At 42.1% G+C, this 215,171-nt stretch overlaps 4 protein-coding genes across 10 annotated transcripts; 2 read left to right on the top strand and 2 right to left on the bottom strand.

Annotated features, from left to right (window-relative positions):
* Positions 1-141: 141 nt before the first annotated feature.
* On the top strand, positions 142-4,293 carry LOC126391382 (hepcidin-like). Of its 3 annotated transcripts, none has more exons than XM_050046105.1 (3): positions 142-343; positions 428-502; positions 588-994. In XM_050046105.1, exons 1-3 carry the CDS (start codon positions 257-259, stop codon positions 687-689), a joined length of 264 nt encoding a protein of 87 aa, XP_049902062.1. In that variant the 5' UTR covers positions 142-256; the 3' UTR covers positions 690-994. The 3 variants fall into 3 exon arrangements, with proteins under 3 accessions (XP_049902062.1, XP_049902061.1, XP_049902060.1); XM_050046104.1 differs by lacking the exons at positions 428-502; positions 588-994 and adding exons at positions 3,460-3,537; positions 3,665-4,293 and having other exon boundaries at positions 179-343; XM_050046103.1 differs by lacking the exons at positions 142-343; positions 428-502; positions 588-994 and adding exons at positions 3,197-3,377; positions 3,460-3,537; positions 3,665-4,293.
* Positions 4,294-21,123: 16,830 nt separating this feature from the next.
* On the bottom strand, positions 21,124-97,891 carry rspo2 (R-spondin 2). Of its 5 annotated transcripts, XM_050046098.1 has the most exons (8): positions 97,579-97,891; positions 97,333-97,390; positions 97,191-97,220; positions 93,967-94,282; positions 65,161-65,349; positions 53,767-53,910; positions 53,299-53,487; positions 21,124-22,680 (listed from the first exon to the last, which is right to left on the bottom strand). In XM_050046098.1, exons 4-8 carry the CDS (start codon positions 94,064-94,066, stop codon positions 22,565-22,567), a joined length of 738 nt encoding a protein of 245 aa, XP_049902055.1. In that variant the 5' UTR covers positions 94,067-94,282; positions 97,191-97,220; positions 97,333-97,390; positions 97,579-97,891; the 3' UTR covers positions 21,124-22,564. The 5 variants fall into 5 exon arrangements, with proteins under 5 accessions (XP_049902055.1, XP_049902056.1, XP_049902057.1 ...); XM_050046099.1 differs by lacking the exons at positions 97,191-97,220; positions 97,333-97,390; XM_050046100.1 differs by lacking the exons at positions 97,191-97,220; positions 97,333-97,390; positions 97,579-97,891 and adding an exon at positions 95,745-97,168.
* A 1,867-nt stretch (positions 97,892-99,758) lies between these two features.
* On the bottom strand, positions 99,759-133,712 carry eif3ea (eukaryotic translation initiation factor 3, subunit E, a). Its single transcript, XM_050046815.1, has 13 exons — positions 133,576-133,712; positions 132,341-132,458; positions 131,972-132,089; positions 129,270-129,312; positions 126,963-127,067; positions 119,274-119,399; positions 118,763-118,887; positions 115,320-115,446; positions 114,511-114,612; positions 109,098-109,207; positions 101,654-101,756; positions 101,029-101,163; positions 99,759-99,929 (listed from the first exon to the last, which is right to left on the bottom strand). The coding sequence occupies exons 1-13, from the start codon at positions 133,663-133,665 to the stop codon at positions 99,894-99,896; spliced, it is 1,338 nt and encodes a 445-aa protein (XP_049902772.1). The 5' UTR covers positions 133,666-133,712; the 3' UTR covers positions 99,759-99,893.
* A 9,292-nt stretch (positions 133,713-143,004) lies between these two features.
* On the top strand, positions 143,005-169,267 carry emc2 (ER membrane protein complex subunit 2). Its single transcript, XM_050046388.1, has 11 exons — positions 143,005-143,082; positions 143,921-144,034; positions 148,246-148,310; positions 149,340-149,425; positions 151,147-151,204; positions 155,959-156,044; positions 156,288-156,347; positions 159,628-159,709; positions 159,966-160,076; positions 161,809-161,913; positions 168,645-169,267. Exons 1-11 carry the CDS (start codon positions 143,043-143,045, stop codon positions 168,729-168,731), a joined length of 894 nt encoding a protein of 297 aa, XP_049902345.1. The 5' UTR covers positions 143,005-143,042; the 3' UTR covers positions 168,732-169,267.
* The last annotated feature ends 45,904 nt before the right edge of the window (positions 169,268-215,171 follow it).

Genomic DNA, 215,171 nt, shown 5'->3' with positions numbered 1-215,171 from the left:
CATATAGTTTCATACAAAAGTTCATTGTTGACTTGTTGTGGAGCAAACAATATGACCAAAGGTCAAAAGCAGAAAAAGTCCCATTTCCACTGCCAGCATTAGGCCATGTGATGAGGCAACAATGGCCCGACTGAGTATAAATACCAGCACTTTTTACACTCAACCATCAGACAGAAGTCAGCAGACCTGACAAGAGGCACCAAGAGATCTGAAAAATATATCTGCTTACCAACTAAACCACTTCAACCCTCCTAAGATGAAGACATTCAGTGTTGCAGTTGCAGTGGCCGTTGTGCTCGCCTTCATTTGCACTCAGGAGAGCTCTGCCTTACCCGTCACTGGAGTAAGAACATGACTTCAGTTATTTCATTGTTTTATAGTATTATTAGTGTTTTGTGAAAATGCTTACATGTCGTTTTTAAAACAGATAGTAGAACTGGTGGAGCCAGTGAGCAGTGACAACAATGACAATCATCAAGAACTGCCAGTGGAATTGAGGGAGGTATGTTCAGTTAACTGAGTGAACTAAAACAGAGTGAGAGATAATGTTGGAGATGAACACTTAATGTCTTTTGTCTTTCACACAGAGGCTGTTTAACATCAGGAAGAAGCGTGCACCCGCTGAATGCATTCCTTACTGCTACCCGACTCGTGACGGTTTTCACTGTGGAGTCACCTGTAGATCCTGAAGATCCTGTCTCAGGATTAGACTTCCACAACCACCACTAAATTTGTATTTGTTATAAAAAAATATAAAGCAATTTTACCATTTTCAGTTGTACTTGTGGCACTTGTTAATCTGGGGATGTGATTGCTGTTGTTCATCTATGCTCAGTGATGTTACTGCATCATTAAATGTCTGTGCTGCTGTGTATTATCACAATATAAACCTTCAGGTGTGCATCTGCCGTAGCACTGCATGTCACACAAACCAGAACACTGAGTTGTAAGGAACCTGTGCAAACTATTAAACAGATGAGATGATCGGGCCTAATGCTTGAATGTTTTCTTGTATTTATTTCTGCCACACTGCTAATGCTGCATTTTATGTCAAGTGCATAAAATTGTGACATCAAATGTGGACATATTGTTAAATATCTAAACTCCTACGCTAAGATAAGATAGATTTTTTTTTCTAATTACAGTTGGGAGACATGTTTCTTGAATACCAAATATCCCAAATGTCAACTGGGAAAAGAAGAATTTCAGACTTAGGGACTGTTGGTTACTTATCACTGGGAGGAAGTTGTGCAAAAAGGGGGAGGTGTAACAAATTATTTCTTGTTTTTTATTTTTTGGGTTAGCGGAGGGGTATAGAAATGTATTGTATTTTGTAATTATTCTATTTCTTGAAGAATAAACATGCCCGCAGGTTTGGCAGGCTTTTTTGCTTTATTTATTTATTTTTTTTACCATCTATCATTGCCAGAAAATGTAAAATCAGAAATTATGGTTGGATTTTCAAATTTTAGACAGTCCTGGACACATCATGTGCAATAAACGCTGCCATCAGAAAAAAAAAAAAAAAAAAAAAAAAAACCTAACCAAATAAGACCTTGAAATACTCATATTTCATCAAAATCACCTTGTCCTAGATCTCATTTAAAATTTGGCCAAAAATTAATTGTTTGCACTAACTACCTACCATGCATGACAAGAGTGAAAAACCAAGGCTTTTTTCATCTCCAGGATTTCATCTTCAACTTTTAACTGTTAACAAATTAAAGAGTCACACCTAAGCCACCCCCCTCATCTGATAACTAAAGAACAGTCTCTATAATGAGGTCCCAGGTTCTCTCTCTCCACTTGTTGCATATGCAGGTGTGTGTTGTTAAGCAATACCTAATACTCTGTTTTTCAACAGATGTTTAGTGTCCCTGTTTTACGAGGATAAATATGAGCAGAGAGTTTCTCCAACAAGAGAGCAGAGAGAAAAAGATGAGACAGAAACAAGTGCAGTGAGAGGATCTTTGTTTGTTTTATTACAGAACACTGGGTTTTCTCTAAAGAAGATTAGACACTTCCCCTCACAGTCAACATCCTTTACCGTCTTTTATAAATATGAATCAAACTGTGTCATAAAATATCCTCTGAAATGAAATATTTATAATATTACCTTCACATGATAACATTATTTGGACTTAATAGACTTTATTTATTTTGCAAGTCTGTCCATTATGACTGTGCATAATGTGCTATAAAGATGAGATAAGGTAATATTTAACAAAGTACGGGCTTATTCCAACAGGTTAAAAGCCATTTGTGGTTGTTGACACTGATGTGGTCACCTGAAGCCAGTACATGGGTTATCAGAGTGAAATGGGGGACTTTGGTTATTGCAGTCGATATTTGGAATGAATGAGTTCTTATTGTCGTATAGCAAACACACCTGAGACAGTGCAACTAAAATAGGGGCTTTATAGCATGCCTTCTTTTCTGTTGCTCTCAAGATGATTCATTTGCTTGAACTGTAGGTTCCTTTGTGTTATGCAACATCTGAATTGTTGAAAATTATTCTGTTTGCTTGTAATTGCATCCTTTACACTGAGCAAAATATATTCATAAGGGGCTCCCCAGTAATCCATGCATTAGCTAGACCTGTGCAGTCTTATAGTCTTTAACTGTTCAGCTCTGTTTCTCCGATGGATAAAAGTGATAAAAGAATATAACTAAATTCAAAAGTTCATTTCTGATATGTTGTAAACTGTAAGAGTGAATTTTCCTTTTAACTGTGAGTCAAATGCATCTCACACAAACCAGAACACTGAGTTATGACGGACCTGTGCAAACTGTAAACCCAGATAAGATGATTTGGCCTCATGTGTAAATGTTTCCTTATGTTTCTTCAACATGGATTCCCATTCAGCAGAGAGCTTTCTACATAGGTAAAAAAAAAAGCAGCCCAGTTATCCATGAATAAGCTGGACCTGTGAAGTTTTACAGTCTCTAACACTTCTGCTCTGTTTCTTGTTTAGGTAAAAGTACAATACATATAGTTTAATTCAAAAGTTCATTGTTGACTTGTTGTTGTGGAGCAAACAATATGACCAAAGGTCAAAAGCAGAAAAAGTCCCATTTCCACTGCCAGCATTAGGCAGGTGTGATGTAAAGCCCATTACTGGAAGCAGGTGTGTTCTGCCCGTGATGAGGCAACAATGGCCCGACTGAGTATAAATACCAGCACTTTTTACACTCAACCATCAGACAGAAGTCAGCAGACCTGACAAGAGGCACCAAGAGATCTGAAAAATATATCTGCTTACCAACTAAACCACTTCAACCCTCCTAAGATGAAGACATTCAGTGTTGCAGTTGCAGTGGCCGTCGTGCTCGCCTTCATTTGCACTCAGGAGAGCTCTGCCTTACCCGTCACTGGAGTAAGAACATGACTTCAGTTATTTCTTTTGCTCCTTAGTCATTAGTGTTTTGTGAAATAACTATGATGTCGTTCCTGAACAGGTAGAAGAGCTGGTGGAGTTAGTGAGCAGTGATGATCCAGTTGCTGATCATCAAGAGTTGCCAGTAGAATTGGGGGAGGTATGTTCAGTTAACTGAGTGAACTAAGCCAAATACCATGAGACAAGTCTCTCCAGAAGAAGGAGAGAGAACAGAGTGAGAGATAATGTTGGAGATGAACACTTAATGTCTTTTGTCTTTCACACAGAGGCTGCTAAACATCAGGAAGAAGCGTGCACCTGCTAAATGCACTCCTTACTGCTACCCGACTCGTGACGGTGTCTTCTGCGGAGTCCGCTGTGACTTCTAATGATTTCTGCCCCAGGATTAGACTTCCACAACCCCCACTAAATATTTACTTGTTACACATTTTCTCTAACAGCAATTTTACCATTTTAGTTGTACTTGTGGCTCCTGTAAATGTGAGGATGTGACTGCATTTGGTCATGCTGTCATTCATATATGCTCAGTGATGTGACTGCATCATTAAATGTCTGCACTAGTGTAATTTTCATTCTCACATACTGTGTGAACATATTCTTTTTACAATGATAACATTAACACGATGTATGTTTGCTCTTAAAACGTGGTGTCAGTTATGAAAGTGAATTTATCTTTTAACTGAGTCAAATTAATCTTCCAGCTTAAGCATTTATTTTACACATAAAACAGAAAACCGCATCACAAGGGACCATGGACCTGTGTAAACTAGGGGTAGGAATCACCAAAGGATCTACAATATGATATTATCACGATACTTAAGTCACAATACAGTATTATCTCAATTTTAGAAATGTTGTGATATGCTGAGTATTACAATAAAAAAATACTGCAATATATTGTGATCTATAGCCTTTTTTCAACTGTAAATTATGTCCCCAAAGGAAAACTTTGTCAACATCTGTTTTATCTCATAAGATAACGTTTTCAGTCTGTTCATTGAAATTAAGTAAGTGTTTATATTATCATGTGGCACATTACAGTATATAGACTTCCTCTTCTTAAATCTTCCAGTGAAAGCAAGCTAATGTTTTTAATTCAGTTCCTCTGAGTGATATAACCAAAAACTTAATTCAAACAAGTAAGCAACCAGACCAACAGCTCCAGACCACTGATAAGTAGTGACTAATATTACAATAACTGGTTGTCTGTCAAAAGAAGAAAAGCGATGCTTCCTCTTCATATCAAAACAAACAGGTATGGAGACATATGGTTCTATTTGTTAAATATGATGCTGTGGTCAGGTGAAAAAAGCACACAGGTCAGCAGGGTTTTCAGTTAATGAGAATGGGTGAAGTTGGGGATATTGATCTTTGCACAAGATACTTTATTTTGAAAGCCGTCAAGGTGCAGAATGTAATTCTGAAGAAAGGTAACTGATTGTTGATTCTCATTCCTGGGCTGCTATGATCTTGCATTGGTAGTTGGACTGAACCACTAAGCCAAAGTATCGACATTTGACAACTTGGAAATGAAACTCAACCATCAACTACCATTCTTTAGAATTACATACTGCACCTCTAAATTATACAGAGAATTCAAATGGCCTCTGGTTTTATTGTTGCTTACAACAAGTATTAATTTGCTTGATAACAAATAAATACCATGTGACAAGAACAAAATAATTTAGTTAATGACATATGTTTATCATGATTGGATATTCTGCCAATACTGCAGCTGATGGGAATCTAGAGCTGTTTGATTTTAAACCTATTTCAGTTTTACAAGTTTGTAAAGCTCTGACATTGACCACAGAAAGTCTGCAGGTACAGACAATCTGGATCCTAATCTGTTAAAGGTGGCAGCAGATATTGTTCCTTAGCCCATTACTCATATTTTTAATTTTAGTCTTCTCTCCAACTCCATAACTAAAATTTGGAAAGCTGCCTATGTTCTCCCTTCACTTAAAGTTGGAGACCCCTCAGAGCTGAATAATAACTGTCAGATTTCCAAACTTTAAGTTTTGGCTAAGATCACTGAATGTCGGGTAAACAATTTTTATTTGATAGAAATATTTTAAATAATTAACAGTCTGGTTTTAGAACTTGGCACAACATCATTACTGCTGCTACAGTTGTGACAAATGATATTGATGAAAACAGCAGTGTGCTGCTTTGTTTGTCGATCTTTTTAAGGCATTTAATTCAGTGGACCACAGACTACTAGGAATACTGGTTTCTATCCTAAGACTGTATACTGGTTCCAAAATTATTTCACAGATCGTACACAGTGTGTTTATACAGAAGGCCATGAATCAGAATTTCTTCCATCTTAGGGCATTTTGTGTTGTATTTTTATAAATGATTTGAGTAACGACATTCCAGCAAAAATACATTGATATGCAGATGACACTGTAATATACATGTATGCACCCTCCATGATGCAGGCGGTGCAAAAGCTTCAGACTGCTTTTCAGTCATCACAAACAGCTCTGCTGAGTTAAAAAAAAAAAAGATTTTAAATGCTCAGAAAACAAAGTTTCTGGTCTTCTCAAAAGCATCTTCACTTCTGATGGTAAACACACTGAAAGAGTGTCCTCATACAAGTACATGGGTATATGGACAGATGACAAGCTTTTATTTAATGAAAATATTACTACTTAAGTTTGGAGGCTTAAAGTGAAGATTGGCTATTATTTTAGAAATAAGTCTTGTTTTACTTTCAGTGCTAAGAAAAAAACTTATGGAAGCTACTTTTCTGTCTGTGATAGATTACAGTGACATATTGTATACGCATGCAACCTCTGCCATCTTACGTAAACTTGTTTCAGTCACTTAGTAATCACTGCATTCTTTATGATTTGGTGGGTTGTACGTCACTGACCACTCGCAGACAACAGCACTGGTACAGTATATGTTTTTTGGACGTGGAACAAACACTTATATCAGTCACTGAATTTAAGGGCATCATAAAGAATGTGGCGACAGAGACATGTGCTTGTTTTTCTTGAGATGCCACTATGTTTGAATAATTGTTGTTTTATTGTTAATGTTTGTATTATATGTTGTATTTGTTGCATTTTAAATGTGTTTTGATTGGCTGCTACCTTGGCCAGGTCTCTCTTGTAATAGGGATTTTCAATCTCAATGGGACTTCCTGGTTAAATAAAGGTTAAATAAATAACATAAGCTCAAATAGAAGTTTTAAGAAATGCTCAAGAAATGCATAATAGAAAATAGTTAGGCTATTAAGAAAAAAAAGGGCTGTTAGCTGTATGTTCTTACAGATGTGGAGCCATTTATAGTACTGTTTGTTTGTTTGTTTTGCTGAATCGAGTACTCAGGTCAGAGGGGTGTCTGTAAATGGGACATGGAGGGAGGGATTTTGGTTATTGTGCAAGATATTTGGAAAGACTGAAGTTACTAAAAACTGAAATTACCCCGGACCTTTCTCAGTGTTTACACTGTAATTACTTTATTATGACCTTTTGTTAACTTTTTTTAAACTAACAGACAATCTTAAAAGAAAAAATATTAAAATAAAATAATAGTTGGGTATTTTTGTTTATAATTTAAAAGTTAATCTAAATGTGTTTATATATAAATCTCTTATAACTCGTGCAAGAACTTTGTCATGTATGGAACTGTGTGTTCTGTTCATGGTTGATTTCATTTTGTGACAAACACTGGGCCCTAACCTTAACCAATGTAGGTAGTATGTGTTCATCAGCTGTTGTAAACTTCCCTCTATTTCACCAGCACTCAGATCTCCCTGCTTTTTTCTCAGTTCAAATTCGCTGCATGATGCGTTTCACCTCAGATGTTTTCAGAAACATATTTTAGCTTACCTTTTAACTGTAATTTGCAATCGTCTCTTACCAGCCAGCCGCCATATTTTTTCCTGTGGAAAACATGCCATGCTTGCATGACATCAGCTTCTAACTGTTCATTGATCTGGTGCGGCACAGTGCATTCTGGTAGTTGTAGGTTTTCTACCTCATGAGGAAATGCAAATTTCACAGCATCTTTTCTCTGTTTTCTCTGGTCATATAGGAACAATTTGAAAAGTATTTGCATCTTTCTACTGCACAGACTGCCTAGTTTTATGAGAAGAACATCTTTCCAGCAGTTAAATATTCCTTCAGCACTAGAATCCTACAATGATAAATAGAGAACGTCCCATTCTTCGGGAAATTCCCATCATCATCCAGGGACTGATGCAAGCCTGTGCTGGTGGGGTTTATAAGTGTTGCCCGTGATGAAGCAACAGTGGCCTATAAAGTATAAATACCTGCATGCTTTACACACTCAGCCATCAGACAGGGGAACAACTCAAAGTGCTGACAAAAGTCACCAACAGATCTGACTAAGTGTAGCTGCTCTGCACTTAACAACTTAAACCAGCCAAACCCTTCTAAGATGAAGATGCTCAGTGTTGCAGTTGCAGTAGTCGTCCTGCTCGCCTTCATGAGCTCTGCTGTCCCAGTCACTGAAGTAAAAACTTGACTTACTTCATTTGCTTATTATCTGTAAGGGTTTTATCAAAATGTGAAGAAGTTCCTAAATGTTAACAATTTATTAACAGGTATTAACAGATCCGGAGGAGCCAATGAGCTATGAATATGAAGAGACATCAGCGGAAACATGGATGGTATGTTCAGCTGACTGAATAAATGAAGTAATTTAACATGAGCTAATGTTTTGCCTTGAAACTAACCTGATACTTCTCAGATGAAACAGGATGAACAGAATCAATGATGATGCTGAGAACAACACTTTTCTTTCTCACAGATGCCATTTAATATCGGAGGGGAGCAACAGAGTGGTGCCATTAAATGCCGTTTTTGCTGCAGCTGCTGTGCCTTCGGTGTTTGTGGCATGTGCTGCAAGTGACATTTCTTGGACCAGCATGGGATTCAAGGAACAGCCACTGAAAATAAACTTGTTTTATTTATTTATTTTACCAACTTAAAAAACCTAATAATGATGTGCTCTGTGACGTGACTGCATCATCAACACAGTGTATTTAATACTGTACTGTACTGTACTTGGTGGCATGGTGTTGTAGTGGTTAGCACTGTGGCCTCAGAGCAAGAGGGTTCCTAGTTCGGTCCCAGGAGGGAGCCCTTCTGTGCGGAGTTTGCATATATTGTCAGCATGGGTTTTCTCCGGGTACTCCGGCTTCCTCCCACAGTCTAAAGACATGCAGGATGGGGATAGGTTAATTGGCGACTATAAATTGGCCGTAGGTGTGAATGTGAGTGTGAATGGTTGTCTGTCTCTATGTGTTGGCCCTGCGATAGTCTGGCGACCTGTCCAGGGTGTACCCTGTCTCTCGCCCAATGTCAGCTGGGATAGGCTCCAGCCCTCCTGTGACCCTCAAGAGGATAAGCGGTTAAGAAAATGGATGGATGGATATACTGTACTTGCAAATGTTATTTATATTCCATCACATTCAGTTTTAATGTGAATAAAATATATGATGAAGATGGGTGACAAGTGTTGTGGATGAACTGTTAACTTAAAATAAAGCAATTACACTTTACCTGTGTGTTTAAGCTTTAATTGCATACGGTCAACAACAACCCAGTGATGGTAGTGTCAGCAGAAATGGCCCAATTCATTCAGTGTGCCCAGTGGGCCGATGCTGGGCCAGGTCATCTTTAATAATGGCCCAGTGATGGCAGTGTTGGCAGCAGGAATTGTGCCAGTTGATTTGGCCTGATTCTGGGGCATCACTCACCCCTAGTCTCAGCTGAGTCAGGCAACCACCGACCTAGTTCTTCTGGCATGCAAAGTTTGGACAGATGCTGGGCCAGGTCTTTTTTGATAACAAACCAGTGGCAGTGTCAGCAGCTGGAATTGGGACAGTTTATTTGGCATGATTCTGGGGTGTAAAGTCAGGCAATGGCCAGACTCATTTCTTCCAGCATACCAAATTTGGGCCAATGCTGGGCCATGTCATTTTGGCTACCCAGGACGTAACTGTGACAACCAGAAAGAGAACGCATAATGGGGGGGATATGCTGTAACTCCTGCCACCAGGTAGGCCCAAATACTGGTGTAATAGGGAGGTAACATCCTCCACTGGTCTCTAACAAACAATACTTCCAGAGGGAACTTGATTTTCCAAGGGTGGTCTCCTGTCCAAGTGCTAACCAGGCCCAGCTCAGCTCTGCTATGCTTCACTTGTTATCCAGTACAGTGAGGGGAGGTATGGCACATAGCCACACATGCTATTGTGTTACTTTCAGCATGGCTGGATCACACCTCACAATTATAATGACCACAAAGGTCAAATAAATGGTTTGGTATTAACTCAGTACAGAAATGATTAGGGAGCACACAGGTTCAGATTGACACTGTGATAGAGTTATGAATGGTGAAACAACATACAGAGAGGTCAACGTATTGCAAGTGACAAGCAGAACAATGGCGAACCTGTGGTTGCTATTTAAACCTGTGTGATTATGATTTAATTGCCCCCACGCACACAGAAGTGCATGTACATGCGGAAGCACACACATTTGCTTACAGTCATACATACACAGACTTCCAGTCTGGAGCCTGGCAGACTCCTACGCTGATCCCACCCTCATGCAGCCTTGCAGGGGGCTGAGCGGCATGCCAGGCCTGCCTCGCGCCTAGACGGATGCCCGTTGTACGCCCCCATACCAACAGAGCTGCTGCCAAACCACACAAGGAGATAGTAAATGAGAGCAGAGGGTTCTGTTCAGCTTCCTCACACACACATACACACACACACACACAAATACACCATGTGGTTTATTTTATCTGACTCATGCCCACATACACACACAAAACACAATGCAGGCAGGCAGGCAGCAATTAGGGGCCTGTTCATCGGTGAACTACAGTATACTAGGTCTATAAATCTTCAAGCTAGCATTTTTAAAGCGCACAAAGTGCTCAAGCGGTAAGCTGAAGAATTCACAGGATGTTACTGTTGAGGGACGTACAGAGTTGGAAACTGTAGTGAACAACAGGTAGTTATTGGTGTCTTTCATTTTCCTGAGATAGGTCAGCCACAAGAGTGATGAAAACATGAACACATTTGTCAACTTTATTTGCTTTGTCATTACTAAAAAAGACTGAAACTACAGCAACGCTAAAGGCTATACTCAGAGACAACATGGCCTTGAGGTAAAACGTCAGCATACAAACATTGCAGCAGCTGCCCGTGCCAGGAAGTGTGCAATGGTGCAAGTGTGTGTTCCACCAATCAGTGTTCTTCAGCACAGTTGAGGGAAAGTTTTTTTCCCTGGGTAATTTCGGAGGAAATGCGATAAGGTTTTTCAAAATCCCAGGTAAATGATAGAAGTTCCTGCGGTGGAAAAGGGGCTATAGGCACCACATACAAATATTGGCTGGGCTATTTTGACTGCAGGCACAGGAACAGGACAGCATTTCATTATTTGTACTGTAACACCACCATAAAGCACATGCCTTCTCCTTGTTTCTTGCCAGAATGGTAATGTTACATAGAAAAAGAGTCACCTGGTTCAATGACGTTGGCCAGGATTTAGCCAAGTTTTGGTGAAAAAAAAGACATTGCAGTTCCAGATATCCCATTGAACACTGATGTGGATCGTGCAAGTGGTGTTTAATCTCTCCAAATCATGGCTTTCAGCACTAAGCTAGCAAGCAAACAAGCTAACTAACTCATGAGATAAGTTTACACCGTAACAATGTGCTCCAAAGTGTGCAAAGTCAGCTTTGCACAGATTACAATCTTTTTTTAACTCCCACACTTTGGGTCTTTATGGCTATTAAGGTGTTGCCATCTGAGAAAGCGGTGTCACTACTGTCATTGGGCAGGGACTCACATTGCAGCAGATGATGTCACCAGCTAATTGACAAATTCACAGGCAACTAATTTGGCTTTTGTTTTTTTTGTTGACCACATTGACTATTCATTGCACTCCAAGTGTTATAACAGCATAGTGGGCTGTGTTGGTGGGGGTGAGTTGCTAAGGTTCTAGTAAGATATGATGATAAATGATGAAATACAACCAAGGGAGGTTGGAGTATGCATTTATGCTTGACAGGCACCAAAACACTGCACAATGGTCTGTAACTATTTTATCTTGTGTTGAGATGATAGCGAGGCACACAGTAGAAACACAGTGTTCACATTACAAAGTAATCTGCCAGGAATGGTTGTTGCATGCTGCAAGTGGTCAGTGTAGTGCCTTGCTGGATGACTTTGTGTTGGGTTGCATCAAAAGTTGAGCCAGGTTGTTTTGCGGCACCACCGTGTTGGCACCCCAACTTCACAGACTGAGCAGCTCCATTCAAATGAATAAGAGGTCCACATTTTTCCATGCAGGGATACTCTCAATGGTCAGAATGCTGCTTTAGTTTAACATGATAGCATGGTAATTTTGGCTAATTAGCACCAAATACAAAGTGCATCTGATGCTTAAGTGAATTTGTTAGTATTGGACTAAGGTCACTGACACACCAAGCAGGTTGGTCAATGTCGGGCTGTCGGTGAGTGTCTGTTGCCCTAGCTTTTGCAGTGTGTCCCACATTGTTGTCAATGCTTGTCTCTTGCCAGCTTATTTTCGGCTGATACAGCATGTTGAATCTACTTCGGAGACAGCGTTATCTGTGAATGAAATCACTGTGATTGGCAGGTCAGCTCCAATAAGAGAAAAGGGAGTGAGGAAAACAACTCAAAGGCTAAAGTCAAGAGGGTGTGAGATCGAACAAACTTGGTATATTAGGAAAGATACTAATTTTAGCCATTGAGCTCTTTAGCAGACACGGTCCATAACTGTTTGTCCTTTTAACATAGTGGTAAAGTGCTTACTGGCTAACTAACATCTTGAATCTGTCCTGTGCTGCTGCTTCTGGTTTCTCTTTTTAAATGATGAATAAAGACTACCACTGCCTGCTGCTGTGGAAAGTTTCCTCCTCTCACGCAGGCGCAGAACATGCTAGTCAGCTAGACATTCTCGGTGGTGAGTCAAGGTGCAACCTTTTGGCCGCGACACAGGCAACATGAAGCAATGCAACAGTCGGCCTGTGTCGCCACTAGTTCTTTAATGTTGGTTTGGTGTGTCTGGACCTTCATGGTGAATCATGACGGTCTACATTAAAAGTGGACTAATCAAAATTTTGACCCAATGCTGGAGCTTGATGAAAGGTCAGGAGATAACTAAAGTCATTACAACTCATCCTAAAGGGGAACATGAGTGTCTGTACCAAATTTCATGCCAATCCATCCAATAGTTGTCAAGACATTTCACTCAAAACCACAAATGTCAATTACACACTGGCGCCAGAGGAAAAGTCAGGGGATCACCAATGTCATTAGGACACATAATTTGGGACCCATGAATGTCTGTGCAAAATTTCATGGCAGTCCATCTGTCAGTTGTTGGGATATTTCAGTTTGGACCAAAATACAAAATATTTTACAGACTAATTTCTCCATAGTGAATGATGAATTGTGAGTAATACTTTAAATAAATATCTAACAGTGTGGACTAGAGCTCTGGAATTGCTTTCTATTAATGTTCCCCTTGATTGGATCCAGAGGGCCACATTACACACAATATTGCCTGTAATATCTCATTTGACTGCAATTGTTTCAGACTCTCCACCGACAGATTAGTCATCACTTTCTACAGTTAATCACTTAAACCAGCAACAGCAGAGAGCAGAGTGTGAACCAGAGGCTCCACCGCAGGTCACACTCCACAGCAAAGGCTGGGAGCCATTCACACACACACACTCACACAAGCAAAATCAAGTCTGGGAACCACTGACATGAGGTCAAGACCTCCCCTACGGCTGAGTTGATTAAACACGTTTCTACAACCCACACACTGCCCAATAAAATGTGTTGTGCTGAGGATGATGACTGTGCTGCACACAAGGGGAGCATCACTGGCTTAGCCTTCCCAGAGAGCTCAGCCCAGCGAGTGAGAGGTACAACACCCTGCCGCTGTGGCTCCACTTCCACCTACTCGCTGTGCCTTGAGGGAGCAATCAACCTGACTTCTTATAAGGAGGATAATGCCTGTTTGTACGTGTGTATATGTATGAATGAATATTTCCTCCACAGACCCTCCAAGTGGAGGCAAAGGTTGCTTCGGAACCATGGCGCTGCATAATCCAGCCTTGAATGAAGGCGGGGGGGAAGATAAACATTCCTGGACAATGAGACCCTCCTTTACCCCCTGCCGTGCTCATACCCACTTAAAATCTGCTTACCCACAATGCAACACTTGGCTCAAGTGAATAGCCCCCCTGGAACCAGCGCAATGCCACTACAGAATAACACAGCCCCACTCCTAGAAGCCACAAGTGTCAGCTATGGCTCGGATACAACCCTTCTGGGCCCTTAGTGAGCACATTATATCCAATTCAACTGGTCTTAATATACTTTAATAAGACCTGTTTTCGATTAATTCTCCCTTGAAACCGGTAGTAACACGGCTACTAGGCACATATAAAAATTGAATGAATGGAGTAAGACTGCCAGCAAGTCAGAAGGGGGAAAATAGGAATCCTTGTGGATTTGTCCTCACCAGCTGGCTCTTGAGCCCAATATAATGGTTGTGCCCATGGCTCTCATAGCACCAGTAAGAGGAAATATTTGCCCAGCCTGTAATGTGTTTAAGGTGCGCATTATGATTCAGTTCAGGTCATAAAGCCCTTGCATGTCACATCCTGAGAGGAAGGACAGAGCTGCTCTGCTCTGCCTATATTTCCCTCAAGTGAACAGGGACAATGGCTTTGTGTTGTGTTTGGATTGCAATTTAGAAGAAAAAGCCAGGCATTTCAGAAGAACAGGGGGGTTAAATAAGCCAAAAAATGCTTACAGCACCCATAGGAAACGCCACACCAGGTCGTTATAGAAATGCCTGTCTGTTCCATGTAATAGATGGTGATAAAAAATCCCATGTCCCCCACTGCACCTGCCGTTATGAGTCCTAACCGCAGAAACACTACCACAGCAAGTGACTCATAAATATTCCCCCATTTGTCAAATCAAGCACAGCATGGTTATATTAATGCGCAAGGTGAGGATTAAGAACATTAATCTTTTTCACTTCCTGTCCAGCAGGTGAGGCAGATGTGGAGGGGCTAAATGACTGCGATCGCCAGGTACTACTTCCAGCACAGCCCGGAATCTTTTTACAGTTTCCCGTTTCAAAACGTCTCTGCAGAAAAGCAAATAACTGTCACAGACAATTAGCTTTTATGGAAGAACATATTTATTTTTGGGATTAACTTGTTACCTAGCAACTCCAAATGAAGCCAGAATCCGCACTGAGAGTTGACTTTGGATTGCATTTTTGCAATTAGGAGCAAGTTTAGTAATAAAAGTCACCCATTAATGCCACCATTTAGCGGGCTTGTACACACCATGATGGCTAACATATGGCAAACTTGTTCAAAATGTTAGAATCGGCTTGTCCTTTGACACCACTATGTTCCTACTCGTTGCTGTTTCGGCCCCTGCCAAACACCATGGCTAACCCATATGAAGATTAATGATTCCAGATTTCCCTCAACTCTAAGGGCAAGTGATGGCTCATTATACAGTTATTAAAAACTGCAAATTATTACAACATTTATTATCCCGGGCAATCTCATTTGCCCCACCAATGTCATAACTTCCATTTCTGCCATCTGCATTGGAACGAATGTGTCACATGTGCCACAACTACCACAACTGCACGCTCACAGTAAGCTACAGTATGCGAATGTAGAGCAGAGGTCCTTGTGAGGTACAATAGATGCATTTACATGGCGTAACAACCTGCTTTAAAAGCACAGATTGCTATCACTGATCTATACAGTTCAGAGCCCACTGGGTCATTTCCTGTCAGTGGTTTCACTTGTTGTGCCTTTGAAGCAGCCTTTAATAATAGGACCCAACAGAACTAATGAAAATGCTCTCTGTCAGATTAAAAGGGAGCTTCAGTCTCAGCCACCTAACCACATTCAGCACAAACATTAAAACACACGCGCACACAGAGGCATGCGTGCACACATACAGTTCACAGAAGTGGTTTACAAAGGGAGGACTATTCCCTCTGATGTGTGGATGGCTGCAAACCCTCTTAACAACACTGAGAATACCATCAGTGTCCTGTTTCTCGCAGGACAGTGGATAAAAAAACTGAGTGCACTCATGTCAAAGGTTAAAGGTGAGGGGAAATAAAGAGACCTATTCCTTCAAAATGTGTGATGTGATTCTCTTTGTATCCCTTTTTTTTTCCATTGTAGACGCTGCAATGTGTGCTGTAGTGGTGGTCTTGTGCTTAATGAATCCACTTCAGTGCAGTTCCTCTCCGTAAGCCTTTAGGTTTAATCCCTCAGTCTGGAGCAGTGATAGTCTGGCCCAGGGGATGACATCTGTGAATCGTTCATTAACTTGTAACCAGCAGCAGATGTCTTTAAAAACAACTCTCAACATCTACGCCTGATTCCTTTCCCTACAACAGTCATTTTTGTTTTGCTTCATTCGCTGGTGGGCCTAACTGGCTACATGAAGCCATTGGTCATTTATTGAGGAATATACAAATTTATGACAATAATTAAGAACAATATAGAGCCCTGTAACTGACAAAATGTGGTATCAGGTTATCAGACAAGTCAAAATTATGACACAAAAAGTTTTTTTCCCCACCTTTATCACCAGCTGATTAAATGAAATATACTAGATTTACTTTTCTGCTGATTTTTCATAAATTTTTTCAATTCCATTTCATTAGTCTAGACATACATTAAATACTTATTTTTTCGCTTGCAGCATTTTTGGTTCCTCGCCACATTTCCTATTTTCATTATGATAATGACATGCTCATGTCTATGTATGTGAACGGATTTGATTGATCCCGTGTGAGTGTGGTTGTGCGTGTGTGTCTCTGTGTGTCTATAGCATCAGTGAAGCTATTTAGAGAACTAAGACTGTTAAAAATTGTATACTTACATACTATTCATTTTAAGTATGATGTAAAATTGAGTATGTAGTGTAATTCCAACTGCATAGCATGTGGATTTAGCATAGGTGAAAAAATGTCCAGGTGTACACTAAATAAGCAAGAATTTCTGATTGTGCAGAGTGTAAATGTGAGGCCACGTTATCGGACAACAAAAAGTTTTTCTTGGGACAGCAAAGGCAAGACCTGCCCTACTCTCTTTCTGATTAGCTAGTACTCATTGCCTTTGTTAGTTGGCTGTAGGCATGAGGAGTGAGACTGGTTTGGGTTAGGGTAAGAACATCAGGGTGAGCCAGCCAGATGCAGAGTAATGCCAGGTCCATGAGAAGAGTTCATTTGAATGCCCCCCTGTTGTAGTATTCATGACCTTGTGAGCTGAAATTTTCTGAGAGCTCCGAGTTCACAACTTCGTGTACACGACTTTCCACATCATAAACTCAAACTCGCAAGTTCCACTAGAATGTCACCTATGGCAGAGTAGGACGGGTCATACCTTAATCCATCCTAGGATAAAAATACCCTACTTACTGGACATAGTTGAGCACCCAAAAATGCTTTGCATCTCTTCAGACTGTGCAGTGGTGGGCTGCAAGGCAGACAGTTAAAATGATTAACTGTTTGGATAAAATAATTGCGAATACGTAATTATTTAATCGTATGTGATATTTAGGCCTAATTGTAAATGTGAGTCACATACAGTACTGTAGAAAAAATATTTTACTCTAAAATATTTTATAATGTTAACAATATTTTGTGAAGGAGGTAGCCTAATGTTGGTTTTACATATGTGATAAACACATTTCATGTAATGGTAGCTTGAACTGGTAATGTCGTGATCAACACAATCATGAGATGCAGTGGCATACTTTATTTACTTTAATTGACCTATGGCTAAGCCACGCCCCCCTCCACTCACTCGGACAAAATATCAACATTCAGTGACCGCCGGCGCTATGGCAGGTGTCACAGTACATGGCATTTCGCAGGATTTTTGGAGACATAACGTGCATTTGGTGCATCAAAGTGCCACTGAAGTTAAGGTTTTTGGCTCAGAATATGAGAAAAGGATAACGGCCTTTTTACCATCTTTACCAAGAGTGTCTTTCCATTAGTTTGGTGCTACAGTATTTACACTGACTCATTCAGCATAACATTTGCCAACCTTTGTTATCTCTGCGATTACAGATAAGTTAATGAAGCTAAGCTCCAGAAGTTAACGTTAGCTTAACTAGAGCCCTTTGGACAACAGCTAACAATGATGTACAATCACCAAAGTACAAAACTAGAACAAAATAGGCTAATGAACTCCCAGCAAACAAGCTGACATGATGAACAACGCAGCTAGGAGCTAACGTTAGGCTAACTTTAGCTAACGTTAGCTAGAGATGTTGAAGATAACTTTATATTTCTTTCCAGCAAAGTGACAATATGTTGCCTCAAACACGATGTTGACTTACCTTAGAACAGATGTAGACATCATTGTTAATCTTATTCACGTTGAGTTGATGTTGTGGTCTAACGTTACCGCACAACTTTATCCAAAGGAGACACTTTTCTCGGTTGAGATGTGGTTGAGGAAAGGGTAAAAAATACACCTCATCGCCCAGCGGGTCCATGTCATTGGTTCGACATCCCATTAGTCCGACTGTCCGCGGTGCTGAACATAAGCCGTGAGCCTGCTCCGCCTCAAGCCGGTCGCGGTGCACCATACGCCCGCCGCGACCGGCTTGAGGCGGAGCAGGCTTACGGCTTATGTGTTTGTCACTTTCTTTTTCATTTTAACCCACACCATGATCTTTTCCTGACCCTAACCAAGTGTTTTTTGTGCCTAAACCTAACCAGACCTTAACCACAGTGCATCATGATGATTTCGGAACGGACTTCGGAACAATGAGTTTAATATGGTCGGAACAATGGGATGTCGAACCAATGGGCTGTCGGACCAATGGGCAGTTCCCCGCCCAGCGTCTCAGGATACCTTGTGTCGGAGTTGCATGTACCCCATGCACACTGTTTGACCATTTTTAAACTTCAAATCTCCGAAAAAGCTCATAAAACCGACCAAAACTGACTTTCTGTAATGCATTTCAATGAACGTCCAGGCAGAGAATGTCGGAGTGTATGGGAATGGCTATACGCAATGTGATTGGCTCATCGCGTTTGGGGGTGGGGCTTAGCCATAGGTCAATTGTTAAGCAGTACATAGGTTCGTATGCCATTTCTAACACAACCTAAGTGGCTGGCTGTCTTAACTGAAAACAATGCTAAACATTGAGCTAGCTATCAAGCTAAAGCTACCTCTCATCATAAAGCCACACCAGCCAGTGCTGGTAATGTTAATTATTCATCCTGTACTACATGTTGCTGTAGCATCACTGTAACTCCTGTAACAATGGCTAAAGCATTTTAGCTAGTAAGCTAACACAATAAAGTTACCTAGCTAACATTACTTAGCAGTTCACAGATGCTATGCTTCTTGAAGTGCATGTCTCTCTTTTCTTCAAGGACCACATATCAGGCTTGATTAGGTCTTCTGTCTCATAAGATAATGTCTTGCTGGCTAAAATGCTTTAGCTACTGTTACAAGAGATGATATAACTATATGCAGAACGTGGGCAATAATGCACTGGCTGGTGTGCATTATAACTGTTGAGTTTAAGTGGTTATTCTTAAGGCATATCTGTGGGGACCCCAGTAAAATATTAAGTCCAAACACATTATTATGTCCATAAAAAGTCATGGCGTGCCACTGCATCCTTTCAAATGTTCTAATGTAAACTTGACTCCCATTACATGTAAAGGTATTTGATAAAGCCCCTACCAAAACAGTTGCTGCACTCTGACCATTTGAGTGACACCTCACTTGATACAGTAGGAGCTCCCATGTCTTGTCCATAGCCTACAATAGCCAACAAGAGCCTGTGTTGAAAGGAAAGGCCTGCTCTCCTCTAACATCCAGGGATCCAGCCAATAACAAGTGGCTGTACCGATGACTGATGCTTCATACAGCCAATGAAATTCCAGACATACGGTATACAACTCACAAAATATGAATAAATTATAAACAGATGGTTCCAATATTGTCTTGTTTGTTATTCAGGCTTTTTAAAATTCTTTTTAGATAAATGAGATCCCAAAAAGTCATTTCTGTCTTTGTTGATTTTTACTCTTTATCAGACAGAGCACCTTTACAAACCTGTAGGATGGCTAGGCTAGGTAAGGTTTTATGAAATGGTCCCATTAAGTCCCAGCTATAGTCATCAGCAGGCATCTGTTTTGAGAAAATATTCAGGCGGAAATTAAAACCTTCTATTACAGTGTGTTCAAACTTTTATTACTCAGTGCCAGTAGCACTTACAGTGATTCTGACTCAAAAGAGACCATTGGGTGTGCATATACTTAAAGATCCAGTGTGTAGACTTTAGGGGCATTGATTGGGAGAAATGCTATATAATATTCATAACTAGGTTTCCATTAGTTTAATCACCTGAAAATAAGAATCTTTGTGTTTTTGTTACCTTCAAACGAGCCGTGTCAAAACAGAGTAGGTCCTCTTTCATGGAGTCCACCATGTTGTTTCTACAGTAGCCCAGAATGGACAACCAAACACTGACTCTGGATAAATTTGTGTTTTTTTGTTGTCCGGTTTTCACTTTGGCCACCATAGCTGTCCAACACACTTGGCACACAGGAGAAAATTTCAGTTCTGCTACCTCACCACTATGACACTAAATCCTACACACTAGATCTAGACTAGACTTTAAATTTACTATGCCTTGGATAGGTGTCTCAGGCAAATTTTACAGGAATGTTTAGTTACAAATTACAAATGTTAGCTTTGACTTTGTAGCTTATTATTCTGTATTTATGATGTAGTCCCTTAGATTTTTAACCTTAACTTTCACTACATTTTGTCAGTTTTGGCACAAATGTTACTCAGTGGAAGTGTTAAGCTGTGAAAATGAAAAGCCTCCTGTGTAAAATATGCCGTGCCACTTTGAACACCTGCGAAAGATGTTTAGGCACTTAAAACCGCTCCGTATTAGGCCTCAAGATGGACATGGAGCATATAAAGAGTGGGGTATTTCAACACTGACAGCCTCCCTATGGAAATATCATGTGTGATTTCAGGGGGGTTAACCAGAGCAGGAAGACTGTGGTCTGTGTCTCCCAGGATGATATATATGTGACACAGCATGATTCATCTGCTACTGTGCATCCATAAGCTGTCCGGCAGATTCAGCTTTTTTCTCTTTCGGGACAATGATTATACAGTGTGGATCTTGGGCTAAACTAGCCGTGACTTGCATTAAAACATTTTCTCCTTGCCCATGTACCAGGCAGATTTAAGCCTAAAGAAGACTTTTTTATGTGTTTATTTGATGTTTTGAGAACCACTAAAGTGAATAAGTGCGACATGCATTACATAAAGAGGTGATCGAATGTGTGCGCGTGATGAAAGGCGAGTGCCGCAGCCAAATGCATGTTGTTAGGGTATTACTGTATGATGTTGGAAATGAATGAGCCACCAACAGCATGCACTGGTTTTGTACCATTCATGGGGATACGTCATAGTGAATTACAAACCCTTAACAGTGCCGTCATGCTGTTAAGGCCCAATCGACCATGTCCAATCCTTTGGCTGGAGGTAGCACTCGTGTCATGCAGTGTGACATGATGGATTTCACAAATGTTTTTGAAATCACATAATTGTACACTGAAGTGAGACAAGGAAACGGCAGTTTTGGAGTTTAGCCACATATATTATAGCCATAGACAATAATGAAAAGCTTCATCATACAGTCACATGAAATGTATTTTAATAAAACACAATGTACACATATGCAGTCCTATGACCATACATTTGCTGGATCCTAATCATTAAACCTAGAATACGTCAAAGCATAGTTTTGTCTTTTTTTTCTTCTTCTTTAAAACATTGAAATCAGTAGATGAGGTCAAATGAATGAATGTAACACAACACTTTGCGCGATATCAGACAAAAACCTTTTTCCACGTGTTAAAGATATGCACTGTTATAAGGAACTCAAAGAATATTTCAGCATATAAGAGTAACAGTATGAGGCAAAAATTCTCACTGAACAAAAAAGTACAAAATAGAATCAATAAATAAATCAAATATATACCATATAAATGAAATAGCTATGTGGCGGCTATGTTTATTATTTGTTTTTAATCATTTTAATCTGTAGCTTGGTATTACAACCTTTTTATCTCTAAAACATTTAGAACGGTGAACAAGTCAATACTGAAAATACAGTAATAAGCTTTCATAATTAGATAAACTATATACACATGAGTCTGTTGCCATGCTAGTCGAACAACTAAATTTCTTCTTTTTTTATCCACACTATACAGTTAGAGCATAAAGCGGTCTGAACGTAAACAGTTTGTGCTGAGAATAAAATACTTTGCAACTATGCATGGTAATTTCTTTAATATTACTCTCAAAAATGTACATAACATAAAGGCCACACATGGGAACACTCCGTCTCCGTTCAGAGGGTAAGGTGAGGGTAGTTTTGACATAAATATAGGAACAAAAAACAGTCTCTTTCAGTTCAAGATGCCATTTTCTTGTCCATCGGCATCATTTGCTTCAGCCGAATCTCTCTTTCCTCTTCATCCTCCCTCTTTTTTTCATCCTCCCTGGTCCAACCCCCACCCACCCCCACCCCTTCCACGAGCAGTTTAGCTTGCCAACTCCCTTACTACCTCTCCTATCCACCTCCCTCTATCTGGCTCTCCCGCCTCCACAGTCTCTGGTTTGCCCCTCCATCTTCCATCACCCTGCACGGTTAATGACATTGTTAATGACAGGAAATGAGTTCAGTAATGTCAACTGTAAAGGTCCACAAGGCAAGGCAAGGGGTGGGGCTGAGAGAACAGAGTCACCTGGCTGGCGCACTGCAGCAGGGGGAGAAGCAGCGGGAGGCAGAGGCATGAAGCATGTGTTTAGTGTGTTGATACTGATATCGTACGTTAGACATATATTTTTGTAGTGACGGACTTGTGAGTCATGGTTTTGTCCGGGTGGGCTGGGGAAGGGGGGGTAGGGAGGTGGAGCGGTTCGTGATAGTCGTCGGTCAGAATATGGGTGCAGCAGCGGCTAGCAGCTTTGCGTTGGTTCTTTGTTCAATGGGAAGTCCGTAGTTTCAGTCCTCACTGGCTGGAGCGCGCAGAGGCCAAGTGGTCGCTGTGCTGGTTCTGGGCCCGAAACCGCAGCCTCTGCTTGTTCTTCTTCTTTGGTTCTTTGGATCGGTGCTTACCCGAGCCACCTGGGAATAAAGACAGAGAAAGAGAGAAAGATGGTTATCCCTTTAATCAGTACTGCACACTTGTTAGATTCTCCAAGTAACTGCCTTCCCTCTGTTTCCTGTAACCTCATGTCAAAGTTCTTGTACTCAGTGTTATGTGATCTGTTTCTTTAGCAAATGTTACATGATGACTAAGGCCAACTGACCTGGGGCCCCAGACCCTCAGGGGCCCTGAAGGCCAAAGGTTGTTGGTGTGGCAAATTACTTTGTGGTAACCTAAATTAATTTTAAATTGGTTTGAAACACAGTGAGAACTGAAATGGTAAATGCCCTGAGGTGACCCTGCAGCCCTGTCTCATGGAGGGATCCTGTGTCAACATTTGGTTTTAAAGTCGGGGTAAAACAAAAATAAATGTGTTCTGAGTTTGAAACACCGCAGAAAATTGCGTTATTAACCACGCAACCAAATTTAAATGATTAAAAAAAACAAGTATATAATATTAAGTTTCAAAATTGTGAAAAATTGAGCAATATTCTCTGCTTTGAGACACTGGGGACATGTCTGCTGAAGACGCCAAAGAGTGAGCTGCGGCACAATGAGAGACTTTCCTTAGCAGCTGACCTAATAGCACACCGCATACACACCTTGAGCCTAAGAGCGAGTGCTACTCCATAGTGACAGACTCTTGTTAGCAGCTAATGTTAGCACAAAGCACACACCCACAGCAGTGGCCATTAACAGCCAATGAGCCAAGTAGCCAATTCTGGTTAAAGACTGAAAGGTATGTTGGTGATGGCTAAAGTGCTTGTGTTTATATGATTGTACCATTTAACAGAGTTGTTTATTTACATATTTATTGGACTAAAAGAGCTAAGAGAGGTTGTGAAATGTAGCAAACTCCGCTTACAGGGGGGGAACAGGGGGTTAAACGACAATGATGCCCTCTAACGTTAGTTGTAACGTAGTTTTTAAAGGGTCCATGTCATTAGTCCGACAGCCCATTGGTCCGACATCCCATTAGTCCGACAGTCCGTGGTGCTGAATGGCTCCCGGCGGGCGTATTTCTGCCTTGATGGTGCGCCGCGACCGGCTCTGGGTCAGCTGGGAAAGGCTTGAGACGAAGCAGGCTCACGGCTTATGTGTTTGCCACTTTCTTTTTCATTTTAACCCACACCATGATCTTTTCCTAACCCTAACCAAGTGGTTTTTGTGCCTAAACCTAACCAGACCTTAACCACAGGGCATCGTGATGATTTCGGAACGGACTTCGGAACAATGGGTTTAATATGGTCGGAACAGTGGGATGTCGGACCAATGGGCTGTCGGACCAATGGGCAGTTCCTGTTTTTAAAGATATTTTTTAGGGCATTTTTTGCCTTTAATTGACAGGATAGTGAAGTGTGAAGGGGGGAGAGAGAGACGGAGAGACATGCAGCAAAGGGCCACAGGCTGGAGTCGAACCCGGGCCACTGCATAACGTAGTTTTTATATGATGGGGGTTATGTTAAGGATGACTCCAGCGTGTCCTCGAGTCATGCTTTTAGGCTCACTCGAAAAATCCTGGGGCCGGTTGCACAAAACACCTTAAATTAAGATTATCCTTAAAGTCCTAGTTAAGATTCCCTCAAAATAAAATCAATGGCACAAAACACCTTCTCCTAAAGACTTCCTTAAAATGTTCAAAATGTATTTATGTTTTTTTCCTTGTCTTGGTGTTATACTTAAGGAATCCCTAGACCATTGCACAAAAGACCTTAGCGAGCAAAGCAAGGTAACAAAAAACAAACTTAAGGTACCTCTGACTCTATCTTAACTGCAACATGATCGAGTTTTTGGTGATAAAAAAATTAATAAAAATAAATAAATAAATAAATAAACACCTTAGAAGAGCGTTTTGTATTTGGGGATCAAATTTGCTTTGTAGTTTGTGCTTTTTATGATTGCATTCCTCCAGAAGTGTAATCTTTTCCTCCTCTGACCAATATAGTTGTCTTGTCTTCTTTTCTTCTGCCATTTTTTCACTATCTAACTATAAGCCAAATTTGTGAGACGGTAACAGACAGCTGTGTGGGTACCTCAGTTAAAGACAAATTAAGCCTTAAGTGCCATACTTCGGGAGAAAACTGAAGGTGTTTTGTGCAACTGGTCCCTGGACACAGAAATGGTGAAAAGCAGTTTAACAGTCTAACTCCAGAAGTCACTTAATTTGCTTAACCTGTATATTAAAGAGACTTTAATCTCTTTAATATACTGTTATTATTACGTGACGCACATTTTTACACAGACATTTGTGTTTATTTGAATTATTGCAAACCTACCAACAGTAAATCTTGGGCAAGGTAATATTCCAGTATAGGAATATTGGTTTGTTTCTGGGGCCAAAATGGGTTTGAGGAAATGAGTGTGGGGAAGCTCACTCTGCCCTGCATGTCATCCACCAAACTTGAATTCCAATAAATTCTGTGCTTTTTTTGACAAAAATGTAAGCAAGCTAAATCCCTATAGGGAGACTGACGGGGAGCTCTGAGGCCCCCGTAACATAAAGGAATCCAGAATGTCAACATTTATCAGGTATTGTGTTGTGAAAAGATCCATGCAGTCCCACACAGCAAAACTATTCCATCACATAACCTCACTGACCTGGCCTCACTATAAAGAGATTGTTGGCAACTGTATGGTGCTGCACTAAGCATATTTGCTCTAAGTGCACCAGGGGCAGGGCTGTAGGACGAGTGGCTGCACTCAGACTCAAAATTGGGAAAGTTTTTCAATGTTGTGTTAAATTTGTACTTGATCATGTGGTCATATCACATCTTGCCGAACAACCACTGATAATATGACGCAACATATTGATGGGTTCATGGGATTGTTTTTCAAGCAACAGATTAATGACCTGTGAGCTCCACTTCTATTGATTTCACCGTAAAATGGCAGTATGTAGAAGCACAGCCATGAAACAGACTGCTGTGGAATGGATTATGTGAACTCAGCCTGCTTATTTTGGGCTGGAGTACTCAGGATTTGGGGCTTGAGCTTGGATTTGATTACACCGTCCAAGAGTTGGGGAAATTTGAAAAAGGTGATGGAATAGGAAGATAACCACTTGGAAAAAATTTGATTTTAACTACAAGTTTCTTAAAAGAATCAAAGTGTGCTTTGAGTATTGATGGCACAACAGGACTCCAAAAGAGCCCTCACAGTGGTGTTGTGCAATGAAGAAGGCCACATTACATAAAGAGCCTTATATGAGGGAACATTACATCCTCAGGCCTGAACCTCAGTTTTAAACAAATGTCTGTTCAGCCCAACACGTTTCACTGTCACTGCAATAGAGAGGAGAGATAAGTATGGGAAGTTGCATAACTCTCTTTCCAAGTTGGAAAGGTCCCCCAGCCCAAGGTTAATCCATCCCAGGTTTCACTGGGACAGGCAAGGCATGCTGGGAACTGACTTCCTGCTCTTATGGAAGCTTGTGCGGTGGAGGTTCTGCACCCACGGCTCTCTGTGACAGAGAAAACTCTGGCTACCGAACCGCAAGGCAACAATCTGGCTGCCAAGGCCGCAAATAAGATAACGAGGTGTGTGTGCGAGATGTATGTGTGCGAGGGGGGAGTGAGTGTGAGGGAATTTAAGGGAAAAGAAAATCTAATGGGGGGAAAAGTGGAGTAAGGCTTGGATGATGAGACGCTATCTGGATCCTGATCTAGAACACAAAGAAACAAGCCACGCTATGGTTCGCTGAGGGGGGAAGCACGGGAAAACGCACCAGAAAAACAAGTCTCGTCGTTTCGTTGCCTGATCCTGGTTCTTATTACTGCACTTGTTCAAGCTTTTTCTCTCACGAAGAAACAGGTAACGGCGTGTAAAATGCGGCATTATCTCTAATTGCCTTCTCATATGTGCTGGCATCGCGGTGGCCTTTTAAGCACCCCTACAAAAGACCTATTTCCCATTGGGCTACACTGTGAGGTAGATTTGAAAATATTCACTCGTTTAAGCCGACACGCATGACAGAGCGAGATATTGCTCTGCTAATAGGGTCTCCCAATGAATAATACAGATGCATGCAAACATCAAACCATCTCAGAGCTATTTCCTGCAATTAATCTAATCTTGTTATTTTGAGTCACATTGCCAATCCGAGCCATGGCAATAAAGTTTCTCGCACACAGCTTCTAGTGAAAATCCCTCTTTAAAAACAACTTTCACATCTCTTCCATCAAAGTCTCATGACCTTCATTTTAAAAATTATTACTTCTGGGGACTTTGTGCACTTGCTTAGCTGATGCCACTTTAGATTTTTTGCATGACTTACTGTACGATAATGTTTGTTAAAGTAAATCTGGAGCTGAAAGGCATTTGGCCTATAGGTTCGTTTTCCTAATTGCTCTTTAAAGAGGTAATTTTCATTCAAAACAGTGTTGCTAGGTGCCTGATAAACACGGCTTTCAGTGCAATCAACTCAAGATGAATTACATTTGACGGCAATAAAGTACATGGTGCAGCATTAAACTCCCCCTTTGTAACAGGCGAAGTCTTTGTGGGCCATTTCTTGGACGCAGGAGCTGCATTTAAAGTGAAAAAGCCTGCATTTACAGCAATCACTTCAAACACAAATATATATGTGAGAGTTAAGTTAAAAAATACTTTTCCTGGCTTGTTCGGGACTGGGCAGGAGATCTGTGCATCAAAGAGTTTTACACTCTCTGTTACAGTGCTCACAACACACACAGACACACACACTTACATACAAAAAACGCAGGAAGGGAACAAATTCAGTAACTGCATGTGCAGACTGATTGAAGAGGTATAAAATGCAGATAGAAATTACAGGTACACCAATCATCATGGGCTAGTCATATCACTTCTTTCCCTTCTCCATGCTTTTTGTAGTAATTGCAGAGCCAAAAAAAGGGATTGTCTATTTGTACCCAGGTGAGAAGTGTCACACTGCAGCTATTCCGCTGTTTACACCCACCCTACAACATGTTATTATGGATCCCACTGCACGCTGTGACTGGCGAGAACTCATCATGTGGATGTATGGGGTGCTGAGGCAGTTGGGGTTAGGGCAAAGAGGTCACAGCTAGGGCGAGTATGAGCCAATCTCAGATATTCTTTGAGATTAAAAAATTTCCAAGAGAAAAATCGCAAATGTAGAGTCAGAAAGACAATGATGTATAATGAGCGACACAGCCCAGAGGACTGTAGTCCTGTGTAAGTTAATGCTGGCTTATCATTTTTAGACTTAGTTATTATTTTCAGGACGTGTAAAGCTGTACACTGTGTACATAAGCCTTCGCAGAATAGCTAAAGTCCATGTTAAAGTCCTATTTTGATGTTGCTAGGATGCTCAGAGCAGTGTTGGGCGGTAACGCGTTACTAGCAGCACGTTACAGTATTATTATTACTTTTTCCAGTAACAAGTAGTGTAACTAATTACCAATAAAATTTCAGTAATAATATTACAGTTACCCCAAAACCTACCAACTCGTTACAATGTTACTTTTGTTATCACATCACAGCTGACTTGAAATACAACAATCACATCAGTGGACTCATTTTCGTAATCCTCGCATTGCGCAGGCACGTCACAAAGCAGCAAGCTAGTTTGGAAGATGGAAATGCTTACCTTAGCAGCTAGAAATATTCATTTTATTTTGATTTTGTCAGGAGGAAACATGACAAGAACGCCGTTGCTGCAGGTAGTAGAATTTAAACTATCTCCAAGGCGAAAAACACGTCCTCAAACCTCTGGTCTAAAACACCTCTGCTACCATGACTGACAGCACAACAACGTGAAGCTCCAGGAAATACACCCCACCAAAGGTGAGCCCTCCTCGGCTGCGGACGTCAGCGGTAGCCTTATATTGGCTCAACAACCAAAACTGGATTTTAATCGTGGGCTGCTGCAGGCTACAGAGAAGTAATGACGCTTGTGGTTGGATATGTGGTGGGTGAAATGTTGTTCCATGAGTTACTCTCCGTCTTTCAGGCAGAGCCTTGGGAAAATACTGGTCACAGGCAACTGAAGGACCCCAAGTAAAAAACAAAACAAAATCAATCGTTTGCAAGCTACTTAGCCTTAGCTACACTTACAGGCGTTTACCCAGACATTCATACAGAGGCACACATCTGAATTTTGGTTAGATACGCAACTACAATTTTTATGGGGTGTAAAAAGTAATATAACGAATAGTGTAACAACTTACTGTTAGCAGGGAGTAATAACTTTACTTTTGAAAAGAGTAACGAGTAGTACATAACATTTTTAGAGTAGAGCCCAACACTGGTCCAAAGTTATTACACCTGGGTTACACAGCTAGCCTTAGCTAAAGCTAGGACTAAATTTACCAACTAATTTTTTTCTAGCTGTCACTGTAAATGAAAAATATCCATTCTGATGAGCCGATCTATTACTTTTCTACATAACTAAATAAAGCTGTAGCGAGACACGATAAAGCAAAATCCCAAGCTAACCCATGCAAAAGGCAATTAGCTTGACGTTAGCTGTCATCTCAGCTTTTGTCTTTAGTGGATTTTATGTGATTTGTTAAGGTGCATTTAAATCACATATTACAAGGTAAAGTCAAACATTAACCTGTTATATTGATTTCAATGTAAACAGACTAAATGGACATCTTAAAAAAACAGAGCTACATTTATGATCTGTATAATAAAACTAGCTAAAATGGACAAGAAAGTAGAAAGAACACATTTTGTTGGTCGAAACTGCATTTTTCAAGGATTCTATAGACATTAAAGGTAGAGTGCAATATCTGTGTTTTGCAGGTACTATATTGATTCTATGGCAGTGATTTTTTGGGCTAAATAATTAGCCTATGAGGCATAAAATGAAGACACTGCAACCGTTTCTATCTGTTCAGCAGTGTTCAGCTTGATATCTTTACTGCCTCTGTAGTTACTGCTCTCAGTCCTTCTCTCAGTTGATTCCAAGGCTGACTTTATAGCTCCTATGTTGTGCCTGTGGTTGTAACAAGTTGATGACAGCTGTCAAGACAGCGTACAAGTCAAATTATCATGCTGCACACATGGGATATTAAAAACATTCCTTCTGAGAAAAAAAGAAAAAGTTATGGAAGTCTTTGCAGCAGTATCCAAATACATATCAGCTGATGCCTGATGCTTTCCAGTCATCACTTTTAAACTGTACACTCAGAAATCACCAGATTCTGGATATTGTAAGAAATGCTGTGTGTATTCTTACAATATCCAGAAAAACGTCTGTAATATTTTGTTTGAATACAGTGACAAGCTCTGACTTTTATGATTTTGCTTGCAGACACCAAAATCTTCCAATCAGACTCAATACCAGCATTATCAGTGTGTTTCAATCTTCAACTCCCCAAACTCACCTACACAACAATCTCAGACCATATTTTATAACCCAATCTCAATGCTGACAGCTAGAGGGCAACCAATCCCCACATAAGCCCCTTCCCCCAGCATCTGATACTAGAGAGATGGTCTATCATATCTACTCAAGAACTCCCATTTAGCCTTTCCTCAGGGCACTATGCACTCTGAACACTGAGCTTTCATCATCTCATATTTACGACCGATGTAATCACTTAAGCTGATTACCAGGGTTCACAGAGGAAACAGTTTAATTTGCCTGGAAAGAAATGATTAAGTCATCTCAATTGCTTTCAAAACCAAGAACAAATTCATAAATCTTAAAGCATGTTAAGATAATTTTGTCTTGGAAGGCACAGCAGGTTTCAAATCATTTACTGTCTTTGTTTTGCAACTGGCACAGTGAGGATCAAATCAAAGGAGCATGGCTTTTATCAGAAAATTATAATCCTTCTTTATACTTTTCTTTCCGTTCTGGCGGCATTTACTATCACTACAGCAAACCATAATTTCACCAATGTTTAGTTTTCCTTCATAGATAGAATCTTCCCCTGCCAGCTTGGCATTTGTGTTTGAGTTTGAAATGAAAATTAAATCAAACAAACAAACAAAAATCTCGAGCAAATCAAAATGTTTTGTATTTCTGAATCAGAAGCAGAGCCTGTGGTAGGATGGTTGTTTACCGCTGTCAAAAATGACCTTTGTGGAATTCTTTCATGTATCCGTGTGTCTGTGTGTGTGTGTGTGCGCGTATTTCTGAATGATATACATGCCCTTTATGCCTGTGCGTCAGTGATTGGGAGCTTCTATATCACCTATGTGAGCTTGAGAAATGCTCAGTGTCATTTCCAGTCCTTTCAGCTGCCAAACCAGTGAGCAAAGAAATATTAAACTCCTTTTGCACGCACTGTGGTGGACGTTCCTCAATAACCTCTCAAAGCCAGCCGGGATCCGCTGCTTTTTCTTTTTCTTCTCCATCATTCTCCTTCTCCCTTTTCTCCTCTCCGATGCTATTTGAGGCTCTCAGCAATAATCGAGACGACTGCATGGTGAAGGTCCAACTAAGAGTTAAGCGCTATTAGACGTATCATATTATTAGGCTCGCACTCCAGAATAATATCTCCTTGCGGAATGGCAATATGACTACTTGTCCAACTGATGCACTGAAAGATAATCAGTCAAATCCATATCCAGGGGGAAGGAAGCCAAAGCCAAAGCTCCCTTCATCTGTGTCAAAGCTAATATCTTTGTTTTGGAAAAGGGGACCAAAATCAAGAATATGCATATGTTTACATAAGAGAAAGTCTGCATAATGCAACAGTGTTGTATCCTCTGATATTGGGCTTTAATTGACCTTTTTGTCACCATGCATAGTTTCGAAGATCTCTCCACTGAAGGAAAGAGATTTTGTTCCTTTTCTTTGCCGGCCCTGAGGCTACTGTGGGGGTATCTGTATGTTACCCTATAATCACAGAGGCTATGACCTCCTAAAAAAGAGCAATGCACCGACTGTTGGCACAGGCCAAGTGATTTCATCCACTCACGGCTCCGGCGGCAGCGCAGGAATCGAAAGCCTAATCTTATCTCCATTGCTTGAGGTTTGAGAAAAATCGATGGCTGACCTCGAGAAGGCATTAAGACATACGGTAAATGGGATCCTATACTGCTGAAAACTCTCCCCTGCTCTCCTGTTACCCCATCCCTCCACTCGACGCAGACGGTCAATTAATAACTTTCGTCGTAGGACAGGGAGGGGGGGCGGTGGACAGAAGGAAAAAAAAAAAAAAAAAGAATCCAAACAATTTTGAAGAAGATTCTGGTGGACTTAAGGAAGGTAAAGCCGGAATTTTTGGCGGCTCGTCTTTTTCATAAACAGGCCAAAGCGGAGGCCATTATTTGTGAGGGAAGGAGAGAACTACTGGCGCCAGTGAGATTTGATTTCAGTGGCAGAAATTGGATTAGCAGCCATTAAGGGCCTCCTCACACATACATTTATAATGCTGTGAAGGGGAAAGGATCTGTAGCCAGCCAGTGCTCTCTTTACTCACACACCGACAACTCCTCTGTCTGGGAAAAGGTTACGGATGCTGACACTGCCCTACATCGTTGCTGAACTTAGTTTTCTGTTGATTTATAGGTGGGACACAGTGGTATGACCTCAAGTGACCAATAGTTCATCAAGGCGTAGGCCAGAGGTAGGCCAAAACTTTTAATGATGCTTTGCGCTGTTGTCTGCCTGCAGGGAAATGCTGCAGAGGGCTGATTTGACATTTGGAACAGAGGGGAACCAGATACAGATGAAAATAATGCTTAAGTGTAAAAAGGAGGAGATTTGTAACAAATAGAAAGTGAAAAAGCTACAATATTTGGAAGGAAAACTACTGCGGCAGAGACACAGACGTCAGATGTAGGAAAAAAGAAATCAGCCTTTTGACGGAGAGGACAATCATTTACAAGAGGCTCATCTTGCCAACCAACTGACAAGAGGCTCTCTGCACAGCGTCACTTAGCCCTAACAAGGTTACTCTGGATCACACTCTTTCATTCACTCTTTCATTCTTTCGTTCCCTTTCCCCCCATGCTCTGCTTACTATCACCGCGCTGCGAGGCGAGAATGATTTAAAACATACGCATTCCGATTTAAAAAGCTAATGTTGGGATTAGGCCGGTCATTATTTTCTCATCTATGACCCGACGGAGGATCTGCGCAGAGATTAAAAAAGCAGGTTAGCTCACCGCTCGGCTCTTTGATGCTTCGTTTCACTGACAATAAGTTAAAGCGAAAACCCGGCTCGGAGATTAACGTCTCTAAGCGGAGAAGTCCCGGCAAAACATGCATGACTGACACGGTGATTAATACGCCTGATGGTCAGTACAGACAGCGTGTTTTTTCCCCTCTGGAGAAGGTCGGTCACACCAGCAAGAAGCAGCCACAACCAGCCCAGGGAGGCTACAGAACAGATGATGACCCCGCACTTTAAAGTTCTTCTCCATCAGTCGACTCAGAGTTCAAAGTCATGCTCTGCTGCATCTCACAATATGGTAACTGTACCCTTGCGCTGTTGGGGTTACCACCTCTGGCTCGGGCGCTCGAAGGTAGGTTATCAAGCAGAAACCTTCCATGACAGATGTGAAACTAGGCCAACTTCCAAAAAAGCTCAAAAAGTAAGAGCTTGCTCTCCAGAGCTATTTTCTCTGCTACACCTTCACTTAAACACTTATATGCTGTGTTTCAGAAACGTTGGAAAGTTATGAATTACTTCTTCCTACCGTACTAGGGAAAATTAAATGGCATAATCCATTAGGTCAGATTTCCAAGTTGGAAACTTGGGGCATGATTTCTCAGGTTTCTGAGACGCACTTTGATGCTGGCATGTCAACGTGACACTGTAATCCTTCAAATACTCCTACAGTTGATGTACAGCATTACACTCTAGGAATATATGAAATGTTTTTGAACATCTGCGTGGCAAACAGTGTCTAGCCAGTTAATGAAAAATGCTGGAATCAATTACTCATTAGTCATTGACTATGTTTACATACACACAAATATTATTTTGAATATGACAAAATTCAGAATTTGATACAGGTCATGTAAACAGCATATTCAGTTTGGAAATTCCAAATTAGGCTTTTTCCACATGTAGCATTTTCCAATTAAAATGTGTGGGATACACGGAACACGGAATTATTTGGGTTTTAGGAAAACATCTTTGGATATATAGTGCATTCAGAATATGCGTCTCATTAGGGTTTTTACTGCAACACGCAGCCTCTTGCCTGGTTATGGTCAGCTCTGTGCGTTGTACATAAACCACACATTTCTGGTTGGGCGGAGAAACACAGCTACTTTTAAACATGATGAAAAACTTGGATATCAACAGGTTCTTGGATAGGTGCAAATATCGCAACGCCAACTTTTTACAGAAGGTGGCTGAAGGAATGAAAGAGGGAGCCAACAAATCCACCACCCGTAAGAAAACTTTGGAAAAATCCTACTTTGACACAAAGAATCCAAACGGCTTTTCCACTTTTTCATATTTTGACGTGATAAACAACACGTTGGGGCATGTGAATTGGATCATGCATGGCTGCAAGTAAACAGGAATCTTAGTGAATATTCATTTTCACTGGTCATGTAAACAGCTTAGTAGGAATATTGTCTTTTTTGGAATAATAGCAAAAACTGGAATATTTTGTGCATGTAAACGTAGTCAATGAATGTTGCTCTGCCCGACTCTGTCAAAAGTGCCTTTAAACAAATCCAAAGCCCACACGTCACATCTTCTGAGGCATATACTGACTATCAGCAGCTAGCTTAGCCCCTGTGACTTGTAGCAGTTTGTTGTCGAGTGAAACCAGATACAAACAAACAATATAGCTCCTATAAAATTAGCTGCACCAGTCAGTGCTGGTACATTTGCAGCCATTCTGCCAACAGTTTCTTGACACATCGTGGGTGAAAGAAATTCCATATATCTTAGACTCTCAGGTATGATTATGGTTAAATGGTTAGATTATGGTAAAAAAAATATAATGTGAATGCTGGAAAAGCGACAAGTAGCTACCTGGCTACTTACTGCTTTAGAATTACGAGGAAATGCATTTTTTGCCTTTTTTTTTGAGCCTATGCGGAATTTTTATCCCTAACATTACACCACTTAAAAAAAACAACAACTCATCACTGCGACATCAATGTAACGTGTCACAATAATGCTTTACCTTCCAGCACCGGTGTGGAAAATTATTACAATCTTAGAATAATATTATTGATAAAATCTGTGAATTCTAGGTCGCTTTCACACCTGTAGTCCGGTTCATTTGGTATGCATTGTCGCATTTTAGTTTTGGTTCAGTTCCTGTTCACACTGACTTTTTGCAAACGAGCCAAGAGGAGTTAACATGAAGTTCTACCAACTGACAGGTAACTCGTTGATTGGACAGTTTTGGTGTTTGTCGTCCTGCATCATCAGGGTATCACCAGGAGCCACGTGGGGAAAGAAAGACCGATGACTGACAGCAGCACTGTAATGCTTCTAAAGTGTTTATATATTATAAAGAGCTCATAGAGAAATAACTGATTGTAAGCATTATTAGTCGGCTATTATTAGACTGCAAATCAATCGCATGCTATGAATAAAAGAGAGAGGATGAAAAGATGCCGTCTTGTACAGTAGTGATTTGGGGCCTAACACTAACACTGTGGGATCACTGTCACACACTTTTTGATGGACTTAATATACAGACAAAGTACATGGAGTCGGATGCAGTGATGGCAGTTTTAATCTTTTTTTTTTTCCTTTAATCAGGGAAAATACCCACACTAACGTGCATATATGTTACCATGGTTACATTTATGCATTAGCATAAATAGGTTATGGGATATATGTGGCCTTTACCAGGATCAACAGATTCATGATCAGCAGATGGATTTATTATTGGTTTAGCTGCTGAAATCCTGCTAAAATCACATATTTGCTATTATAAAATCCTGTGGTTGGTTTGTTGTCCAGAGTCCATTTGAAAGTGGACTGAGACCCACCTTTTTGAGTGGTCTCGGTTCGGTTGTATAGTCCGCACCAGGGCTCGATTGACAGCTTTCAAACCAGCCCAAACGAACCGAACTAACCGCACAAACGGATCTGTGTTCGTTTTAACCCAACCAAACAGGTTAGGTGTGAAAGCACCCTTACTTTTAGTTGCATCACTAAAACACACAGAAGCAGTCATTTTTATAACCTCTGCAACCTCCATAACTCTGAAACTTTAGACCCTCTGTGGAAGAAATTAACAGCCTCAGACGTGCTATTTTTCTGACCTTGCTGTTGGCCTTACCAAACAGCAGACAAAAGGGATGGTCAACTGTGTTAACTCATATGATAGATGTTTAACTGTTGATTTGTTTTCATTAATAAACAACTAAACATTAAATTCACTTTTATAACAGCTTTAAAAAGCTGGAAAGTGCACTGACTTCTGCCTGACACTTGTTTTACTATAATCCGTTTCACCACTGTAACACACGACTACTGCAGCACTGTCTCTCTTGACTGGGGGAAGTTTAAAAACGGCCCCACACAGGACCAGATGGTTTCTTACCAATCCATGTAACGTTTATTAGTTTAAAGCTACACTAGGCAAGATTTATATGGAAAAATACACCTGGCTTTTCAGCCTAAACTGAAAAACGAGCATTCAGCTTGGAATAGCATCCCATCACTGTTGCATCCTTTTCACCCATATATCTAGTAACAGCTTCGTATACACTATAAACACAAAGTGTTTCATATACACTGAACATCTAAATGTGTCTCTCTTAAACTGCAGCAATGGCTAGATTTCCTCATCCCAGTGGTAACGTGGTTTAGCCATTATTTTTAAATGTCTGGTGGGGGTACCAGACACAGAGAAGAAGAAGTTAGGTCTGAGGAGTTAAATGACGTTATATGGTTTCTGGGCTATGACATCCTGCCAACTGTTACGGTTTTCCCACTTCCGCCTGAAGCTGCCAAAATGTAACGACTTGTAGTTTAGCTTCAAAGCAACAGTCTGTACGCACGCTGTCACCCCCTGCAGCAGTGACAGGTCATCTGAATGGAAGCCTGCTGTTTCTGTGACTCAGCCACAGCAAAACTTGTGCCAGCTAGTGAGGTTTGATACTCTCTCTTCATTATTCAGTTTTGAATTAAGGCGTATAACTGATCATTATCGACTCTTTTTTCCACTAAATGGAACCTTGCAGCGGCTTTACACAGCCAATGGTGTCATGAGGGTAACGTCAGCAGCCAGGCAGCAAACAGGCATCACGACGGGCCCGCTGAGGCTGATGCGCCTTGAAACCGCAGGACTCAGAGAGAAGTGAGCAGCCCCCTCTGTGGTCTGCTATCTCCCCACTGACTCATCGACACATCTGGGCCTAAGTATATGGGGCTCTCCTGCCCCACGGGCACTTGGGTAAATGAGGGATAATTAGCTTTAGTTGACTTTAATGAATGGCTTAATGTTGTGTTTCATTTCTGATGAGAAAAATATAAAGCTCAGCACTTATCAAAGGGAGGCCCCGTGCCGATGTTCCTGAAGGCTTGCTGCTGGTGTGGGTCTGTTTGTTTTTGTATTTGTTGTGTGCACGGGGGCGAGGCGTGTTGAGCTGAAGATAGCTGCAGCATACGAGGGAGTGGTTTAAAATGTGACCGCAGATCCAAAGATCAGCAAACCTGCTGGAAGATACAGTAGCAAATTCATCATTCCAGCAGTGAAGTTACCACAGATGTGCGCTCTGTTTGTCTTTACTCAAAGCTAGAAAAGGCCCATAGCACTCCACTCTGATTTCCTTCTATATCAAGATGAGACCTCTATAACAGCTTTGATCCAGCTTATAATTCCCACATGCTTTGATATAAAGCAGGAAGTGTCTCATAGAGTTATGATAGTCATTCATCTTAGTTTCCGATAAGTGTATTGCATTGAGCTGATGAAATTAATCATTTTCAACAGACACAAGATCCCACATGGATTTATTTGTTCTATTCAATCTTTGATAACAAGATGCTCTCAAGCTAGTCTGATATAACTGCCATCCACATTTCCGTGTCTTTCCACTGATGCACAGTCGCTTGCTGCTGCAGCTCAATACAGTTCATTATCTTTGCAGTGCCATTAAGGAGTAAAAGCTAATAAACGCTGGACTTGGCAGATCATTTTAGTGTACTTTTACACACTCTACCTTTCCCTTTTTACAGCAAATCAAGCTTGGCATCCTTTGACTAATAGAATGAAACACACACTTACTCCAGGACCTCACCAATCTTCTTCTCTGTGTAAACCAGCACCTCGCCAGGATTAACTGTGCACTTCTAAAAGCACCCTCATATTGACAATGGATCACTGCAAGAGAAGCACATCCTGCAACGGAGGTGACTTCTTCGCACCGCTATTAAACAAATATTTGGAACACTTAATATTTATCTGAGGAGGTGAATCTGCATTTCCAGGATCTGTTGAGTATAATGTAAGTCTGGGCCTCGGGTAAAGGCGGGGGGTCAGCCCCCAACGGAAGGCTCTGGTTTGGGGATTTACCTGGCTCGGCCCCCTCACATGAGCCTTCACAAACAATCCCTCTGCATTACAGCACCCCACCCCACTTTATGGAGAGGAATAAAATGGTTGTTAACACAGCCATGAGGGGGGCAGGCAATAAGGTGCGCTAAGAGTAGGGGGCTTTCTGCACCCCTATGGGGCTATAAGGTGGAGGAGGGAAGGATCGGTGAGGGTTTCAACAAACAATTTGTAAACACTGTAAACCACTGGCAGGTAGTACATGCCTACAGTCCACGGCAGGGTGTACTTTGGTATGTGAGTGCACACACAGATTGCTCAACCCCTCCCCCAGGACAGCGATGGTCCAATCGTTGCTTAGGAATTCTCACAAGCCTATCAAGCTTTCTGTTTGTGCATGGGGCTGCAGCAAGAGCATTTAAAGAGTTTGGAGAGTGCTGTCTTACTTTTAGGGATTTTGAAAACCAGAGACGCACACAAAAAATGTAAAGATTGGATTAAACAGTGTGTTTATCTTCCAGTGGTGCTGCTAAGGGGTGGCCAGGAGGGAGCCTACAGCCACCAGATAGCTTCTTTGCATGTGACATCAGGCATTAGTGTGCTGTCCAGATGGAGGGCAGGCAACTGGAAGCAAAGTCTATCAGTACTGCACAAATGATTTGTTCTGTTTGTGGCTGTTCCAATTGATCAAATTGGGAAAAAACATGAGGGCCACTTTAAGTCCTGAAAACAGTAGGACATTAAGGGCAGAAGTAAAAAAAAAAAAAAAAAAAAAAACAGCAGCAGATGTGGATCAAAGACCTCCCTCTTCCGTCTGAAACAGAGTCAACTAATGTCAAATGTGAACGTTAAAGTGTGTTAAACATGCTTCGAGTTTTCTGTGACAACTTCTCCGTATTTTTAGCCACGACCCAGATTTCAAATGTCGTTTCACCAGACTTTCGGAAACTGTTGACCTAGTCGGTAGAAAACACTGGCTAAAGTTAGCTAACAACACGAAAACAAGACAGCAGTAGTTTTCATACACAAAATAGTTTTGTCCACTAGACTCTTGTACACTTTCATCAGCTCACAATGTAACACTAGTAACGTTAGGAGGTCTGGAGTACGAGGTACCTAATTTGTAATGACAGTTGTGTCAACACCGGGCAAATCGGTCAAGGTGTGAAAAAAGATCACTGTCCTTAATTTTGTATGGATCACATCCAGCATGAGTTTCAATTGGTTTCAATCGGACAATGCCTGCTGCCCGCAGGTTGATCCGCTTTTTACACTTTTATGTAGTCACTTTCCTCTAAATCCAAGTCACGCAGTATATGGATTTATCACTTCATGCCCTCCATCTGAATTTTACACATCATAATCGTCATATGATTGCATTTAAGCCATACAATCGTTGCCCCCACGTGTCCTCCCTTGTGAAAATAATCAAGTATAATCTGAGGCCTCTGTGTGGCTTGTTTCCAGTAAATGTTTTGTTCCTCACCATCAGTGTAGTCCTGAAATTAAAGGTGTATATTTGTCTTTTTAAGGAAAAGGACTACCTGCCTGTTTAAAGAATAATAATTCACCTAACACATGTATTTGATCTTGTGTCGTTAAGCACTTTGGGCTGCATACTTTATATACAGATACATAACAATAAAACAGGATTGTTGTAGAACTCAAAATAAAAGTCTATGCAGATGAGATCATTAGTAACATAGTGACATAGTTTTGAACTAGCCTATACTATAACATCATAATACAATTCTTGATTATGGCTTTTGGTTTTGGTGTGCTACCCCAACAGTCTTCTCCATCTGGCCACCCCTGAAAGTTTTCTGGGGGTGCCACTGTTGTCTTCTCTAAGGAAAGCTACAATCAACAGCATGTCCTGCTAACTACTTTCCTAGCTAGTACCTGAGCATTACTTCAGAGGCCAAGGAGCATGTCATTACCTAACAAAATTAGTTTGTAGGGTTCCAGATTATGTTCAAAAAACAGTTCCGTTCAAGACCAGCAAATCCACTGTGTGGTGTTTCTCCACTGTGTGGTAGCCTGGTCCTCCATGCTTTGAGTTAAGGGTAATGTTAGCAGCTCTGTCCTGGTCTGTATTGGATGAGCGACCCCAGCCAGACTCATCACCCGAGATAATGTTACATTTGTCAAACATCAGACAGTCTTAATCCTAAAAGTCTGTTGTAATGTAAAACTAAAAACATGCTGTTTGACGTTTGCATGCAATAAAAGTCTGATATTACATTCGTCCTTATCTTACTTAAAATTCTTGCACTACCTCTCCACGACAATATAGGAACAATGCAGTTTCTTAACTTTCATGTCTTCCACATGGATCATCAACTGGTGAGGTTCGTACTACTGAGATAAATCTGCCACTGCTATCAATAACTAAGGGGTGCAGGGTGCTATATTGAGACCAAACAAAATGACAATGTGTGATCCAGACAGTCGCCATCTACACGTGCATGTGTACATCATGTGTTCGTGTATGATTGGTTTGTGTGCGTACACACTCTTCATTCTCTAATTCCACCTGGTCTGCATCCTTCTGGTCTCTGTGGGTCTGTAAGGGAACAGGCAAGGATATAGGAGGAAATTGTCCGGTATGATTCCCGCTTTATATCTCATTTCTGCTCAAGTCCTTTTATCCGCCCTTCCCTCTACTGGGAAACCCCAGGAGGAAATCCCTCACATGTTTGGACATGGAGCACAACTGTCCCAAAACAGGACCAGACCCTAACAAGTGGGGAGCCAAGCTAAGTCAGACGGGCTTAGACACTAAAACAGAGACAGGGGCCATCAGGATCATGCTGCAATCCCCGTGCAATGGGCAGTGATGAGGGAATCAAGTCTGGCCGGCGCTTTTTGTTTTCTTTGATTGTTCGACTAACTCTCAAAAGGCACTGTTGTTCAGTCTCCTCTGATGAGCCAACACACTGCACATATTTTTTGATAAAAATAGTTCATTAGTTCACAGCGGAAAAGAGGGGGTTGGAGGGTGTGTTTGATGTGTTCGCAGAGCTCCTGTTGCACGGGGAGAGAGGTAAAGCCAATTCAGGAAGGGCTTGATCCTCTCTAAGGCCTGTGCTGCATCAAACACTTGTCAAACACCAGGCGGACAGACAGCTGAGTGGCTCTGACAGATCTGATCACATACACAGGCAATAAGAGTCACCGCCGCTCTGCTCCTCTATCCAGGCACTGCTCTCCCACTCTTGTCAATAATCCCCCTTCAACTCACTAAAACACAAACAGAGGGCTTTGGGGCATATGGCAGACATTTTCTTGTTGTTTTTAGCTGCGTATGATTACAGTGCAATTTCAACGGTCATTTCAGGGTCTCACCTCGCCAAGGGGAGGTTTGTGTACTCCAGAAGGCAGCAGCATCTGTCAGAGATGCAGCAGGGGAAGGAGAAAGGAATCAAATCAAAGGGATGTTTAAGCTCCCACTAATCTGAAAGAAATGTCTCAAGGCCTGTCGGGATCACGGTCCTGAACTTTGCCACCCAGCGGGAAGGAGCATTTATGTTTGAAGGGATTTGATATGGTACCTGGGACTGGATTGAGTTTCATGACATCAACCACTCAATCATGTCTTGAGATTTTCCTCGGAGAGCTGTCATGTTACATTCCCTGAAAAAGCAGCATCATGTGTGTTTCTCACACAACAGAATCTTAAAATGCATTTTGGAAAATGTGCCATGTTCAAAATCAGTCGGATGTCACAACTGCTGTGTTAGCGGTAGAGGTGTTAAACACAAATACCACTAAATAAACAACTACATGTACAGACTGCACATCCATGATGCAAATCTCAGGTTCCATCACATCCCAGATTGCTCTACTGGACTGACATCTGGTGACTGTGGAGGCCACTGGACAGCAGTGATTTCATTGTCATGTTTGAGAAATCAGTTTGAGATGATTTGAGCTTTGTGACCTGACATGTTATCCTGCTGGAAGTAGCCATCAGAAGATGGGTACACTGTGGTTATAAAGGGATGGACACGGTCAGCAACAATACTCAGGTAGTCTGTGGTGTTTAAACCATGCTTAGTTGGTACTAAGGGGCCAAAAGTGTACCAAGAAAATATCCCCAACACCATTACACCACCAGCAGCCTGAACTGCTGATACAAGGCAGGATGGATCCATGCTTTATGTTGTTTACGTCAGTTCTGACCCTACCATCTGAATGTCGCAGCAGAAATCAAGACTCATCAGACCAGGCAACATTTTTACAATCTTCTATTGTCTAATTTAGATGAACCCGTGTGAACTGTAACCTCAGTTTCCTGTTCTTAGCTGACAGGAGTGGCACCCGGTGTGGTCTTCTGCTGCCGTAGCCTATCTCAGCTCAAGGTTCGATGTGTTATTGTTCAGAGATGGTCTTCTGCATACCTTGGTTGTAACAAGTGGTTATTTGAGTTACTGTTGCCTTTCTATCACCTTGAACCAGTCTGGCCATCCTCCTCTGACCTCTGGCATCAACAAGGCATTTTTGCCCAGGGAAGTGTGGCTTACTGGATAATTGCACTTCTGTAGACCATCCTCTGTAAACCCTAGAGATGGTTGTGCATGAAAATCCCAGTAGATCAGCAGTTTCTGAAACACTCAGATCAGCCTGTCTGACACCAACAACCATGCCATGTCCTAAGTCACTTAAATCACCTTTCTTCCCCATTCTGATGCTAAGTTTGAACTTCAGCAGGTCGTCTTCATGCTTAAATGCATTGAGTCAAAAGGCTCAAGTCCAAGTGAAGTCACAAGTCATTGGTGTTCATGTCCAAGCTGAGTTGCAAGTCTTTGTCTGATTTTATCAAGTTAAGTCTAAAGTAATCAGATTTGTGACTCAAGTCTGACTCGAGTCTGAACCTCTGATAAATACCCTCACAGGTATTGGCTCCAGACCAGTGACTTTTCTTTCACTTCCTAGATAAGCGTTTATAATTGCAGACAGGCTTGTGTCTTAGCTGACTGGTGCTTATGTTTTATGCAGTGAGAAAACATGTTAAGGTGAGTATTTTCTCTGTTAAGGTGAAATAGCAAACCTGTGACATCATCTTAGTTTTTAGCTTTTTTTTTTTTTTTTTTTTCTTGATGTAAGGGCAGTTGTCTACAACCTCGGTAAGTTGGCTCTGGCCTCTACTTACCACTGTAATGGCTGTGCTTTTAGTCTGCATCCCCCCTGTATTTGTCACTGTTAATTCACACACACTCAGAAAAACACCCAGACATACACACAGCCAAAGGCCGGCAGGTCTATACTTGCTGCTTTGTTGTGTCTGCATGTCTGTGCGCTGGGTCCACGCTCCTGGACATGAGTGGGTCAGAAGCCACAGCCTCTGTCTGAATCACCAGCTGTAATTAAAAGCTATGATGTCTCTATGAAGACGCCCGCCAGAGATGGAGAAAGACAAGGAAGGAGTTTGGAAAGAGGTGGAAAGGAGCAGAGAGGAGAGGAGAGGGGCTTCTGGTGACTGAGCCAGTGCAACTGTGCACCAGATGTTCTCAGGCTCCCCCGTTTGCCTCCTCGCCTTCCTTCTTTTCTCCCTCAGCCAGACCACTGGAGAGGGAGGACTCCAGTGCACGCAGCGCTGCCTCAAACAATGCGCGCCACGCGAACACATCATCCTCTCTGACATGCACATTGTTCCTCAGACAGCCTCGCACCGTGATATGTGATACATGAGTGAGAGAGTGTCATCCGAGTGCGAGACAGGAAAAGAGAATGGAAACAGGGACGAGGAAAAGAGTAGATAATGTGGTGACTTGTTCTGCCTGTGAGGTCTGTTTTATTGTTCAGCGGTGTCTATTACGTGTGTCTCGCACTCGGGCTGCGTGAAATGTGTGTGTCTGCGAGTTTGTGTGCATCTTCGTCTGCCTGGTGTGGTGGAGATGTGGAGATGAAAGTGTTTGCGGCCCACAGGAGAGCTGGCAGCACTGTCGGACTGGAGGTCTGGCAGACAGAGGGAGGAGGTGCAGGGATGCAGCACCATCAGACAGAACCCACTCTGACCAGCTGGGGTTATCTAAATATGAGGTGAGAAACCTCGACACAGGGCCCTACTCCAACATAAGGTCAGACCGATGTAAGCTCTGGATGTTTTTTTAATGGACTGAAGCAGAAAACAGATGATATTTTGTGTATTTGATACTGTTAAATATCACTGTTCCAAACGCTTCCAGTAAAGTACAAAATTCAATGTTTTCCTAGAACTTTATGCCCGTCAGGGTGGAGGAACCTCTAAAGATTCGGAACATCATAGTACAATCCAAATCCATACTAATGAAATGTTTTAAAGCAGGGTAAGCTGGTTTTATTACAGGTTTTACAGATTGCCACCCCTGAAGCTGCTCTGTAAAATCCTTGAACACCTAACTGTATCGATTTCTCTTCGAGGAAATAATTACTGACTGTGCTCCGAGGCAAACCTCCATCATATGACAAGTCGATGTCTCTGGCAGGTAGTCATCATATATTTTATAGAAGCCCAAATAGAGGTCCATATATGAGCCCAAACCGACTTCAAAGATCTCATCACAAGCTGTTGCCATCCATCCCTGTAAAGATACAGACCGTGTCTCGTCTGCTGTAAAAAAAAAAAAAAAAAAATCACAGGGTGTAACAGCACAAACTGCCCATCAAGGGAGCAATCACCAAAGGCGCGCTTTACAGCCCTGACCGTGTCATGGGCAATATCAGCCTATATACTGCCCAACGGGGGGAAATACTGTAGCTCCCGTTTGTGGGGCATGAGAACATGAAAACATTCCACTTCTGTACAGTATCTCCCATTCCTCCCCCTTTTTTCCTCCTCCTCCCCCTACTTCTTCTTTCCCCCCTCCAGTTTGCTGCCACTTTGTTTGTTTGTGTACGTCTGTTTTTGATGGGGCTGTTGATGTCGGCCCATATGCCTCATTTCCTCTGCCAGAACAACGACAACGGAAGCCTCGCAACCAACGCAGTGTTCCTCCTCTTTGACAAAGTCACGCTGAACAATATGTGCACACAGCTTTTCAAGCTTATAAAATGATCCACTTAGGTTATGATTTCATAAAACTGTGCAGATTGAAGTCACAGCTGAATATAAACAACTTTTTTTTTCATGTTTGGTTCTCAGTTGGACATCTACTAAACATCAAAGTGTGTTCTAGAAAGATACCTACATCCACCAGCTTGGATTATTGGAAAGCGTTACGACCGATGCACACTTCACAATAAAGCGAGTCAAACAAATAAGAGGACTGCTGCATCTAATGTGTGTACACGAGTCTACAAAAGGCAGTTCAGCAAAACCACAACTCAACTGGGCCAAAGAGTGTGAAAAAAACACACACCCTTCACTCACACCCCTCCTCTTTCTTCCTGCTTGGAAAAGACCAGATGACAATAATGTGGAGTATGGAGCCCCAGTGAGCGCCGCTGACCCCTCCTCTTCCACCTCCCTCCTTCCATCCCTCCACCCCCTGGTCTTTGAAAGGCCTCCACATGTTTATGGCTCATGCCTGTGGTATGACGATGGATTCTCCATATAAAAGCCAGCAGGATCATGGGGTGTTTCAAATATTGCTCTCTGAAGACAGTTGCTGACAAAATGACAGCAGCCATATTTATTTTGGTCAGAGTGCAGGGGCACTTAGTGGGAAGTTAATCAGAGACCCCCCTTTCTTTCCCCCCCTCCCCCCCCCGGCTTCCAGCATCGTCCCCCTTCCCACCCCCCCACCCCCCCAATAAGGAATGTACCCAGGGCAGAGAAGTCTCACAGACTACTGGTAATGACTTTCTCCTCCGACAGAAGATTTAACACCGCTAAACTGCGCGAGAGGCAGAAAAATAAACCCAAAAGTTTGGTTTGAGAACATCAGCATAAAGCAAGTGTTGATTGCCTGTCCAGACATGAGCCTAGATAATCAATTTTCATCTGGTTAGGAGGAGATATGAAACATAAGCGTGGAGACGGGGGGAGAAAAAAAAGAATAATCTATAGCAGAGATTCGCAAATATGTTATAGTTGAAACAGAACTTGTGTTAATTTGTGACTGCGACCGCAGCGGTGACCATAACTGCCATTGGCACTGGGATGCTGGAGACCTGGCCAAGTCAATGACAGGTTGATGTGTCTTTCCTCTTCACCCATACTCTTATTCACTACAGCACAGTGCAAAGCTTCCAAAACACTCTGTCATCTCAGATTTGAAGTTTCACAGCCATGTGTACGGCATGAGGAAATCATCACTATGTCTCTGTTTGCAAGTTATTTTTTTTCATCTTCACAACCAGATTTCTGCAGTATTTAATTAAATTAATGAACGATACAAGCTTGTGCAAGGGGGGTTGTCACAGTCAGACGCCTACCCAGGCCCTGTGTCCAGAGCCAGGCCATCCATGCTGTCCAGAGGAGGCATGGTACTTCTGAGGCCTTCTCACCAGCTACTGTGTCAGCCCCTACAGAGCGGCCTTATTAAATGAAGATTAAGCTGTGGCTCCCTCAGTCACAACAGGCTGCGGTGTGAGGCACACATAATCAGTATGACAGGTCGGCTGCCAATTAGTGCTCTCCTTCTGTCCTGGGAAAACGCTCCTCACTCTGCTCCCGCTGGCGGGAAGAACTGATCCGGATTGTCCATGATATTACCCAGGCCAGAGATCGCCGTTAATCACCACCCGTCATTCCATCATGGCAGAAATAAGAGTGGGACTTGTCATCTGTGCACCAGCTCTCCCTTCCAACAGTCCTGACTTCCCGTAGAGCACACCCGGGGAACATTAATTGGAATAATGAGATAAGTACATGAAGGAACAGAAGTGAAAACCTCTGTTCTCGAGTGCTTTGGTTAGACATCAGAGTGGTGGCTCGAGCAGGGCTCGATTGTTGTTTGGCTTGGACAAACTGCACCATGAGCTCTTCTGCTGAGACGAGAAGAACACGCTCCATCAATTAGCCTCAAGTTGAAAGCGTGCATCTGTTTAAAAAAAAAAAAAAAAGCTGGCCTGATGGTAGAAGGCAATGTCTGACAAAAACACATCCAGAAATGTGTTTGGATGTCGGCTTTCCAAGCCAAACACAGGCCAGACTCAGATGTGATCACACTGACTGTGTAACTAAAACGCTCAGAAGTGAATGGCATCTTTCGCCAGGGCTTAAACCTCTTGGCTCAGCGAGTATAAACACCAAAACTGTGTGTCACACGCTCACACGCACGCACGCGCATTAACTGCTTGCTCGTACGCAAAGGCTGCCAGAAACTGGAATCATTTGGTGTCCCGAGCAGTGTGCGCTACAGACAAGGCGGTTGAGCTTCCTCCACAGCGGATTTGAGGCAATCACCGTTGCTCTGTGCATCGTTTTACAGGAGTAGAGACTTATGCGCAGATGGTTCGCAGACGGTGAGGACCAGGAGGTCCACAGTGCTGTGGATTCACCGCAGAACCACACTGGCTTCAGACAGAACCTGGCGTAAATCCCACTAGTCAACCAAACCTTCCTGGGGTCTGGTCGATCCAGGGCGGATCTGGCTTCACTTTGGTCCCCTGTACCAGACTGTAGGTGCTCTTGTGGTAAATTAAACAACTGCCCGCCTCTCTGTCATGTCCAAGGCCTTAAATACAGACAAAGACCTTGCAGGGCCTTCAGATGTCACACTGCGGAGGAGTGATGAGGTGGTAAACTGAGTCTAGGTGGGTTTATCCTCTTCTACACCCCAGCCACAGAACGTGTAACAAAACTTATTTATCCAGGGTTTCAAATTGATGGCGGAGGGAATAGACTGGGCATCATGGCTACAAAAGGTAGTTATCACAGTTACAGTACAAACACAAACTGCACACAGAAGTTATGACAGACAGTATTAGTGGTGGCTGGATCCGAGCATTCAGATGACGGATGGGATGGAGGGCTTGGCCTCGATTGAGCCCTACAGCAGAAATGGTTTCTCTGGTTACACACACGGGAGATCAATACTCCCACAAAGGCCCGTAGCTCTCCAAGTACAGGTACATAATCCGATGGCCAAATATAATCATTATGCTCCTTCTTTCTTGCACTTACTCTTTCTGCTTTCCTTGCCTTTTTCTTTCCATAAGGTCAGCAGGCTGTGAGTCTTCATGGGCTCGTAGTAGCACTTAAACTGTAAATTGAACTACATTGTTCTGGAAAACCTTAATATGTTTCTGTTATCAGTTCCAAAATTTGCTAAGCTATAAATTTTTACTGTTCTATAACTTCATATTATAAAACTTCTGTTCTTGTTTGGGTTAACTTTGGGCTCCTGCACTACAAATGCCCCTCAAAATAATCTACTTTTACCTACAAATGAAGCAAACACAGCTGCACAAATGTCACTCCTGCCTGCTGCCATAAAGACTTTTGTGCTGTCTGAGAATCTGAAAGCCGATTTGTGAAAAACTGTCGGAAATTAGCCCAAGCTGCAATGGTACGTTTGTGTTGGACTTTAGTCCCTTTTAAATCCCAAATCAGGGATTACATTAAGAGTGGGAGTTTGGAGAGCTTTCACATTTTAAGTTGTTTACACAAGATCTAATGTCACTGGCAGAAGCAGCTGTTGTTCAAAGATTATAGTAGAGTGGGTGGGCAAGAGAGGAAGAAAGAAAAAACGCACAGATGGATTGATGGGATAGCAGGAAAAAAAAGAAGCAAAGAAAGAGCAATCAAACTTGTCACGTGTCACTTTGTAAACCAGTGAATCTGGTGACAGGGGTTGCTGGGAAATATCTTAAGGGAATTCCTTAATGGCATCAGTGTGGAACAGCAGGGGCGCTGTGGCGTTATCGCTCTCCTCACCTTTCCTCTCCTCTCCTCCCATCAGCTCACAAGACAGAGTGGGGGGAACCCAGTCTGTCAATGGTGATAGCGCCGGAGCAGCTATTAATAAAGTCTCTTTATTGTTTATAGCCTTGTTCAGAGCACTACTCCAGGGATCCGGAGGATAGAAGAGCGTTTTACCGTCTCAAGGGTACAATGTAAACGGCTGGCACACACGCCAGCCAAGTAGCCACGAGACAAGACTTCTTTATTCCTCCAGAGATTGTCTTGCACATTTTACACTATACGAAAATCAAATTTAAACAGCTGGTAGAATCTGACAAAGATTTTCATCAGCACTGCATGGACGGTTTTCTAATCACTTGATGTTTTCGGAAGTTATGTGATTAATAGCCATGGGAACACTTTTTCCAAATAAATAACGCTGCAGTTGTTTAATCTCGCTGCCAAAAACAAACAAGCAGGTCAAACTATTCAAAATGGCTTCAGATGCTCTGTGCAGCACAGCTGGTGGAAATGTACCAAACCTCTATTTTATTTTGCCAAACTTCAAATGTTTGCTTAAAATTAGCTTGACAGCTGGATGGAAATATCTTTGACAGTGAACCGCCACATATTTTGTCTGTCCGTGCCCTGCACACAGTCTTTCCTCGCCATTTCGGGGGACAGGGTGCGTTATCGGGACAGTGCTGTCCTGGCAAACGCCAGCTGAGAACAGCAAATGAATCCCAGCAGTGCGAATGATATACGGTGTTTACACTGATCGGCAACTAGTACGGAACACATCAGACACGGTTTACACAACTCGTCATGTTTGCTGTGAATGCTTCGCCTCTTGACATTATCTGGGCTTTACTCTCTCTGACTTGTGTGTGTGTTTTACAGAGGGATTAGATCTCTGCCGACACAGAGGGAAAAGAAGAAGATAATTTGCGTCGTCCTTGTGCGTCTCGGTTAAGCTGGGAGACAGGGATCTGTCAATGACGTCCAGTGTAATTTAAATACGTAGATATGTAGAAATGCAAGCCCGGGTGATCAGATAAGCATTGCCATAAATAGTGTATACCTACATGCTGTGTCCTCTTATTTCCTGTCTCCATTTAATCCACAGCATCTTTGCGGTCTGCCGTTATATAATCCTATGCTTATCCTAAACATTGGTGTCTGGTGTCCGCTGAGAAGAGCTGATAAAAATGTTCATTTTTAGACTGTCTTAAGTTCCAAGTGATCATTATAAGCACTCCTTATATTTATATTTCCTTCTGAATATAAAATCCATATGTTGAGGTTACAGGTTTCTAAATTTAAGATTCATTTTTACCATAATGCATTGCAAACCCTGTTATTTTAAAGAGACTGTTCACCCCACAATCAAAAATTGATATTTTTCCTCTTACCTGTGGTGCTATTCATCATCTAGACGAAGAAGTTGCAGAGTTGTTGGAGACATCAGCTGTAGATGATGTCTGGCTTTTCATGAAAAATATGGACCTAGATGGCCACAGACCTTGTTGTGAGCAGTTTCGTGTTGGAACTATTTTCTTTCCAACCAACCTATTGTACAGCCATTGTATCACAACGCAGAAGGAAGTGTTCATGTACTGCTCGCTCACATGGCACCACTGAGCTTACCAATATTACAGCTCAGCAGGGATGGGAATTAATACGTTTTTTTTCATTAATACCAATGCCATTATTGATCCTGCTTATCGGTCCAGATCTTTATCACATTCCTTATTGATTTCTGATCCATTTTCTATGTGGAAAAAAAGTAGGCCTCCACAGGTTTTCAGCATCACTTCAAATGTTTTGCATTTTGCTGTTACTTGAAATGATCATTGTACAAACATTACAAGTAGCACTGTTGTCATCTCTCATCATGACATAAGCCAGGCATGGGACTGTTTTGTCCCCTTTGCCATGACTCCTTCTTGTTGCAAGTTTCCAGCAGTGTAGAGATATGAATTTGATGAAATTGTTTTGTAATGTACAACTGCCAGAAAGAAACATGCCAGCACTGATAAAAGGAATTGATAAGCTTGGAAGCATGCAATTCTGATGGATCGGAAAATTTGCAACTGGTTCTCAACTAGATTGGATTCCTATCCCTCCAGCTGAGCCAAGGAGGACGCCATTAATGTTTACATCTAACTGTGTCACGAGAACAAGTCTTCTTTTGCGAGGTGATCCGATTGGTGGGTGGAGATTGGTAGAAAGAAAATAGTTCCTACATGAAACTGCTCGCAGTTTTTACTCTTAAAGTGTGAAAAGAGTACAAGAGTTTGAAATAGGAGCAGGAGTCCCCGCATGAGGTCAGCTACTACTCTTTAGTGTTAAAAGAGTAAAGCACTCTAGTGGCCCTTGACCCAGGGTAGAAGGAGGCCAGGCCAGGGTGTGCCTGGCTGCCCGAGACTGCAAGACGAAGTACCTCGCTCAGGGTTGAGGTCACCTACACTCTACCAGGTCATGATTTCTGGAAAGAAATGTTGCTGTTGAGTTTTTTTTATGAATTTCTTTGGGGCTTTGAGCACCACACGCTGAGTGCCATCTAGTTGCATTAGATTTGAGAGAAGACAGACATCCCTGCAGCCTATATGTCCAACACAGCTCACACCAAAACCATCTGGACTGAGAGCACTACAGGTAAGAGGAAAAATATGCATTTTTGATTCTGGACCTTGAAATTTGTCCTTGAAATTTGTGATAATGTAAAAGGTCACAAGGTTTTTCATTTTGAACCCAGCCACAACCTTGAACCTCCACTTCCTGATCACCTGCATTTCAGAGGGTGGCCTCTCCTCCCATCGGACTATGCTTTATTATCACTCACGGGAAGTGATTATTTTACAATGTCAGTCAGTGGAGCTCCCATGCGACACCACTGGATCTCACTCCAGTTCGACTACAGCAGCTTACATTTTTACATCGTATTTATTTGAACTGCAGAGTGTTGCATTTCACTGGCTTTTGCCAAGTGGGGATTTTTCATTGGCGGTCAAGCAGTGGGAAATTAACAACACATGTCTAAGTCTGAAATTTACCTTTATTAAACGGGCCACCACAGCACTTCACGAGCCCGGAGAGTCCTAAGATGCACACACAGTGACACATTTACACGCAGCTTTTAACCACACAGCTGAGGCCACTGAGAGAGACGTAACTAAGTTGGTGGATAAGGAACTGTATCGAGAGCTTTGCAATGGACAGTAGCAGGGAGTCTGCTGTCAGTTCATAAAACACTGAAGAAGATTGGTTCTGCTATGCACTCAGTTCAGACTTCACAACAACTTCCCATCAGTGACTTCATGCTGTAGATAAAAACGGCAGTAACCAGGTGCAACAATGCCAAATTTTAATTAAAGGAGGTCATAAAGTTTGTTGGAAAAGGTCAAGCAGGCACGGAAGAGTCATGAAGAGGTGCGCGGGGGTTGGGGAGAATTTCCCTGACAAACAGGACAGGGCTTTAGGAACTAAATGTGCCATGGAATCACAGTTTCCAACCCAGAGAGCAGCGAAGGCCTTGGTAGCGCTGAAATATGAGAAACTATCAGGGTTTATTTCAAGTTTATTTACTCTTTCACCACTTCACTAAATGATCCTCCCATCCAACACTCCAGGCCAAAAATGGAGAAAAATCCTCGAGGTTAGAATATTTTCCTCTTTCTGTTAAACAATGTTTTTCTTTTTTTGACAGCCTGAATGATATCTGCCACTGTAATTGCTTCCTTATTTGGTGAATTAAATATTTACACTTGGCCTATCCTAATCCAAAGTTTATGAGAGACGTAAAAGTGCATTAAGGGAAAAGACATTTATTTTAAAAGCACTGCTAACTGAGGCCATCACCCCAAATGGTGTGTTTGGACCGTCTGAGAGAAATGGTTTACTTTTTGAAAAAAAATATTTCCCTTAGCTGTATTCACACAGAGAGAAATTCCAGATTTGACTTCTCATTTAATGGCCTGACATACATGCTGTGCGCACCGCAAATATCTCTCGAGCTGACGGGAGGAAACAGAGACGGCCATTGAGGAAACCTGCAGTTCGTACTTTGAAGAATTCCACTGAGGAGAGGGAAGGGAGATGGGAGAGAGGGGGGAAAAATATACCTCAGAAAAAGGGCTGGCTCGAACAAGGCCGGCGTGGAAAAATACTGATATTTCATGCACGGGAACGCCACCGTGCACCTCAAAAACACAGACGGTGAAAAAACAAGGTTGAATGGAAGGTACGAGGGTTACATGAAACAGGTGGAACTCTGAGAAGGGGAAAGAGTTCCCCTACGGGATGAGTGGGCTGTTTTCTTTAATACTCACCAGAGTAGTGTAAACCTTAAAGTGAACATGGATGGAGTTGGTATGGACTGACAGAATATTGCTCTCACACACACCAACATATGGCTGAAAAACATCCTTACCTCTCCTGCAGTGCCGCATGGCCATTTTGCACATCCTGGACTCGGCGATGGTGGGACAGGGTATTGTGTCCTTGGGTGGTTTCTTTACAATGTGCCGCGTCCGGGTCTCCAGACCCCACTTATAGCCACAGGTTTTGTTTCTCCTGGTGCAGGCTCCCCATTCGCTCCACTGGCCCACCTCGCAGCCCTCTGCAGAGACACACAGACACAGTGATGTGCAGTGAAACCACCGCAGAGTGCACATTAGAGGCAACTCAAAGACCCTGGGTCAAGCTTTAATACAGGGCAAAGGAGCTTTACTGGGATGCTATAACCTCTTTGTGTGTGGTCCCAGTTCAACTGCTTGTCCAAAATAAGCAGGCCAACTGGGAAGTTATAGAGTACTGTGTACACGTAAAGAAAGGGGTTAAAGACAAGGTTGTTTACTTTCTTGACACTCTTTGCACATATCAGTGCTGTTTCACGTACCTCCGCACTCCATGGTGTCCTCCAGTGGGGCAAAGCCCTCGGGGCACTTATCAAAGCAGCGCCCTTTGTGTAGGTAAAAGCCCGACTTGCACTTGGTGCAGAAGTCTTTGCTGAAGCAGGACTCGCAGTTCTCTATCCTGCACCCTGGAGGAAGAAGGAGAGACAGAGGAGAGTCATCAGGGTCTGAGCAAACCCTCTCATCTGGAGTTGATCGAAAGCTAAGGGGTTTGGGGAAGGGGGGTTCTTGAAAGGATTATACTGTCTCCCCCCACAAAAAAAAAAAAAGCTGTGGATGCCCTGTGAATCATTTCTCTCAGGGGTTCAAGTGTATTTTAGAAAACTTGTTTCGCCTGACAGGTATTTTATTTTTTCATCTTCCTGTTCTTGTTCAGAGTGAGCAAATCAACAATGTGAAAACACAACAACAGACAGTGAGGGATTATGTCACACTGACCTCTTTCAACAAATTGCACCAACATCCAACAGCCTGGATACAAACACACAAGGGTGTAGGATTTGTTTTAACACTGGGGGGTTTGAGGGTCCTCTGCAAGGAAATTTTGAGCATCAAACACTTACTCTCCTACATTCCGATGAACTTTTATGCACCAGTTTGTGTCTTTTCTGCATCAAATGTCTTAATTTTTGTCAAAATAAAAGTCCTCTGCTACTTTGGTGTTTGTGTTGGGGTGACAGCTGCAGTGGTGTGCTGCAACAGGGAGAATCCATCCCATTAGCTTTCTGAATAGCGTCCTAAATATGCTATGTTATCCCTCAATGCTGCTCCAGTCTGTCTGCTTCCATATCTGAGCATTATTAGGAAGTCATGTTTTCATTTAAGCGCAAATGATGGCTCATCATCACAATGCCGGCCAGCTGTGTGGATCTTCAAAGTTCTGGCTTGCGATATAAAAAGGGGGAAGGTGGGTTAGCAAGGGAGAGGCGGGGTGGGGGGACGACAACATTTTCGCGCCGCCTTGCCAAACAAATGCTGATGCGTTTAGTCAGCAAACACAACAGCACACTTATCCTCCCACGCCACACCCTGCCGCTGCGCATGACACACAGCGCCGCGCTTGCAAAAGAAAGGCACGGCAATGTGTCATCAAGCTCTCACTCTGCAAATAGCACGTCAGGCAGGGCCAAATTACAACAACCACACCAACAGGGCGACGCACAGGCCCACATGATTAGAAGGAGCCTCCCAGGACTGGCTAATTTATGACGTTTCTCAGAAGCTCTGTGTGGCTCTATTGCCCAATATGCTTCCAATGTCAAGGAACCACGATCTATAACCTGCAGCCACGGCTTGCAGGGGGCTCCCCAGGTAGGATTATCATCTGCTCCTCCAATTGTGTCTCGCACGGGGTCGCAACCATGCATTAGCGTGTGCACATTTCTCGGCGCGTAAACCTGCGTCACTGTGATTTTCCACATGTGAGAGCGACGGAGGCTGAGGGCTGCTCTTTTATCTGTGACCCTTGCAGGGCCCGGGGAAGGGAAGGTTCTCACAATCACACCCCTTAATTACACCATCTCCAGCTAACCATCAGGCCTCCTCCTCGACATTCCTCCAAAACGAGGGGGTCCCTCCCCGCTTTACTTTGAACCCTAAAGTATGGCCTCTGCCCACTCACTCTGGTCTCACGCTTTCCCGACCAGTCTAAACAAACCGTGGACACGCACACACACACATGCACAAACACACACATACCAATCAGATATGGCTGGAGATAGGCCCACTCTGCAATGAAGCTGTGCTCCACATTATGCAAAGCCTAGATACACTGACCATAAATCACCAATCTCTTTTGTAATTTCCTGTGTTCTCACATCATTTTCACGACATTAATTCAATCATTTGATATTATTTATCTTTTCTTGGGATTTAATTCACTTCATTTAATCTTATATCTCAACATAGGTCATGGATCTCTGGAGTTATGCAGTGCTGTAGAGATTTTGATGTGGAATGTGTGAGTCTAGGGGAGGTATAAATGCATTTTGCTGTCCTTTTTTTTTTTTTTTTTTAGCCGTCTGCCTCTCATCCACTTCTTTTCTTGTGAAAGTAAATCAGTCAGGTTTGATATAAGACAAAACCAATACAAGGAGCAGGCTAATAAATCACCAAGCTAATTGGAAAGCGCAGAGCTGTCTTTTACCCTTAACACTTCCCAGGCCTGTCATCACCTGAGAGACTTTTAGCTCCCAAACAAAAAATAAAAGAGTATGAAGGGGAACAAGAACATCTGGCAGTACTCTCAAGCACTGTTGTGCAATCCTCAGTTATTGACAGTAAATAGGAGAAACACAGATGTGTGAAATACTGTATCCTTGCAGCAGCAGTAGCACTTGACAAGGTTTTTGATTGAAACATCACTGTCGGTCTCAGACGCAGTAAGGCTGTGGCGCAAATGCTCGGAAATGTTGTTTTCTAAATAGAAGATAAGTAATAATGTCACAATGTGAGATGGATGAGGTGGATGACACATCAGTGTGGCTCCATGGGAATTAGAATGCAGGGAGGCAAAGCTGGAGGGTCAGAGGTCATCAGAGAATGCGGTGGGTAGGAAGGGATCACCATGACAGACATTTATCCTTCTGTCCAGTTATCTGGCAAAAGGCTATCTGGGACAGCGTGGGCTATCTGTGACACTGGAGAAGCTCCCACAGCGATCAATGGCCGAGTCGGCAGTTGGGCAGCTCGTCCAGCAGCTCCAGAAACTGATACAGGGGAGCGGGTTCACTCTCCCTGCAGGATTAACCTCTGGACCACCTTTAAAATCTTCATCTAGGTGCCTCAGGGAAACTAATGAGAAGTAATGAGGTCATCAGATCTCACTGAAGGCCCGCTGTTCCTGGGACTTAAACGTATTATCATCATTATCTCCCAGCCTGGTTCTGGCCGTGAGTTATATGATGAACACAGGAGGGAAAGCCTTGTGTTTCAGCTCTGAGAGGAATTTCAAAAGCTGTGCGTAAAGTGGCCGAGGGTGCACGACAGAGGTGTGGACTCGAGTCACATTACTTGGACTTGAGTCAGACTCAAGTCAGAAATTTGATGACTTTAGACTTGACTTGACAAAACCAAAAATACTTGCAACTCCCCTTGGATTTTAACAACAATGCCTCGTGACTTCACTTGGACTTGAGCCTTTTGACTTGAAAATACTTGATACCTTCCCCCGAGCCAATTTGGGAAGAGACTTTATGGATATTTTTCCTATTTCAGATGAGTTAAATACAACACGACAGGACAGAAACATACAAAATTCATTCTGTTGTGCTGATTGTAAATAGTGCTATATGAAAGTGCAATGACAGCACTACCTTTTTATCAGTTGCACTTGTTCAGTCACTTGCTTTTTGATTTGAACTTGTTGTAACAAACTTATAAAAGTTTAGGACATGGGACTTGAATTGGGACTTGCCTGTCTTGAACTGGGACTTGACTTGGATGATCTAATGATGCCTGGGTCCCACCTCTGGTGCAAGGTTTGAAGCGGTGTCGACTAGTTCCACTGTAACCCGTATCGCTGTTACACTTCTTTTGTTATTTGTTTGACTTTGCACTTGAATTTCATGTGGTTTGCATGTCAAGTGCATTTGAAGCAGAGAGATGAGTCACAGAGCGTCACTTGTGATCTAATGGCGCATGCTTGGCAGAAGCTGGTCCCTCCGCTGCGGTCTGGATAGGGATCCCGCCGATTTTATCACGGACACTCAAAGCCTCAAGTCAGCTTCAGTCAACTGCTCTTCCCCCGCAGGCTGACAGCACCATGTGTAATCACTCTATTTATTTACATGAATATTCACTGTGTCAAGAAAGGGTGCTAAATCATTTTGTGAAGATGGATGAATCTCTCGTGTTCCAGACGGGGTCTTTTACGTTATCTGAGCTGGAGGCGGGTTGTGAGACCACTCATCAGTCTACCGAGAGAGCCTCAGCCTCCTCCAGAAAGCTAACCAGACCCGATGTTGCGCAGCAGGAGTGTCCATGTCGTAAAAGGCCTGGCAGTGTGAGGGGGAAAACAAGCCCGATTTTTCCATCCTTTGCCTCCAAGCTGAGTTGAACAGCTCTGACCTACTCTCTAGGCTTCGGGTTTGGCTGACATGGAAGCTTTGGCTTGCTCGCTGCCACCCAGCCATGTCGTGTGGAGCTGTGGATGGCAGGGGTTCATGGCAAAGGCCAGAGCTGCCATGTTCTTCCCAACTCCCTCAATGCTGTTTTTTCCACCTGGGTGCTTCTCCGCGCACCACTGTATGTTTAGGTGAAGCAGAGATGGTGTTCTTGTCAATCAGCATCTCCCAGAGAAAGAGCAGCGATGACAGATGTGTCAGCGGTCGTCCTAGCTTCTTCACTCCAAGGAACACAGTCTGTGATATACTGCTCCTGTATCTGCTTAGCCAGCTCCAGCATACACACAGACAGCTCAAGCCTCAGACAGTGGTCAAGCACAGACAGCCCTTCCACTAACACTATAGTACGCACAATTACGCAGAGTTGTGAGAAATAACCCGATTCAACTCTGCGTCTGGCTGTAATGTCCTGGGAGCAGGGCTTGGTTTGGTGGGTCCATTGTATTGTCTGGCAGATGTGAAAGTGCAGTTAGTAAAGCTGTGATGATTAAATGTCCCTCGGTAAAGCACAAAGGCCAAAAGCAACTGGTCTTTTTGTTGGTTAGACTGTGCAATGGAAATACCCACAAGCTCAGAATTAGAGCGAGAAAGGGAGAACTTGAATGAGAGACACGGAGCGGCTGCCAGGGCTGCCAACTAAAGGTTGCAAAACCTGCATTAGTTCTTTTATACAGCCTCGGTACCAATTTGGCCGAGGCCCATGATGCATGGCTGGAATCCACCTCCCGCCCAACAAATTCCCATGATGTACTTTAACACTTAAACGATCTTGGAAAAGGCACATACAATCGCCTTCTACTTCCAGCCCTAATTTGATGTGACAAAGCTTCGAGAAATACAACAATGGGATTTGGTAACAGATTTCCTCAGTCCGAGAAATGTAGTAAAAAATAAATCACAATTGGCAACCAAAAAAAAATTACCTCTGACAGAGGAGTCTCTAGTGGCACATTAGGCTGACACTGACTGAGCTGTGATATTTAAACCACGCTTCCAGAATACTGGCAATCCCAGGCCTCGATCAGACTGGTGTTGGTTGGCAGCGGACACAGCTGGGGTTTCTGTGTGTTTTTAAAGCCTGCTGCAGTGGGAGAAGGCAACTGGGTTGGTGGCTAGAGTGTGTGGATGTGTGTGTAGCAGTGGGGGGTCCGTAATACACCCCGAGGGAGGAAGTTTTGAATGCAGCCTTGCTCCCATGTTGACCCACTCAACACTTTCTCTCTGCTAAATGACAGCTCTGATAGTCGCCTTTCAGCTCATAATTCTTTCAGCCTGAGAGTTTGCTTGTGATACAGAATGACAGAATATGCTTTGGCTTGGGAATGTATGTTAAAACCGAGGTATTATGAAAGAGAGCAACCACATTCACACAGATTTGGCTGTACATAAAGCAGCACACTGTGTGACCGTTGCTACAAATCTTCCCTGCAGAGCAGTGGGTTGACATCCACAGACACTGGTGCGGGGCCTCTTCTGGGCGGCTGATAAGAACCCCCGTGGACAACACTGGAGTTACTGCATATGGTTTATGGCTCATATCAACCCGTCCATTAGCTGCTGAAAGGAGTTCTTGCAAAGCAGAGACCCGAGAACATAATATATGGACATACAGGAAGGTATTATGCAACACAAAGGCATTGCTAACGAGCCAGCTACATCTCAGGAATGGCAGTTAACGCTGTGGCTCCTATGTCTCGGGCCTCTCTGGAGTCCAGCTGAAGTGTAGCTGTAAATGGGCCCCCAGTTATGTTATGTTGCGGAAAGTATAGTTCCCATTGTTGTTGGCTCTAACTGTGGTGTTATTTTCTCTGCAGTGTAGGAGAAAAACCCCAAAACGGTGAACCTAAGGCCCAATCCACATGGACTGGGTATTTTTGTAAACAGAGCTCTTTTTTTATGAGTATGGCCTTATGTCCACACGCAAAGTGCGTTTTAGGTCACGAAAAACGACCCTTTTGTGAGACTCAGGACGAAGATGTTCAGAAACTCAGTTTTTAGTGTTGCGGTGTAGACAGGGAACACTGAGTTTCTGGCCTGTAATGGCTGTGTGGCATCATCTCTTTTGTGAGGCATCACAAATGAGGTGGCATTTCATGCAATGGCGAACGTTGCTGACAGGACTTTACATGTTTACACATAAATGTAAAGTTACTCTTCCACTGTTTTGAGGAAGGAGGCGTCAGATTGTGCTACGGAGGTCACTGCTCCAGGTAGCCTTCCGATAATAGCTTTTTTTAGGCTGCTGATTGGCCAACATCTTCTTCGTCTTCTTCCTCTTCTTTGCGTGGCTTCAGGGTTACGGTTATGTCACAGCCTGTGGATTTGGCATGCTCTTGACAGTGCTTCAATTGTGTTTTTGCATTTTCATTTGGACGGAGATTCTTTTTTTTACAACAGTGTGTGGGCAAGAATGTCTTTGAGAACAAAGGAGGGATGCATGTGTAACTACATAAAGGACACAAGTATGTTAACATAAAAAAGGCAGTGTTGATTCTTAGTTTCACATGGGACACAAACAGCTGTCTCCTGAGTAAAAGTCAGGTGTTTGTTGACACATCCGCCACTCCGATCTCCTCCCTACACAGACTTTTCTGCTTAAATACTGCCTATGAAGCTCAGTGTAACTTCAATCAGGAAGACTTTCTTTATGCTATATCCATTCACAACTCGCTCTCTGTCCCACTCCCACCATTTCCTCCACCAATCAGTTGACTAAGGGTGTTCCCAGGTTGGTATTTTAGAAGACCAGAAGGCCATGCTGAGCCTGCTCCTCTGCCCTGAATGAGACAGTCGACCTCTACTGTGACCAAAACTAATGGTGCATTCAGGCAATCCTCATCTCTTAAAATCATAAATGTACAACTTTATGATCAGGAGGTTGACTTATAATATAGTCTGAACTGTGACATCTTCAAAACATGCTGAACAACTGGCAAAAATTAATGGTGAATATACGACACAGCTTATGTTTTAGCCCAGAGACAAACTGATGACCTCTCCATAGTTTTTGCCCAGTGCACGCTGGGATAAGCTGTAGCCCACCCATGGGGGTGAAAAAGAATACTAAAGAATGTTTTCTAAATGCTGTTTTAGATGTTTTATATAAATAATATCTACATGCATATGCTCACAGACAGACTGTTTCAGCCTAAAATTAGCCGTCTTGCACTGACCTATTGGTGAAACTATCTGAGTGACTCTGACTGGGTCAAAATGCATCAAATTGAGAGCTCATGCAGTAAAAAGTGTATTCATCCCTCCTCTCCAGCCATGGCTCTCTCCATCACATGCCTCAGGAGGCCCTTTAGAAAAATTGAAAGTGAGGTTTCAACTAGCAAGCGGCTGAGCGTACAAACCTCTTGCTTGTCTTGCTCTTGTTTTCCTTTACCCAGGCAGTCCACAAAAAAATTCTTGAATGAGATAAGATCACACAGACAAACTCTGGTGTAATAATAAGCAGCTGCTCCCTAAGTGATTTCAGAGCCTGTGTTTAAAAAGCTCATGATAACAGAGACATAATGCCACGTTCCAGGCCTCTTTGGATACCAGGAGCACCCGGCAGCTCCGACCGCGTCCGCAGAGAACCCCCTCACTGTCATTTGTCCACTGTGCCTTTGAGCTCTTGCATACCAGTTGCCTGTGTCAACTCACAAATAATATCCACTGACCTGACAATTAGCTTCCAGCCCAATAAAATATCCGCTTATGGAGGTTGGACGTGAAGTGTTTAGTGAAAATGACATGCGGAGCGCAGCTGAGAATGGGGGTCAAATAGGAAACTGGATTAGAGAGCAATGACTGAAACAGCGATCACATCAAAGTAGGTCTCGCTCTGAGATCTGATGCTACGTGACAATACAAGATGTTGTTCTATGAGCAGTTTGTACGGAGCGGGATTCAGATTAACTTGCCACACATCAGGATCATTTAAAGTCAAACTTCACCCAACATGGAGATACAGCGGTTAGGATAGCAGGGTTAAAGTTAAAAAAAAAGAGAGAGAGAGACTTTTTACCAAGATGTCTTTCTCTTCCAATTCTCTGAGTCATGCAGATAAAGTGAAATGACTGTTACTGGGTAAAACTGCAGTAGACAAAAATGTTCTGAGCCTAAATGACACAGAGGTGCTGCAAGACAGATTCACCTCACTTGTTAAAATGGAATTTTGATGTTTGGTATTGATACTTTTTGGACATTTTTTTAATTACTCCTGTTTTTGTATTTACCACATGTAGAAATAGAAAATGAGATAAGTTGAACATGCAGCTAGCTTACATCAATGAGTCACTGATGAGTCATACACCCTCCAACCGCGAACCAAACCAAGGGATTCCTGAATGTAGATTTACCAGTGACTAACGTTACCAAGCTAGCTAAGAGGGCACAACATATAAATAACAACTTTGGAGTTATAGCGGATTTATACGTGTGCGTCAGATCTACGCAGACTCTTCGCCATAGCCTACGCATGTGGCCTACGCCATTGTGAGCACTTGTGCGGTGTGTCGCTCTGCAGTTACACCTCCAAAACACTAGTTGGCGGCGGGGTTTTTGTGAAGTGCTGTTAAGTTTAGTTGATTCAAAATGCACCCAAAACACACATTAAACATGGCTAAATAGCGAGTACACAAGTCGGCTTCACTATAACTCGCAGCGTTCATAGACAAAGCACTTGTCTTTTGCTGGACACATTTTCCCCACAAATACAACATGCTTATATATTTAGCATAAGCCCAAGGCAATTTACATTGTATAAACGTAGTGACTAGCAGACATTTCCTCTACTCATATTAAGCCAGGGACAAAAGCAACATTAAAAAAGGTAACCTTACAAAATTCAGCTCCATTAAAAAACAACAGTCTTAAAATAAGCAAAATTTGGTTTTCAAACAAACACAACATGCTAAAGTTATCAGCACAAGCCTATGGTACTTTACATTGTATAAATTAGCCTAGCGACTAACAGAGATTTCCTTTACTAATACAGTATGAAGCCAGGATACATCACACACAAGACTGAAAATGTTATTTTGTGGAGGCTTTATTTTCTTCACAATTTATTGTTTCTTATCTGTGAAATAAAAGTAAATAAAAGCTTCATTTCCACTAAGGGAAATGGTTTCAGCTTACAAAAACAGAGAGGAGGTCTGTGTCGTCACCACATTTAGTTACATTTCTGAGGAGGTGCACGTCAGGCTACAGTATAGGGTGGGTAGAGCCTACGCCGTAAGTATGGCGTTGATTCGACGCATAAGTATAAATTTTCTTTTCTTTCTTTTTTTTCTTGTTTTATGTTATCCTTGCACCTGCTAGCTAACAGATACAGGACCAGTCTGTCAACTGATCGCAAGTGTGCTGTGCTTTAAAGCCAAGTTTTCGTAATGGCCAAACAGTATACATCCGTCATGTGGTGCCCTGTGGCCCAGAAAGACTTTTCCCATTGATTTACGTGGTGAAAGAGACATCTGTAAATCAGTGGATACATTTTTTTGAGGGTCACAACCCCAGCGAAATAATTCATTTCATTTTTAGAATTTAACCCATCCGGTCTGATAACATGCAAAAAGTGTTCAATAGATTGATTAAATCATTTTATTCCAATTTAAGCTAGTGGACATCTAAACTGGAAGTAGCCAGCTTGGTCGGTGGAATTCTCTGCCGGCTGCTCTATGGGAAAAAAAATCATCATTGTCACATGTTACTAATTAATGCATTAGGTAATCATCACAACTTGTCCTGCTAAATGTGAACATGCTTATCAAATTGCCAGATTTCTGGGTACATCCAAAACTGTCTGGTGCAGCTTTAACATGCTTTTCATTTTCATAATCAAATGGAGCCAGTGGATGTTGCATCTATGTTGGCAGTGATTAGGTAAGCAGAATTTTTTTTTTTCCTTCCTGCGGTTGCTGCATGTTCGAATTATTGGGCCTAAAGGTCCGGACACCCTCCTCTGGGGTTTGAGTCTGTCAGGAGTTTGGCTCAGGGAACCAAGTGAGTTCAAGTTCCTCTCTGTTTTCATATGAAACACTCAGCCAACACCTCGGGCTCTGTGTAAAGCTATAAAGGCTCCCTCTCTCTCTTTCTGTTTGAGCATATTCCATGTTAAAATAAGGTTATGAGATCGGGGTGCTACATGAGGAGGAGAGGGAGACATTTCATTAATTGGATTTTAGTGTTATTCTTTAACGAGAATCATGAGAGCGTATCAATGTTTCGCTGTTATTGTTTGGATTTTTATTAGAGTAAAACATAATTCAGAGTGTGTGAGAGAGAATGTGTGGTCTGTTTCACGTTATTAAACCAAAACAGTATTTTCCACCAAAGAAAAAGTATGGTGAAAAACAACATTTACTACTTTTACTGCAGGCCACAAAAGTAATATGCGTAACAATGAGACTATTACGAGACTTTTAGCTAAAAATGTCATTTGGTTTTATCGCTGAAACAGTAATTAATGTGATGATGTTTGCCCTCCTTTTGACTCCACTACTAATCTTCAGTGATAATGCTTTGCTGCTCTTAATGCTTTGTTTTTTCTTATCAAACTTCATTGAAAACACAGTTAATGGTGGAGGATCTGGACACTTCATTTGTGACTGGTTTTCTGTTCAAAGTCAAAAACTACATTGGCCGCCAAGAAATTATACTGTCTGGTGAAAATCTCAGTCCGCAAACCCTTGCAGGCAGTCAACAAAAGAAGCTATTTTCATGCCCTAATGCGAATATATAATCATCTTTGTAGTTCAGATGATATTGAATGACATGGCCAAAAGGGCTGGCTTTTACATGTTGCTTTTAATGTGACGTTAGCAGTCTCTGGAGTAGGTTTGGCCAGTCTTCAGTGCATCTTGGTTTCATTTGCACCTGGATTTCATGCCTTTAAACATCCTCTTGACTGGTATTGTAGGTGTAAGGGGAGTGTTAAAGAGAAATGAGAAACAGCGCTCATCCTAGCTGGAGTTCAGTGTTAAATCCCCAGGGAGACGCCGCTAAGACGAGGCTTCACTACTTACATCCACCTGTGTGAACAGATGAGCCGTTCAAATTGCGAGGTATGTGTGTCTCCTCTGGATAATTGACAATAAATCATGTGTTGTGGGAAAAGGGGGAAGCTGAGGGAGTGTGTATGTGTGTCTGGGGAAGATGGGGTGGTGGGGGTGTTAGGAAAAGGAGGGGAAATTCAGCGGTGTGGGAGACTGAGGGGAAGGGGTGAAGGGAGGCTGGATGAGTTAAAAAATTGAGAAGACTTACTGGAGCACATGTTGAGTTCAGGGCTGCGCATGCCGTAGTATCCGGCTGGACAGTCGTGAAGACACTCCCCATACTGCCTCATCCTCTCCCTCCGTAAAAACAGGAAGAGTTTGGGCTGGCAGTTTACACAGCCGTTGTCTCTGGAGCACACCGAGCAGCCTTTACAGATGGGGTACGCTCCATAGCTAGCTGCAGGACAAACACAGAAGCAAAGGTGATTAATAAGATGGAAGCAAATATGTTAAGGTGTCAGTATGCTTCAACCGGAGTGCTTGTTGAATGGTCGAACAGTATCTGAAACCCCCTTCCCACACACATTTTCTGATGTTAGCTTCCTCTAAAAAATGTTGTAACTTTATGAAATAACAATCTAAATGAGAACACCTGGTTTACGCAACAGTTAGCCGGGTGTATAGACATGAGAAAACAGGGTTTGAGTTTTTATTTCAAGCTCTCTGCTTCATTCTGCACACAACTTTATCTGTGTGCAATTTGAGTGCACAAATGTCTTTGAGAACAGATTGCCCAAAGTGTGTGCAATTGTCTCACCCCTCCCTATGACGGCAGGGTTTTGTCCTCTCAGATGTGGTTGTTCATAACTGCTTTACACACTTGCCCTCTGACGTGGTCATACAACATTAAGTATGAATTTGTTAATTTAGAGCGTTCTTTGGCCTTCACAGTAAGCATTAATAAAAGCATGACTACATCATACAAGATATCTGACTTCAAAATTTTGCTAAAGCCCTGCACACAGTGTCAAATATGCTTTTCACTGATTTCATGGAGAGAGCAAATACACCCAACCTCTTGTCATTGTCAATTTTTTGTGCACTTTGAATGTAATTAAGGTGCTAATGTGTATAAAAAGCATCAAAATACAGATTGTTTATCAGAAAAGTGCCAGGGGAGGATCCCACTGACTCCCCCCTTAGCCCGAAAGAGGTCCAGACTAAGACTCCGAATGTCCTCAAATCCTAGAGACGCAGCATACACCTGACCGGGCTGCTGCAATTGGATTTGCCTATTTGCAAAGATTATATAGGCCCTATACTGATATATAATATGAATGTTTGTTTATCAACTAACCCTGGCCTTCTGTCATTTTGCAAAAGTGGCCAGCGGGCAGAGCAAGTTGAGTATCCTTGGCCTAAGAGAACGTAGCAATATGAGGTCAGCATTATTGTTAGTGTTTTTCTACAGCCGCATTGGAAGATGCATCTATCATGTTGGTTCAGAGGCCTGTTTTTTCTGCACTAGTAACAGAAAGATGAATTCTCTTGGATCTTTGTACCATCCCTCATGTGTGGATGACCCTGACTTCACCCGATGACAGGGACAGGGTGAACTAGAGGCAACAGACTCAACTGTGGGGGGGCTGACCAGCAGAATACAAGCCGAGTACAAGAATAAAACCAAAACAACCATAATAGATATATCAGCAGGATATTCTCTAATTCACAGTAAATATGTCCAATTCAACAATTTGTCATTCATGCAAACTCTGGCTCCCCTCTCGACGTTCGAATGCTGATTGGTTATGAATGTGAATATTGCATTAATTCTGGTCAGAGCTGGCCTCCTGAACGATTGTGTTGAGACAGCCGATGAAAGCCCCCAAAACCGCAGTGGCTCTGGCCTCGGCTCGAGTTGCCTGGGGAAGACAAAGGAGCCAGTAACAAGACAGTCCATTCCACAATAAGTGACTTTCAATGTAAACTCCTTAGCGTCCCGTTTACAGGAAAATGTCCTTGGGCGAATCCAATCTCCAAACGAGAGACACTTCAGTTGATCTAAGCCAAGTCTTAAATATCACAAGCAGCGACCGGGTAACAGCGCTGCTCAAACTGAGGGACCTACCACAACGCTTCATAAAACACTTTGCAGCAAACTGGACAAACCCTGAGAGACAGAGCAGAGCATGCCTGTGTTACTGGCCGTGGATCCGCATATTAGATTTCTCTGAACAGATTCACCCAGACGAAAGTGAGCACTAAGTGGGCCCAGTGCAAGCATCAGTTTGTAATCATGTGAAAATCAGTCAGCGAATGTCAGTATTATCTTTTTTCAGTTCTTTTGTTGGTGTGCTGGGAGACAGTCTTCAGAGAGGTATGCTGGCTCTGCCAAACTACACTCATTCTCCTGAAGCCAGGGTGGATGGAAGTAAGATTAAGTGCTAATCAAAATGTGTCTCCGATGGTCTTTAGGGATGAGGTTTACAGCGACACCCCATCGATCACAGCAGCGCCGGGATGTGCGCTCCAAGCCTATTCATCACACAGACTGGAGATTGTTCATCTCCAGTCGGCACTCACTCGGTAAGACATGAAGGAGAAAACTCAGAATTATGACTAGCTTTGGCTCTTCCAAATCTCAGATGGAAAATTCTGACTTACATTCAACTGTCAATCCAGTGTCTAGTACTATTATTTTTTATTGCAGTTGTACCAATGCAGGTTGTCTCTCAAGTCAGTACAACATCTTTAGAGTCAGCTGGCTCTACTTGGTGGACACAGGTGCCGTTTATCAAGTTTACAACGGGCTAAAGAACAATATATCAAAAATACAGCTGTTTTTGTTTTTTACTTTTTGATGTAGTTTTAAAAAATCATATGCCTTGCAGGGATTGCTGAAATAATGTGCAGGTAAGTATATTTTGATATATGTCCATATTTATAAGTTTCAACACATTTTCACTCCCAAATCTTCAAATACCAACACTTGGTAAGACTATGATGCTCTGTACCCTCCACTATCAGTTTTGAATGCTTAGGGGCGGCATGTCAATGTACATGCATTGTGTCTTTTCAGAATGAGACATATAGTCTCTTTCAAAATAAACTTAGAACATAGACAATATTGAGTTTTAGGTTTACTTCTATAGTTTTAATCAACAGAAGTACTTGGTTAGATTTAGAAATAACATCATGGTTTGGGTTAAACTAAGTACGTTTGTTACTAACTTCTGGTTTGACACGGGAAACGAACAGCAGGCTCCCTGCTGAGAGTCTAGAGTTTGTTTGACCAATTCATCTCACTTCCCCTCACGCCCATCCTATGTGGACTTTGTTTTTTATACTATCACAGTGGCTCAAAGCATCACAAAATCCATCCATCCATCCATCCATCCATTTTCAACCGCTTATCCAAAGCCAGGTCGCAGGGGCAGCAGGCCGAGCAAAGCATTCCAAATGTCCCTCTCCCCAGCAACACTTTCCAGCTCCTCCTGGGGGATCCCAAGGCATTCCCATATCAGACCAGATATGTAATCCCTCCAGTGTGTTCTGAGTCTGCCCTGGGGCCTCCTACCAGTAGGATGTGCCTTGAACACCTCCAGTGGAAGGCGCCCAGGAGTCATCCTGATCAGATGCTCGAACCACCTCAACTGACCCCTTTCGTCGCAAAGGAGCAGTGGCTCTACTCCGCGCTCCCTACAGACGTCTGAGCTCCTCACCCTATCTCTAAGGCTGAGCCTGTATCCGCAACCTCATTCTTTTGGTCATTACCCATAACTTATGACCATAGGTGAGGGTTGGGATGTAGATGGACTGGTAAATCGAAAGCTTTACCTTCCAGCTCAGCTCTTTCTTCACCATGATGGCCCGGCACAGCGCACGCATCACTCATCAATCCATCTCACGCTCCCTCACTTGGGGCAGTAACTCAGTCCCAATGTGGAAGGGCCACCCAATGCATCTCATACCACTGCTAAAAGATGCCTCTGTATGCCTGTATCTGATACCGAGGGACACTGGCCAAGCGTCTGTATCAGATGAGTTGGAAGTGAGACCTGGTTGGTTTCCACACATATACAATTAAAACACTAACATTAAAACACGTAAACATACTACATGACTCTTTTATTTACAAAAACCTGTTGCAATTTTATTAAAAATGTTTTCAGGTAAACCACAAATATAATTTCTCAAATGCATCTTGTATTTCATTCTGTCAGTCCTTCCATTCTGTAAATCTAAACGGCACCATTAGACCAAACCTCATAGTTAACCATATATTTCTGTGGAATATACAGTCTGGATGTGTTTACAGCAAACTGACATTCACATTAACTTGGTCACATTTACTCCCCCTGCCCTCGCCAAACTTGAACACAACACTGACAGGAAGGGAAAGCCAACTTGGCAAAAGTAAAAAACTGTGAAGCTGGAAACCTTATTTCTTCAGCCTGTTCTGAGCGGGCTCAACTCTGTAACTATTAACCAAGTGCTAACAATACTATCCTAACAATAACAGAAAAATAAAAGCAGGGCCTGTGGTCATCTTAGATCACTGGCCAGTCAATCAGCAGAGAAATTACAGTCACTGAAAAGTCTCTCATGACTCTGGCTCAAAAATTCAGCTCACTCTTTTGTTGTCAAACATTTGTTTTGCTGGTTGCTAATCTCGCAATGCACACTGATTGAGGGCAACATAATCACACGCCGGTTGAATGCAGCAGATCCCACATCCTGGAATTAGCATACGATTGTGGGGGAAAAAAGGGGGGAAGAAGGAAAGGCTGTATACGGTGCAGAGAAACTCTTTTGGTGCTGATCTTGGGAGATTAGCTTGTGTGTGTGTCTGTGGAAAGGTTTGGAGGTTCAGGCCACAGGTATGTCAGGAAGGAGGCCACAATTCACAGTGTCTGGAGCAGCGCTGTCCAACTCACGTCCTACACTACCGGCATAATGTCTAGCGCACTTTACATCAATCTGTCGACTGCCAGCAGGTTTTAGCTGTTCTTAAAGAAAACAGTCATTCATATGAATCTGATTCTTGAGACCAGAGGAAATATAAGAGTAGTTCCTGTACAGCAGAGCTGAAACTCTTGAAAAAAGTATTTGGAAGAGGCTTGTGAGTAAAACCTTTACTCCAGCGTGCTTCATTGGCATGAAAATTGAAAACAGTTTGCCAAAGCATGTAGCAGCAATGTTTTTAAGTGGCACTAAAGAGGAGAAAATCAAAGGGAAATGGGTTAAGTGTTAGTTCTGAAGTCTCTATAGATCATTGCAGCTTAACCTAATTTGGCAGGAACATGAAGCCGTATGTTTAGTGTGCTGGGGGATGTGTTCTGAGTTATGGATGTGGTTTTTGTTTTGCAGATTGTGTCTTTCTCCTGTTCTCAAACAGCAGACGCATTCAAACTCAGTCTATCCGAATGACAACCGTGTTTTGACACATGCTCGACTGCCCTCTATGGCTTCTCCTTTCCCCACAAATCATATAAAGCCTCAGCTCTTCGAGCGTTTCTTCTGTCAATCACATTGAAACCGAAGTGACCCAGACATATAGAAAAGCCGCACAGAAAGTGCTCATTTTGAAATTATGGATACCGGGTTTGCCATGCATGTTTTTTAAAACAGGAGAGGAGCGTACACGCCATTCGAAGTGCCACTCGCTGCGCACGATAAACCGATGCCGTTTATGGTTTCAACCACAGAATACGTATTACGTGAAACAAAACAAATCCGCAGTTCCCACTTCTGACAGCTAACTGAAGACCCCTCTAAGCCTGAAGTATTGTATTTACAAAAGCCAGGGGCCAGATGAAGATCTCTGAAGAAGCCTCTGCAAGAACTTTTTAACACAAAGACTTAATAAGAGCCTCAATGTGTCATGTCTACCAGGCAGAGGGTTGCTATGAAGCTGCTGCTCTTGTACATGAACCACATGAAGATCCTTCATATATCCTCTTCCTCACGCATCCTCAATGTACTGTGGCAGCTAGACTGAGGATGATTTCGTTTAAGACTTGGAGAAAAATGCATTCAAGTGTTCATGGGAATGCCATTGTTAATAAGCATTACCAAGGCGAAATGTACACTAATGTGTATGTTTTGAAAGAATATTTTGACATTTTGGGATGTATGCTTATTTGCTTTCTTGCTGAAAGATACAAGATACACTTGTGTTCGTGCATAAATATAAAGCTACAGCCAGCAGCCTGTTAGCTTAGCTTAACAAAACTTGTTTATTAATAAACAAATGATATGAAACGACAAGAGTAAAGGAAGCAGGTGGTGGCAGTGGATGGGTAACAAAACACAGGACTTTCCTCCAGGAACTGTGAACTTTGAATGAACTTTGAATCATATTCAGGTTCGTCATCACCATGTTTCTTTTCCTATATCTAACCACAGTATCTTTACTTGCCCTAACCTACATAACTTTACATAAAGTACATAACTATACATTGCATTAACGTCAATCAAGAGAAAGAACCAAAGAACATGATGGCTGCGAGCCGCCTAGCAGCAGGATGAGTTCAATCACCTGTCAAATCCCACGTGTGTAGTCGGCAATTAATTACAGGTAACACTAAGATTGCTTTATTCAAATGGTCTTAGATTGTTTCAGGCCTCCTAACTTTGCAAACCGAGTAGCTTTCCTCATGTTTTACAACAGCTAACAACATGACAGTGGTAGCTCCCTCCTGTTCCCTGATACAAGGACCCATTCTTCTAACGCTACAAACTAAAAAGGCTGGACTGCAGCAGAAAGATATCTGGGAATGACACTTCAGGCCATTTAGTTGGATCATTTGTCCAGTCTTTTATGAGATAGGCACAACAATCCAATCCAGTTCTTCTTCATTTTTGAACGTGGCGTTCTTTGTTAAGTGACCGCAAGGCGTCTGTATAAGACACAACACCTTGTTGACATTAGCATGTGAGTTTAAAAACCGCACTTTCCAGGCCCCCAGGAAAGCAGTTCAGCCCTGCTTCTAATTTTTCCCAGTGGCCAAAAAGCATTTTCCCCACAGACCACTATTATAAAAGAGACGTCTGTAAAACTGTTGACAGGACACATCAAACTGCAAACAAGGTCACATAAGTCTCTATCTTTTGTGCATTTTTATCCAGTGAGGTTTTATATTTCTAAAACTTTCCTTAAACTGAGAAAGGAAGTCTTAAAATCAAAGTAAAATTAACCTAGAAGCTAGAAACTTTTTGGCGTATGTGCAAGGCGAGCAGTTCCATTGGACTCAATAGGCACCATCTTGGGGTCCAGTATCTTATTATTATTATACATCTATGGTGCTTTCCCAGCATTGGGGGAATAGATTATTTTCCCCCTTGTCAAATCCACCCTCACCACGCCTCCCAGCTATGACTAGACAGCGACTGTATCTATGAGAATGGTATGGACAAAAAAGCGAATAAGTGTACTTCCCCACTTGGAAGAATATCAAAGACCAGTCATTTTTTGGTCATCATTTTTGAAACTATTGCATCTGACAATTTGAAAATTACAATTTAGACCATAAAATCAACATTACACGGGGAAATGGCCTTGCAGATATTCATTGATAAGTATCTAGGTTGTGCAGGTGAAGTTTTGGCCTTTCATTCATGCGGAACAGTCAGGCTCACAACATGAGGAATGACGGCACTTTCATTCTCCAGCCGTAGGCTCGCTGGGAGGTTTGCTCTGAAGCAGCTCAAGAGCAATTAGGGCCACAGTGAGATCCAGCAGAAACCCAAACTCTGTCTCAGGTACGTTTTTATGAGTCCAAAGCAAGCGTGACAGACTGCGCTCGAGGCTGCCAAAAACCTCCACATATACAAGGGGTTCCACCCACGACCGGCTCACTTCCTGCCTTCCACTCACCTACCGTTACCCATGAAATCATTCACATTGACCCATTCCAACTTTCTGCAACCCGAAACCCTAACAAGGCAAATTGCACATAATTTTTGTGTTTCTTTTAGAGCCGGGAACTTAACATTGAGAACAAGAAGACATTCTTACGTGGAGTTTCACTGATGTGGGCTGTTTTAAGCTGCCTTCGATAAAAACGTTTTAGAGCCGGCGCTGCTGAAAACTGATACCTTGGAACCATTTTCAGCTCTTTAAATTTGACAATTTTATGAAAATGTTAAAGAATAACATAAAGAAAATGCATTATAGTATTAGAAATACAGTATAATATAAACATACTTTATCTTAGCCATCATGTCAGATGTGGCCAGACTGGAGCGTATCTGATTTTTAATAAAACTTTAGTAGTATTTCCTCACGCTTCATGTTTTATGGGCAAAATGGGATTCAATTATGCCAAAAACATTCATATTCGTGTTCACGTTGCTATCAGATGTGGGTTTGTTATGGTCTGCAATATCTGAAAAATGTTAAAAGGTGGTTACATGCCTCTTTCTCACCTCTCAGCTGCTCATGTCAATCACAGACTTGTGGGCTGAGCAGCAGTGGCACTCCAAGGGGGGCCAGGGGGGTTGTGGCCCCCCCAATACAATTGCTGGCCTTCCTGGTGAAAATAATTCTAGGCTGACATTACTGTCTTTAAGAGCCTGATGGGCAATAAAGTAGTGGTGTCTTGGAAACTTAAGGCATCCATTGGTACCAACTGCATGGGCATAGCTTGTCAGAGGGGGGACTAAAAAATGTGCCAAAGTTAGGCTAAATTTTGGTGGGGGAACAACAGGCATGGCCATTTTTAAAGGGGTCTCTTGAACTCTCACCTCAAGATATCTGAATGAAAATGGGTTATTTTGGTACCCATAAGTCTCCCCTAAATTCAATTTGTTTGTCTCCACCTATGTTTTGTTCCTTACAATTAATGAGCTGCTTCAAATTAAAGCCATACATTTGTCTTTCTAACGAAAAGTACTACCAACCTATTTGAAGAACAATGAACTGCCTAACGTACGGATACATGACACATTCAAACAGGATTGCTGTGGAGCTCAAATTGTTAACTGGACCTGTGTTAGTTTATCCACATTAGTAAAATAAGAAACCAAAGTATATCAGTATGCGATTCCTTAACCTTTCATATTGACACAGTTCACAGTACTACTTCAGCAGTATCCCTGAAATTCAGTTATGGCTTTTGGTTTTGGTGTGCCACCCCAAGATTTTAAGCAGCCCTATCTGGTTATCTCTATGAAAAATTTCTAGTGGAGCCACTGCCAAGCATTATCAAATAACACAGAAGATATTTTGTTTAAGACCAAATCCCCTCAGTCATTACTTCTCTAACATGCTACCACTATTTTTTACAATACGTATTGATTTCTTCTCCTTGTAAAAACCCAAATAGCGTGCAATGGGTCACCCACAGTTTAGTATTAGACATAAACTCCAACATATCCACATTAGATGTTGATGGTATTGGGCAAAGAGGCATATAACGGAGGCATTTTTTAGACCCTATAGTTTATCTTGTCAAGTATTATTTCAAATCTCCTGAAATAAAAAGCCACTGCACAGGATACAAGCTGGATACAAAGTGTGTCTTGAGTAACTACTAAGTTGGAAATGCAGCAGACTTGAGACAATATCATAGCACAGCAGTGAATTCCACACCCAGCAATGCGAGGACAAGAGCTTATATTAAAACACAACTGTTTCTATTCTCACAGTTCTACTCCATTTCTCCAAGGGCCCCTGGTATGTAAATCTAATAATACAGCCTATGAATGCAACTAACCAGCAGCCACACTGCCCATTGTTTAGAAAAGGCACTTACAGTACAGTCTATAAGAGAAAGTTTATCAAGTAACATGACAATAGAGTTATTCACTAGATGTATACTAATTATAAATGTCACATGGGGAATAAGCAGGGATGGCAAACCTCAAGTTTTGGAGTGGCAAAGCAACATCAGGTCAAGAAGATTTGTGCTCTCATGTGGAAAACATCACATCCACCAACAGAATTATACGTTTTCCTCGTGGCACTGAGACAATTATTGTTTATTGTCCACCTCCCTAAATGATGGTATAAGCTTACTGCTGCTCCACTTTAGAGGAAAAAGAGAAAGCTTGGGAGAGCGAAAGGGCAGATGCGGGACAGAACAGCACTGCAGCCATCGGCCGACGGGCGGCAGGCGGAACTGTAAGAAGCAACAGGCGCTTTCTGGATCTCTGTTCAAACCACCTAACCAACCAGGCTTACACTGTGTGGCTGTAAAAAGCAAGGAGAGCCAACAGTGTCACCCCTCGCACTCAGAGTTCACCAGCCGTTGTAACGTCTCAACATTGTTCAAGCTCGTTAAAAGCTGGTACATGGAAAATGACATCAAACCACCCGCTTTTCAGGCCCGTGACTTTATTTGTCATGGAACTGGAAGTTGCACTTAGCTCAAAAATTGTGGAGAAAAAACAGAAGGGGTAAGAGGGGGGTACTTCGGGCCTGTGCGCTGAAGGCACATTTCTGTTCCAATTTAGCAGAAAATATGTTGGACTTGCCTCCGACTCTTTTCCAGCTGGAAATAGTCAGGTTTTAGGATCTACGTTTTTTCCCCCAGTTTACTTTAACAGATCATACTGTAAGCACATGTTTATAATTTAGGACAGTCCTGCTGCTTATAATGATTTTGCAGCATGAGACTGAGCAAACACATTTGCTGTCAGACATATTAGCTCGGCCAAAGTGTTCCTGTGACACAGATCCACCGGGCGAGGCGGGCAGCACAGAGATTTGAACCTTCACTTGAAAGGGTGGTGGTTTATATGGTGAATGGGTAAAACAGGCAGCCGCGGTTCAAACAGGCAACTGGAAAATGGGGGCCAATTTAAAGCTGCACTTTTTAGTGCTCAATAAAACAGAAGCTCAAGGTAATTTACTTTGGTGTGATTCAACAGGTTCAGACACATTCACATGCAGGTGAGAAAACTACATTTGAGTCATTGCATGACCACATCGCCATCATACAAAGTGCTTGTTGTTAAAGGAATACATTGACATTTTGGGAAATGCGCTGATTTGCTTTTTCACTCAGAGTTCAGTGAGAAGATTGAGACCATTCTCGGGAGCAGTCACTTCCCGGAGTCTTTGCTGGTAAAGCCGGGAACCATTTTTTTATTCTGTGAGAATCAGAGGTGCTGGTAGGTGGATTTTGGAGATAGGTTAGCTACTGGCTCTAGATGGCTACATATTTTTGGTACAGATTTGAGAGTGGTATCAATCTATCTCTTAGCAAGAAACTGTAAGCATATCCTATTTCCCAAAAAGGGGAAACTTTCTTTAAAACGTGATGTGCTGAAAAGCTGCAGCTACAAGTGACAATTTGCTATAGGATACACTACTGTTTAACAAACATTGCGTTAGTTAACTGACCTCATGAGTGCTGTCTACTTTTGCTACTGTTTCGGTAGCTTAGCATTTTAGCTAGTAAGTAAGCTAGTAATAGCCCACTTAATAGTGTCAAACACTGATATTAACCAGACATTTGCTAACGTTACCAACATAGCCACCGTTAGCTACTTATCATATCAGACCAAGTAAGGCTTGAACAGTAAAATACTTGAATGTATAGGACTGAACAATGGTACAGTTTTCTGCATATGAAGTAACGGCTAATTTCAAAGAGAAAGAATGTTTTATTTTCTTTTTCTCAGAAGACTTGAGGTCTTAGTTTAGCCCACTTTTAATCAGATTCTCTGTCATCTTATCAAAATGTAATGAATTTCAACAACGGGTGGATGCGCTATTTAGCCCCTTTACCAGCGCATGCAGAAATGGGCCGCCACAAAATACTGTCCGTTTACATCCAAGCAGCGCTCGAACATTGTTCAAAATGTAGTCAGGACCGAGTTTGAGAAAAAGACTTAAAAGTAAGAGATATAAAAAAAGAAGTAACCACCATAACACTGTCACTCACTGCTTTCTACTGTTTACTGACTTGTTTAACGGCCTGTCTATGACGGTGAATGTGACACATTAGGAAAAAAAAAAACCCAAACATACTTGTCTGTTGTCTACTGGCAATGGAAAAGCAGTTTATCGCCTATTTATATCAGGTTTTCCCACGCTTAAAAAAAACTGCATGCATGCACTATTTTTTGTGGAAAAGGGGTATTAGCTGACAAAACTAGAGGCTACTGTACATATCAGCAATCCTGAAAATGTAACTTGTACAGTGTATATTACTAACCTTTGTCTTATGTTTCCTAACCCTGCAGACAGTCAGATAGAGACATTGACTCATTGAGCCAATCTGGAAACTCTCTGCGCACCTTTCGCCCATCTGTCCAGCTGAACTCATCATGGCTTTCACTCCTTCCCCCTTTCCAACTCTATATGAAGACCCTCGGTTAGTTCACTTCCTTATTAACATCTTTATGATGGATTATGACTTAAATCCTGTGCCCTGGGTCAAATCCCACATCTGGATCCCCTGATGTGAAAGAGCCCTCATAATTCTTGTTTGAGGAAAATTAGAAATAAAAGGTGACCTAGCTGACCTCATCTCACAGTATGTGCTGCAGTCTTTTAACACTTTCTGCCACGCTGATGGACACTTGCACCCCAGCACCCTTGACCATCATAACAGACATGTGACCGCCATGGAAAGATCCATGGTCACACAGGAGGAAAAAACTGAGAGAGCAACCTTGATGTGGTGGTCAAGTAACGGCATCGCCTCTTCACTGTGGGTTGCGGTCCCCATAAAATGTTTTACGGCTCAGTCGGGCCTTGAAGACAACGGAATATCTGCTCACAGTTGATGTCAACATAAGCTTAAACAATGCACTAAAACAATGCAAACCTCTAATAATCCTAAACTTTTGTTCCAGAGAAGGAAAATCTATTCTGAAGGACAGTTTTAACACTTTTAAAAATAACTGCTATAGATGCTGCTTTATTTTTGGTGGTGGATAAAGGCACAGCTATTAAGTGGTTTAACCAAAAAATGGTGTAAATTGCAACACTTCATAACAATATAATGCATGAAACATCACACATTTAGTAAGAGCTCCCCTTAACCTCTACGCATACAGCACAAAAAGACTAAAACAAAAACGTGTCTGTCTTCTCACCATTGATTTTTTTTTTTCTTAATCAACCTGGCACTTCCTGTTGAGCATCACAGGTCATCACTCGGCATCTGCCTTTCGTTCTCTCGACAGTGATACTCGCTTCATACGTCATGATTGGTCAGCACAGGTGCAAAAGGACTTTACAACACTCAGGAATGAAGCACTATGGGAGTTCAGTGACTCAGGGGGATGGACTTTATCGCTCTCTGGGCAGGCACCAGAAGATGAGCATGTGGTTTATGTTTCTTGCCAGCTCTTCATCTCTCACCCATCTTTATTCGGCTGTTCAAAGAAAAAGGTTGATATTCTCATGAAACGCCCCAGTATTTTTCGACTCACCACTGTTTCTCAGCAACTCGCTCCATACCTGCAGTGTTGTTCCGTGAATGCAACATGATCCAGGACCTATATTTTAGCATTGCAAGCTGCAAATCAAAGTTGGCAGGTTCCAAGCACTGTGACAACTATGGATAAACTAAGCACTTAGAATTTGCAGATTTAGTGAAGACGAAATTTTAAAATTTGGTCTAAAATGACATTTGTAGGATTTCTGAAGATTGGACTTGATTAATCATGGCCTCTTTGTAACTTTGTGCCAATAACACATTGGCCTTTAGCTGCACAACTATAGTGTCATAAAAACTTTAACAGCTTTTAGTCGTGAGAGTCCAGAGATGATGTACACCACATTTGGAAATGATTAGTTCAAGTGTCAAGGAGGTGTTCGCAAAATACAGGAGGTCTGTCAGGAAATTCAAATTCAGAGAATCAAACATGGCAAAAATGTATGTATCTACATGCAACTGACGGAGCTGGTGGAACAGTTTTTACCCATCTGGACTGTTTTGCTGCTGTGAGTCTTAGGATTTTATACTGAATTTAAGAAGATGTGTTTTGCATCGACCAGGCATCAAAATGGAAGGACCTCAGTCAATATTATAGCAGGAAAGACAATAAATTAAGAAAAATAAGACTTATAAACAAACTATGGAGGCAGTGTTAATTATGCCACTGAAAATGGAGCTGAAATGTGAAATTTCTAAATATTTCTCATCCGAAGAAATACTATAATGTATAGACAAAGTGTGCCCCACTTCAGAAAACAGGGAAAAAAGGTAACACTGATGGATGTAAAGATTGTAAATTAGACTTTTAAAATCTTAAATAAATCTGCCCATGTGCCCAAAACACCCTGTTCTTCCCCAACTTCCCAAGCCGTTGACAGTAACCTATAAAATACAAACTGCAGATGAAGTATAAGCAGTGGGAAGTAAGAAATGAGCTCCAAAAGAAAGAGCAAAGTTTGGACCTTTGAATATTTCAATATTTACACTCCCCCAAATCCGCTCAAGCTGTGGGAGAAATGTGTTTTCCCCCAACAGAAAGGAGGAAAGGGGAGAGAGAAAAAGGTGGGTGGAGGAAAAGGTGGGGTGGCTCCGATTAGCCCACATGTTGGTAATTTATCACACATAAACCTCACACCTAATTTTCACACCTGTAGCTCAACGTGCTGGAAGTCTAGTAATTCACTCACTCGCACACAGACGCCCACACCTCCCACTCATACTCACACACACATGCTGCTGAGTGGGACCTGGCCGTGGGTTTCCCTCGGTGCAGGAGAACGAGGACATCACAGGCGAGGATCAGTAAAGTTAGCGGGCATGCTTGGCATATTTGCACCCCATGTAGCAATGCTCCGTCTCTCCCACCATAGCCCGTTTTTCACTCTCCTTTCCCCATTTGTCATCACCTTGACTAAACTCATCCTGACTTCCAGCTCACACATCTGAGAAACAGAAGAATTGGATGTGGATTTCTCATACCTTGCCAGAAAGCACAACATGGTGTAGCTGCGAAGCCAGATGGAAGGGGGGATGCTCATCTTTTGTTTAAGTGTCACACGAAAACAGCTTGTCAAGTAAAAGACTATCAAATGTTAATATAAAAAGCTGTGTTTTATTACTTCCAGTCACTGATTGATAGTGCTGGAAAAAAAACTAAATCATTCACTTCAGTAAACTGGAAAAAGGGATGGAGGGGTGGATCATTGAATCAGTAAAGTGAAAATCCTGCATCAATTAATTAAATTAACAAATAACTAGTAAAGTAATAATGTGTTACAGAAGGTAAAACCAATATTTTCATTTTTTTAGTAGCGTTAAATAGCCTACTTAAAGAAAACGTGTCGGTATATTTTGGAAAATGTCTGTGGTATAGAATGAATCAAAATGTTTGTTTACAATTACTACCATGTAGAAAACCCCCACATCACATCGGGAAAAGAAACGGTGCTGAGCAGACACTGCCTCAATTCAAAAATCAACATCAGTTTAAGTGTACACTATATTTAGAATATTTTCACCGCTTAATATTTCCATCAGACAGCCCTTTCCGATGGGGAGCCAAAGCCGTTATCTCAAAGCCACCAGATCCCATCAACAAAAACAGTCATTTTATAAGTCTGGTCTACCGCTGCCTCAATCAGTTAATGTGTAAGGTAGAGTGGTGAAAATATTCCAAATATAGCGTACACTTAAACTGACACTGATTTTTTAGGTGGGTCTTTTTGGTGGCTAAAATTCGTTTTGCTGTAGCCCCGTCCACAGTAGTAGGTTGCTTAGCTTCAGTGCTGGTAGATTTGGTTTATAAAAGATGCTAGCAAAGCAACCCAGTACAGTACAGATAGGTTGGAGCACAGTGTTTAACATACATTTTTAAAAATTACATTCACGACATCAGAAATCAACATGTCTGCCATTTCACATAGCTACACAATTCAAAACAATTGCCTGTTGTCTGCCTGGAAGTGTTAGCACGATGTTACGGTGATTCCGTCTGTGAAGCTAACAGCTGGTTAGCTCAGCTTAGCACAAGAATTGGAAACAGGGAGGAACAGCTAGCCTGGCTCTGTCCAAATGGAACAAAATCTGCCCACCAGCACCCGTAAATTTCCAGTCTTTGCTTAAACAAGATAAGCTAACGAGCTGCTGGCTTTAGCTTCACTTTTCAGAGACAAATATGACAGTGGTATCAAAGAAAACAAGCATGTATTTTCCAAAACGTCATACTAATCCTTCAAGCTTACCTTAAAATCCTAAATTACTTCTGTGAAAGTCCTTAATTACCTCCCAATACTGCTGACTAAAGACGTCATAAAAATAGTTTTACTGCAGTTAAATAATTACAAGTAAAAGTCCTGCAGTCTACACCTAACAAAGATAAAAGTGCAAATATCATATCAGCAGAATGTATTTATAGTGTCAAATATAGAAATATTATGCAGCAGAACAGAGTTTAATAAGAGTTTAATTATTACAAATTAATAATGTTGTAGTTGGTGGAGGAGGAGCTATTTTTAACTTCTTTAAATACTGTTATACTGGATAGTTTAATATACAGTAATATGCAGCATATTTTACAAATTGGTGTTTCTTAGGCCTGTGTAAAATCTCAATTAATTAAAGCAGCAAGTACAATTGTTACATGAATGTAGTGGCGTCAGTGTTACATTACCCGCTGACTGCCATGTGGTAGATTTCACATAATGTCACTTGTAGGCAGTTGATAAAAGCTTTTACGTTTGCTATTTGACGATTCTTTCACTTAAGACGTAAGTTTTACATTATTTGCTTGGTTGAAATAAGTAGAAGAAGCAGGTAGTTAGCACAAACGAAAGTGCACTACCTAAACAAACTCAGGTTTTATCATTGACATGTGATCTGTAGGAAAGACAAAGCTTTTTGAATAATAGACGGAGACTAAACAATAACAAAGAAAAAAAAAATGCTACCAAAAAATAGCGTATGCTGACTAACTGCCTCCATCTCCCTTCATACTGATTTCAAGTAGGACGTCTGCTACAAAGTTCTACCTCATTAACCCTTTAACAAGACACAACCTCCGAGCCCTCCTCGCCCGCCGAGCACAACAGGGAGATGTGAGGTGATCGCCAGGGTCAAAAGTGGAGTGCACCACAGGGGACAGATGGCAAAGACATGGTCTCACTTTCACACATGGTGCCTGCCACAAAAAAAACAACAAAACCCTAAACATCAAAGACTTATTTTTCTCCCCAGAAAAACTGGGCTGGATCCAATATCTACATTACGCTTCTCATGGGGAAAGAAGACAACTTGTCTTGTTTTCTCAACTCACTGAAGTCTGTTTTCTACTAAAGGATTGGCCACAGCATTATATGACCATTGTGGTGGTTAGAGGGTGATGTATTAGACTGATATTTTAACTCAAGCTGTCACCAGCCAATAGATTTATCCATTTGTCTTTAAGTGCGATCATGTCTTCACCAGTAACTTGAGCGTTATCCCAAAAGCACAGGCACACAAATATAATAAAGAGAAGTTCATCTGAGGTGTTTCACAGGCCTGTGATATACAGCTTTGTTGTATCCAGATGAGAGCAGCCACCTTCTGCTTTAGCAGGTGTCTGGATCACATCTGGCGTCATGTTCTCACACCACCACAAAACTGCACCTGAATGGCTGGCACTGCCCGAGCTTCTTAACAGGAACTGGCTTGTATTGGCTCTGAAAGAGCCACACTCAGCCCTCAGGAGCACACGTTTCTTTTTCTGCAGTGCCCTTTGAGGGAGACTTGGAATAAATGCTTTCATAAAGTATGAGTGGCCTCCACAGGCCAAAATGGAGCACATAAAGCAAAATGACTGTGGTGCAAAGATAATTTCCTCTCAGTAAAAGTACTACATGTGCTTCTGGGTGTGGAAATGTCACGAGTTGCCACAAATAAAAAGAAAGAATAAGTCAGAGCTTTGGTATCCAGGTGAGCTAGAATCTAATGAAGGTGTTAGATGTTGCGATAAAGGGAACTTTTGGATGAAGAAACTGGGACTTGCATCCAAAATCTCTGGGTGGCATGAGGTCACGAAGTGTATCATTACATGCAAGCAACAGATGCGTGGAGCTGTACCTGTCTTGTGCCTACATGCCACAGTGTTTACTGCTACAAATGAGCAGCAAATTGCATTGTCATGTATTGCCTGCTGTTACATTCCAAAGCACTGGATGTGCCAAAGAGCTATGCAATAACTTAACCACAGGAGTTGTCTCCTCTTCTCTAAACAATGTCTTAGATGCAGTCTCTTATTCTGCAAAAGATAACCCCTCGACCTCTAAAGTTATGTAAGCTCTTAATAAGAATACACTGTTCTGGCCACTCATATGCATATGCATGTGTGCCCTCGTGCTCGTTGATGATGATAACCAGCCCCACATTGTCCATTACACTTCAGCGCTGCCTATTACTGCACCAAGGCAGTACCATCTCTGAAGCCATTAGCTGGTAAACATGTAAACTACATGTGACCCCTGTCCACAGATACCTATTATTTATAACTCCTGCTGGTGACAGCTGTTTACACAGCTAAGGCTGCTGCTCCTGAGACCTGGCCCCAGTCCAAATAAAATAATATCCAGTTAAGGAGAAGTCAGCCAAGATGTAATACAAGTGCATAACTAGAGGGGGGAAAAAGAGCAAAGGAATCTGGGAAATGTTAATGGACTTCTTTTTCTTTTAAAGCTTAATACTTTTCTGTCTAGCATTGTCTCTACCGCAGCCTTATTTCATTGTCTGGACCCTAAAACAAGATTAGTGAGAAGCCCTGATGGAGAAAGAAAAGTCAAAAGTGGTCACCACAATTGATGTCCTCTTTGACAAAGTGCAACGTAAAAATGTGAAGATTACAAATTGACTTCCACTTTCCTTTTACACTATGTATGCATGTGTGTGTCCTGAGCCTGCATGGCGTGCAGCCAGGGTGAGCACAAAAACATACATGGGCTTAAGTCAACACAGACAAGTACAAGACAAACAACAACAACGACCGCAACCACATGACAACTGGCTCAGACAACCACTGTATAACAATGAGCGGGGCTGGGCCCATTCTGGTGGACATTGGGCCTGTGGTGGAGAAACATTTCGGCTTTGGCAACTCAAACTCATTCAGTGACAGGTGAACTGACAGCTCATCCAATGCGGCAAAAGTTCAAATCAGTGAACTGTGGAGGGAGTGAAAGATTGTCATGGTAACCAATTACACCTGAGATTTTTCATTTACAGTATTATAAATACATTTGAATTAGAATTTTGAATATTACAGCTAAAACTCCACTAAGACAAAGCTCTTTATTAACCCACATGTGGATGACAGTAACGGTGATTGAGATCTGATAATCACCAAGGGCAAAGCCTTTGATTCACATTACTTTCACACTTATCAAACCATTCAGTGACCTCATTGCCCTGTATGAAAGCATCTGCGTTTGTTGATTCGTCACCCATTTATTCAGACATTTCCTTTAATTTGTCACCCGTCTGTATTTTACTTATGCAACCCAACTGCAACAACCACGGAAGCAAATTGCCAAGCTGTAATTGGATTGACAAGATGTTGGATCCACCCACAAAAGGCTGATTGTGTGAGGCGTCAGCGAGGACGCCATTCAGTCTGGCTGTACCGAGGCTGTAAAAATCAGACTTTCTTTTATAAAATTTGCCGATCTGAACAATCCTAACCCTACGTTCCTCTCTGGACATTGACCAAAGCCCTAAAAACTCATCTTTGTTCAACAAAATTACATATTTAGACATTTCATTCCATGAAAAAAATCTCCTCATGCCTTAGATCCAACTCTACACCTTTGCCTTATTTGGTGCATGCTGATTTATGAATATGCAAACTAGCCTTGCCCCTTAGCCGCCCATGTGCAGCTCAAGCATACCTGGTCATCTTTGACTCTGCTCATCAAACAACCAAACCTCTACTTGTAATCAGAAAATGATAGCATAAGGCTTCAGCTGAACTACATTATCAAACAGCTAATGCTGCTAATATTAGATAAACCTGATCGCCTGACAAGTTGAACTGAAAGTGAAACTTGCAAAACACAATACATAGCTACGTAATATGGCTTCTCCTCCTTTCGCTGTAGCATTATGGAAAGCTGTACCCTGCAAGCTGGTTTGTCATGTAACAAAGCCTGGAAGCCTGAATCTGCGTTCTTATGACTGTCATTGATACACAGTAAATTTTTTGAGACGATAATATGTGTTTAGCTTGTTTCTGCCGCCCCCAAGTGGCCAAGAAATCAGTTGACGCAGGTTTACCAACTGTAACATAAAACACTGGGGCTAATTTAATTACTGCTTGACAGCTAGGATGTTTGCAAGTTAGCTTGAAGTTTTGTAAGGACAGACAGAGGTGCTCTTTTATCACAGATGCAGCACATCAAGATGAGCGACACTTACTGTGGTGTGAGCTTGAACGACTCCGGCAGAACGAGCAATGTACTCTGCTGCCTCGAGGCAAACTATTACGTACTGTAGCTTCCATTACATGATTGATCTACAATCTTATTGCTTTGCTCTGATAACAGACAGATGCATGTCCCATTCAATCCCTCCTCCACTGCTCTGTGCATCCTCTCTTCCCATCACTGTGCTTCTTCTATTCTGACCACATAAATCTTGAGGGGATGACCCTCTAAGACCTCTTTACATCTGACATGCACGCTATGTTGCCCTCTCTGTTCTTCCCCCTCACTCTCTGTCTTCCCCTCTCTCCACAGAGGGAGTCAGAGAGACAATGAGCTCAACATCGGGGCCCAGTAATGACTCCCAGCCTTGTTCCTGATTAAAAACACACCGGGTGCTTCTGCACTCCGCAGGCAGCCATGAGGCCTTCCCCTCCTCACACCACAAGGGCCTGAGAGCAAGGAGATAGAGGAACAAGCCAGCCTCAACACAGCCCCATGCCCAAGAAAAAAAAATCCAGTGTAAGCCTTACCCACTGTAGAATTCAAAGCTCTTGTCCCAACTAGTCCAAGCCTAATTCCAGGCAAGTCTTCATTTAGTCTAAGGGTGCCCAATTACCATCATTAACCCCAACCTCAGCCAAAGCCATAACAAAACCATAACAGAGGCTGCCTGCAGTCCTTGGCTCGGATACATCAAGGGTGGGGCTAAAATATCCTGTCACATATTTGCACGTCTCTTTAAAGTGTGCTGGGTTTATCTTACACACTACTTGATCATATTGGCAGAAAATAGTGAGAATTACTTGTTTAATCAAGCATTTAAGTACTGAAGCAATTCAATGATACAGCAACTCCATGGATGGACACGTCAGACAGCCTGTATGCAACACTGGGGGCAGCTGCACCTTTACCTTTACCTCTCCATGTCCATACTTGGGCCACCAAATTACAGGCGAGCACAGCAGAGAGACCCTTTATTGCATCTGACCAGCTCACTTCCTCTCCATACCAAAGGCATTGCATGCTGAGCTTTATTTTGATGTGGCGTGTAAGCATAATTAGAGGTCCCATAAAAGCAGGGAGAGGGGGGAAAAAAGGAGTCTTGTCCATCTGTCGAGTGTTAGAGGGTGGGCAAGGGGGTAGCGATCAGAGCCCCATGCCTCGCTGCTGTTAGAGCGGCAGCCATTCGAACAGGCATTGATGCAAACAGCCTTTAGCGCCAAACTACAGTCAGTGTGTGTGTTTGTTTCTGCACTCGTCGGTGTATTTTCTCAAGGGGCCTCCTTGAGTTTCAGATTTCCAGGCCTTGCAGATCGATGCAAAGTAGGTACTGGTCGGCACGCACACAGAGGAACACACTGACATGGCAAACAAGAGCAGATACAGAGTGTGGCTTTTTATAGAAACACTAGACATTAAGCATCCTTTCAAGGGCTCCTAGATTCCTGAATTTGTACAGCTCCTCTACACATTTAGGACAGGTGAGAAATAAAATTCATGGCCTGTCAAATAGACTCAGTTACCAACTTGAATAAAAACAAAGGGGATTAAAGGGACAGTTCACGCCAAAATCAAAAACACATATTTTCCCTCTCACCTGTAGCGCTATTTATCAGTCTAGATTGTTTTGGTCTGAGTTGCTGAGTCTTGGAGATATGGGCCATACAGATATCTGCTTTCTCCAATATGATGGAACTAGATGACACTTGGCTTGTTGTGCTCAAGGTGCCAAAAAATTAATTTGAAGAACTCATCAGCAATGTCTCTGTCCAGAAAACATGACCTTGTTACTCATGATAATCGACAGACTTTGTTGTGAGCAGTTTCATGAACAACAACCACACCTACCAACAGTATGACCGTGTAACAGGAAGCATGCATCTACTGATAGCTCACCTAGAACCACGGAGCTAGCTAACGTTGCAGCTCAGCCGAGGAGGACGCCACATCTTTCCACATCTGTCTCTTGTCCATGAATAAATGCATACTTCCTTCTGGACAATGTTGACGGGTGTAATTCGGTAGAACTTTTTTTGGCGCTTTAAGCACCACAAACCAAGTGCCACCTGGCTCCATTATATTGGAAAGAAGAACAGTCATGAACTCACACCAGAACAATCTGGGTTGATAAATAGCACTGCAGGTAAAAGGAAAATGTATTTTTGATATTGTGGTGAACAGTCCCTTTTCAGGAAATACATTGACTTTCTTGAGAAGATCATAACCACTCTCACATACGTCTTTATGTTAAATATGAAGCTATCACCAGCAGCTGATTAGCTAAGCTCAGCATAACAACTGGAAACAGGGAAACAGCTAGCCTCGCTTCGCCCTACTAACACCTCTCTAATTCATAATTGCACATGAATGTTTTCCCCAGTTTTACACGGAGTTATGTGTGAGAATATTTCTTAGCTGGGACCAGCACCTTCTTGAAGTGTGCACTGGTTGCCTGGCAACTGCTCCTACCAAGAAATAGTAAAACGACAGATGGTTAAACTACGCTAGGCTATATTTTAGCGTTAAACTAACAAGCTGTAATGGTTACTTTGTGAGCTTGCAGTGCAAGTCGGTAGATTTTAACTTCAGACGGAGCCAGGCTAGCTGTGTCCTACTTTCACTTTTTGTGCTAAGCATAACTAGTCAGCTGCAGGCTCCAGCTCAAGCCACAACGTCCGGGGCTGAAAAATGAAGTCAACATGGAAGTGCCAAAAACTGCAGTTCTTTGAATGGCCACTTGAGGCTGGCTCCAGAAGCAAGACAATCCCCTCAGACACCTATGTTAAAATGTCCAGCTTGACAGCAGAAATGGGGCTCAGAGGCAGAGCGGGTCGTCCTCCAATCAGGAGATTAGCGATTTGATCTCCAGCTCCCTAGATGGAGGCTCATCCAGTATGTATGTCAAAGTATATTTAAGCAAGATACTGAACCCTAAATTTCTCCCAATAGCTGTTCCATTGGTGTGTGAGTGTGTTAAAAAGTAGCAGGTGGCACCTTGTATGGTAGCCTTGGCCACCAGTGTGTGAATCTGACTTGTAGCTTTGAGTCGTCAAAGGACTAGAAATTAAATTCCATCCAACCCATTTAAATAAACATGTCTACAGCCGGGTACAAAAAGCGGTTTTGAGCCCTATAGCTAATTTCAACATTCATGACAAATGTACCAAGATAGCCGTGGCCAAAATGCCAAACTCAAGGCTTAAAAACAGGAGTCCACAAACCAATGGGTGATGTCAAGGTAGCTACGTCCATTATTTTTACAGTGTATCCTCCTAGCCAAGACTTAGTAAAGCAACAAATGTTTACACTACACTTTATTCTAACATAAGCTAGAAGCTATAATATTTAATTTGTGAGCTGTTTCCCCTGCTTTCAGTCTTAATGTTAAGCTAAGCTAACCAGCTGCAGGCTCCAGTTATGTATTTACCACACAGACATGAGAGAGGTGTTGCTCTTCTCATCTCAACTCTTGGCAAAAAGTGAATAAGTGTACTTTTCAAAATGTCCGAGTTTGATTTAATTCCTTTATTTTGTAAACAGCGAAGGGGAAATTGGTCATTTTTAACAATTCCCATGCTCAAATTCACTGGGGAAAAAACACAATGGATGCCTATTGTACCCACATCATTACCTCTAAACAGCTCTTCACTGAATTCTTTTAGAGGTGTGTATTAGTAATGTGAGAGGTAAGTAGTCTGGAAGTGCATTTCAGTGTAAGCCTAAGGGGCTCCATCTCCGGCTCTGGGCAGCTCTCCTACCTGTGAAGAACTTGTATGAGTCATTTTTTCAAAAAATGCTCCTTTTGTGTTGTTGTTTTATGTGTGGCACTCAGAAATGATTCCCACATTAGAATTTTTACTGCCCAATAAACTTGAGAGAATCGGACCAAATTGGCTGGTCATATTTAGTAGCTTTATAAGGAAACGTATTAAGGTGTAATTGCTTCAGGGGAGTGCGCAATTGAGGGAACGGGCATAGGTGAGGGTTACAAAATCGCCCTCGCACTCTGGAGGGACACTGCGGTTTTTGTCTGCTGCTCGGGAGTTTCCAATCACCATGAGGAAATATGGAGTGTATTATGAGATTTTATATAATGCGTTCATTTTATTTCACATTTCCGAAAAAGTGAAGTTTTACAGTGTGGTAAAATGTAGCCTGAAATAAAACCATCTGTTTGGCATTTAGTTTTGCCAGCACATGGGATCCTCTGATGACAGTGATTGAGGGTGGAAGAGAAGATCCCCCCGTGTATTCCCCCAGAAAAAGAAAGGAAAAGGAGGGACCAAATCTGCTCACAATGAATGTGTCTTCACTGTGATGTGATAGATGGAAGTGCAAAGAAGTGTTACAAAACAAGCTTTCTCATCCATGTGAAATACTGAAACATGGAGCAACACCCAAAGAGTTGATAGATGAGTATGAATCTGATCTCTCACTTCCTTGCCTTGTTCAATCCACAAACCTGCTACTTAAAAACATGGGATAAAGGATCATTTAGCCAATTAAATTCATTAGGTTAATTGAGTTTTTCAGACACAGGAAAGACAGGAGAATAGTTTTTTTTTCTGAGGGGAAAACAAAGAAAAAGTGAAACAGATCATCCCCGCTTTGTCACGTGGTACCCAAAAGAATCTCTCCCTGTGTCTCTCTCTCCAGTAGAAAGTTCATGCCACTGCATGTTTTTTCCTCTGCTGGGGTTTTTCGGCAGTGTAGCATGGCATGAGCGCACTGAGGAGCCTTTCACCGGCTTCATCTGATACCGCTGTGACTCGGAGCAGGAGCTGCGCTACAGGCCAGGATCGACATGCATGGGTTAGTAGGTCAAACAAGGAGCTAGTCTTTCGACAGAGTTCGGAGGCTGGGTCAGACTAATGTGATTTATCAATACAGCACATAAGTGAATCATTGTCCTTAATGGCCATGATAATCCCCGAGACAGACCGTGGACGTGATTGGTGGAGGAGTTGGGGGTGGGTGAGGGTGGCTGTTCTGGACTTGATGTCTTCATTAGAGCATCGGGAACATGCACCTGCAGGGTGTCCGTGTATCTCCCTGTGCTCTTTTTCTCACAGACACACACACCTTTTGAGCACATACACACTCAGATTTACACTTATGGAAGCTTGGCTGATGGGGCCAGGGAGAGAAAAGACAGAGCTCTGTTCCTTGACGCCGGAGCTCAGGCTCAGGTCAAGACTCGGCTCGCTGTAATCCCTCTCAGGTGATGCTGTTCACATTCAGCCGTTTCCAGTTGATCTGCTTAAATATGCCTTCCTCATCCCCTGAAAAGCCCCCACCTCTTCTCAACCGGCGCAACCTCCTCCATCCTGTCAAACCTCAGATCACTTTTTAGCATTTCCTTCGAGTGATGAGTCAAATAAACAAACTCCTTCTGTTTAATGGAATAAATAAAAGGCTCACATCACCTGGATTAGAGTAGCATCATGTGAGAAAGCCTTGTTAACAGACGTGCCATCTGCGGGGCTTTTTTTCCCACTTTTTCCAAGAGTGGCAAGGCTGGTTTAAAAGCAGCCTCTTGGAGCATTCCCTCTCCTCCCCGTTAGGCACTTAATCAATGTATTATATTGCGCCGAAGTACCGGGTTCCAACATTAACACTTACACCCACAAACCTGGGACTTTGTGTGAGCTTTCAGCACACTGAGGCCTGATTTCCAGAGCTTAGAAAGAGAGGCCACTTTGTTTGAATTACTTATCTGCACTCAGAGATGCTATAATTCTATAACTTATACAGCCAGAAACTGCAATTGACTACAAATGTACAAAATAATCCAGTCTTTTTTTTCTATATTATCAACAAACCACAAAGTCAACTCACAAGTGTGAAAGAGTATCAAGTTCCCACACTCTTTTTATGGGATTCATTGTTGAAAGAATAGTCAGCCACAAATCATTATTATTTTCTGTGAGCTTTGGCGTCAAAAAGCCGCCACACACACCCTTGTTGCTGACTGTCATGAGCGGTACAAAATGTCATGCATCTCTGACCTCACTCCTCCCACCCTGCTAGGCTGCATTAGTTTCATCCAATCACTTTTGTCCTTCAAAACATCTGGGAACGCTGTTAGAGTAACAGATTACACAGTCGAATATGATCTGAGACACGCTGCGGCCTGCTGGGAATTCAGATGTCTGGGCAAGACGTGGAAGGGTTAATAGTATCACATGGCAACTTTTCACCACTCTTGGGCGCTATTACCTATTCATTACCTGTTTAAACGTCTAAGGGCCCCACTGTGTGGCTCTGTTCCTTCAGGCAGCATTGGTACTCCAGCCTGATTTTATGTAGTCAGCAGGTGGCATCATTAGCCAGAGAATAAAAATGAAAAGTAATACCCTTGTGTCTAGCTATGATATCATAGGAGGGCTCATTGGCATCATTTCCTTGCTTCTAGTGGGGCAGGATAGGGGGTAAGGAGGTGTAAATTTAATATGTTTTGTCATCTGTTTTACATGAGGAAAAAAATGTATATGCACAATTGCCGCAGCCAAATGGGAGGTTGGGTCATGCCATGCAGCGAGTGAGTAAGACAAGATCAGCCCAGAAACCACACAAAGATCCCAATCTTGCCTCTACTCATACATTTTAGCGGGCTCGAGTCATACGCAATGACTGTTTTCTCCTTGACATCCCCTAATTATAATGGCATCTCCATCCTTTTTTACACCTCACTTGCTCATGTGGCTACATGTGCACGGTGTATCAATGGCAAAACTTTTTCTTATGCATGTAAAAAAACAACAACAAAAAAAGTGAAATTATGCAGGATGTGTTTTGTTAGCCATAAAACAGTTACACCTGGGCGAGCCGAGTGTGGCCCAAATTGAGTTTCTAACGTGTCTGGGTCTCAACACTCCTGAACGGTTTGGATAGCTCCCTTTGCATGCCAGACAGGCTGTGTATAAAGCTGTCACAGGAACCTTGAGGGCTAGAAAAATATTCAAGCATTTCTGGGCCTATTGGACAATGATCTCTTACACATGCTTCTTTCAATATAACCGTGATAAATAAAGGAAGGAAGCAAATACCGAACACTTGGCCGGCTGCCAACACTTGCTAGAATGGCACTTTTGGCCCAAAGTGCTGTCCCCCCCTCAAACACACACACACACACACACACACACACACTTTCAACAATACTGTAAGGGCAAAACCAGTACATATTTGCATGGGATTAGTTTGACAAGTGTAACTTCCGCTCTGAGAGCTGGGATAACATTGTGTAGCTTATAGTGTTCAGCCTAAAGCTGTTCTTGAGGTCAAATGTGTAAGTTAACCTCTTGATCTCATCCACATTGGTTAGCCCACCCTCCACCACTCCCCTCTCTCCCTTTCTGTCTCTCTCTTCCCCTCTTTTCTCTCTCACACACACCACACAGATAAACTACAGACACATGTAAAGACTGGCTTTGCTGCTTGACCGTCCAAAATGCCCTCCAGGTTTAAGCAGCTCCAGAAAAACATTGATCATACTATAAAAATTACATTCTACTGGATATATACTATCTCAGATCACACAGCCCTCAGAGAAAGAAACACACAGAGGAGCTGAGAAACGTGTGTGTGCCAGTACCCCGCAGTGATTGCCTGATTATTTGCAGATGGGCAGTGGAGGGCTTGCAGAGTGTGGAGGTTCCCCCTGGCACGCAGCGCATATGATTAAATCTGTGATTGCCTTACAATTTACAAGACCCCCTCTCTCCTGACTTTAGTCTTTCTACTGTACTGCCGTACTGTGCCGACGCTGCCCAAAAGTCGGCGACATGCTCCCCGTGCGTAATTCTTCTCCTCCTCTTATGGTCACCCCTGAGGGTCTTGGCGATGTGTTATGTCACAGGTCTGAGGAGGGCTCGGCGGGGGCCACTTTACTAATCCCACTGTCTCCTCATTCATTCAGAGTATAGAGTAGTATTTACAAAGGGGCTGATCCCCTCCTCGACTCCCGCGCCTCCGCTGAGCGATTGTTATGCGGGTTTCCTACCAACTGTTCAAAGTGGTTATGAGATCAATTAAAACCAGCTTAGGGGGCTGGAGTGGAGATGTGCAATTCATAAGTCAGGGGAAGGGGATTCCGTATCTATTCATTAAATAACTCCCAACAATACGACCCCCATAAGCCGCCAGCTCCCTATAGACCGACCCGCACCAGCAGCTTTTTAGCAGTTTCACATGTCAATAATATATGGAGCTCTTTGTTGGAGGCACAACATCGGGAAGTAGCGTTAATAGTCCGTCTGACAGCCAGGTGTTAAACACAATTAGCCAGTCCAACCGCGGTTTCATATTAATTTTGGACAGCCACACGCGTGGCCAATTTTGCGCACATTTTACGCATTAGCTACCGGCTCTGAAATCGTTGCATAATATGGAAAATCTTATTTTAACAGGGTAATAAATTTCATCAGATGCATGATTTGAATCTTTCAGTGTGAATTTCTGGAATGTTTCTGAATTACGTCTGTTTTAAATCGGGAACCCTCACCTGTGCACTTCAGAAGCCAAGCACAGATAGTCATCAATATTCCATGTCATAGGCTACTGTTCGGACTTTCCGCCTCCTCTGTGCGCACACGCGGACATTCAACAAAACGTGTTAGCAACCTTGTTTAGGACTGTTGCCGTTTCCTCCCGTGACCTACCCAAACTCTTTCGCCATCTGTTAAAGTCACCCCCTGGATGCTGCTCCAGGCTACAACCCCGTCTTACCTCTTTTGTTTCTCCTCCAGCGGTGCGACGGCGCCTGACAGTTGCTGTACTCCATACAGTTCAATACGATCAGGGCAAAGGAGAAGAGTCGAAACTGCATCTGGACGGCGATCTGTTGTTCGGACTCCAGTAAAAAGGTGCCAGCGGGGCTCGGGATGAATTCTCTGACTTTGTAATGTCCTCCTCCAGTTTCTTTAGTCGATCCTCAAATGTGTCAAACATCAGACGGGATGCGACATGTTATCACGCCGCCGATTGGGATCATTTTATGAAGCGCGCTGATCCTCCAGTCACTAAAAGTGTCCGCTTTGGTGCGCTGCGGGGAGAATGACAAAAGGAGGTTACTGTGATAACAGTGTAATGAAATCAACACCTTCCTAAACAATGATGCGTGGGGTGATAAGAGGGGGATTAAAAAATGAACTGATCTTCTGTGTGTTAATGTGTTGGAACAATCACAGATGCAATGCGTGCTGCTCAAACGCCCCTTCCAAAAAAATAAGCGCAGCCGTGCGTAATAGTCGCCAAGACGCTCCGTGAAATATTGTGTCGGTGTATACCTTGCATCAAATGAAGTGTTATTCCGCTCCGGTCCACTTTTATGTTCCCTCTGAGTGCAAGTGCGGCTCGGGAACATGCAGCATCCCTCTTTGTGTGAGAAACTTGTGTCTCCAGAAGAGAACAGAGGTCCGAGGAGGAGGAAAAAAGGTGGTCGCGGTGAAAAGGGGGGGATTTCCTTTCCTCTCCTCTCTTGTGAAAAGCTTTAGATTCCGTTTACCTGCGTTTCCTCACTCGCGCTCGTCCGGTCCGCGTCCTGTAGCGCAGCGCAAACAAAACTCACATGTGTTGCTTTCTTTAAAACGGAAAACGAGAGCCGGCGAGTGAGTGTGCGTATTGCGCGCTGGCTGCTGAGGTTGAGCGGTGGCTGACTCCAGACTGGTCCTGATGCTTGCTGCCTTTTTCCTCATATAGCGCCGTGCCGCTGTCACGTGTGGAGATTTCTAGTTTTGTGTTTCCTTCTTATTTAAGATGTTGAAGATGACATTTAGTGTAGTCTCCCCCCACCTCAGCCTCCCCCCCCCCCTCCGCGCGCACTCACCCACACTGGCCGGTGCGAGGTTGCCTCTGGGTCCTAGTGAGCGCAAAAAGCTGGAAAGGAAACATCCCGCAGGAAAAAAAGTTCATGTAGTTTATTTTAGGGGATATGGGATTGCAGCTTGTCTGCGGCGGGCAGGAGTAACTTTATTGTTGGCTATTTCAAAATCCAGAATATCGCTTTAAAATTCAGCAGGGATCCCACTTTCTTACACGATTTTACTGCTTTTATATGAATGTCTTCCTATAAGTTTCAAATCAAAGTGTCTCAGCTGAAGATTTCAAAGAAAATGAACAGAGTAATTGCGACACAGACAATCTAACCATCTCGGTTCAGCTTTCTTCCGCTGACGATAGCCCTATTGAATAATTAGAGGTTCGCCCCCCAAAAAAGCAATTATCTACATAATGTGCGTAATGATGTGGGCCCGCAAGTCAACCATCTCGTCACGCCTCTTTTATTGCGCACCCAGGACCACGCTGCCTCCCCATCCCCACCCCCTTCTCTCAAATTAATGATAATCGTAGGGGAGGCTGTAATTGTGGGACATGAATAAATCATTCAGTAAATTCAGGGTTTTCCAGACTCGGGCCTCTCACACTGACCCACGCGACCTCATCAGCTGAGACATGTGAGATGGTCAGTGGAGACAAAGATTGTCCTTCAGTCAGAAGCAACTTACCTTGTGGAGGGGGGAGACATGAGAGGGCTGGCAAGCATCCACGACACGGTGACATTCAAACGCTGGCTGCTCGTCAGTTACAAATCAGAGATGAGACAGTGGGGACTGTGGAAGTTAGTGACAGAGGCTCCTGGGAAAGGAGTCAAACTGTAGTCATGTGTACATGTGAGCAACTAAATAAGGCATTTCTGTGATTTTATCACCTTCCTCAACAACTGCTCTCCATCCTGATTGCAATACAAGTTGTGAATGCTCTACCCCCTTCAGCCACTAGGTGTGGCACTTAATCTTTTATTTCAGGAAATTATTTACATGGGAGAGTTATATTGTCCATGGCAGACAGTCTGCATCAGCACAACTAGCGTGGAACCAACAAAAAGCCTTTTATTAGACAAGAAAATATAATGATAATGTGTATTGATAAAAAATTATAACACATTTTCAGTGAAAAAAAATACTATAAAAAATATATTTTTCACCTTAAGTGTGGTGCCCTCACTGACCTCCAATCCTAATACTCAAAAACTTAATTTCCATGCTGGTTTCACACTTTAAACACCACAGAAAGTGGTGAAAAATATATATTTCTACCTTCAGGCAGTTAAACATACACTCACTTATACACACACACAAGTGCAAGTTTCCATTTCGTCACTGGAGCTGATTGAAAAAAGTATGTGTGGGGGAAAACCTCTAACAATATGTAAAGAAAAAAAAGAGAGGAGGAATCGTGGTGGTTTCCTTGCCAAAACCTATAGTGACCTTTGTCCTGACTTTGTTTATTTATTTATCCAGAGAGCAGTGACAGACATTGTGGTCAGGAGGGCTGTTAGCCGCAGGCAGTGCCTTTGGTTTGGATTCCGCTCTAAAACAACATCTGAGAGTGCACGGGTAAGGTGAATGTGATAATTTAGGCCTCCGGCACTTTTATTTTCATGATGTGTCATGGAGAAGGGGGCCGGTAAACCAATCACTTTATTCTCCCCATCCCTCCTCTCCTTTCCCTCTCCTCCCTCCCTCCTACTCAGTTGCAGTGCACATAAGTGGAGGTGACGTCAGCATTTGGATGGTCTGGCTCCGAGCCCTCAGTGCCATAACAGCAATGAGGGGAGCTGCTGTACACCCTGTCCATCACACATCCAGACTGCGATGGTCTTAAGCGTGGGCTGGTGTCACAGTTTACAAGGTAAAAGAAAAAAGAAAAAGGAAAAAAAAGTTCCAGGCCACAGTGGTCATGTGGAAGTCGCAAAAATGTCAAGCAGGGGATGAGAATGAGGCAAAGTGGGAAAGTTCAAGTTATACTTAGCACCCTTCTGTGTCTGTGGCTTCCAAAGTGTCCAGAAATAATCTAACATGACATTCACAAACAAAGCAGTAACGGCACAGCCCACATGTACAAATACAACTTTAGTGTCACCAGAAGTCTGGTTGACGAAAGTATCTCACCTCAAGGTCCATTTAGAGGCTGCTCTGGAGCTTGAATTGAAAAAATATATGGAAATATAAACATCTGCAGTTCCAAGACAACATCTGTTGTTGAAGATTAGGTGATGTGGTCAGAAGCTCCGGGAAAGTTGGAAAAACTGACCTTCAGGTGAGACTGTTTGTGAACTGCTGGTGAAGAACCATCTATGAACCCCAAACGTCTGATAATCAAAACAACATATTAAAGTCCATCCACAATTTTTCTTTGGAATATGCCACTCTCAACCCCTGTAGGCTTGAGAAAAGGCTTTAAAAAGTTTGTAGTTTTTGCTCTGTTACAGAACACAGAGGCTGTAAGTCAGCTTGAAAACAGCAACCTAAAAAAATTATATATATATCAATTACTCACCTCTGTTATGTTGAATTTGAGAAGAAAACCTTGTTTCCCTCACATGCATCCACAGTGAACGAAGAATCCAAAAACGGAGAATATACTTGATGAACTTAAGTAAGGAGGGCTGTGTTTAACAACAGCAAAACTACATTAAAAAATGTACAAACTCTCACACAAATCAGTGCAGTATAATCCAAGTCTCATTATCCAGTCGTATGCTCAGTACTTCCCAAACATACATACATTTTCGCTAAAACCTTGCTATTTAAAACACTTCGGCACAAACAGTGTCACACAGGGATGAGAAGCATGCCTGGGCATGTGCTTGCCTTTGAACTTTGTGCAGAGTTCAATCCCACTTGCATAGGCACACTACTTTTATGCATGATGAAAGAGTTTGTAAACAAATGTTTTGCTGCTGTTGAACGTCATCCTCTCTATTCACTCCAATTTATCGAGAATTTTTGGTTTTTGGATTCTTCATTCACATGAAGGCACATGAGAAATCCAGTTTTCTTCACAAATTCAACGTCACATGGGGTGAGTAACTGATATATTAAAGAAAGAAATGATTTGTGGGTGAAGTATTCCTTTGAAATTCACTGACAGTTACGAGATTATGGATTAAGACATAATGTCTTAATTCATAATTGCATATTATGCTCCCTGATTTACTTTATCAGCTCCTGCTGTAAGCCACGGGGTTGAACACAAAGATTTCTGCCAAAGTTATAACAGTTTTGGTTATTTCATCAGAGATTTCGGTTTTTAAGTTTTTGTGGTTTGAAGTGGGCGGGGCTTTGTATGAAAAATGTGATGTCACAAACCCTGGTGTATCAATAATAATTTAGAAATATTTTTTAACTAAATTGTTGTAGGATTCTAGTTAAACCAAGCAAGAGAAAAATAGTTTTTGACTGTTTAACTATTAATAAGATAATGAATCAATGCATTTAACTTGACTTTTGTCTGAACTTAGACTCTGACTGTTTATTTACTATAGTTATGAGTAATGTTAGAGACAAACGTAAGATCCAAGACCAAATTTTCAGGGGCTTTATGTCAATATGCTGGTAAGATTTAATATTTTAAAAACTGATAATTAGCATGTTATTCCTAAAAACACATTCAGTGAGCTCCACCGTTCAGACATGTCACAGTTCCCACCTTGGAGCACAGCGGTTGGCAGCGAGCTCTGACTTATTATAGGTTAAAACAGAACAAATGGAAACAAAAACAGAGCAGCGCTGAATGACTGGAGCGTCATGCTCTCTGTCCGTGGATACAGACGAGGTGCATAAACCACCTGCATGTGAAACAGTACTGACTGACATACAGCAGCGCAGCTTCATTACCTCTTAAAAGATGTTTATGGCCACTGTTTTGTACATTTTCTTTGGTTACGATGTAATGATTCATCTTGTAGTCAGTTGCTTCAGTTTAAAGGCTGAAAACTCTTCAGGCCATTCTCAAAAGTTAACAGAGAAAATACATGCAACTCCTATGATTGACCTTTTTCTTCTTGTCTAAACAAAACAATGCAGCATTTCTGTTAGAGTCTGGTCATAGCTTGAAATATTACTAATGTGCACATACAGGTGCACTTTCCAGACTTGATTTAGCCTAACAAAGCAGGTGTATTTCCACATAAACTCCTTGTTTAATAGTTAAATTATATGTAAGAAGAATCAAATTAGAGACATGGGAAGGAATGAAAGCCTGTTTGTGATGAAGAAGGAGGGACAGAGAGTCAGAGGACTGAGTTATGAGAAGGTCGAAAGCAGAGAAGAGCGGGGGTGGGGTTGGGACATTAAAAAGATTGTGTCCGTCTGGCTAATGGTTCTTTATGGCTCTCTCATGTCCTCAGATGGGCAGAATGACTGGCAGAGAGTGTGACCACTGCTAACTGTACATCACCTCTGTTTGCCCCCTCCAGCTGACGTCCCACTCAGCGAGACCGCCTGCCATGGTGAAGCGGACCACTGAAACACCATAAAACCAACAGACTAAACAGCCATTCATCATTACTGCGCACACATGAGCCTGCATCACACGCAGCAGTCTTAACTGTCCCACTCAGTGACTCAATGCGCACATTAAAACTTCATCAAGTATTACCGATACAAAAAAGCCTGACCACTCAAACCTCAACCGCCGTTTGTAATGTCCAGAAATAAGGCAATCATGGGTGAAAATGGTTTTGTTGGTCACTTTTTATTGAATTGGTGATGACTTGAACCAAGTGCAAAACAGCACTGGGCTCCTTGAGATACAAGTGTGGAAAAAAGATGTAACACAATGAGTTGGATGGATCCATCTTCCACGTGTGGCTAAAATCCAGATTCCTGACCTGCCCAGTTTGGTGTCTGGAAGAAAACCGTGAAGAAAACATCAAATTAGACCATTTGTAGATCACTGAGACCGATCAAAACATAATTTTGTTGTTGACTGTGGGAAATGTAAAAAAGTAACATACATGTGCAAGCAGTTAAGTGCTGACGTTTTTGCTGTGTGAGCTGACAGGGACCCTAAGCAGCCGTCCCAGATGGTAGGCAGTAAATGTTCTCTATATGTAAGTGATTTGTAGCCTTGAGGACAGCAGGATGTAATGCTGCTCTGTGAGTTGTTTGCAGCCTCTTTTGTCTAATTACAAAAACTCCTTAATGAGGGGGGCCTTTGCTTTTTTTACAGGACAGGATTATGGCAGCACTCCTGCTGCAGATATTCAAACAATAGGGAGGAGGGTAATTGAGCACATCAAAAGATAGCCACTCGAGAGCTGCACAGTTAAAAAGTGAACATTTAACATGTCTGTTGTAACTCCGCGGCCTTGGTGCTGTCAGGTGTTGGGCCCATCAATCTCATCTGACAGACGTGCACGTCTTCAGGGAGCGGGGAGTTTTGTTGAAGCAACAGCTCCAGTTCAGAGTATGTGCGTGACATTCTGTGTCGGGCTTGAACAGTCTACATACCACTAAAACACACAAGGTCAACATCAAAAACACACTTAAATGGGATGACTGGACCCTGAGCCAGACATCTGCAACAGGTCCTAAGTGCAGGGAACTCAAGGCTTTAAGTAATGTTCACCAAAAGCTAGTGTGAGGGTCCACCTTATTTACGTTGCTGAGCTGAGTCACAGAGCTCAGGCATCGTTTTATGGTTGTTTGGAATCTACCTTGTCATTAGGCCTTTGAAGAGCAATGGAGGGATGAAAGCGTTAGCTCTGTTAAACTTGCTCTTACTGGCTTATTTCGTGTAAAGAGGGCTTTTGTTGATGGTTGTTCATCAACATTCTTTAGCCTTGTTCTTTCGAGCTGATCATTTGAGGCACTTTGAACTGCCCTGAGTTCATGTTGACCTTCTAGCAATCTGATCGGTTCAGAGAGGGATGTTTGCCTTAAGCGACAAGCTCGGAATGGTGGCTGTGAGCATTTTTGTATGTACAGTGCGTGTGTTAGTCACCTCAGTCTTGGTGCTCTGGGCCTGCTTTTTCTCAATGTTCATGGCCAACATTTGGCTGCGGAACGACAGACTCTTGGTCTTCTCAATCACCTGCTGGTAAGGTGATACGGCGTTGTTCCCCATGACCACATGGCCCTAGACATACGGACAAAAAGGGTCAACAGATTCACAATAACAACCAATAAGCCAATCACATTTGGTCTTGCAGACACACCATCCTGCAAACACCAACCAGAAGCGGCTTAGCCACTATTCACATCTACTGTAAGTACATCTAGATAATTCTATGTCATTCTGGAGGACTGGGCTATGATTTGCTGATTACAGAGAACTGTTGTGATGTGTATGCCAAAACATGCAGGTTCAACATGAAGCCTCACAAACGGGACCAAACAAGGATGAGATATTGTGGTTACAATGTCCTTACAGTCTACCCTTCAATTACAAAAATCAGGACATAAATAATGCTTCTATATCTCTCTGAGGTCACACAGGAGGAGCACCTAAAAAGGCTATATGACTGTCACTACCACCCCCAGTTTGTAAAGGGCTGTTTAAAAAGCTTTGAGTAATTAGTTAAGTGCTATGCAAACTGACTGAGGAAGAAGAAGACAGAGGGTCTCACCAGTTTGGAGTCAATCTTTGCATCCAGCCTGGCATTACGGATAAGATTGACGATCCATCTCTCAGCATCTTCAGGCGTCATGTTCAGTTTGTCTGCCAGCATGCTGTTGAGGAAACAGAGACACATGAGGCTCAAACTTGGGTATAAGACAACAGAAAGGGTAGGAAGGTTTGTCTCAGTGCCGGGCAAACTGTTCCAAAAATAAAGAGGATACTCAAGGATGCAGACCCTGACTGACTCAGTCTGTACAACTGCTAGCCTGGGACTACTATTAGGGTGTAAGGACCTCATATCATTTACAAATTATCCCCACATTATCTTTTAAAGGGATAATAAAATTCACCAAAATCACTTGTGCTTTAGATTAGTGACCCACCAATTTAGTAAATCCAAACCTTAAGTTTGCACTGAGCATGTATTAAAATCTTACTTCACATATTCCACAATATGGTCTTACTTTTTAAGCCATGCTAGCAAATTTTTAAGCCAGCTGGATGTCAGTTGTTTTACATCTACCAGATGGACTAATGCAACAATTTTGTGCAGGCACACATGGTTCACAGATAATATCTCCTAATGACTTTGGTGACTCCTCATTTTTTTCTCTAGTGCCATCATCAAATTCAAAATTTCCATTATCATAACGCTTTGGTTTATGACTAAAGACCTGCAAAATGAATCAGCCTCTGCTGTACTTTGTGTTTTGTGCTTCTTGGGAAATGTTAGCAGCATGCTAATACACTTGACTAAGATGGTAAACGTCATATGGATTACTTCTCTAAACACCAGCATGTTGGCACTGTGACTGTGAGCATTTTAGCACGCTGACATTAGCATAGTAGCATTTAGCTCAAAGCACTGCAGCACAAGCATGTTCTTGTTCACGTGACACATGGCTAAAAAATGCCATTTCATGATATACATAAAATAAACCTGAAATTAGTCCTGTTAGCATCACTTGAGTACCCCTGTCTTTACTAAAAAGCCTAAATGGGCTAATCTGCAAAGGACTTTTTAAAATCCCAAACAGTCCTCTGCAATTACAACCATCCTTAAGATTATGGTGCGTTCCATTTGCAATGGGAAGTTGAAATTTCCAGGTTTCCAGTTGGAATTTTCAACTGGATTGCCCCCTGCAGTTGGATTTCCAATTCGGAGAGTCAGAAGAACATCACCAACCCCAACCTCAAAATCCAAGATGGCTGCTCTGTGCATCAACAGTAGTCAAAGCTGTACTAATATGCTTTTATTAGAACTTCTGTCTTATCTGTGTCCTCTTAAAACATGTGTACACACAGTCCTGTCCAACTTCTATCTGTGGACATCTTGCTACGATGTTTGCATGCACGATATACAGTCTCACGCGGTGTTATCAACTGGTATTGCTAACGATGGCTAACCTGGCTAAACTGGTATCTCTAAAAACACCTTGGTTTTTCCGACTTGGACTGGAACGCACCAACTCGGGCGCCATTCCCAGCTCCAACCTCCGACTTCCGAGGATAATGGAATGCAGCATTAGTCCTTTGCACACAGTGACTTCAATTAAACTGGGCTGCTGTCTGAAAATGTTAATGCATATATGAAATATGTAATAGCACCAAATAACTCTCAGTTGACTGAACACTACATTATGATGGATGATGCACATTAGGTGCCAAGTGACTGACTGTCATTATTTTCATTTGACAGCGCTAATACACGGCCAACATATTGCGTTCAGGCAAAAGGTGTACAACATGAAACACCCCCCAAAAAACACTTCTAATGGTCCTCTACTAATGGAGGCTTGATTTACAGACTTGTTTGAATAACTCAATTAGAAGTGCTGGGACTACCCCATGTTGTGAGCCTCTGTGGTTACTTATCCTTTTATATGTTTTTCTTGTACCCCTGTCCGGGAGACACTCTCTTCCCACCTGGCTGGTAAAGCTTGTCATGACAAACTGGTCAAACAGTGACTGTCCCTCCAAATGAAAGCCAGGTTGGAGAGCGGCCTGCTCTTTGATAGAGCTAGACATGGATGTGTCACAGCAGAGGGAGGGGAGGTATGAGGGTGGCTGGCATTCTTTGATCCAAAGCTTTCCCCAGTGCAGCTGGCTTCCCTTGTGGCTTTCAAAATAACTAGACCTCCCCTCGATACCCCAATCTAGACCCCCTTCCCCCTGTGTTTCCTGCCCCCTTCCTCCTGTCTGACCCCCACCACCCTCCACGCCTACCACATTTCATATAAGGGCCCCAATAAATATCCTCAACCCCTGTGTGCACTGCCCACAATTACTGCAGTAACCCTACCTCTCATCTCAAAAGCAAGACACCGACCCCTCCCACCCCTACAAAACCTTACACACACATACACACGCATACCTAATGAAATACTGTGGGTACAAATTTGTCATTGTGTACAGCCTCTGTATGTGTGTCTGTTTGTACAAAATAATAGGAGTTATAGGGCCTATATAAAAACCATTTACTCTACTAATTATCACTTCCTGGTCCATTCATCACATTTTGTGAGACTCCCTCAGTGAGTAAGCTAGAATCTGCCCAAACCACACCACTTCTCACGCCATGGCTCGGCAAACACAGAACCCACCACCAGAATTACCAATTCTAACTGTCGCTGTCGCTGAGTCGGACTTATTTAAGACATTCTTTTGGTGGAAAGTAATCTTTGGGATTTGTGATAATGTCTGTCTTACCTCAAGGATAAAAAAAAAGGAAAAAAAAAAGACTACCACTTTCTAACCCATGAATGTTGGTCAAATGGTGGCAAACCCACATGAAGAAGGGAAGTGAAATGATGTCAGTGTCTGGATGGGGCATTAAAAGCGTAAACAACAAATAAAAGCATTACCTCAGCATAATGAGCAAAGTACGGTTTGGTCTCCAAGTGACAGCGCACATCTCTCAACACTTTCACCACAGTAGTGTGATGGAGGAGGTGGATAATGAGATAGAAAAGCACCAGTTGTGAGTTGATTCAGAGTATCTCAGCAGCCCAGAGGAGGGAGAAAGGATACAGAAAGACTGATCAACCTGTCACTCACACCAACAAACTACTAACATGGCTCTGCAGGACGGCTGATTACACCTCAGGTCATCAAAACCTGGAGAAAATGATGCTTGACAATGAAATTGCTGCTATGGATCATTATTGGGAACCTGACAAGTTTGGAAAAGTGTCAGCTGTCTAATGACGCAAGTTTAGGTTGTGATGGATAACACATGTCTGCAATCACAGAGAGACACTGCGGAAATCAAGGATTTTAGTCTGCAGGCCTAAATGTTACTAATGCAGAGTAAATGGCACACTGACCAGTAGTTGTAGCTCATTTTGATAGCTCAATCAATGAAAGATTTTGATTTGAGTTAGTATTATTTGGATAATGCGATATAATGTCATGTCAAACTACTGAATCAAAAATCACTATCAAGCTGTCAGACACAGTCTACAAATAATGGCTATTATAAGCCTCACGAACAGGATCCGAAATTAACACGCGCCAAATGCCAAATGTGGGTAGATTTTCTGTTTGACGAGTAAATATCAGAAGGCTATCTACCACACTGGTGGGTAAATGTTTTTACCAAAAATCATCATTTAATAAAAAACTATGTTGAGAGTGTGCTGCATTGTGGTGTCATTTACAGGCATGCTGCTCTGCTGCTCCTCGGCTCTCACACACAAACTACGATGTGTTTTTACATGCGTCTAAACAGTGCCACAAACTGACGAATTCAGCTATCTGACACTCAAAGCAGCCCAGCCCTTAGTAATGCGTAACCTCAAGCCTTACTAAAATGTAAACAGGTGAATTATACAAAAGAGAAACCCCATCCAGCTGTCATGAAGAGAGAAATTAGCTTAAGAGACCAAAACTGTTTTTTCGTACCAGGCTGTAAACATGTTTAATTCTGCTGTAAAGTTGGGGTCTATGAGGATTGATTGGCAAATGGAGCCAGCCTCGAGTGGCCATTCAAAGAACTGCAGTTTTTGGCACTTCTGTCTTGGCTTCATTTTTCAGCCCCAGAGGTCACCACTTGGTCTGAACCAGCACCGCAACTCTTTATTGCCACCCACATTGTCAATGGCAGCTTCACTCTGTTTGTTCTTACCTTTCACAATAAAAGCTCAGAGGGAACTTACTCACATGATGAGGCTGTGGTGATGAGTTATATATCATATTAAATAGTTTCGCTATGGCCTCTTCTTTAAGTTTAACATAATACCTTATGTGTCTTATAAGTGTAATGAAACAAATGTATATGTGACTCAAAAGAACTATTATTTTGGCCAACAAAAAATATGCTGGGTCAGTGAATTTTTTTCCATCTACCCTGTCCAGTGAGTCAAAAAGTCAATTTTGGACACTGCTCACAAATATAATATATATGTTTGTGTAATTATGTGCACCCCTGTATCTTGCTCTAAAACTACAAGAACAATAATCAACATCTGTTTGGAGCACCACCCCTCCACACTCATTGACACTGAGAAACATGCTTTACTTATTCACCTAACAATCAAGTAATCTCAGGCAAATTTGAATAAAATTTGTTATTGGTTCCCATTTTACCCGTGTGATTAAGTGATTGCTGCGCAGGGGTACTGGGTGTTTTGTTTGGCAATTCAGTAAAGTGGGGGCACATGTCAGTCAAGTCCAGGTCAGATATGATGATCAAAACAAACATTATCTGGTTTCCTCAGCGGGGAGTTAAGCTAACCCCTAACCCCTCTAAACGTGATCTGTGCAGCAGCAAACAGAGAACACAGAGTGCCCCAAAAGGCCCAGGGCCTTGGCCTGTACCAGCCAAAGTCCTCTAATCTAATTTATAAAAGAAAGTCTGGCAATGTTTTCCTCCCAGGAAGGACATTTGTATATCAGAGGAGGGTTACTTTATCTCATTGTCTCTCTAAGAGGTGTACAGCAGCTCCCCCTACTTAAACCTTGGGGTTAAAGTAAGAAAAGAGGGGAAGAAAAGACAGAGAGAAAAAGAGGGAGAGCAGGGAATGGGTTGGACTTATACAACCTATACTACTGACATCCTTTGGCCCTTAAGCCAAGCAGACAGCCTCCATGACTGGTTTTATTTTACACAACCATGATCCTGTTCCTTGGGGGAGAGGGGATCACTTTCATTTCGACCCCTTACTCACTCCGGCTCCTGAGCTTTCGACTTCAGGCTAGGGGACTCCTTTGGGTCTTAATACCAACCTCACACTTGAAGAGAGGGGTCAGGCATCGGGGTCTAACTCTGTTAGATGAGAGAAGAGGATGGAGGGGGATCCTTCTCAAAAGTAGCCCCCTTCTTAACATGGCTGGCCTAAAATGAATGCATTGTTAAACACTAACATATGATAGTGTTTGGGAGACTCCAAGCCATTTGGAGCAACCTCGCTTTCGGCTTGGGGTAAAATTGATTTTTCGGGGAAACCGAAATGATCGTGTGGTCTTTTTAATGACTCAATTGTGAGGTGGAAAGATCTTCAGTGTTGCATCCAAATACACAAGACGCTGCTTCCAACTACGAGTGAGCTGTTGTGTACAAATACAATCTAGTGATGAGGGGGAAAAAACTGCCCAAATGATCATGTGTCTGAAGCGTTTACTCAAAATGTCAAAGGACAAGTGTGCATTTGAGGTCAAAGCAGGGTCTCGCCACTGAAACGTTCATGGAGGGACTAAGGAAATAAACCCTGTAAATCAAACAAGGAAAACAAAGCTAAATTGGAAACACACACCCGGGACACTGAAAAGTCTAGACAAAAGGATGTGTGTGACTTCAATTACAAGTGCAGGCTGAATCACATTTTCACTGCCTACAGTAGGTTTTACATAAGGCTTTATTGCATACAATAACTCAATTACGCCAACTTCTGGTCTACTTTCGTGTCCTGAGCTGTAGGCAAAAGGCGAGCTAAATATCTGTGAAACCATCATGGCCAACAGCTGTAAAAATGTCCTCATTAAAAACAGCCATCAAATTCATTTGAGTCCACGCTTGGGTGCAGAGGGCTTCTGGGTAGAGGACTAATGACTTGGAATTTGGGTGTCTTTCAAAAATAGACATGTTCTGTCCATCATCACAACACCACCAAAAATAAACAGAAATCCCTCGCACTGCCCCTGATATGTGTCCCTGCTTTAGAAACCTCAACAGACCAGAGCACAAGACACAGAAAAAAAGGTGAAAAGTAGAAAAATCACCGTTCGACTTCCTCTTTCTGTGTTACCACTAACCTTTGTGGTCCTTAACAAGTAAATGGATCCAATTGCAGTAAGTCTGCCAAAAAGAACCAGGACTCCTAATCAATTCCAGACAATCTGCAACTGGAGATTTCGACAGGGCCTGATCATGTTCCACGGTTCAACCTTGACTACAGACCTCCATGGCTCTATAAAACAGGCAATGCAATCATTTTCGTGTCAACAGAAGTAATTCATTCCCTCTTTCCACTGAGCATCATGTGTTTGCGGACCATATTTGAAATGCAGACCTTCCTTCAAATCTTCAGCATTCACAATATGCCTGAGGGGCAGAATATTATGAATACAGCCTACTGAAAGCAGTGGTAAATCTGTACTGTAAATTATTGAGGAAACTCAAAAAGACTTACAGATGCATTTCCAAATATCAGAGATTAGATGCAGCAACAAGCACAAATCCACCGTTACAAAGATGGGGATTAATAGCTGAGAAGGGTGAATGCTATGTCTTTATCTTTGTCACTCTCTAAAATTGGTGTAAAGAGGCAGCCAAATCCTATAATCTCTCTTAATTGCAGACAATTACTATAATCTTTTTTTCTTTCCACTAATGCTCACTATAATTAGCATTGAGTAAATTTCTTGGTTTTGGGGAGGCATCCAAGGTCAATTTTATTTTAATGTAAGTAAACTGGAGTTTGAACTACGAGTCAATAGAGACCTACAAAACCCTTTGACCTCGACTTACCCAAAGAAAAGGAGCTGAAAGGTTCCTGCGTGTTACAGCAGCTGGAAACGTCTAAAGTCGTCTAAACCCTGACCTCTACCTGGGAGAAAACTGTCCAAGAATTGGCCCCGGACAGGTGGTCTTAAAAGTTTAGTGAGCAGAGCAACCTGTGGAGACCTGGAAGCACTTAGACCTCACAATACTTAATCCCCAAGATGTGTGGGGTCAGCATGGCTGTGTGTGGAAGGGGCAATAAACACTTATCTGTTAGGAAAATTCCACAATCACAAATCCTGTGTTCTTACTTCCTGTTTACTGACTGCTTACAAAGTCTAGTGATAGCAAATAGGACTTCCTTAAGGGATGTGTGTCTGAATCCTGCTATGCAACATGGTCAGGATTTATAGGCAACTGTGGTGTGCTCATACACCATAGAGCTCGTAAACGAGAAGTTCAACTTGTAAATGATAGTTGCAGTTATTTTGGATTGTGCTGCGTAACTAACCTGATGCTAATGCACTGGTGAATTCTGCAGAAGGTCTCAAAGATGAAGAGGCGGGCATTCTCAATGAAGTCCTCCAGGCAAGCGACCAAGAAGAAGTCATTCACAAGAACCTAAGAGAGACAGAAACAGGTACATAAGAGCAATGTAAGAACTATACAAAGAGCTATTTCTGTTTGTTTATAGGTTCACCTCAAAGTTTCTCTTACAACAGTTTAAGGTTTGAGTAAGGCCAAACAGTTAAATATGTGCAGCCAGAGCTTTCCTCAGACTCATTAGGGCAATCAAGCTGGAACCTTCAGACTGAACAGCAATGGAGAGTCATGAGTGTAGCATTACAAGTTTCAATCGGTCTGCTTCTAGGAATTCATGTCTTATTCAATTAAGGAAAAAATCTATTCACTGAAACCAAATTCCAATCCATTTTTGATAAACAGTCAGAGTAAACAGGGAGGGGAGGACCATACTAGCTACATTTACAGTATCAAAAAGTTTGTTTAGTCAAGCTCCCTTTATAAGGTAGTAAATAATCCAAGGCCCTGCAAGGTGCTACAACCAGAGATGAAACAATAGGAACATTTTATCTCCCAGTTATAGTGGGCAACATTATCACAGTTATCAGTATTATCATGGTATTGTTAATATGCGCAGAAATGCTCAATAAGTGCTGATACACAAACTGAAATCATCTTATCAAGTTTTATTTTACCATGGTGCATAATCAGCCTATTTAACAAAAAAAAAAATACTACAAGTTGCACCTGCACCTGAGAGACTGTTGCTTCACTTGGCTGATGCTGGACTGTATTTGCTAGAGGTTTGGACTCAAGTCAAATGACTTCTCGAGTCAAATGACAAATGAAAATTTGGTGGCTTCAGATTTGACTTGACAAAATCAAAACTTGGCCTTTAACCCCAGTGACTCGTGACTTCACTTGGACTTGAGCCTTAAGGCCTGAAAATACTTAATCCCTCCCCCCAAAAGATTAAAAAGTATGTGATTTAAGGAGTGTGCCAAGAATCAATTGATTTCCCTTCATTTCTAGAATTAACAAATGCTAGTCATTCCCAGCATGTTGACACTAAATTCCCCTGAACCACTACGTTTGAACCAATCTGAAAGCATCCAACCAAGTTGCAGAAGAGAACCATAAAGAAATAACGTCATGTTACTGAGCGTCAGTTGGAAAAAATTATACCAAAAATAATTTTTTTATGTACAAAAACTCTGCAATGGTTACCAAAATGAATTGCAGAATATACAAAGTGCAGCTCAAACATTATAGACAGAGATGCAACAACTTCCAACAAACTTGTTTTAACAAATACATACACATATTTGAAAGCGCTGATGATTTTTGTAACTTTTGATATATTATTACTCAAAATGGCAGAACATTTGGTGTAGAGCACATTATGACAAAACCCAAAGTTTAGTACTCGGGATTTGACTTGGGACTTGTCAGTTTTGACTTGGAACTTAACTTTGAGTTTATAGCAAAGACTTGAGACTTGCTTGTGACTTGCAAAACAATGACTTGGTTCAATCTCTGGTATTTACCATGAGTTTTTAAAGTGTGGTAATTAAACCTGATGTAAATGATGATTCCAAACGGTAATACTAACCGTCAGGGATTTAATTGTGCTTTAATGTCAAACTGGTAACCGTTTCATACCTTGCTTCAGGCCAACCACAAATCTCCAAATTTTAAAACCACCACATGATGATGACGACAATACAGTAAGCACAGAGTAAGCCATAGAGATGACCACATTGCCTGTGACTTATCCCCAGTCATCTGGTCCAGTGGTTTAGTGTTAACTCCACTGTGCTGGATCGCCAAATTTCACAGACAGTCCACCAACAACTTTACCACCACCAGTCCAAATAAACTCATAGATGAGAGGTCTTCTCAGTCGTCCTTACACTGTAACACCTGTGGCTTGTTACAGTAAGAAATACAGCTGTGCTCGGACTCTTTGACAGTGCTGCATATGGCCAATTCATCTACTGTAAATGTTCATGACCTAGCTATGGCCCCAGAGGTATCACTGTGTGAAATGCTCCTATTTCTCAGTGCTTGCTGCATTCCAACTCTCCATCAAGTGCTATTTCACATCACAGACCTCCATCTTCAAAAGTTCTCCAAGAATTACCAGCTCTTTGTTTGCTTAAGCTTAGAAAGCTGCTATCTGCCCAGAGTTCTGCTTGAATAAATCCCAACTACATGGCGCTATCAGGCAACGCACATTTCAGCTATGACAACGCTTATCTAAGGCTGATAAACTTTGAACAGTTAAGTGCCCTAATTACTGTCATCTGGGATTCAGACCACAAAGCTTAAACAAATTCTGAAAGGGGCTTGAGAAGCCCTTTTATGCGAAATCTGAGGGCCTGACTATAGGTAGTCCTAAACATTTCATTCTTTGACATGCATGCATCCAACATCTGACAGTGATTCCAGAATTGGGTGGAGTGGGAAAGAAACAAAGAGAAAAACCTGTACAGCCTGAACAGGACTATTTAAACCAAGCGAAACCATTTGAAAGCACTTGGCCCAAACTATTATACAGGGTACAGTGAGCTGAAGACAAGAGAGCTGAAAACAATACCCATATCTTGCTATTACAGCAATCAGTTAATAGATGGGTGCCACTCTTCTCAATGGCTCAAAATTGATGCATTACAAATGCTCATCAAGACAGGAGCCCATCCCAATGGGGTATCCGTTTACCTCAATCACTCCACGGTCTGTGAAACATCCCTTTACCTCTGATATAATGTGCTCTTTAAAGGCTTGCGTGTGAATTTTTGCAGGGGGAAAAAACTGCATTACTGACTTCGAACAAAACCAATTTGGGTAAATGTTTGCAGACTATCACAGGTAATGCATCAAAGGTGCTGTAAAACATTTTTGGAACCACCCACCTCGCTAGACCTCCTTGTGAACTGAATGAGGTCAATAGAGGGCTTTTTGTGCCTACTGGACATGCTCTGATAAGACTGACAGGTAGGCCAGTGTTAAAAGCACCTGGGATAATTTGGGCTCTGACCTGAGAGGTAGTCGGCTTTTGAGCATCTGTTTCAACCACAGTAGAGCCTTTTGTAAACAGAACCCTATGTGGCGAGGTCAAGACCGACCCAGAGAGTTCCTAAAATGTACATGCAAGTGTTTAACAAGGCTGGTGATTGAGGACGTGTGTCACGTCTTAGCTGAAATAGGATACAGCCCTAATATTGTTGATAGTACATGTCATCATTTGGAGATAGCCCCTGGAGGCCTTTGCACAGGAAAAATCTCATTTTCTCCTGGAACATGCTTTGGATTTTTTTCTGACCATGAACAGATTTTTTGGAGGCTCTAACTAAGTAAAAACAAATCTGCTGAAGTGAGTTTAGTTATAACTTCCTCATCTGTTAAATGGTGATTTGGGAAGCTACAGACTCTTTGTATTAGTTTAAAAATAGGTTAAAACGAAACGGAACCGCCAGTAAACCGCTGACATGATTTATAAACATTTACTCCTGGGAAAGAGCCATTTGATCAGGCCAGATGTTTTTCATTTTGAAGGTTTATCGTTGAGAGGCAAAAGATGAAAAAGGGGCCAAATAACCCAGAGTTTTGCCTTTTATTCCTCCGCAGGTCCAAATTATCAAGTCCGCAGGGAAAACCAAATTACAGTGTGTATACGAAGTTTGAACTAAGAGATCAAGTTACACAAAATATACATATAGCACCATTTAGGACACCTGCTCACTCTCTAAATCCGGTTACTGTCCACTGAATGTTTACCCAGAACCTGACCAGCCCCTTGTAATAGGGTCTGCTGGACTTATGCCATCAATTCAACACAGCATTTGTCATTATGTTTGTTGTTAAGACATTACTGTTATTGTGTCCACCTGCTGTATCTAACTCAATGGCAATGCAATATAGCAAACCACGGTGGCAGCATTTCAGAAGACTTTATATATATATATATATATATATATATATATATGCATACTACATTTACCGCCTTGCAGTTGCATGCCTTCACCAACCAGTCAGGTTACAGTTACAGTTTACGTCCATGTCTGTCCAGTCTCGTATGTAGCCCTGACAGGTGACAATGCTTCAAATATGGATGCTGCTGCAAAAAAAAGGCTACAAATTCTAAAACACACACATCTAAAAACCAGTGGCAGAGAAAATCTATACAATATCAGCACAGTTTCAAAGTGGAGACCCAAGATTAGAGTCACCAATTCAGTATCTGACAATGTCTCCTCTCAGTTATGGTGTTAAATAATAGCCAGAAAAGTGTTTTTGCAAAACATTATGATGTCACAGTGAAGCTGACCTTTGACCTTTTGGTTAAAAAATGTCATCACTTCATCGTTCTATCCTATTACACATTTATGTCCTTTAACCACCAAAATCTTTTCAATTCATCCTTGAGTCCAAGTGGACGTTTGTGTCAAACCTAAGGAAATTCCTTTAAAGTGTCACTGAGATATTGCGCTCATGAGAATGGGATGGAGGAGAGGTCACAGTGATCTTGACCTTTGACCACCAAAATCAAAACAGTTCATCTTTGAGTCTAGGTGGACAATTGTGTAACATATGAGGAAATTCCTTCAAAGTGTTCTTGAGATATTGCGTGAAAGGTTGAAAGAAAGAATAGGACGCTTAAGGCACACCACATTTTCTTGATTGAAAAATGAACAATACTTTATACTAAACATTTTCATTTTTTAATACTGTATCAAAGAGCAAAAGAAGTATGTCCTAATTTATTTTTTCCTCTGAGCTGTATACATCATTTCATTTGCAGTCACTTTTACAGTGTTCACTGTGTGTTCGGCTTTGTAGTCAACAAAGAAAAAGGACTTTTTTATTCTCACGTCAAGGACTACAGTTACATTTAGCCATCACAAACCAAAATTGAAATAAATACTCTAAATAGGGGTGCTATGACAGATCTCCCCCTTAAAACGAGTGTCTGCGTGCCTCTGCGGAGACTTTTGCATATAAAGCTTTTACTGTTAACTACTAGCCTGATGGGTCAATTACAGGCCACAGTAAAATCTGACTGAAGCCTGAGTCATACAGTGTCCAAGAAGACCTCTATATCTGACAGCATGATACAAGGCACAGACTATCAGGCTTCTGTCTGAACAGGACCCACGCACAAGTTCAGCAAATAGAAACGCTGTGCGATCAGACAGAAGGTCAGACAGAGATCATATGATTACGATGTTTACTACGATACCCTGTGTGAAAGTTCAGGAGGCTGACCTGCAAATCTGAGGTCCTCAGAAGACTTCTTATTGTCATGGAGAGGCACAATACACTGAGACCAACTGCTTCTCATAGTTTGAGAATGAAAGATTGACATGAATGTTGGTGAGGTTGCTGAAGTGGTTACTCACCGACTCACACTCCCTGAGTTTCTTCTGGGCACTGTCAAAGTCAAAGTTGACATAGAGGCACTCCACAAACTCTGTGATTGGATCTTTGTAGGTGTAGGATTCCTGAAAAAGTAGAAATAAAATAAAATTGTTATGCCCAGATACATTTATACAGCTGTGTTATGTGAACAGCTATGTGAACAGATTAAAGCAAACATATAATTAGACAAACATCATGAAGTGTACATGTGATTCATGTTTCTTTTCAATCCAATAGCAATCACTAATATCAGTATGAACACATTCAGAAAATCCTAGTTTGGTTTAAGACGCTGACAATAATAACCATGTAGTCACAGTTACCACCTGCTGGGCACAATAGCTAAATAAACATATCATTTTACAAGGACTTGAGTGAAAACACATTCTGAACTCTGAACAGTTCCAAATCATGCTTAGAGACAGAGACCCATCCTGACCTGGGGCCACAGAGTAGAGAGCACTGGGCACATGTTTTAGTGATTATCAATAACCCACCAAGACAGTGCTTAGATCTCTAAAGTAGCTACTGTCATGTGTGGAAGAGGCATCGGTACACTGCAGTCAGGCAACTCACTACCATTCATCAAAAGTAATGGGTTCAAGGCTTTTCCAGCTTGGAACCAAACCCATAAACACTCCCTGAGCTTAAAGGAAAGCGTTAGCAATACTATTGGGTTACATGGTCAGTTACTCATCCTCCAAAGCCTGTACACCCTATGAGCAATGACCTGATAACTGTGTGCGCTCTGTAAACACCAAGAGGTAACAAAAAAACCATAGTGTTGTACCTGCTGAATGACCTTCACCAAATCCTTCAGGACCTGCCGACGCTTGCGGACATCCTTGTTTGTAATGATCGCTGTGGTCAGGTAACGCAAGATGTGTGGGCACATAGTCTGGATAGCATTGAGGTATCTGGAATAAGAGAGGATAAAGGTAATCGCTTATCAGACTGATGTAAGAAAAGACATGATCTTTACAAGGACACATAATATAACATTTTGGCTGCCTATTGGGCTCCTGGCATTTAGAAAAGAGGAAAAGCCTTTGGAGCTAATACAGATAAATGTCCTAACAGGACCCTCACTTCTGGACATGGGTCCCAGCTTTAAGCTGTCTCTTTCATTAGTGTCCTATGAGAGGGAGGAGGAAAAGGAAACCCTGGCAAGAAGATACAGATCAGTGAGCAGGGACCTGCCCAGTGGCTGAAACCCAATCCATCAGGGACTGATGTTTCAACCACAGGTCAACTGGCTAAGGGCTGAACACAAGAGACAGGACGCTGTTACAGACGGATTCTAATCCCACACCAACTCTGGAGACAGTGTTCTGCAAAAACATGAAAGGTCTACACACACACAAGCACACACCACTCTCCTTGTCAAGAAGGCAATCAATCGACATTAACTGTATCACCAAAACTCCTTATTGGTTTCTACATATCTATATTTGAACTTTAACCCTCCACTCAACCCGAAATTGACCAAATTAAATCTAAAAAGAGGAAGTAGAGTGGGCCCCTTCAGTTTAATTAGCTGAAACAATTAAAGGGACAGGGGACCTGTGGCAGTAGTGAAGTTGAGTCTAAAAACAGCAGTGGGCTGTTTGGCAAAGCCATCGTCATTCTGGTTTGAGGAGAGCTCTCTCTCCCCCTCTTTGTAGTTGCTTGACTCCCGTGGACGACCGCAACGCTCCGCACTGTGTTCCTGATTAACTTACACCTACTCACTCTCCAGGGGGGGCTCCAATAGCAAGCAATCTTGCATGAGTCACTGTACCATATCTGGGGGGCATTCACCCTACTCCACTTAGGGGACTTCATCTTTTTCTCTTTTTTTAAGTTTTGAGGCAACAAGCGTCACTGCACTGGTTTGCTGAAGATGCTACTGAGGCATGCAGCCAAGAAATCAAGTATGAGCTCAAATTTCCTCTGTTTGAGGGGGGGGTGTGGAGGAACACAGGAGAGGGACAGGGTAGCAAGGTACCATTTCATGGACTGGAAAAGAAAATCATGTCAAACAACTGAACAAGTGATACAGACAATCAAGCGACTCTGGATATAGCATTGCGGTAGTATTTGCCCAGTTTGCACCTGCATCATACTGGGTTACTGAGCATTGTTTCCCCTAAAGTCAGTGCAGTCTGTCAATAGTACACAAATAAGGCTTTGGCCCAACGTCTGCTGACTGCAGGGGTAAGAGAGGTCATCTGTGGAGCTGAAGGCCAGCCACTGGTCACCAACTTCAGCCAAAGGAAGTACTGGTCAAAAGATGGGAAACAAGAGCCAAGCCTCAGTGGGGAAAACATGAGGTTTCTAGACTGTGAAACTGCAAAGCACACAAAACTACCTCAGTTTGTCCACACAGATGGTTGGGTGAGCTTTTCATGAGTAATTATTGGGCAGGCCTCCTTAATCATCCACAATAAAATTAAAAACTGAGTAAAATTCAGGCAACCAGACATTTGAGTGTGCTGTGTTGTGGTCGCCTGTCATACTGTCTGTGGAACCCAATCATCTGTACAATTATACAAGCCTGCAATCAGAACAGGGGGAGGGAGCAAAGACATCAAAATAGGCAGTGCGCAAATTTTAACACAGTGTATAAAGTTTCCGATCTGTGATACATATGGTCTCGTTCTCGAATTGGAGAGTAAACAGACCGCATGAAAACACACACTTCTGAAACCACTTTAAAAATACCAGCGGGGTTCATGAAGAAGCCCACCACCCAAAAATGTGTTATTACCAAATGGTTTTCTCTGAATCAAGTTAAGGTTAGAAAATGACTGAACTTTTCTCCAAATGCTCTTTGAATCAATTTAATTTTCACTACAACATACTTTAATATGGACCGACAGAATTAACTGATAAAACTTGAAAAATCAAAACCACACACATACTCTACATATCTCATAAATCACACAAAACATTCACACAGATGTCCACAATATTACAATACAACTCGCTCTAAGTATAAAGTGGCAGCTTTAACTATGCTGATCCACCATATGTCCATTTCCAGGCCTGAAAACTTCTGAAAGTAGGGCTGAATTTTACTCATATCTTTTTCCAACCAAAGTAGCTTTGGTTCTTGAACCGGTTCTATTCAGGATTTTTGGAATCTTGGTGCTATCTAACGAACCAGCACGCGTTTCCGACAATTTTTTCATAGAGCCATTGTAATCAAGGATGTGTCACCAACGAAGGGTGCTGCACAATGCACAACAGAGGTAAACTGGAGCAAAGTTGCGTATTAAATTGATTGCCTACCAACTTTTGCTGTCATTACAGATATTTGTTTTTACCAGCAAAAAAAGCAAACTATTCATGAGACCACCGCATGCCCATTTCTCACTTGACTTCTCCATTGTTGCATTCTCAATCCGCTTTTTCCAGTCTGTAGAATATGACACACCTACTGATGTAGTCACCTCAGGTCAAGAAAAAATGGCTATATTTATCTGGTTCCAGCCAAGAACAAAGTTTTCAGGTTCTGAACCAGATTATTTTTGGTTGAAATGCTCTGAACGGTTCAAAACTAGGTGCGGGAACCTCAACAGAACTGGTAAGTGGAAAAGAGGTAACTGTGTCACCACTGCTGACAAAGCCGGAGTAGTTAAAGAGGAACTACACACAAACAAAATATTTCATTGTACACATAATCACATAGATTCTTGCTTGTTGATACAGGTGATTTTTCAAACAAAATTCACATTTTCTATGAAAAAAAAAAAAAAAAAGCATTTTCTGCTCAAAATTAACTTGTGTGCATCTTCTTGGGTTTGTAAGTTCGATTTAGTCAAATCATCTGGACTCTCCCAAACTGTGACAAAATACGCTCGACTTTAAGGTCTATTACATACGTTGGACCCTCAACCCTATGCCACCAACTGAGGTAGCAGTTGCTGCATCAAGTATAAAAATACAGAACATGGGCTAACCATTGCCCAAGTTTGAGCTTCTCATACATAGCTGCCGGTAGCATTAGCTATCTATTAGCAAGGCAGACAGGGCAGCTGACATCTTTAGATTACATTGTACCTTAATAGGCCAACAGACCGAAGGTTCAGACAAGCTACAGAAGTTTGCCTTTCCTGTGGCCCTTGTTTTGTGGAAATGGATCTTATCTTTACAACTACTTCCTGGTATTCTTGCCAAACTTTTGCAATTTCCTGGCTGTACAGGAGGGGGTTAAAACAAGAATTTACATAAAATATAAATGCTACTTACTGTGGCTGATACAGAAAGAGCTCAATGATATTGTCTCTGCCCTTGGGGTGGTTGAAGAAGACAAAGAGAGACCAGTGAATGAGCCATGTCCTTTGCTGGAGTGACTGGAGAGGGGAAGTAACAGACTGGACAGGACAAACATGGAAATACAGGCAGAAGAGAAGAAAGGAAGGAAGGTGAGAAAGAGGCTCCGAAGATACAGAAAAAAAAATCTAAACAAATCTTAAATTCTGATTTTAAATTATTAATTAAATTCACCAGTGCCACAAAAAGGCTGTGCTATTCTCCAGTAAGGCACAAGAAAAAAAGTCAAGTGTTCTTGCCTCTAAATGGCCATCAATCAAACATACAACTACTTCATACTCAAATCCCAGTTAAGTAGTCAGACGAGAGTGTGTGGGTAAGGAGTAAGATGCCACAGCAGAGCTCTACTGAAAGCCAAATGTCAATATGAGAGTCTATGTAAGAGAATCTAAATGTGGTATCAAATTCTGAGAAGTGGGGCATTTACGTTGTTATCGATAGTCTCTCTCAGGCGGGTGAGGTCCTCCATGGCAGCCTCCCAGTTCTGCATCAGGATCTCAGAGGCCAGCTTGCCCCACAGAGAGTTCAGGGCATTCCTGTCCGTAGCTGGGACCTGAGGGGCAGATATAGTGAACTGTTAAAACCTAAAGCAGACAGCACCTCAGCATACAAAACAACAGTTTTTCTACATTCTCCTTTCACAGGTTGGCAGACTGTTGAGTAACATCTGCATCCGCACACAGTGAGCCTGGGCTTGAGCTTGCCACTACTTGCTTGGCTTATGTGGCACTGCTGCATAGTGCAGTCACTTTTCTTATTTATACTGGATAAATGGATTAAATTATGTCATCCAAAGGGAATGGAACTTGACAGAAAAAGAGAAATGGATCATGAAAGACTGTTTAGCTTTTAATAAAACCAAATTTGCTGCACTTTTAGATACTTCAACCACTGCATTGCAGTTGACCATACAGTGTAATACGTTCAGATTACCACACTGAGTAACAGCATATTTGGAGCATGTGTGTCACTACGCTGTCTGAATAGTTTACTAGAACTAAAACATTGTGGTTGCAGTGGAGTTTACATAATGGGGTAATGCTGAAGGTCCTCAAAACTAATGGCGTATCAGCAATGACACACTTAGAATCAATGCCTGCATCATAGGTTAATATAAGCGTAGTTAGAGCAACCGTTTTAAATGTCTAAGTGTCTATCTTTGACACTGCCATACTATGACACAGGAGTGGGCTAATCTATTATTATTAGTATCTAAAAAAGGCTGTATTTATATCGCCAGCAATAATTAAAAAAACAAATGTTTGGGTCCTACTGTATTCCACACTAACTTCATTTATTTGAAATATAAGCTGACCACTAACCTAAAAGAATAACAACCAATCTGACGGGTGGGGCAGACACACCTAGCATCTCACAAAGGGGTGGCTGAAGACTCTGCACCGACCCCAGAACATACTCCTTGTGGGAATGTTTTAGGATCTACTGAAGTGTGACATTGCTTCTACACAATGCTGGTTGGTGAAACAACTCTACAGTTCAAGCTTTGATAAAGAAAACGACATCATCCTTGCTTAAGGGCATGTTCTGTTGCTGTATATAATTAATACAACACCATGGCCCACTCTACAAGACAGATTTAGAGAGGGAAGCTCAAGTACAGAAGAAGCTGAAGCACACGTCTAACTTAGACTAACTTAGTTTTGTGTAAAGTCCCTGAGAAAATCTGAAGAAATCATTTTGGGGTTCTGGTACCTTATGATATGCGTTTGTCGTTTTTATTTGTCTTACTGGCCAGATGATTATATCTTAACTACAATTACCACCCCACAATTGTAGGTCTCTGCCAACTAATCAAGTCACAGTTTTCATCCACTTCTGTCCAGACTCACGGGTAGCCATGACAGTTGACAAATTCTAAAAGGTGGATGCTTCACACACATCTTCAACCCAGCAGTGCAGAGGATATATACAATCAAACAGTATCAATGTGGACACCATAGACTGTATATAAAGATGGACGATGTGTCTCTTTTTCCTCTGACTGTGCAAAAATGAAGCCAAAATATCCAGGATATGGCCGCTGTCATTTTACACTCATGACATAATTTGGAGCCAGAGTCTGAGTAGTACAGATCTCTGCGGTATTGAGTTTCCACCCCACTAATTGCAAGCAACACCACTGACCTCGAGCTCACCAACTGGCCCATACAGCTGTCACTCACAACATTAAAGCTCCTTTCTTATAGCATATACAGCTAGTTACCATACCTATCAGAAAAGTGAACATTTGAACATACATCAGTGTGATAAAACCACCTAAAATTAAAGAAATGACAGCATCTTTGAAAAAAAATTATTTGACATGTACTTTGACATTTTAGTTTGATCCATGTTCCATCTGCTAACATGGAGGGGGAGGGATTTATAACCTATACTGTAGCCAGTCACCAGGGGGCAATCAAGATGATGTGGCTTTACTTTTATGGAGCGGACACCCAAGATAAGTGTTGCCAAATTAGTATCTGACAAATGTCTCCTCTTCTGTTCCTCAGTAAGGGCATTGAATAATGAGCAGGAAAGTGTTTTTGCAAAAAAGGTTATTACTTAATTTTATTCTATTCAACATTTGTGTGAAATTTTGACAAAATTAACATACATATTCTTCGGCCAAAATTGTGTTTTGAGAGGTCACAGTGACCTTTGACAAGTGGACGTTTGTGCCAAAATTGAGGGTATTTTCTTGAGGTGTTCTTGAGATATTGCGTTCACAAGAATAGGACGAACAGACGGACAACTAAAAAACACAGGATAATGCCTCTGGCCACAGCTTTTGCTGGCATGGAGGCATAAAAATATTCAATATATCCATTGATAATTAATATAACTAAGAGCAGCTTTAGTGTTGAGACTGAAAACCCAACTAATAAGACTCACTAAGAAATGTCCTGGGCTGGTTTTTCAGGCATTTAAACACCACATTAACTAACCTGCCAGATAATAGTGCCTAACATGCATTAAACATGAGTACAATATTTCCAATGACATTTGTTTTAACAAATTTCTGCAAACTTTACTCCACCTCAATCAGGAGAATGATAATTGCAATAATCTCCATCCATTACCCTCAGTAACTCTGGACAACTCTGCCGTTATCACAAGGTAATTAGGTTGAAATATGAACTGACGCTAACAAGACACATCTTTGTGTGGATAATCACTCTCAAAAATGGTGCAAGCTACTGTTTCTGATTTCCAGAACAGACTAAAACAAACAAAAAAAGAATCAGGTAATGAAACACAGGTTGAGAATGCCTCTGAACCTCAGTGAGGCAATCACTCTGTAGTGGACACCGGACTACACCCTAGGGCTCATGGGAAACTCTGTGCCACAGTAGTTCACGATAACACCAAACACCAGACGCAATGACATGAGTCAAGCAGGAAGTCAGGGTGGGTGTCTGTTGAGCGCCCAGAGAAACCTAGATCCTAACCACACACCCCCGTACACCGTCGGACAGCCGCTAAAGTGGACTGTGAGACACGACAGATGTACAAGCAGAGGAAACACTAAAAAAGAACAGGTTTCCGCTGGAACCCCACAAATTGGTAAGATTATTCGTATATAGGAGTTGTTGTTTTTTTATTTGGCAAAGAAAAGTTACGCTCTGATAACATTTCAACAAACTGCTACAATATGAGACGGTGGCAGGTAAGGGGAAAATATTTAGAAAATCCTTTGTAGTTTTCCCCCAGAGGAGAACACAGTAAGATGGTGTGTCTATCCATCCAATACAGCAGCAGAGTTTCTTTGATCACAGAGCAAGATTCGGGTCCATTATGAATGATTATTTTCAAGTGCAGAAGTCACAAGAAAGATCAGTATTGTAACAGCGAGAGAAAAAATTGGCTCTGCTGCCAGTGTAAAGGTCAGCGTTTCATCTGTTGAAGTGTTTTGTTTTGTTTGTTATTTTTTTTCCCTCTCTTGGAAGTCCCTGCCTGCTACGTTTGGCTGACCTCCAGGTCATTATGGCAGCTTTCTACACACACACACAGTCTGGCTTTCACCAGTGGCCACGCTAGAAAAGTTTCAATACCTGGGTTTTTCCAGCAGTTACCTTAAGTTTCCATTGGTTTGTGAAATGGGCACATTTTCGCTGACTGACCAGCAACAATAAATTTACTGTGCTGGGGATCCGTCGTGATACTCAATCTTTATTCTTAACATTCAATCCCTGCATTAAGTGATGATATGAATAAGTTGCTCTTTTCGGGCTAGGCCACACTGTAACAAGACCTGAGGCATGGATTTTGCAAGGCTGGCTTCCTTCGTTTAATTGACTGGGTTTCCCACGTTAAATGACTTTATGGAGCCTCACCTCTCCCATACGGGGGGAGGGAGAGACAGACAAGGGGCCTGTGAGGATAGGAGGTCCACAAAATACCAGAAAGAGAGGAGGGGGAAAGCGGTATACAGACTCCCACTAATGAAATCCATTTCTACCTTTTCCTCGTCTAAAAAGCCTCTTGCATTGTCAAGAGTAAGCAACAGATATCTAGTTACAGAGCCTGATCTGCCTGGAACCTAAAATGAGGGGTATAACAATTTGAGGGGTAAAAAGAAAAAAGAAATCTGTGCTGGACTTCGAACAACATACCTCAATTAGAGCAATTTTGGTTTATTTAGACTGAGTTGCAAAGCCATAAACAACTGTTGTTGGAACAGTGGGACATATCCGTTGCAAGCTTTTGAGGACTTTTCTTAATGCCTTTTTTTGGTGGGGAGTGGAAGTGGAAAGCTTGGGTGAATTACCCGTCATCTCGTCTAGGATGCAACTCTTCCTTCTACAGATTTGAGCAGATCAGTGAAAAAGCCATCAAATGAAGTACCCAACTGCTTTGGGTTAAGAGGGTTGTTTGTAGCGAAGAGGGTTCATCATCGCTCAGAGTCACTGCCAAGTTTTTCAGGAGGGGACACTCCAGCATAGTGAATGTGCATGACTAGCCAGAGTCACTGACATCCGAAAGACAAGAGGCAACGCAGTGCAGTATCAAATGCCAATTAGAATAGGAACAAAAGATGGTCTTAATGTTTTTCACTCTAATGAATAGACAAAATGTTGATCTTATTCTTGCCCGTTCTTTCAAGGCTGGCTTTGGCATGAATCCTTGCTTTACCACAAAGCTAAATGCTGAACCAAAGACAAACAAAAGCAGGAGGACAAGTGAGTGACACTTGGAAACCACTGACTATGCAGGCTGGTTCCACTGGTCATTATAGGACATTCAGTTGAGTTGAACTTACTAACACTTGATTCAAGATAACACCAAAGGAGTCAAAGTAGAGCTAAATTTCCACTGGAAATGTGGTTTTATTTCAAACGGAACAATAATCTAGGTCAACAGGGTGGGAGCTCCACACTTTAAGATGCCCTACATGTGACCTTCAAGGCAGCTTCAGAGAAGACACCAATTGACGCCACCCAGGCGCTGCTGCTTGCATAGTTAATGATGGAATCGCCTTGGATACAGACCTCACTTGGTACTGACTTTATCTCACCATTTCCTTGTTCCGTTGGTAGGGCAAAACAGTTCAAAACTTTATTTAAAAAAATGTATTGCTTAGTAACAGGCGCCGCACAACCTCCACTTCACGGCTTTCTTCTGGTGTTGTTTCGTCCAGCTCACTCAATCAAGGCTCAGAGTGACATGTCATCTGATATTACCCAAGGTTGAAACCTGTGTTGGAGCTGGTTATTTTAAATATCTAAGTCTCTCACTGAATCCTGATTGTCACGTAATTTGCAGGGACACACAGCGCTTTACAGTAAGTGGAAATGAGACACGTGATGTCATCACCAGCAGATCAGCACCTGCTAAAAACTTGTAGTGTGAAAGTATGGCTGGGCAATTAGTTCAATTATATTTTCAGTTACAGTTTTGGCTTCTAACAATCATGAAAACGAGGTTATCAAGATAAAATGATTATTGTGCCGCATTTCGTCTGCAATGATGCTCTCAATTTATCTTGTGTTATAAATCCAGCGGACCCATTTCTTTCACAGCAATTTGCTTTCCCCTTCCCAAAACCCCAAATTTCTTCTCACCCAGGCTGTGGCATATTTAGTTTAGTTCACCATGACCTGAGATTTTTTATTTTTTAACACAAGTTAAATAAATGAATGAGGTTTCTCGAACTGGATTGATTTCTGGTTTTACCAGTCCAGTCCAGCAAACTGGCTGAACCCGCATTTGTCATTATGACAAGTTCTGGCACAAAAGTAGCCTACATCAGCAACCTGTGCAGACGGCCTCACAGCGTTAAATCCAACTCATACTGCATTAGTAATAAGCAGCATGACAACATGATTAATACAATATTATGTTTATAAACAGACTTACGGAGCCACTAGTGTCTGACAGGCTGTGCGCAATTTATTGCCGATCTGAGGCCGGTGTCAGTAAAATGAAGGAGATCAAATGTCAGTAAAGGCGGGAGGAGGGAGAGCTGCCACGCTGTGTTTGTTTACGAAAGATCATGTGTTTTTTGGGGTGACGAGACAAGACATGGCAGACTTAGTCTCTGTCAATACGACAACATTTTGCATATGAAACTAACAAATGAGGCGTCCTAACTTGTTGCTGGCACCGTTTTGAGCTCAACATTCCACGTTGCCATGTTTCTATTTATTCATGCTGCCAACTTTAAAAGCCCCGCATTAAAGAGGAACGGCTAATTCATGAAGTTCAAATGAGGAATTATCTATACGATAAGAAAGATCACCAGGGGGCTAAAAGTTTCTTGGAAATGACCATTACTAATAACTACATAATGCGTAATTGTGCTATATAACTATGATGTCAATACTGACCAAAAGATTTTTTTCGTTATTGAGCAGCCCTATGTGAAAGTACGCTGAATCTTATCAGTCGTTGTTTCTTGAAATGTCTGCTACCCCGGAAATTATCACTTCACTAAGAGCATCGATTACTGTTAGTATTCAGCTACCTGTACTACTCTACCTCTTCTTTTGTAAACAAAAACATAACTAGTAAAGGTGGTAAATCTTAACAGTTTAACATAAAAAGAAAGCTTGTTTAAAAATCTATAAAGAACCCTAAAAAGATGAGGTTTCACACAATTAAAACGTCACAATATCAAATGTGAATGTGGCAAAACCCTTCTCTCATGACCAAGGCCACTAAAGGTTTTTAAGTCTTAAGAAAGGCAGCACACTGGGCTGCACCTAGTCCATTCACTGCCTGGTTCATCTTTCACTCATTCTGAGGGCAAAGGGAGAGAAGCCACAAATGCCAGAACCCAGGCAACAAGTCTCTTTGTTTATAGAGGAAATAGGGAGTGTGCATGTGCACTAACAAGAATACTGCCAGTACTCTCTGTGCACTGTAATTATCTTCCTCTGCAAAACATACTATGGCATTATTTGATTTTTAAAAACATTTATCTTGAAATATATTCAATCTAACTCTTTGAATTGAAAAAAATTGTCGTCTTCTCTCCAGTTCATCATTTTAAATTCAGAATAAAGAGCTTCATAATGAAGACAGTCCTTAATAAGTGCATTCAATATTGCCTCCTGTCCCATCATACGTGTGCAGCCTTGCAAAATGTGTGTACCCTCTTGATGCTAACTAAGAGATGCCTTGCATAACTTAAGCACACTATAAGCTCAGAAGTCGTGACAAGGGACTCTGGCCACAGCACTCAAATCAATAAGCTGTCTACTGAGGCCCGCCCCGTGAGAAGACTACAGACAGATTATGCAGTCCACCACTGATCACTTGGCCCAGTAAAAGATCCTACTCAAGTCTTAGAGCAGCAGTCTCCCCCTAATACAAAAGACGTGCAGGGAATTGAATAGGCAATGACGTAAGCTTTTCACATTCAATTACTTCTAAGTGTTCTTTTCCTCTCCTATGCAATCATTGGCCTATTGAGGAATTAAAGCAATCTGGCACTCATAATGTGATGTTCAATTTTAATATGTCTAGAGAAATGCCTTAAGACAGTATATAAATGGGGATAGTAAAATATTACACATACTCTGTTAAGTGAGGTAAGGTGTACAGTTATCAACAAACATCACTATTAATGTGAACCGGTGTTGAATGTCGATGACCAACGCTGAAAACTTACCAGGACACGGAAGAAGTAGAGGTATTCGGCAGCACCAGAGTAGTTTCCACACTCATACTGGAACTTGGCATATCTGTACAGCGTGTCCAAGTACTCCTGACGAAACTTCAAGAGGAATAGGAGAGTATCAGTATCACCAACAGAGAAAATGTGAATCATTGTCAGACCGAGTCAATCACCGCATATTTTCAAATCAAACATTGTGCTTGCTCTGTAATTTCATGCAGCTGTGGCGCAATGAAATCCCAGTTTTGTGTCATGTCTATTGGTGTTTCAGAGTCAAGGCCTTTTCACACCGGGGACGAAACGAAAAGAGGATTATTTGTTGATGATGTTTTGCATTCAAACCTTTCACAAGTAATCGGAATATGTGCCCTTCATGCATTCCTCCAAAAATTATACTTTCGCACACTCAACTCTACACACTGGAGACAGGCTCGTTTTTCCAAGTGTGTAATGTTGTGTAGAAAAGTTACAAGGCGGTCGTATTTCCTATGGGTGGCGCCATGTTATTGTACCGAGTGTAAACCCTGAATTTAATTGCACTGGTTTTCATCATTCGTGTCTGGACTGAACAGAGTCCAGATTTATTTAATTATATGTAGGCTATGTGTCTGTGAAACATACATGACTTAATACTCAGTTTATAACGTCCATCTTATAATGTCGGGGCTTGGTGGACTTCTCAAGGAAAGACAATAAGCTCAAACGCTTCCAACAATAAAATAAATATTGCTATAACGCTATCGTTTAGTCTATATGGTCAAGTTTTAAAATATACCTTTCACAGCGATTGGGCTGCATGTTATTTCTGACACGCATGATATCTGCAGCATAACATCAGTTAATACATTTGGAAATGACATTAGTAGGGTTGCAACAGTATGAGACTTCCATGGTACCTTAATCATCTCCAAAAATATCATGGTGTCATGGTATTACAGAATTATTATACCCTTAAAAAGGTATGAAACAGATTTTATTACTATCATTGAAACCATCTTTTTTAATAAAAGTATGTGTAAACTACATAAGGGTAAGATTCTCCATCCAGTTGTATTTTTTTTTTAAAACCATAGATAAGCAAATTTACATAGTATGATTTGTCAATTTTCATACTAGGGTCTACCTTGAAACCAGTACACCGCTGTAACCAGAGACATTATATTGCGAGATCAATATCCATAAAGGTCTGTGATGGTATGAAGGGAATTACTGAGTTTATTGCATGAGCAGAAGTCATTATTTTATCGGTTGTCTTGTTTTAATCAGCATCTGAAACTCGCAGAAATTGAGGCAGCAGAAGAAAAAAAAACCCTGCAAAGCGGAAAATGTAAGTTTCAGATTCAGTGTGGATAGGCTTGTGGAGGTAAATGAATTCGATTTTTTTTTTTTTTTTTTATATAGCTGTGCGGTTTGTTTGCATTGATTATCCACGTTTGTTGTCAAAAGACATTAAGGGTGTTGTAATCATCATAAAAATATTACATCTCAAAACCTCTAGGTCGCATCACAGATATTTTAGATATTTGTAACTACATTGCGCATCTAATTTTAATTTCATATTTATTTGTAGCAGTAACATGTTTTTTCCTGCAGTGGTGGCACACCACTGCTAAATGAATATAGAGTAAACACTGCTGGAGCATATCAGCGGTATTTTGCCATGAATGGCAAGAGAATATTTAACTTTTGTAACAAACCTGCCAAGAAGTGGTCATGTGAACTAAATTAGAAATGCATATGTATATATAGGGCTATCATTTCAGGCCTACTTGTCTTCCTATATTTAACTGTACTTCCTGCTCTCCAGTATCTCACAGCAGTGTGCACTGACGTCAGGCCATTTACTAAGATTCAGTACAACTGTGACAGGCAGTGGGTGCTCCGGGCCGCCCAAGCCTTTCCCACAGCATGCTGAGGGGCCCTGAGCCTGGGCTGTGTGGAGGTGCACTGAGGACAGCATGCAGGTCAGCGGGATACCGGAGTGGGAGGGGACCGATGGAGGGGAGGGTAAGAAGCCAAACATCACGGTAAATATAGAACCTCCGGCATTCTTGCGGCTCTATCCACGAGTCCCGAGCTACTCCGTTTATTCTTAACAATCCACCACAGAATGTAAATGTCCGCAGAATTTGTGCAAGCCATACAAACCCCGAAAATGAGTTAAGGGTTTTGGGAAGTAATTCTGCATTTCCCTGCTCAGCCTGCCCCTCCCACTTCGCCCCTAAAACAACCATGGGTTCACACAAGAGCCATGGGAAATGCAGTGAAGAAGTGAGATGTCAGCAGATCAGGCCAACTTACGTTATGTTTTTCTGCCAAATAGTCAAAGAGCATTCGTCCATCTCTGCAGAAAAAAAAGAAAAGGAAAAAAGAAAGAAAGTCAGTTTCTGTAGTTAGAGGCCATTTAACTTGAGTCGCCGTTTGGCTGACATCCTGGTGTTTGGAGTCCCATTCAGGTATATTTTTCCACTTCTGGTCTAAATCAAGAGCTGTACATAAATGAAGACCATTTCACTTTTAAAACAGTGTGATGGGCTGTTTATTACATTTGGTTTGGCTACTTCAAATCTATGCTAGCCATGTCTAACAAATTATGTCTGGTGAGGAAAGTAAATACTGATTTCTAGGCATAGCCTTTGAGTCTCTATGGCTTTGTCAAAATGAAGGTATGCACTGGCTCTTCTAAACTGTTGTACTCTAACTACATTTTAGAACTTTGCCCGTAACCTAAAATCTTTGGACAAAGCCCATAGTTTCAATGTGGACACGGCATTCAAACGAATTGTGTTTCTCAGCTATGTTCACTTGTATAATTTCAATGAATGTGTGTGTATTTGCTGCTACGTGTGTGTTCTGCATGAAGTGAATCTCACTTAGGCTGAGACAGGATTCTTCACAGCTTCAGGACACGCTGTCTTGGCTTGGAGGCTAAAGCTTTGTTTATACTAGCGCAAGACTCCGTGGCACGAGCTTCCGTAAATGGCGGACGAGCTATGAGCATGCACAGAGGCATTAACGCTCAAGGTCTTGTTCGCTGAAATATGCTCCAAAAGGCCATGTGGCGTACAAACAAAATATTTTGTCGATAAGCAGGACATCTTTAGCGTTCCCCGGTGTAGGGGGCTATTTCTTTCCAATTATTTAAGGCCAATTAACTGTCCCTGTGGTCCCCCAATGAAGTTGTAGAGATGTCTGTATAGGCGAACTTGCTAGGCCAGTCTTCCCTCAAATATGTACCTGTTGAACTGAAAAGTGGAGCACGTGCAGTTGGCACAGAGTTGCAAAAATTCAGAGGCACACAACCAACCAATGCGACAGCTTTCACAGCATTCGCACTCAACGCAAAGGGGGGGGGTTACATCATTTTCTGGTGTATAAAGCACACGTCTGGTTACTACGGCGAGCATGAACCATGCTTTACAAGGATGGTCTACATAAGCTCCTGGGTGACAACCCTGTTGTGTGGAATGTCAGCCTGCTGGGCTTTATGGGAACGCAGATCCTGATAAGTTATCTGAGCCACTGGTCAGAACATCCATGTCAGCACAAAAATGACTTTTTTTACTTAACTTTTTAAATTTGTGATCATACCTCTTCAGAGAATGGGCAACAGAATAATACCCGCACAATGTCTTAACACTGATACAAAATATCTTATATTTAGCTTTGCACTTGTTATGAGATTTAAATCAGAGTCAGCTGTTGAGCCGTCCAACAAGAGGCAACTGTTCATGAAGAAGTCTGCACAGCATTACTGCCACCTTCTGCACTGAAAAAGTCAAGGAGCCATCAGCAGCATGTTGAGTCAAAAACCCAAAAGTGGTTTTCATTGCTTTAACAAGTCCAAATAAATGAGAACATAAATCATACATCACTCTAATGGTGATCATAATCCACAGAGTGTGTCTTATAATGACAGATTGTTTATAGATATGGTACGAACATGATTTATTAGAATAGCTGGGCTTGGTTTCTGGCTTCAGTAGTTGTCCAAATAAAGCCTGGTAAGGCATATAGGCCTATTAGCTAACTGTTCAATAAAAGTACTTAGACCATTAGGTTCTATTACCCTATAAAATGCTTTGTAGATCTGTGTGTATTAACCCAACGGACAGGGCATTGAGGTTCAGATATCAACTCTTTTCTCATTTCCAGCGCTGGATGATCCTCTAATGCAGAAGTAATGTTTAAATGAGTAACTGCATAAAGCATAATTTAGGCCATAATGGTGGAATAAAACTGTTGCATGTCCTCTGGCTTGAGAGAGAATTCTTCATTGACCCCAGATGAGTTTCCTATTGTTTTACAAATCCAATGGCATGAGGAAAAAAATATTGTATAACTTAAGACAGACACATGATTCCTCATCCAAAAGGAAGAGTTCCTCCTTACTCCATCCTGACAGCAAACTAACAATAACACAGACATGTGCTAAGTCAATGTTGGTATTATCAGGCTTCAAATCTCGCAAACAGTTCCTTCAAATCTGTGTCTTAAATAAACAACTGTCTGCAGCCCAACTAAAACAATATAACAAAACAGTACAAACTGAAAAGAGATGAAAATGGAAAATGCTTTTGATTAACTGTGCACACACTCGCCAAGAAACAAAGGAAAGGATAAAGCCCGAATGTGACCAAACTATTTTAATCACCGTAGACGACAAAGCAGTCTTAATAAAGTTAACCACAACATCTTGCGTCTGCCTCTTTTTACGTCTGTCTTTGCTGACTTCGCTCAGTGAAAGCCCTGCAAAGCCTTAATACATTTTTCATTCAAAATACAGTTCCATGGACTCTACAAAATCCCTCTGCAATGCTGCTGTGCCGTCTACTGTTTCAAATAACTGGTTTTACTAATCCCAGAATCATGGCAAGTAAGACCAGAAATAAATTTCACAACCTCACTAAGGCTAATCATGCCCTGCATAAAATTCTGTTTTAGGATAATAACTAAATAAAGAGTAAAAATGCGACTCTTGATTAAAAAATAACAGGCTTTACCTGGTGGACTGCATCTGCCTCGTTGTCTCTGGGTCCTCAAACATTTTCACAATGGGCTCTGTCTCTGACTGCAGCTGCTTCAGCTGGGCCACAACCTCTGTCCTCTTCTCCCTCAGAGCTGACACAGGGAGGATAAAGAAAGTCATTAGCTACAGCAACACTATAAGCCAGTATATACATGGTCTGCACCGCAGCACTGAAAACACTGTAAAACAGACTTTACTGCTAAATCAATTCTAAATGGGGTGAGTAGTGCGGTGCAGTAACCCTTTGTGATTTCTATCAAGCAGCATTAGTATCTTCCTTGGTTTTGTGTGTGCTTGAGAAATGATGATGAAGAGTGTGTATCAACACAGAGTCAACACTTACTTTGCGGAATTTCCTTCTCCAAATACAGGCTTCTGTACACATCCATGGCGAAGTCCACCATGTTGGTGTCACTGAGAAGGTCCAGTTTTCCATGAAGCAGCTCCTCCTCATTGTAGATCTAAGAACCAGGGCCGATAATAGAAAGCAGAGGTGAGGGGAGTGTTTCTGTACAATATTATGATCTAACCAGGAGGGTCTGATTAAGTTAGAAAGACTCCTCCTGACAAGACACTACAGAGTGGCATGCTGGGTAGTGTTTGTGTTACTAGTTATTACTACACCAATACCAACGTTTAACTTGTGTAAAATAACAATAATAACAGCCACTGCTAGCCACTTAACTATCATATTACAGTTACAGTCAGCTTAAGTAAATGATGTCATCATCTTTCTGTTTCAAGCTAGAGGTTAGCTAAACAAGGCTAACGTCACTTTCATAACATAATGGGTGTCTGCTGACCCTTTGTGTTGTGAACATTGTTAATAAATATTTTCCAAATTGTTATAAGCAACATGTCTCATACGTTGCCTCAATATGCACTGCAATATTTTATGCTTTTATTGCAAATGAACCACTTGGGGGTTTTTTTAGCTTTCAGGGGTTAGCATCTCCCGAGAGAGCCAGTTGTGACCGTTTACTTCCCTATATATAAGTAAACAGAACAACACCGCTGACCTGCAGTGTACCAACATGTAACGTTATGGAAACATCAACAGACAGCTGTTAACAACCGAGCTACTACTCCTAGTTTAGAAAAGGAGCACTCCTGCAACCACTTGAAACCATAGACTGTGAAAGCCTGAAGCACGCGTGGCTGACTCAGTGTAAAATTGCTAACAATGAAAGCAGGACTTCCGGTACTTTATTTTCAATTTAGAGCACTGAGTGTCGTGATACGGTGCTAAATATTTCACTCGTATGTTTTCGTAATATTATGTTTACTACAGGCGTCTATCTTTACATTTAAGCATTGTTCTGCAATATCTTTCCTCCTATTTTCCCCGACAATTTCCCATTTTGTCACGAGTGACGTCGTGTTCCGCTTTTATTTTGAAAGCAGGAAGCTCTATTTCCCGCTCCTCTCCGGCTAAATGCGGCTACTTTACACAGTTGTAGAAAATGTGACCAACTCTTTCACTTACACGGCTTTCAAAACTGTTCAAAAGCTGTATATAGTTTCTTCAAATTACGAAAAAAGTGTACCGGAATGTTTACGTGTCGAGATTGTTCGTACCTCTTTGACAGACAGGAACTCCAGAAGAGGAAAAACGAGATGACGGTCTAAAAAGTGGGCAATTTTAGTGGTGAGGTCGTATTCCGCCATCTTTGCGCCGGGGAAAGGGAAGTGAGTGCGTTATGATGCAGCTGTGTAAGGAGGGACTGACCAATCAGCGACAGCCTCAACATCTCAATAGGAAATAAAGAAGAATGACTTGTGCTGCTGATATCAGAGGGCTATTATGAAGTATATCACAACTCCACAGTGTATAATAACTGCAATTTGCTTACAGTATGAATTAATGATAATATGGCATTATTTTGGCAGTTTTAGATAGATAGATAGATAGATAGATAGATAGATAGATAGATAGAGCTGCTGCATGGGCTCTTGCGCCACTGTGCAAATCTTTTTTCATTTATTTATTTCAAATATTTATTGTTAAGTTTTGTTATTGTTTGCTCAGTTTTTTTTTGCAGTGGGCAGGATCTTAATATAGTATTATTAATAATAATAAATCATTTTTTAAAATGCAGTTATCAGTTCAGAAGTGTCAAATTTGGGCGAGCTGTCTTGTGAGGTCTAAATTATAATCATATGATTATTTGATGATTATCCAGCGCCCTGTTATGGAGAGAGTAAGTCTCTGCCCTTTCATTCTTGTGCATGTATGGAAATGTGGATGCTTTTTTTTCTGCTTAATTGGTTTCTCAGAAGGATGCATGACTGTGACTTGTAAACCTTTCAAGATTCTCATAATTTCCTTGTGGTGTTGATACAGTGAAACATTTCATGTATAAAGAGGAATCCAAGTGAATGTTTTGTTGAATCTGAAAACATAGGCTTTCCTCCAGACACCACCAATATTTTTTCTAAAAGCCTGTGTGTGACTGTGAATGACATCTTCATGAGACTAAAAACCATTTGAGGGCAAATGCAGTCATGATGAACCCGCACTCACGAGCCGGCTAAATTTGAATGAAAACAACCAGATCATTTCCAATCATCTGACTTTTCCACAAGGTTAGAATGTCTTCACTGTGCATCTGAACCATCCTCTCTTCTCCTCCATCAAGTCAGCAGCTGCCTAATAAAGGTGCCCATGTGTCGACCATACTTGGCTGACAACAGCTAATATCAGCTACTAAATGGCCCATTTCTAATAGGTTACCCTCACACCGTGTTTTCTTGACAACCACACGGCACCGTCTTGTGTCCTCACAATTCTTCCCTTGTTACCACTGGACTCTCTCTTTTCCACTCCCACTTCTCCCTGCTGCCTGATGGCAGGTAGAAATGAGTCATAAACAGACACCACTCACCATGGCCAGTAGCTGTTTTACTGGGTGCTTCTGACACAGTTAGCTCTGGCTCAGTGGCAGCCCGCTTAAAATGAAAAGAAAAAAAAAGAGAAAACACACAGCTTACTTTTCTGAAGCCTCCTTTGTGTCATTTGCTTCATTTCTGGAAAGTGAAGCAGTAAAAGTCACCCATACAATAATTTGGTAACTTTGGCATTTGTCATTTGGGAATTTGTTTCTATTAGATCATTCATAGATTTAATTCAAGTGATTAAAGCTCCAGGAAGTCTGGCTGCCGCTAAGTTGGCTTTATAAGGTCACAATGAAATACTTCCCCTGTTCCTGTTTTTTTCTTTGTGAGCAGCCAGCATGCATACTTTATATGCATTTCTTCATGTTCATGTCTTCTTGCTTTGTGCACAGTATTATTCTTTCACTTGTGCATTCTTGTCAGCATTTTCTCAAAGTATTTTTGAATTTTTGATTGTGTTACATTCTTACTTCTATTTCACTTTTATGTGTTGCATAATTGTGATATTTGATGCTTAAACCTCTTATTTTAATCCAGGATCCCCTTACAGTATACATCTTAGGTTTCTGGACAAAGATTTATAGTTAGGGACTGTACACAACTTGTTTGGGTGGTAGAGGGGGAAGGTATATTTTCCTTTTGACTTAATGTAGGGTCTTAATATTATATTTCAGCCTTAACGTCATTTGCAATATCATTAATAGTTAAATAAATAGCCAAATAAACGACTTTCATACTTACCATCGTTCTTAACTATCATAAATAATCTAAGCGTTTCACTAATGTGTTGATGGTGCGCATTAGAAGTTCCAATAAGATGTTAAATACAAGAATATAATAATTTAGTAACATGTACTTATAAACTGGGGTACACATTTAAACAAGTTCTGCCAATTCACCACTGCTAATTAAATATCTAATATATTAATATACAGCTGTTATTAAGACATGTGGTGACATCTGTAACCCTTGGAAGGGCCTTCAAAGGTTGAGGTCCCCTCATCACATCAATAATTTTTGTACAGTCCCTTACCAGGCAGGCTAACCTCTATGTGTCCTTCCAACCTTAATTCAGTGAAAAATGATCATAACCCAATAATTGCTCCTCCGTGCAACATAAACACATGCACTACATCGTCCATTTTTGGTGTAATTTGAGTTGCATTTTATGTGCAGTGCAGGCAATAATACTTGTTATTACACAATATTGAATTAGGAAGCAGCGGGAAGAATCTTTACCGGTCCAGGCAAAGCCAATAAGCATTCTCAGATAGGTTAAACACCACAAGCTAAATCCAAAATGACAAGAAACCATGTGTTTTAAACAAAGATATGAAGGCCAAATTGCTTTGGTTTCTCCTGTTTCAACTAGCCAGTCTTCTTTTTTAAAAGGTGCCTGGTAGGTAGTATTTTGGAAAAACTTGCATGGAAATTCTCTTAAATTTCTTCAGATTTTGTACCATTTTCCTTCCTGACATCACACTGGTATTTTGCTGACAACATGCCAAAATAACAGACTTCACTCTTTGAATATTCACTGTGCAAAGAGTGAGTAGTGTGGGTGCTATTGTCTCTGTGTTCAAAACTATTCCATGATCAGTTTTTTCATTGATAGAAGTCTCAGATATGCAGGAGTGTGCGAGGAGGGTATATTTGCAAACCCAACAATCCTAGCCACTGGACACCATTAAGGCCTGAACTATGCACAACTCATGTTTTTCAGAGGGTCCAGTGCCAGCTTGCTCATCCATCCCCTTAGAGAAAAGCAAAGCCAAACCCATGAATTGCAGAGAGTTGGGAAAATGGGCAAGGGGTGATTGAGAAAAACAATAAAACAATTCAGGGGGATGGATCCAGGCAATTTCCTGCTGGACACTCAGTAATATCTTGAGCATCAACTCATATGATGCTTTCAGACACTGTCTCACGCTGACCAAACAAATGTAGGCTCCTTTTCTTTGACTTTATGAAATAGCTGAGGCCGTCACAGCAGCAGACTCAACACTCATGTCTCTAAATGGAGAGAGGGGCTTTGCGCAAATTAGGCATGTGGCACAGCAGCAGCAACTTTGTTATTTAAATCTTCTGATGTGGCATTGCAGTAGCTTTGTGAACTTAAATGCTTTACTGCACAGCAAATGAGCTGTTGCATATAGATTCAAAGTTTATACAGTGAAATCACTGGGAACAGATTGGGTCCAGTACCATGGATGCTGTCAGTGCATTTTTATTTTCAGCAAAAGTCCAAAGATCTTTCTATTTGGAGCATCACAAAAAATGTGGCATGTCCAGTGGATTATTATAGGGAGTTTTCAGTTTTGCTGCTAAAAATGTTTGCAGTAGTGGCATTACTGCAAGCACTGAACTTATCTAACCATTTAAGAAAATAAAAACGTGTGTATCTTCAATAGCTGCGACCACGTATGCACATGCATCCACACATTCAGGCATTTACAAACACACTTGAAGGCTCCAGTGATGCCTTGCTACAATTACTGGTTCATGTATTATGAAATGTGTGTGTGTGTTTCTATACTGTCAATCATGTTACATGAACCACTTTAAAAAATAATGCACTTTTTTGTTATAGGCCACTCCCACTGTCCCCCCACTTTTGCCAGTTGGCATGAACAGTTAATCAGCTGTCCTTTGGCTTATGACCAATCTTTCCACAGAATCTTGTGCAAGGTGCAAGTAATGCACCTTTTTGTTATACTGTAGGTCACTCCCCCCAAACTGGCACGAACACAAACACACACCTTTATAAACACATACACTTGACCTCCATGCCGAATGTCAGCCCCCTAGGGTGGAAAGGGTGGTCACCAGAAGGTGGGGAAATTTGCGTGGACCTACTTACCAACTAACCGACTGACCAAACTAAAGAGCGCCCAACTGAATAACAGAGCGACAAACTGTGCGACCTATAGAGTTGCTGGTCGCAGCTGAAAACAAAGCAACTGATAGTAGGGCTAATAATGAACAGATCAAACATATGAAACATAATCATAGTAGATACAGTAGTTGCCTCACTGCAAAGATATGTCTAATTTTACACGCACAGGAATTTCAGTGTAATGTATTGTATTTGCAATATATTTGAGTGAAGTCTATAGACCTGCTGTTGTATTATTGTCTTTTAGGAATTCACAGTGCTTCACAGAGGTTAACTTCTTTCCTCAGGTTCATGTAAGCCCCCCAGATCAGAGCCAAGTCTGGTCCAAGGATTCAATTCAATTCAAAACACTTTATTTGTCCCCGAGGGGCAATTAAAGGAGGACCCACTGTAGATCGAGAGTACCTCTAGGGCACCAGCACATCCCTCATATGTCCGATCAGATTGGGATCTGGGGTATTTGGAGGCAAAGTCGACACCTTAAGCTCTTTGTCCCATTCCTTGGGTCATTCCTGAGCAGTTTTTGTGGTGGGGCATGGTGCATTGTCCTGCTGTGGGGCCACTTTCATTGACAAGTGCTATTACCATGAGGGGGGTTTATTTTGTCTGCATTGGTGTTCGGGCGGGTGAAGGGCGTTAAGTAGCATCCACATGAATGCCAGAATCCAAGGTTTCCCAGCAGAACATTGCACTGTAACAAGATGATCAATGTTATTCACTTCATCCGCCAGTGGTTTTAATGTTTTGGCTGATCGGTGTTTATACAGTATATATAAAAAACTATGAGTTTTGTTATGCACAACCCCTAACTTTATTATACCACATCTCCCCTCCTCGTGAATCACAATTTAACCCCTGCAAACAAGATATAACGTGTTTGTGATCTTTCTTCAGATGCTGGTAGGCAGATTTTGCTACCTTCAGACAGAGCCGGGCTAACTGTTTCCTCTTCCGTCCAGTCTTTACATAAAGCTAACCAGCAGCTGGCTGTAGCTTCATATTTACCATACAGATAGGATGCTGTGGGAGTTACTGGGAACAAAACATTAGTTACATTCACCCTGTTGGTTGGGTTGACTGAGAAGCACCTTGGCAGGGGGAGATTACAACATTGCACATTGCCAAGTCATAGTTATGTTAGAGAGCAGACCACCGTGAACTGTATCCACACAGAGGTTGAATCTGACAAACAACAATCAGCTTGCAGTAACTGTGCACAATTAGTTTGACATTTGGGGAAGTACGCTCATTTGCTTTCTTGAGTTAGATGAGAAGATTGATACCACTTTCATATCCAGCCAGGGTAGTGAATTCAGAGGTTTGGGCTAAATGCTTATCAAAACTTTAAACAAAGCCCATTACAGTGGAGTAAATATCCACCATTCCTGTCTATGTAAATCAAAGCAAGCGTGTGTTTTTGAGGGACAAACAGTTGCAGGCAGTGATAGCTCTGACCATACAGGTTCAATACAGGGGTGCTGTCAGGAACACCGACACATTTCAGCATGCACAACAGATATCCATCATTCTACGTGTTTGTCTTGCAGAAAATACTACTCAGCCTTAATGGGATAAACTCAAAGGGCGCTGGAGTGATGGGCCAAATATTCCATGAAAAACCTCAGCTCTCCAGTTCCCTGAAAGCTTTCTTGGTCAACAAATGAATCCAAGAGAGGGAGAGGAGATGACACTGCCAAAGACACCCACCACTGGCCCCATTCTAATATCTGTCAAAATATAAATCAATAAGACCTGAAGACAAATGACTCGCCGCTGGATGCTGCGAAGCCAAGCATCCCCGCTCTGAATCCGAATTCCAGCATCTCATATGAATTTCAATGATTCTTTTGTAAACTTTTTAGATATGCATCACCTCGCTCCGAGTGCGTGTCAGGTTATAAATCAGCGGCCCACACTCCTGATTCGCAGCCCAGTGCTGACTTCAGCACTGTCACAGTCGATGGCAATGGGATGAAGGTTATCGACTAGGCCTATGGGCCAGAAAACGATACAAACTCCCAGTGAGCACCCAGTGGCACCAAGCATGGCAGAACATCTGCGCAACACATGTCTGCAGCACAAACAAGGAGTGACTTGTGCTCACACACATCGGCAATATCACAGAAGACACACAGGGGAGGCGATCAATATCTGACCCCCTCTAATCCTTCCTCAGCAAGCTGTGTTCCCATGCTCGCTCCGCTCGTTATGCACAACTTCACTTTGCCTCTGCAATTTTCTTTGCAAACATGACATTACAGAGAACATGGCGCTATCTCCAGATATGCGGTCATGAACGTTCTTACCAGAAAAGAAAAGTGAAATCTGATAACTCTAGATTATGCTGTTTAGTTACAGGCTTCCACTGCACGGGGGATGGGATTTGAATATTCCTCTTCCTGCGGATTTTAAATTTCTGTAATAATTGCTATTGTGTGTATTTATGTAGCTAAGTGGAGGCCTCTGAATAAAACCACTCTTGAAATAATGGAAAGAAAGTAAGACCAGTGAACAATAGCCACGAATGTCAAACCTCAACTCGGACCCCCTGAGAGGTTGTAGAAGTGCTTTATATTTCAAGTTGGAATCATGCAAAAAAATATGGCTGGAATGAATGAACTTCACCAGCTGCCGCAACTTAGGATGGAGATGATGTGATTCTTGGATATGAGGGAGAGAAAAATTTCAATATTTGGCTCGGAGGTGTCAAAATTGTCACGTCACTGCCAAATACTCTCTTAGAGATCAAACTTTCTCTTTAATAAGTCTGCATGAAGGTTATGTAAGATTAGGCTCAAATGAGAAGTCCTCCAATATGACTTTTTTTTTACTGTAATAAATTCCAGGAGGAGCACAGGAATGTGCTCATGTGGAAATCAATTTATGGTCTCCGAAGCTTGTAAGGATGAGTATTTCTACTTCTAAATTACCATCACTTCTCATGATAAATGTTGCCATCACCTAGAGTCTGTGCTGAAGGCTTTTGGAGGTAATCTCATGCATGATGATGTTAAATCCTTGTTCAGATTTAATGAGAAAGGACGATTGGCTATTAAAACCAATCTAGCAACACATAATATACTACATGTGGTAATACTCCAATCCACAATAAGCAATCACGCTACTACACGGGGTGTCAGGGGAGCAATACATCCTAAGCTTCGTACTGTGTGAGTAACGTCAATTACCAGCGTGGTGCTGCTCTGACATGGGGCTGAATATTGTTCTTGGCACCGAAGCCAAGAGTGAGAAGAGCAGGAGAGTGAGGAAGCCTAATTGTGATGTGCCATAATTTCCCGCTCAGGGCCTCTCACTCAGGATATGGGTGAGGTCAAAGGTGCAATAGAGGGAGTCCATCAGAGGCAAAGCGTGCTGAAGTCATCTGTACAGAGTTATTCGCGGTGAGGTGAAAGCAACTTGGTCAGACAGGGGACCTAATCAGATTTCAAAGTAAACACGGTGCCGCCGGCTCCAGAGGGCTGAGTCCAAACATTGTTGCTAATTGCATCTGTCTTCATTTTCCGCAACTCACTGTACAACACCAACGAAAAAGAAATCTAGATGGAACAAGAACTATTTCAAAACCGCAGAGAGCACCTCAAACTTACCTCAATTTTTAGTCCATAACTGTTCATTTTAGAGATTGCCAACTCTGATTGCTTCTGTCAGAAATCAAAATATAATGCCTGTGAAGTGTTTCTACTGGAATATTTCTTTTTTTTTCATACATGGAGACTGAAAAGGAAAATATATATATGCTTGTCCCGTGTGCCATATGTGGGGGCTTCCAGAGCATGGAAACCTACGTAAGCACCAGTCAAGTAGTACAATTTGGGTTTTCAGATGGCTGCAATTGATCTCCCATATTGTGACATTTCTGTACAAGAGAGCAGCTCCAAGTTAAACAGGCGCCTTATGTCAAGAGGCTTTTTTCACCACCACCACATCCAGCTGCATCTCAAAGTTATAGACAGCTTGTTCAGAGAGCGCTTTTACCATCTTGTCCTGAAATCCCAGGAGTCACACCCGCTGCATGGTGTTTATTGCAGGTCACTGTTAGGGCCCTGGCCTTCAGTGGCACCTTGGCAGAAAGGGGAAAGCCCTCTACCCAAGGGACAGTGCATGATTGTTTTAATGTGGTTTCTTTGGTATTTTGCGTTCCAGCAAAAACCCAACCACATATCAACTGACTGCCATGTGCAGACTTGAAAATTACAAGTGCACACAGATCGCCAAAGCAGAGCGTAACTTAAACTGTACACAGTGTTATTGTTTGTATCCCTGACAGAGATGATGACATTTCATCATCCCCTTGTGCACTTGCCCATTACTGATGATGCTAAGCTGTTTCAGTGTCCTTGAGAGGGAAAAAAATCTCCTTGTTGCCCTTTCACAATAGAACACCGACAAAGTATGCATAACAGTAGGCTGTGTGCAGCAAGCAGTGCTGGATATGACATCAGATCTCTGAAATGTCTCTGTAAGCAAGTTTGTGCTGAGTCCACATCAACAAGTGTATAATGTGGTAAGAGAGAAGTGTGTAAGCAAGCATACACTGTGAGGGGATGAGATTCACAGAGGCTCCTGAGGGAAATCAGGATAAAATGGTAGATGTGCTTGGAAAGCACTTTTCATATTTTTGGATGAAACTGATAGATTCTAGGCTCAGCTGACTGTCCTACCCAATACTTAGCAGGGGAGTTATATAAAAATGGAAATGGAGCATGTGAACGACATCATCTGGATGGTAAAAGTCTGCTGTTGCCTGCTAACCAACATGCTGTATGTTGCTGACTGCTTAACAGTGAAAGTGTGGGTTTTACAGTCCACTGAAATTTCATATACCCTGTGCCTAAGCCTGAACATGTGCACCTGAATGAAAGTCAAGGGAAAACACTGAGTTATTCTGTTGATTTGAACATGTAAAAAAACAAAATAAAACATAACAAAACAAAAGAAAAAAACAAGACACTGTCAGCAAAATAGTAATGACAATCATTACTGTAATAATAATAATAATAATTATTATTATTATTACATTACATAAAATAAGAGGAATGTTTTTTGTTTTATTTTATTTATTATTTGTAATTTTAAAAAATGACTTTCCCAGTCTTATCTTATTTTGTTTCATTTCATCTCACCTCAATTCATATTTTATTTTATTTTATTTTATTTTATTATCAACGTCAGGTACGCCCACAGCTGACAAGCCCGTGACGTAGGCACGGCGTCTGTTGTCAAAAAAGAAAAGATGGCGTCGGTGGCAGAAATGTACGATGTTGGCTGGGAAGGTAAGACAACGGATAAAATGGATTCTCCTTCAGTGTCATTTGGACATGTTTGTGTATTTTTAAAGCATTCAGTGTTTTCTTGGTATTTTTAATATACAGCAGCATGAGGGAAAGTTGTCACAGTCCCAGAATGAAAATATGAGCTAACAAGTCGGCGTGTGGAGGAGTTAGCTAATGCTAGTTACCATGGTCAGCTAATTTATCGGCTTAATCCGTACAGTAGACCCACACAGTACATCCGTACCAGCTCAATAGCAGTCATTCGTAGTGTAGCTGTTGACGGTGCTAAAGTAGCAGTTAACGTGAAGCAGTTAACGGTGTCTGTCTGTTTTCAGATAACCACATAACGTCTGTAGCATGCTAGCTAGCCATAGCTAGACTGCCATGGCTTCGGCTAACGTCAGCGTACTTTGCAACACATCTCTTGTTCTGCAAAAACACATATAGCATAGTAATAACAGTGCAGTTGTAATGTTTATGCCATTTTGTCCACTCGCGAGTGCATCACTAGCACATACATAACCGCTGTGGTTCCGGTCCCTTTGATAAAAACAATAATTAGATGTATTGATTTTACTGTGTATTGCGGGGTGTCTGAATGGCCCCGATAATGTAAACTTATGTCTTATAATCCACATTAGTTCAGATGACGGATAGACAAGGAAAAACGTTACTGCACATTACAGTGAAGCTTTATATGTATGCGTTTTCACACTCTCATCCCAAATCATATAATGCACAGTCTCAGAGTTACAGGACCAGGCTTGATACATCGTGTCGTTAAGTGTTGTTGTTACAAATTGTAACTGTCTTCTTGTTCAAACAACTTTTTCCACAGAGATGAGAGACAAGCTGCGTAAATGGAGAGAAGATAACTGCAGAAACAGTGAACAGATTGTGGATGTTGGTGAAGAGCTGATCAGTGACCATTCATCTAAACTGGGAGACGACAGTAAGTGTGTCAGAACTACAGAAATCGGTGCATACTTAACGTCATTCCAGTGATTTATTTTTTAGCAAGCACACACACTCATGATTTGGCCAACACAGACTGTGACTGTGAGATTCATCGTTATTTTCAAATGGACCATTAGACATGAGATTAGACAAGTTGAGAATGTCCCTTTTATACACCAGTCTTTAATTCATTTATAACATTAAACAGGTTATTATAAGCACACTGAATTAGAGAAAACACTGTTTTAATAAATTGATAACACAACAGACAGCTTGTCATCATTTCCTTGTGGCAGGCAGCACTCATCATATTATAGATGCAAGAGATGAGACTAGCCAGCAGGTCTGTTCAAAGTTCAAAAACATTTTTTTGAATGAGGATCTTCTGCCTTGTGGTATCAAAAACCACTGAATGTCCCTCTGCAAAAACAGTCAGGCTAATGTTATTGACTGTGGGTTCATCTGTGCAACTTTGTGAGATATGATTGATCTAAGTGGGCGATTTCCTGCTAGCTAGATTTTTTTCCTCTCCTCTCTCTTGCGGTATATATTTTTCTTTTGGATATATTTCTAAACAGGATCTTAGGTTTCCTGTGATGTGGAAAATACAAATAGACACAGTTGTGGCTGAAAAGCCAAGTCAAGAAATACAAGATCGCCTCCATTAAACAGATATTTAGGAGGTCTGATGGGGGAAAGTTAAAATACTTAACTTGGAAGAGTATGAATAGAAGCAGGTGACTTAAGCCCTATTCGCACGGGACTAGTATTACCTGGGAATTGCTGGTAAATTGTAATTATTCCTGAGGTTGTCTGTGATCTTTATCCCATGCGTAGCTGACATGTCTGTAATTTGTCAAGTAAAAATTCTGCAGATTACCTTCCATATTTCACCAAGTACAGAGGTCATGTAATAATATTAGTTCCGTGGGAATCGGCATCTTGGTGATTTGGGTTGTTTCCAATGTTTCTGTTTTTTCCGCGCCTTGTTTCTGCCTCTTTCCCAGTGGAGGAATCCAGAGGCTGAGTTGGCAATTATAAATGAAATTTTTGACAGTGTTGTAGGTTTAGAGAGCGTATCCCGCTACACAGCATGGAGACCTGTTTACAGAAAAAGCAAGCTCAAATCCATCAGAAGAAAGAAATCTTGAAAGATGAGATGGATAACCTGTGACAATGTGTGGCAGATTGGTTCAGGGGGGGAAAAGGAGGTTAACACTGTTTATCTTAAGTAGTAGTGCTGTGTAGTGTTTCTGTGTTGGGTAGAGTGGAGTTATAAAGGACTGCGCATCATATCCGAGGGGAAGATGTCAGTGTGTTCTTGTTGGGTCCCAAGGTAATACTTGTCCTGTACGAAGAGGGCTTTAGATGATGAGTAGGTAACTTCACAAAAAATAAATTATTTGATAAACTGTAAAATCAGAAAATAACTTTGAAAATTGATTATATTCCATATCGAAAGCAGGGGTACAGTTAACTACACAGTAATTGTAAAGGTAGAGTAGGGATAGTCCGCTGCCTGGTAATGCACTGAGTACAGTATGCTGTTGATTTTGTGAGACTGTATTTTTGAAGCAGCGGGGAGTTTTACTTGCATAAACATATCAAAGGTCATGGTCTCCCTTAGAACAGCACTGTCCTGCTGCATTTCCCCATAAAACTCTCCCATTTTCCCTAGTCATTATGATTCATACAGTCCTCAAAAGAAGCGGATAAACACTTAACATGCCATGGTTTTATTGAAACCAGCTCTTAAATTGGCTGTGAAATGAGATGGCAATTATCAAAACAAGAGCTGGAATCATTAAAGTCAAGAAAAACTCGAGGCATTTGTTTGTTTTGGCATGACCTGCCAGTTTTAGGGTGGAGTTGGATTTTATTATTCTTTTCAATTAACAGGGGGTGTTCGTTTGGCCGAGCATGTCCAGTTTGCTTGTCAGAGCTGTCTGTATAACATGTTGTATTAATTCTATTAATTGGCTTCCGCAGCCAGGCTATTAGTCAGTATGTTATAATGATACAGTTGACTGAATGAAAAAACATTTCAATAAACTTTTCATTTTTTTTTATAGCTAACCACCAAGTGAAACATGTTAGAGGGAATGGTTGTGCTTGTTAATGATGGTGCACAACTTGCCATGCTCTACAAGTATATAAATACAACAGTGCTGATGTGTTCAGACTTGCTTGAGATTTGTTTTCTCTATCTAAAGAAACATGTGCTTGACAATACTCAACCATAAGGTCTCTACACAAAGGGAATTTCAATAAGCATCATGGAGGAGAAAGCAGACAAAGAAGACATGTGTAATAACCACTCTTTAACATCAGGTACAAATCAATATCGCAGTACTATGTCACAGTAGCAACATACTGTGTTCATCTAACCCATTATATTAAAAGACAAGCTGTGGAGATGTGCAAAAGTCTATAATTTAATTGACTATTGTTAGAGCCTTCGGTAGGATTCAAGGAATTCAAAATGTAATCACCCACCAAAAATAAAATTTACTACAAACTTGTTTCCACCTGGTATTATTATGTGTCTAGGGTGATCTGATCTCAAGTGGACAACTCTACATCTGTGTGTTCTCACCTAATTTCTGAATGCCTCTCAATATGCATCTTGAGTGATCACTTCTTAACGGATCTCAGTGACAGGGCTATCTGTTAGCATCACAGGAGCTAACGTTACCTACCAGTCATTAGCGGATTTAATGTCAGAGTCAAGCCATATCGGTGTTGGTGTGTGTTTGTTGGCACTGTTTAACTGCTGCTGCTGTGTTAGCTTGTGCTAACCAGCCAGGCGTTTAATTAAACATTTGCTGGGAGGAGAATGGCTCCGGAGACTGTCCATCAGCTCTGCATCTATGTACTGGACCAACAGAAAGTTTTCCTATTTGGTGGAGTGTCAGATAAATGAGGATGCAGCTGAGTAGGCGGGCATTCAGTGTGGCGTAGGACATATTCGTGTCCACACTGCTGAAAGAATGTGGACATATGTGGCCCAGACCACGTCCAAAAGTGGTATGCCCGATCACATCTCAAGACCTAGTGAGGAAGCATTTGGTGCATTCACACCTGTACTTAAAGCTGTCCACTTGTGATCCAATCACCCAGGATGCACGTTCATACTGGCTGTAAAAGAGACCTTTTATGTTAACATTCATTAATGATTCTATTCGCGTTGAAAAGGGTCATGATATTCAGAACCTTTATGTAAACATGTCGCTAATGCTTTAACATCACTCACTTACCAAATAAATGTTATATTGTGTGTGTGTTAAAACTGATATTCACACTTTTATTTGTAGTGAAAACAGACACATGTTGTTAACCCAAACGGATTTAGCTGTTAAAACTTGTTCTGGCATGTGAGCTGCAGTAGCTTTTAACACAGTCACAGTACCCAGAGTGAAGGAAGAAAAACAGCATGGCATTCACAGAAATGTTAGTTCAGCTACTTTGGTTTCAAAACGCATCAGCTGTGTTTTTTAACGATGTTTTCTTTTTAATAAAAAGCAGCTTTGCTGTCATTTACTGCCGAACTTGCCACCTTATCCTTTTTTTCCTCTGATGGTCACCTTCTTCATGTCTCTGTAATGCTAGTAGAAAGTGTGGAGAAGACATCTAATAATGAGGGACATGAATTACGTGTGGGGGTGTAGGGTCATACTCAGATTCAGCTTCAGTCTGAAATTGAGAAGTGATTATAACAAACATAAAAACTTATTTTCCTTGATAATGTTACACTTCATTTCCTCAAATGTAACATTATTACTGAAATTGAATTTGTAATTTACTACCAGCTCACTGTGGGGAAATGAATAACATGACCGTAAAGCCTTACACGAGGGCGTTTACTTGAAATGGTCCTGCATTTATGATTGTAGTTCTGTCCAAGTTTTAAATTAATGTATGGCTTTTGAACACTATCTTTAATGTATCCCATACAGAAAATAGTAAATGTAGCAGAACATATTAAATGGAACAGGAAAGTTCTTTGAATGAACTCTTAAGCTGTTGGTTCACATCATGGAAGCTTGTTTGTGTGAGCAGAAAACATGATGTGCAGCTGTTGGGGACACACTCGTAAGTTGGGACGTCAAGTGTACAGTTCAATATATCATTTTTTCATGTTACACCAGGCAGTGGAATGGAAAGGGCGTTAACACAGTCTTCTTTGTCTGTGTCTCTTCTGCCCAGTATGGATTATTTATGAGCAGGTGATGATTGCAGCGCTGGACTGCAGTCGGGATGACTTGGCTCTGGTAAGTTTTTACCGCTCTTCCTCACACGCCCTAGAGCTTCAAAAGCCATCGTTCACTCTCTCACAGCCATTCCTACTTTGCAGCACCCCCCTCTGCCAAATGTGAAAATCTGATTTTTATTTGGCCAAATAGTATTACTCTGTCTGTACTTTGGAAAAACAATTTGCTGAGAGTTGGAATTAGAGGGTGTAGCAAATGAGAGGAGAAGCATGCTTCAAGTGTTAGCTGAACTTGGCCATCATTTATGGAGTTCAACTGCTTTTTCTCTTTTTTCCCTCAGGATTTATTTGCCACCCTAAAGCTTAATGTGATGTTTCTGACTGCTTGTTTTGAAATATTCATAGCTCTGAAAAATGGTCAAATCTGCATGGGATTAAAAAAAAGACAAGAGATCATGATTATTGAAATGGTTAGTCTCCAATCAGTAGGGATGCAGCAACTCCCTTGGCGAAAAAGAATGACTCATTAAGTACAGAAAAGTCAGAACTCAGTCATTGGAATTAGTTGTCTGTTGGCTATCCTCTGAGCCCCGCCGCCAGACTTAAAAAAAAAAAAAAAAAAAAAAAGCAGAAGGACCAGCCTTCAGCTGATGGATAGCGCAAACAATTCAGATCCCACTGCAGACTTTTTTCATCTCATTGAGGATAACACTGAATGTGATTATAAGCATTCCTCAGCTCCTTCACTACTGTGCGATCAAACAAGTTCAAGCTGTGTGTAGAGGAGGAAGTGGCAGAGAGCATCCTCACTCCCCTTTTTATAGTAGCAAACACAGTCGCCTAAATGGTTAACACACAGTAGTAACAGCCGATCTCACATCTAAGGCTGTGAAATTGGCCTTTTGACTTTGTTTTTAAGTCAGTGTATTAAGTTTGTTTAGCTGAAACATACGCAAAAAAAATCTGACATTTTCAAGACAGGTGGTTTGTATCTGTAGAGGTATGTGTGTGTGTGAGAGCAAGAGTGTAAAATAAACTTTAGTTACAGCCAACTATAATTGGTCTCTCTCCTCTGCCCACATCCTTGCAGACCTGTCTACAGGAACTGAGGAAGCAGTTTCCAGATAGCCACAGAGTGAAGCGATTATCGGGCATGAGGCTGGAAGCTTTGGAAAGGTAAGCATCGGGTACCAAAAGCTCCAGAGGCATAGGAGACAAAAAAAAAAAGCTCAGCCTCACTGTTATGTGTGGTACTTTGGGAGGCTTGGGGGCGAGAAACTCTTAGCAGATCCTAAGTGGTACAATAGTCTGGGTGTGTGTAAGTGCAGTATGTGTGTGGGGTAGGTTGTGTTTATGTTGGATCACCCAGCATTCCTTTGGAGACGAGGGGAACAGAGAGAGGAAAGGTTCAGCACTGGGTAGTCCTGTGGCCCTTTTAGCCTGAGTTAGGGATTCCCGGGAAGGAAGTGGTCGGATCCCACTGTTATTCTGGGGGTCCCTCAATCTTCTCTGGTTTCTATTCCTCCGTTGTTTCCTTATTTTGTTACTTTCTCTATTTTTCTCTCTCATTGGCCTCCCTATTTCCATGCTTCCTTTCTTGTCCTTTTTTTATCTCTGTACTGCAAGTATGACTTGGCCCTGTTAAGACTGATATGTCACCACAATCTCAAGTTTGCCCCCTCCCCTCCCTGCAAAGAGGTGTTTTATTTGTGAATTTGCAGTTTATAAAAAAGTAAGCAGAATGGAGAGCATGAGCAAGTAAGATAAACAGGGGGTATTTTAGTCTGTACTGAGCTAAAGTAAGGGTAATTCAGTCTGTTTACTCACGTTCCCCACCCGGATCACCCTTGCTGGTTTATCGGTTATGTCAGAGTTTATGTGATAATTGAGAGTGATTGCTTCAGCACTGTCAGATTAAATAAACGGCACACTGGGATCTAATTGGCAGCAGACAGAGCTACACTTGAATGACGCAGCTTCAAACAGCAAGGCCCTTCCCCTCCACACACGGTTCCTAAATAAATAAAGCAAATCAAAGTGGCTCGTGAGTGGTCGCCTGGTGCCATCTGAAATCTCCCAAAGTGTGGCTGAGTAATAAAGTGAATGTGAGGGAAGCAGCAGCGCTGGAAGTGGGGCTTCTCAGTGCTAATGGGAACCAGAGTTGCTTCTGTCTGTTACAGGCTGTGGGGCGGGACAGTTTCTGATCACTGAACCCTGCCTTTGGCTGGTGAAACGTCAGCGTTGCAGATTGCCCCTAATAGAAAAAAAAGTTGCAGAAATCATCCTTCAGCGCCTGATTTGACATGACAAGTGAAGTGTGCTTACCTCCTATTCCCAGATTTCTTTACCGTATGATTTGATATTTACAGCTCATAAATTTCCCCTTTAAACAGAATCATGTGGGCTCAGTCCAGCAGTTTGAGGCACGCTGCGTTGGATATTGTTGCTTATCAGGTTCACGTGTGTGTATTGTGGTTTTATGTATAGGCAAAGAGACGGACAACTGAACCAACAACTTAGCTGTGGATCTGGACAGATGTAAAAGCAGCAATTTGATTTTGTTTAAAGGTGAATCAAACTGGATACAATCAAATGAAAATACAATCTTCAGAACAGCACTTTGTTTGTATTGATTTCATGACTCATTGTGAAGTGATATAAGTGTCTCACAGTGTGGGCTGTGTGACCAGCAACCTAAACTTAAACGAGTGTTTATTTCTTCCTTTAGATCACCACTGATTTCTGTACAGCCTCACTGTAATCATAGGAACCTGCCATGCTGTATACAGAAACTTGATTACCTTGAACTGTGTTTGATTTCCCCACCACCTAATTTTACCCGACTGGGGACTGGGATTGTTTAAAAAAACAAATTTGTGTTCTCTCTCTCTCTCTAGGTATGACGAGGCCAACAAGCACTATGATGCCATTCTCCAAGACGACCCCACCAATACGGTAAGACTGAGAAGTCGGGAAAGAAAGGGAAAAATCCCTCAGCTTAACATTCTACTTTGCTTCACTTTGTGGTCTCAGCTTTTTGGAGGGCTTTAAATCTGCCGAGGCACTTTGGTGTTAGCAGTGTGAGTTTGCTAAGTCAAACTCCCCTTGGCCTCTCTGACCTTAACCACAGTGCTCATCAGCCTTTCACCCACACAACTGAAAAGTGTTTAAAGGAGGGGGGCTGGGTGGGTGGGGGGTGATTCATGTTCTTAGTCAGTGGCAGACATGTTTGGTGGAAGTAAAGCATAAATAAAGGTCTGGCCTTTGAAGATGGTGATTTACTGGACCTTTCAGACCCCTATACAGAGTGAACAGGGCTGAGCTTCTGTCCCACCTTCTCCAATGCTGTCTCCTGGCTTCAGGTGCGAAGTCTGTAGTGTCCCGTGCTGTTAAAACAGACAAGCCCTGACTCTTACCTTTCAGAAGCTCTCTCCTTGCTATCTTCTCTTAATTTACCGTTCATCTGTGTGAAATGACTTGCAGAAGCATGTCTAGCTCGTGTTCTGCCAATCCCACACCACCAACCCAAAACATAATGTACCTGCTGTTAATTGTTTCCATAAGGACATGTGGCCATGCGAGAAAATAAATCTTTTAAAGGGTTTTCAGAAGAAACCATGACCTTATTTATTTTGGCTAGACCCCTCACCCCTCACCCCAAAGATGTTCGACAAGTTTCCTGTGCCATACTGACATATGGATTCTCTTTACATGTATTAAACATTTTCTCCTAGCTGGCAGAGTGGAGACACAGCATAGACATTTGTGCTTTGGATACTCTGCAAAGATTCTTCACATAGTCAGTTGTCTGCCTTCAACAAATATAAGGTTTACTGAAAAAAAAACCTAATAAGCCTTACCTTGCTCTGATGCACCCTACCGTATGTGCTCTCACTGTGGCCTAGAGGAATAGCTCCCTCATCTTTATCTAGCCATAGCTGCTACCTCCCACCATGTCTCACTCCCACCTTCACTTAGTCAAGACCATCTCTGTTTATTTTCTGCTTTTGTTGCTGTTGGAAGTTTGAGAGTCAGATTGGCAAGTCAGCCTTTAAAACAACTGTTTTCATAGGCTGCTCTCCTCAGTTATATTTCAATTTGAAAAGCGGTCAGGTCACGGAATATACTTCTTTTTAAGGCAAGGGATTGCCTGAATGTCACAACAAAAGTGGCATGGGTTGTGAAAGAGCATTTGTGCTCAAAATATATCTTGTCGGGTAGGGCTGAAGTACGATTATAATTAGTTTTCTGTTCTGTTTGTTAGCATCCAGTGAGTATATGAACTATCAAAAATGATGCTGCCTAAAACAAATGCCACAGAATGAACAGCTGGAAGATTGCAGACTGACTTAATTATAATTTCTCAGTCATGGCTTATGCATCTCTGGCGACACAAATAATGAACGAAAACATTTGTATGATAGTCTTCTTTCCTAATTCCTGCTGAAGTCTCGATCCATGCCATGTCTGACAAGGAAATAACGCTGGGATGGTTGCAGCAAATTCTTTGAAAAGGTTTTGTCCCACTCATGCTGTCCAGCATGAGATTGAGGTAAAAGCCACAAATCACGTTATTTTCTTGTAACTCTGTCATTTTCATATACAAAAGGGGTGTTGCTCCAGCAAATTTAGGTTCAAGTAATTGGTATAATCTGCAACAAATTGCTTTGCATTTAACCACTGTTTTGACAATGGGAGTTGTAATTTCAGTGAATCCCAGGGCACCTCCCCGACATGGCACAGATCCTCTTGGGATTCCAGGGACATCCACGGAAAGGGAATGGTCGGTTTCCTGGTCTCTGCATGCTGGATACTGCCACCCAAGCGAGCGTAGGCTGTCAGTCAAACCTGGGGCCGGGAATGGAACAAAACAGACAAATAGCTCTTCTGTCCATGGGATGTTAACCTTAAACCTTTTTCCCACAATCCTTGTCCTGAATGACTTGGGCGTAGAGGCAGAGGGTGAAGCGATGATATGATGGCATAGTTTAGGTCACCTGTCTTGAAGTGAGGGCTATCTCCTCCCTACATGTTCCCCAACATGCTCTTAAGAATCGGGCAGGGGACGGGTCTGAGAAATGGCGGAAAATTGGCGACCACAAGGAAGACTTGCGAGGCATCCCAGCATGCGAAGCAGAGATTGGAAACTGAGCTGTTGTAATTACAGGCTGTGGAATAGATGTGGTACCCATTAACCAAAATTGTTGAATCAACAAAAATTGCTCAAGGTTTTTTTGCCATGGCGGCGTCCAAAAAATGTTTCAAACTCTTAGCCCTTCCATTGCTTGCTATGTTCCAATACCTACAGCAATGATCTGGCAAAATTCTTGTCTGCGTGCGTAAATGCATTTTTTTCCACCTTTTTATTTCTTCATGTGAGTATTTAAGATGATGCAGTATCCACAACATTTGCATACAAGGACGCACCAATTTATTATTTTTTAATATTGAGTTGACTCAGTGATTGCATTAATATTGAATTCCAATGCTCTCGTTTCACCCTAATTGTTCAATATAAAAAGCTAGTATTTCTTAAACAAGCCACTGAGGTCACATAGACGACTTCTGAGGTTGACCCACAATCATATGCAATTACAGATTCATTGTAGGATGAGATTATATTTGTTTGGGTTAAGTCATGTGAAAGTGAAAGCCCCAATCCAGATTTTTGTTGACCACATAAATGTGAAGTATATCCACAAAATAATGGAAGAGTTTGACATAACAGCTTAATAAAACAAAACAGTTTCATAACTGATCATTATTGAAAATACACACCTTCATTGCTCCTTTCTACAGATGTAAATAAACCATTAACAGTATCATAAAATATTAATATTTGTACGGATTCACTCCCTTCCTTTCCCTCTTTTCCTTCATCTAATTTTACATATATACAGTGCTGCTAGGTGTGCCACGCTTGCTGTGATGTTTCTTATTATAAAGGAAGGTTGCGGTAGGTCGTAGCAAAGAGCCAGGGGTGATGTAAATAATCCAGTCCTCACTCCTAAGGTCTCCTCAGAGCGCTAATTAAAAAAGAATCACGACAACAGAGGGATCAGACCCACTGCCAGGTTTTTCTGGATCATTAGTTAGAGAAAGGAGGAGAGAGAGGAGTGGTTTGGAATTGCTTCTCGTTTAATAAAGTGCCGTGTGACTCTCTGGGCTACCAACTTCCATATGTTCCTTTGAGCCCCAAGTGGTTCTTTATCTGGGAAAGAAAAGAAAAAAAAAAGCTGGGAGAGAAGAGAGGTGGGCGTGGTGATGGCGGGAGCGCACAAGTGCAAAAATCCACATTCAACATGGCTGTAGTGTTTGTTTAATTTTTTTGCTGTTTCCCTCTTCGGTATTGGATGAGGAAAGATTCCACATGCTTGTAATTTAGTCTGAAGTGAGTATAAATTCTTGAATCTCACATAGCATCATGTTCCGGTGAAATGCACTGGATGTAAAATGGTGTGATCTTTATTATATAGTCAAAGGACATAAAAGAGGAAATAATGGGTTGACCTTTGACTGTTCCCTGTTGCTTGATAACTTCATAACATTTTAATCATTTTCTCTTAATATACCATCAGACCACCCCGATGTTAAAAATACACACTTTTACAGATGTGAACACTGTGTTTGGGAACAAGATACATTGTGGTGTAGGTAAAAGTCTTTCCTTTTGATGTTAGTATCCTACTTTGCTTTATCAAGATATTGTCTTGTTGCCTTCGTGCTTTAATTTTTCCTCTGAGAGGCTAAAATATTGCTTGTCAGTTGAGGCTGCAGCGTCTCTGCAGGTCCCTGTCCCAGCTTGATGGATAAGTGGATTTCTTGTGATGGCAGTGTCAGAAGGGGCCCAAATTTACAGCACCCTAGACATGACTCATGCACAGCCCTCAATGGCTTTGGTTAGGAGAGCAAGAGAGGAAGCCCTACTCAATCAAGTGCCAGTCCATAAATAAAATAGGCTGTGGCAGGGCAGTGTGCTTCTACTGGAGCGGCAGCCTCCTGTTAGGGTTTTCACTTACTACCGAAAGAAGGAGGAGGGGGGGTTTGGGGGAGTAAAACATTTGGAAAAGTCGCAGCGGCAGGAGTAATACTTTCTAATTCAGATTGATGAGAATCTAATCCATCTTAAGGTCACTTCAACATCAAAACGAAGCGGAAAGCAATTTTCAGCTGATGTAAGTTGGGCTGGTGCATCGCTAGATGCGTGCCGTGCAGGCAGGAAGACAGGCGTTGGGGTTTGGGGGAGTGTGCCATTTTCCCCACTTGGTTAGGAGATGACTCACCGCTTTATCTCAGCCACTGAGCTCATTCCAACTCCTAAACATTGACTCATAATGTGTGTGTCCATCTCCTGTTGGACATGGCCACTAACTATCTCCAATTGTGTCTTGATTGGCTTATATGCATTTAAATTCCCCAGCACTAGTATGAATAAACATGACAAACTTAACCGTAGTGTCAAAAGTGTCCTTGCCTTTTGTCCTTTTATTTTCACCATTGTTGTATTAATGCTCCAAAGCGCTGATTCATCTGATTGAAATGATTCTGCTCCCAGTGAATCTTGGAACAGGATTGAGGTTCCCCAGAAAACTGGCTAATGTACACACTTAAACTCACAACTCTTACACTCACTCATCCTCTCCCTAACCCCCTTCAGACAAACACTCGAGGAGCTGAGCTCCTAATCCTGTTTACTCTCTGCTCTACAGGCAGCAAGGAAGCGCAAGATCTCCATACTGAAGGCCCAGGGGAAGAGCGCTGAAGCTATCCGGGAGCTCAATGAGTATCTGGAGCAGTAAGTGTTTCTACAAGAGGGGAAGGGGGTCAGGCACCCCCTCCTCCCCTGGCTTTTTATTTTAATTAAAAACCGAGTTTGCTTTCAATTGAGCTGGCACAACTTGTGCAAGAAATGCCAGCAAACTCTTTTTCCTACCTTAATAGTTGGCTGTCATTATTTCAATAGATTAGATTATACTTAAAGTTTTACTTTATATGTGACAAGTTTGAGGAAGAGAATTTATTGTCTTTGTTTTTACAGGTTTGTTGGGGACCAGGAAGCGTGGCATGAGTTGTCAGAGCTCTATATCAACGAACACGAGTAACTACATTTTTATCATTCTTTTTGGTTATGCTGTGACCCACCTTTGCAATTACAACCCCTTTAAGCCAGTAGAAAATTCCAGCAAGACATTTTCAGCAGCTGCTTGATTTTCAAAATATGCTCTCTTTCATGACAAGGATTATCAAATACATATGCTTGCACACTGACTTCAAAACCAAGACAAGGTAGAAATGATAAATACCTGATAAATATATCTGATAAAGAGACAGAAGCACCAGAAAGAGATGCAGGGAATACAGGAAATGAGCAATTTATTCACTCAGTTGTCTGCCTATTGTCTGTTTCAACTCCTCCCACATTTTATCCAAAAAACAGTTTAAAAAGTTAAAAAAGAAACATAAATAACACTTTTCCTCATATCAGTTAAAACATGACAAGGTGTCATTATGTTAAACTTCAACACAACAACTGATATAATGTGAATTTGTTGGTCATAGTTGCAAAATTATATAAAAAAAACCTCCTGCATAGCAAAATGTGTACATTCTGAAGATGGTGTTTGAGGTGTATCTGCTGCGTGTTAAGTTGCTATTTAAGGGTGAACTCTTCCTTCAGTGGCAGATGTTTATCATCTAAAAAGTCCCGCAGAAACCCGTAATCTGTTTCCAGTAAGGCAGCCATGTGTTGGTGATGTATCTGTCAGTTAAACAGGGCTTCACATCAGACTGATGGCTTGATCTCCAGAGGGCCGTTGGATGGCCACAATGGAAGGCGGTGAGATGCCTAACTCAGCCAGGGGTCTGAATGGAGCCCTGTCCATGTTTGTCACATAAGAGTACTTTAATAGGATTTCATTCTTAAGCCCCCTCTCCTACATATGAGAGCAAAAAGACTCCATGGCCTCCCTCTGATATCTCAGTTGCCAAGGAGAGTTGCCAGACAGACAAGAGCATTGTAAGAAAAAAATTATTTTGTTTGTGTCACCTTTTATCCCTCCTTTATTGTCTGGCGCTCCGAAGTCAGTGAAGCAGTGTCTGTTGTCGAACTATGGTTTTATACGTGTATGTGTGTGTATGTGAGCACGCTGACTCTTTGGCTGCTTGGTTGCTCTGGTACGAGGGCAGGGGCAGCAGGAATGTGCAGCACGGTGAGAAGGCTACTTATTGGATATTTCATGCTTTTGTCTGGGAGGCTTTATTGCTGTAGTAGCCAGAGGAAATCCAGGGGTGAGCGGATTATCTCCCAGCTTATCCCAACACTTCTAATATCACACCATTCACTCCCACAGCCCCTTATCTACAGGCGTGTCAATTTCTTTTCTTTGTTTTCTTTATTTTGGGTTACAAACTCCCCGTTTCCCCTCCTCCTCCTCTTCCGGATAGCCCGGCATTATCGCCACTCTTTTCCAGAGGGATAGAACAGGGGGGGCAGAGAGAGAGCGCACTTGCTGTGAAATTCCCAGGAGAAGGTGGTGGCACTTTTCTCCCCCCCCCCCCCAGCCAGAGAAAACACAGGGCGATGGAGAAGTGAGGAAGAGAAATAAACTCTCCTCCCCTCACTGCACAACACCCTGGGAGCTAAAAATAAACAAAGCAGTGTGTCTCTGCACTGCCATTGTTGGGGTTGCAGCAGGCATCAGTGTTAACACATTAAAAACGTAATTAATAGCCTCTGGGTTGACACTGTTAAAACAATCCGTATTCCAGCAGTGTTTGGACAGCAGATTATTGTGTCTGTTTGTCTGCAAGTATTGCACGGTCGGAATCCGCTATTGGCTCTTACTTTGACCCAGCTTACGAGACTGACAAAATTGGACCGGTCATCCAGAATTACAGGATAAATAGTAATAATTTTTTCAAACATACTTTGCACAGTCTGAATCCATTTTTGTCTTATATGCAGTCAGAATGCGGTATTGAAATGGGGGAAAGCTGCTGCTGATGGTTTTACTAACCTCCAAAAGAAACAAATACGATTCTTACAGTCTCTCACATGATGGTGGCTACAACCTTACTCAAGCACTGTGGTGAAGAGCAAGCTTAGGAGCTGCCATAGAGAGCAGATCGGTGATGGTGGGGTTAGATGGCTTAGAGGAAGAGTAGAAGAGGTAAGGGTCTGGCTCTGGTACAAGATTCTGGTTGATGGCTGATGGAGCGGGCTCTGTTGCAAGCCACGGCCACTGCATGAGCACATCTGAAAGTCTTTATGGAGAGGAAGTGGTAATTGTAAGCAGCCCCCCAACCTTCCAAGCCCTCTGATCTCCCCCTCCTCCACTAAACCCCTTCCCCCTGTTTATTTCTTTCGTTCTCTGTCCCCACCTTCCTTTCCCTCCTATGCTGTTAATCTTTCAGCTAGTTACCATGGCGGACTTTAAATAGACTGAGAGGTTCTTCATGTTGTGGCAGGCAACATTTGGATCATATGGTTCCTGCAGAAAAACTTTGCATCTTAGCATTTCCCTTTCACAAGCAGTGAAATGACTCCCCATCTATCCCATTGTAGAAGTCTGATAATGCAAGCAGTGGTCTTCGGTGTTTCTTTTAACTGATAAGGATCGTTCAAAAACACATAAAATCTTGAAAGCAAAATAAAAAAATGGCACGGCTTAAGAAGTTGAAGCTTGGCTACAAAGCATGACCTTCAGTGTGTTTGGATGTGTTGATAGACGGGCAGAGTAGTCCCATTTTCTGTTGGTAGATCTGCTTCTGCTTTGTGCTGTGTTCATTGGCTTGTGTTTTGTTAGGTGTACAGACGTTTTATGGCTTTGTGTTCAATGATATACTGTATCTCGGCTCGTCTTGGCCTGGGCCCGTGAAGGGGAAACTGTGTATTAGAAGTGGAGTGGCAGCAGATTAGTGTGAGGTCAACAGCTCAGCAGTCTGCTGCTGAGAAGTGATCTCATCTGAGTATAGGCACAGTGTGCCAGCTCTTACTGTAGTGCTGACCTCAGGAAGGTAGTTAACTACACATTAAAGGCTGAAAAAACACACAGATGGACAAGATTGATCCCCAGTGTCCCCAAAGGAGGGAGAATCACCACACTAGATAGGCTCTTACCTTTGCCAGCTGTCTGGACTGACTAACCTTTACTGTTAGTCTGTAAATAAACGTCATGTCATGTGGTGGATCTTTACAGATCTCCACAACATAGGCTTTAAGTCAATTGTGTGTAAACTGACCCCATGTAGTTTTCAGCTCAGATTTATACCTGTAAATTTATTGGGCATGGATGTTGTGCTTCACAGTTGAGCAAGCAAAAGGATGACACATCCACAGCTGTATCAATCGGCTTACTGTTTCCTTGTCATTTCCACAGCTATGGAAAAGCCGCGTTTTGTCTGGAGGAGCTGATGATGACCAATCCTCACAATCACTTGTACTGTGAGCAGTACGCTGAGGTAGGTACCCGCCTGGACGTCCGTCATCAAGCACGGGGGCAAACTGTGGAATAAATGTTAGCTGCCTGTGAATGGTGCCTCTCTGTAAAAGCGAGAGACACCGACACACACTTAACGTCACTGGGAATATAGGCTCATGAAAGGAGATGTGTTTACACGGGGTTGTCATGTGTTGCTTATTCAGATGTCATGCTGTCATTGCTCGAGCTGCCCTTTAGCACAGCTTATTGGCCGTGTTTAATGCCTCCTCTCACAGGTGAAGTACACCCAGGGGGGGCTGGAAAACCTGGAGCTGTCCAGAAAGTATTTTGCCCAGGCGTTGAGGCTCAACAACCGAAACATGAGGGCATTGTTTGGTCTGTACATGGTGAGTACTGGCTTGCATGAAGAGAGAGTGGGAGAGAAACAGTGAGGGAGAGAAAGAAAAAAAAAAAAAAACAGTAGAGCCTTTTTTGTAACCCTGTGGTTTGTCAAGGTTGAGGCTGGCCACTGAGTGTGTCAAGCACAACTGTGCTGTGCATGTGTGTGTGTGTAAGTGTGTTTTTGGGGGGAGCAAAGAAGGGGCTCTCAGACAGGTCAGCTCACTGCTGACTCAGACGGTGAACTCCAGCATCGGAAAAGTCTGCCCCTCTGGAGCTCTTTATTTTAGTAATAATACCCCTTTGGTGAGACCTTTTTTTATGTTTATGACTTAGATAAATAAAGTAGTCCCAGAGTAAAAAGGAGAAAAGTGCAAGAGAGAGCAGCACAACTGCTGCAAGCGTTTTGTCACTGGCAAATTATCCGACCAGGTGCCAGTTTGATTGTAGTCTCGGCCCAACAGTCCTTTCATCTACATATTTGTTTAAACAGGATGTTGTCTGCTAGTGCCAATGCATCATATGTAAGTTGAGACTTGACATAAAAACACAAACGAAGCGGTGCAGGGAATAAAAGATGGAGAGGGAAAGCAGGTCTAACACAGAGAGCCCCACTGTTTTCCTCTGTGCTGCACTGGGATTCTTCAGGTAGTCCAAACACCTCTAAAACCGCTCCGAGGTGTAGGCAGAGTACAGGAGGCGCAGGGCAGGGTCAGAACCAAGGCATTCATTTCTGTTAGCTCTCACGTTGGTCTGGAGAAAGAGCAGGCCCTGCACGGTTTCCTGACAAGTCATCCACTGACACTCTGGTCTTTAATGGATACTTCAGGTGGGAGTTTGTGTCTTAAGACTGTGTTGTGCAGATTGTCAGCAAGTCTCGGTGGTCGAGTTCTTGACAGGTGCAAGAAGTTCAGTGAAGGGACAGGAAACTTTCACCAACTCACACCATCTGAATGGTTCGACAGGAGACCTGGTAGCACTGACCACAGTTGGGTTGTGGGTTGGTTACTCACAACACTTGCTTGGGGATTCCCCACCATTACGGCGCACGCTGTTATTCGGGGGTAGCCTGTCTGGGTTGACATAATCTAAATTAAGGTTGCTCTTGACTAAAAAAGAAAAAGAAAATGCTTACTAAAAAATACAGAAGCCAAACCATTTTATAGAAAAAATAGGGCCAGGTTGATTAGTGTGTAGTTAAAGTTTCAGCGCACTGGTAGTGAGGGCTTTGAAGTGCATGCAGGGTAAGCCCTCTGGGGTTTGCTGTGTGGAGATGATGGCAGGAACATGGGAAAGACATGGGATTTGTGGTTCGAAGGGGAGCTGTCGGGGCAGGCAGAGACCGTGATTCACACAGCGCTCCTCTCACTGCGCGCTGTACTTTTTTCTTTCTTTCTTTCTTTTTTTTTTTTTTTTTTTTTTGTGAAGACATACAAGGTCCTTTCATCGCAGTGAATCGATGGTGTTGGAGAAATTAGGCCCCGTTAAGTGACAATTTACGTATGAAGCATTAAAACACTCACTTTTTCCTCCCCATAAATGATTTCTCCTGTGTCATCAGGCCAAGGTCTGTTTTTTCTCTTCATTCTGCCACAATGACTAGTAGAGTGGTAGATGGTAAGAGTGGTTGCACATTCATCTCAATTATGCTTTTATTGCTGTTTCACCAAGTTTTGATATAAGAACACCCCTTCCCCTGTTTTCTCCTTTGCTTCTTCCCGTTTGCTGTTTTTCCTCTAGTCTGCAAGTTACATCGCTGCCAGTCCAAAAGTCAGTGCCAAGGTGAAGAAGGACAATATGAAGTACGCCGCCTGGGCTGCCACTCAAATAAATAGAGCCTATAAGGTGAGTCACACAACAGTTGTCTTCAGGCTTTGTAATAGCTTCACTCTATATGTTATTCTAGCCTCCATATCTTTGGTGTCTCTCTATTGAAAAACATCTTTCTACTTTTTCCCACATCCTACATTTATTCTGCCAGACACTCCAAACCACCAATCATTTTTCTTATGACTCTTCTGTTGTGTCTTAGCTTCCATGGGACATTTGCACACAATATCCAGACATCCAGAAATCCCCTCATTTGCATAGTATGTGAAAAGTATTCACCACCACCAAATGACCCCTGAATGCACAGCAGTCCTGAAGGATGCCTTTGACTTGCAGTGTTGTAATAACAACCCTAGTGTCTTTCAGTGTGTCTGGGTACATTTACTGTTAATGTGTTGATTTAAGGCCACAACGTCTGCTAAGACTTTATTCCACACCCCGGCCTCACAGATGAGCTTCTTGAAGAGCCGCAGGCTGATTCTCCGAGGACCACAATCACGCTAAACTGTAGCAGAGAGTTGTCTAGTTCAGTGGTTCTCAAACTAAGGTTCAATAAAGTGCTTTTGAACCGAGTCTAGGGGGTCCCCAGCAAACTCATGAGTCTAATTGTAGATTTCAATGTTAGTTTTCAGTTTCAGCGCTTCTGAACATTTAATATTAAATCAACTCATCTGGGGAGATATTTGAATTCGATACCCTAAAATGAAACCTGATTATTTGGACCTGATGAACCCATTTGTGTTCATTTGTGGATGTGTAAGGAAAAAATTGGGACACTTGAGGTTATGACTCATTACTACACAGGCAGTAAGAAAGTGGACAACAACAAACAAGGGAGATAAAATTGTATTCGTATGCTCACATATGAGCATCTGCACATGCACGCAAAGCAAGGAGGGGAAAAAGTGAGGGGCTTCTCAGATGGTATCACTATAAAAGGTTTATGCCGTTGTCATAGCAACCCAAGTATAAAAGCATATTCAAAAGAAATCTTATTTGCCATGCGGGCCATATGTGTTGCTTATTTGGTCGTCAACGGTTAAACATGTAATAAGCGGTTTCATGCTGAGCATGTGTGGGTCCTGTTGAGAGAGAGAGGCTCCCCGCTGAGCCTCTAAAGACCTCGTCTCACCACATTCGGCTGTCCTTGCCTTATAGACACATTTCACAAGTTGAGCACTGAGACAAGTTTAAAGGCTCTATTGGAAAAAGTGTGCATGTGAGTAACGTCACAGTGAATGGCTGTTCTCTTTCGGAGCTCCTGTAGAAGTGTCATGGAAGAGCTCTGAGCTTTTACTTGTTCCCTTAGGTTTGACATATGGTGGAATGTCATAACTGAAGAGGTGCAGCTTGTTTTGTTTAGGTTACCGCTGTTTGCAGATATAGATCTCCTTGATAAATAGAAAAATGTAGAGGTGGTTTGGTCAACAAGATTAGTCAATCAAATGTCTCGATTGATGTCAAGTCCACACTGCTCGTCACTTTGATCACGATGCGCGCTGACCTCACCTCGCTGTCTTAGAAAGTCTTTGATCCCAGCAGGGGACAAGATGAATATCTCAAACTGCTAACATTTTATCATAAATCAGTGGCCCAGGAGAGGAAGAGGGACATGGTGTGAAAAAAGAGAATCATATTTAGAGGGAACTCAGCAGCGTCCAAGTATCCGACGAACATCAGTGTAACATAAGAAGGCTCTGAGGCATCAGGCTTTGACAGCCACAAATCCTGATACTGTCTGTGTGTGAGTTAATCTTCTTTTCTGTCCACATATTACACCAATTAAGCAAAACTTTATATTTATAATTCAAACTGGTCATAAATCTATTATAGGCTGTTGCTGGGCTGTATATAAGTACATCAGATAAGCTTGGATACAGACCCATTAAAACATTACTTGGGGACTTCATCTGAAACTTGTTACAGGGTTTAGACAGTAGCATAACCAGAAGTGTAGCAAGTTTTTCTTGCTTAAATATTTTCTTCATTGCCAAGGAGGTGTGGCAGAGGGTTTACCCACAGACAGGGAACACACATCTGTTTTTGGTGATGTTGGCTTTAATAAATCAAATAGATATCTATTTGCAACCCAACACTGCCTTACATAAGATTATATACACTTCAGTAGATTCTTTGTACTAATAGCTTGATTGGCATAGATTTCTGATGTCAAATAAACACTTTTTAAGTAGAAACGATATATAAAAACGTGATTTTGATGGAAAGATGTACCTATTTCTTATTTTACTAGTTCTGCACCAATTCTGTGTTGTCAGACACATTTATCCTTCACACTCCTAAATGGATTACCAAGACTGAAGTTATATTTCAATCATGAAGCTGATTCGGGCATCACTATGATGGGTAAGCCGTGTTGTAGTAGCTTAGAGGAAGCAAGTTTCAGTTGAGTTGTTATGATGACAGACTGAATAACTTCAGCTACACTTAGAGGCCAGTGGACAAAGCTTAAGTGTTATAAAGTTTTGACTATATGCAGTTTAGACCCGCTGGTGACAATAATGAGGCACTTCAGTCAGTCCTCCAGCGTACATGATGTGAGCTTCATCCCACCCTTTGCCTCTGCTCTGGTTTACAGCCTTTTGTATTTATTTAAGTTGCCTGGCAACACTGAGGTGGTACTGGGAATTCAACTCAGCTGAGAGTGTGTATGTACAGTATGTGTATGCAAGCCTGGCACCACACACGTGTGCTTGTAGATGTTTTTTTGGTTGCTGTGTGAGACAAGTTAAATGACAAGGTGTAAGGTTGCCTCCCAACCTCCAGTTAAATGACTTCAGAGATCTTTAAAAGAAAACGGCGGTGCTGGGCCTCTGTCAGACAGCTGCAGGCTGCTGTGGTCTTGTGCTCGCTGATTGATGGCCCCTTTAAAGCGTTGCTCGTGTCAGTCGTCCACTTTTATTAGGCCTTGGTACCTGGTGATTGTCATACTTCAGTGTGAGAAAAAGGTGGGCAGGTGAGTGCAAGTGGGAGCAGACGTCAGCTAGAGGTCACGACGGACTGGGGCCCATTTAAAAAGCAATGTAATTACTTTGGTGGGGTCGGTTGACATGTAAAAGACCTGGAGATGTGTGGCTCATAGGTGCAGGGGGCTTCAAAGTATCACTACATGGCCTGCTCTCCTGCCCTAACTCTCCAAACAGATTCTCTGATTAGCTCCTCTGTCACGGACCACAGGCTTCCACTGCGTCATGACTCTATTATCAGATGCTCTAAATAGATGTGGAGCTGTCTGGTCTGCTCCTACTGTTGTAGAACAGGGCAGGAGTTAATGTGGTGGTCTCACCTCAGGCTGAGGAGATAATTGACTACCGGGCCCGGGGTAATGGCGCATTAGGCAGCAAGGCAATGAAATGCACTGATCATTATAGCTACCCCACCACACAGACACACACCCTAAATGTAGAAGAATGAGTCACACTTGGAAATTACGCAGCAAATTGCACACCTTAGCCAGCTGCCCTAAGATGGAGTTTGGCAAACAAGGAAGGAAAAAACGTTAGCCATGGAAATACAGTATAGGCTAGGTTTAGGCTACAGTTAGGTCCTGTTTGTAGAAACCTGAACATGGCCAAAGGTTGAATGAATAAATGGCTCACACCATTAAAAGCATCGCTTGATGTTAAACATAGGGTTGAGTGTCGTCTGTTTTGCTGTGTTATTCCATGAAAAGATAAAGTATAGAGAAGGGACTGTGTGGTTTTGGGAGACAGCCAAGATGGTCTTGGTGAGGGCACAAGAATTATATTCTTCAGCCAACAGTACGTGTCTCAAGTATTGAAATTATTATGTTTACAGTGAGTGTGTGCGCTTGTGCTTCTGTTTGACCAAGTGTGCACATGCTCTCAAGGGGCTCATCTCTCACCTTGAAGGACATGCAGGATACGCACCCTTGTCCACAGGCAGCACTGAAACAGTATCCTCTGCCTGTGTTTCACTCAGGGTAATGGTGTTTTCGTAATGATTTAATTGAAAGGACTCCTTAGTGCTGTTGCCTCTTGCTTGTCCTTTGCTGTTTCACTGTATTGTAGTGATTGCTGAAATATCTGCAATGCTTCTACACAGCAGCAGCTTTTTCCTCTAAATCGTATTTTATGATGATGACTAATGTGCTGCAAATTCTCTGGTGGATTTTACTCATGGGGTTAAATTGCGGGAGCTGTCTGGTGCATAGGCTCAACTTGGGCAGTTCAACCAGGTTGGTAAAAATCCAAATTCCAATTGAACAGCAGGTTGGTGGCCAGCCTGTTGTGGCCCTTGATATAACCTGTGTAAAGGCAGCAACAGAAAGTTTGCTGATCCAGTGGGGACTCAGGGTGGTCCGAGATCAGATCCTTGGGTTTGCACTGGCTGAATTCAAGTTGCCACAGCCGTGGTCTGTGGGCTGCCATTCTTCTTGCGAAGTCAGGCCAAATTACACCGCTGCCAAACAGCACGCCTAAGAGTCACCGCTATTATTTTTCTACTATACTACACTGTACTGACGGTGGCAGCGTGTTTTCGGCTGGAGTCTTGTAGCTGTGGGGAGTGAGGTGGAAGGAACTGATTCTGTTCCCTTTATTTCTTGTTGAATGTTTGCAACTCCTTAATAAATTAAGGTTGATTGCCGTCATGTACCTTCAGTCTTCCCCCATTCAAGTGGATGAACGACCCAACACAGTGGCTGGATATTGCAAATAGAAACATCTATATATATATTTGATTGACTATTGTATCGGTAGGGTAAGTGTTGTCTGTAAATGACCACCCTGTTATGTGATTTAAGCTGAGACTTAGAGATGACAGTTTGATGCTGCTATACTGTATGACTGTAACGTTACTGCAGCAGCTTTACGCCAGGGCCACACTGCCTGCGAAGCGCAGCGCACCGAAATTCTCGTGCGAGCCGGAGCACCTGCCTGCGAAGCGCAGCGCACCGAAATTCTCGTGCGAGCCGGAGCACCTCCGTTCACATCAGACACGCATTTCTCCGCGCCAGTCGACAAGCGATTCTGCTCCCAGCTGTTGTTTTTCCATCATGGGTAACTGCCCGGCTTGACACATTCGCTCGCGGCTCGCGCAGAAAATAGACCAGACGCCGGATGACACAATTGGTTAACATGGGCGCTGAAAGGAAACCGGCTTCACTTCTCGGCGCTTCGAGGCTATTCGCGGCGCTTCTGCGGGCGGTGTGGCCCTGGCGTTAGCTATCCATCAGCACTAACTGTCAACAGCATCATTTGGCGATTTACTACACTGACAGTGAATATTCACGTATATTATTTGCCTCAGGTCTCGGTGTGAAAGCCTTGGTTACCCACTACAGAATAGCGTTTTGGCATTTCCTGTTTCTCTCTGTAGGTGACAGTGTGTTTCTTTCTCCCATAAGAGAACATCAGGTTGGCAATGACGCAATGCCAGTCTGGACTGATACTCGAGTCAAAGCCCGAGCTGCTTCTTCGAAACAAATCTGAGATTAGTGTCTTGGGGTTTATTGTTGGTTCAACGGACTACACAGCAACTCTTCAACTGAATAGGTTTCTTCAAAGTAGAATTTAAAGACATTTTTCAACTTCCTCCGTGTACACTGTTGCCGTCCATGCTCAATGCTGGATTGTGTCCCTCCCAAAGGGGGCGTAGTGAGAGCCTAATCTGGATGACATATTACAATTCTCATGTATACTTTTTTTGTTTATGTCTTAATACCTGCGAAACTAATGACACTCCCATCACCCTCAGCTGTACTTTGTTTTAAGTGCTAATCAGTAAATGTTAGCATCCTAACACGCTAAACAAAGGTGGCAAACATACCAGCTTAACGTCAGCATAGTAGCATTGTCATTGTTAGCTAATCTTAGCATTTAGCTCAAAACAACAGTGTGCCCTAGTACAGTCTCACACAGCCGCTAGCATGGTAGTAGATTCTTCATTTTGCACATTAACAAAAAACTAAAAGTGTTCATGTAGCTTGATTTATGTCTCATTGTAGCTCAGAAGGTGTGTTTCAGAGCGTACTTTGAACTTCTTTTCTCAAAGATTTATGTCTGTCTATAAATGTGGGTGAAGTGAGGTTAATTAGACTGACCCCTTTATTATATATCTGGTCCCCTGCCCAAGGTTAAGGAAGTTGTCTTTCTCATTGATATTTTTTGAGGGGATGCCTCGTCTGTTGCAAGGCGTAATTGGGTAGAAAAAGTGTGTGCCTGTACGTTCACGCATGAGTAACCCTGGATGTGCTTGTGGATTATAATTTGCGGCACTTCCTGTGAAAGCCTGTGGACACGGCGCAGAAATTAGAGCGGAGTGTTATATACTCCTGTACTAGAGGCCATGGAAGTGGACTAATCATGTGAGCATCCTGTTTCGGAAATCTCACACGCACACACACACACACACACACACACACACAGAAAGCGCTAAAATGGCACTTGAGCAACAGTTGAGAAGCAACCTCCCGATTTAGAAGTATTATATTGCTTAACATGACCTGTCTACCGATGCTGTCTAATGGCCGCTGTAATCTCTGTCTGACTGTTTTTGCTTTTAGCTTTACAGACTCTCGGAAGCAAGGTACAGGGTGGATGAGGTTATCACAGCCTCTGTGATGCTGCGTTCAAGTGTTTGGCTCTCCATTGCTTTAGTTGGCTAGAGAGACCTAATGAGCCGATGTTTTCTTTTCCCCTCCTCTTTTTCTCTCTCTGTCCTACTCTGTGTCTCCCTGCCTTTCCCCCTCCGTCTCTGACATGCAGCTGGCCGGTCGTGGATCCAAGGAGAACAAATGCTCCATGAAGGCGGTGGAGGAGATGCTGGAGTCCATGCAGATCACCATGTCCTAGATGCCCTCTGTGTGCGCCTTGCGTCTCCCCTCCTGTTCACACACAGCCACTTGGAGCGACATGGCAGCTCAAATAGCCTTGCAATGTGACCACAACCGGATCTTACACTGATTTTCTTTCTTAATAACCTCAAGTTTGGTTCTGTAATTGATTGAACTTGACATGGACAATGGAAGACATTTGTTTCTCTCAAGTGCAAAGATTTCCCCACCCATCTGGAACCTACAACAGCAAATTCCAAGTACTCCAACTTATTTAAACAAGTCCTACTTAGTATTAACTCAGCTGTGATTTCCCCATGACTGGATTATTTTATCCATCCCCATCCCATGCTGTCTTTTAGGTTCTCTAACTGATATTAGCACATCCACATCAAGGCTATAACTCTGTGACTTGGGAGGATAACAAGCTGTACAGTGAAATCTATTTATAAAGACTAAGTGGAGATCCCACCTGTCTGCACTGAGATCCTTTACTGTTTCCGTACTACCTGTAAATGAAACGTCTTTATCTAATAAACTTGTTTTTTCTTTTGACTACTCTATTAGAATGTTTTAATAAAAGTAGAAATGTTTTTTTGGATTACCACGCATCAAAATAGTCATATTGAATCCAGCAGTGACACAAACGGACACATTTGAACCTGCTGTGATTATTCTGGAGAGGGATAGGAGACATTTGTCAATATGAAGGCACAAGTGATATTAAAAAAGGGTCCCTTCTTTCTCATTGATTCCAGCTGCACAGTCCTGCAATTCCGTTGGCCAGCAGCTGAACCAACTTCAGCACACTGAAGAACACCTCTGTCATCTCGACTTTAGAGCGCCTCAGAACGCTGCCAGTAATTAACACGCCACAAGTTGGAAACGAAAAAAATATATTCATGAATCTGGGAACTTTCATGACAGGAGGGGAAGAAGGACATTTTAGTGCTGTGATGCGGTGGTTTCCTCTGCTGTTAGAGCGGTAAACTCAGTTCAGTCGGTGTAATTGTTGAATCTGAATTGATCCAAATGATCATCTAAAGTTGTCACTCACCCGTGCAGGGTCAGCTGTTACTTCCATCTCTTTTGTTTATTAAGTCATGGCAATTGTCTCATAATTTCACTCTTCGGCTGATGGAAAACTTGAGTGTTGAGTTTATGGTCTTTTTTGGACGGCTTTTAAATTGACAGAGGTCACTAGCTCAAAGCCCGGAGTGTGGAAAGCTGTTTTCTCAAGTTTTTAATACTCTCTGGCCTTGGTCAGTGGATGAATGTGTCTGCATTTGATTTGCTTCACCAATCTGGCGGAACCAATGAAAGCCAGGGGACGTTTGAGCATAAACTGACTTGAGTTATTTTTGCAGGAAAAAGGGCTGAGGCGAAATGAAGCTCTTTTTGAAGCGTTACGGGGTGAAAGCTGTTTGATTTGAAGCAGAGTGATTCATTTCTGTTGTAGCTCCCATGTAAATATTACTCTACTTGCTAAGGTCATTCATGAACTTGTAAGAGGGGAATAAAGAATGTCAATCAGTTTGATGGGTCCTCATTATGAGATATTGGTATCCAGTGCCAACCATACTGAGGCAATAGTGCCATCTGTAGTCTGGATGAAGAACTCATGACTTTGGGAAAAACCTTCTACTGCATGCTCCAGTGAGTGACAGCACTTACCTGGAAGTAAGGTCATCACTGTCATGCTCTAAACTTCACCAGTATGTACTGTTATATCCAGCCTGTCTGCAACAATGATTTGCTGAGCAAGAAAAAAAGTTAGGCTACGCATCATTTCTCAGTCATGAATTCTGATAAATCTTTTCCTTGCGCTCAGCTGTGCAGTCCAAACATATCCTTGTAGAGTCAAGAAAAATAGCACGTTGGCCCTGCCGAGTATTGTAAAGTCTGCATCACTTCTCACCTCACTGTTGAGAACACCTCCAGCTCCTGGGAGCCTTTTCAACCTCTGTCCAAGTAGTTCACAGCTTATGAATGTCTCGTCAGTCCATACCTGGACAGCAGAGCCAGACCAAAAGACAGAGGAAGGCGAGGAGAGAACCCTCTAACCCCACTAAGCTGCTGGCTCAGCTTAGTGTGTGTAGGGGATTCGCTATTAGTGCTGCCCATAATCCTGGATTCTCTGGGAGATTAGCCCCTGGAGAGGGTTTGCTTGTCCTCGGCTGCTCTGCAGTGGCCAGGTTAGCTGAACAAGATGAGCTCCGGGATGATGAGCTTACACCGGGACAGAGCCGAGTCTTCTGATCAGGCTATTCATCAAAAGCATGGGTGATGACGGTGATTTACAACTGTCCAAGGCATGCACTGGGAGACGAATGAAAGTACAGTTTCACAGAGGCACTGGCATGGCTGTATTTGAAGCAGAGGAGGGGGCCAGCAGGTGGAAAAGGCTGCAGTGATGGGAGGTATAGGGTTTGTGGGAGATCAAAGTGGAGGCAGAAGAAGAGACAGTTTAGTGAGGGTGGGGGGAACTGAAGGAACAACAAAGTGAGGGGCTGCAGGAGAGATGGAGGAGCAAAGTGCTCCATGATGCTCAGGACCGGAGCAGGGGAAAGTTCCCAAGGTGAGGGAGTGAGTGGAAAGGGAGAGCAGAGCTCCAGCTAGCTCATCCATCTCTGTCTGTTTTAGAGGGAGAGGCTGGGAGCGCTGAAGATAGATGAAGCATGCAGCGCTAAATCCTGCCCTGTCCAGTCACACCACCGGGGCCTGGTGATGAAATAGTGTTTTGGCTACGAGAAGGGATGGACTGACCCACTCCCTTTTTTTCTGGGAATGGAGATGCAGGGTTGGACCAGTGAGGACGGATCCGTCAAATAACACCTGACATGTACAGTAGATGAGCACTGTGAGGAGATAATGACTTGCCAAGCAACTTTAACGAACTCACAATAATCTGACACTCTTGATGTGCTTCCAAGCTTTGATCCGTTTCAATTAGCTTTGAATATTAACAAACATACATCTTGATACATGCACATCTATTTCTGCTGTATTTGCATAGATCTGCTTCACTTGTCATGTCAAATTAACTCTGTTTTCATGATGGAATTCATGTGTTGGAAATAATGTTTGACAAGCATACATTCATTTTTGTTTTGGGTCTTGGATACAGTGCTGTGAGTTGACCACATCTCATTCATCCATACTACACAGCACTGCGACAACATTAAAACTGCACTACATACTAATGATAAAGAGGTGGGATGTGCAAAGGGGGGGTGCGTATTGCCTAATAAAATGCAATCATTGCATATGAAGCAGTGAGGTCGTCTGGCAGTGCGATGTTATTTTCTGGTCATTGCACAATATCTCTTTGTTGATTTTGTATTATTTTTCTCCTACACAATTGCACCAGCATGAATGCAAACTTAACTTTTTCTCCAAGGGCATCGATGCTGGGAAATAATTTTCTCTCAAGGCAAGACAACATCCCTGAGAAAAGTGTGTGTATGTGTGTGTGTTTAACAGAGTGGGAGAGAATGTGTGGTTATGAAAGTGTGATTATGAATGTGCAGACAATGTGCAGGCATGCCTTTGTGTCAGCTTGAGTTTGTGTGTGCATGTGAGTGAGATTGTGTGTGAGACTATGTGGTAATTTCAGCAATATGAAGAGCTTTTGCCCGTGGAATTAAAACTATTGGCCTCAGGCGATGCTTGTACTCCTAAACCTCTTGACCAGGAGGCTCCAGACTGCTGCGATCTTCTTCCAGAGGATATTCTGTGACCTCCACGGGCCGTTCTGGTTGTTGCGCCGGGCCTCTCAGCTCCAGGCTCTCTGGCGGTAGCCTCGGCCGTGCACGGCCGAGGCTGCATCCTGTCTGCAAAACTCTGTCACAGCGCAGGGCATGTGTCAGATCAGAGAGGGGCAAGTTGCTGGCTCCAATAGACAGTTGTTCTTTCCAGCCCAGGCTTCCCAAACCGCAAATCCCCTCTCAGGGCGTCTTCTCAGCCAGAATGCACAGGCTTACCCCACACAAGGCCTGGGGCCTAATTACAAAAAGGAGGGAAAACCAGAATTGGCTACTGATTGAGCTTCCTGGGTGAATGTTAATGGCAACCACAGAGGGATATTTTATACCCTGAGAGGGATGCAACAGAGCCTGGGAGTATGTGGAAGCAGGGGAGGTTTGGGGTTGTGCAGAGAAAGCTTTACATGGGTTTATGAATACATACAAGCTGTAACATGTTTCTTTTATTCCATAGGCATTGTGAGACGTCTCATCTGTGTACACTGGCATGACACCATCCGAGAATGGTAAACACTGTTTTACTACAGTGCTGGAGTCAAATGAGTTCCAAGGCATGGTGCCAAACCTCACTCCAACTGGGAACAATGGGACACATACAGTATGCCTCCACACTGTAGCTTTGATGAGTGTGAACACTCCTTCTCTTGATTTTGATTACCCACATACCATACTGTCTATGGTAGAATATAACATTCCCTCAAGCACCGTAGCTACTTAAAGGGGCAGTCCACCCCAAAATCAAAAATACATATTTCTCTCACCTGTAGTGCTATTTCTCAGTTTAGATTGTTTTGGTGTGACTTGCAGAGTGTTGGAGATATCGGCTGTAGAGATGCCGTCTCTTCAGAATAATGGAACTAGATGGCACTCAGCTTGTGGTGCTCAAGGCCCCAAAAAATACATTTGGAAAACTCAACAGCGATTTCTCTTTCCAGAGATCATGACCCGGTTACTGAAGATGATCCACAGACCTTGTTGTGAGCAGTTTCATGTAGGAACTAATTTCTTCATACTGAATTACACTCGCCAAACGTATCACCATGCAGAAGGAGGCGTGCATATTGTGTGATGGACAAGAGGCTCCTGCTTGTGACTGCATGAGTTGTAAACATTAATGGCGTCGTCCTCCTTAGCTGGGCTGTAACGTTAGCTCGCTCAGAGGTGCTAGCGGAGCTTGCAGTAGATGTATGGTTCCTTCTTTGCTGTGATATGGTTGGTAGCTGTAGTTAGGTGGAAATAAAATAGTTCCTACATGAAACAGCTCATAACAAGGTCTGTGGTCAGGATTTCTGGAAAGAGACTCTACTGTTGAGTTATTAAAATGTATTGTTTTGGCACTTTGAGCACCACCAGCTGAGTGCCATCTAGTTCCATTATATTTGAGAAAAGGCAGATATCTCTACAGCTGATATCTCCAACACTCAGCAACTCACACCAAAACAATCTAGCTTGATAAATAGCACTACAGGTAAGAGGAAAAGCATGTATATTTGATTTGTGGTGATCCTGACAGCACCCACTGCTGCCATCTTTACCAAAAGGTCAGCTAGCCACATTTGGCTGCGAGGTGGGACCAGCATTGGGTTTTATTCATCTATAAAGCTTTGATGCAGAAGCCTCCACCCAATATTTCATCCCTTTTAACTCTGAACTCACATAATCTTGGTACTCGCTCACAGAATAAGTTTTTGCTCCGCATTGCATTCATCAGAACTGAACTGGGAAGATGTCATTCTCTGACAGTGCACCTTATACATGGAATAGTCTGTAAAAGACCTTAAACTTGGACACTCTGCCACCATTACAGCTGCTTAAATGCCTTATTTTAGATCTCATTTTAATTGAGTGTAAATGCTTTTAACTACACATGTACCCCATAGCGTGTTTATCATCCTGTATTGTAACGTTTAGCTATTAAATATTGCTATTCTGTTGTTTTTAATGTCTGTGTTCATGCTTGGCGTCTTAAAAAATGAGGGTCTCTCTCATTGAGTCTTAAATAAATGTTTGAATGAATCTGTAAAAGATCAGAATACCGCCTCCAGCACAGCATGCTGTTAGCTCCTGACTCAGCATCCCTCTACCTGTTACAGTATGAGGCACTAGGCCGAGGTCCTCAGCCTAATTTCAGAGCGTTCTGCTCTAGCTCCAACAGCATGTTTTCCTTTTTAGTAATCTCCAGCAATATCGTTATTAATTACATCCATATGTGCTCATAAGAGCTGCAGCCATGCATGGTTTAATTCATCAGTTGGCTGGTTCCTCTATCCTCATGGTAGCCATTTGTCTCCTCCACTGTCTCTGGGGTGGTTGGTCACTGTTAATTTCCCCAACTATGATAACTGGCAAACATGGAGGGGTTTAAAAAACACAAGGATCCCCAGTGAAAAGCCTGACTCAGCCTGGTGTTGTTTGATATGTGTAAATTATGGCATCAGTGAGAGATTCAAGCCTACATCTGCAGGACATACTGACATGCAATGTGGTCTGCTGACTCCCTCTGACTGTATTTGTTTCCCCACTGTTCACCCTGCCGTCTCATTTTGTAGCATAGTAAGGTTACCGTATTACATCCTTTCTCACATATATCCAGTCAAGACCCATCACTCTCTTTCCCTGTGACATGATCTGTAATAGACACGAGAACACACAGTGCAGCCTCTGTTGTGGATGATAAGGGGGAATTTTCAAGTAGCCTTTCGCCATGGATGGGAATGAACTCTACCGTGTTATTGCCACGTACGATTTTATGTGCGGTCACGTACACACACATACACCAATGGATACTCGTGTCACACACACACACACACACATTCTCGTCAGTGTAAACTTGGCAGGCTAGCGACGCTACCATCTGCTTGTGGGGAGAGGGATATGGCAGGCGGACGACCACAAACAGCCAAGGTAATAGTGATGGGTTCCACTCAGTCTCTATCTCCCAGACAGCAGTAGACTCCTCATTCCACAGCGCTTGGACTTTGTACAACATGGGCCACGGCACAACGACAAAGTGCTTCTCCAGTTCGCTGGCAGCTACTGTAACATTTCTCAGACGTTTACGTAGTTTTGTGTAAACCAAACAGAATCTCTTATTCATACAGTTCTTACCCATGTAAATCCTGGAGCCAGTTTCCGCCAATACTTCCAGGTAGGGATTTTTTAATAAATGCTAATTGGGGGAGAGTTTTGCTTGTAGAGGATTCTTTGCTCATGGAGACACATGAAGTAAGAACCAGAAATGCGCAGGGAGAAGGCTTTGACTGTGAAGAATAGCCAATAGACTAATAGAAAAACAGAAAAACAAAATAAAAGAACTTTTATGAGTTGGGTCCTCAACCAAATGACTAGTTAGAATCCATGCCAGAGTATAAAAAGCATAGGCTACAAATCCATTACCTATGGCAGCATTTTAATGGACATTTTGTTCATCTGGACTGTGGACAGCAAAATCTCTTAATTGTGAATTTCTCTATTTCAGGAACACTAAAACATTCAGATATACATAATGATACTTGTTAAATCTGGTTTTGAATGATTACATTAAAGTTACAGGCGTTCGTCCAACACCGTGTTTCTCCAATCTTACATACAGTAAGTGTAAATTCTCACTTAGAAATTATTACATTTCCTATATTAAATGACACACTTGATTGGCTAAATTGCGGTTGCCCCCTTGACCTTCCCCCAGTATTAGTGTTGGCTTAAGTTTGCAGGTTTTTCTTCAGTTTCCCAGAGAGCCAAACCATGGAGTCTAATTTCACCACATATTCCTCTTAGGTCAAAGTGGGATCTTTCACATAAAAACATCATTATGTAGGTGCTGTGCGGAGAATCTCCACAGTCTGTCTTGTTGCAGCTAATTGTAACACATTCGACATTGCAGATTGTATTGCAAAAAGCATAATGCATGACAATCAATATTGGCAGTGATCCACTTTGTCCATTCTTAATAATTCATCAGTTATGCATCAGAAGCAGCACAGAGAGGGAATAATTATATACGCCGTGGAGGCAGACAACAAACATACTTCACATGGTTGCTCATGATCAAGAATGCTTCCACAGGTCACTTGGCCATTTAAAGGACTGTAATCAATATCATGTATCAAATAACAGAGTTAAAAACAATGTGAAAGGGGTCGCTTGTAATGATGAATCTGCAGAGAATTATCACCTGAATCTGCAGCTCCCCCCAGATTTAAAGAGCTTTTTAGAGCTTATTATTTAGCCGTCTGGCCCACAACTTTACTGTTTTGGTTCAGTCTCACAGCTCTCATAACCTAATTTTCAGCTGCGGCAGGCAGCTGTTTTCAGTGAAGGAAATAGTTGTGTAACAAAGGATAAAGAGAACTTGACAGCAGTTCAAACCCTGTTTATTTCTCACCTCCACTAACCTGACCAGTCGCTGTGTGGCGGGGGTGTAAATGTTAGATTGTCCATGTCCCCCCTATTTCAACATAGGAATGGTGGGGGGCTCAGAAGCTGTTTGACCATATGACAAGCATCTCTGTTGAAGCAAATACGGCTGGTTATTGGTACTCAATACCATAATGCAACGTGTGATTGGCTCACCACCACAGCAGCTGCAGTTCATACAGTCTGTGGTATGGTGGAGTTGAGCCCGGTGTAATTGTCGGAGTTTGCAACACGCCAAGATGTCACCAAAATGTTCCAAAGAATGGCTGTACTACACACCTGTGGCATCTGGTGACATTTTACACAACTGAATGCTTCCATTCATATGATATGGTATCGAAGTATCAAATGCAATACTCTTCATATTCTTTTATAAACAATACCCAGCCAAATCCTTGTCTCTCTAGATTTCATATAAATAGTTGTTTTATATCCAAAATAAGATTATCCATTATTTCACAAAAAAGCAAAGTTTGGAGAAAAATAATAATTGTTTGTGCAACAGAACTTTGTTTTTCTTTCATACTTCAATAATCATCTCACAACTCCTCAAATCTATCTTGTGGCCATTTTGAGTACAGGACATTTACTTGTAACAGAGTGTTTTTACATCTTTGTATTGGGCCTTCTATTTCACCCCAAGAAACCTGCGGGACTGCAGGCGATCTTGGCCACCATTACTGTTTTTCACAGGCTGTAGCAGGCTGAGTTTTGAATGTCATGTCATGCTGGCTTGGCAGGAATACGACTAAATAATGCTCCAAAGTTAGACTTAATTTTGCAGAGGGAAAAACTGACCTTTTTCGAAGAGGTCCCTCAACCTCTCACCTCAAGATGCCTGAATGTAAGTGGTTCTATGTGTACCAACGAGTCTCCCCTAGACCTAGACATATCTACTTAATGCTATTACAAACATTAAACACTATTACAATTGCATACATTTGGTATGACCGGAAAGCTGAGACTCTTGTGGATTCAATGACCCCAATTTTATTCATGTGTGATGATGCTAGCTCCCACTGCAGCCATTTCATTGTAGTGAGACCATTTTTTAATCAGACATTACTGTATAAAATCACCTACTGTGACCTTAAGGACAATCACAGCCTCACAAAACTAGAGACCTGGAGCATTCAGAGGATTGATGGTTTTAATAGATACACTGATAATGAGGGAAGAAATCTCCAAATTTCAAAAGCTTTTGGATTTGGATTTTTCTAGGGTGTCCCTAAAGGTCTCAGTGTCTTAATGTAGTGTTTTTTACAGGATCTTGTCCATTTGTATCAATTTTCAGTAAAAATGCTTAAATGTGGCACTGAATTGGTGTAACCAATGGCAACAACCTAAATATTGCTGCAATAATTCACGAGACATAATCATATACTTCCATTATAATGTTCTTAGCATCTAAACACTCCAAACTTTAAAAGTTTGAATAGGGCACCTAACCAAAACACTAAGTTTATTACATATTTATGACCAGAAATACTCACCACACCGTGCTGATCTGCATCTCAAATTACTCATAAGGTTCCCAGCTTTCAGGTGATGCACACCACTTCTATGTGGCATATACTTTTGGCCTGGTATTTCTCCTTAAAGTCCCCCTGTTCCTCCTGAAAAGGACAAATATGGGTCTATAGTGGATCTGTAAGTAATGGATCTCAGTACTTCTTCCATCCCTGAATATCAAAAAGATCCAAGGCCGCCTTTTCAAGTAATATTATCACACAGGCTTTAGGTAGAATTACTTAAATGACACCAGTATGGATATTGTAGCTATGTATCAGCACATCCAAAGGAGCATCAACAACACCACAGCGAACAGACAGAGGAGATTGGGTTCTTCTTTAAGATATCAAATTCTGCAAGGTCCAATAAAGTTTACCTTCTCGTCCGTGACTGAGACACTTTAGTCCAGCTCAATAATCTCAATTGCCACTGCCTGCTCACATTAAGGCCACTGTATTGTACAGCAATGCAACACTTGTAAAGATCTGCATAAGTAATGCATATCACATGCTGAACGATGCATGCTCGTCAGAAGGGTAAGGTTACCTTTGTGGTGACTGTTTGTCAATAATTGCGCTGTTTATACCTCTGGAAAGTTTCTGCAAGATTTTTCTCCCTCCTTGGAAAAATAATCATTGATGCAAATTTGTTTTGTTGTGGAGGCTATGATTCAGTCCAAGATCGAGACCGGTCCGGTTTCCTTGCAGCCCAAATTGGGCTATTTTTCCTCCTAGAGGTCTCAGTGAGTGGGATTAAAAAACCAAAACTATTAAGTTCCTTGACTGAGAGCATAACTGTTTTGCCCTCGTGCGTCAACACTCTTATGGTTCTTATTTTCTTTTGATACATTGTTGGAGTGTTATCAAGCCCTTAAAGGAGTAGAGTCTGCAAGTCTACCTGAGTGCTTGATGGGCATACTTGAACCAGGAAAGACTAAATGCCCATTCCTCATCTGAAATACAATTAGAACAGATGGTAGCATAGATTTGGATTGAGGTATTACAGCATTTGAAAAGCTGAGTTGACTAGTAGTGTTGCCAGAGTATTCATAAGAGGGGGGGAGTAGATTGAGCTTCATTGGCGCAGAGGGAACAAATAAGTGCAGGGTTGACATAAGCTTTCATACCTTTATATTCGATGGGGTAAAGGGGTCCATGCTGATTCCTCTGGGCTAAAGCTAGTCCCTGGAGATTAATGATCCTACAGACACACAGAGACCACCATTATTCAAACTGACAGATCAAGGGTTGGCAGTTTAGATATATTTCATTTGAATAAATACCTCTCCTTGGTGATACACGCCATCTCATTACTTATCGTCACTGCTACTGCTGATGTCATTGCCACCATCAGCTATCCCTGTCCCCAAAATAAGAGCTACAAGGGTTAAATATCACCAAGTCTTCCTCTAAGTTTGGATCGAGCGCTCCTTGTCTGTTAACAGCAAAATAAGGAAAAGCAAATGGTCCGTCATCAAGAAGCAGAGAAGTAGTGATTTGTTCATGGCCGCCCATTCCAGCCTGTACCAAATCATCCAGAACACATGCCCTGATCCAGCTCGCTGGCATCTCAGCCCACCCTCCTCTCTCCTTCCTGGCCGGCTCTGGATTCTGGGAATCAGGGATGCTGTCACTCATCATCAGCCAGTCAAGTGGGAAGCCAGAGCTTTATATGGATGCCGAAGTGGAGAGGGTTAGAATGCCAACAAGCCAGCGGCTGTGAATCCCCAGCTGCTGGTTGTGTTATTTTTAGTGGTAGCAAAAAGTGCACAGTAGTGGTAGCAGTTGCAATATTGTTTGACTAATACTAATAATGGCCTTCTCGTCATTATTGCATTAATATTGGCATTCTTTTCTTGTAAATCTGATTGGAAGAACTTTTTTAACAACAACATTTCTCTATGATTTTCCTTAAATAAAACCAAGTTAATCAGTACTACATTAAGGTGGGTGGTCAAGTATTAAACTGAATGTCTTAAACTTGGCTGAACAATATCCATATTCCACTATGCTAATGCTAATAAGCTTATGATCTGGGTAACAGCACAAATAAAGTCTGTTCAAACAGAGCTGGTGTGCTGGAAGTGACACCTTTCACAGCATATTTGTATCTTCACACATTATAATCAAGTATAAGCCCGGCAGTATTGCTAACTGGCACGTTTTCCAGGTTTTGCAGTTGATGATTCAAAGAAATGGCACATTTCCTCACAAATTGCCATCATCCTGGGGAATTTTGGACAGGCTACATTTTGTTTTTTGATTGTTAAATGTTCTTTAACACCTGAAAAGCACACAATAATGTCGCTCTTGTTTTTGTTAAGCAATCCATCCTCTTGATGATATACTGGTGGGTGCCTATCCTCATTATTTTAGAAACATATGTAAACTTTGCTGTATCTGTGAAGAAGACTCTTATTGATCTATGCCTAAGTTTATCCAAATGTGTTAGGTACTTTATTGAACTGTGCATTTAACAAGGGTTGGAAAATAGTTATTCAAACTTGCAGAGATGATATATTATTGCGGATTTATGTTTTTCTGGAACAGTGCGTATGTTTGAAACAATCTCATAGCAGTAGAGGCATGTTTGGTCTGCATGAGAAGGTCTGAGATTCACTTTCTGACCACACAGAGAAATCAATTCAACGGCTGTCATGGCCCTTCAATAAATCTCATGGCTCAATACAGGAAGTGTCAAAGTGCTGTCTGAGGATCCAACCTAATTTTACTGCTGCTCTGTTGACATGTTCTCTTCTAACACTTTGAGTCAGCACCAGTCCAACCTGAGGATATTGTATTCATACATTCTCAGAAAAGCATTTGATATTTCTGAGAATCAACACACAGAGTCACGATTTTTGACCATATGAGCACAGTGTTCTCTCTGTAGTTTCTTCTATGTTCCAACGCTTTACCAAACCTTGAATGACTGGCAAAACCATAGTACACTGTTAACCTAATACACCATTGGATACACTTTCTTTCTTCCTTCACTAAGGCTTGGCAGTCCTGTCGCACATACGGAGAACACAGCGTGATCATGGTGGTTCTATGGACAGATTGTCCTTTCACTAAAAACTATAAAAACATACAAGCTGGATGGGCAGTTTTTAAGAATGAGCCAAACCTAAAACTGTGTGCTTTTGGAGTGAAGTCAATTGACATTTAAGACCAGCCCATAGCAAATGGACAGTTCTGTTGACAGTACATTGCTATTTACTGTAGACTAGTTGATATATTGTTTAAATCATGTCATTTACTGCTCTATAAGACTTACAGTACAGTCTCTGTGAGGCTGTACTTAGGAACAACAATGCTCTGAACTAAATGCTTATGTCTGCTGGTGCATGGTGCTAGGGAAAAAGTCAGAGGGTCACCAAAGTTATTAGGATACATTGTCTGCGAACCATGACTGTTTGTACAACATTTTGTGCAAATCCATAGGTCAAAACTTTGACCTGCTGGTGGCGCTAGAAGGATGAAGTCTGGTGGTCACCAGTGGGATTAGGATTCATCCTCTGGTGACCATAAATGTCTCTACAAAATATCATGGCAGTCCATCCAGTTGTTGTTGGGATATTTCAATCTGGACCAAAGTGGTAGATTGACGAACCGACTGACAGGCAAACACTGCCATACATAGAACAACACCGCTAGCATGGCTAAACATAGAAACATTTAGAAAGTGCAAACAGCGGTTTTCATCCATTTCTTGCCAAAAACCAATGGGGGGCTCTTGAGGGACATTGTCTTGCATACTTTTTGTTCCCCTAATAGCTCGCTAGAAATGAAGACCACCCATACGGCCTTGAGGACACCTTGCGACCTGAAAGCCCTCTCTAACAATTAAGTGGCTTATGAGTAAACAGACTGTGGTGGAGAGAGATGCTGGAGCGGTTTTGACCTGTTCCACTTGTGTGGAATCTATGAGAATGTGCTTTGGGTCTCCATGTCAAATTTGACTCCTGAAGAGTGCTTGGCTCAACTGTGAAAGGCTCTGAGTTACTAAACAGAGCCATTAGTGTTGGGTAGACGAGTGGTCTGGCCTCAGGGCCTCACCGAGCGGCAGGGGTCCTGTGGTAGGAAGTCGTGGTCTGTAGAAGGCAGGCAAGGGGCTTGGGAAGCATGAAGCCCAATACACATGGCCTGCTGGCTGGACCAGAGTACCAAAGAGATAGGGTGTCTGGGAAAATATGTGGATATTTTGGATTCATCACATTTAGAGACCACAGAAGACACTGAATCGCTCTGTCCATCTTCCTCCAACAGTCCCCTGACAAGCATAACCAGGGAATTGCTTTTGTACAGTATGCAAATGTTAATTCATCCACTCCTCTGTGCTTTGTTTCTGAGTGTTTAGCAGGAGAGAAATGGGAATTGAGACTTCATAATGACGGCACTGTATGTATTGTATATAATCCAGCAGGATATGTGAGTATTAGTGTGTCATTCCTTGAACAGATTCATAAACAGTTTGATCCATGCACAGTCGGGGCCCAGAACACAGCAGGTCAATGCACCATCATTTCCTGTTGATGTGAATGTTAGATCCCGCTGTAACTAACACTGAAAATGGTTTGGCTGCAATTGAATATCACTAGAAAAATGTGTTTCATCATTGTTTGCCGTCTCAAATTTTGTGAACTCATGACCATTGACTTTGGCTGAGTATTGGGGAACAGAGGTAAAAATAAATTTTTATACTGTATTATTATTCATTTTTTCAGGTTGAGATCTAAGCCATTTCCGTTTATTATAATCTCAGCGATGTTGGCCATCAAAGGTCACTCTGGCCTGAGGCACTTAGTTAAACCTAACTAAAAAAAATTCTAGGCCTACATTATATCGGATCTTGTGATAAAATTTCATCAGTGTTACAGTGAAAATTTCACATAAACTATGAAGGTTTGTATCTCAGCTTTGAATTTCCACCTTGCAGCAATGAAACAGTTTTGATGTCACAGTCAGTGAAAAAGAAAACATACAAAAGACAACTGATGTAGCATTAAAATACTAGACGTTGCAATAGCTTTATATAGCAGAGAGTAGCCATGCAGTAATTATACGATAATTTTGACACCTGTACGATATATGATCAATAACTCCAAGGCTTTATGTACAATAGCTTTGCCATTTCAATATGCCCATTATGAAACCTAGTTTGTGATTTGAGAGCAACAAATCAGTATTATTCATCATGCATGCAGCTTGTGCCCTCTTAGCTAAAGGCTCTGAGTGAGTTAAGTTCCCTCTGGTAAAGCTTTTATCTTATAGGGTATGAACAGCAGGAGTGACTGTGTAATGGGCTACAAATTACTGAGTGTGTGAAGTGATAAACAGCTGCCATCTTAACAGAGCCTCGGTGTTATTACATTAATGTTTCTGTATGTGGACATTCAGACCATTAATGTAGCAGAAAAACACTGAATGCTATGTAAGGATATAGTGGGGTAATTGGGCTTTAGCAGAGAAAGTCACATTACCTCTGTGGGTTGTAACCGAGCTTCCCTGTGGTTTGTTGTGGTAGTTGGTCAGGCCACTCATGCATGTTAGCACTACCTAAATGCTGCCATTCTGCACTGCGCTTACATGGTGGTTACCACTGCTATTATGACAGAGTTGCTGTAGAAGCATAGCACCCACCCTGTGGTTCCCCCATGTTACCACCATTAGCTCTGTCAGCACTGTTGCTGTTGTTTAGCACTGTTTATGGAGTTAGCACTGTAAGCCCCAGCCCTACTCATATGCTCTTAATTTTTCATTAAGAGCCTTTAATATGGTGCATATGCCATAATTTTGCCATTTAATAGTATCCTGTCCTCTTCCCAGATTGTTTAAGTATGTATGATATTTTTGTTGAGCTACAGTCATTTGAAAGTCACAGCACTATACTGCTGTGTATTCGGTATGCCATGTGAGTGTTGCACAAACTTTGAGGCTCGCTAAGTGAAAATGAACAGAGGAAGTGTGATGCATGACAAGAAAGCTTCTGTTTCTGTTGCAAATTGAATGAACTATGCAAATGTGTTCTCAGGAATTTAGAGTCCCGAGAATGTGGGTTTGAAGAATACTGTATGTTGGGAAAGGCCTTTTGAAGTTGTGAAGTCTCTCTTTATGCTAGCGGGTCTTCTCCCTCTTGTGTCCTTTCTATGTATGAGCTGTGGGTCTGGACAGAGTCTGTACTTGTTTTGGAGAGGCCCAGCAGTTATCACTTCAAACACATACCACATCATTTTGCATCCAGGAGGGTTTTTACCTGTGGTTGCATGTACTTCCAACTCTAATGAAATCCCACAAACCTAAGGGCAACATAAAAAGCCAACTGCTAATTTGTTTACTTTCAACAGCTCTGTTCCCTTCATGTGATCTCTATGTTTGGGGAGCTTCTGGCACCTGCCGGGGGTTTTCTTTGAGGTACGGGTCAGCCAGACTATCCTCATCACCCCCGTGGCTCACTTCAGCCACACTGGACTGGACAGGGGGAAAAAACTTGAGCTGTGGTTCTGTATAATTTCTGGCGTGCTGAAACAGTGATATCTTTGGAATAACGGCTGTGGTGAGCGGCGAGATGGTGCCATGTATCAAATCCTGATTGATTTTATCATTACATCAGTCTTCCTGATTGTTCATTGTCAACTCATGATGAAAGTCCAACCATTCACTCATACTCCCGCACGCACACACCCTTTTACAATAATTCAAAGTCGCTGAGTGAATAAGGCAGCGCTGAAGTGTATCTCTACCTTAGACAAATCAAATCAGTGGCATTAGTTCAGGAAGCAGTGTATAAAATGAAACACCCTGGGCCTTCGGGAGATGAGTGATTCTCTTGGTTTCTTTTTCCCCTTTCCCGTTCTTCACTCTTGCTCTGCCCTCTCGCTGTCCCTAAGGGAGAGGAGGAACATCTGAAGACCATCAGAGAGGATAGATGCAAACCTTGTCTTGCAGGGGGCCCGACTAATGCGGCCACAGTACAATGTAGAGGGTCATCATATCTGTGGGGTCTTGGCAGGATGACTCATGCTGGCTTATATATTGGTCACAGCAGGGCTTCCGTTCTGGAGTTAGCCACTCTTCTTAGAGGATCATCTTACCAACCACCATAGGGCTAAATTCCACATGTGCGTGTTAACTTGTGCTACTTTCACCTAAAGCAGCAGCAGGTGTTATCTGCTACTTAAAAATGAAGATGCCTTTCCCTCACAACATGAGATGGATAAATGGTTTAGGGCAAAAAGAATAAGCTGACCAGGACAGAGTTTAGAGAATAAACAAGTTTGAGCTAGTACATATGTTCGCAGAGATAAAGAAGATGATTTTATACAGATGCAACTGTGAACTTCAATAACCCTCAGGATGCTTTTTGCTGTTATTATGTGTGCTCTGGTGCTTCTATTTCGAGCCAAATCCTCCTTGTACACATAATGATAACCATAAGTGAAGAACATCCTCTTGGGTATACTTTATTTTCAACCTGACCTCAGAATATCCACTTTGAGCTGGCTTTTGATCAACTTCAAACTACCATTAGTTCATTGTTAGTATACAAGACATTAGTATAATTTCTGTCTTCTCAAGGGGAGGCACTTGCTTAAATCACATCAAATCAGATGATGCACCACTTACTGGATGTAATACACAGATGTGTATTGGTCTGCTGGCTTCCCTGTCGGGTGAGGCTGCAGCTCATCGGATGAGTCACCCTTCAATAACATCAATGAAATCTTCATTTTCATACTGGCATCAGTATGAGTTGTAATCTCTTTGCCTTCCCCATGCAAATAATAAAATGTTTTTCTTGTCCCTGCTGTTGTAATAGATGCCATGACCACTGCACCAAGGACACAAACTCAGCACATTAAAACAATAGCAAACACTCACTTTCTTTATGTGCTTTTAAAGTCAAACTGAAATTATGTTTCCATTCTTAAAAAGAGGATAAAACAGTTCTTAGACATAGTGAAAGTCAAGTCCCTGGATGGGTGCTTGTCATTGCAAGTGTTTGGAGCCGTGAGGAGATGAGGCTACTGACTGTAGCACGTCATAGCCCTGTAAAGCCTACAAATGTTAATGTAAGACATGCTTTTCAAGACATTTGTCACTTTACAGCATTCAACATTTTGGAAGACCCATTGCACTATTACACACTACAAAAGTAGAAGCTAGCAAGCTAGTATAACTAATGTTAGCATATATTTCCACTAGACGATACTTTGGTCAAGTTGTATCAACACCTGTTAGTTCCTACACAGCTCAGTGTTTATCTAACATCATACAAAGGGGGGAGCTGGCTAGCATTAGCTGTCTCTCTTTCATGGATCCAGTTGTGATGAATGCAAATAACTTGACTGTCAAAACCAAGGAACTAGGAACAGAGCTAGGCTTTGAGGCCAATCTGATATATTGACCAGACTGTGTAATTAGCCCACATCTACCAGGTTCATCATACAATGCTCTTGAGCCAAAAAATACTTAGCCCATAGACTTACATTGTAAAAAAGACGTTTTTTAATCAGTGGATACATTTTTTCCAGGCACATCACCTTTCCAATAGGAACGCTCATACCCATTTTCCACAGTCATGGCCTGGCTTGGCTTGGTTTGGTTTGGGCCATCAGCTCATCGTGGCACGGATTTGCATTTCCATTACAACAGAGCTACCTACTTGAAGGTGTGTCTTAAACTGATGATGGCTTGTCTTGAGCGATGACATTTTAAAGGCAACGGGCTGATCCGAGCTAAAGTCTATTTGCTATTTTGTTGCGTCCTCCCTTCTGTATCATTAAACTTGCCTTTATTGAGGAAAAGCCGTTAACAAAGTTCCGCTAACTCGGTGATAATCACGTCATTTCCGACAGATTCTTCACATTAAAGTTCGCTGTTATTTTGTTATGTAAAATTTTTTATTGTGAAGCAACGAAATAAGGAAATGTTGAGTTTCGAGCAACAGCTTCACACAACTTCTAATACAGCTAATAGTGAACATGAAACAATATAATAAAGCAGATATCTAAAGTACAAACATAGATGCTTGAGAGAAACTAAACCCCAAACCACACAGATTCAGTAAGAAGCTACAAAAGTACTGAGAGCTGAACACACAGAGACTTTAAAAACAAATTTCTCTCTGGTCTCCTGCTGACAGAGGTGAGTTGAGTCTTGCAACACACACTATACCTTGCTTCAGAGGGAGAAAGGGCGTCGTGGGGGGTTGGCTGCAGTCAGTGAGATGACACCGCTACCCACTTGAGGGTGGGCAGCCTGGCTTTTAGACCTATTCCAGAGAAAGTCCATCGCTGGCACAGCACAGTGCATCTATGTGACCCTGAAAAAGGTCCATTAAAAAGCCCTTATATGTATATGTAAAATTCACTAATAGCTGAATCCAGAGTTATGTTCCTACTTTCATTCAAGTGAGTGAGCCTGAGACTGAGTGTGTTAAAGGAAACGCTATTGCGCTTGCTCCATGATGCGGAAGATCCAGGTAATTTTATACCCAGAAGTCAAACTTTTTTTGGCTAATGAAAGCTCTACTGAACCACTTTCATAGTAATTAACGGGTCCCCGCCTCCAATGTTGTATCCATCGCTCTTTATAAATCCATGGTCAAAAGTTTCAATAACAGAAAGTCCTGTAAGCTCTGTACATTATCAGGTACTTCATGTCATGATAAGAAATAACTGTAATGTATGGAGAGCAGAAATCACAGATGAGACTGTGCAATAGCTAATAGTGTTGGTAGTGCTGGTGGTTTGACTAATCAATTGCACAATTGAATCAGAAAATTAATCTGCAACTATTTTGATAGTCAAGTAAATATTACAGTTATTTTTAAAAGCAAAACCTCCATGCACTTTCTGCTATCAGTTTCTCTGGTGTGAGGGTGTTCTGTTTTTCTCTGTTACATATCATTGCAGATGGAATATCTTTGGGTTTTGAGCTGTCGGTTGAACAAAACAAGACAAAAAAGGAGAGCTACAGTGTGTGGACCTTTTTTAAAATTGTCGAACGAAACAAAACTTTTGAAGGCATCGCCTTGGACTGTGGGAAATAATAGAAAGACAAAACACTTAAGCAATCAATCAAGAAAGTAACAGTCAACAGTCAGTCAGATTAACTGATAGTGAAAATAATTGTGTGTTGCAGCACTGTTCAACTTTAATAACTCCAAACATATAGATAACTGAGATCACTGTGTTCTACTGCAGAGCTAAGGAAAATCCCCGGCTATGATTTTGTGTTAAGTTTTATTGACAGAGAAACGATACTGTTCTCACATCTACCCAGACTGCACTGTAGCACACTGTATCTTCTCCAAGTGATTATCTTTTACCACTCATCAATCTTTACTGGCTCTTTATATTGCCTGTATAACACCAGAAGTACTGTAGTTTCATTCTCTAGCATGTGCTGAAGACTCCCCTAAAACTCCGCAGTTCTATACATTTTGTCATTCCTGTAGCTTCAAACTTTAACGTCCTGCCTTCAACACTTGAGGATTTATGGAGGAGCCATTCTAACATCCACAAGAGGTTTATGAACCCCAGTAAAATGTTATTTTGTTCAGTCTTCCAAATGGTCAGACCACAAACCATCCAATCGTGGCATTAACAGTCAGTATTGACCTGTTTTTCTGCTGCGGCCTGCTCCCATGGCACCCAGTCAAGACACTGAAGACAGGCCTCCAGCCCAAACCTTTGCTTGGATGGAGGGAGCAAACTGAGCCAAGCACTTCTTATTCTACAATAGTCCAGAAATGTTGGACATCTTCCATGGTCTTTTATTGGTTCAGGCCCTTTGGACTTCTGCCTTGATCACAGCGTCAAACTTTAAAGTTTCTGGGATGTTTTCGTGTGAACCAAGGATCACACGAGGTCAGATATTTTAGAGCATTCCATGTGGTCTGTGCCATGTGTGTTTGTCTATGATAAAATCTTTGTTCGGTACGCTGTGTTGAAGGCATGTTTACTCTGACAGAGGTGAATATGGATATCGACAGGCGATCTTGGCTAACTTGCTGAGTTTTATGATTTTAACATTGAACAGAAGATTGAACTCTATGAAGTTCTCAGAATATTACATTTCAATAAGTAATAACTTCTGCATTGGATATGATTATTTAATTTAAACGCAATGCTCTATCAGATTGGACAATAAAAATTATATATTTAACTTGTCAGTTTGAAGTGCTGCATGAGTTTCATAGTTATTGACCGTTACTTTTGCCCATTATTATTGTCTTACTGTGGCACTTTGGTGATTACTTTGAAACCGCACAGAATCATATCTTTGTACAAGTCTGGCTCTTCCTTATGATTGAAAATGACATGGATGGAGACAAAATAGCTCTATGTCTCCATTCGCATCAATTTCAATCATAAGGAAGAGCCTGTGTTTTAGATACAATTTCATGTGGTTATTTACAAAGACACACTTGGCTATATTCCTTCTCTTCAGATAATGATTGACAAGACAGTCTTTATCTATACCTACCTCACAAAATGGACAAATATTACATAAAAAAAATGTAGCTTTACTTTTATTTTTATCTTGGGAAAATCCCAATCTATTTTTGTCCGTCTCAAATGGCATCAACATCATATGAACTGTTATCATTTCCAATGAGCGATAAATCCTACGACAATCCTGTGAGTGTGGTGTCCTACAATTTGGCGGAAAAAGCACAACATCTTTAACTGTACAAGTGAGAAATACATTTTCCCACCACAAAAGGATTACATGAAGGAGACATGACTAGAAACAGGCAGTGGTTTGACATAGAAATAGCACAGTGGAAAGTAAGGCCGTTGTGGTTGGGGTGGTGGAGGGCTATGTACTTTTGCCTTTAACTGCACTGACCCAGGTTCAATTCTCAACTCGTAACAAGAAGGCTTCTACTGTAAGTAATTGTGATGAACGTTTTTTATTGTTATATGTTACAACCCTAAGCTGCTTAACCTTTGCTTAATCATTAGATCCCTAATCTTAAAGGCTTTGAATTTTATGTGTGGCTCTATGAGGTTGTTATCCATAGTCAGTGCATCACGTACAGTCGATTGCGGTCTGCACGCCCCCAGTTTGGAGAGTTAGGTAGGTGTACTGCCATGGAAGCTTAGCAATTTACCACAGTGGGGGAGTAAGCAGCAAAACGTTTTTTTCGCCACCCCAAAAAGGCTCATCTAAAACATTCAACGTCACTTCAAGTGTACGATGTATTAATGTTGTGATAGCTTTGTTGGTAGTTTGGTGAATGTCTTGTGGGTGTGGTGTGGTGGTAATGACTCATTGGCCGCAGTTGGCTGCGCCTGGGGGGAGAGCGGGAGAGGCCATTGAGCTGAGCGGGCACGCCCCAAGGGAGACGCCGGAGGCAAGACATTCTGAAGACAAAAGAGACTGAGAAAGCGTTTGACACCATGAATTATCCATGTAAATACACATTCACTCTGAACAACCACGAAGAAGAGCAAGCTGGCCGGCTGACTGGTTCGATGGAACGGCACCTGAAGGGTGTCTTGAAGAGTCCTCTGGTCCGAGCGAGCTGGTCGTGAGGAGCAAGAGCGGTGGTCTGGCATTGAGTCAACCACACACACCCCCCCAGATAGGGAAGGTCGCACTCACCCAGGGAAGTCCAGGCACATGTCTCATGTCTAATGCAACACGTAGGGAGAGGCACCAAGTTACTGGCTTGCTAGCCTTAGTTGATGACGTTTTACGAGCCAGGTTTAGCACAGTAGCGTAACAATTAAGAATATTTTATTTCAATTGTTGTACAATTTGTTTTCTGACAGGGAACTGAAGCCATTAGATCCATCAGTGCCCCCTCAAAGCCACCAGACTCCTTTGACAAAAACAGTAATTTTACCTCACAGAACATGGGAGTTTCTGGTCAACTGCTACCTCGATCAGTTAGTTTGTCTGTGTTAATGTGGGACTTTGGTAACTTTGTGACTTTGGAGACCAAAACAGAGCTAAAAGACGTGTGAATACTGGACTTATATAACACTGGCCAAAGTTTCATTCAAACCTCACTCCCTCTCACTCTACGGGATTACCTTATCTCTGTCATACAGTCTTTTCCCAGCCTGTTGCCTTGTGCAATAATTCATAGTGATAAATTTCATGTAATTGTGCAATAACTCAAAGGGCGTATTTATGGTGTGTATTTTTATATAATTTATAGCGTGTACCTTTTTTATAATGTGTGTATCTTCTTTTTATTTGCTGCTCTTTTAACTGCCCTTTTAAAAAAAGCCTTTTTTTCCCATAGGCTGACTTGAGAGATATGCACAAAAAATTCCCATGTGCCCGTGCTATCCTGTACCTGTGCAAACAGCAATAAATAAATCTAATCCAAACAAACCCTGGCATGACTAACCTGTCTGTGTGGACCAAGTGTGAATGTTGCTAATTGAACAGTAGATACTGTAAAACAACTGACAAAAGCTCAGTCTCTGCCACCTTGATCAGACTTTTGTCCAGACAGGTTTCTCTGTGATGAGAATGGACATGGAGCAACCTTAAACCCTTTTGACAGATCTCAAGCAACCCATATCCAGCTATTTCCATATTATGCCTTCAGACCACCAGTGTGGATAAATAAACCCTTCTACACAGTTTAGTGCGACATGATTTGCTGTCAGTTTCCTGAATGAACTTTTCTCTAATTACACAAGATGACAAGTGATGCTTAACAGGACCGGATGATGATGATGAGGATGTGGGCCCCTCATATAGGCTCATGTCATTATAAAATTAAAACACCCTTTTTATTTCATTGGCTTGACCACACTGCACATCTGCACTGCTGTCTTTTTGGCCTTTGCAAAAACTGGTGGAAGAGGAAAAGAACATTTGAGCTGTATCATTGTACCCATGGGCTTTACCCTAATAATAATGTCAGTTATTAAACAGAATAGCTTGGTGAAGTGGTGACAAATCATGATGATGAAAGACAAGTGGCAGGGTGCCTGGTTAAAACTGATCCTGCTGTAATTGGAGAGCTACAAGATTTATTCACACAGGTGTCCATATGTGACTATAAAACTGCCCAATAGCCATGTGTCAGAATGTCCCTGTGAGAGACACGGATCACCTACTTGGTCAGTCAGTTGCACTGACATAAGTTGCATTTCACTCAAACAAAGTCAATGTATAAGACTTGCACCACTGATACTCCAGAGGCACCTCTTACCTTCCATGTTTCCCGACTTAACACACACATTTGGCAATGCACGGGTGAGGTTAGTCCTTGGAAACTGTGCTGCCATGGTCACACACACTGTCACAAGTACATTTCCATGTGTTCTCTCCTTAAGGCAATGAATCAATCAAGCTTACATGCTATAAAAGCAAAAAGGGGGTGTGATTATTATTGCACTAAATACTGTGTTGTCAGAGCGCCATTTTTTTTGCTCTGCTGCTTCTTTTACTGCTGGTCACAGATGAGTGTTTTATGGCCCCACGGCCCCTAGCGCATGGTCTTGATGCAGTAATGGGGCCCTCACATTCCCGTAAGACTCCTTTTTAAACAGACTGACATTGTAATTACGCCTGGCAGAGGGCTATGACGCAGCATAAAGCTGTGCAGCTATCTTCGTGCAGCCTGTGTAAAAACTCCCGGAAGTCTGGGACCACATGACTGCGAGAAAGACCTCTGCACCAGAGCTCACACGACCCTCACTGATGGCTCGGCCAGTGAAAACCATCCTGCATATGTTTTTTTTTTCTTAAATTTTAGGTTCTGAAATAACAACGAAGAACAATGGAGGCGCCAGGCCGCAACCCACGCTAATCTGGACACACCTAGTGCAGTGTTCAGCTGACGCTCGGCACCCCAGTCCGAATACTATGTGGTGTTAGGATTATAAAAGAGCGAGGAGGACAAATGAAAAGAGTGTTAGCGAGTTATGGGGTGGCTTATTGGACCCTGGTTGGAGACCCTGGCCTGAGCAGAGGTCCGAGCTGTGAGGTCATCCAAACGGAGGGTAGGATTTTACAGCGCTAGCAGGCGTCACTCTGTGGGTGGTGCACAGCAAGGACGGAGGCCAACTTATTTGCTGTCATACTTGTACCCACATATTGGATTTCTGTGAAATAATATTTGGGTTTCCCTGTGACTCCTCCTGCCCAGCATTTGGTCCAGACGAGCTGCTTGGCCCCAGAACGCAGGAGAAGCATGTGAAAATATCAAAGATAGCGCCGCAAAACCAACGAGAATGTGTAACAATACCCAGAGGCTAAACTTGTGTTTCCCTCTATTTTATCCAGTGAGTTTCTCCTGCAGCCTGACAGTTTGATTTATCTGTAATTTATTCTGAAATGACAGTCAGAAAAGAATTTATTGTGTTTTCTAAGTGAAATAAACCATGTCAGGATGATGTGAAAATTATAAATGACTTCAATAAGAAGTAATTTGGGAATAATATATGTCTGACTGCAGTACTACTACCATTGTGTAAACGTTCTGCTTGTCCTCCTACCTTTAAGAATTGTTTATGGGGAGAATAAAGTGTAAGCAAGACACTAAAGGTGATCTATGAGGAGACTTCCTCTAAGGCAGAGGCAATAATGGAAGAGGTGCTCTACCATAAGTCTGTTACAGACGTGATTAGGCAGCTTTGGGTATTCATGTCTCGTCTTACAGCTTCTGCTACTTACTGGATTGAGTAAGGGCGAGGGACATCACGTCTGAAGTGAGTGTTCCTCTTTACCATTCTAACTCCCAAGAAAATACAGAGCACACCCCAGGGTCCCTCTTCAGTAAATTATGGTCACTTCAGCAGCTGAGAGCAGTAGGATTACCACTGAGATCATTTATAATTTGTAATGCATGAATCTTCCTGAAGGAAATGTCAAGTTGTTGATGCTACTGCAGTAATCTTCCAAATTTTTGCTATTTCTGAAGATTTTTTAGATCATTTACTGTGTTGCTAATCAAATTTAGCAGTAAATAGAGCAAATTCTTGAACAGAGGTCGTGACTTAATTTGGCTTAAGGGAACTGGGTATTTATTTGAGACAAGATGTTAGCGTGAAGCCTTTCTTTCCATATTTCCCCCTTTTATATATTTAATCATCTTATAAATCATCTCTGATTCATAATCTGCTTGTATTTTCCATGTTAACTTGCTGTTTTAATGCAAACTCAACAGTTCTGCAATTTGTTTAAAAGCTTTCAAGCAGTTAAGTCCTATTAACTGAAAGGCTTTTATTTTGAAACCTCAGCAGGAAATGTATATAGTTGTATAGCCGAGAGCAAACAAAGCATGGGAAATTAGAATCAAATAAGAAATATCATTGTTTCCTGCACTATGGGATCTTGACTTGGCTAGTTACAAGGTGGTGGAGGGTTTGTGACTAGTCATCCCTCTATTATTTATTATTATACAGCTAAATGAACTTACATTCAGTAGTGACAATAAAACTCCACCAATTCTACACCAATCACATTTTACCTCTGAAGGTAGGTTTAGACCAGCGCTGTGTCTCAAATCACATACTTCTGTCAATACACTTCCATGTAGTATAGCCTACTATGTGCACTATGTACTTATTGGTGTAGTGAGCGAATTTCGACAGGGTAGTGTTGTCTCAAACTAAACATGGCCGTTGTGCACTCACCGGAAATGGCGACCGCAAATGAGCTAGTTAGCAAACTAGCATTAGCATTCGCGTCATCGTTCGCGGTACCAAATCATTACAGACTGCTAAATTAACCCAATAAACATACCCGACAACAGTATAGTAGTGCTTCGCGCAAAAAACACATGTATTTGTACAATGCAGCGATGGTCACAGTTGCACAGTCCTCGGCCGCCATTTCCAGTTTGGAAAGTGGTCCCTCCCCTTCCGCTACGTAGCCCAGATGGCGACCATTGAGGGCGAGAAGTGTCCATAGTTCCACACTCAACTTCTTGACCGTTTTGAGTGCACCATCCGGGTACTCATAGTGCACTGCATTTTTCCGTACTTCTCAGTGTGAACGCACTTATGCACTCAAAATATTAAGTGTAAGTACAGAAGTACGCGATTTGACACACAGCACAGGTTTAGACTGTATATAAAGATGGACGACACCAAAAGTGAAGCTGAAACATCTCAATTGCCCCCTGGTGACTGGCTGCAGGTGGGACATGAGTTCAACTAAAAACTCAAAGTACACATCAGATACATTTTTCCCAAAGATGTTTTCTATCATTAAGGTAGTTATCACTCTACTGTTTGTTCAAGTGTTTGCTTTTCTGATAGTTTGGCTTTAATTAGTTATTCAATGGTATAAAATGGGGATTTTACAATATGATTGACAGCTGTGTGGCTCAATTGGTGGGTTTGGATTCAGTGGCGCTGCTCGCACTTAGTTGGATGGGACACTTGATACTGTAGAGATCACTACTACGCAGACTTTGGCTCCAAAATGACATCACCAGAGCAACGTGGCAGCAGCCATATCCGGGATATTTTAGCCTCACTTCTGTACAGTGGGTGTAAGTGGAGATGCAAGATGAGTGATGTGATTATGTGTAGTTAACGGAAAGATGCACAAACTGGCACACAAATACACCAGTGGTGGTAAAAAGTGAGGCTAAAATGTGTCTCAACTTCATACATTTACAGAAACAAGAGAAGGATACTGGGGGGATATAACAGAAAAAGGGGAGGTTCTGGTGAGTTTGAGTTCAGTCCGAGGCCGAGCGACCACACTAACACACACACACACACACACACACACACACACACACACACACACACACACACACACACACACACACACACACACAGAGGCGCACTCCCACAGACACGTAGACTACCTACGCACCATACTTTGCTAGCTAGCTTACAGCTAATGACTGTACAGTCAGTGTATTGGCTGTTGGGCTAAATAAACACAGACTGTACAGGCAGTTCTGGGTCAAGTTCGTTTGAATGAAGCAAGGCATAAAAATTGTTTTGGTACATGTCTGAAAACACCTTACAAGGCCCTAAGGGAGGCTAACAAGATCAGCAGCTGCTACAACCAAACGGTTATTTTTCACCACTTCAAAGATGGCATTTCACTGCAGCAGAGAAGGAGAGGTTTTAAATGATAAAACATGGCCTCAGACTGTTGTTGGCTTATTGCTAATAATCACACCTGCACTGTGTTCTTTATATTGCAGATATTGATCCTCATATTTGTTCCTGGAAAAAACATTGTCTGTATTGTAACTGTAGGCCTTCTTCACAGATGCTTTGACATGTTACAATAGGAAAAACAGAACTGTGAATAATGGAATTGATGATAGCTAAATTCCATATAGCTGCTTCACTTTCAGGGCCCTGGTATTGTGCAGGCTCGCCCAGCACGTAAGCCTGCTTGGCCCATACACATAAAATTAGGATAACATAAAAAAGTTTTTTTTTTCTGTGTCTGGGAAAGAATTATAAACATATAACCTCCATGTATCAAAAATACACAATACCTTGAGTAATGATTAACCTTGTCTGCAGTCAGAGAAATCCTGTCAACAGATTTACAGATGTCTCTTTTATAATGGTGATCTATGGAAAAGATGCTCTTTGGGCCTCAGTACATTGTTTTCATTGCAATACCACAAGTGTCCACTTGGGCAAATTGACAGTCTTAGTGGAGCAGTTGCGCTCACCCCCAGGCTGTCTATGGTCCTAGAAAACGTTTTCTATCGAATGGCATGAAGGAAAGCAGAGTGCCTGAAAAATTCAGGCTAAAGCAGATCAGTCTAAACAGACTTCATCTGAGACAGCAAAAATGGTTACAAAACTTCATTCATGGGCTCATGGAAATCCAAAGACAACTATTTCTTGCTAAACTATTGCTAAAGAGCATGTGCCATGCAAAACATTTTCCTTTGCAGATGGATTATCCGAAATCCGAACCACAGAGAGCTGAGATGAGCAATGTTTATATTTATATCAGTCTGTATTGTTTGGGGGGGTCATTTTCCTTTAATAAATCCATGATGCTGGCTCATGGAGCTTTTGTTAATGGTTTTATTTTTCCCACCATTCAGGAGTGAGTTGTAGGCAAATAACGCACAAGTAAAAAAAATAATAAATTGTTTTTTTAAGGAACAAGTACTTTTCTTGTTACTTTTTTTAAAACTGTACTCTTTACTTGAGTTTATTTTTGAGCCAGTAATCTACTTTTTACTTTACCACATTTGCCATTCATACAAAGATTCTACTCTGCTCAAAGTGCCATCGAGTGGGGGGAGGGCACATGAGGAGCACCTCAGTTGCAAACAAGTCAGCCCGCCTGGCCTGAATTGACCCCTGGCCAAAAGCATTGTGGACATTTTAATGTATTTTTAATATATTTTTTCAACTATAGTAGCCTAGAGAGTAAACTATACACCCTGCCGAAGTTACAATGAATGATGATGAAGATTAAACTGGCTACGCATGCACACACACACACACACACACACACACACACACACACACACACACACAGCACAGAGGCAGCCTCTGACCTCATGACAGCCGCAGCTAATGGGGAATTAAACCCAAGTCAGTGAGGTAAGCCTGCTAGTATGACTGTTAATGTTACCAGTTAGCTAAATATTTTATTTTAATGTTAACTGCTGCAGTGAGTTTGCTGAAGTTACTGTTATGTCGACTATGAGGAGTCAAAACTCAACGCAACAGATAACGTTACTAATGTTAACCACATACTTACTTGCTGACTCCTCTTCATCCTTTATGGAAGTTAAGGCTGCACTGAGATCTCTCCATAGCATTTTGTCCTTGGCAACATGCTGCTCCTCTCCCCGTGAAGCTGCACACCAGCTAGCAGGGCTGTTACTAGCTTTTGGGGGGGCTCTTTGCAAAATCTTGAATTGAAATAATATTTCATGTGCAACGTTAATATTTCATGTTATAATTAGGAAGAGAGGGGTGGAGAGGAAAAGATGGAGAGTTAGAGATTATACATGTCATAATTATATAGGCTAGGCTAGACTTCTTTACTTTTACTTGAGTAGGTTTTTCAAGGACGGGTCAAAATGTCTGCTGTGAAAAAAGCCTGTGATCACAATTTGGTATTTGTAGACTGTCAACCAGCTTGTTGTTACCATAGCTGCATCAGATGTCTGTGCTCATTTCCCTTCCATTGTACTTTTAGTCTTCTTATTCATCGTTGTTTATATTATTAATTCCACCTAGCAAATGTGAGCTGTCAACAAGATTATACAGCAACTCAAATCATCCCCGTTTTCAATAACTTTTGTTTTGAATACCTCAGGAAAATCCAACTCCTGCCACTGGAGAGTACTTGCCTCCATTGCCGGAGCCAATGGAAAACTCTGGAATAATTTTACATATTTCCTGTCAATTTTCTGTTAATGCTGGCTAATTAGCGCTTGCTTATTCATTGCAAGAAAATTCCTGAAACATGGTCCTGATTTCACTCATTTGACAAAGCACCACAACACAGTACATAGACCTCACCCCCCACTCAGTAATAATATAATGGGAATTACCACATTTCTGACTGTCTGACTGTGAAAAGAGTCATGGTTAGCAGTCATAACAGAACAATAGCAAAACCTCCACAGTCATAATTCTGCCTCAGAGGCAACGAAGGCACTGGCACGAAGGCAGCCACCGAGGTTGAATAAAAACGGAACACCGTCAAGGTCACAGTGCCACAATCCACTCAAGCACATTGCTTTGGGAAGTGGGAGATGTTGAACCAGATGTTTTTCATATTGGTTTTGTGGCGTGGAGTTGATGAGTGCTCTGTTACATTAGCGCAGCATGCTGTGCTGCTGTAGGAATCGCATTCAATTTCATCTCTCCCTAATTACAAACAATAAGCTCTCACTCTCTCAGCGTAGATTTACACGGATCCCTCTCAGGACCTGCACTGCCATAACAGTCATCAGCCACCCTGTTCCCTTCTCAGAGCTAATATTGCTGTGTTTGAGTATCCTCTAAAGGTCTATTAAAAAGCCCCGTTCAACAACATCATTTAGACAATTTACATTTGAGGATCAAGCAAAAGCAGCATGTGTTTCATTTTTTGAACACGAACATTTCCCACGAGAAATTGAAATGGAAACCAAACACTGAATCCCCTAAAATAAATAGCTTTTAATGATTAACTTTATTGACCTGAACCGGAGGTGGGAATATTTAGGACTTTCCGACCTGGACATGGTCAAAAGGCCTTGATTGCCAGGATATTTTATATTTGTCCTGCTGTGCCCTCGGTGCACCTGGCTGTATAAATAAGACGGGATTTGTGCTGGGTTTGTTAATGATGTTTGGAAGCACGGTTTGGTCATGAAAGTAATAAATAATGAGCAGATCCTATCCAAAGTACTCACTCTCATGTGGACGGATCTGACATTGTCCAGCTCTGTTGGATAAATTTGTGTTTGTCCTCTGTCTCCTTCCTCTTCCTCTTTTCACACACACATAGTACATGCACACACACACGTACACACACACACACACACACACACACACACACACACACACGGTGCTGTCCCAGCCTGGGAACAAATGAAAATGGACATGCAGTTAATGATATTAAAAGGAGTCCAACATTGGCTGTCTCCATTACCCTATACCTCTGTCTCCCTTCTGTCCTGTCCCCCACTTTCAATGATAAAGTGGGTTGTTTCACCGTTACACCACTGCTTTCACTGCAGAGAGGCCAGAGAACAGCTTCATCCTTGTTCCATCATTTGTCTCAATCCGTGCCGAAGGGCACATGGTATTCAACACTTTGGTTTCAAAAAATGTCTGTTTTGCCACCATAACAAAAAAATGTGTTCAGTTATGCAACCTTTTTTTCTAAGACAAATCCTCTGCTGCACAGGAAATGATGTATTCAGGGCTTTAATCCACTATTTAACACTGTGGGGGGGACACTGTAACGTGAGAACCAGTAGTATCAATAATGGTAATTTGTTAAGTTTATTTATGATTCATTTACTGATGATTATTTTGGACAGTGATGTGTGGTTGCCTGATGTAACATAGCCATTTTTTTTGTTATTTTTTATTTTTATTTTTTTTTATCAATATATTGTGAAGGGGCTTGAGCATATTTGAATATTGGGGGGGATGTGCACCCTCAATATAGATTAGAATTACTGCCTAGGATGTATTAGTGCAGCGGTTCCCAACTGGTCCAGCCATGGATTTGTCCTGAGTCATTAGTTCAAGGTCCCACAGTTTAATACATTCAGCGTCATACTTTCATTTGGCCATGTCATTGAGCTAGTTTGCTGTCTCTGTCAAGTAACTGCTGGTAAAGGGGAACTAACGTTTTTTTCAACCTGGGCCCTATTTTCCGATCTACTTTTGTCTAAATGAGTGATAGGATGTTCAATATGTGACATTTCTCCAGTACGAAGCTAGGGCTGACCTGCCTGCAGCCCGTGAGCGCGCGCCATATTAAATAATAGGGCACTCAGACAGCGTCAACCAACGTCAAAATACGTCCACTAGAAGTGCATTTTTTTCACACATATAGGCTCAGATTGTTAGTATAATTATCCAACAACATAACGGAAAGGAGAAAAGAACATCTGTGCTTACCTTTAGCTGGATTCGGACATGTTCCTCTGCCTGTTGCTGCTCCCTCTCTCTCCTCGTCGGCTCTTCAATTTCAATGAGCTCTGCCTCCGTGTACATCCGTATACTCCGTGTTCAAATAAATACGGGCGGTCATCAAATTCAAATGACTCATTCAGATCCAGTTGGTCAAAATTGGGTAGTCAAAACACTCACTCAAAGTCTGGCTCTGAAATCTCACGTCTCGCGAGATTCTTCTTCTTCGTCTTTGGTGTTTTACTATACAGTCTATGGTGTTTTACGGCAGTTGGTCTCGCGAGACTTGCTATGGTGTTTTACGGCAGTTGGTCTCGCGAGACTTGAATTGTTGCAGGAAGTTACAGCTGGAGCAAGCTTACAAATACGACTGTTTGGAGTAGTCATGGCTGAATTTTTACCCGATTTTGACCAACTGGATCTGGATGAGCCATTTGAATTTGATGACCGCCCGTATTTATTTGAACATGGAGTACACGGACGTACACGGACGCAGAGCTCATTGAAGAGGGACGAGGACAGAGAGAGGGAGCAGGCAGAGGAAGTGTTTTGACACATATAACAAATATGTCCGATTCCAGCTAAAGGTAAACACAGATGTTCATTTCTCCTTTCCATTATGTTGTCAGATAATTATACTAACAATCCGAGCCTATCTGTGTGAAAAAAATGCACTTTTAGTGGACGTATTTTGACGGGCTGCAGGCAGGTCAGCCCTAGCTTCATACTGGAGAAATGTCACACATTAAACATCCTGTCACTCATTTAGACAAAAGTAGATCGGAAAATAGGGCCCAGGTTGAAAAAAACGTTAGTTCCCCTGTAAGTCACTCACTCTACAGCAGAAACTGCACCTCAAAATAAAAGCTCTGTGCTGGAAATTTACTGAACTTGTACTAAATAAAGAATGTTTTTTTACTAACTATACACATATGCAAGTCACTTCAAATCCATTCAGAACAGGCCTGTGACCCACTTTTGGACCGCAACCCACCAGTTGGGAACCACTGTATTAGCATACTTTATTGAGTTGAGAGAGATAGTAGATCCAAGACTTTATTCTGATGTGACAGCACACATACAGAAAGAGCCACTATGCAGTTGTGGTTTTGTTTGGGATTTAATAAAGGTATGCTATGCAGAAATTGTTGGTTAGTGTGTGTAAACATGCTCTCCAACCAAAATGAAAGTAAAAGCCAACCCCAGGTTCACTCTTTGTCCACATTTTCACAGCTTCCTTCCTGGTTGCTACCTTTAAAGTCCCCCCACCACCTCACCTGTGTGCTGTGGGGACACACGACCACAGCAAATTAAGAGGAAAACGAGATAATAAAGGCAGAGGGCAGGGTCTCTGCAGAAAAATACACCACCTCACACTTCTAGTGGGTCAGCAGTGAGTCCTTGTATGAGTCTATACATTGTTTTTTTAGGAGAATTCTGTGAACACCTCTGACGATCCAGCCTGGTTCTGTCAAATGCACCTTCAAGCAAATTTATGTTCACTTACATCTTGTTAATTGAATCCAAATGTATAAACGATATGTACGGTTTGACAGGGATATGGGCTATTTCTTGGTGCAGAGCAGCAACTTCCTGGTGTAACCAGCAAAGACTCCAGGTGGTCATTGCTTCTGACCAAGATGTAATCTGACACATAACTCCTTGTGCTAGCTTTAGCTACAGACAAAGAGCGATACCGATCTTCTCATCTTACTTTAGGCAAGAAATCAAATTTCCCAAAATGTCAAACTAATGAATTTTTCATTTTCTTAGAGCAGTTGAGATGATTATTGAGTGGTTAAATGTACAAAGTGCTCTCAATAAGGGAAACAAGTTGTGTTTAACATTAAATTGAGACTTGTGTGTTGGAAAAGTCCAATTTACATATCGAGGTGCATATCTAAAAGGAGCCACTGACTGATTATCATTGTGAGGTGAAGCAAGGAAGCAACAGTAATTGAGGTGAACTGAAGGGGCACGATTCCACTGACCACTTTAGCACAACACACACACAGATACAAAGAAACAAAGTAGAGGCACAGTGGAAAATGTGCTGTCATTTAGTATCATTTTCTGAATCCTGTCTGGCCAGTCTTTTGAATGCGAGGCCAATGGAAACAAGTGCTACTCTGGACTCCCAGAGATCCCAGTACTGCTGCGCTTTTCGAAATAAAACAGGCCGAAAACTGCAACCAACCAACCTATCATCTTCATATAAGGTTACACATTCTCTTTATCAAGTACATTTGCAGTAAGCATGAGTGACTCATCATATTCACAGAGAGCATCCCCAGCACACGTCAGAGCTCTCCTCCCCTCACCATCACCCTTTCACCCCAGAAGAGGGTTTATATTCCAGTTCAATGCAATACGCCAACAGCCCTCAAGCCACACAAATGCTTCTTATTTTCACTGCAACCTCTCTATGTCTCTTTTATGAGGGTTTTGCCAGAGCAGGACGGCTCTTTGGGTTTAGGAAAGAAAAGACCCGACAGCTGCCAAAAACGATCGGTGGTTGAGAAACAATGGCACGCCCTGTGTGATTCTCACTGCTCCTCGAACCCCAGACGTCCTCCTAGCTGTAATCCTCTGTTCCTTTTATTTGTCAGATCATGGTTGGCTCGTCCAATTGGTTGTGTCAGCTTTGGCCCAGGAACACTGAGACGACCTGACCAACATGGTCGTGCCTCTTGCCAAAAGGACAGAGAAGAAAGGAAGAGAGGACGAGAGAAATGCTTTAATTGCTGCAAGAATCTAGACAGTTTGGGAAAATTTGTTTGAGAAATGTGCGGGTAATAAGACAGAGGCGAGGCGAAAAGTGGCAGTGTGATCCAGCGGACTCGAAATTTGCTGCACTTCCACTTGCGACTTGTGTGGCAGACACTCTCGCCTGGGCCGGGGCCACACTGGGACAACGGCGGAGTATTGAGAGCAATTATAAAAGTGTGGGTGCGTGTGTTTGTCGCAGCCACGGGGGTGGTGGCGGTTATGTAGATGCAGGGGAAAGCCATGGGTAATTGACGTTGACAGATGTGGAAGGGGTCTACTCATCCAAGATGCAATGAGAAACAATTGAGGAAAGATGACTGTGCGGAGCCAGTTCCCATTGACATGAAGTCAACACACCACAGCCTGCTTAAAAACCCTCGGAAGTATGATTTATTTTTTCTTTTATACATGCAAATAAGTGTAACGTCACTTGATGACTGTGTTGTTGTAGTTCACAAGGAGTTTTGAACCACTGCGCGATATTTGGACTATTATTAATTCTATTTCAGCAAGTGATCTTGGAAGAAATATTCATACAGTAGCTATTAAGTCGGTAATATCTATGGAATACGTGCAGAAAGCTGCTTCAGCCCTTTTGCTTTGGACTTGCGCTGAGAACTGTGAAAGTGATCATCGCTGTGGTTTTTGTCTGCATTTCAAACGTCTGCAGCAGTTTCATTCAGTGTCCGATCCTGACAGCAAAATATTTGAATCAAGCACAAAATTGTGTCATCAAATACCGACACACTCATTCACTTCGGAGAGGTTCGGGGCAAAGAGACATTTACGGCCATTTCACTGAGTTTATTGGAAGGGACGCGTGGGGAGAGCAAGATTAATGGCTTTAACTTTATCTTGGCAAATCAAATTCCAATAAAGCTCAAAGAAAAATTAAAATCTGGCCAGTTTGAGCACTAAACTGTGACTTGATTGATGCAGGAGGGCAGCGTAGTTCCAAGAGCCTGCAGGTGATTCTTTTACAGCCCAGATATCCAATTCAAACTAGAGGTTTTATTAGCGGCTGATTGTTGATACAGGGATGCTCATTTCCTAAATGAAGTGCTGCTCACCTGGACATGTCTGTCAGAGGGGAAGATTTATAATGTCCTGGTTTAACATTTCAGTGTATAGACTGCTGGACATTTAATTAGAACTCATTTTTGCAGAAAACAAACCCAACAAGCTGGACTGAGGGTCAGAATAAGAGCCCCTTTTTCTGGCAGAATATTATAATGCATTAAACAGAGACAATATTGTTACTAGAGATTGAGTCATTCATTCTTACTGACTGCTATTGGGGAAAATAAAGCAATTACTTATTCTAGACTCATCATGTTTTAAATTTGTTTTTGTTTTTTTTGTTTTTGCAAAGGTCAAGCATTTCAGTGTTTTATTTGGGATGTAGCTCAAAAACACTTAAGCAGGGTGAACCTAAGGATACCAGCGTGGGACTGGAACTACCAGTCAGTCACACCAATCATGACTTTGTTCCCTGGAGCCACACTTTGCACAAAGAGAAGCCTTTGTTTGGATGACTCAGGCCTCTCTGGGTAAAGAAACCATCTCCTCATTGTGTATTATCTCGAACTTTTAAGGCAATTCTCCAACACAAGAGTTATGACCATTTCATATCTATCTTTATTGCAGACTGGGACTTTCTCATTCTCTTCCTGCTCTCCCTTTCATTCCTGCTGTCCTCCTTCCATCTAACATTTGCATTTTGGAGAGTCATACAGTAGGTTGAGTCTCCACCTCCGTCATTGCATGATGCCCTGCTGTCTGTGGGGTTCAGAATAAGGGCAAGCTATGATGGCCGCGGTCTTAGAGGTACTGATTGCTGCGGCTGAGGGCAGGCCAGAGGGATGCCTGATGGATGGAAACCATTACGGGTATTTGGCCCCTTTAGGCTTGGGTCAAAGAGGGCCGATGGAGAACCAGACTAGATAAATATGGATGACCTGACAGGAAAACATGATTGTAACCTCTTTCACCCCACTGAGAACTTGGAGCACTTTGGTAAACTGAGTGCTTTACTGTGTAATACAAGTCAGTTGAAACAATAAACTACAGATAAAGAGAACTGAACAATCATGTATAAATACTAGAACTGGAATTACATCATATTGACAAGTGTAACATTTTCATCAACACACCAGCCAGCACCGATGTCTACGCAGATGCCCATGTTTAGCTTTATAGCTTCAGCAGCACTTCAGGTTAATGCCTATTAACACCAGTGTGGGGGCATGGGGGCAGGGCCAGGGGGATGTGTGGAGCTGGAGATGAAGTGAATGCCGGTGTGGTGGCCCGTGGTCGGGTGCCAGTCAGGCCATCATCAGGAGAAGGCCATCCCCGCGAGAGAAGATATCACCATAGCCTGGTTGGCTGACAGCTTCAGGACCCTTATTGAAAAATCAATGTCCATTTGTGCGTCCAGCTCACCTGGCCGTCTGCCAGCTCGGCTGAAGTCACCTAATGAAGCCTGATCCCGTTACCTGATTCCTGATTCACTGAGTCAAAGTGACTTTGCAGCTGAAGTCATCCACCCATCGGGGACCTCGGGGGCGAGTTCAACATGAACCATGCAGCATGTTGTTGTTGTTGTTTCTGTTGTTGTTTCAGTTTGCATTCTTCTGTTGTTTTCATTGTCTAATTGCATCCTGACATGCAGCTCTGTCAGTCTCTGTGATCTCATGCAGTCATGTCGACAGTCATTGCTTAAGCTGATGGTTGTTAGAGCTTATATAATAGTTTTAAATTAAATTTATATTTGTTTCTATTTTCACTTATTGTTCATGTACATGTGTCTAAAGGATTGAAATTTTCAGGATTTACAGAATCAAAAATGTCCTTAAAATTCCCTGCTTATTAAAAAAAAATCTCAGTTTCAGACATGTTGCATTCATGTCACATTCATACGGTAATTACCAGTTTCCATCTTGTAAATAGCGTTCACTTCAATTTCATGCCTCCACACTGGCGTTAGCTGTGGCCAGAGACATTGTGTTTTCGGGGTGTTAAGGTCAAGGTCACTGTGACCTTGCTTCCTAATCATTCTTGCAAAGGCAACATCTCAAGAAGGCCTTGAGGGAATTTCCTCAAATCTGGCACAAATGACCAGTTGGACTCAAAAATGAATGGGTTAGTATTTGGTGTTTAAAGGTCAAAGGTCACAGTGACCAAACAAAACATGTTTTTAGCTTATATCAAGAATTCATGTCCTAATTATGACAAAATTTCAAACAAATGTCTAAGAGGATAAAATGATGAAGTGATGACATTTTATTTTCAAAAGGTCAAAGGTCAACTTCACTGTTACATTATAATGTTGTGTAAAAACACCTTTCTGGCCATTGTTCAACACCATATCTCAGGAACAGAAGGGGATACATCTGGTCAGATACTGAATTGGTGATACAAATCTTGGGTGCCCACTTTGAAACTGTGCTGATTTTATAGATCTTCTGCTCTGTGAGGGGGGGAGGGACATGCGTGTCAAGCATCTATGTTTCACAGACACGGATGTAAATTGTAAGTACAATATGAGTGGTTCATGGGACGTACTGTGAGGTGGTAATTCTAATTCAGAAAGCTCCAATATGTCTGACTTTGTAATACAGTAGAGCTTAAACACCAAAGATATCTCACGTCAGCCAAAGTCTGTCACTCAAGGCAATAAAACAAACATGTAATTTAAATCAGTCTACTACTGTTACATGGACTGCTCCTTTGCTTCCTCAAATTCCCTTCATTCTGGCTCATTATTGGCCAGGACCCCTGCTTTGTCAGAGCTCACGTATTGGCTCACCTTACACTATAATAAACTTATTTGTATTGTAGTTTGTGTCGGAAGTTGAATATAAAACAGAGTTCTTACTTGCCTCTTTAATGTTGATAAGATGGAGAGGGGAATTACATTCTTGCAATCGCTGTGTTGTTTCAGCATTGGAAAACTCGGGTAACCCCTCTGTCTAATAGCATACCGTAAATGACTCATACCGGGATGGATTGCTAAAACCAAAATGCAGCCTGTATCCTAGACTATACACTGTGCAGTAGATTGTAACTGTGGTCATCTCTTCAAGCTTTGTGGATAAACCACCGTAATATCACAGCTGAGACTGAGGCTTTTCTTCCAGTCACTCCACTCACAGTTTACCATTAGATGGATAGAGGGACTACAGTATGGTATTGTGCATTGTGATTCATTTTTAGCCCATGCGAGGACTGTGGTCTAATTGTGTCCGGGAAACCTTTCCCGTGTGTAAACGCTCGGCCACTCTGACTGATCATTATGTTAAATGTCAGCTGGCTTTAAAGTTGTGGCTGAGGCAGCTGAGCAGCAAAGCCACCCTTCTTCGGTGGATTACTGCTCTCTGTGAAGTTTCATCTGTCCACGGATGAACGGCCGACAGCGGCAGCAGGCTGTAATCCTCCGGGCCACAACAGCACTGCCTGATCCAAGGTGGAATGAAACATCCAACTGTAAAACCCCAATCAGAATTGAAATCCCAGTAACTCTAGTGGACTGGGGCAGCAAGCTGATCCGGCGGCTGGTGATTACTACAGTACATGACGCAGATACACTATCCCTCTCCGTCCGGCTGGGTGCTGTGCTCTTCCCTCCGGCCTTGGAGAAGAAAAAGGGGTTTTGATGATGAAGTGTTTAGAAGAGCATTCCTGATGTACCTTCACTAAAGGGTGAGTCATATCTGGTGGGATAGGGGGGGAGTGAGGTCAGTGAGGGTGAGGAGGAGAGAATGATGAGGAGGAAGTCGTTGGAGGAAGGAAAGGAGGAAGAGGAGGAGGGAACTGGCGAGGGCATTGCTCATGATAAGAGACACCATCGTCCAGGAGGGAGAGTGCTCTGCCTTTAAAGCGGCCGATGCTCTAAAAGTTGAGCTGGCATTCATTACCACAATGACGTAGTCTGTCTGTACACCTTGTCTGTCCCCAGTCTGACCCTGAATTCACACCGGCCCCTGTTTCCTCTCATTGAAGGGGAACCAGAGGAGGAGCAATTTAGAGTGGGCCTGGACAGTAGAAATTCTTCAACATACGTGCGACATACGGTGCTCTCCAAAATTCCTTTAGATATTGGGAATGCCCCCCTTGGCGCTTCCAGCTCCCCCCACACCAACAGCTCTGACTCTCCTGTCCCCCCCTTTCCTCTTCGCCATGGAGCCTCGCGAAGGAGTCAGTGTGTAATGCAATTTGGTTGATTAAAAGAAAACATTAAAGCACTACCTTATTGAATTTGACGGCACGTACGGATCCGGATCTCACCGGCCACTCTGTTTTATTGGCCGGGATAAAGGGGATCACGTCATTCCCCATCACCCCCCCCACACCTCCACACCACCCTCCCCACCCGGCGGCCCCACCTTCCTTCATCCCTTCCAGCCAGAGACAAACCTTGGCAGGAGGACGTCCTGGCAGGACAGAGATTTGTTTAGACCCCCCTCTCCTTCTCTTTTCCAACTCCCCGCCCTCTCTCATTGCGCCTCTCTAACCTTGGCCACCACAACAGAGAGAGGGGGACAGAGTGACAGAGCGAGAGACATTACACAGGAATGAAAAGAGAAAGAGTGAGGGAGAGACCCCTGGCATAAGTAAAGAGGAGTCATTTTGTTTGTGTCAATAAACAGGCTGATAGGTCATCAATCTCATGAGCGGATGGGTTAGAGGTAGTAACCTCCGTCACTGTCTGTCCAAGATGACTCATCCGTTGTTCCAAACGGGTTCCAAGTCTCGTAGTCTATAATTTAGACTCAGACGTGCCTTTTTGGGGGGCTGAGGGACGAGAAGGGGGGGTAGCCTTCAGTGAATATCAAACACCTGCCAATCTCCTCAGCGGAGGCCAAGTACGCTCTCAGCTCGCCATATCCAGTCCATTTATTAGAGTTATGGTGATGGGCCGGTCCACCCGGTCGTGTACGGGAGCAACAAAACAACTTCTGAATGGAAGTCCTGTGTTTAGATGACATCATCTGTGGCTGCTTCAATTACACTGCAAGAAATGAATAACAGCGCACAAGGGGTGACGTAATGTATCGGCACTATGTTGAGCCACTGAATTTAGACTTTTAATCCATATTGGCCTCGGTGCATTGTTGACTCCAATGACTTCATTACATCATCTACAGTCTGTCTTTAGCCGCACTATGATAAAAGAAAGAACCATTTTTTTGTCTGCAGAAGGAGTGACAGCAGGCTTGTTGTGCAGAATTTGGAGTTGAAGCTGACATGGAATCAAGGAGACCGATATATTATTGAGTAGGCGCGTCTGTGTGTTTGAACCAAAGTGCTTGTTGGCTGGTTGAAGTGTCTGTCTGCTCTATGACTTTGACATTATTGTTTGCTGTCTTACCAGGAGGGATGGTTGATATTAATTGGATAGATAGATAGATAGATAGATAGATAGATAGATAGATAGATAGATAGATAGATAGCAAAGCCCTGAAGTTATACAATAAAAAGTGTACAATCAACACTCTCATATATACTCTTTCTGTGTGCTCAGTGACTGGTCCAAATATTTAAGATGATCAAAGAGCATCCAAATAATTGGAGGGGATGTGTTCACTTATTCTCATTTACCCAGTTCCAAAACCCAAAATCCAACAAGCTTGCCCACTTTGTGCAGTGTTTGGTTAGCTGTGTGGTGGTGAGAAAGTAGGCTGGCCTTCAATTTCTCGTTTTTTTTTTAGTGCAACACAATTAATGCCTTTAAAAAGAGATTGTCCAAAAGTGTGCACACTACCCCATTTGCAGTCTTGGAACACATCAACAATTGGTCTGATTATAATTTAGCCTCTGAGGGCAAGGGCTGACGCTTCGGGGGTTCCAGTGCAGCCAGTGGATATCTGGGCCAAGACCTCCTCTTCTGTGCGCTGGTCATTGGTTAACAACCTCGAAACCCACTGACTATCAGTCTGATGACAATTTCTAAATAGATATCTGCATATGAATGCAGATAAGCGAAATCAGACGATAGCTCATGGGTTCCGAGGTTGCAATTTGGCCAATCTGTTCGAACTGTTTTGCTTTCTACACGGACTGTTTTAACCTGCATGCAACCAAAACACACTCAGATGTGACTGGTCAATACTACTTGGACTACAAGCGGAAACCAGGCCACTTCTGATACCAAAACCTTGATCCTTTGCCAACAGATGTTGCATTCACATGTAAATATCTGTTTGTAGAGATGACCTTATTTGTAGGATTCATCAAGTCTTGCTGCTTCCTATGACGACAGACTTTGAGTCCCACCTTTAAGGTAGCCATTTGGTACAGCTATGAACACATTTTCCATTAGATGTGGTTAGAGGCTGGAGGCACACTAAGCTTCTTGTTTGGCAACTTTTTTTGATTTCTTTAACAGATTTGGTGTGTTGTTAGCGCCATGCCCACACTCCTAACTTGAAGGGACAGTGTACTGTCTTTCATCAGGCCCCATGGCCAACAAGGTAACAGCAGAGGGAAAACACACACTTTGTACTATCTAGTTTGTTTCAAGCAACCCCCGGCCTTTGGCATGGCGCAAGGTATGGAGGCAGCAGGAGGTGGCTAGCAAAAGAGAGAATATCTAGACATTGATAGATTCAGGAAAGTCTGTGAACCTTGCAGCTTTATTGTGAGGACACAACAAGTAGATTTATGCGGGCAACACCCAAGGCTACACTAGCTGTTGATGGTCAGTAAATACCTCTAAACCCTGAGCTGGGTGCTTGTTAAACCACTATGTCCTATTTTCTGGAAGATAATGTATGGGGCTTTGGAGTTGTTGTCAGGCACTGGTGATGGAGCTGTACAGAGTAATGGACAGTAATGTAACTAATTGCCTCTACTCTTGACTTATTACTAGGCTAATTGAAGGGCATTATTTTTCTTTGAATAAGTGATGAATATCTGATTTCATGTTTCAAGTAACTTCCCCAGAATTCTTGATAATATGAGTCATTATGCTAATCAGCAAAGCCACATTAACAACATGTTCCTGTTCATGAGCACAGAAAGACAGAATTGCATTGCTTCTCATTACTGCCCTCTTTACATGCATCTAAATGAATTTAAATGACTTCTGATGTTGAGGCATTCAGCGTGAAACTGCCAGTGAGATATTTTCTTTTTTGTAGAGGAAGACTTAACAGCTGTTCCTGAGCAAACCCACATGTTTTGCATTGTCAGGGGGGAGGAGTATCAATTAGCAAAGGAGGAAAGCTTTATCAAAGCAAAATTCCAAAATCATTACAGAGACATCCCGACAATTACATTCCCGTCTGACAGATTTAGTGGCACACGGATGTCTTTCAGGTCAAGTAAATACCTGCATTGCGTGACTGTGTGTCACTTTTCCCACCTGATTTTGCTCTGCATCATTACAATGTGGAGCATGAGTTAGGTGAATATAGGAAAGGGAAACCTGAGAGGACGGGAGAGGGGAGAAGAGTTCCAGAAAGAGGGGGAGGATGAGATGGTGGTGGAGGGAAAGGAGGAGGAAAGCAAATTTGAAGGTTCGGATGATGAGAATGCACTGCCTCGCGTCGGTGGGCTGTGCCACTGGGAAACTTGAGATGTGAGCAGATACGATTGTATGCTAGAGTTTCCCGCAAAGAGCCCCCTTCACGGCAGAGCATCGAGGGAGGGGGTGGAGGGAGGTTAGCAGGGTGGTGAGGTATTATTGTGTTAAGACATCAGATACAGGGCATCATCATCTCTATATCAGTTGCATAACACTTCGGGTGCCAGGGCACAAAGGTGGAAAAAGACAAGGATGGTAGAGGGAGGAAAGAGGTGGATAAAACTGAGGAAGTGCAGACAGAAACAAGGTCAAGGTGATTGGAAAATAAGAGATAGAAGACAGGGGTTTGGAGACAAGAAAGTCAAGGAGAAAGTCCAAGATCTTTGAAGGTAGAGGAGTGTTTTATGACCTCTCATCATCCTAGACTCCTGGTGCTTTGAGGAGACCCAGATGAATTATTCAGTTCCTGGCTGGTTGATCTCCTCGGGGACCACCACTCGCACTCCTCGAACGTTAGAGCACTACTTGACGGTAAATGCTCACTGGGACAAACAAGAGGTCCTCAAAAAAGACCTGTGCACTTAACTCACACTACAACCCCCCACCCGACACACACACTTTCCCTCTTGTCCTGACCAAGATCAATACACAGCCGGAGCCAGATGTTGCACAATACCACACTGGGAAAGGAAGGTTTCTAAGAGGAAACCTCCAGAGGAAGTTGTGTGCCTGCATTTATAAATGTACTCATGGGCATGCCAATAGATTGGAGGGGAGTGAATACATTGACGAGAGAGGGTAGAGGGGCTCGCTTGAAGCTTTCACGTCATTTTTTTAAACCGTGTGCATTCTTACAGAACCACAGCGATTTACAGAGCTCAGCACTGTAATGTAGGGATTTCACACAGCCTGTTCTCAGAGCATCAGACTCCCAGTGCTGACAGGGCAATAAATGCGATAGCTGGGGTTCAGCCTGCCGGTTGCATTGTGAGGTCTAATGCTGCCATCTTCAGGTTTTCTTCAGCTATTATATAAATGACACAAAACACTGTAGATGAAAGCAAACTACTGCATATAGGTGATTGTAATCCAAGTACGGTGATTATTATCTCTGTATATGTAAGTGATACAGCTCAGAGGACTCTGGGGCATGCAGATACAGGTAACATGAATAAATGTGATTGTTGCCCTTGCCTTCTTTCACCATAATCTACAGCAAGCACAATGAGGATTACTAGTAAATTAATTTTGTTGTGGGATCTGGCTTTAAACAATTATTTCTCCATAATTTCTTATCAGTGGAAAAAAGTCATATATTCTCTTTCATGCCCCACTTCTGATCTGTACAGTTTTGACAAGGTTTATACCGTTCACAGCTCTCAACACAAAGTCAGTTTAGACGGAATCCTGCCGGCAGAGTTTCAACTGAAACAACTAAAAGAGCTCACACACAGTCCAGCAGTCTCTGCACTGGCTTCCAATTAGTTTAAGGACAAACTTTAAGATTCTTGTATTTGTCTATGAATGTATTTCTGACCTGCCCCTGACTACTTACAGTAGGTGATATGATGCAAAGATATGTCTCTTGTAGATCCCGTAGATCAGCAGACTTTCTGCCCCTCACTGTACCCAAAAAAACAAACATTATCTTTAGTTATTTTACTCTATCATCCCTCCTCTTTTTAAATGCATTTTAATATTTACCTGTAATTAATTTATTTTAGGTCTTTTTTCATTTTGTGAAACACTTTAACCAGCATTTTGTGCATGGCTGGTGCTATGTAAATAAAAAGTATTATTATTATTATTATTATTATTAGTAGTAGTAGTAGTAGTAGTAGTAATATTGAACTGCCATTTGAATTGTGCAACTCCTTTTTTTTATTTTATTGACAATGTTGTATTGTTTTTCACTATGATGGAAAATCAGCTCCATTTAAAGGTACTTCTACTGTTCTTGAATATTTACTTTTTTGCACCAGAATCTCATAAGATGAAAAAACAACAACTTATGAAACAAAACGATATTCTGCATAGTATACAGTTAGTATTTTGAGGTATATGAATAAAATTTACCAATATAATATACTAATATTTAATAAAAGTAGTTCAGCTCATAGGGACCTTGGCTGGGAACCGCAGGATCGCTGGTTCAAGTTCCTGTCTGGATCAAGTACGGAGCGTGGACTGCTCGCTGGAGAGGAGCCAGCTCACCTCCTGGGACACTGTCGTGGTGCCCTTGAGCATGGCACTGAAACCCCAACTGCTCAGGGCACCTGTCCAAGGGCACCACCCTCACTCTGCCATCTCTTCATTTCATGCATGTATAGGTTCGTTTGTGCATGTGTGTGTATTTCGGGCCTGTGTGTATATGACAACAGAGTGACAAGATTGAATTTCCCCTCAGTAATTAATTAATTCTTCTTCTTCTTCTTTTTCTTCTTCTTCTTCTTCTTCTTCTTCTTCCTTCATATGCTCTTAGTCACTGTAATTAAAGTTTTGAATGCAGGACTTTTACTTAAAGGTACACTATGCAGGATTGTGAGTTACTGTTTGTAGACCTGCTTGCCGGCAAAAGTGAAAGTAAAAGCCAACTCCACATTTCCCCACTTGTTTGGTGTTTCACCTTGCTATATTTGCTTTTTTTTAAAGGAGCTATATGTAAGAAATCTAAAGCAAATAGTCATAAAATCCTCCTAATATGTCACAGAGACTAAGGAATAATGTTCATATAACATACTGATCTCACCGACAACAATAGTACAGCCATTCAATCAATCAATCAACTTTATTTGTAGAGCGCTTTTCCTGCACGGACATGCAACACAAAGTGCTTTACAGAATTAAAAGCAATTAACACAATTAAAGAAAGAAAAACAATTACAAAGAAAG

Source organism: Epinephelus moara, chromosome 6 (assembly GCF_006386435.1).
Source record: "Epinephelus moara isolate mb chromosome 6, YSFRI_EMoa_1.0, whole genome shotgun sequence".
Taxonomy (NCBI): Eukaryota; Metazoa; Chordata; class Actinopteri; order Perciformes; family Serranidae; genus Epinephelus; species Epinephelus moara.
This window is presented reverse-complemented; position numbering and strand designations above follow the sequence as displayed.

Excerpts from the sequence above, each read along its gene's own strand:
- LOC126391382 (XM_050046104.1), top strand. The coding sequence starts at position 257 with ATGAAGACATTCAGTGTTGCAGTTGCAGTGGCCGTTGTGCTCGCCTTC. Across the intron at positions 344-3,459 it reads CTGCCTTACCCGTCACTGGA|GTAGAAGAGCTGGTGGAGTT; the intron begins GTAAGAACATGA and ends GTTCCTGAACAG. Across the intron at positions 3,538-3,664 it reads TGCCAGTAGAATTGGGGGAG|AGGCTGCTAAACATCAGGAA; the intron begins GTATGTTCAGTT and ends TCTTTCACACAG.
- rspo2 (XM_050046098.1), bottom strand. The coding sequence starts at position 94,066 with ATGCAGTTTCGACTCTTCTCCTTTGCCCTGATCGTATTGAACTGTATG. Across the intron at positions 65,350-93,966 it reads CTGGAGGAGAAACAAAAGAG|CTAGCTATGGAGCGTACCCC; the intron begins GTAAGACGGGGT and ends TTTGTCCTGCAG. Across the intron at positions 53,911-65,160 it reads TGAACTCAACATGTGCTCCA|GGTGCAGGATAGAGAACTGC; the intron begins GTAAGTCTTCTC and ends TTCTTCCTCCAG.
- eif3ea (XM_050046815.1), bottom strand. The coding sequence starts at position 133,665 with ATGGCGGAATACGACCTCACCACTAAAATTGCCCACTTTTTAGACCGT. Across the intron at positions 127,068-129,269 it reads ATTTGGCAGAAAAACATAAC|TTTCGTCAGGAGTACTTGGA; the intron begins GTAAGTTGGCCT and ends TTCCTCTTGAAG. Across the intron at positions 119,400-126,962 it reads TCTACTTCTTCCGTGTCCTG|GTCCCAGCTACGGACAGGAA; the intron begins GTAAGTTTTCAG and ends TCTGCCCCTCAG.
- emc2 (XM_050046388.1), top strand. The coding sequence starts at position 143,043 with ATGGCGTCGGTGGCAGAAATGTACGATGTTGGCTGGGAAG. Across the intron at positions 144,035-148,245 it reads ATCTAAACTGGGAGACGACA|TATGGATTATTTATGAGCAG; the intron begins GTAAGTGTGTCA and ends TCTTCTGCCCAG. Across the intron at positions 151,205-155,958 it reads AAGACGACCCCACCAATACG|GCAGCAAGGAAGCGCAAGAT; the intron begins GTAAGACTGAGA and ends TCTGCTCTACAG.